The sequence below is a fragment of the Leuresthes tenuis genome, unplaced genomic scaffold, assembly GCF_036924035.1.
Source record: "Leuresthes tenuis unplaced genomic scaffold, fLeuTen1.0.hap1 SCAF_2, whole genome shotgun sequence".
Lineage (NCBI taxonomy): Eukaryota > Metazoa > Chordata > Actinopteri > Atheriniformes > Atherinopsidae > Leuresthes > Leuresthes tenuis.
In genome coordinates this window covers 4,068,453-4,277,500 of record NW_027325356.1, presented here as the reverse complement: position 1 = coordinate 4,277,500, position 209,048 = coordinate 4,068,453, and the positions used below count along the sequence as shown (strand labels likewise).

The 209,048-nt window shown below is 43.0% G+C and overlaps 7 protein-coding genes and 2 non-coding genes across 20 annotated transcripts; 5 read left to right on the top strand and 4 right to left on the bottom strand.

Annotated features, from left to right (window-relative positions):
* The first annotated feature begins 5,950 nt into the window (after nucleotides 1-5,950).
* cartl (cocaine- and amphetamine-regulated transcript-like) lies at nucleotides 5,951-7,911 on the top strand. The gene is made up of 3 exons (XM_072381185.1): nucleotides 5,951-6,200; nucleotides 6,908-6,985; nucleotides 7,594-7,911. Exons 1-3 carry the CDS (start codon nucleotides 6,063-6,065, stop codon nucleotides 7,699-7,701), a joined length of 324 nt encoding a protein of 107 aa, XP_072237286.1. The 5' UTR covers nucleotides 5,951-6,062; the 3' UTR covers nucleotides 7,702-7,911.
* A 34,004-nt stretch (nucleotides 7,912-41,915) lies between these two features.
* cart3 (cocaine- and amphetamine-regulated transcript 3) lies at nucleotides 41,916-43,436 on the top strand. The gene is made up of 3 exons (XM_072381184.1): nucleotides 41,916-42,202; nucleotides 42,653-42,736; nucleotides 42,841-43,436. Exons 1-3 carry the CDS (start codon nucleotides 42,011-42,013, stop codon nucleotides 42,946-42,948), a joined length of 384 nt encoding a protein of 127 aa, XP_072237285.1. The 5' UTR covers nucleotides 41,916-42,010; the 3' UTR covers nucleotides 42,949-43,436.
* A 16,307-nt stretch (nucleotides 43,437-59,743) lies between these two features.
* cdkn2aip (CDKN2A interacting protein) lies at nucleotides 59,744-63,924 on the bottom strand. 2 transcript variants are annotated; one of them, XM_072379915.1, is made up of 4 exons: nucleotides 63,759-63,924; nucleotides 63,095-63,344; nucleotides 61,681-61,805; nucleotides 59,744-61,387 (listed from the first exon to the last, which is right to left on the bottom strand). In XM_072379915.1, the coding sequence occupies exons 2-4, from the start codon at nucleotides 63,340-63,342 to the stop codon at nucleotides 60,798-60,800; spliced, it is 963 nt and encodes a 320-aa protein (XP_072236016.1). In that variant the 5' UTR covers nucleotides 63,343-63,344; nucleotides 63,759-63,924; the 3' UTR covers nucleotides 59,744-60,797. The 2 variants fall into 2 exon arrangements, with proteins under 2 accessions (XP_072236016.1, XP_072236015.1); XM_072379914.1 differs by having other exon boundaries at nucleotides 63,095-63,349; nucleotides 63,759-63,923.
* A 160-nt stretch (nucleotides 63,925-64,084) lies between these two features.
* Nucleotides 64,085-76,663, top strand: tubgcp4 (tubulin gamma complex component 4). The gene is made up of 18 exons (XM_072379936.1): nucleotides 64,085-64,252; nucleotides 65,071-65,199; nucleotides 65,406-65,528; nucleotides 65,608-65,661; nucleotides 65,756-65,812; nucleotides 66,260-66,339; nucleotides 69,131-69,332; nucleotides 69,415-69,580; nucleotides 69,660-69,784; nucleotides 70,552-70,602; nucleotides 70,675-70,780; nucleotides 72,377-72,484; nucleotides 74,359-74,503; nucleotides 74,588-74,765; nucleotides 74,937-75,071; nucleotides 75,744-75,860; nucleotides 75,938-76,077; nucleotides 76,157-76,663. The coding sequence occupies exons 1-18, from the start codon at nucleotides 64,175-64,177 to the stop codon at nucleotides 76,161-76,163; spliced, it is 2,001 nt and encodes a 666-aa protein (XP_072236037.1). The 5' UTR covers nucleotides 64,085-64,174; the 3' UTR covers nucleotides 76,164-76,663.
* Nucleotides 76,664-76,685: 22 nt separating this feature from the next.
* tp53bp1 (tumor protein p53 binding protein, 1) lies at nucleotides 76,686-104,747 on the bottom strand. Of its 8 annotated transcripts, XM_072379928.1 has the most exons (29): nucleotides 104,638-104,747; nucleotides 102,228-102,447; nucleotides 100,445-100,523; nucleotides 100,277-100,361; nucleotides 100,128-100,195; nucleotides 99,941-100,045; nucleotides 99,666-99,717; nucleotides 99,411-99,580; nucleotides 97,338-97,464; nucleotides 97,149-97,231; nucleotides 96,879-97,063; nucleotides 95,387-96,443; nucleotides 94,412-94,528; nucleotides 94,145-94,333; nucleotides 93,954-94,020; nucleotides 91,007-91,099; nucleotides 88,233-88,506; nucleotides 86,268-86,336; nucleotides 86,033-86,185; nucleotides 84,992-85,206; nucleotides 84,560-84,730; nucleotides 83,851-84,242; nucleotides 82,883-83,074; nucleotides 82,589-82,768; nucleotides 81,685-81,876; nucleotides 80,519-80,613; nucleotides 78,285-78,481; nucleotides 77,104-77,240; nucleotides 76,686-77,012 (listed from the first exon to the last, which is right to left on the bottom strand). In XM_072379928.1, the coding sequence occupies exons 2-29, from the start codon at nucleotides 102,405-102,407 to the stop codon at nucleotides 76,822-76,824; spliced, it is 5,115 nt and encodes a 1,704-aa protein (XP_072236029.1). In that variant the 5' UTR covers nucleotides 102,408-102,447; nucleotides 104,638-104,747; the 3' UTR covers nucleotides 76,686-76,821. The 8 variants fall into 8 exon arrangements, with proteins under 8 accessions (XP_072236029.1, XP_072236031.1, XP_072236028.1 ...); XM_072379930.1 differs by lacking the exon at nucleotides 104,638-104,747 and having other exon boundaries at nucleotides 91,007-91,096; nucleotides 102,228-102,730; XM_072379927.1 differs by lacking the exon at nucleotides 104,638-104,747 and having other exon boundaries at nucleotides 102,228-102,729.
* Nucleotides 104,748-108,405: 3,658 nt separating this feature from the next.
* On the top strand, nucleotides 108,406-164,111 carry map1aa (microtubule-associated protein 1Aa). The gene is made up of 7 exons (XM_072379913.1): nucleotides 108,406-108,661; nucleotides 109,287-109,388; nucleotides 148,096-148,178; nucleotides 151,005-151,145; nucleotides 151,236-158,085; nucleotides 158,177-158,403; nucleotides 161,752-164,111. Exons 1-7 carry the CDS (start codon nucleotides 108,406-108,408, stop codon nucleotides 161,905-161,907), a joined length of 7,815 nt encoding a protein of 2,604 aa, XP_072236014.1. The 3' UTR covers nucleotides 161,908-164,111.
* Nucleotides 120,660-120,741, bottom strand: trnal-uag (transfer RNA leucine (anticodon UAG)). The gene has a single exon. It is a non-coding gene; the product is annotated as a tRNA-Leu (tRNA).
* Nucleotides 132,190-132,261, top strand: trnat-cgu (transfer RNA threonine (anticodon CGU)). The gene has a single exon. It is a non-coding gene; the product is annotated as a tRNA-Thr (tRNA).
* A 9,680-nt stretch (nucleotides 164,112-173,791) lies between the features above and the next one.
* On the bottom strand, nucleotides 173,792-206,169 carry ppip5k1a (diphosphoinositol pentakisphosphate kinase 1a). 4 transcript variants are annotated; one of them, XM_072379909.1, is made up of 31 exons: nucleotides 206,087-206,169; nucleotides 202,878-203,373; nucleotides 201,961-202,156; nucleotides 201,690-201,780; nucleotides 201,513-201,598; nucleotides 200,906-201,060; nucleotides 199,447-199,548; nucleotides 199,181-199,342; nucleotides 198,977-199,098; nucleotides 198,786-198,887; nucleotides 198,621-198,707; nucleotides 198,466-198,541; nucleotides 198,271-198,380; nucleotides 196,713-196,798; nucleotides 196,497-196,622; nucleotides 194,731-194,852; nucleotides 191,562-191,744; nucleotides 191,095-191,236; nucleotides 189,358-189,581; nucleotides 189,051-189,178; nucleotides 188,844-188,958; nucleotides 188,661-188,768; nucleotides 187,569-187,697; nucleotides 187,344-187,475; nucleotides 187,103-187,196; nucleotides 185,228-185,353; nucleotides 183,519-183,581; nucleotides 178,075-178,254; nucleotides 176,014-176,151; nucleotides 175,816-175,929; nucleotides 173,792-175,691 (listed from the first exon to the last, which is right to left on the bottom strand). In XM_072379909.1, exons 2-31 carry the CDS (start codon nucleotides 203,019-203,021, stop codon nucleotides 175,054-175,056), a joined length of 4,281 nt encoding a protein of 1,426 aa, XP_072236010.1. In that variant the 5' UTR covers nucleotides 203,022-203,373; nucleotides 206,087-206,169; the 3' UTR covers nucleotides 173,792-175,053. The 4 variants fall into 4 exon arrangements, with proteins under 4 accessions (XP_072236010.1, XP_072236011.1, XP_072236012.1 ...); XM_072379910.1 differs by lacking the exon at nucleotides 178,075-178,254; XM_072379911.1 differs by lacking the exons at nucleotides 178,075-178,254; nucleotides 183,519-183,581.
* Between the last annotated feature and the right edge of the window lie 2,879 nt (nucleotides 206,170-209,048).

Sequence of the window (209,048 nt, the reverse complement as noted above, 5' to 3'; positions counted from 1 at the left end):
GGTTACTCTCAGCCACAGCTTCCTGTTTGGAAGTGACGATGTGAGAAAGACTGCCAGAGAACAACCTGGACTGAGTTTTACGACCAAACAACCAAGATCACAACTCTCATGAGGTTTCATTCTGACGCTGGAAAACTGGCTTCGACTTGGAAATCATTGTACTTTAATAATCTTATTTGTTTAGGAACCTTCCAAACTTAGTAAAGTGATCCAGAAGTATCTGACAGCTACAATAAGAACTCCCTGAAGTTTCTAAATGCTGAAGAAAGAAGATCAAAGCTTAAAGGGGAACTCCGGTATTTTTAAACCTCAACCTCATTTCTGGCATGCAATCAATCAATCTATCTATCTATCTATCTATCTATCTATCTATCTATCTATCTATCTATCTATCTATCTATCTATCTATCTATCCATCCATCCATCCATCCATCCATCCATCCATCCATCCATCCATCCATCCATCCATCCATCCATCCATCCATCCATCCATCCATCCATCCATCCATCCATCCATCCATCCATCCATCCATCCATCCATCCATCCATCCATCCATCCATCCTGAACTGTAACTCAGAGCTCACTTTGGTGTTTTTCTGTATCTTTTGGCAGCATCTCAGTGCTCTTATCATCATGTTTTCTTAGTTTTATAACCACACCCACTGATGATGATGTAATTAATTCTACTAATACTTATAATAATTATTTTACTTTAAGATTTTTCATTAAACTCTGTAAAACCACACAAATAAACCACACAAATCTCTTGTCTGTGGTATGAAGTCATTACAGAACTGGAGTAAAACTGGTGACAACTCTAGATCTTCAAGTTTGTTCAATTAAAAGACTTTATCAGCCCATGTTTACAATATTTAATCACAAGAACTTGAGAGCTTATTTAATATGTATCTTATTATCACTCTTTTTAAATATAGACAGTATTATTAAGATCTACAGACTCACTAACGATGAGCATCTTTGACTCTTAATATATGATTGTGTGACAGATATTAGAGAAACTTAAGCAAAGCGTCCTCAGCTAATAAAGCACACATATAAAGTCAGCTCAAACACAAGAGGCAGCTTTTGTCTATGGTAAAAGGTCGGCTGCTGACTCACTTTTCCTGTTGCTGAATTTAAAGGGGTTTCCCAGCGGTGTGGTGAGGTAATGCCTGAGACTCACAAAGAAGCCATTTAAACAGTCCAGGGGAACTTCTAACTGTCTCCTAACTGTCTCCTGATGTGAGTCCCATAAACACCTATGGCTCTATGCTGTTTTACTGGTTTAATTGTCACATATTAAGGAAAAAATAACAGTGAAACATCTGGAAGAATGTTTGGTAAATAAAATAATCATCGCCTAATTTGACACTTTTCTTAACAGCAGAATTTTGGAGGAAGCAAGATTGTTGTGAGCCACGGATTAAACAAATTCAAACTGAATCCACTGCAGACAAATAAACAAAAACACTCACAAAAATCCACCGGGACGATTCTGACTGCACCGGCCCACAACTGGCCCAACCCATCCCCTCCACCTCCCACATATCAACTACAAAAACAAATTGTATGGACTTAACGGAAATATGGCCACTAGATGACAGAAAATCACACAATTGACAATAAAGTGTAACGTCTGAATAAAAAGAATTAGATCAAGATAGGAGGCTAAACAAAAATCAGTGGGCTGGATTTTGTTTAACACACAGCAACCATGAGTGAGATGTAGAGAGACAACAGGTGTTATATATCTTGGTTGGACTACTTTCTGGTATAGCTGTCGCTATAGCGACAGTGTGAAGTTGGCGGCTCATGAACTTCACACGGCTGCGCAGGACAGTCTGCAGGCTGGTTTTCTTGAGCTCATTGGCCGGCTCCAATGGCCACTCCGCCCCTGCTCGGCACAAGGAAGAAACAGGCAAGGATTACCATAAAGGAGACAAAAAAACTGGTATATGCCAAGGAGGACTGGAGAGCTACAGATACTGGGAAGGTTGATGAGCAGAGTGACAACAGGTGTGCAAGAAGACCCACGGACAAAACCAAGAAAGCTGAGAATGTCTAGGGGTATTGACAAGAATGGGGAGATTAGACTAAGCCAATGACTGAAAGTAGATAGAAACTAAACAGAAGACAATCTCAAGAGAAACATGAGCACAAATACAAACTTGAAACTTGGGAAACAAAAGCTAGAAACTAAGCAAGAGAGAAACAGACTCTTATGACATAAACAAGAATATAGCAGGTTACAGAATATAGAAAGAGGCTCAAACAAAAGAACTCAAACACACAACAGAGACTAAACAAAGGCACAAGGGAAACTTAACCTGAGCATAGATCAAACTCAGATAGCTGGAGTCAACAAAACATGGGAAATCCATCCATCCATCTTCTCTATCTGCTTAATCCATTGGTTGGGTTGCAGGGGGGCTGCAGCCTATCCCAGCAGTCATTGGGCAAGAGGTGGAGTCCAACCTGGACGGGTTGCCATGGCCACACAGAGACAAACAGCCACACTCACTCCTAAGGACAATATCAGAGACACCAATGAACCTAACATGCATGTTTTTGGACGGATTGAACCTGGAACCCTCTCACTGTGAGGCGACGGCACCCACCTGGGAAATCAAGACCCCAAAATGCAAAGAATAAACCAGAATCCTCACAGCAAAACCCACAAACCCTAACTCTGACCACAACAAATGCTTTGACACAGAGTGTTTTAGATAGAAACATCCCTTCTGCAAACAGCACTTTAGCCTTTTTTTGTGTGGCAGCATTGAAACCAGCTCACTGGCACACGACCGCCCAGACCTCCGGTGAGTCAGCTCTGAATACAGACGTGGTTTTAAGGCAGCGTGTCTCAGAGGCTGAGGCTACACAGAGCCAACCTGTAGGAGGGAATCAAAGAAGCCACTAAAGCCACAGGTTGTGGGTATCATGACAACGGAGATGATTTAAAACTGTTTTCATGCACTGAAAGTAAACTGACTCCAGGCAAACCCCTAAATCATCATTTCTGATGAATTAATTGGTAGCTTTTTTACACAGGACCAATGGTGGAAATAATAATCTCTGCTTTTAGAGTTTTGTCCTTCTTTCCTTCCTTATGTGTTGTTTCTAATAGAATTGGAGCCAGGAGACTGATTACAGCTCAACCTCGTTTCCAAAGAAGCTTTCATGCTTGTTTTCAGGTTGAAACCAGTAACAAGCTTCAGGAATGTTGAGAGAATGAAAAGATTAACCCAGAGAGGGTGAATCTTTCCAAAGGACAGATGTGGGGAGTGAAAGGCTGAATGGACGAATTAAGCTAAAAATGAATTATCTTTGTGTTTCAGGGGAAACCGTGAGTGGGACTCAAATGTAGATAAAACTGCAGAAAAGACCCAGAAAGGCCTTCTGACCAGAAGTAAAACCTTTTGAAGGCAATCTTCATTTCTAAATTACACCTGGAGGGGATCAAGTAGAGAACAGGCTCGCCATAGAAGCTATAAGACAGGATGCCCAAGTGTAACCTTTGAAGAAGTCTTTTTGGATTCCCATACACCTGAAGGGGGCATTACTCAGTGTATCCCACACAATAAACTGAATTAAAGTAAACATATGTCTTAGTTAGCCCTGTGATGGACGGGGTCTGTCCAGGCTGTAGCCGCCTCTCGCCGAAAGGCAGCTGGGATAGGCTCCAGCCCCCCTGTGACCCTGAATTGGATTAAGCAGGTACAGAAAATGGATGGATGAATAAGTCTTACAGACAAAATGAATGCTCCAGTAACAGGAATAATAAACTGAAGCAGTAGGATCCAGGGCCTCCTCTCTGCTGGACATGCCTGAAAGTATCCCAATCAGATGCCTGAGCCGCCTCGGCTGCCTCTTTTCGAGGCGGGGGAGCAGTGGATGCATCCATGATCTCATTCATTCAGTCACTCACCAGATGTTGTGACCGCAGGTGAAGGTTGGACCAAAGATAAAGCAGTAAACTGGAAGCTTTGCCTTTCGGCTCAGCTCCCTCTTCACCACAACGGACCAGAGCAGCTGCTGACGAAGCCCCAATCCATCAGTCCATCTCTAACTCCAACTCACCATCACTGAGAACAAGATCCAGCGATGCTTAACCTCCTCCGCTTGAACAGCTGCACATTCTGACTCATTAAATCATAGCTGAGAAAATAAATGAATAAAACTGTTGTAGCAAATGTTTAATTTCAGATAAGTAGAGAAAAAAAAAGGATGAAATCACAAATTAAAACGTTGTTTCAGCTCCTCTGGCATTTGTGACACTTGAATTCTTTGAAAACTCCTCGAATTAAATAAGTTCTTCTGCAGTCAGGTTCCAACTTTATTGAACACTAATCACGTCAGTTTTGCACGATGGAGGCATGTCACGGACCATTTTTTTAAATTAGGCCCATGGCTCCAGCCCCCCTGTGACCCGACAGTTGGATCTAGAAAAAGGATGGATGGATCTTTCATCGAACTGAGATCCGGAGTGTTTGTTTCCACCTGTGAGGTAATGGCTGCCATCTCCTCTGGTCCTTTATCAGCCCCATATCATCTGTGATGGTGCTTGTTTTCTTCAGTCAGTCATCTTTTCATTGGGCCAAACTAAAGCTCCAGCATCATCTCCTCATCCAGTGACTTGGTTTTCTTCTCTTTAGGTGCCACTGATGGTTTACTTTGGCTTTTCTGGAAATAAATCCCATTTATTTTAGTTGATTTCTTACAGTTTACTCACAAACACTGACTCTTGTTTCTGTCCACAGTCATATTGCTTTGCTCGACCTGTATGTTTCTCTTTCACAACCTTCCCATTTTGTTTGTCCTTGCTCCCGATTTCAAACCCAGTCGGCTTTCTATTGCTTCCACCCACGGCTCTCTTGTTGCCATCATGTTTCCTTGTTACCAGCCAGGAGCGGCAGCTCATTAAGATAGCATTCGCATTTTAGTGCAGACTAATTTGCATATATTTAGTTTTGTGTAGATATTAGTTTTTAGAAATGCAATTTATAAGTTGATTCCTTCATATTTTCCTCTTGATTTAAGAAAAAAAGCCCTTGATTCCAAAATCATTGTCTACTTTTTGTCATTTTCAGTTGCTAAATTAAACCGTTTTGTGTCTTAACTGCGATTAGTTTCCCACAAAATATAAAAAAGCTGAATGAATCTTCACCAAGAGGGATGATTCCATATTTTTTCTCTGGATTTGCCTGTGGAAGAGACAAAATATGAAAAATACTCCTCCCTCAGTTAGTGACATAAAACTGTCCTGAACAACAACTTACCAACTAACCCGCTTTGCATCTAGAGAGGTCTTTATTTGTCTAATGCGGGGTATCTGTTGGTGTCCTAACGGGGAAACCATTGAGGTCTATTCTTTCTGTTCCCCATAAAGAAGATATGTATATTAGAAGTGTTTTGGCAACTCTGAAGAAACTATAAGAAAGGCAGAAATAACGCAGTAATGTCTACGGTCAACAATCAGCTCACATTACTAAAGTTTTCTCTCTCTAATTATCCTGTTTTTCAAATCCTGTTTTTAATAAAACTTAATTTTATTGGGACTTTCTGTGGATAGATTCAGTTAATTCAGTGCATGGTGGTGAGTGGAGTTCTGTATAAATGTGTACATTTAGGAGCTAAAGCCTCTTACAATTGACCAAACTACATAAAATACAATGGAATCATTCTTACTTCACCTGATAGGAAATCACGTGACCAGGTCATCAGCTCACCTGCGCGTGGATCTGCACGGTCTTCTAAAGAACCTGCTCATATAGGGCTGTATCTCCTAAGTGCATTAACACAAGAATGGTGATCAGTATCGATTCAGTCTTCATTTAATCAATTTAACCGAGCTATTTTGATTCGAGCCCACCATGCAGGACTCTCCTTCCTGCTGCAGCGGCCTCTCGGGCGGAGCTTTGCGAGTCTGTATAAGAGGAGAAAGTCCGGTGGGTGGAAGGAGAACCTCCTGCAGACCTGCCGCGACCTTCTGCTCCTCCAGCCCCTGATCTGTCGCCTCCTACCAGGATCTCCGCCCTCCTCCATCACTGGCACCAGCACCATGGAGAGCTCCGGGATGCTCCGCGGGCTGCTGCTCATTGGCCTGCTGTCCGGTCTGTGTCGCGGTCAGGCACCACCGGAGGACCCCGCCGAGGACTTTGGAGCCGGGAAACCAGAACCGGCCGCAGACAGAGACCTGGTCAGTATGGCGAGGAACTCTGCAGATGCAGAGCTTCTGTCGGAACTCTTGGAGCAAATGGACTGAAGTCACAGCCGGTTCGCGTTAATTAAAGTAGGGAAATCTCTACAAAATAAAATTAGTTTGTTGTAGACACTGAATTTTTTCTCATCCATTTTAATATATTTTCTGTTGTTTGAAAAAAAAGCGATTAAGAGTCGGTTTGAGGAAAATTATAAACTTTTACAGGCCTGCAGATATTCTGAGTGTGTTTGATCTTTCAAGTAAAGATAAAGTTGCGCCTTTTTCTTTTTTCTATTACAAAAATAGGTATTTTGTTATGTTTTTTTTTTACATTCCGTGTTTGATAGTGTTCGTATTTAACAATATTCTCACTTCTAGATCTCAAAGTTTCCAAAGATTCCCAATACTTTTAAATGAATGTTAGAGAATTGGTAAGAAACTATGCAAAAGACAGCTTTAATATTTGATTTTAATGTAGTCGTGTGTCCACAAAACCCACAACAGTGACCTTTTTTAAAGTTTTTACAGCTTCTTACAGCTTCACAGAGGACTTGTGCTTTCTAAATCCGAAAAGCGTCTTGTGAAATAGTATAAAGATTATATTTAAAGGCTATTAATTTGTTTTTCAAAGGTTTGATACTTTGCATTTAAGCTTAAACTTGTTCCTGCTTCTGTTTTTGTGCTCCAACTTCTTTGTTGCGCAGGTAGAAGCGCTGGAGGCTCTGCTGGGCCAAATGAATCATGTTTCTTCTTCCACGGAGAAAAGAGGGAGCATTCCACTGGTAACTTAACTTTTCTCACATTAATATTGATGCAGTGCAGCTTTGAAGAGCTTAATTAACTCATTCACAAGGCTGCGCTGAGTCATTTTTCTCTATTGAAGGCATCCCTCCACGGCTTTTTAATTAAACTGGTTGGTAAGGGATACCTGCCACTAATTAAAAGATAACAACAAAATGTCAACAGCAGTCTTTCACTGAGTGTAATTAAGGGCTAATAAAGATCAGTGCCTGATTTCAATTAGCTGAAAGAAGGAAACTAAAAGGCTACAAAATCCTTTCAATCCTTCTGCTTCCTCAGTGAAAGTAAATCAGCCTGCAGGCCCAATTTGAGCTAATGATCAGGATCTCATTATTTTCCTGAAAAACGCTGGGTTGGATTACAGCTCTCCCTCTCCGTCTTACTCGTTTTGATATAAAAACCCAATTAAATCAAAAGGAGGGAAATAAAACCCCTGAAGAATAAATCAAAGTTTATGAAGTAACGTATTTACAACATAACTTCATGACTAAATGTCTTTCCTGATGATTCATCGTTTCTTCTTGAATTAGTGAGATTAACCGACTGTTTGACTGGATGAATAATAAGTTTGTCCTCCTTCTCTCCTCAGTGTGGGATGGGTGACCGCTGTGCCATGAAGTTCGGGCCTCGCATCGGGAAGCTCTGCGACTGCAGAAGAGGAGCGAACTGCAACTCCTACCTGCTCAAATGCATCTGAGCCACTGCGGGAGTTTTCCTTCCAGGAGTTTTCCTTTTCAGCTGGTGGCACAGCTTCAATAAACCAACCCCGCCTCGTCTCTCCGTTTCTGTCAGTGTTTAACATCATTTCTCTTTGTTGTGTACTGTTTTTGCTGTTGCCCGAGGGGTTTAACGTGTGTTTTCTACTGCTCTCAGTCCAGTTAATGTCCTGTCGCACGCACGAGCTTCACGTCCAATAAACAGATGCTTCATCATGTATTGCTGTTGGTTTGTTTGTTCACGGTTTGCTGCTACAGCTTGAAATTCAACGCATCTGAACTTGAATCTGAGTCTATTTGACTCATAATATTTGGATTGATGATTGATGATAAAACAAGTCATGAAGACACCTAAGAGGAAATCTAAATATGAAATTTGGATGTTTCAGATGTTTCATGTCAAAGACAAGCATTCTAACATATAATTAATTAATTATTAAAATGCAAACAGGGGTCATGTTAAAATCCTCGTCACCTGCTTTCAATTCTATAATTTCACCATGTTATGAAAAATAACTCCTGAGGTCCTAAAACAAAGTGTTTGCAACCTCACTTCATCGTGTCATTAAGAATCTGAGCCAGCAGCAATAACTCCAGGTGTGTGCATGCATGAGAACTCTCCAGGTGCTCCAAAAACAGGTGAATTATTTATTCTAAATTAGCCCTGAGTGTGAGCTGTTGGGTGTTCGTCTCTTTCGTCTCTCCGTCCTGTGATGGACCGGTAGCTGATCCAGGGTGTACCCCACCTCTGGCCTGATGGCAGCCGGGATGGGCCTCAGCATCCCCTGGATCCTGGATCGGATTAAGCCGATGGAACTTGGAGTAATCGTTTTTTGAATCGTTATAATTAATAATGACACAGTGTTTAAACCTCTTTTTAAGAGCAGATGATGGTCTTAAATTGAGCTTTAGGCTCGTGCATGTGACATGCGAGTTGTTGCATACTTTTTTTTTAACGTTTTAGCTTTCACTCCTCCATTTTCTGCATATCTCACTCCACTAAACATGTCACAGGTTGGAATAAATATGGTCTAATGATGCTTTTTTAGCGGTGTTTTCACCCCAAACTGCGATGAATGAAAGCAACTGTGCAGCAGTCACAAAAGCCACGTTTACTCTAAGTATAAAAAAGATGCTGAGCTGAAGTACATGTGGCCTGCAGCCACCAGATACACACTTTACATTTATCCGGGGAGTTTTAATCCCCAGAACCATAAAAGACAGAGGAGCTCATTTAAATGTCTTCTGCTGGAGATACTTCCCTTTCTCAACCCCTGAAGCTGTTCAGTATGTAATAAAAATGAGTCAATAAGGAAAGAAAAGTGTTGTTGTTGATAAATTTGACTTAATCGAAGCTTTTTTTTTGTTTCTTTGTTTTGGCTTTTTTTAAAAAAAAGGTTTCACTGTGATTTTTATATTTATTAAGTACTATATGCCTCTTATTTCCTGTGTTTTTGTTCTCTCTCTTTGTATTTCATGCCTATATTAATTTAAATTAGAGTGGAGAAACTCTATCAGTGGCTGAAAGGAATGAAAGAACTTGTGTCACAAAGAAGCTGAACTGAATAAAGGTTTTTCTTATAATAATTAGAGAAAGATACTACAGTAAAGCTCTCTATCTAGTGTAATCTTTAGCTCCTGTCTCATCAGAAGAGTAAGCTGAGTCCATAGACTGTAAATGAAAGATTGTCATCGGTTTATCAGCTGCTGTACTGAAGCCTCAAGTTTACCGAGATCAAGATCTAGATCTAGATTGAGATAATATAACCACGTTAGGTATTTTTGAATGGAGTCTGCTGGGGTCAGCGCCTAGTGGTCACCGGTGGTATTGCATTTCAGGCACTTTCACGTCAGCGTCACGTTTGACATCTAATGGTAACATAATTGTTTTTCTACGGTCTGTGGTTGAGTGATCAAACATACAAACACAGTTCTGACACCTGTCACAGCAGACGAGCCGTTTAACCGCATTTTTTTGTAACCACACGCAGCTATTCATAGTGCATTTGTGTGTAGCTCGTTAATCACTACAGAAGCAATGTGTCAGTCAACAGGGCTCCATAACCGGTTATTCTGAGATCGAGGCACAATGCACTCACTGCAGTGTACATCGTAAATAGCTCCACTGTGGCACTACTAAGAAAAGTGACACCGCACAACGCTGCAGGAACACCGAGAGAAGTCCATCGTTTACACACATAATCACACCTGAATGCTGAACAGTGTTACCCTCTGAGGTTTTGGTGGGCTGTACAGATATTGGACACTCTTCCCCACAACTCCTCCTGTTTTTAAACTCAGCATGGAAACCATGCGGAAATGGCACCAAAGTCCATGCCTCAACAGGTTTGGCACATGTCTCTGGCTTCAACACTGCATCTATAAAGTCCACTTTATATAAAACACAAAAAAGACATATATAAAGACATAAAAACACCATCTGCAAATGCACATGAAAATCAAAATGGAGCCAGAGCTTAAAGAGCCCCAGTGAAGAGAGACGCCGGTTACCAGAGTTACAAATTCTCTTCTTCTTGCCTTGAAGAGGCCATTTTGAAGAGGCCATTTTGAAGTGTGTAGCATTAGTGTTAGCATGTGTGTGAACTACCACTGCAGCCATGTGCAAAGCACGTCCACCAGAACAGACTTCAACAGAAGATATAACAGAAGAAGTTTCTCCATATTTAATCAAGCCCCTACAGTTGTGATATAGCTTGTGGATCAGTTTTAATTAGTCCTCGTTTCAATCCGTCATTCTCCCTTATTTACAGACTTTGCCCTCCTTTGTGTTCAAGGGAATTAGTTTCTTTTCAGCTGGATAATGTCACTAATGGAGCGGTGGAGGAGGTAGGACCCAGATGCACTTCTTTCAAATATAACAAGATTTATTAACAAAAAGGGGGAGCAAGAACAAAAGTACCAAACTGTGAATTAACAAGACTGTGAATAAATACTTGGAACAAAGACTATGAGGAAAAACCAGACTTCTGTGACTGTGGCATGAAGCGTCTGTGAGGATTCTGCGATGAATGAGAGGAAACCAGGAGACTAAATGCTGTGGAGGGGGTGATTACTGAGTGAGTGAAGCTGATGGCAGGAGAGAAACATGACAAGAACATAAAGAACCTGAACATAACAACAATCAAAACATAAACTGTGACAGATAAATACTTGTATGCACATGTTACTACCGACACAAAGCAACACGATTGCAAATAATTGGGCAGATTTGGGATAAAAGGTTGATAAAATACTGCTTTGCATACATCCTGCATGTCTCCATGGCTTCCCATCATTTCAGTACCAATGTTGCCTAAATCCCACTATAAGGTTTTCCCTTGAGTTGGAAACATGGAGTCAGTCAGTCCAACTTTCCTGGCACACAAGTTAAGATTTTCAACATACTCAAGGCTAATTCCAGAAGGGAAAATAATAGATTGTGGAGTTTTGCACACCTAATGGGGATTACGGAGATTCCTTTATGAATTAATGGATTTCCCGCTCCACACATATGTGGAATTGAGTCATTCGACTCCAGTGGGGTCCAGGTCACATTAAATATCATCATTTATGTCCCATATACCCAGTAATTTGTTGTGACATGTGATCACTGACTTAATACAAGATCTGTGTGTGCAGAATACTTCTTCAGTTGTCATCTCTCTCTGAGCCGTCTGATGAAACCGTATAACAGTAATATCTATGTGTCTTTGGGGCCTGTAGTTGTTTGTTTAGTTAAAACTGACCTTTACCCCAAAACAAACTGTTTGACCTGACAGTTCAAGGACCAGGAACACGAATTAAAGTGACACCTGCATTCAGATCAGTGGGGAAGACATCAGCACATTGGTTCAGATATTGTGAGGCATAGACCCTAGATTAGAAAGATGAATGCACATTTAATAGTTCAGATCTTACAGAGACGTGACAAAAAAAGTCAGATGACATGATGGGATGAGGCTCACGCTCCCAGCCTGCAGCACAGACGAGGAGCAGTTTAAAGAAGCCTCTTTACTCCCTGACCTCATACCAGATTTCTTTTTCATTCCTCAACTTTTAGCCTTTACAGATCCCTCTGGCAGCATTAACACTCTGTGTCACCCTATGTTGTCATTTCCTGGTTGGCTTTAGATAATGACATCATTTGGTTAGGGTTAGAAAACAGAACTACTTAGGTAGGGTTAGAAACTGATCATATTTAGGGTTAAAATACATATAATTTACCATTATAGTTGCTCCCGTGATCACAAGAAGCTGCAAAGTCTTTGAATGCAATTGGAGAGGATTTGAATGATTTGGGGAGGAAGGTAGTCTCCTCTTATCATTCTTGGCAAATTTTTGGACATCCTTTTTGAAGGTGTGTATTGCTGTTTTTACCTTGTGACTGCTGTGATTATTCAAATGATTAAAAAAAATAAATGTGTCCCCTTTTTTAATTGAGATCAGTTGAAATTCCAAAAGGCTCAATCAAACCTAGTGTCAGTCAGCTTTCAGTCCTAGGCATGGAAGTCCTAGGCGTGGCAGTCCTGGGCGGGGCAGTCCTAGGCGGGGCAGTCTTGGGCGTGGTAGTCCTAGGCTTGACAGTCCTAGGCGGGGCAGTCTTGGGCATGGCAGTCCTAGGCGTGGCAGTCCTGGGGGTGGTAGTCCTAGGCATGGCAGTCCTAGGCGGGGCAGTCTTGGGCGTGGTAGTCCTAGGCTTGACAGTCCTAGGCGGGGCAGTCTTGGGCGTGGTAGTCCTAGGCTTGACAGTCCTAGGCTTGACAGTCCTAGGGGTGGTAGTCCTAGGCGTGGCAGTCCTGGGCGTGGCAGTCCTAGGCTTGACAGTCCTAGGCGGGGCAGTCTTGGGCATGGCAGTCCTAGGGGTGGTAGTCCTAGGCGTGGCAGTCCTGGGCGTGGTAGTCCTAGGCTTGACAGTCCTAGGCTTGACAGTCCTAGGGGTGGTAGTCCTAGGCGTGGCAGTCCTGGGCGTGGCAGTCCTAGGCTTGACAGTCCTAGGCGGGGCAGTCCTAGGCATGGCAGTCCTAGGCGGGGCAGTCTTGGGGGTGGTAGTCCTAGGCATGGCAGTCCTAGGCGGGGCAGTCTTGGGCATGGCAGTCCTAGGCGGGGCAGTCTTGGGCATGGCAGTCCTAGGCGTGGCAGTCCTGGGCGTGGTAGTCCTAGGCTTGACAGTCCTAGGCATGGCAGTCCTAGGCGGGGCAGTCTTGGGCGTGGTAGTCCTAGGCTTGACAGTCCTAGACTTGACAGTCCTAGGCGGGGCAGTCCTAGGCGTCACTTCACATTTACGGTACTCAGCAGGTCTAAGCTTTAGTCTGGGACTGAAGACTTTTATCAGTATTTAGTGTATTTAACTCACTGCTATTTACTTCCCTGAATGACTTGCAGCCAGTCTCTTGCCTCAGAATCCTGCACTCGGAAACTCTCACTTCAGAAATCCCTCTGAAAGGAGAAAAAATAATTGCCTCAGTAAACATACCCGTTTGCTTCCTCTGCAATTCCAAGATTAATTACTAACCTGGTGAATTGGACACTTATCCGTCTCTCATCTGCAGAGCCGCTGGAAATGCTTACCTGAGTCCTGTGCATAAACAATCTGAAACTACCTGTCTCTGCTTAAGGGTCCAATCTGTCTCAACCAGCAATGCTCACAGCTAATAAAGTCAAAGGGCCTTTCCCAGGTTATTGATCACTGTAGATTTCCTTTGTGACAGACTTAAAATTCATGGAGTAATTACTGACAGGCTTTACATTAAATGTACAGCCTCTTTGATGTGAGTCACTTAGTGACCCCCACAACCTAATGTTTGGATGGTCAGCTGTTAACAAAATGCTGTAGAAGATGAGCTCCATCAACAGCAAAATAACTGAGGCAGTGTTGTGCAAATAGAATAAATAAAGCTCTAGTCTCTTTGATCATTTAAGGAACCCTTTTTAATTGCTAATCCAAACTCAGTTACTCAATTTTACACCAGAGAAGCACAAAATATGATTAGTTTTATAAAGCAAGAGATAACTGTTATGGTTGGTGTTTGGGATTCATCGAAGAAGATCTTTTTTATTGTCCTAATTACCGCTTTGACAGCGTGGATCTGAGATTACGAAGGAGCAGACGAGCCCCTGAAAAAAAATACCATTTAGCTGGAAACCAAACAAAGTAGACAAAAGTAGTTTATTATATCCTAAATCCAGTATTTTGGTCTGTTTTAACTCAGTTTATCTTGGTCTCGCTGCTAATTTAATGTGTCCGACACGGACAGTGAAAAGTCTCTGGTCAGACATCTAGAGCTGGGTCTTGTACATGGGTGTAGGAGCCTTTTTGTTGGCATGGAAACAGCACTATTCTGGAATAGCGAGAGTAACCGAAACAGTAAAACTGTTGTTAAAAAACCAAATTAATCGGGTAAAAGCCAGAAATGTTGTGTGATTGGCCAACTCTCTACTACAATGACCCTGTTCACATTAATCATGTTAACCACTGATAATGAAAATATTGACTGGTAAATTATTTAATTAGTAAAACACATTTAGAGAATGTGTTAGAAATGTGATTATGGTGTTTTATTTGTTGGGTCCTGGTTAATGTTCAGTGGATGCAAAGGTTTAATTACACAGAGACACCAATTACCTCACACTGCGATAAGCCTCTCCTTTTCCCTAATGTTTTCAGAGGATTAGTGATGCACTGGTGTGCAACTGTCACAGAACACTGAACTCAGCACTTTATTTAAAGCAGCACCAGAGAAGTTTTGAACCTCATTCTGAGTCACTTTGAAGAACACGAATTTTTGGTGAAACTTTCCTGTCCAACACAACAAAGCACCACATCATGATTTAAGCTGTGGTTGATTCCTGTAATAAAACCAATGGAACGTGTTTATATACTGCAGATAGGGCTGTCAAACTATAATTTTTTTAATCGCGATTAATCGCATTTTTTCTATAGTTAACTCGCGATTAATCGCTATATTAAAAATATACAGTTAGAATCAAATAAACACAAAGAAAAACATTATTTTATCTTTTATTTCTTCTTTCAAATAAAAAAGTGCATTGTAGACCCACTTGACATGTATATTTAAAAAACAGCACAACAAATGCCACAACAATGTGGTCTTAAAACTGAAGAGGTAGCAGACAACAAACAGCAAACAGAACAGGGCCTAATCACAGTTAAATTAATGACATTAGATTCAGAACTCTGAACTCTTAGTGACTTTCCTCCTATTTATTAAGCCGATTGCTAAGGCCGCGATCAATCGCGATCAAAAAGAAATAATGCATTAATTGTTTTTAATTAATCATGGCATCCATTTTCTATCCGTCGGTCGGGTCGTGGGGGGGGCTGGCGTGCTCATCCCTGTTAAGTTATTTATCAGAGATTGAAATTTAAGTTGTTATCTTTTTGCTGTCGATAAGCCTCTGATCTAGTTTAGTTCTGTGTCAGACTAACATGGAAATAAGCTCGTCTCATGTAAAAATGTTTGGTCAGTTTTAGTTAATTTCACACCAAATCTTTCGACATGTTTCTGATATCTTACAATGGATGGCACTGTAATGAACCGATTTCACACATACGCCACCTTCAAATCCTTCAAAGATATAAATTCTTCAAGTAAACTGTATTACAGATAAACTATGGGGCTCCATCTGTGCCAAAAATAGGTTCATATGTTCACAAAACACTTACATGTGGTTACTTGATGACTCTGTATAATACTTGAGTACTACTAATAATAATAACATATATAATAATAATACTTGGGACCAAGCTTTGACAAAGCCGTTTAACTGTGTCGTCCTGAAATGTTGTTTGATAGAGTCGTTATGACTGCTTTCCTGATACGATTCCCATTGATTCTGGCTGTCTTTGGACTTTGCACACTTCCTCATTCACATACGAGTGCCGAGAGAAGTGATATCAGACCAACTGCGATTCACCAAAAGGCCAAATTATATGATGGTCCAGCCAGAGCACATTCAGAGACACAGGAGGCAGCTTATGGGCTTGGTCCCAGCTGAAGTTCTCGTTCAGACTCACATACACTTATGTAAGTGTTGTGTTACATAAACAGTGAGATTAAGTTTGGCACTGATGGAGCCCCATATAAATATATATTCGTGCATCTTTTACAAACACATCTGATTCGGATAAATGGAGCAGCTCAGAAGCTGTTCTCTGCAGACAGAAATCATGTAAAACATGCAGGATACGGTCTTCAAGGATCAGGATTGGAAACACGGATTTTTATGAATGAAACGTGCACGCTACCCCATCCTCCGTGTTTCTGGATGATGCTCTAAATCTGTGTGTTTCTGCACATGTAGGTGTAGCTTTTTAATGTCTTCAAAGGTGAACTTTAAAGGTGTGACGGTCGTTGTCTCTTATGAGGCTTTTTGTAAAATCTCCAGCAGCTCCATTCAGATTCTGTGAGCTTATGAAAAGAATCCATCAAAACCGTCTCAGGGCTAAACATAAGATTAGGTCCTGTATTTTCCTGTATATTAATGGTTTGAGTACTGAGCCAAGAGAGATGCATTGGCATAAATGAAAATCCATTAAACCAAGATGTAATTCAAATATAACTCAAGGCACCGAACCTTCATTTTCAGATCTTGCCAAACTCATTTTGGTCGAGTGTGTTTTGTGGATGGATGAACACTACATCAAATCTGTGAACAAGACTGTGACTGTAATTCCTCCAAGTTCCCAAGTGCACTGCTCAGATTGCAAATAATTTTACTGGCGTGCCAAAAACCTGCAGGGAGGGAGAAAACAATCTCTTTCTGCCACCAGCTTCACCACATACAGCAGATGCTAATGAGATTCCTGTGGACTTGATTGGTTCAGAGTATAAAGTAACAGATGAGAAACTGTTTCTGGGCTCTCAGGATGCTGCAGGATCACGTTTCATCTCTAAAGGGTCATTTCACCCCGAATTATTATCTAAAAAACATACTTTAACATACATTAAACTAGCAGCAATGTCTTGTCATGCTGTTACATTTGGGTGTTGAGTTTGGTCTCTTCAGTTGATGAAATGAGGGGATCGGTTTCAGAACCAGCACCCAGATTATGAAAACAAAGCACACATCATCTTGTTTGAACTATTTTCCAATTCTGGAGGAATGGTTGTACTTTTAATTAGTACAAAGTCAAAGGCTAGATACAGTCTTATGATAGTAGGAATCAACTTCTAAATGTAAACAATTAAAAGTTAATGATTTTCTCTGAAACAAGGATGACTTTAATGCCTTAAAAATGCAGAAGTGGTAAACTGTCTGTGCAGCAGACATGATTATATCCTGTTTGAAGGTTTAAATAATCATGGATACTATCTTCCTGGTTTGTATTGCTCCTTTGTTAATGTATCTGAGATGCAGTAAGTCTTGCTGAGGGTTTCTATTTTTGTTTTATTTCTGTGGTTGTGGCTCTTTGCTCTGCAAAGCACTTTGAGTTTGTTTTATTGTTTTTAAAAGAGATATTACAACAAAAAAAGTCCTTTTTTTGCACATCAGGAAACTTAAGAGATGCTGCACACCTCTAAAAATATACTGGAGGGGATGCTGGGGTCAAATGACAGTCGAAATGGAAAGAGAACAGACTGATCAGCGTGGAATATTCAAGCACCAGGCCCTCTTTCAGACTATTAAATAACAATAGTCTGAAGAAGGGCTTGGTGCTCAAAAACAGCAAATACAGGAGCCAGGAGCTCTTTGGTGTGCAAATCTTCCTTTGCACGGTACCTTCTGTTAACAGACCCACCACTAAAGATGCTAAATATAGAAGAAATACTTGCAGAGTGATGAAAAGCTGACGAAGTCATCGCTTTTAGACATGAAGGTGGCCGTGATGCCATGAGCTGTACAGAAATGTCCTCCAGCTGCAGTCCAGACTCTGATGGAGGAGAAGAATGATGTGAGGAGATGTGGATGCAAAAGGATGGGAAGCTGCACTGCTGATAAGCTTACTGGAAGACACAATAATGCAGGAAAAACTCTTAAAAAAAACACTTTGGAGCAAGGTGTGAACAGAGGTAAACAGCTCCGCATGCAGCTTATATTCAACTTCATGCTAAAGTCAAATTATTGTAGCCTGCTTTGGCAGAATCACTGCCAGTTGTCCTGTAATCCTGTGAATCAGTTTAGAAAGAACAAAGGTCTGTCATAAATCCTCAGGGCTCCCGGTGAGAGGAGGAAGTGATGCCACACAGAAATTCACATCCGAATTGTCATTTTACTGGCATTCAACAACCTCCATTCTATGGAGATTACTGCTGTATACTGCTGGCAATTCTTATATAATGTGGCTACATCCTCTATTCCATTTTTGGATATTTGCTTCACCAAATGTCTGTGAATCTAAAAATGATTAAGTGGGATTAACGTTCTCTGCTGAAAGTACCTGATTCAGTGGACAGATCATTAGATCATTAACGCTACAGGGGCAGGCTGTTATGGAGGCAAATATTCTGATCATTGTGTCATTGAAACAAGTGTCTGATAAGATAAACTGCTCCCTAAAATCAACCATGCTGTAGAAAGTGATCCTAAGAGCTTGAATGAGGACAACTGGACTTCTTCTTGAACCCTGAAGACGTCTCACCTCTCATCCAAAAGGCTTCTTCACTTCTAAACTAGATGGAGGGGAGCTTATAAGCAGAGAGGGTCGTTACACGTGCCACTGAAGCCCCTGATCAATATGCAAGTTCGAGCTTCACGTCGGAGTCCAGCTGCCCTTATCAAGCTCTTACGAATCTTCATCAACACCCTGCAGAAAGCGAACACTGACGACCAAAAAGTACACCTGGAGGCCAGCAGATGGTGCTGTTTCTTCACAAATGTTCTCTGAGATCCCTGCAGGCTCTGACTCTAATCACGTAATCAGTGGCTGCTTTTCACCTGTAGAGTCAGGTGAAAGCAGGACACAATCCCAGCAGGATTCTGACAACATCATGCTCCAGGAGGCTGTTCATGTCAGCAGGTGATTTCACTAATTAGAGCCTGTTTGCACACTTTTTTGTCCAATAATTCTGACATCAGTGCTTATTTTGGGTAGAAATGAGACTCTCAGCAGTCATCACTGTGCTTTTGTTTTATGCTGGGATTTTAATGACTTCAGTCAATAACAGTGACTGTATATTTCTACTATATGTTATACCTTTTATCTTTACTTTGGTTATTTTATAACCTCTTGTTGCTGGTTGCCTGCTGAGATTTATGTTTTCTATATTAGCAAGTATGACTATAATCAATGTATCAATTATCAAAAACAAAAAATACTTAACTATTTTTTATATTCATTAATTAGTTTTATGTATATATGCTAAGGCCACAAAGACATATGCATAATCATATATATATATATATATATATATGTATATATATTTTACAGATTCAAAGGATGGACCACCAGTCCAATCAGCGAAGATTCATGTCACCCGAGGGTACCTACCTTTTCTGGTTTGATTAATGTCGTTTCTGTTTTGCCGTTGTGATTTGCACTTATATATATATATATATGTGTGTGTGTGTGTGTGTACAATAAGATAAAAAATACTGGCACAACATCTTTGTTGAATCGAAAAAGTTGTATCATACTTTGAAAATATACACTCACTTTGAATATGTCAACAACACATTTAAAAAAAAAAAAGGTGGAATTGCAGCAATGAAAGACTGAAAAAGTTGTGTAAAACTTAGAAAACACCTGGTGGAACATCTCACAACTAATTAGGTTGATTAGCAACATGATTGGCTATAAAGAGAACATTCAAGAGAGGTTTCAGAGGGAAGTATGAGAAGGAGTTCACCTCAGAGTGTGGGGATCTACTGTTCAATACTAGTGGAAATGTCTTCGTGGACAAAAAAAAACACGGTTTTCACTCAGCAGTGCAACTTAAGACTTTATCACATAAAGAAAAACAAATTTATAAAGATCCAAAACACAGCTATGTTTTCTCACTTAAGGAAGTCGTTGCACCCGTTTCCTGACGTGCACTTTGGACATAAATGCATTAAAATGAGACCCTCAGTGAAGATGCTTTTAATGTCATGTGATGACACTGGTAACTATGACAGCGTTAGTCAAGTGAAAGAAAAATTAAGTGTTTTTAAAAGAGCTCCCATTAAAGGCTTTTTACTGACATTTTCTAATGTCAAAACAGCATGTTTTTGCATTTCTCAGGGAAAAGAACAGTCTGACTAATGATTAATGTACTTTTGAAAACTTCAGATTGTTTTCCTGTGCTTCTGCAGCTCTCATGTTGCCCCAGAAGGGACAATCTGACATGAGTGATGCTTTATCAGAGAGCACCAGCAGATTAAAGCGAGACACTGCTGACCTTTGGGCCTGAAGTAATTTCCCTAACTGGTGCATTACTCCAGTTCCACTGTCAAACAGAAATACGTTACAATGATCCACCTGCAAAGGCAGAAAATCTGGGTGACTAATGTGGTCATTACAACAACTCTAATAACAGCTGCTCACCGGGATTAATTATTTAGGACCACTAATTGGTTTTGGATGCTTGTTGGACACGATCTTATTTTGCTTTTATGTGTCAGAGAGTTAAGGACTTTTAATGACTCCTGGAGAAATAACAGATGATTGAAAAGCCCCTCACTGTCTTTTCAGATAACCTAACTGCATGTCTGGGTTGTAAACCATTTGATTTACTATGATTAAGTCCTGTTGGAGTTAAACTTTGACAAATACAGCTCCAAAGACATCAAGTACATCTGCCATCTATTCACCACAATACTCTATATTTTCATAGATTCTATATGTGCTTTATCCAGTTCAGTCATGAGGGGGCTGGAGCCTATCCCAGCTGCCGTGGGCGAGAGGCGGCGTCCTCACCGGACCGGTCGCCAGTCCATCACAGGGCCAGGTTTCAACATTCAAGACCGCTTTATTTGTCATTTCTTTGCACAATGTGCATTAAAATGAAATACTGTTTCCCCAGGCTAGTACGAGTACCGCATGACACCCACAAACAAGTAAAACAAATTAAACATCAGGTTTAAAATACTGATTTAAAAAGAATGAACAACCATGCACGCTCACACTCACTCCTAGGGTCAGTTTGGAGTCACGATTAGTCTAACATGCATGTTTTTGCACGATGGGAGGAAGCCGGAGCGAACATGCACACAGACAGAAACCAGCCGGGAGTTGAGTGTTGCTGTGAGGCGACGCTGCCAACCACAGCACCACCATGCAGCCCCTCGCTGTAATCCCACTGCTTAAATGACCAGCAGCGAGTTCCTGCTCAAGGTCATCGTCCAGGTCTGTAGAGTCCAAAAATATTCGGAAGAAAAGTAACTCAAACAGCCCAAAATCTTCCCAAATAAACAAAATAATAATAATAATAAAATAAAGAAATCAGTAATTTTGTTGACGGGCAGATTATACAAAGAGTTTGTGGCTTAGTCTTGTTATCTAACACTGAGGCTGGTTTAATTTTACCTTTTCAGTCCTCCTGCTGCAGCAAGAAAGAAAACAAAGACAGTTTTAAGCACTTTGGCAGTAATTTATGTCTGAGCATAATGTGTCAACACAGTAGCTACAACACAAGAAAGAGTAAAGTGACTTTACTGTCATGGTTCAAGTGTTACTAAAAGGAAAAGATCCAAACGCAGGACTTCCAGAGGAAGGAGGTGAAGAAAGAAGGAGACGATTGCAGGTTTCTTTATCAAAAACAATGAAAGGTGCAGCAAAAGGCAAGGAAGTGACCACACACATGAGGTAAAAGGACAAATTATAGTAAGAGGACTGCTGCAGCTGAGAGAAGGATGACAGAAAAAGGATGACATGTGACTCACAGGGAAATGACAACAATGAAGAGGCAGATAAAAAGCAGGACGACAGACACTGAGGCAGGTGGTGATAACTGAATCCAGGTGGGATCAGAGGGAGGAGGAACGTCCAAGAACATATAAACATGAATTAAAGATCAAACTTAAACTTAATCAATCAACACAGAAAACTTGGAGTCGCAAATCCAGAGTAAAGCAAAGCAGAACCCACAGAAATAAAGAGAATGTGGGACAGGACTCCCTCACTGCTGATGCACTTTACTTTGGAACAATTTGATCTCAGCCACACACCTTTTAGGTATTCTAGATTTATCTTGATGGGATGTGATTCAGTTACAGTGATTTAAACCTGTGCAGGCAGACAGATTCCCCCACAGTAGGAGCCTGGAGAACGACACACAAGCCGGCTGAAAACCTGACCAGCCACATTGTCTGGGCTCAATGGCTCTAATGCTGTAGTTTTTTATTGGAGGACAGAAACTTAATGGCTGCAGCATCCTGGTCCTCCTCACATTGTGGTTGATTGTCGCTCCAAAAGACAATAATTTCATGACCTCGGGTTCAATCCTTACTCTAAGAAGAAGGTCAGTGTATCCTGGGGGTTGTGTCGCATTGTACATCACGTAACTTTTCCAGCAGCCTGGACAGTTTAGGCGCCTGGTGGAGGAAATATTAATCCACAGCTGGCCCTACCTTTCCTTTCTCTGGTTCTCTGAGGGGAATGAAACCTCTCGGGTTCATCTAAAGCAGAAACAACTGTCAAAGAGACGTGTTGGAGGACTAACTAGCTAAAAGTACAAGTTGAAAAGTGAACTCCGCTAAGTCTGTGCTAAGTAAGTGTTTCCATCATCTGAATTCAGAAGTGAGAGTCAGCATATTTATCGAGCTTCACGAGCTGAGATTAGAGGAGCGTTTTTGTCATGAATAAGTGCTACATCAGTTCAGCTCAAACAGAACTTGTGCTCTCTGCTCCGGGGATTCTGCAACTTTTCTTACCAATGAGGAAAAACCTCATTTTTGTCAACAAAAAGGGGAAAAGCTGACTGCACGAATCTGTGGGAGACGTGTGGAAACATCTGCTGCTCATCGTTCTGAACACAAAGAATCAGAAAAGCACGTGGTTTGCTCTTCACTCAGTCGTGTACACGAGTCACTTCCTTATTTAGAGGAAGCCTCAGAACATTAGAGTTGTGTGTGTCCCTTATAAAGATGCTGCGTGGCTCCAGCCTGTGGCTCATAATCCTCATGAATCCTATCCATCGTCAGTGCTGATACCGTGAGTTGCTTTGTTTAAACAAAACCAAAAGTGCAGCAAAAAGTAAAGTAATGAAAAGCAAAAGAAGATAACCAGGAGGGAGGAAAGAGTTAGAGCAACGGGGAGCTGACAGTGACTGAGAGAAATCAAGGAGCTCAAACACACAGGAGACTGATGAGCGAGTGACTGCAGCTGTGATGACTGACCATCGGGAAACAGGAGGAACCGGGGACAACTACCGGTGAGTTTGGGACACCAACACAGAATAAACTAGAAATTAAACTTAAGAAAATCAGCACGAGAACAGACTTGACGCAAGACGACAGATTAATGAAAAATAAAAGCGAGAAGAGACAAGAAACAAAAAAAAACACGTCAAGAACAGACTAATACAAACAGGGAATAAAGACTAATTCCAGCCAATAACTCAAGGAACCAAGAACATTTGATTATAGTCTCATTGTGTCTGTTTCAGACACTGAAGAATATCTCCTTATGTTTACCAGACTACTTTAAAAGATTACACATAATTAAACCCGACCAACTGTCCACTCGTGTCTTGCTTTGCCCCCCCATCCATCAGCTTTAAATAACAACATGGAAGCATGCGAGGCTGAGTTTGTTATCTCTTTTCACTCTTTTCATTTGAACATATTCTGTCTCCAAACCTGCTCTTTTTATCAGTTTATTCTCTAAATCGTCTGCAAACATTGCGGAAGGTTTAATCGTTATAAAACCCACAGTAAACGTGGTTATCTGTGTAATTTTCTCCTGTGTGAACCCTCTGCAGCGCAGATGTTTTTCTGGACAGAGACTCCCAAAAATCAGTCCTTTAAAAGCCGTGAAATGAACAGAGAATCTGAAATTCAGATCACAAGCTGAATTACACGCCACAAATTGGGTTCCTCCTTTTCATGCTTCTGTATGAAATGTTAGTATTCACACTGGAAAACATGTGAGAATTAATTAATGCTTCCAAAACTCTTTGATGGAAGAAAGCAAAGGATTTTCAACTGCAGCAGAAAACATTTATTCATATATAATTCAGATTACTCTGTTTGTTTTGTATCTCAGCCACAATTATGAAAAGCAGCAGACTCAACAATTACATATATATATATACAAGCTGCAACAAGAAAAACAACTGATGATAAGATTGATTTTTGAAGATTTACGGGGGAAAAGTTACTTTTATACAAATAAGTATGTAGAGGGAACCTGTGCTGCGAGAATTAAAAGTTCCTCTTTTGTTAAGCATCACTATCAATACTGTAATAAACAGTAAATAAGTCTACATTTGGAGAATTAAGTACAGGTTTGAGTGGCAACAGCCTTTGGGAGCATTCATACTTGCAGGAATGTGTCCCTTTGAGATGGAAATAGGTATCTTTTCACTGCAGACATACAGAAGTGCAGTTTTCCCCCCTAAAAAGCTAACAGCACACAGGCTTTGAAGATGACGCTATGCACTAATTGAATCCTGAGTGGCATAAAGTTAGCTCGAGCCAGGAGGCATCGATAATAAGCGAAAAGAAGAGAATGAAACACACAAAAAATTTAAAATAGCAAAGAGGCGCCGGTGAAAAGCAAAGCCAACAGCTGTACTGGGACACAGTCAGAGAACACAATCAACACAGCCAAGAGCAGCCTGCTGCTCAGACTGCTGCAAACGTTCATGATGCTGCCCCCAAGGAGCAGAAAAACAGCCCCGATGTAGAGCCCTTTGAAGGGTAGTCCAGGTACCTTTTACCCTGCGATGCTCTCCAGTTCCTCCTGATGTGTTCAGGCCTGATGGGATATGCAATCCTTCTGAGCCTCCTTTCAGATCGCCGTTCCTAGGAAACCTAAGGAGGGCACCCAGGGGCCACCTCCATTGTCTCTTTTCTACAAGAAGGAGCAGCAGCACTGGACCGCAACCCCCCTTAAAGTCTAAGCTCCTCACCCTGTCTCTGAGACTGAGGTTCGGAACATCTGATAAACTAAGACACAAGGGTCTGGTACAACACTTTCTCACTTACAACACAGTCTGCCTGTCAGGCTCGAGCTCCACTTTCCCCAGCCTCACCTGGTCTGGGTAAGCTTGGAGTGGAGCACTTTAGGGAAGTCCACAAACAGGATCCTGGCACATGTTGCTGGGTGTTGTAGGATGTAGCGCAGACCCGTGTTGATGGTGTAATAAACCACCTGTTTGCTCAGTAGACAAACTGCAGGGGGTCTAGTAAAACTAAAGGTGCTGCTTAAGCAGGTTAAAAGTGTGAAAAGACAAGAGGAAAAAGAACTAACTCACTAAACTAAAAGGGCTGGCAGACAGCAACAGAACAGGTAGAGAGAGCAGCAGAGCTAACACAGGGGTACAAATATAAATATATGGGTCAGGGTGATGGGAAAAGTGGGGGCAGGTGGAACAGATTGCAAGAAGAAAGATTAACTCAAAAAAAGACATCACAACAGCATGTTTTGCACCCGTTTGCTCCGAAACAAAGTCAGGAGTGTTTAAAGGATTTAAATCTGCTGTGAAAACCTCCACCGTTTCCTCACAATATGCACAATGTGCAAATATATATAAATTAAAATAAAATATATAGAAATTCTGAGTTGAGGACACATGCAAACCAAAGAAAGCATTGCAGTTGCCATGTTTCCTGGGAGCCAACATGTATTCAGTTAGTGGTGCAGACACACGTTTCCATGCAGTTGGTCATGATTTGCTGATTTCCGAACACTTTTTGTACTGATATCTTTGCAGCTAATGGAACGCAGAAAGTGAAGGAGGCTGAAAATGATTGGTCAGTAAAACTGATTTGGCCAGAGAGGGATTTCAGCTCATTTTGGGACTGTGTCAGACCTCAACGATCTCACTGTGTATCATGTATACATAGAGCTGAGCGATTTTATCGATGCTGCGAGATATATCGATATGTTGTTTCCCGATAAAGTATCGATTTTTTTTTTTTAAAGCAAACTTTATTGAAAAGTCCGAAGTTACAATTAGTGAAAACACAGAACATTAACATAATACAAAACAATGCCGGGGGGGGGTCACATCATACAAAACAGTGATAAATTAGTTCATAAAAATGTTATAAAGTGCATATCTCAGTGGTTTTGATGGTTTCTCTGTTTATAAAATGTAGGATTGTTGTAATTTATTGTTTTAGCTCCTTCTCAAAAATGAAAAAAGATGGTTTGTGATTAGAGAATTTGGATTTGTGTTTATGGTATTTAGCAAGTAAAACAAGCAGGTTGATGATGTAATATTCACATTATAAACATGAGTCTGTGTACACTGAAGACACGTTTGGGACATGTTTGTTTGTTTCCGTTTGTCTGGTGGTGTTGTCCTTCCGGTTCAAAGGTCGGACGATTCATGTCAAATCACACTGTCCCTTTAAAATCTTTCAGAAAATGATGTGTATTAAATCGTATCGAATCGTTGGCTAAATGCCGTGTATCGTATTGTATCATATCGCTTCTACAAAGAGCTTAATGGAACGGCTCCCATCTCCTTGAATGCTCTTGCAAAGGCTTCTGTCCCAACTGGGTCCCTCCGTTGGTCCCAGGATTGTCGTCTAGCAGCTCCTACACCACGCCTAAGACAATCCAAACTCTGTTCATGTGTCGTCCCACGATGGTGGAATGACCTACCGAGCGCTACCAGAACAGGGGCGTCCCTGTCTATCTTCAAGAAGCTCCTGAAAACCCAGCTCTTCAGAGAGCATCTCCTATCCCAGCACTTACCTTGTACTTCCCTCCCCCCTCTATCTCTGCACTTTACCTTTCTGCACTTCCTTCTATGCCTGCACCCTATCTCTGCTCTGTCCCCTCTGACAGAGTCGGACTCCTGGGTTCCTTCTATGTAGCTTATTGTTAGCTTTTTATAAAGCTGTTATATCTTCATTTGTAAGTCGCTTTGGATAAATACATAAACAAAAACATATTGTGAGATTAGTGTATCGCTATAACGATGTTTTGTCTGTATAAATGCATCAAGTTTTGGAGCTTTGATGTGCAGATATTCCTTTAGAAACGGCCGACTTTGAGCATGAACTGAATGGTAACATAAATAGTACTTTCTTACCACTTTAACTATCCCTCCCTTCTTTACCTGTTGACCTGCACAGATGGTGTGAGATCAGCAAATAGTTTGTGTAATAGCAATGAAGAGATAACAGAATGTGTGATGATAATAGCTGATAATCACTGTCATGATACAGTTGCTCGCTTGGGGTCGGGTGGATGTTGAAATGAAGCTAACGGTGACTAAAAACTAATCATAAAACCAAAAACAATAACAGATATTTCCCTTTCCCACACAGATTAACACAGAAATGATCCAATATTTCAACCTAAACAGGCAAAGGCTTGATTAAAGTCATAAAGAAATAAGCAGGTGGTGTTTAAAATCTGTTTTTGTAACCTTTTTGTTTCACTCAAAACTCAGATTTTGCTCTGTTTGAGTATATAAAATGCAGTCATGTTCAGTACTGTATTACACAATGGAAATTACCTGGAGTATTGAACAGTTATTGATTGATGGACCCTTTCTGAGGTTTCCAAAAGGTTTTAGAAGTTCATAACATAGATAAAACACAGACTTTCCCTCTGCAGTTTTACATCCTTCTTTCAGATGAAACACATCTTCACACGGGCACATGATTATGATAAAAATTCATTTCTTTTCATTCAGTGGGTTGTTTTTTCTGTGTGATTTCACTCGTCACTTCAAGTTGCCGCATTATGGCTGTGAAAGGCCTGAAATAGTTCAGACATTATTGATTTTTTCCCTCCTCCTGTCTTCAGTGGAAAGAAATGACTTTGTATCTACGTTTGACAATCAAAGAAACTCCAGATTAGAATTGATTTCAGACCCAGCCGAGCTCGGGTGCAGTTAAGACATGACAAAGATTCAATGATTCACCGGTTTGTTACGTAACATGACACCGAATTAATTGATTAAACTGGGTCATGTCCAGCCGTCTTTCATGTAGCGCTAACGCTCGGGATCATTACTGTATCCTGAGTCATCCTCAGGTCCCAACAAACACTCTGAGCAACCTTTTCAGCCACAGCTGTGAAATACCAACACAGTATTTTCTCACACACTGGCAGCAGCCGCATATATTCAGCATGAAATATATTGTGTGTATATGTTTATTTATTATTATATTATATTTTTACATATATATATATATTATATTTTATTTATTTATTTATTATTATTATTTATTTTATTATAAATAATATTTATTTTATATTTTATTTATTTATTATTATTATTCCATGTTGTTATATTGTTGTTATATTTTATTATTGTTATTCAATATTATTTTATATATTTTATTTTCTAATCCATATGTTGTCAATGGGGCTAACCAGGGATACAAAGAATGAACACATTTTCTTGTTCAAGGGTTAAATTCCTCAAAGAAATCCCTGTTTGTATCAATGAAAGTTTTACACATTACAGGCAAGAACTTTAACTATGTTAAAGAGGTCGTTAACTAGTTTCCAGTTAAAGTTAAAGAAACTTTAAAAACTGCCCCATTTGACTAATGGATTAATCCCAATCATTATAAGAACCACAGTAGGAAAACAGGGTATTAATATTTAAATAAAAAAAGACATGAAGGTCAGTTAATTCGGAAAATCTCAAGAATTTTAAAAGAAAATGCCAATTAACAGCAGCTCAGATTATAGCCCACATCAGCGCTCCCCAGATTTTAAGCAGCAGACTTTGAATCTTTACTGTCCTCGTGGTTTGATTTGGTTACAATCTGTCTGTTAATGATGATTCAATGCCTCTAAATTTTAATGTAAATGCATTTAATTTTCTTCCTTCCTCTAAACTTACATGAAAAAGAAAGTACAGCTGCTTTTACTTCCAAGCTTTTACATTTCAGGACATGATGAAAAATTACCAGGTCTTAAAATCCGGTGATTACAGCCTCAGATACAAACAATGTAAGACACGTTATAACATGTCGATATTTATTCAACAAACACTGAGCGAAGTGCAGCCTCACTGCTTCCATGTGAATTAAGAGGGTAAGTAGCAGCCGGGTGCTGCTAATCAAATGCATTTGATTAAATGATCATCGGAAAGTTTGTTATGTTTGCTGGTCTGGAGACGTCAGGAGTTTGTTACCACAATGAGGAGGAGGAAAGATCTCAGGGTTATAAGACCATTTCCAAGCTATCTGGAGTCCATCGTTCTACAGAGAGAAAGATTATTCACAAGTGGAAAACATTCAGGACAGCTGTCAATCTTCCCAGGAGTGGACGTCCCAGCAAGTTCACCCCAAGGTGAAGAAGCCCAGAGCTACATCTCAGACTCTACAGGCCTCAGTTAGCATGTTAAAGGTTAAAGGTCATGACAGCACAGTTAGAAAAAGGCTGAACAAGGATGGCTTGTTTGGAAGGGCTGCAGGAGAAAGCCTCTTCTCTCTAAAAAGAACATGGCAGCACAGCTTAGGTTTGCAAAGCTGCATCTGAACAAAGCTCAAGACTTCTGGAACAATGTCCTTTGGACAGACCAGAGCAAAGTGGAGATGTTTGGTCATAATGCACAGCAGCACGTTTGGAGGAAACCAAACACAGCATATCAGCTCAAACACCTCATACCAGCTGTCAAGCACGGTGGTGGAGGGCTGATGATCTGGGCTGGTTCTGCAGCCACAGGACCTGGGCACCTTGCAGTCATTGAGTCCACCATGAACTCCTCTGGATACCAAAGTATTCTAGAGTCAGATGTGAGGCCATCTGTCCCACAGCTAAAGCTAACGTACAGGCCCTAAATTAGACAGTATTGTTCTGTCTTTAATTTGTTCTTAACTCTTGTTTGAGTTTCACTCATGGAGCCACTGGCTCTTATCTGCACATTAATGTTTGATGACTGTTTAATGTAAATCTTAATTTAATTCCATATAAAATTTCTAAAATACCTAAAAACCTCAGCTGTGTGCTCGGATGAGCTTAAATATCATCGCTGATAGACACGATACCTGCCCAATAATATGAATCATTTCAGCTCAAAGGCTCCTTAAAAGATTTAAAGCTGAAAGATCAAAGCACCCCCACCTCTTATCTAAATATAGCTAATAATTTATAAAAAAAAAAGAAATACTGTCTCTATGGTTTTTGAGAAAACAGGTTAAGCGTGTGTGTGTTACAGCTTGTGTTTATATGTGCATACGAAGGCATTTATGTGTGTTTCTGCGTTTCTTCTCATTGTGAAAACACATGTAGAGAAGCAGCAGCGTTGTGCAAAAATCTTTTCATCACTGGGGGGAAAAAATGCCACAAGATTGTTTCTACACTGCAATTACAGAAGGGAGAACAGTGTGCATTATTTAAGGACAAATGTAAGCCGTGTAGGCAGACAGAAACAGAAAGGTCCCAAACCCACAACCCTTAATTACCTCACAGTGACGCACAAGAGCGAATCTGAAGGATGCTGGGCTGACAGAGTGAACTTGTCCCAGTGTATATTATTTACCAATCCAGTAAGCTGTGCCTTTGTCCCTTAGGTTCAAAAGAAAAAGGGTGGAGTTCAACACTTTTCCTGGTGAATAGTTTATTATTCATGCAATGTCATTATTACTTCTCTCCTTTGATATTCTGCTCTTTAAAATCCTTTTCTTTTGGTTCATAAAAGTTGAAATATTAATCCCAGTGAGGGAAGATCAAAGCTGTTTCATCCATCCCTTTAACACGCTTGAAATGTTCTGCAACATGACAGACAGTTTAAAACAAACTCCTGCAGCCCGAGCTTCAAACATGTCGTGTCCTCATTGTACCTAAAAGCCTTTAAGGGAGCTGGAATTATGATTCAATGGAGAAGAATGACAGGTTTTTCATTAACCATCTCCTCCACCCACAGTTTGCAGAAGATGCTCTTCCTCCCCTTTATGTTATAGGTGGAGAATCATTTCTACAGCATGACTTTTAAGACAGTACATGTAAATAATAGATTAATAATATAACCAATTAAATGACGGATTCGTTGTGGCAGGAAGCAATCAGCAGCTGCTTGAGCGTATAATTTGGGGCCACAGGGTTCTGCAGAGCTGGTCAAGAACAAATAAAGAAGCAGCGAAGAGAAGAAAGTATTAGTTATTTTAGGATGACCAGCACTTTGTAAATTAAAAGCTGCTGTCTGTCAGATAATTATGAGCGTGGCATGAACTGAGTAATCGCCTCCTGCTGCATTAAACACGCCTCATCATACCCGAACACACTCCTCACTGACTTTTGTAGGCATCTCTAAGGTGTTCAGATGTATCTGTAATCACCATCGACCTGATAAGTAGCAGAAATGGTCTGTAAGAAGCGATCACAGGGATCAGTAAAGAAGCTGCTTGTATGCTGAACTAGTTGCTTCCAGTTCTAACTTTGGCATTTTTAATTAGATCCTGGTCCTCAAGGCACCGCCCTGCATGTTTCCCATGTTTCCCTGCTCCAGAACACCTGATGCAAATGAACGGGTCGTCCTCAGCCTCCTGCAGAGCTTAAAGACCCATTCATTTGAATCAGGTGTTCTGGAGCAGGGAAACATGGGAAACATGCAGGGCGGGGTGCCTTTCTTTGTGTTTTATTAGTTTCTTTGTCTTCATCTTGTATCTCAGTTTTCTTGCTTCCTGTTTTATTTCGTGGAGCTTATGTATTCTGTGTCGTTTTCTTCCACTCTTGTTTCTCACCAGGTCTTAATTTGCAGACCTGACCCGGGTTTTTAAGCACCTCCCTCACTGTTTAACCTCCAGGTCTCCCCTCGTTCGGTGTCAGATCAGACTGGAGTTTGTTTTTGCTCTGTCAGTGTTTTTTTGTTGTTGGTTTGTTTTCAGTCAGTTCTTCCCTCCTCAGTTTGTGTTCTTGTTCCTGCCTTGGCAGGACCCTTAGTTTAGTTTTCCAATAAAGGCACCACCTGTCCTCACCTCCCTCCTGGTAATCTTGCATTCGGACCCTCGACCTCCCGCTCCTTCACATCCTAGAACAGATTACAGTATAAAAAGAGAAAAACATTGAAAAACACCCCACTTTAAAAGTCTTAAAAAGCTGTATCCTGTGCATTCTCCCATACCTCCTGCCTCTTTATGCTGATACTTACATGATGACACTTTCCACCTTGGACACATTTATAAGGAGGTGAGTGGGGACGGTGGAGGATGCTGATTATGTACCTTTGTCTGTCACCTTCTGCAGCTCAGGTTTTCGTGCTGCCATTTCCTCCCTTTCAACTCCTCTGTCCAGTCCTCAGCTCCACTCACTTCACCTGTGCTTCTTCCCTCAGCTGCTTTCACTCACTAATCACCCTCGTCTGCTTTTAAACTCCCGGTTCACTCACTGTCAGATCCTCACCGGAAACATCACCTGTTTCCAAGTCAGCTTTTTCATTGTTCAAAAGTAAAGTTGTGATTCGTGTCAGTCAGGTTGTTTGTTTGCTCTGTTTTGCTGTTTGTAATTCCGGCTTTGCAGCATCTTTTGTTTAAATTATTCAAATAAATCTGGGTTTTTTTGCTTTTTTTGCTACACCACACATCGTGATAAGATCGTTGGTTTGAGACCTGTCCTGCACAATGTTTTCTGACTTTTCTACTGGCTTTCACCTGTGAATGTTAAGGGTTAATACACACTTTTTCTGTCTGTAACTGCCTCAGACCACAGGCTGAATAGACAGACTCATCAGACTATTAGAAGAAAATCCTTTGTGATCCAGCAGTTGTGAAAATGGAGACCCTGGGGTGTAAATCCTATAGTTATGAACAAAGATGAGGCAACAGATGCACCACATATAAACGTTCAACTTTGTTTGACCGCCTGTTATTCAGCACAGTCAGGTGCACCGTGCCCCTTGCCAGGGGCTCATAAAAATGCCATCACTGCGAAGATGGAAAGATTTATATGTAATGACAGCTCAAGCCTGTGAAGCTGAGAGGAAACCTCACAGCCGTCCTTGTTGCAAAAAGCAAAAATTTAACACCTCCTCCAAAGCAGCTGTCGCCACAAACTAAATAAAGTTGAATACTTTTCACAGAATAGCAAATAGTTTATTTAGAATTTTAAAAAAAATGGTAAGACAGGAAACAGCAGCCCAGAGATTAGTCTAATTATCTCAGGAAGTTGAGTTTGTCAGAAGCTGTTGTCCAGCACACGCCACAGGATACAGTTTTAATGCCATCACTTCGTGTTGTCATAGCTTAAAGGCTTGTTCCAGAAAAGGTTGTGGAAGTTTAGCCCTTCATTAGCACACCATCATTGGTAATGGGAAAGGATTTAATCTGCTGTTGTTTAAAAAAGATGTTACTTTTGGTGGGATGAAGGTCAGTTTATGTTCCTTCTTCGACATGCTCCCAGTTCTGGTTGTTAAAGCACAAAATGCTGGCATTATGTGTATTTGTGGTTTCTAGAAATGCAAAAAAGCAGCATTTAACAGACTAGGTTGTATGAACAATCAGAAGCCAGCTGCCTCCCCCTGAAAATTCGCACTGATGCTTGCTTAACAGCATGGGGCCACTTTGAGGGCATCTTTCTGCTGCTTTGTGGGCATCAGCAGCAGAAACTCTACACCACACAGTCCTAAGATCTAAGTATTACCTAAAAATCTTTGGGAAAATCTCTAAAGAAGTGCATGAGCTCAAAGCTTTTTGCAAAACGAGGCAGCTCACCCACAAATGAAGCAGAGCGCTTCAACTTTTACTTGTTCTTTTAGATGAAATCTGAAAAAGTAATGTTGACTTGTCATGTTTAACTTAATTCTTTGGCCATGATTCAGAGCACTGGTTGCAGACGGTTTTCAGAAAACTGTGTCATGCACCGGCAGCTTTCTGACACAATATGTTCTGGATGCATCCACATGCAGCCGAACACTTTGCTCCTGCAGATTAACATCCATTTACTCCAAAGAAAGTCAGTTGTTTGTGTTTTTCTTTCGAGCTCTGATTGAAACACATTCCTGCACCTGAATGTCCAACAGCTTTTCTGAGAGATTTCCCAACCTGTGAAATGTTATTCTATCAATAATTTACTTTATTTGTGAGATCACAACTGCATAATGTTCAGGATGAGCAGGAGGACGGCCACATTAAAGCACCGCTGCAGATGACAGTTGCACTGATGACTCACTCAGTCGTGAAATTAGATGAGACAGCCACAGTTGAAGCAAAACCCAGTTTGTGTTATAGAGACATTTTATATCACAAATGCCTGACACCGGCACGGTAATGATGCTCATTAATCATGGTCTTATTCCCCACAAATGACTGGTGAGACTTAGATGCAGTAATTAGTGATGAGTCACCGTGTTAACACTCGACCCTGGCTGAGCTGGCTGCTACGCCACCTGATGGGACGCCACGTCATGACCAATCGAAAATCGGCTCTGGGAAGGCGTACTGATGTGTGAAAGAAGGTTCGATATATACAGAATAGCTGTGACGTCATCCTCTTATATCATCTTCTCTCGCCCTTTCCTTCTTACCCTCCTCCTCAGATCTCCATTTGAGGTGTTTTCCGGAGAGGAGACGCTCTGCTCTGACAACAAAGCTCGACAGCAGTCATACTGGTGTGTGTAATTAAGGCTGGTGGCCCCGCTCCGTCCTCACATCCGTCTTCATTCTCTGCCCTTCCTGTGCAAATAAAAGTCCTAATTTACCCCAAACAAACTTCCTTTAGAGAACAAACACTAGTGAGTATTTATTTGGTTATAAATAGCTACAACACAGATAATCAGAATTCATTCAATAACTTTATTCAAGCTGGATCAGAACAAGCATCAACAAATATTAATATGCCACCTTTATTTGCCTATTTGCTTCTTTTTCAAAAACAGCAACTGAGCTAAAGCAAGCCGGGCTATTTTTAGCTCTTGGAAATCTGACATTTTGGAGATATGAAGTCAAACCGACAGTTGTTGTTTGTTTTCTGATACTGGAACAAAGGTGGGATGTCAGCCGGGAGCAAGCAGTGAAATGAATACTAGAAAATATCGAAGAAGAGTTAATGAGAGCCAAACAATTTATATCCAACATGGGATAAGCAGGAACATAACTAACAGACACAAACAACTTGATTGGATGGCTCTTAAACTAATGGCTATGGGAGATACTGGAGGCAGAGAACTCATTAGAATCACTGTCAATTAGGTTTAATAAATCAACGAGTCAGAGACACCCGGAGAAGAAAACCAGAGAAAAACAAAGAAAAAACCTGAATAAATGAGTTGAGAAATGAAACAATTGTTGATATGTTTACAAAAGAACTCAAATGCTTGATTAACTTTTCATGATGCTCGATCAACACTCCCCACCCACATAAAGGAATAATGGTGTCTGTCCTTCCAGTGGAGTTCTTAAGGAATTGCTGAGGCTTATGTTTGCTTCCTTCTTCCTTTGATTTGTCTCCAATCTGTGTCTTACATCATCACATATTTGATTTATCTTTTTGTGCCCACAGATAAGAGGTGGTAAGATGATGTTGCAACACGTAAGACATGATTATGGTTGCTTGGATTCAGGCACGGGGCTGATTAGCACCGTTGCCTCACAGCGGGAGGGTTCCTGGTTTGAATCCCTGCTGGGGCCTTTCTGTGTGGAGTTTGCATGTTCTCCTGTGTATGGGTGGCTTCTGTCCAGGTACTCAGGCTTCCTCCCCATGTTTGTCCGCCCAAAAACATGCATGTTAGGTTAATTATTGGCCCGAGGATGAGCATGGCTGGTTGCTTGTCCTGTTTGTCTCCGTGTGGCTCTGTGATCGACTGGCAAACTGTCCAGGGTCCACCCTGCCTCTCGCCCAATCAAATCAAACAACAAATCAAAGTACTTTATTGATCCTGCAAGGGGAAATTCTCTCAATGCAGCAGCAAACAGTAAGTACACATAATCAGATTATGGTGTTTTTCCCCCCTCTTTTCCCTCTTTTCTGTCTTCTCAAACCCCAGCTGGTCGAGGCAGATGGCCACCCTTCCTGAGTCTGGTTCTGCCAGAGGTTTCTTCCTGGTTCTGGTTCTGCCAGAGGTTTCTTCCTGGTTCTGGTTCTGCCAGAGGTTTCTTCCTGGTTCTGCCAGAGGTTTCTTCCTGGTTCTGGTTCTGCCAGAGGTTTCTTCCTGGTTCTGCCAGAGGTTTCTTCCTGAGTCTGGTTCTGCCAGAGGTTTCTTCCTGGTTCTGGTTCTGCCAGAGGTTTCTTCCTGGTTCTGGTTCTGCCAGAGGTTTCTTCCTGGTTCTGCCAGAGGTTTCTTCCTGGTTCTGGTTCTGCCAGAGGTTTCTTCCTGGTTCTGCCAGAGGTTTCTTCCTGAGTCTGGTTCTGCCAGAGGTTTCTTCCTGGTTCTGGTTCTGCCAGAGGTTTCTTCCTGGTTCTGGTTCTGATGGAGGTTTCTTCCTGGTTCTGGTTCTGCCAGAGGTTTCTTCCTGGTTCTGGTTCTGCCAGAGGCTTCTTCCTGGTTCTGGTTCTGCCAGAGGTTTCTTCCTGGTTCTGCCAGAGGTTTCTTCCTGAGTCTGGTTCTGCCAGAGGTTTCTTCCTGGTTCTGGTTCTGCCAGAGGTTTCTTCCTGGTTCTGCCAGAGGTTTCTTCCTGGTTCTGGTTCTGCCAGAGGTTTCTTCCTGTTAAAGGGAGTCGTTCCTTTCCACAGTCCCTCAGGCTCAGGACGGGAGATTGGACTGAAGACAAGTTTCGGTCCAATCTGTTGGTTTCCTTAGCTCGGATATTATTTTTTGAATTGGCTCCACATTAATTAATTGGATTATGATTACAATGAATTGAATTCCAATTGGCTTGAATTGGACTATATTATTTAAGTGCCTTGAGATGACAATTGTTGTAATCTGGCGCTATATAAATAAAAATTGAATTGAATTATATTATAGACAACAAAAATGGAGGATAAGCCAAAGAGAGCGGGTGGGAAGGATTGTCCGTGATCGAGAGCAGTTTGTTCACTGATATCTTGCTCATCAATGACTCAAACGTCTCCAGTTTCAGTCCAATAACTGTCCTGGCCTTTCATATCAGTTTGTTGATTCTGCTGGCACCCCTGGCACTGATGCTGCTCCCCCAGCAGACAGCAGCAAAGTAGATGGCATTGCCATCACAGACTGGTAGAAGATCTCCAGCATCTTGCTGCACACATTGAAGGATCTGAGCTTCTGCAGGAAATACAGTCTGCTCCTCCCCTTCTTGGACACAGCGTTGGTGTTGGCAGTCCAGTCCAATGACAGCTGGGATAGGCGCCTCCTTAGTTGGATTAAGCAGGTATATAGATAACGGATGGATGGATTCTGGCACAACACATATGTCAAGCTAAAGAACCGAGTTCAAATCTTCTGCTTAAAACTTAACTTTGAAATGTGATTTTTGCTTTTACCTTGTGCTTACATTTGCTGTTTTGTTGACGTTTTACACATTAGAAACTACTTGGTCAATACTAGTCATGCAAAAATAAGGATGGTTGAGGTTGAGTATAAAAAATTACAGGCTTAAGGTTGGGAAAACATTCTGGTTTGTCTTAAAAAGAGAAAATGTCATATCAAAAATATCCTTTTCATAGTTTACTAGCTGCTCTACCAGCTCTTACCCCTCAGCTAAATAAAAAACATCCTCACATACATCACTTTGACAGAAGACCAGGCTTAAATACCACTGGAAGAAGTCATACAGGAAGTACCTCATGGATAAATAAACCTAACTACTCAGTTTGTTAATTTCAGCGTCCTCACCTCCTCTGTCTCTCAGTCACAGACAAATATTATTGATGTCACAATTCTTCAAATTAAAAGGCAAAAGCAAGGACAAACCAGTGCATCTTTGGGGAAGCTTTTTTTTGGCGGTATGGCATGTTAATCCTACACTGTAAATTGAAATAAAGGTAAATATGCACCATGTCAAAAACATAATTACTGCTCATCAGACAAAAATCATTTAAAACAGTTGTGTCCTGCAACAAAACAGTGATTAAATGATGCAGCTGTGGAACACTCACCTCCTTCACCTCATGTCGGTTCTCTGTTCACATCATAATAAACAGAGGAGTCAAGCATGTGCACATTGAGATATTATATAACAGGATACTTTCATCTTCTCTGCTCTTTCTTTAAAGTAACACAGGTGAATTTGGCTATTTTTTGCTCTTTGGCTCCCCCTGCAGTTGTGGGATGTAACACCTCTGTCATAAAAACAAATCTATGCGTGAGTCCTGCAAATATACAGCGATACAGATTCATATGTTGTCATGTTGAAAAGGGCCACAAAGACGCCATCAGAAGCGGTCCAAGTCATGTGGAAGTGTATCTCAGCCCCTGCGCGCTCCACGACAGTTTCAGGGAAGTCCATATACTTCAAAATGAGTCATAATCGTGTAGCTTTACTGTTAGCAAACTTCTTTAATGTTGCTTTAAGTCATTTGTGATGATTTTGCTTTGTAATGTTTGAACCCGTCAGTGGTTGAGGTACAAGATACTGTTGCTTGAACTTTAGGGTCCTCGACACCCAAAATGCAACTGAAGAACTCAGAATAACAGTGGTTGCAAGTGTTAGAGCTTTTAGACACCAAAAATATGTCCAGAGTGGCAACAAAAGAGCCCCCAGCTGGATCTCCTCATGCTTCAAGTAGAGTTGAGCCGGATACTCGGCTGAAACAAGTGTGCTGTATTCATTGTTGCAAAACTTGTTCTGTAAGTAGTTTGTTTGCTATCGTGGTCAAAACCATTGACCTGAAGCTCAATGCTGATGCTGTAATAAATATAACAATTTCTGATCAACCCATATCAATTGCATGCTTAAAATAACATAGTCGTTAAAGCCCCGCCCATTTTAAGACAACCCGAACAACTTCCTGGTTAAATCACGCCCACTTCTGGGTTAGGCTCCGCCCACCCAGAGTACGGATACAGATCATTCATGTGGTTAACAGATACAGATACAGATAATGCTGTACTCACTCATCCCTAGTTACAAGCATCTGGACAAACAAGTAGAGCTCAAACAAACCCCAGAGACCACATCAAGCGGTGAGATACAACGTAAATTCTCCACCTGCACAGGAGGAAATAACCGTCTCATGCAGTGGGTCCCGGTAGATTTGCTTTGGTAAGCCACAAATTTCCCAGCACTAATGCCAAATTAAGTTTGTTTCAACACTCACACAACGTCTAAACTGATGAAAATCTCAGCCGTGCACTTTCAACGATCTCGTGTTGCAGGGAAACTTTATATCGATTTGTCAGCTAACATCAAAGCAATCCATCCTCTTTTCATTGTAATCCATCACACAGTTTGTCTTCAGGCGGAGAAACAAATAAAACAGAAGCAGTCTGAGACGGCACATCCCCTCCAAGGCTGAATAAAACATTTCTGGTTCCAACACCTGATCTCGATCTTTATGAATAATGAATCACTTCCAAAAGGGGCGTTGCCCCACCTCTGTTAAAGGTTCATGCAAATCAAATCAAGCATTTGAATAATCTTTCTAACAAATGCAAACACTGAACAAGGGCCGTATCCTCACTGCCAGATATGAATATATAGATATAAATATTAACGTATGCACTCACCGGCCACTTTATCAGGTACAGCTTGCAAGTAAAAGGTTGGATTCTTTGTGACATACTTTCAACAAGGAAACATTCCTCAGAACCTTTGGTCCATATTGACATGATAGCATCACACAGCCTGAACCCTCTGAGACCAGCTTTCTGTCATTTCTTTAAGGAGTCTTCAGGAATAGTTCTCCAGGCTTCTTGAAGGACATCCCAAAGCTCTTCTTTGGATGTTGGCTGCCTTTTGTTCCGTTCTCTGTCAGATGATCCCACACTGCTTCAATAATGTTGAGGTCCGGGCTCTGGGGAGGATTCATCCCTCCATAAGACCTGTTGCCACTGATTTTCAGTCCACTTCTTGTGTCATATGGCACAGCTCAGCCTTTTCTCCCTGTTTCCCTTCCTTAAGAACGGCTTCTTGACAGCCACCCTTCCATGGAGACCTTTTCTGATGAGGCTTGGGCCAACAGTAGATGGATCAGCTGAAGGTCCAGATGCATCTCTCAGGTCCTGTCAGGTCACAGCTGGATTTTTTCCTCTTTCTTAAGGACATCACTTTCAGATCCTGTTCATCTGCTGTAGATAGTTTTTTAGGCCTGACTCTTCTTCTTTTGTCCTCCACTTGTCCAGTTTCCTCAAATGTTTTAAGGACACACTGCACACTATGCTGAGATATGCCAAGTTTTCAGCTAATAGCTCTTTGGGAATCACCTTGTTGCTGCAGAAATCCTATTTTCTGTCTGTCAAACTGTGTTTTCTTTGCTGTTTTTCATAGATGCAGCTACACAACACTGGTTCATCCCTTGCTTTGGTGCCTTCTTATGAATGAATGATTCATAGGTCAGTGGTAAAGAGACTTTGAAAGACCTTCAGAAAGTGTGCTTAAGACCACTTTAAGATGTTACAAGAATGTCTGGCGGCTAGGAAGCAAATTATAAGAATGAACTGTGTCTCAAACCTTTTGCATAATGTTAGGGAGCTATATCTTTAAATTCTCTTTAATTGCTTTGTCCCCCACTTTATTTGTTTGTCATTTACAGGCCTCCCACTGTTTACATAAGTATCTGCATATGATATTTTAGATTTTTTACGTCATTGTCGAGTCTAGTCAGAAAACTTTAGGTGTAGTTTGTTTTGCTGAACCTCTGTTATTATTGGGAGTCCAATCTGCAGACAGATTGAGGCAAATCACCTCATGACCTCAGAGGCAAATGAGAACAAGGAAGCGGCTCCTACGGAGCTGAGTCTTTAGCAGACAACTGTAAGCGACATGTGGAACAAAAACTAATGAACTCGTGGTTGTGAATGAAATAGCTTGGTTGTTGTGAATGAAACGTTAAATTGGCGTCTCAGTCATTAAAACTGGGATAGAGTGAGACATGAGTCATGCAGCAACAAGCACAATCAAAGCTTCCTGCTCCTCCATCTCTGCCAGCTCCCAATCCAGCGATCAATGCAGTGAGCTGGGATAACTCAAGCACAGGAAGAAGAACACAATAGGAGCCACACCAGCAGACAGATGCCGGTTTGTAAACACTCAGCCTTTGCATTGTTACGGTGGACTTAAGGGTTTGTTGAAGAGATGGTTTAGAGTGTGTTGAGTGTGTTAAACACAGACTGGAGGAGCATTTTCTGCAGCTGGTCACGGTTTATTCGGATGTTTTTAAAAGATTTTAAGATGCATATTTTGCATTTTGATTATATTCTGTTTTCATTTCCAATCATTGGGTTCAGCTTCACTTGTCCCCTGATATTAAATCCAAAGTAACTACTCCTTTAATTTAGATTCAGTAAGACATTATTTCAGTTTAATTGCACAGACACAAACCAATGCGTTTATGATAGCAGATATAATGATATCTAACAGAACTGCAACTGCATAATAATCCTATTTTAAAGATTTGACAAGGTCCTATTTCCTCTCAGTAGTTTGATTGCAGACAATCTGTTGGGCCTCGGTCACAAATCATGTCAGAGTGCAGGTGAATTGTTCAAATCAAAACCAATTTCAAGGTTGAGAAACTATCTAATATATCAGAGAGAGTGTCGATGCTGATTTCATTTGAACAAAGAACGCATGACAATGATTTTTAAAGCCATGACTGTAAGATTTTAATGAACATATGCTGCATAAGAAACCGAGTGAGTCACTGAGTCTGAGTGCAGAAGCAATGACATTTTCAGGTAACAAAAGAAAAGTTAGACCTTCCAAGTTACTGCTGATCGATACTGAATGCTAAAGAAGGCAATGATCTTTGATTTGGTGGGTGAAGCTCATCAGTGGTGCCGAGCCTTTTCAGTTCCATATTGATTGAACTGAGGAGGCTCGATATTGTGTTTGTTTGATATCCGAAATTATAATCTAATGCTAAAAACAAGCAGAGGCAACAAAATCTAATCAGCTAATTGTCTGATTTCCTCTTAAACTTCATAGATATTGCCTCATCAGTTCCATCGATCACTTATCGAGTAATCAGTTACTGTGTCAGTAATAACCCCACGCAGGGCTGCTGTTGTTGTTGACTTTTTTGTGGCATATTTTGCCCAGCAACTTTTACGGGATGACTCACCCAAAGCAGCTGTTACGCATGACAAAAAGAAAAAAAAATCAAAGAATAAGGTGGAGCAAGCAGATGATAGTTCTCCCATAAAAAGGTGTTCGGCGCAGGGGACCGACTATTTGAGACTCTGGAAGGGCCACATGATGCCGCGCACCGGGACCATGCAGAGCTCCAGGCTACTCAGCGGGGCGCTTCTCTGCGCGCTGCTGCTGCTCTCCACCAGCGCCGCCGGAGCGCAGGTGCTGGACACGGAGTCCGAGGAGGAGCTGAGCCCCAGAGCCCTGCGGGATTTTTACCCCAAAGGTCCAAACCTGACCAGCGAGAAGCAGTTGGTGAGTACTGGATCTGATCCCGCAGCGTGCATGCGAAAAGACGACGAACTGGTTGAGTTTTGTCATTTAATAAAGTCAGATTTTTTAAATTTACTGTGATAAATCTGCTTTGAATTTCACATATGTTACTTAAAAATAGAAAGGAACAAAAGATACACTTGAATAAGTCGGTGACCACCTTAAACTGAACCGAAATAAATTCAGAAGCGCGCATTTAAGATTGTTTTTGTACAACTTCCAGTTGTTGATGTTAATGCCAGAAATGCATCCTATTCTCATGAGTTTATTCAATATTAGACACAATAATTTTGTGCTCAACTGTTGTTAGATTTATAATCTCAAATCACATGATTACTACCAGCAGCTCATGTGCATTACTGAGTCAGATAACAGAGGATTTTCTACATTTTTAAGCTCTTTTTGCGGTTTCTTTGTTCTGTTTTCTGGCAGCTTGGAGCTCTCCAAGAAGTTCTTGAAAAGCTGCAGGCTAAACGACTGCCTTCATGGGAAAAGAAATTTGGCCAAGTCCCAACGGTAATAATCAGAATCGACCTGAACTTTTTTTTCTGAATGATCGGTAGATTTTCTTCTCTGGATATTAATCAGACGTCTGCTGTTGTCGCTTCTCTCTCCCTCAGTGTGATGTTGGGGAGCAGTGTGCCGTGAGGAAAGGCGCACGGATCGGTAAGATGTGCGACTGTCCCCGGGGAGCTTTCTGCAACTTCTTCCTGCTGAAGTGCTTATGAGCCTCTCCGGATCTGAATGTAGCTTTGAGAGGAAGAACGAGAAAATTCTCACTCGATTCTCATGTAATTACTTTCATATTTTTTATGATGCAGCTGAGGAGCAGCTGGAGCGACTGCCCAACCCTTACAATAAAGAACTGTAGTAGTTTTATGATATAAGTATATATTTTAAAAGTAGCCAACATGTTACCACAGAAGTATAAGTCTCTGTATGGATGTGGAGATTATTGCAAAGAAGCATAAAAGTTCCTGTAAATACTTAGATCCACTATATGTCTGTAGGAAAACAACGCAGTCATTGTTGCGATGACCCACACTGCACCTGAGGACCATAAACACACTTTAAAGTCTACACAGCAATATTGTTGGAGCATAAAGTGATTTTTCATCTGCATATCCAGTCTGTGTTTTACGCTTGAGCTATTTTGTCTCAGATGAATGTTTTGTGTATGACTCATGATAATAAACCTTGGATCTTGTTTTGTAAAGCAGCGGAGTGGCTGTAGATTCTTTTGAAAATCATTCCTTCAGGTAAACACTGCAGGCTCCACAAGGACATCAGAACCGGTCATGAAACATGCATCTTGTTATGATGACAATGCTCTAAAGGGGTCAATATTTGAACAGGGGTGTTTGGGTGCTGACGTCACGCCTCCTGGGGGTGTTCAGCTTCTCACAGACCAGAACTGGGAGATTTCAAATTAAATTGTGCTGCAGAGGAAGCAGCCAGACAGCGAATGTCACATCTCAGTCACTGCACCAAAACTCCAAGACTCCCATTCATTGAGCAGCTTCTGGCTGATGATGCCAACACGCCTATGAAGAACTAAAAACTATATTTATATTTGTTTAAAAGGTCCTCTTCAGTTCAAAGCATTTGCAAACGTATGCATTTGCAGATATTTGCAGATATTTTCACGCTGGGATCTTTGTCTTTAGGGGTTCACAACACTTAAAGGAGGTTGTTTTAAAACTAAAGTGAATGCAGTAAGTTTAATTTCAAAGGACAGGAAAGAGGAAAGCCCTAAAGCTCGCATACAGCTTTTTCTAATCTTGGCAGTAATCCCTGACAGTCTCCACATGTTCTGCGTCTGAGGTCAAATCCTCTTTTTTTAGAACGCCTTCTTTTGACCGATGATGGCTCTGTTTGACTCGGCAGGACGTTTTGGCCGGTTGTCATCCTGCAGAATAAATTCAAACCCAACCAGATGTCTTCATGATGGTCACTGGATGATGATAAGAGTCAAAGAATGTAAAGTATTTCATAGATGATGGGAGCACTTGCAGTCACTTAGTCAGAAAATAAAAGTGGCCTTTTCATGAGATCAGAAACCATTAGTGGAAAAGTTAATGCGTGTTTCTAAATTCTATATTCCCCTCAGGGATAGACGATGGGAGCTCTTGTGATCACTTATTCAGAAAACAAGAATGGACTTTTCATGATATAAGAACCCATTAGTTTATGCATGTTTGTGAATTCCATATTTTCCCTCGAGGGGACGAATCAGATGTAACTATCCCAAACATCAGCAGCCACTCAGGTCATGACCCTCCTCAGGACAACAGCTAGAGAAAAAGATCACCATAAAATTCAGTGTCAGAAGTTTGCAAATGAGCGTCTAAACAAACCGTCATGTGGGTTTAAGTTTAAGAAGAATTTGGGGCCAATTTGAGAAAAAAAGCCTCAGAATTTCCTGATAAAAGCATCTTTCTCGGTTAACCCTGTGAGGTTAACTCATCAATCATGTTGCAGTGAGTGGCAAATGGACCATTACACTGGCAGAGGTAAGTAGGTATATCAATTATCTTAAATATTGATCCTAAACACACCTCAAAGTCTGTGGACAGACCTCCAAGGAGCGATGCTGCATCTCACAGAACTGGAACCAGTTTCCAAGAACGGATGAAAATTCCTCAAAATAACAATAAACGCTGAGCTGAAGCTACCTGCCGAGCACAGTTTCAGCTGTTCAGCTATTATTGGTGCAGATTCTGAGTCACTTTACGCTATGCGCTGTGAGAGGACGACACCCTTCCCTTTACTTTTACCCTAACAGCGTAGAATGACACAGCAAAAAGCTTAAAACGTATATAAATGATGCATGAAAAGTGCCTGAAGTGCAGTGTTATTCACACTCATTACCATGAGATGAAGCTGAACTTTCACACTCTAATCAACCTCAGGCCAAATTATGCTCTTTAAATGTTAGTTTAAAGTCTTACCTCAGTCTTACCTGAGGAGAGCCACAGGTTAACGGTGGTTGAACACTCCCAGTTTCCTGGTGTTAACCAGCTGTGCCAGATGTCAGAGGAGTTGTTTCTTTGGCCTGTCTTTTAAAGACCGAGCTCCACATCAAAGACTCGTTATAAACTCTGTGCCTTTTGGACATATTTGGACATATTTTAATGCATTAATCATAAAAATCAGCCAGCATCAAATATTACATTAGCGATTTTCGACATATTGACCTTTTACTTGTAGAATAACTATATATTTTTGTTAATATTTCCACTTTCCATTCTCAGTACAATACATTTTCTGTCACAGTTGAAAGAAAGAAATTGAAATACCTTGAAAGATGTTAATATGAAATATCAAATGAAATAGATCCATCTATTTCATCTGAAATGCATACGGACTCGACATAATAATGAAATCTGGGGAATAATGCCAACTTTAATCCCTTAATCTCCTATTCTTTGCTACCTATCATCAATAATACAGTTGAGCCCCACATTGTTCTCTTCGTCTGTGTACTTTCAGTTATCATGGCTGCCGGGGGGGCTTTATGTGGCCTACAGGCTGTCTGACAGTCGAACTGCCGGCACATCTCTTCCTGTTTGTCCTGTTATTTCCCAGAAAAGCTGTTATTGGTGATATTTCACTGACAGGTGGCGGGACAAAGGAAAGTTTCTTGGTTATACCGAGATTCCACGAAGGAAATTATTTCTTACAACGTGACGTTATCTCAGCTGATTGATTGAGGGAAGAAGCCAGCACATATATTTACTCACCTATCCAACACTTTCTCTTCAAATATTTGGTCATGTGAGCCTCTGCAGAAAAAAGAAATAAACCTAAAACTGAAAACATTTATGCTCCACATACGCTGACACTCGGTGACATTTGTTGCGGTGCCATCAGGCAAATAGTCGGCATCTTCGAGCTCTCATGGCTGGATTACTGCGGATTTGTCATAGATATTCTTATTCTCAATTATATGAATCATAGCTACCAATTTATGGTGCCCAGATGACCTTTTCTTTGAGACCGCAGTCAGAAAAAAACACTAAAAACATGCGTAAGAGAAGATTATTATCCTTGTCTGTCTTTTCTTTATGTTGACGAAACGCTGCCGGTGTCACCGTCCATTATCAGAACGCTTTCTGCCGACGTTTCTGTCGTTCCGTGGCCCTGCAATTAGCGTCGCATGCACAGTAACTAATGGCTCTGACCACGAACTTCACATGGCATCAAAGAGAATGAGTCACCCTGTGTTCCCAATTTCTGTGCAACTTTGAACTCTTAAAGCTGCTTTTCCACAAAAAGAAAACATCCACTTATTTTGTCCTAAATAAAGAAACTCTGGGTCTCTTTCCCTATCAGCAAAAAGATTGACACACTGTCTGCCAACTAAGCAAAACTGCAGAAGAGGGAGTGAATAACATTTTACAACAATATCAGCTGGAGGAGTTCGAGCATCTGTTGTTCCCAGATGAGAGGAAAAGGGATGGAGAGAGGCTGGGTGCAGCCTCTGCAGTGACTCGGCAGTATCAGTGTTGAAAAGAGGAGGTGAGCCCAAAAGGCAAAGCTCTAAATCAGCTGCTTATGTTCCTTTTTTTAGACTTTGGCCACAAACTTTAGGTAAGGACCAAGACAAACGGCTAATTTAGCTTTTTCTCCCAGTTTTTCATACTGGGATGGGGAGTTTGGAAATCCCAGAGAGCATCATAGTTTACCCACTGCTCCTCCATACTGAGAGCCAGTAGAGAGGGTTTGGGTGCCTGAGTGATGGAGATCCCTACTGGACACTGCCAGCTGGCAAGAGACCCAGAGGTCAACTCTGGACTGGCTCCCTGGAGGGATTTTATTCTGTGGAAGCAGCTGTGGAGCATCCAGAGATGGATGGATGGATGGATGGACGGATGGACGGATGATGGATGGACGGATGGATGGATGGATGGATGGATGGATGGACGGATGGATGGATGGATGGACTGGAGGATAGATGGATGGATGGATGGAGGATGGTTGGATGGAGGATGGTTGGATGGATGAACGGATGGATGGATGGACGGATGGACGGATGATGGATGGACGGATGGATGGATGGATGGATGGATGGATGGATGGACGGATGGATGGATGGATGGATGGATGGATGGATGGATGGATGGATGGATGGATGGATGATGGACGGATGGATGGATGGATGGATGGATGGAGGATGGTTGGATGGATGGATGGATGGATGGATGGATGGATGGATGGATGGATGGATGGATGGACGGATGGATGGACGGAGGATGGACTGGAGGTTAGTGACCCTCAAAATTCCTGAAAATGTATTTTTATCTTATGTTTTCTTATATTGTTTGAATATATATGAAAGTTTCTCCAGAAAAAGTCCAACATATTCTTCCACAGTTTGATTGGTCAGTGCCAAAGTACAAAGCACCGTCCCGAAAGAGCGAAGCCTCCAAAAATAACCCTTCTGCTCCTGTTTCTGTGCTATGAAGAATCATAACCAGAACCAGGAAATACGACCATATTAGTCCAGAGCTCAGGTCCCTGCGCTGGCTTCCTGTTGCTCAGAGAATAGACTCTAAAGCAGCTCTGCTCGTATACATCTCTGGCATGTTGGAGCCACATGAACCAGCTGGGACTCTGAGAACCTCAGGGAGGAGATAAGATGCTTTAATAATAATATCCTGCAAGAGAGAACAACACAGTACAAAATACAGAGTTGCTCTGACCGCTGAGGCAAAAACACACAGTTATATTACCCGCTTATCACGTCATCTCTCTTTGGGTATAGTTGATTGTTTTTATCTAGTCGACCTTCCCTCCACAAACCACAGCTGAAGTTGCCCAGACACAGTCGTAAATATCAGCCTCAGCTCTGTCCCCCTAAAAGTGAATCTATTATTATCATTATAACCAGCCCACCGTTATAAGGAGGAATTTAAGAAGACAGGACAGGGTGGTACCTTGCAGGTTATACACTGAATACAATGCATATAAGAATTAATTTTCCATTACAGGCTGCGTTTCAGCTTTATGCTCCTAAAATCTGGACCAGTCTCCCAGAAGATGTGAAACAGGCCTCAACTCTGTTTAAATCCAGGCTGAAAACAGTTTATTTAGCTGTGCATATGACAGCTGAAAGTATTCTGAGCTTTTAATTTGATCAATTAACGATTATTTTCAGGTTTTATGGAATGATTCTTGTGATTTTATGTAGCTGTGAAGCACTTTGAATGGTGCTCTACAGATAAACTTGTCTCTCTTATTTGCAGCCACTTTACTGTTAGCCCACTTTTCTTTAATTTCAGCAACTATGTGTTTCTATGAGCCGGCTGCATTAACCGAGAGGAAAAGACTCTCCCGCTCCATCATTTTCCACTTGTTACAGACAAATCGTGCTCTTTTTAAGGGTTTCTTCTTCTTCTTTGGAGCAGCAGACGGGGGGGTATTATCGTCTTTGCATAGGGATTTATGGAAGGAACAAAGAAGGCTGACTGGCTCGTGTTTGTGGGCTCATTTTCACATTCATTGATATTTATAAAGGAGAGACATTATTTTGAATCTGGATATTTATTTGCTGATCACACTTTTTGTCCCCTCCGTCAGTCTCTTTTCCATGAGGCCACAGCTGTTTTTAATGACATTAAAGCTCTCTGATCTATTGTAATAGTCCAGTAAGCCACGGCAGTGTCAGACTGAGCCAGCATGCGCAATATCCTCGGGACTGAAGGAGCTAATTCACCCGTCACTAATCTTATCATTCACGCTTATTTTCACATGTCAAAATGTGTCATGTGAAAACGGCTCGTCTGTTTTGATGTTTCTCTTCAGCTTTCTCACATTTGACATACACAGTCAACTTAAAATGCAAGAGGTCCAAGTTCATTCTTCAGGTTTCCCTTCTGCTTGAGCCCGAAAACATAACTGCAGCGTATTGCCGTCATCTTTGGTGTGTGCCAATAAAACAGTTTAATGAAGCATTACAAGCACAATTAGCTGCTTTAAGTGCATTCTGACATCATGATTCCATTTGTGAGAATCAGCAAAGGGTTGAATCATCAGAGTCCAGACTTCCATTTCGTAGAATCGTGTATCACCGAACTGTAAAATGAGACGAAGACTTGCTGATTATATGTAAAGCTAAAAGGGACTGAATGCACAGCTGCAGTTCTCAAACATTTATGGTTGTTAGGCTGTAAATAGGACAGTTTGTTTTATTTCCTGAGCAACACTTTGCCGCTGATTCCTCCTTTAATGACCTCTGATTCTGTTAGAGATTTCATGGAAGGACAAGAGCCAGACAGTTTCCCCCTGCAGCCACTACCCGTCATGCAGAATTTATGATTGTGTGTGACAACTTTACAGAAGGAGACACATTGTTTGATTTACACCACATGTGTGGCTAAATCAAGCAGAATATATCAGGTGCATTATCTTAACTTCCTCTCCTTTTTCAAGCTTTTCGAGGGCCACGGTGACTAATTCCTAAAAAGGTTGACATTTCTCAGGATGCTTTCTGCTTCAGTCTGGCAGCAAATACTCTCTTAAAGTGAGATTGGTGACCCATATGTGGTATGGCTCAATTCCACACACGCTGATCAATAACACAGCGGATTTCTTCTCACGCACAAAGTCCAACTGTGTCGTCAAAGATCAAGTACCTGTGCTGAAAGGATGGCAAGATGTCATGATGCATGCTTCATTTTCCCATGTTCAGTTGGGAGTTTCCTGATCCTGCCTCGGCTTTGCTTAGTTTTATCCAACCGTTGTTTATCTGCACCAATGAACCGGGACACAAACACGACAATATTTCCGCTCATTTTTGGCATTATCCTCACCTGAGCCTGAAATGACTTGACGAGTATCTGGCAGACATCCACGTGCACACCAAGGACAGTAAGGCCAGTAAGGCCAAGGATCAAGATCAAGAATTCAACGTTGTGTAGCCTTTCAAATAGTGAGAAAGTGAGTAATTACAATACTTTACTCTGAGCTGGGATAGATGCAGCTTGCAGGTGGACTGGAGGGGACGAGCATCTCGTGGTCTGGATCTATCAGTTCGCACTGCACCAGCATGTAAAGTGTGCACGTGAAAAATTCCATCAACGGTAGCTAGCGGGACGGATGGGAAAATGGTTGTATTTCTGACTAGAACAAAATATAGGCAGAAGAAAACCCATCTCATGTACTCCAGCAGAGAAATGCAGAGGTCAGCTGATTTTAAAATAAAAACCTGCATCGGCAGGTGGACAAAGCCATCAACTAGTTTCAGAATAAAGAGGTCTTGAGAGGAGTTCAAGACAGATGCTGACAGAAGAATGTTAATGTTTATGCATTTAGCAGACGCTTTTATCCAAAGCAACTTACAGATTGCCTAAGGACCCCTACTGGAGACAAAACCTTTCATGCAGGGGGTTTGGACCCAGATCTCCCACATTAAAGGTGGCAATCATACCACTACACTATCCAGTCCCTGTGCAATTCTGCTCCAAAAGCAGAAGGGATCATGGTGGAGGACATATATATATATCTATATCTAATGAAGGTAGCATCGAGGCAACAAGAGCCATCCATCCATTTTCTATACCTGCTTAATCCGTCGGTCGGGTCGCGGGGGGGTTGGAGCCGATCCCAGCCGTCATCCGGCGAGAGGCGGGGTACAACCTGGAGAGGTTGCCAGTCCACAGGGCCACACAGAGACAAATGAGACAAACAACCACACACATGCTGCTAAGGACAATTTTAGAGACACCAGTTAACCTAACATGCATATGTTAGAAAAATTCTCTCAAAATTAGGCTCAGAGTCGCTGGATACAATGAACACAAAACATTTATTTCTTGCAAGAAAGAGACAAGTCCACACAACCTGTCAGGAAGCTGCTCAGAGTTGTCTGCTAACAAAACGGTGCTCTTGCTATTTATATTGTTTATGCTTGCTGGCCACACAATGTCATGGGAAAGGGACGTTCAATGTTATGGGAAAAGGCATTACTATCCATTTAATGTTATGGGAAGACGAGTTCAGACAGTCAAAACACTTTTGCTTGCTACATAGTATTATGAGAACCAAAAGGCAGGAGGAGGCCTCCCCCCCATCACAGAAACTCTTATTCTTGCAGCTTTTCTCATAGTATAACTATATAATTTTCCAACAGCATGTTTTAGGACAGTGGGAGGAAGCCAGAGGGAACCCATGCATACACAGGAAACAGCCCCCAGCTGGGAGCTGAACCTGCAACCCTCTTGCTGTGAGGCGACGGTGAAAACCACCTCACCAATGTGATAACAGCAAGATCTGACACACTTCCATGCCCCTGAAACTTCTCCCAGTGGTTTCAGAGCAACTCAGGACTGCAGGATCCTGCCAGGCTGCAGAGGAATCTGAGAGAGCAACTGGAAACCACATGGGGCTGGGAAAAAATATTCTAATTTTCACTCAAAATAATGGGAAAATGTCACGAAACTGCTGTGATGTGGTTCTGCCAAAGTAAAACTATAATTATTGCAAAGATAGACGAGGACGGATAGACAGCAGCCATCTTTTGTTGTTTCGGGCTGTAAAAGTGGGGAGGACTTCATTTATTTTGGTTATTTAAGACAGGAGCCTCCAACCTTTCGTGCAGGTAATCAACAGGAACAATTATAGAAAATAACGATATTGTCTGATATAATTATTGTTATTGGTACTAGTATTAGGTTAGTTTTATTCTGCAGGGTGCCATAGGACCAAAACTTATCTCAAGTCTGCTTGTGTGATGCTTTTTCCCTGCATTCCCTGAATAGACGGAGCTGAATAAATGAATAAGGCACCAAGACAGCAGCCTGTGCAGCGCCATGACCTCTAACTATCAGCTCAGGTCCAGATGCAGCGACACCCACAGGGTTCTGCCTGCTGCGGTTTCTTTCTTTCATTAAAAATAAGCATTTTCTGTGATGGACCTGCTCAGAGTGTATCCTGCCTCTGGATGTTTTAGCTGTTGTGGACGAGGCCTTAAACAGAATTTCACAATAATTATTAGCTTACATTGCTAACAGGCTGTGTTTATGCTCAGCTGTAGCTCTTCCTTACACAGACATTAGATAACTTAGATTTTTACAGTTTTCAGCTTATAATTCTGATTATATTTGTTTGTTTAAGTATTTAGCAGACACTTTTATCCAAAGCGACTTACATATGGAGGCAGTTAGGGTAAGATGCAGGGGATTTGAACTCTTGTCAACAGGTGGCAGTATCCAGTCCCCATATATAACTCTAATATTAGCATTGATTGATTACATTAGACATTAAATGGAAAACTGGCAGCAGGCATGAAGCAGCAGCCAACTCTGGATCACACTATTGTGCTTTGTTTCCTGCTCCTGTGTTATATTTCAGTTCTTCAGGTTCTGGGCTGTATGATGCACCTCATGGTCCAGAAGGATGGCATTTTGTTTTCCATGGTGAGCTTTAATGCAGATGGTTTGAGATGACAGTTAAGACTTGAATTACAAAGACAATAAACTCCTCATTAATGTGTGGTGTCATTTTATACATTATCGTTTATTACATCATTTCCCTTTGGGTATTGTTCAGTTCTAGCTTATTCTATTCTATTTTTATCAAGCCCCCCAAGCCAAGTGCAATGACTGATGGGTAATTTTGTTTTTCAGATTACTGTGATGAGTCCTTTCATTGGCCTATGAGTTCTTGTGTTTTGGTTTTGACTTTGTCTTTTATTTACTAGGTTTTCCTGAGTTTTACAGTGTGGAAAGTATAAGAAATACACGTTGAACCGGCCACGCTGCCAGTTTCCTCACCTGAGATGAAACAAACAGCTGCAACCTGCATGAAAGGTACTACTACCTCCACTAGGGGTCCTTAGGCAAGGCCCCCTTAAAACATGCAATTTAAAAAAAAAACTGCATCAGCAGGTGGACAAAGCCATCAACTAGTTTCAGAATAAAGAGGTTTTGAGAGGAGTCAGATGGGGCCGGGCAGGGAAGAACCTGTGCACTTCTGCTTCAAAAGCAGAAGGGATCATGGTGGAGGACCCTAGATGGAGATGAGTTTAAGACTCCATCCATTCATTTAAGCAAAGGAGGCTGGATGGAGGCTGGATGCAGGTTGGATGCAGGTTGGATGCAGGTTGGATCCAACATCTGCATGACTGAGCAAAACTACAGAGGGTCAGTAAAGAAGAGAAGTGAAGAGGCAGAGGAGAAGCTACTGGTTGTGGACAGACTCAATGTTGGCAGCAACAGAGACTAAAAAAGAGTCATTCTTCACTGTCCCTGCAGGGTGGAAAAGCAAGCAGGTAGGTCAAGCTTAACCTGACCCAGAAATGTCAACAGCAACTGCACAAAACAGCGGCTGCTAGTGACGATAACATTTTATACGTTCAAATATCTGAAGGAAGTTATTTCTGTGCACACAGCTCTCACCATTAACCTTATTTTTTAACACCTGATAATGTTACATTATGTGAAAATGGCTCGTCTATTATGAGTCTGTGCTTCAGCTTATCCTGACGCCTGCAGTCAAATGAATATGGAGGAAAATCTGAGTCGTGGCTCATCAGTCTTCAAAGAGAGATGAAGACGTTTGCATGTTTTAGATTCTAATGTGAGGTAGAATGCACATCTGTAATGAAAAGAAATAAGTTTAAAAAAAAACATCTTGGGCAGTCAGAAACTTTCATTACGGTCTGGCTGGGAAAAAGACCGGTTATCTTATTTCCTGAGCAGCAATACTTTCTCCAGACAGCGAGGATTTGTTATTGATTCCCCCGGGGAATTACGTCTGATTCCAATAGAGATTGCATATGTGGACAGGAGCTTTCCCCCATCCACACGCACGCTGAGACACTTACAACGTGCAGCAATTGCCTATCAGGAGGGCCGTTTGTTTGTGTGTGATAATTCGACAGAATGACAGATGGAGATGTTGACAGAAGCAAGAAGAGGCCGACAGAGAGAAAGAGGCTGAGGATGATTGAGAGTGTGATTGATGGCGACACAAAGCAGGTGACAAATGATACAGTCTGAAATAGGGAGCGCTCTTTAAGAACGATGTTGCAGGGTCTGAAGCGTTCGATACCTCAGCAGACGGCGGGGGGGCTGAGGTATAAGGTGTAAACACTGTTTGAACACATGCACACAAAGCTGTACCTGTTTTGGTGTCACTACAAACCTGATGCCATTTACTCGAAACAGTTAACGTCCATCTCCAGTTGTTTTTCAAGGAACTGTCCTTGAAAACACAACAAATGTCTTCTGTCTACATCACACGCTGTTCAGTCCATGACAGCCTTGTGTTCTTTTATTCTTTCACTGATTTCCTGTTTAAATATCTTCTGTTTACTAACCTCATTTCCCGAAAAGTGGGTAAATGTTCTAAAATGCAATAAAAATGTAATTTTCTCATTTATCTAAATCTTTATTTAACAGGAACAAGTCCAACAAAGTGATTTAACTGTCTTCTCTGACCAACTGGAGTGGAAAACACAAACCAATTTCCAATGTGATGCCATCAATGAGCTGTAAAACGCAGAGAAAGACTGATTAATTCATAGAGAAAAACAAGTAACATTGTTCGAGAGGATTGTCAGGTGAGGGTATAAAGAAGCATCCACCGAAGACTTAGCGTGGATCCGGGCTCATCGCTCCACCGGGCGATCATCAGTAAGCTAAAAGGAAATATGTATATTTCTCAAAACATAAGATTGCAAAGAAAATGTGTCCTTTCAAATCTGCAGAGTGAAATAATGTGAAAAGATTCAGAGAGTCTGTCAGCTCTATGTTCGTTTAACTTTCTTTACAGTAATTATGACAAAACACATAACAAACTGTTCAGGAAAATGCACAAACAAGTACATTTTAGTGGTATTTTACAGTCAATAATGTCATATTTTACACGGGAGAGATTATGTTTATGATTAATAACCACATTACAGTAATAGAAAAATAATACAAGATCATTCAACAACACAAATGTCCATTTTCAGAAGTTTAGAACTTTACCTCGACAGCAGAACCACGGCCCAGTTCTCTGGACTCCAGCTCATCTCAGAGGGACAGAAAGACAGTGGACACGTGTTCTGTGGGCAGATGAGTCCACGTTTCAGCTGCTTCTGGGAAAAACTGATGAGAAAGAGCATCCAGCTGTTCTCAGAGGAAGGTTTAAAGCCAGCGTCTGTGATGGTCTGGGGCTGCAGCAGAGTCCATGGCATGGAGGGCTTCATCTGGGTGAAGGTACCACTGATGCACAGCTGGATGTTGGAGTTCTGGAGAGACAGATGCTGCCATCAAGGTGACTTCTGTGGTTATTTCAGCAGGACGATGCCAGACCTCATTCTGCAGGACTTCCAGCAGCTTCAGACACACAGAGTGTGTGAGCTCGGCTGCCTGCCTGCAGTCCACATCTGTCTCCTGCTGCAGATGTTGGAGCATCATGAAGAGGAGAACCAGACAACAGCAACCAGGGACTGCTGAGCAGCTGGAATCTGGGATTCAGCAGGAATGGACTCAGATTCCTGTGAAAAACAGCAACAATCAGTGTCCTCAGTTCCCAAAAAGCATTAAAAAGAGTCATTTAAGGAAGCTGAAGGAACACGATGGGAAACATGAGGCTGGAACAACTTCTACTGAGTGTTGATGCCTCAGATCTTAAATATTTTGTTCTAAATACACTGAAAATAAATTCCTTTGTGTTATCTGTTAAAGGTTCAAACTAATTGATAAATTATTAATATTATTTCACAACTTCTCTGGAATTTCTTTCAATAAAAAGCTGAAGAACAAGAGAATAAATAATGCACAAAAAGAAGCTTTTTAGACACAGAGAAAGCCTTTCACACCTGGTGCTTTCCACATTTGTTCAGAGCCAGGAGTCCAACAGCTTTGGATGTACGAGTCTCATTTGTGTGTTTCAACCAGGAAAACTTTCCGTTCTTGCACTGAATGGTGGAAGAGTCGATGTTACCTTTCTTTTATAGCATCTCTGAGGGTATCCAATGGATGTTCCCAGGGATTAGATTAAGGCTGTGGCGGACTGTGACTCTCACCATCTCATCAACAGGAAGGATTCTCACCTCTTTCGATTTCTTTAAGTCTGCAGCTAAAACTCCTCTGAAACTCAGTAAGATTCCCTCACCTCATACTTTATTCTATGTACCTTTTGTGCTGTTTGATTGGAGATTTTTGACTGTCTACACTCGATTGTTTCTGTATTTATCAGACGCTTTTATCCAAAGCGACTTACAAATGAAGATATAACAGCTTTATATAAAGCTAACAATAAGCTCCATAGAAGGAACCCAGGAGTCCGACTCTGTCAGAGGGGACAGAGTAGAGATAGGGTGCAGGCATAGAAGGAAGAGCAGAAAGATAAAGTGCAGAGATAGAGGGGGGAGGGAAGTACAAGGTAAGTGCTGGGATAGGAGATGCTCTCTGCAGAGCTGGGTTTTCAGGAGCTTCCTGAAGATAGACAGGGACGCCCCTGTTCTGGTAGCGCTCGGTAGGTCATTCCACCATCGTGGGACGACACATGAACAGAGTTTGGATTGTCTTAGGCGTGGTGTAGGAGCTGCTAGACGACAATCCTGGGACCAACGGAGGGACCCAGTTGGGACAGAAGCCTTTGCAAGAGCATTCAAGTAGATGGAGCCGTTCCATTAAGCTCTTTGTAGCTAACATCAGGGACTTGGATCTGATGCTAAGGGCAGCCAGAGGAGCTCAATGAACAGAGGAGTTCTGGACCATCTGCAGAGGTTTCACAGCACAGGCTGGGAGACCAGTTAGGAGATTGTCTAACAAAACAGGCCTGTTTAATCCACACCGTCCGACGGTTTCATTTGAACCACTTTTCTTTGTACCTAAGCTGGTTGATCTGTTAATGGAACCTTCTTGGAAAGAGCTGCATCTTCTTCTTTTTGTTCTATCACTTATTTTTCTCCCTCTAACTGACAAGAAACCCATCTGAGGCAGATAGAAGCTCTGACTGTGGCCTAAACCTTTTCTTAGACCTCATCTCACATGTTTTCAACCCACTAGTTCAAAGTTAATTCGTAACAGATATTGAAACATGATGACTCAGCAGCTGGGGCAGTCACAATGTCACCTCTTCCTCTTTTAAATGCTTTTCAGCATCATTCAAGCCATGTATTCTCTGACTTTCTTAACCTTTTGGTTAACTCGTCCTCAGTTATGCACCAACACCAACAATGAGGCACAGCATAGCTGTCAGTGTCTAAATGAACCAAAACACAAAAAGCCTTCCAATTTATCTAAGTATATGTAGCAAAAAGTGAGTAAAAAGTTTCTAATTCAGCTTTTACTCTGCATGTCTCCATAATGCATCATAGAAATATAGGAAACAGGGGGTTACCACAACAGCATTGAGCATTTAGCATCCCTAAGTGTCCGAAGTGACATCAAGACGCCAGATGTTAACGTAACGTGCAGCTCAAGGTAAAAATAAAGCACCAAAACACACAGAAATACCACAAAAGATCCAACAAACCTGCTGGAATACTCCATGTGCGACCACCACAATCAGTACAGACACTTATTCTTCTTTACAGATCACGTGCTTATTAAAATCTTCAAAGTCAAATGCTTTTAGAAGCCTTAACAAGGCGTTTTAATTAAAATGGACAAAAGCAGAAACAGGCAGTTCAGACTTGTTTTAGGTGTACACTGCTGCCCCCATGTGGTGCTTCTCGGAACTGACTCTTAAATATGTCGAATCACTCTTAAACTCTGAAAACTAACGTTTGCTTTGCTGGAGAAATTCTGATTTTAAATCCCAAATCAGATTTATTTCGTCTGAGCTCCTCTTGATGTTCCCGTTTTCCCCCACAGCCGAGGAAGCAACAAGCAGATGTTATCCGTGCTTGTCCTCACATTGACTAATGAAGTGGGGGAAAGCAGCAGGACGGACATGTGATTGTTGGTCGGTCAGCTGTGTTGATGAGGCCCGAAGGCGGCCTGCTTATGTAAACGGGGAGATCGTGCATGGACGGCTGTTTAAAGCTCCTGATGCAGCATTGTTCAAATCCTCAAGTCCATCTTTAATGAGCAGCTGACACAGTTTAGGGCATGAACGCGCCAGTTAGCACCAATGAGAAACGCTGTCACTCTCGGTCAACAAATACATGAAATATTTAGAGAAATAAGCTGGTAATTAATGGCTTTAAGGCAGGGGCGTCCACATCTGGACCTGGAGGGCCGCTATCCTGCAGGTTTTAGATAGATAGTGTAGTGATAAGATTCCTTTCATGTGGGTGACCTGGGTTCAAATCCCCTGCATGAAAGGTGTTACCTCCAGTAGGGGTCCTTAGGCAAGGCCCCCTTACCCCATCTGCCTATCTGTAAGTCGCTTTGGATAAAAGCGTCTGCTAAATGCATAAATATAACATGTTTCCCTGCTTCAACACACCTGATTCAGATCGATGCATCATTAGCAGGCTCCACTTCCGGTCCTCAGATGATGAACCTGCAGGACAGCGGCCCTCCAGGTCCAGGTGTGGCCCTCCAGGTCCAGATGTGGCCCTCTCTGCTTTAAAGAATCGTGGTGCAAGAAGACGGCAAACACACACTTTTTGGTTAAATTTTATTTTAAAAATATATAGAAACAGGACCACTGGTGTAAAAGTAGGACAACATGAAACATCTTCCTGCTGCTGCTCACAGCTGGAACAAAGGAACACTTTACAGCATTAAAAGTTTAACTAAATAAAAAGTGAAATATTATAAATATACACATTACATCCAACAATATTAAGCTTTTTTTTTAAACTAAATCTTAAATAAAGGATGTTAGATATAGTTGGTGAAATTACATTTTAAATTGAATTAAATGTTTTCATTCAATTAAATAAACTGAAATACGTTAAAATTAAATATAATTAAAAATAATTTGAATCAAATCTTATCTAAAAAGGTATTTTAAGTAAAAAATACATGGAACTATCATTAAATATAATTAATACATAATTACAGATGCCTCAGTTAAAAAGTTACATACAATTAAATAAAATAAATGCTAAAATTTTTCATATATGTAATAAGAGAATTAACTGATTAAGTCACATCTTACCTTGAAATGATGTATTCTTAAATAAAATGACATAAAAGTCATTTAAAATGTAATCAAATTAAATCTAAATTGAAAAATAATGTTACTTTATTCAATTAGCATTTAATTCCATGTAGTTAATTTATATAAGATGAAATTATAAAAGAATTAGGAGCATTCAGAGCAGTAATGGAGGTCTTTTTTTGTTCATTTCTTTACTCTCTTTAGTCCCTAAAGTCTTCCACTATATTTCTGTTTAGTTCTGAAGGACAAATAAAGAAAATTCTCCCTCAGAAACAGTTCAACACACCTGATTCAGATCAATTCATCATTAGCAGGCTCCACTTCCGGTCCTCGGATGATCTGAAAACATCTAAAACCTGCAGGACAGCGGCCCTCCAGGTCCAGATGTGGCCCTCCAGGTCCAGATGTGGCCCTCCCTGCTTTAAAGAATCGTGGTGCAAGAAGACGCCAAACACACACTTTTTGGTTAAATTTTATTTTAAAAATATATAGAAACAGGACCACTGGTGTAAAAGTAGGACAACATGAAACATCTTCCTGCTGCTGCTCACAGCTGGAACAAAGGAACACTTTACAGCAGCACTTCACCCTCAAACACGTCAGAACTGTGCACAAAAGAATATTCTCACCACTGACAGCCTCAGCGGTTTTAATCAGTCCACTTTTATGGTGAAAATAAATAAAATCTTTAGAATTTACTTCTTCTTTGTACAATAAGATGTTTACTGTAGCTGGAAAACAAAAGTTCAGTTTTCTACCATTAAAACCTTGAGTCCGGTCGCATTAAATCCGTTTTGTGTGTCATCTTTCAGCAGATTAAGGCTGATTCGGCCCAGTTTTACAACATCGAGACCGACTGGAGCGCCCAAAAAAACCCAAACTTCGAATGTTTCCAGTTCCCAAAGCGCAATAAAAGAAGAAAACGAAGCACGGTCCGAGAGGAAAAAGTCCTGCTCAGAAACAGAGGCTAACGAGCACAAAAAAAGGATTTTTTAGATGAAAACAACTTGCTTTAATGCTTCATTTTTGTCTTTTTGCTCTCAATTTGTAAAACTACTGAAGTTAAACGCATCAAATGTAGAAAAAAGTTACTGTAGGAGCTCTGCCCCCCCGACAGCGTGACGAGTTAATCACGGAAACTGCAAAAGAAACCAAGTTTGAATCATCAGTTACACCCTAAAGATGCCACAAAGCAGGTTCCAACAAGAACTACACAAAGCCAGGATAAAAAACCATTTGAGCTGAGATTAGCACGCCAAAACAAAGCAGAATGTCCTCCTGTGATGTCACGGCGGCGCTCACGGCGCCCCCGAGCCAAGCCTGCCAGCTTTTAACCGATGGCAGCTCGTTTTAGGTCCGTAAAACTTAAAGTGGTTGAAAACGTAATGAATCATGAGAGCGTTTTTTTGCAGATTGAGGGCTCTTTTGGTGATCTTTAACAAAGCAGACTCCGTGTTAAGCACTACATCATGATGCACAACAGTCTGGTCCCGACCCGAGCTACAGATCTCTCGGGCCTCTAAGACGAACCGTCCTCCAGCTGCTCGTCCTGAAACGGGAAGCTGAGCGCAGGAGGGAAGCCCTGAGTGCGAGGCTGCTCGTCCAACAGCATCAAATCCTCCACATCCTTGCCTTTGAACCGCCGCCTGCAGATCTTTACAGTCACTTTGCGTCCTTGAAAGACTTTCAGGGCTTCCTTGGAAGCCATGGCCCTGGCGGCGGACTCGTCCCGGCCGTACCCGGTGCCCATGTAGACCGTCTGGCAGCGGATCTCACACACGTGGCCGTCCTTCTGCGTGCGCCCGGCAGGGAGGCCGGCGATGTCCTTCAGTGGCACAAACACACACGTCAGGCTCTGTTTGCACGACTCCACGCAGCTCCGCAGTATTTCAAAGTGGTCCAAGTTGGGGCCGAAGCCCCCCGCCGACACCAGCTTCCATGCCACCGCTTTGTAAAGACGGTTAAAGAAGGGCTGGTGCTCTGCTGGAGCCTGCGGGCGCGGCCCTGACTTCTGACTCGCAGGCCGAGCCGTCGCCCTCCCAGAGGCCCGGCCGTCGAGCTCATTAGGCCCACATTTGGCTCGTTTCACACAGCTGTCAGCATCAGCATCTGGAAATGAAGACACAGCAGGGAGGACAGTGTTGACAGCACCAGAAGCAGCGTTTAAACAGACTCCAGCGAATAAAACAAACTGCTTTAGGTAATTACACTGAAACCCTGCTGCGGCGGCTTTGTTGATCCACAACAAGCCGCAGAGACCGCGAGGGGAGCCCAGAATCCGGATATAAACAACATGACTGAAGAGCGATATTTGGATCTCAAACTGCTCAAATAGCATCAGGTTTCTCTTATTCGGTTATTCTGAACATGTGCTGCCATAATGAAACCGTGCGCTTGGTTACCAGCTGTGGCGCTCCGCTTTCCCCGGGCCATGGCTTCTTCTTTCATGGTTCTGTGGACGGGAGCGTCTTTAACGGTTATCCCGTCGCCCATCTCCTCGATCTTATCCATGACGGGCTTTGGGTAACTGAGAGAAGACGAGAACAAGCGTCACCACTCGAATGATAGTGGAGCAAGAGATCAGGTCCTTTACTGACGTCAAAGTATCAGAGCAGAGACTAAAAAATCCTTCAAATTAAGTCAAATTTGATTAAATTCCACTGAAAATTGTAATTAAGCAAATTTATTTTAAAGTATATGTAAAAAATACACTAAAATGAATGAATCTTATTCAAGTTTAATGTCATTTTAACTAAATAAAAAGTGAAATATTATAAATATACACATTACATCCAACAAAATTAAGCTTTTTTTAAGCTAAATCTTAAATAAAGGATGTCAGATATATTTGGTGAAGTTACATTTTAAATTGAATTAAATGTTTTCATTCAATTAAATAAACTGAAATACGTTAAAATTAAATATAATTGCATTTTAATTAAAAATAAAATAAATCAAATCTTATCTAAAAAGGTCTTTTAAGTAAAAAATACATGGAACTATAATTAGATATAATTAATACATAATTACAGATGCCTCAGTTAAAAACTTACATACAATTAAATTAAATAAATGCTAGACTAACTTGAAATGACGTATTCTTAAATAAAATGACATAAAAGTCATTTAAAATGTAATCAAATTAAATGATAAATTGAAAAATAATGTTAGTTTATTCAATTAGAATTTAATTTCATGTAGTTAATTGATATAAGATGAAATTAAATAAGAATTAGGAGCATTCAGAGCAGTAATGGAGGTCTTTTTTGTTAATTTCTTTACTCATATAAACACACGTTTACAAAGAAAGTCCCTAAAGTCTTCCACTATATTTCTGTTTAGTTCTGAAGGACAAATAAAGAAAATTCTCCCTCAGAAACGGTTCTGTCAGATTACTTCCTGGCAGCCTCTTTACTGTGTGATTTTATGTGACCTCAGTGGCTCATTTAAAGGCTTCTTACAGCCAGCAAAGCCAAATGTTCCACTTTTTCTGAGCTACTTCCTGGGAAAGTTCTGCCAACGCAGGGTTCAGTGTTTGCACGCTCTAACATCCCTCCTGACATTTAAAACATGGATTCACACAAAGGTTTTGGACATGGGAAGGAGTCTCAGTGGAATAAACAGCTTAAAATGTCTGTTTTATCACACATTACAGCATGTTTGGACGAGTTGTTCTGCTCCAACTTCACTGAAAATAAACTACGAGAAGCCAAAAGACTGGAAACTTCTTCTTTACCCTCTACTGTAAAGTCCAAGCTGCTTTCCTGGTTCCACAGCTTTGACACCTTGAGCAAATGTACGCAATGTGTGTCCTACCTGCATCCAAGGAAGATGTGATTCGCCCAGACCATGGACAGTGAGAGCAGCCTGTCCAGGCTGCTGCTGCTGAGCCCCGGCTCCACCGTGGGGAAACCCTCCATGTTCCTCAGGATGAACTCTCTCCGACCACACCACTGCTTGTTGGTCTCGCAGTAGCCTCTGAACGTTTCCACCCACTGGGCCAGCTCCGGGTTCTGGCCCAGGTACTCCGAGACTGTGTCCTCTCCTCTCCTCTCCCCCGCCATCCCTACACTGACAAAGCAACCAGAGTAAACCCAAACTTGTTCTTTAATTTATGCAGCATCCAAGTTACTCGAGCTAACTTAAAAAAGAGAATTTAGCATTTAAACATCAGCAGAAGGCTTGATGTGGCTGTTTACCACCTAGTTAACGTTTAAGACAACTACTGTTTTGCTACAAACATTCCTGGCTGGTACCTAACGTTAGTTAAGATAAGTAGTTATTATTTTTCAGATTACCACTTTCAGAGTGAATATTATCTGACGACAAGTTGAGAAAAACGGCAAGTCAAGTGACATCAGCTACACCAGAAGTCACGTTTATAACTACAACATAGTATCAAGCTTAACTACAACGAGTAACAAGCTCCCTGTCGCTTATACAGCTTGTAACTTTCATTTATCTAGAAACTACGACATACCGAGATCTTTCTGTTGCGATGCGTTGCTAGCTAGCTACATGACCGAGTGATGACGCAAAAGTGGCAAAGTTTGAACTACATTTCCCATAAGTTTAACGTAGGCTACGGTTATCATGCTAACCAACGGTTACTTAGGTTTACACACCCAAAACGCAAAAGTTGCGTTGGTATGTTATTAAATAAAACAATACTGACTCTTATTTATATAACTTTTACAATGTACATAAACGACACGCGCAAATGACTTCGCGTAAGCTACTTGCTAACAGCCGTAACTTAGCGTTAGCATTCATCCAGTGACGCTTTGCGTGCTTACGTAACCAACCTGCGACAACTCGTACGCTGGCGGTTTGTTTTGGTCTATGAATGAGCATCTCGACATTGTTTTCTTAATTGTTTTAATCCAGTGAATTAACATGATCCACGAGCTCTTACTGGCTTTGAGTGGATATCCGGGGACGATCTTTACATGCAATAAACGAACAGGTTTGCAGGTAAATCTGAAGCAAACTGCAGCTTTGATGCAGAAACCTGTGATTCAACATGCTAGCTAATATACTTCTCTTGTATATTTACACATTTTTTTAACTGGTCTAATTGATAGTATTGAGTTTTCTACTGTTGAATTTAAGCTATAAGGTTTTGTCAAGATATTTTAGCTTGAGGGGGGATAAAACTGTGGATTAGCGTTGCCATCTATCCGCTATAACGTTTTTATAGCGGATAAATTAATGCAATTGGCAAATGTCAAATAATTCAAACTGTGCCTACATTAATTCGACCTTAAAACAGCAGGGTATTTGCTCTTCCATTACTAAGTCACATTTGTTTATTTTTTTAACTATGTTTCGTATGTTCTATTTAATAATTTTTTTCTTTATTTAGCCAGAAATGTACCAATAAGATAAAATATCTCAAAATATCTCTTCTTCCACGGAGTACCGGCGAAGAAAGCAGTTATAAAATGTCCACATAAAAGAGTATTTCAAACTTTAGTACAATAAATATGTTGCAGGGAGTAAAATAAATGTAATTTAAAATTACAGGTCCACTCCAACATATGTCACTTCTGGTTGTAAAACTATTATAAAATGGCAGCATGTTTCCTTCAATTCAGTCCTGAGAACATCTTAGAAAGTATATAAAGAGGGAAGTGTTTGAATCATTCCATCCATAAGAAGCATAGCTCTTGTATATGGAATCCTTTATTACTATGGCTCGAAATTGATTGAAACATTAGCTACTTCACTAACTGTCAACAAGTTTTCTCACACTCATCGGAAACGCTGGACGACCACATTTTCACACTCAGGTGTCCCAGGACCTGCCTTTCCTTCACCCCAGTGAGACCAGCGTCCTCAACCGACTGTGCAAACTGGGCTCGGATTACATCCGTTTTACAGAGTTCATCGAGCAACACACCGGCCATGTTCATCAGCAAGTGAGTTCTGATGCCTTGTCTCATATTTACACATATTTACGTGTTAATTCAAAGCAGAATTCAGTGTCTACAGCCTAAAAAAAATCACAATTTTCATGAGTGCTGCTGGAATTTAGTATTTTCTGTCTAACACAGGGTTGACCTGTTTATAAAGAAACGTAGTGAGGCAAATCATAAAGTTCTGGTGACTTTTCTTCAACTTGTAGGAGCATCACACAAACCAGCCCAACCAGACAGGACTTAATGGCATTTACTTGCGGGCGTTCTGCACAGGGCTGGACTCCATGTTGCAGCCGTACAGACAGGCCCTGCTGGACCTAGAACAGGAGGTAAGATGATGATGCAGCCATCTGCAAATGCCTCACAAAGCCTGTGGCAGGATGCTTACTTACTTTGTGTATGCTTCAGTTCCTTGGGGATCCACATCTGACAATTTCTCACGTGAATTACAAGCTTGATCAGGTAATTCAGTCATTAAATTTGTAAATAAATGTAAAAGTTTGCCTGCAGTGTAAACCGAGCAGTTTGTTTAACACAGTACTTTTTTTTGGTTCAGTTTCAGTTGCTGTTTCCCTCTGTTATGATGGTGGTGGAGACCATAAAATCACAAAAAGTAAGGAATGGATACAGAACACACCTGCATTGGAAACTTCAGCTCATTTTATCCCCCACAGAGTAAGAGCTGCAGCTCTCCTACAAGATTAGAAAACAACGTTACATCACTGGAGTGCTTTTCTGCTCATTTTAACTAACAAATCCTTCCAATATAATGTGCCCCATAGTTTTAAGAGTTACGGATGTAACCTCATGTCAAACATGATGTTTACACTGTGTTGTGGTTATAGATGAGCTGCAACAGCTGCTTGTGGGGAAAACTTAATTTTTTTAATATTTCTGCAGAAATATGACCAAAAACACAACCCAAGTAAACAAATTACACGAAACTTATTACTGTAACTGTGGATTCTTATATTGAAAAGACTGTGTAATACTATCAGTTGCATGATGATGTAAAATGTAGTTATTACCAGTTATAACAGAGGTGTCTGTGCTGCTTCAGATCCACGGCTGTCAGATCCTGGAGACGGTGTACAAGCACAGCTGTGGGGGTCTGCCTCCCGTACGCATTGCTTTAGAAAAGTAAGTTTAGTGCATTTCTAAATAATAGTTTATGGGATTTGTGTTGACATGAAACCTTGAAGTGTGACACATTTGCTGTGGATCCTTCCCACGTTTATGCGCTTCATTATGATACGTTTAGATGTTTTTATGCGTGTAAAATGACACAAAATGTCTCTCAGGAGTTTATCGTGTTCTTCTTTAGCTTCTTTAGTGTGCTCACATGACATTTTGTCACCGCTGCAGTTACTATAACGAGCTATCAAAAGCTTTCTTTATCTCTTTATCTTTGCTATCTGTTTTTAAAGCTTTCTTTATCTCTCTATCTTTGCTATCTGTTTTTAAATCCTTCTTTATCTCTCTATCTTCGCTATCTGTTTTTAAAGCTTTCTTTATCTCTTTATCTTTGCTATCTGTTTTTAAAGCTTTCTTTATCTCTTTATCTTTGCTATCTGTTTTTAAAGCTTTCTTTATCTCTCTATCTTTGCTATCTGTTTTTAAATCCTTCTTCATCTCTCTATCTTTGCTATCTGTTTTTAAATCCTTCTTTATCTCTCTATCTTTGCTATCTGTTTTTAAAGCTTTCTTTATCCCTCTATCTTTGCTATCTGTTTTTAAAGCTTTCTTTATCTCTCTATCTTTGCTATCTGTTTTTAAATCCTTCTTCATCTCTCTATCTTTGCTATCTGTTTTTAAATCCTTCTTTATCTCTCTATCTTTGCTATCTGTTTTTAAAGCTTTCTTTATCTCTCTATCTTTGCTATCTGTTTTTAAAGCTTTCTTTATCTCTCTATCTTTGCTATCTGTTTTTAAATCCTTCTTCATCTCTCTATCTTTGCTATCTGTTTTTAAATCCTTCTTTATCTCTCTATCTTTGCTATCTGTTTTTAAAGCTTTCTTTATCTCTCTATCTTTGCTATCTGTTTTTAAAGCTTTCTTTATCTCTCTATCTTTGCTATCTGTTTTTAAATCCTTCTTCATCTCTCTATCTTTGCTATCTGTTTTTAAATCCTTCTTTATCTCTCTATCTTTGCTATCTGTTTTTAAATCCTTCTTTATCTCTCTATCTTTGCTATCTGTTTTTAAAGCTTTCTTTATCCCTCTATCTTTGCTATCTGTTTTTAAAGCTTTCTTTATCTCTCTATCTTTGCTATCTGTTTTTAAATCCTTCTTTATCTCTCTATCTTTGCTATCTGTTTTTAAATCCTTCTTTATCTCTTTATCTTCGCTATCTGTTTTTAAATCCTTCTTTATCTCTTTATCTTTGCTATCTGTTTTTAAATCCTTCTTTATCTCTCTGTCTTTGCTATCTGTTTTTAAATCCTTCTTTATCTCTTTATCTTCGCTATCTGTTTTTAAATCCTTCTTTATCTCTCTATCTTTGCTATCTGTTTTTAAATCCTTCTTTATCTCTCTGTCTTTGCTATCTGTTTTTAAATCCTTCTTTATCTCTTTATCTTCGCTATCTGTTTTTAAATCCTTCTTTATCTCTTTATCTTTGCTATCTGTTTTTAAAGCTTTCTTTATCCCTCTATCTTTGCTATCTGTTTTTAAAGCTTTCTTTATCTCTTTATCTTTGCTATCTGTTTTTAAAGCTTTCTTTATCCCTCTATCTTTGCTATCTGTTTTTAAAGCTTTCTTTATCTCTCTATCTTTGCTATCTGTTTTTAAATCCTTCTTTATCTCTTTATCTTCGCTATCTGTTTTTAAAGCTTTCTTTATCTCTCTATCTTTGCTATCTGTTTTTAAATCCTTCTTTATCTCTTTATCTTTGCTATCTGTTTTTAAAGCTTTCTTTATCTCTATCTTTGCTATCTGTTTTTAAAGCTTTCTTTATCTCTATCTTTGCTATCTGTTTTTAAAGCTTTCTTTATCTCTTTATCTTTGCTATCTGTTTTTAAAGCTTTCTTTATCTCTCTATCTTTGCTATCTGTTTTTAAAGCTTTCTTTATCTCTATCTTTGCTATCTGTTTTTAAAGCTTTCTTTATCTCTCTATCTTTGCTATGTTTTTAAATCCTTCTTTATCTCTCTATCTTTGCTATCTGTTTTTAAATCCTTCTTTATCTCTTTATCTTTGCTATCTGTTTTTAAATCCTTCTTTATCTCTTTATCTTTGCTATCTGTTTTTAAATCCTTCTTTATCTCTCTGTCTTTGCTATCTGTTTTTAAATCCTTCTTTATCTCTTTATCTTTGCTATCTGTTTTTAAATCCTTCTTTATCTCTCTATCTTTGCTATCTGTTTTTAAATCCTTCTTTATCTCTTTATCTTTGCTATCTGTTTTTAAATCCTTCTTTATCTCTTTATCTTTGCTATCTGTTTTTAAATCCTTCTTTATCTCTCTGTCTTTGCTATCTGTTTTTAAATCCTTCTTTATCTCTTTATCTTTGCTATCTGTTTTTAAATCCTTCTTTATCTCTTTATCTTTGCTATCTGTTTTTAAATCCTTCTTTATCTCTCTGTCTTTGCTATCTGTTTTTAAATCCTTCTTTATCTCTATCTTTGCTATCTGTTTTTAAAGCTTTCTTTATCTCTCTATCTTTGCTATCTGTTTTTAAATCCTTCTTTATCTCTCTATCTTTGCTATCTGTTTTTAAATCCTTCTTTATCTCTCTATCTTTGCTATCTGTTTTTAAATCCTTCTTTATCTCTCTATCTTTGCTATCTGTTTTTAAATCCTTCTTTATCTCTCTATCTTTGCTATCTGTTTTTAAAGCTTTCTTTATCTCTCTATCTTTGCTATCTGTTTTTAAATCCTTTGTCACACTGAGATGCAAACCATCTTTCTTCATCTTCTTGGTGCATTTCGCAGGATTCTGGCTGTTTGCCATGGTGTGATGTACAAGCAGCTTGCAGCTTGGATGTTGCACGGACTGCTGCTGGACCAAAGTGAGGAGTTTTTTGTGAAGCAGGGTCCCAGTGCTGGAGGAGCTGCTGCCAACCAGGAGGAGGAGGAGGAAGACCTGGGACTGGGAGGCTTGAGTGGGAAACAGCTCAGAGAATTACAGGACCTGGTGAGAGCTGCACTTCACAGAAAGACCTACATCCAGCACTGGACCACAGCTCAGCTTTCATTATGTCCGTCTGTCCATGCAGAGGCTGATTGAGGAGGAGAACATGCTGGCTCCGTCTCTCCAGCAGTTCTCTCTGCGAACAGAGATGCTTCCCTCTTACATCCCCATCCGAGTGGCTGAGAAGATCCTCTTTGTTGGAGAGTCTGTTCAGATGTTTGAAAACCACAACCACAGCCCGTCCAGAGCTGGTACTGCACTGTAAATCTGCACCATGTGAAGCCTTTGAGCCACTAAAAACAGCTGAACCCGTTACTGTTTTGTCTTCAGGCTCCATCCTGAAACACCAGGAGGACATCTTTGCTGCCGAGCTGCACAGACTCAAACAGCAGCCTCTGTTTAGCTTGGTGGACTTTGAAAATTTAATCGATCGCATCAGGAGCACAGTGGCAGAAGTGAGTTTAAATAGTCTGTATTATTTCTTTCTTTCCTCTAAATAACAGTCAGAATTAGCTAACAGGGACAAAGTGTTAGCCTTTATCTTTAATCTAAAGTTCTGGAGGAAGCCATCTCTGCACAGCTGATATAATTTATGTGTTTTTGATGGCTTCCAGCCTGGTTTTGGAGCACCTAATGGTGCAAAGACAGCTCCTGTTACAGAGACCAGCCACCTAAGTCCTTTTAGATGGAAAAGCTGCTTTTAAATACCGTCGGTCACAGCATCCTCTTCCATTGTTTCGAGCCATGGGTTGGAATTGCCAGCTCTTGGGTCCTCTTCCCTTCTGTTGATTCAGATTTTTGCAGGCTGCTGACTCACAGCTCTGCACGCCTTCATGTATTCTCTCCTTGATTGCTGCAGCTCATAACACTCAGCTGCCAGTCAGGCCTCCCTCCGTCACCTGCAGTTGATCCAAAACGCTCATTACTGGGTTAAAAAGGCATGAAAATCTCACTGCTCACCCACAGGCTTTAATGGCCTTGCCCTGAAACACATCTGAGACTTATGGATCCGGTGTGTTCCCTCTCGACCTTTGAGATCCGCAGATATTCCCAGATCCCAGTTTGTGGCATAATGACTCTGTAGCTCCCTTCAAACCCCTCCCTAAGCCTTTCCTCTTTAAGTAAGCCTTTGGCATTTTTGTTTCTGTGTTTCTGTGAACATCCGTCTGACTCTAACTTAACTGAATAATAGTAATTATTATTATTACTATGAAACTTTCAGCATCTGTGGACTTTGATGGTGGAAGAGGCAGATCTGCTCGAGCAGCTCAAGGTTTGTGCTCCACACACTCGCTTCTCCATCTTAGTAATTACAAAACCAGCTGACGATTGTGTTTTCTTCCAGATCATTAAAGACTTCTACTTGCTGGGTCGTGGGGAGCTCTACCAGGTTTTTATCGACCTTGCGCAGCACATGTTGAAGACCCCTCCAACAGCTGTCACTGAGCACGGTAAATATGGTCGGATGTGACCACCAACAGGCTTCTGGTGACAGTGACTGATTCTCCAGCCACTCACTGGCTAAGGTTCGGTCCGGTTCTGTGAAATAAACCATCTGGCGGTTCCTGGGGTTGATTGGTCGGTCATTCAGTTTCACAGAAACGATGTAAAGTCACCGCCTGAGCTGTGGTACCGTTGTAAATTGGTTTCCTTTGTTCTGAATGTGTCTCTAAGCCAAGTCTCCTTTCCTTAACTGACTGTTTTCAGTTGGGATACGATTAGTTTAGGAAATCTGTTGTTATAGGAATGTGTGCATGAACAAAAGTGAATATTAAGCAGCAAACACATTCCAGCTGCTCTGAGAACCCTTTAATGTGATGCACCTTCAGATGGGCAGGAGGTGGAGAGGCTGGTGTTTTATTCCATCAGCAGTAGGGCTGAGCGATTGTATCGATACTGTGATTTATATCAATAATTTCTGTCCCGATAAAGTATCGATTATTTTTTTTTAAATTTTTTATAGCAAACTTTATTGAAAAGTCAGACGTTACAATGAGTGAAAACACAGAACATTAACAAAATACAAAACAATGCTGGGGGGGGGGGTCACATTATACAAAAAAGTGATAAATTAGTTCATAAAAATGTTATAAAGTGCATAACTCAGTGGTTTTGATGGCTTTTCTGTTTATAGAATGTAGGATTGTTGTAATTTATTGTTTGAGCTCCTTCTCAAAAATGAAAAAAGATGGTTTGTGATTAGAGAATTTGGATTTGTGTTTATGGTATTTAGCAAGTAAAACAAGCAGGTTGATGATGTAATATTCACAGCTTAAACATGAGTCTGAGTACGCTGAAGACACGTTTGGGACATGTTTGTTTGTTTCTGTTTGTCTGGTGTCCTTCCGGTTCAAAGGTCGGACCACCGTCCAATCAGCGACGATTCCTGTCAAATCAAACTGTCCCTTTAAAATCTTTCAGAAAATAATGTGTATTAAATCGTATCGAATCGTTGGCTAAATGCCGTGTATATATATCTATATATATCTATATATATATATAGATATATATATCGTGAGATTGGTGTATCGCTACAGCCCAAATATGGATATGGTTTCAAATGCACAGTACCTTTGGGAAATGTGATCATGGAGGCTTTCAGATGTTTTTACTCTTATTGCTGCTTTAATCTTAATCTTTAATCTCTACGAGCCGAAGATGATGAGATTTCCACAGACTCTCTGAGTCTTTTCACATTATTTCACTCTGCAGATTTGAAAGGAGACATTTTCTTTGCAATCTTATGTTGTGATAAATATACATATTTCCTTTTAGCTTACTGATGATCTAATGATGTATCGTATCGCATCGTATCGCATCGTATCGTGAGGTTAGTTTATGGCTACAGCCCTAATCAGCAGTCGGACAGACTCAGTCCGACCCTGAGCATGACTCCCCAGCCCCAGAGTGCTTCGGTGTGTCTGGACCCAGTGGGCAGCAGATATCTATCTCAGTATTTTAGCAGCAGCCTGGTTCAGTCTTGTCTTCTTCTTGTCTAACTGTGCAGTTACCAGTTTTCCTTGAGAAACTTCATGATGTTTTCGCAGACGTTAACGTGGCGTTCCAGCAGGCAGCTCATAAGGTGCTTCTGGATGACGACAACCTCCTGCCTCTGCTGCACCTCACTGTGGACTACCAGGGAAAAGACAGCAAAGGTCTGCTCCTGTGTGCATAAAACATGTTGTGTTCGGAGAAATTTCTGCTTTTCTCACCTGATAAGGTCCTTTTTTATTTTATTTGGTGACATCCAGTGGTTTCACTGACTGTTTTATGATTTGCAAAAGTCTAACTGAAGCACGTAACTGAGGCTTTTTCACATCACAGCCAGTTTAGGGGCCAGTCGTGGTCCAGCACCGTTGACAACTTACACAAATGTTCTGAAGAAGCTTGAAGGCGGGCTCTCAGTGTATTTTTGGTAGTTTAAAACGACACATTTAGATCTCTGCAGACGCTAAGGTTGACATTTAACGTCTCATTATATTCAATTCAATTTTCAATTAAACTTTATTTATAAAGCGCCAGATTACAACAATTGTCATCTCAAGGCACTTAAGTAAAATAGTCCAATTCAAGCCAATTGGAATTCAATTCATTGTAATCTTAATCCAATTAATTCATATGGAGCCAATTCAAAAAATAATATCCTAGCTAAGGAAACCAACAGATTGGACCGAAACTTGTCTTCAGTCCAATCTCCCGTCCTGAGCCTGAGGGACTGTGGAAAGGAACGACTCCCTTTAACAGGAAGAAACCTCTGGCAGAACCAGAACCAGGAAGAAACCTCTGGCAGAACCAGGACCAGGAAGAAACCTCTGGCAGAACCAGACTCAGGAAGAAACCTCTGGCAGAACCAGAACCAGGAAGAAACCTCTGGCAGAACCAGGAAGAAACCTCTGGCAGAACCAGACCCAGGAAGAAACCTCTGGCAGAACCAGACTCAGGAAGAAACCTCTGGCAGAACCAGGAAGAAACCTCTGGCAGAACCAGGAAGAAACCTCTGGCAGAACCAGACCCAGGAAGAAACCTCTGGCAGAACCAGGAAGAAACCTCTGGCAGAACCAGACTCAGGAAGAAACCTCTGGCAGAACCAGAACCAGGAAGAAACCTCTGGCAGAACCAGACTCAGGAAGAAACCTCTGGCAGAACCAGACTCAGGAAGAAACCTCTGGCAGAACCAGAACCAGGAAGAAACCTCTGGCAGAACCAGGACCAGGAAGAAACCTCTGGCAGAACCAGACTCAGGAAGAAACCTCTGGCAGAACCAGAACCAGGAAGAAACCTCTGGCAGAACCAGACTCAGGAAGAAACCTCTGGCAGAACCAGAACCAGGAAGAAACCTCTGGCAGAACCAGACTCAGGAAGAAACCTCTGGCAGAACCAGAACCAGGAAGAAACCTCTGACAGACCCAGGAAGAAACCTCTGGCAGAACCAGACCCAGGAAGAAACCTCTGGCAGAACCAGGAAGAAACCTCTGGTAGAACCAGAACCAGGAAGAAACCTCTGGCAGAACCAGACCCAGGAAGAAACCTCTGGCAGAACCAGGAAGAAACCTCTGGCAGAACCAGAACCAGGAAGAAACCTCTGACAGAACCAGAACCAGGAAGAAACCTCTGGCAGAACCAGGAAGAAACCTCTGGCAGAACCAGAACCAGGAAGAAACCTCTGGCAGAACCAGGAAGAAACCTCTGGCAGAACCAGGAAGAAACCTCTGGCAGAACCAGAACCAGGAAGGGTGGCCATCCGCCTCGACCAGCTGGGGTTTGAGAAGACAGAAAAGAGGGAAAAGAGGGGGAAAAACACCATAACACCATTCAAAGGATACCTGCTGGAACAGGAAGTTAATAACCACAATAATGTCACATGGACATAAAATCATTTGAGAAACTAAACAGGAGGAAAAAGAGAGGAAAGTGAGGAAAGGTGGGACAGATGACATACATTCAGATATCTGGGGGAACGGCATTGATGCTGATGGATGATGTTACTTGTCACTGTTGGAGGGTAACATTTATTTTGCCTGTTTTTCAGAGGCGTCCGCCCCCCGGGACGGGGCCACGCCCCCTCAGGACACCTCTCCCCGTGAGGCTCCTCCCACAGGCTGGGCGGCTCTCGGCCTCGCCTACAAGGTTCAGTGGCCGCTGCACATCCTCTTCACTCCCGCCGTCCTGGAGAAGTACGTCACCACTTTGCTCCATCGCTGCACCCTTTGTGTTTAACATTCACGGTGACCCTCCTCGCCCCCCCGCTGTGCCGTCAGGTACAACGTTGTGTTCAGGTACCTGCTGAGTGTGCGGCGGGTGCAGTCGCAGCTGCAGCACTGCTGGGCTCTGCAGATGCGGAGGAAACACCTCAAGTCCAGCCAGACCGATGCTGTTAAGTGGAGGCTCCGCAACCACATGGCCTTCTTGATCGATAACCTGCAGTATTACTTACAGGTACCAGAATCTGAGTAACACATCAAGAAACACTGTTCAAATGCAGCCGTCTTTATGGGATGAGGGTTATTGTGATGCTATTATACCTTTGTGTCCGTTTTATGATTCTGGACCCAGTTAAAAACAATCACGAGCAGTTTCAGAACTTCAGATTCCCCCGTGTGTCTCCAGGTGGATGTTCTGGAGTCTCAGTTCTCGCAGCTGCTTCAGCAGATCAACTCCACCCGAGACTTTGAGAGCATCCGACTGGCCCACGATCACTTCCTCAGCAACCTGCTCGCTCAGTCCTTCATCCTCCTGAAGCCGGTAAAAACCCATCAGAGCCGATTTCAGCCGAATAAAACCGGTCCTGCTGTATGTTGTTGTAACAAACAAACTTCATCATTTAATTACTTTGGAAAAGTCTCACAAATCGTGGGAATGTAATAGTTTGTCATAGTTTTTTCACACAACACGTGCACTTTCTGTGCTCGAAGCCTCCAGATGAGAGGAAAACGCCCAGCTGGCCCACAGAGATGTGCACCTTGTGGTGTTCACAAAGGCAAAACTCTGCAATTATTCTCTAAAAAGCAGCAATTTGAGAGAAAGCTGGTTTCAGACTGAATGTTTCACACCTATTTTCAGCTGCATTTGAATAAGCTTGAGTTTCAAAACGGAATCATGTTTTAACTATTGATTTTATCTTTCATATATATATTTTTTTCTGATTTTATCTATTGTTCTTATTTCCTTCTTTTGTTTAAATTTTAAATCATGCTTTTTATTTCTTCTGTTTTAATGTCTCTGTGAAGCACTTTGAATCACCTTGTTGTAGAATTGTGCTGCACACATAAACTTGCCTTGATCTCACAGCTGATGGGAGTTCAGCTGATCAGCTGCTTGTATCTTTTATCTTGTTTACACACTTTGTTTGGGTCGTCTTAAAGCTTTTCTCCGGGCATTGAGCAGTTCGGTGGTGCTCTGTTTACAATGCTTCAGGTGTTCCACTGTCTGAACGAGATCCTGGAGCTGTGTCAGAACTTCTGCTCGCTGGTCAGTCAGAATGTGGCTTCGCTGGATGAGAGAGGAGCTGCTCAGCTGGACCTGCTGGTTAAGGTAGGTTAAGATCTGACTGGCTGCTGAATAACATGTGTGCCTTTGACGTTTTTTAAGCTGACGCTGTGAAATCTCAGGGTTTCAGACGGCAGTCATCCCTGCTGTTCAAAATCCTGTCGAGTGTGAGGAACCATCAGATCAACTCTGATCTGGCTCAGCTGCTGCTGCGACTGGACTACAACAAATACTACACCCAAGCTGGAGGCACTCTGGGCGGGTAGGCCGCAGAAAACAGCACAACATTGATCTGGACAGTCATCAGCGTGACTAATCGAATCAAATGTCTTTCTTTTCAGTGTTTAAGAAGACTAAAAAGATGCAGATTCGTTCATCGACGCGACGCTCGCTGAACAGAAGCAGCTCAGTTTTCTCCTCTAACTGCTGTTAATGTGGCACATTTGCAGTTAAAACACCCAAATTACATTAAATGAGTTTTTATTCTAAAGTTAAAAGCACCGAAAACACAGATTAAAGCCTAATTAAAGGAGCAGTTTGGGCTTTCTTGTGCCTTTTATGCACAGCGTCAAGCTTCAAATTGGAAGCAGCTGATGGACAAACATCCTGAAGAGTTGTTTCTGTGTAGTTATATGAATCTGAAGCATGTTAAGTGAAGAAAGTTTGTGTTTCCTGCATGTTTCACCTCCTGATCCGGTGTGAATAAACCAGGCTGTCCTGCAGCTGAACCTTCAGTGTGAAAAACAGCTCCATTCAGCCCCAATGAATGGGAGCGGAGGCAGAAATGTCAGATCGACTCATTTCAACGGTATCATGTACAAAGTGTAAATATAAAATATGTGTTTCCTGGAGAAAATAAACCTAAAGCCATTAAAATGAAACAAGGGTCACAATTTATTATCCCATAAAAACAGACAGGATAGAGTTATGTACAGCAGAGGCATGCAACAGAACTAACGCTGAACATGAAGCTCGGTCCGAGGCATTTATCACAGGTGGAGGCAGATTATGAGGAGGAGGACGAGTCATGGCGGTACTGAGGCTTGCTGTGGAAACCAAGGCGCTCGCCGCAGATCACGCTCTGGATGAGCCACTCAGGAGACACCAGCGGGACTTCCTGTGATGTCACATTCTTTTCGACCAATGGTGGACAGCCTTGGTCTGTCACCACGATGTCGTATTTTCCAGCAGGAATGTCTGCAGATGGAGGAGGAAGAAGAAGAAGAAGAAGGAACTCATCAGCAGATATTTGATATTTACATGCAATGTTTGATGGGACTTTGTGTACCAGAGCTGTCCTTGTCTGCCTGGAACTGCCGGACAGCGGCGGCGCCGCCCATGGTGATCAGCTGGGCCCAAAGCTCCACCGGCTTCTCAAACACCAGCAGGACACGCAGGCCCTTGAATGGGCTGCAGCGGGGATGCCTAAAGAAGACAAAAACAATCAGAAAAGAAGCCACAAAACAAGATTTCTTAGAATATGCAACTCCAGATCAAAGAAAATGTTCATCCATCCATCCTCTGCTGCTTATCCGGGGGTCGGGGGGGCAGCAGCTTTAACAGAGAAACCCAGACCTCCCTGTCCCCGGCCACTTCCTCCAGCTCTTCCGGGGGGACCCCGAGGCGTTCCCAGGCCAGCCGAGAGACATAGTCTCTCCAACGTGTCCTGGGTCTTCCCCGGGTCTCCTCCCAGTGGGACGGGCCCAGAACACCTCCCCAGGGAGGCGTCCAGGGGGCATCCTAACCAGATGCACCTCATCTGACTCCTCTCAATGCGGAGGAGCAGCGGTTCTACTCCGAGCCCCTCCCGGATGACTGAGCTTCTCACCCTATCTCTAAGGGAGGCCCAGACACCCATTTCAGCCGCTTGTATTCATGATCTCGTTCTTTCGGTCTCTACCCACAGCTCGTGACCACAGGTGAGGATGGGAACGTAGACTGACCAGTAAATAGAGAGCTTCACCTTCTGGCTCAGCTCCTTCTTCACAGCGGCGGATCGGTGCAGCAACACTGCAGACGCTGCACCGATCCGCCGTCAACCTCCCGCTCCATTCGTCCCTCACTGTGAACAAGACCCCGAGATACTCAAACTCCTCCACCTGAGGAAGGACCTCATCCCCGACCCGGAGAGAGCGTTCCACCTTTTCAGGCTGAAATCTTATCTTAAAGAGTTAACTGAATGTGTTCTGTTGTGAGGTAAAGGGGCTGTTATCTTTCTTTGAACACCACAGAAGAAAAGGTGTCATCTGTCCCAGAAACAGGGATATACGCACTTTAGTGCCACTGGGTCCTATCAAAACACAGTAATCTTTAACATTTGGCCGCTAAGGATCTCTGGAGGCGTGACAGAAAGGTTTAAAACATTTAAAGGCCGGCCTCCCAGCACACATCTGGGTGTCTGAACTGGCACTTTGGATGCATCGAGTGAAAACCGCCGAATGAAAAGCAACAAAACAACCTTCATCTCACCATTCCACCACGGCGGCGTCCGGCCCCATGCCGGCGGGCAGCAGGTAGTTCCTGTAGTTCAGCAGCTTGTTCTCTTTGCAGCAGTCTCGTACCCAAATGTGAGACACGCAGGGCACGCCGCTGGCCAAACACAGGAGGTACTTCCTGGTGCGACAGTGCTGGTCCGCGATGAGCAGGCTCTGGTAGGCCGCCTTACACTGAACGTGGAGGAGAAAACAGACCCGATGGGTGCACAGCTCGGCTTTCTTTCTGCTCGCTGTGAGCTCAGAGTTTGTTCTGGTTTCCTTCTTCAGCCTCGGTGTGAGCTCACAAAGGCGTGTTTTACGCATTATTCACTCTGCCAGATACTTTGTTCTTAGGTGGAGGTGTGAAGAAGCATATTGAGGACTGAAATCCCAATAATGTGTCCGACTGCAGCACATAAAGCTCTTAAACCTTTAGTTTGACACTGTTCCACGATCATGTGGCTCAAATTAATTCGATTCACTGGTTATTCTCCATATATTGAATAAAACTTTAAAGCTGTTAGACACACAGTCATGGATTCTTTCTTTGGTCTCAAACAGCTCAAAGAGTTTCATATAAAACACACCGAGAATCATCGAAAGTTTTTAATTCAGCGCCGAGTTCTGGTCCGAAACGATTGATTTTAAATTGTGATTAAAATAAGATTTAATCCACTGATTAAAACACCAACATTTGGTCTACATGTTGTACCTCAAGGCACCGCCACCCTGCATGTTTTCCATGTTTCCCTGCTCCAGCACAGCTGATTCAAATGAACGGGTCAGATCTTTAAAAGGGAACTCCGGTATTTTTAAACCTGGACCTTATTTCTGTCATGAAATACGTTCATCTGCTCACCGAGAACAGTTTGGTGAAAGTCGGCGTCCTTCAGAAGATATTTAGATAACTGGAGGTCCATATAACGGAGAGAACGGGGCTTAGACGATACAATCGGGGGGCTTATAGAGGGCTTTCTACACACTTGTCTGCTGGGATGACGTCATCGAAGCTCGCCGCCGCAGCACAGCTTATTCAGGACTCAGGACGTCCATTTTACTCAAAGTCGTCGTTCACATTGTCAAAATCTGATAAATATCCTGCCATGTTGCACAAAACTATCAGCAGCAAACTCTGTGTGAAGTTAGCCGACTGTCACAGAGCACGGAGTGAATAAACTGTGCTGCAGGGGGGCGTGTGGATGAAGTGGTCCCAGTAGAGTGCCTGTGCAGAAATCCCTCCGTTAGCGCTCCTATAGCTGCAAGTAGCCACATAACAGCAGCTATGAGCTAACAGAGCTATAGCACACGTTCATTCATTCATTCTTCTTAAAGTATTGGTGAAATAAAGACAGATAATGCCTTATTTAGAGGCTGCATCCTCTAAGCCCCGTTCACTCCGTTATATGGACCTCGAGTTATCTAAATATCTTCCGAAGGACGCCGACTTTGAGTAGATGAACATATTTCATGCCAGAAATAAGGTCCAGGTTTAAAAATACTGAAGTTCCCCTTTAAATAAAGATCTGACCCGTTCATTTGAATCAGCTGTGCTGGAGCAGGGAAACATGGAAACCATGGAAACCATGCAGGATGGTGCCTTGAGGACCAGGATTGAAAAACACTGCTCTAACTGACTTGTGAGAGGACTTTCTGTCAGTTTTTTGGTCGTTTATTAATCGTCACTCAAACGCTTTGAATTTGTTTCTAATGTCAGACAGATTCAATACTTCTGCCTCGTGGCATTTAAACGTTACGCTTTGATTTTGTGTTCTGGGATAAATCAGGAAACAACTGGAGAGAGGACGACACTTTTAACACAATCTAATCCAAACCCCTTAAAGTAGCAGCGGGTTTCGCGCTCTGGGTCCTGCTTCATACTCTTATATACTCTTAAATACTCTTATATACTCTTATATACTCTTATATACTCTTATATACTCTTATATACTCTTAAATACTCTTAAATACTCTTAAATACACCGGATTATAACCTCGGCAATTCGTAGGTACGCAACAGTTTGAGTGTAATGTCCATCGTTAAATATGGACTCAACAGAAGTGACATCTGACAATAATGTGAACCAAAATAAGCTAAATCAAAGTGTCACAGAGCTGTGCTTTTATCGCTGTTTTGTATGATTAAAGGGTGAAAAATATCTGACATGATGAAGCCTTTAATACTTGATCTGCACTGAGGTAGAAGGCAGCTGAGAGGAGTTCGGTGCGCACCTGTTCCTCATTGAAGTCGGGCAGGATGAAGCCTCCACCCGCCTGCAGCTGGGACTCCGTGTATGCTTTGTTGTACGGACCCGTCTGCACGTAATCTGCTGAGGGAAAACTGGAGTTGGTGATCATTCCTACGTAAACTGGTTGATTCAGTTTGATTCTCTCTCTCTGAATAAATGTGCTGCTTCTCTGCTAAATGTTAGTGGTTCCTTTGGGCCGTGACAGCGTCTGAATGACTAGTTTTATCGTCTGTTCCTGCCCACGAATGCACATCCGACTGATGTGATGCTGATACAAATAAGTCAAAGAGAGAGTCTGTGCTCAGCTGAGGAATCAAACAGATATATAGTCCATCTGTTCTGGAGAAGTTTTAAATAAAGAGAAGAAGAAAGACCGTTTTCAAAGTAAAAACAACTGAACGATCAAACCAACTGGGTGTTTTTCACACAGATTATAGTAAATAAAAGTGCTTAGTGCCATTTAAATAATGTTATAAAGTGCAGACTGATTAACATACTATTAGTCCAACAGTCTAAACCTTTAAAAATGATCATCATGTCAAATCGGAGTAGATTTAACTTAACAATGAAGGAAATTACGTCGTGAGTCCCATAAGAAGCAGGTCACAGTGCATCCAGCAGCGGCTTCGCCCCCTGCTGGTCATTACAGAAACTGCAGGTTAAAGCTGCTTTTGCCACGGCGTCTTTTACCTAAAATCTGTGTGTTTCGCAGCGATCACAGCCGCATTTTTTAAGTTTTACCATGTTTTCACCATGATTAGCAGACATTCTTATCATTTAAATATGACAGACTCCAAACACACAGTTTATTAAGTGCAGCTGAAGGGAGGTGACAGCAGAAGAGGGGGCACTGGTTAGTTTACACTCTGTTTTAGCAATAATGACATCATGTGCTTTGGACTGAGGGTAACTGCTCTGCATGAGCTGCAGTACTTAGAACCACAGATGGCAGCAGAAAAGCATTTGCAGTCAGAATACAACACGCACGTTCACATTTAGACATTTAAAGAACATTTGGATACTTGTATGACCGGAGAAAACAGCTCTCTGGGTATATAAGTTGGAAAATATGAAAAAGGAACCCAGATTTGCCCTTTTTTGTGGCTTATATAGTTGTTTATGTTAGATCGACACTTTATTCTGCCTCACCCTCGTCCTCATCGTCGCTCTGGATCTTGTTGGTCAAGCGGTCGCTCTCAGACGAGGCCGTCAGCATGAAGGCGAAGCCCATGAAGAGAGACGAGTTCTCGGGCAGCGGCCCGTGCGTCTCTGCCACGTCACATGACTGCCCGGGCAGATCTGTGCCGCTGCCGGAGGTGTTGCACACCCCCACCCGCTGGGCTGAGGATGGAAATACATTTACACGTTAAACGGGGGAAGTGCAGTAGAAGAAGAAATGTGATTTTAACTAAATAAATATATTCAAAGACGAGTTCAGCCAAATTTTTACTGACAAATACAAAAAGATCAAAGTGAGACTCAACCGGCTAAAAGAGGTTTGCTTATAACTCGCAGACGTATCTGAAAATACTGAGAGAATATTTTCCTGCGTTGGCTGAACTGATCTTTTCCTGAACACGAATTCATGCTGTAAATTCCTTCCAAAAGCAAATCCACCCGTGCAAATACATCTTTAACCTGCCCTCCACCTGTGGACCAACACCAACCGAAAAGCAGCTTGTTAATCATTACCGAGTCAGCCTCAGTAGCAACCGGCAGCAGATGATGGACACAGGCCACATGGAGGTCAAAATGTCTCCGTTACACTCAGTTAAAAGAACTTCAGACAGTCTAAAATCAACACTTCATCAGATTTTAAGGTTTTCAGCAGATAAAAAGTGACATACAACGTGAAAACATGTTAAAGGTTTTTAAAAACAATTAAAAACTCACTTAAAAGCTTAAAATATAAAACCGATTTAAGGCTTTTCCCTGCAGCCGTTATCATAAAAAAGCTTCGTTCATTAAGTGTTCAGCCAACCCAGAGTCCCCCCACCCCATCCCACCCCCCCCGGCCGCTGCACTTAAAGTCCCAGCGAGCGGCTCTCCGTACCGGCTCTAACTCCACCCCCTCTGCGCCCTCTCTTGGAGGGCGTCCGGTTCTCCTCACAGGCCGCCAGCTTCCTCTTCCCGGAGGGGCCGGGGGTCCGAGGGCTGCCGGACGAGCTGCGGGTGGGAGTGTTCTGACCGCCGGGTGTTCCTCTGCGCCTCCTCTTCCCCTCCACCAAGTTATCTGCAGAAAACAGTGCAGCCATGTTAGAAAGCATCCAGATAAACCTGAAACCAAACCGTCAGAGCGTTTCCAGCGGATGGTTCCCTAATAAAAGTGTGTTAAAGTCAGTTTTACCCAGGCTGATGTCGGAGGCTTTGGTCAGGGGGGTGGTGGGCTCGTAGGGCCCGAGGCTGTGCTGCTCCCTCAGCTTGTTTCCCTGCTCCAGAGACAGGATGACGGCCGTCCTGTTGTACCACTGCCCCTGGCCCTCCTTCTCAACGCTGTAGAACAGGTCCTGGCCCTCTGTTTTATGGCCCTTCACAACACCTGCAAACAGGAGACGGTTTGAGGGATTTCAACAACTTCTTTGCATTTAAAGTCCCGTGAATCTGAGGCTGCAAAGTTAGACCTACAACTAGAACTTTTCACTCACAAGATTGAACTCAAAGTTCAGAAGGTCCAGTTTTTCACGAGAGATCTGTGGTTCAGCCGCACTTCAGAGCCTTATTCTTCGGACTAAATTGTCTGGTTTTCATTTTTCAATTTAAGATTGTGATAAAATAGAAATCGTGATTTTTTTTTTAAATCTTGATCTTATTTTTTAAAAAATTGTGATTTTATTTTTAAGAAATCGTGATTTTATTTTTAAAAGAAATCGTGATTTTATTTTTAAAAGAAATCGTGATTTTATTTTTTTTAAAAATCGTGATTTTATTTTTTTTTAAAATCGTGATTTTATTTTATTTTTTTAAATCGTAATATATTTTTGCCATATCGCCCCCTCTGTCTTATATTTGTATTTCTTCTTCTTCATTGAAATGTTAGTTAGTTTAACTCACCACTAACCAACTCTAAAACCAGAGGTTTGCTTATTAATCCGTTATCAGTTCAGACCATTTCATTCTCTCACTTTGGAAGCTGCAAAAAACACCTGATGAGGTTCGTTCAGAGCTCTGATGCGTAAAGAAGCAACAGCAACATTGCTGAGAGCAACAGACTCTCTGCTGAGGGAGTTTACAAAGACTAACACACTATTTAGGATGCTTTAAAAGCTGGTTTGTATGTGCTCAGATCCACACTAAACCTCTCCTGGTCTTCCTCACCGATGCTGAAGTACTCGTCTTCGAGCAGAGCCGTGACCTCCGTCTCCAGAGGAATGGGATCACACAGCAGGATGTCCCTCCCCGCCACCTCACACTCATAACCGTCGTCGAAGCGCAGCCGGAACCTCCCGTCCCCGGCGTCCTTGATGATGCGGCCGGAGTAGAAGTAGCCGTTGGACGACCACTTGGCCACCACCCGCAGGCCGACGAAGCTGCTGCCGGCCGAGCTCGCCTCCTCCGGCGAAGACCTGAGAGAGTCTGAGTGGAGGTCAGGGTCTGCGGGGCTGAGCGGGAGGCGTGGAGGCAGCATGCGGGCGAAGGGCTCGTCCTCCGAGGAGGAATGTGGCGGGCCGTGAGCAGCGAGCCTCTGCAGCGAGCTGACGCCACCCCCCCTTAAAGAGAGCAACACGGACTGTTCAGATCCTCAGATTAAGATCATTTTATCCCCTCAGGCCACATCTGAACCTAAACATCACATTTTTGAGTTCGGACTTCACAAAACTCATTTAAATTCTACTCATTTACATTTCTAAATTCTTCAGAAATACAAAGAGAAGCGACTCTGAAACCGTTCATTAGTTCTGTGTGAGGAGATTAATCAGAGAATTAGTGAAAAGAGAAGAGAGTGGAGTGTTACTGAGGGGAGTTTGTTTGCTTCTACCTCCTCTGTGGTCTTTAAGTGCGGAGCTGAGCCTCAGGGAGGACTCACCTGGACAGGGAGGAACGGGACGGGGGGCGGCCCCTTCTAGCCCTTCCTCTGGGGCTCAGCGGGACGAAGGCCCGGGACCCAAAGGTGCTGTAGCCTCTGCCCAATGTGACCACTGACCCTGCCCTTTGACCCCTGTGACCCCTCTGTTGATGCCCACCTCCCCTCCTTGGACTGCAGACAAACAGAGGGGACGAACGGAGCCAATCAGGTTTCACGGGTAGCGATCTGGGGGGACTCTTAAAATGTGTGAGCGCCCCAGACTGATGCCTGTGAGAACCTGCAGATCCCAGGCAGGGATCAGTGGATCACTGAGAAATTAAAGAGTTAGAAAGTCAAAGAAAGAGAGGAGACTCAGCATGCAACTGGCACGGTAAGATGAAGCGGCGAGGCTGAGGAGAAGTCTGGTCGGCGGTGAGGATGACGAGGCAGTACCTGATGGATCTGGCCCCTCTGCTGGGGGGCATAATGAACTCGGGCCTGGTGAGGCTGCTGCTGGTTCCTCCGGAGCTGTGGTGCAGGCTGGAGGCCTTGGACGACAGAGAGCTGATGTCAGCCAGGTCACCGGATGTCACAGAGCTGCTGCCCGTGCGGCACGGAGAGATGTCGCTATCTAGGACCTGACAGTCCACCACTGGCTCCTCGCTCTCCTGGAACAGGGAGAATAAAACGTAAATTTTGCCACAATGGGCCTTTTATTCAGCTTTTTATATAGCTTAGACGGTTAAAATCTTTCAGAAAATGGTGTGTATTAAATTGTATCGAATCGTATCGAATCGTTGGCTAAATGCCGTGTATATATATCTATATATAGATATATATATCGTGAGATTGGTGTATCGCTACAGCCCAAGTATGGATATGGTTGCAGATGCACAGTACCTTTGGGAAATGTGATCATGGAGGCTTTCAGATGTTTTTACTCTTATTGCTGCTTTAATCTTAATCTTTAATCTCTACGAGCCGAAGATGATGAGATTTCCACAGACTCTCTGAGTCTTTTCACATTATTTCGCTCTGCAGATTTGAAAGGAGACATTTTCTTTGCAATCTTATGTTTTGAGAAATATACATATTTCCTTTTAACTTACTGATGATCTAATGATGAATCGTATCGTGAGATTAGTGCATCGCCACAGCCCTAATGTTCAGACAAAGTCGTTTTACGACCTAGAAACAGAGCTTTGGTGGTGGAAAACGTAAGAACTGGAGCCACTTTGCTGGAAAACCCCACTTCCTGCTTTGTATCCTGACCTCGTGAGAAAGCCACGCCCCTTTACGTTCATTAACTCCATTTTTCCAGGTGAATACGTTCGATTCTGCTGTAACTTTGAGTCTGGAGGCGTCAGTTTGTGTCGCAGTCATCATTAAACTCAACAGCACCACTACCACCAGCCTCCAAAATGCCCCCAAACTCGAATCAAACATCCCTTCCAGTCAAGGTCAGTCCAGACCACAGAGAGAGAAAGAAGTTACCTCCGTGACTTTGCGGTCCACCTCTTTGCCGTCCTCATAGTACACGTCGGTAATGATCCGTGTGATGGTGGTCCGCACCTCTTGAATGGTGCGCACGTGCCTGCGGTGGCTCGGGGCTGCGGTTCTTCTGAAGGATGGAGACTCTGGTTCACCCTTTAAGACAAATTCAAAGCATCAACTGCACAACGGTCACAGACAGGAGCTGCGATTCAATCCCACACTGAGTTCTTCGTACCCTGCCAGGAGGTGACCGTAGACCCGGGGCCTCAAAGCTGGTCTGCTGGGACACTGTCCGCTGCCGGACCTGAGACCACAGGGAGGCCAACACCATCAGGACAAGTCTTATGCATCCCCAGCAACCCATGAGCACAAGGCTGAGGGCGGCTTTATTTAAGTACTAACAGGCCGAGGCACTCTCTGCATGCCTGAAAGCTTTACACCGTCTTTTACAAACAGATTAAAGAGGTTAAGTGTGTATCAACACAATAAAAGCTGCTCTCAGTCACATATTTTTCTGTTTCTCTGGTCAGAAACTATTAGAAGTATTAGAAGCCGCAGCCTCAGCTGACAGAGTCACTTTTCCAGTGACCTAAAGACGGCGTCTGGGCGGTGATTTCAGCTGAACCATCAACACAGAGGAGGTTAGAAGCAGCACAGCGTCCAGAACATGCACCAAATCATGCCGTGACCTGCTCATTTCAGCTCAGACACATTCTGGTTTTCTTTCAAAGTGACACAAACATCTTTAACTTCTTTAAGTGACGCCTGCGACTGACTCTCATTACAGGAGGTTACAGGAGAACCGTTTCTCAGTCAAACAAATCCCACAGCAGGAGCCTCCGTGTTCTTTTGAACAGGATTATCTATTCAGCTCATTCAGTTTAAGTTAGTTTATCGTGCTGGAAAGTTGGAAAGTTGCTCTTCACATTCTGGTCGAGAAACGCTGTTTTTGGACCATAACCACAGATTTAGATGCTTTTGCATCTTTTCACCGAACAGCAAAGCGTTTCCAAGCCTGCGAGCGTCCATCTGAACACCTGCAGATTCCAGCGGCCGATCGTCAGAATCAGGATTAGCGAATAAAAGACCCAGCGCTTCTTTGCAGGTAAACTTTTTAGCTGATTGTATCGCTCTGCCGCTGTAGCTCAACGTTGTACTCGCTCGGTGAAGAACTCCTACTGATTCAACTTGCTGTAGCTCAAAAAGATTACATAGAAGTTGACGTTTTTTGCATCAGAGGTGAAGTTTGACATGTCTGCCAACCAGAAGTGGAGAGTAGGAACAAAATATGACGTCATTTTTGCCACAATGGGCCTTTTATTCAGCTTTTTATACAGCTTAGAGCAGGGGTCGGGAACCTTTTTGACTAAGAGAGCCATGAAAGCAAAAAAAATTGGAAATTTATTTCAATGAGAGCCATATAATATATTTTAGTAGCTCTTGGCACACTTTCTTTCTGCCGTCTCCTGCCGGGTATTTTGATGCAAAGCTAGCATGAAGCGTGTCAAAGTGCCGTTTCATCGATGTAATTTTGTCTTTGCAAATTAGACACACCGCAGAATTTGCTCTCTCCACAAAGGCGAATTCTTCAGTCCATTTGGCCTGAAATGTACGATACTCGTCATCTTCTTTTCTTTTTGCCATCTTCTTCGTCGAAGGGTTAGCTTTGAGCTAATGACTGATTCAAAAGGGGGCGTTTACCTGTTTTACGCTGCAACGGCCAACGTAGTCCAGTATCATCCAATTAAAATCATGGACAGTTGCTCCTGCAGCCCTGAACAGGACATGAAAAATCGATGGATGGATTAAAACAAGTGAGAATATTTAGTTTTATCTGCGAGCCAGAGGCAGTCATCAAAAGAGCCACACCTGGCTGGCGAGCCATAGGTTCCCGACCCCTGGCTTAGAGGGTTAAAATCTTTCAGAAAATGATGTGTATTCAATCGTATCGAATCGCTGGCTGAATGCCGTGAATCGTATCGTGAGATTAGTGTATCGCCACAGCCCTAATGTTCAGACAAAGTCGTTTTTACGACCTAGAAACAGAGCTTTGGTGGTGGAAAACGTAAGAACTGGAGCCACTTTGCTGGAAAACCCCACTTCCTGCTTTCAGTGGCTGACCTTGGCAGCTTGCTGCTGACCGTTCAATGTGAGCAACACAGACATAAAGGTGTCAGATACATCCTCAGCACCGACAAACCTTGTTGGATAGAGGTGAGGTGACGGCGTGGCTGGAGTTCTGCTGGGAAACCTTCTGCCTAACATCTGTCCTGTTTGGAGGAGGCAGCTCCGCAGCGTCGGGGGGGCCTCGTCTCTCCTCAGACAGCTCAGCGGGGGTGAAAGTGTCTCTGAAGTTCTCCGGCCGTGCTGCCAGCTTTTCCCGTTGCGAAGGCTCCGACTGGCTGTTCGGGAGGCTGTTGCATCCCAGCGAGGAGGCCTGAGAGCTCCTCTGAGGTGAGGCAAAGAGCTCCCCCCTGCAGGAGTCATGATGTCAGCGTCAAACAGGGAGAATCCACCAACAGCTATGAACAAAACTGATTTTTGAGCAAGGAAACGGACGCACACATGCACACTCCCTCCAGTGAGGAGGACAGTCAGCTAACGCCTCCGGGTTCTTATGCAAAGTAGCTATTTACTCAGCATTTAGACAGTTATTCGTCTGAATTCAGTCATAAAATGTAAAGTATGGTGTGGTGATGTTAGGCTGATGCTGAACTGCTCTTAAAAGTGGATTTTTTTCTTTTCCTGGTCAGACCATCAGGCTAAACCTTGGATTCTGTCCACAGCTTTTTGAATGAGAGGCAGAGAACTGTGTGTAGGTTTAATTTACATTACGTTAACATTAACATGGCCTGATGCTGGGCTGGAGGACCTGTTTCCTCTGTAAAGCTGTGACTCTGCTGTATTTCTCTTCCCTCACTGCAGCTGGAACTGACCGAGCTCCATCACATCTTAAACATCTCATTTTAAGTATTTCCCCAACAGAGCACTTTGCTCTCAGGCTGCAGGTTTCCTTGTGGTTCCCAGTTTCTAAAAGCAGAATGGGAGGCAGAGCCTTCAGTTATCAGGCCCCTAAAAGCAGAATGGGAGGCAGAGCCTTCAGTTATCAGGCCCCTAAAAGCAGAATGGGAGGCAGAGCTTTCAGTTATCAGGCCCCTAAAAGCAGAATGGGAGGCAGAGCCTTCAGTTATCAGGCCCCTAAAAGCAGAATGGGAGGCAGAGCCTTCAGTTATCAGGCCCCTAAAAGCAGAATGGGAGGCAGAGCCTTCAGTTATCAGGCCCCTAAAAGCAGAATGGGAGGCAGAGCCTTCAGCTATCAGGCCCCTCTCTGTGGAATAAGCTGCCAGTAAATGTCCAGGAAGCAGACACCCTTTTAAGATTAGGCTGAAACTTTCCTTTCTGATAAAGCTTATAGTTAGGGATGGCTCAGGTGAGCCTGAAACATCCCATAGTTCTGCTGCTATAGGCCCAGCCTGCTGGGGGACCTCATCTGTCCCACCTTTCCTCACTTTGCTCTCTTTTTTTTTCTGATTTTATGTCCATGTGACATTATTGTGGTTATTAACTTGTGTTTCCCTGTTCCAGCAGGTATCCTTTGAATGGTGTTATGGTGTTTTTCCCCCCTCTTTTCCCTCTTTTCTGTCTTCTCAAACCCCAGCTGCTCGAGGCGGATGGACCCTTCCTGGTTCTGGTTCTGCCAGAGGTTTCTTCCTGGTTCTGGTTCTACCAGAGGTTTCTTCCTGGTTCTGGTTCTGCCAGAGGTTTCTTCCTGGTTCTGCCAGAGGTTTCTTCCTGTTAAAGGGAGTCGTTCCTTTCCACAGTCCCTCAGGCTCAGGACGGGAGATTGGACTGAAGACAAGTTTCGGTCCAATCTGTTGGTTTCCTTAGCTAGGATGTTATTTTTTGAATTAGCTCTATATGAATTAATTGGATTATTTTGAAATTAATTAATTGGATTATGATTACAATTAACTGAATTCCAATTGGCTTGAATTGGACTTTATTATTTAAGTGCCTTGAGATGAAAATTGTTGTAATTTGGCGCTTTATAAATAAGCTGAACTACTTTATAAACTACAGCAGAGTCATATGATATGGAGCTGAACGCTGATTAAACACCTTCCCATTGTCCCCAAAAGCCAGATGTTAGCAGGTGCTTTTTGATCAGCACAAAAATAGCTTTAATTGGTTTAATTTTGGTCATTTAAAACAGTTAAAACTGTTGAAATTAACACATCTGTCTCTCCTTTCTTGTTATTTTCCCTCACACAGACCTCACATATCAAAGCAGGGTTTTAAATTGATCAGACGTCCTCGTACCAACAGCCATTATTGATTAAACTGCCAGTGGACGTAGACTTTTATTCTGGAAAACATCCATTACTTTCAGAGAACTTTCTTCTCTCAGCTATCTATTGAAACATGAAAGATGCTAAAAGACGGGAAACTGCAGAGATCATCAAGTCAAACGACCATATCCCAGGAGAACCATCCCTCCCACCTCCAAAAGTAGGTCTAACTCTCTCCAACACACACACAGTGGCACCCAGGAAGGCCTATTTCTGTCTGCTGCAATGCATTACGACCAGGAGAAGCTATTCATACTTCCACAGGTCGAACAAAAGCAACCGTCACACACGGCTCAGACAGAAAGAGGACGACGGGAGAAGCTAAACCTGTGCTGGTCAGAAGCATCGCGATCATAGGAAGGGATTAGAAATAAAAGATTATAAAGTCAAAGCGGTGGGAGGAGTAAGTTAAAAGAAGTGGGCCAACACTGCTGAGACCGCATGTTTAGTCCCTGCTGCTTTTACACCTGTTAACATTCAGCTTCTTCTTCAGCCAACTCCACACCTTGCTTTAAAAAACAATTCAAATGAGAAAATCTCAGCTTTAGAGTAAAAAAAAAACACAATTTAATAACCTCCGCCTCCACTTCACATGCATCACCCCTGGACTGTAACCGAGTCTCACCTGATAAGAGCAGCGTTGCTCTCAGGCTGGTTGTCCTCCTCGGCCTCCTGCTGTCGGTGCACCTGCCTGACCCGAGTGAACACAGACGGGCTGCTGCAACAGCAAACACCAGCACTGTTCAGGCATCACAAAATACTGACTGAAGACATGATAAAACACCAAAAACGTCATACAGTTGGTCCAAAAGAAATAAAAGAAAGTATTTAACTCAATATTTGGACCCTGAAGTCATTTTACAGGCAGCCTTGAAGTGGTCCCAGTAGAGTGCCTGTGTAGAAATCCCTCCGTTAGCTCTCCTATAGCTGCAAGTAGCCACATAACAGCAGCTATGAGCTAACAGAGCTATAGCACACGTTCATTCATTCATTCTTCTTAAAGTATTGGGGAAATAAAGACAGATAATGCCTTATTTAGAGGCTGCATCCTCTAAGCCCCGTTCTCTCCGTTATATGGATCTCCAGTTATCTAAATATCTTCCGAAGGACGCCGACTTTCACCAAACTGTTCTCGGTGAGTAGATGAACGTATTTCATGCCAGAAATAAGGTCCAGGTTTAAAAATACCCCTTTAAGTTCCCCTTTAAAGGAGTATTGTGTAATTATCTGCTGTTCGTCAGATTCTGTCATTTCCGACTGAGCATTGAACGCAACACTCCAGCTTCAGAGAAACTACACCCAACACATCCATCACTCAAATGTCTTCTCCATCGAGTGAAACCACCTTTTAGAGATATAAATCATAAATAGATGTTACATTTGGTTAGATATTCTGTGAAAATGTCACTTGTTAGTTGTGAAAGTAATAAAATTTAGTTTAAAGTAATAAAAACGTAACGGCTCGTTTCATAGGGTGACTATTTAGCACTAACAACATAGTTATATGTATTATATTCCATTTCTGTCAATAAATAACCATAATTATTCCACACTGCTCCTTTAAATCAACATGATCCAGATGGGCACCTTCTGCTTTAAGTGGAACTTTTCTGTTATTTACCGTTTTTAATCGTCTACTTTATATAAAGCCACTAAGGTTTTATAAAGCCACCTGGACACTGATGAAAGGACATACAAAGATTAAAAATATGGCTCCAGATGAACTTTCAGTTGAGGCAGGAGTGACAGAAATGATGAATTCTTGATTTTAGCCCCATCCTCATTTCTTTTCACCTACAGAGAAAAACAAAGAAGCTTCTTTCAAGGGATCATTCGTCCTGTTTCCATCCAAAAGTGATTCAAACTGCTGGGAACTTTGACTTGGTGAAAACTTCTAAGTCGCGCGAGTTTTTCGCAGGTTGGCATGACAACCAGCCTGTAAACGTAAAGCTGTGAACCTCTATAACCTCTATGTGAACCTCTAGAATCGGGCAGGTGGTGTTGGAGCTGCCAGCCCAGTTAGTCCTGGAGATGAGAGGAGCTGTGATGAGGAGAAGGTGTTACTTAATGCCCTGAACTGCCCAAGCAGAGATGCGTCAGACTTGATGCGAACACAGCTGCTTCCATCCCTTTTGAATCAACCAAAACCCGGCGCCAGCGAGCGGATTTTCACTTGTTCGAATCAGGGGATTTTAATTCGAATTAAGGCGTTTCCATCATAATTTTCTGATGCGATACTTCTGGATGCGACTCTAAACAGACTGATGGAGACACACCTATTGTGGCGTTTAAGCAGAGCTCCAGAATGTGTTAAACTGATGAAAAAACCCTTCAGCAGGCAGTAAAAACACATCACGAGCACCCAGCTCGAAGTCTGAAGTCAAGTTTGAACAGAGCAAAAAGTGTCTGAGACAGAGAGGAGGTGCAGAAGCCTGTAACTGCACATGTATATCTGTAATACTTCCACACAAGTCCCTGCTGTTAGCTACAAAGAGCTTCATGGAACGGCTCCATCTACTTGAATGCTCTTGCAAAGGCTTCTGTCCCAACTGGGTCCCTCCGTTGGTCCCAGGATTGTCGTCTAGCAGCTCCTACACCACGCCTAAGACAATCCAAACTCTGTTCATGTGTCGTCCCACGATGGTGGAATGACCTACCGAGCGCTACCAGAACAGGGGCGTCCCTGTCTATCTTCAGGAAGCTCCTGAAAACCCAGCTCTTCAGAGAGCATCTCCTATCCCAGCACTTACCTTGTACTTCCCTCCCCCCTCTATCTCTGCACTTTACCTTTCTGCACTTCCTTCTATGCCTGCACCCTATCTCTACTCTGTCACCTCTGACAGAGTCGGACTCCTGGGTTCCTTCTATGTAGCTTATTGTTAGCTTTTTATAGCTGTTATATCTTCATTTGTAAGTCGCTTTGGATAAAAGCGTCTGATAAATACAGAAACATAAACACCTATGTTGTAAACATCTAAATTTGGACATTTTTAAGTGTCTTACACCGTTTTCACCTCCATTTAATGCTGTCATGTCGCTCTCTTCCGGCCTGCAGTGTCACAAAGGCCTCGACTAAATGAGTTTTCCTCGAACAGGACACGAAGCTCCCGAGCTGCTACTCGTTTTTCAGGCCAGGCTTTGCCTACTTTACAGCAGGAAATCACCAGGAAATACATCTGCATTAAGCCTCCACGCTGGCCAGTTGGGCACGAGCGGCTATGTTTGAGTGAGCAGTCAGTGGAAAGTGGATGAGATGAAGTCCTTAAAGAGATGAAGCATTTAGGAGACACCAGACACCATCAGTGTGAACTATGAGGAAATATTAGTGTTTTTTTTTACTTAAAAGCATCTAAACCTTTTCTTTAGAACCATAAAAAAACAATATACTTGTAAATTAGTATATAACACAGCAAGAAAGGACACAAACATCTGTAATTTGGTCATTCTGCGATTAGAAGAGTGTTTAAAAGCATTTTAACATGCTAACAGTGACGGTGAGAGAGAAGCTCGAGTTTAATGGGTTTCAGCTAATGTGAACAAAGAGAGGAGTTAAGGTCAGAGGACCTGGTTACCTGGTTACAGTCATGGAAACAGCGGTAACCTTGACAACTGATGCATCCCCCTCCGATAGAGCTGGCTCTGTGACAGTGAGAAGGTAATTAGAGCATGCATCATCTCCCGGGTTATTATCCTGTCACTCCTAAGAAGATGAATGCGACTCGACTGAAGCAGGAACAACAAAAAGCAGCCGAACGCGTCTCACTCTGCAGACTGAAGCGCTCCGAGCTGCCCTCCTCAACGGGGGTCACCAGCTTCATCCTCAGACTCAGCTTCCCGTCTCCCCTCTCGCCCGTGTCCTCGTTTTCTCCCGATGCAATGCCACTGGTGGCCATCACCACATCTGCAGAGACGTCTCCCACCACGTCCGACTTTTGGGAAAAGGAGGTGATCTCTGCAGCACAAAAGAAGAGCAAAGCTGAGGCTCGCGTTGAGCTTGTTAACGCTCAGGTTTTACGGCAGATCAACCGACCGATGGGTGTGCTGTGTCTGAGCGTCTGCTTCAGCTGGTTTATCAGCGGCGGCGTGGCGCCCACAGCAGGACCAATCAGCTCCCCTTCTTTAGGAAGCGTGAAGTGGAAGGAAATTTCTGTCAGAAACACATAACTGGGGTCAGAAGATCTTTTTTAGGGAGCTGCTCCGGAGGAATCAGATCAACTCAAGCACAACCAGGCGTGACGGGATCAGATGTTACATCACAACGTCCTAAAGGATGCAATCCTCACATGTACACCAGCTGCAGTACTACTAGTTTAAGCTAGGACCAGTACTAGCTTAAGCTACTAGTTTAAGCTAGTAGTACTAGCTTAAGCTACTACTAGTTTAAGCTAGGACCAGTACTAGCTTAAACTAGTAGCTTAAGCTAGTAGCTTAAGCTACTAGTTTAAGCTACTAGTTTAAGCTAGTAGTGTTTCAGCAGAAAAACATCAAGTTTGTCCTCTTAAATTTTCCCATTAGAACAGTTTCCCTGAAAGACAAGTGAAGTATTTCAAGAAGAAAAAACGTAGTTTTGTGTGTATTTTTTATGTTTTTCCACCCAGACTCAGGCTGTCAGAGGAAGCCAGACTGCTGTGACTTATAAGGTTTATCAGATTAGCTGTAAAGCTATAAAAGACTCCAGATGTCTTACTACCCAACATACTTTTTCTCATAGACATAAAATGTCTCGACGCCCTTTTCTTTGAACAGAATCAACAACCCTGAAGGCATCAGAGGAAATGTTCACCAAGGTGACGAAGCTCAGGGAGGTGGGAAGGTGAGAGTGGAGGAAAATCTGTGGTGGAGGAGCTCTGCTGTTCAAGGTAAACAAACGCTGACTGGACGTTTTCTGTCATCCCTCAACCCGAATGTGTTCTGAACGTAAAGCAGCCGGTGTTTTTGGGATAATTAACATGCTTCAACAGGAGAATCGCTCCTCCGTGAGGTCTCTGGGTGTCACACCACTTACCTCCCGAGCTGTCACTCAGGCTCTTGTCTTTGAGGCCCTCTGGTTCACGCCGTACCCTCTCAGTCTGGGACAGCCTATCTGGAGCCGCGTGCACCTCTTTGTCCCGGGTTTGAGACTCGTGGCCGTTGGTGGAGATGGACACTTTGCCTCCGACTGGCTGGGAGCTGCTGGTTTTGGACTGCTGCATCACATCCTTCACAGTGAGCTGAGAGTCTTTCTCGCTGTCTGTTACGACGATGATGCTGTCGTCTCCCTGGTCTTCGCTGTCCTCCTCCATGGGTTCAGGAGACAGCAGCTGGCTCTGGGACAGGACCAGAGCTATTCCTGAGGCAGCTCCTGTGTTCTCCTCGTCCTCCATCACTACCTCCTCCTGCGTGTCGCCATGCTCACGTTCATCCACTCTGCCTTTGTCTGACTGGCTGTTGCCAACCACTCCGTGGTTAGATGACAACGATCCTTCAGGCCGACTCTTCGCAGTCTCTCCGCTCAAGTCTACAGAACTCTTCAGCACATCGACAACAGAAGTTTGAGAGATCATTGACAGTGAAGGCAAACTGCACGGCGTAGTGTCGGATGGAGTTTCTTGCACACAGCTGTTAACAGTCAGATCAGACAAGTCAAGCTTCGGCTGAGAGCAGGACACCACATGAGCTGAGCTAACCTCTTTACTGTCACTCACATTCACAGAGCTCTCAGTTTTTTCAGTCCTGGCACATTCGCTGTGCTGCTTCTGAGATTCAGCAGAGATGGAAGCTTTGGAGCTGGTGGCAGCTCGTGACTCTGAGGGGACGGCAGCATTCTCACTCTCCTGATCTGGGCGTGAAGTCACGGAGTCACTGGTGTCGACGCCAGGCGGCTCCTCCAGGTCTTCTATCTGTGTGGCCTGACTATCTTCCTCGGGCTGTTCTGGGGTCTTCTGACGTGGGCTCGTGCTCTCAGAGAGCTGCAAAGGCAGGGTGAGCGGAGCCGAGTCCAGACGCTGAGACCGGGTCTCACAAGGCAACTTCTTCTCTGGCTGTTGGGGAACTTCCTGGCTCTGCGTTGGGACAAACACATCCTGAGGGAAAAAAACAGGGATTTTTTAAATGCCTCAAACCTCAGAGCCTAAAATAAAGCCTCTGACCCACAGGTACAAACTTAGAGATGCAAACCCAAAGAAAATAAGTAGCTCAGCCGTCTTTCTTTGGACTAATTAAAGCAGAACTTGAGAGAAAGGAAGACATGGCGTGAAAATCTGAACAATTAGTCCAGTTCACATCAAATCTGGACAAATCGATCTGAACACGATTTACTTTGGGAATGAAGTTCTTGCCTAAATGCACAGACTGTCTGCCCCATGCATCACCGTCAGAAAACGTGAAAAGTTAAGACTTTAGTGCAAAAACGATAAGAAAATTCATCAGACATTTGAGAAACAATCACCAGCACTTTTGAATAAAATAAGAAGCTAATTCAGAGACTGTTTAAAGACAGAAGAACATGTCAAACTCACATGAGAGAACTCTGGCTGGGAAGGAACAGAGAGAGTTCGCTCCAACACAAAACCAGGGGAATTCTGGGACACGGGAGTGGAGGCAGGTGGGCGTGGCTTAGAGGCAGCTTCCGTTTCCATTGGCTCTTCCTTTCCCCCGGCTCGGTCATCTGGGGGCAGCGACGTATCCATCGGTTCATCAGCACCTGAGAGAACAAATTCAGCTTTTTTAACCGGCTGACTGCTTCCCTTCATTTAAATTTAGTAACTGAAGCAGGTCGAGTTGCTTACTGTGTTCATTTTCTGGTTCAGTTGGCGAGCTGGGAACTATCAAAGGAGTGTCTGGGGTGGGGGCAACATAGTCAACAGAGCTCCTGGAAAACAGGGCAGGGAGAACCAAAGTTCCTGTTATTCTCAAGGTTTTTCTCTGTGTGGTAAGAATAAGGAAAACTGAAGCAGGAAGAGAAACGTGTGACGTACTGGGACAGACTTTCCTGGACCAGCGTTCCCTGCCCAGACAGGTGCAGCAGCCGAAGGCTGCGGGCGGGCGTGGAGGTGGGGTGACCCGGCTGCTCCGGCTCAGATACGGTGCTGTCGACTGCAGCGCCTGAACAGAAACGCACACCTCACCTAACACAACAGACTTCACCGTCATTAAAATGTTTTAAAGAGAGCGAATCTGTCTGCATGGGACAGAAATGTCTGCAATCTGGCAGCAGATGAGAACAGCTGGCATTACTGCAGCCTGTGAGGAGCTGCGTTGGTCTGCACGCTTCAGCTCTTTAGCATGTAAAACCCAAATGCTTCCGAGAAGGAGTAAATAAACCGTTTCAGCACCAACGGATGTTCGGAGTATTCAGTCTGAAACTGAGGACCGCTGCTTTTTATTCATCTTAAAGGGGAAACTCCGGTATTTTTAAACCTGGACCTTATTTCTGGCATGAAATACGTTCATCTACTCACCGAGAACAGTTTGGGGAAAGTCGGCGTCCTTTGGAAGATATTTAGATAACTGGAGATCCATATAACGGAGTGAACGGGGCTTAGAGGATGCAGCCTCTAAATAAGGCATTATCTGTCTTTATTTCACCAATACTTTAAGAAGAATGAATGAATGAACGTGTGCTATAGCTCTGTTAGCTCATAGCTGCTGTTATGTGGCTACTTGCAGCTATAGGAGAGCTAACGGAGGGATTTCTACACAGGCACTCTACTGGGATGATGTCATCGATGCCCCCCTGCAGCACAGCTCATTCACTCCGGTAAGAACGTCCATCTTACTCAAAGTCGTCGTTCACGTTGTCAAAATCTGATAAATTTCCTGCCATGTTGCACAAAACTATCAGCAGCAAACTCCATGTGAAGTTAGCCGACTGTCACAGAGCACGGAGTGAATAAACTGTGCTGCAGGGGGGCGTGTGGATGAAGTGGTCCCAGTGGAGTGCCTGTGTAGAAATCCCTCCGTTAGCTCTCCTATAGCTGCAAGTAGCCACATAACAGCAGCTATGAGCTAACAGAGCTATAGCACACGTTCATTCATTCATTCTTCTTAAAGTATTGGTGAAATAAAGACAGATAATGCCTTATTTAGAGGCTGCATCCTCTAAGCCCCGTTCACTCCGTTATATGGATCTCCAGTTATCTAAATATCTTCTGAAGAACGCCGACTTTCACCAAACTGTTCTCAGTGAGCAGATGAACGTATTTCATGCCTGAAATAAGGTCCAGGTTTAAAAATACCAGAGCTCCCCTTTAAACTGTTGATTTGTTTAGTTTTCTCTAAACAAATGTGGTGGCGCTCCCTGTGGTCGTGGCCCAGGAGCCCTCTCAGTGTGGTCGGTCCCCCAAGGTGGCTTTATCCTTGCCTAAGGTCTGGGTTTCTGGCCATGTCTCTGTCTGATAGGTGCAGTGGGTCTGAGCTTGTGTGTGTGTTAGTCTCCGTGTCTCTCTGGGTATTTATGGTGGTGGGTGGGTTGGTATGTTGTACATCATTGTTGTTTTAGCCTCTGTGAGGCACTTTGTGTTGCTTTTATAGCATGAAAGGTGCCATATAAATGAAATTGGATTTGATTTGATTCACATTTTCACAGACAGAGCCGACACAGAACGATGCAGAGGTGAAGATGTAACTCTGTTATCCAGCAGCAGCTCCCGAGATTTGCTTTTTTCTACTCAGATTTTTAATATTGGACAGCGATGACAGCTGAGTGAGGTTTGCCAAGTTTGTAAGTTCCTGTGCCAGCAGGAATAAAGACACAACCAACTGAATAATGGCTCATGTTTGTCTATTTGACTTTCAGCCTTTGATGGTGTCAAAGATTGAGAAACACTGTTTTCTTACAGGAAATAAACAGTTTCTTGTTCTTATCTTTCACAAAGAGAAGCATAGAACCAAAAACTGTGGAAAGCAACAACCCAGAAGAAGACAGAAAGAGTGTCTCAACCATCAGAGATAAGAGGAAAAACGAGTCAAATCTCAGAAAGCGGCGTCTTTAGGCCAAAGGTCAGACAAAGGTCAGACCTGACAGAGAGAACATGAATAAAAAGAAGTACCAGTCTTATCGGTGTCGAACAGGTCTTCCTGTGAAGACAGGATCTCACAGTCCTGCTGGTCCTGCTCCCCTGAGGCCTGGAGGTTCTGAGAGTGCAGCAGAGCCTGGACAGTCAGCTGCCGACCCGACTGCCCCTGAGACTCCGAGGAGCTGCTGGAGCTCACCTCAGACCTGCAGAGAAAAAGGAAAGTGAGCCTGAGACTGAAAAGAGCATCTCCAGTTCATCTGGAATTCCAAAAAAGGCGAAGAGGCGCACCTCACTGCTTTGTTGTCGAGGCTCTCCGTCCTGGAGCCGATGTTCTGCCCTGCTGGAACGACAAGAAGGAAGAAGCTGGGCTGATTCCTCAAATCATTGGATGTCAGCGGGAATTTCTCAGCCAGGTGCTTTTACAGTGTTACACAAAGCCGACATGCTGCTTCCAATGTGTTGATGTCACCAGCAGCGTCACAGAGCTACAGGTAATTCTTTCAGGACCGGTTCAGACCAGGCTACACATTAAAGATCTAATACAGGAAGGAATAAGAAGAGACCTAATTTTCTGTGCCTCTCACTATCTGACTGTGGGACGATGTCGTCTGCAGCCCGAAGATCCTGACTCTGAGAGAGCTCCAGGAAACCAAACTGGGAAGAACCCCCTGAGACACACACAAGCAGACGTTAGGACACATAAAAAGAGAAAATGAGGGTCTTCAGCCCGGAACTGAAACTGAATCATACCTTCAGACTGAACGCAGTTTGTTGTGGAGTCAGCTCCAGAATCCATTTCAGAGGCTTCCGGCAAACACCTGAACAACCAAATGAAAACACTGCATCACTGTCTGGCCCAAAGTGTCACCAGTGTGGAAAAGTGGGGGCTCCATGCATACTTTTTCTTGTTTGGAGGGGGGCAGACGTTCAGAACTTGACTCTCCTCCTGCAGGGGCGAACTCGGACTGGCTGCTGCCACAATGTCTACGAGAAGAAAACAGCAGCGCTTGATTTTTCAAACACAGGAGGGCGATGGTGTCAGCTAACGCTGTTAGAAAAGCACTGACCGCGTTCTGCCTGGTTGTTGCTCTCTGGTGGGCTGTCAGTCTGAGAGCATCGGCTTCCTAAAGGCGACGATATAAGCTCCTGGTAAACGAAACAAAACCTGTTTCAATCATTTAGAATGAAGCAAAGACTGAATCAGAGTTTTGAAACATCTTTTCACTGCGTTTCGGAGGCTGGTGTTGAGACTTATCTTGGTTGATGTCGACAGCTTATACATGTGATCAAATGTCACCACTCCACTCAATAAGCATGCAGCCTACATCACATACAGTCAGCTGTGGTGGACAGACGGGACTAATGAGGCTACCAACGTCTCCGCACTGAAGCACAATTTCCAGATGCACCGTGCCGATTTCACCCGACTGATTTACAGGTTTGTTCCAAACAGATAAAGACGAGTTCACATGAAAAGACGATAAGCCAGACAAACGGCCAAGATCACTCTTAAAGGGGAACTCTGGTATCTTTAAACCTTATTTCTGGCATGAAATACGTTCATCTGCTCACTGAGAACAGTTTGGTTAAAGTCGGCGTCCTTCGGAAGATATTTAGATAACTGGAGATCCATATAACGGAGTGAACGGGGCTTAGAGGATGCAGCCTCTAAATAAGGCATTATCTGTCTTTATTTCACCAATACTTTAAGAAGAATGAATGAATGAACGTGTGCTATAGCTCTGTTAGCTCATAGCTGCTGTTATGTGGCTACTTGCGGCTATAGGAGAGCTAACGGAGGGATTTCTGCACAGGCACTCTACTGGGACCACTTCATCAACACGCCCCCCTGCAGCACAGCTCATTCACTCCGGTAAGAATGTCCATCTTACTGAAAGTCGTTCACATCGTCAAAATCTGATAAATATCCTGCCATGTTGCACAAAACTATCAGCAGCAAACTCTGCGTGAAGTTAGCCGACTGTCACAGAGCACGGAGTGAATAAACTGTGCTGCAGGGGGGCGTGTGGATGAAGTGGATGAAGTAGAGGTGTGTGTGTAGAAATCCCTCCGATCAGATAGGATACGTGTAATAACAGGTCTAAACAGCCTCTCAGTCACTACACTACCTGTCAACCTGGAGTGGAGTTATTTAGAGGACAATATATCTGCTTCCTCACTAGCAGGAGAGATGCTGTTGTAGATGAATCCAAGATTAAACTACAGAATCTGACCATCTGGACGGAAAACTGTCCACCTCAAAGCAAGATGGTTTGAATAGCCTGCCAGGTCAGGCCCTGTGTGTGGAATAACTAGGATTTCTCCAGGTCAGTGTGGGTTTAAAGGCTAATATTTGGGAATGTGAAAATGTATGTTTGCATGTTCTGTGCCTTTCTCACGACCAGTTTGTGGAAATGACACTAAATTATGAAGCTTGAAGACCACAAAACCAAAGAAAAACACAAAGTAAACACACAGGCTGACCAGCTGTGGTTAAATACCACTTTTACTGAAGTGCAGTGCAGAGTAACATCATTGAGCTTCTCAGATTTCTGATAACTTACACTTCTGTTTTGTTACATTTCAGAAAGAGGCACATTTAGTTAGCAGCTATAGAAAGTACTTTATATCGGTTCATACAGATTTACAAGAAAAAAACTTTAAAATGACCTTGTTAATTAAGATTAGATGAATAACAGAATAAGTTATAACGTAATGTAAATATGTAAATCATCTTAAACTGGAGCAAAAATGTTGAGTTTTTTTTTCTAAATAACTGTACTAACAGAACTTTTACTTTCTGATACACTTTGCATGAAATTGACATGTGTGGAGCACCTTCCAGCTTACCAGCACCGGGCTGCGGGCGGCGGGCTGCAGGCTGGACAGGCGGCGGGCCAGCAGAGCTCGGTAGCTGCTCTCCGGGTCGTCCTCCAGAGCAACACTGTCCGGCTGAGAGTCCTCCACTATCAGACACGGGTTATCTGGCTGAGGCAGACTGGAGTCCAGTTCACTTCCACCGGGATCCATGAGGTCAAGCCGAGAACAGGAGACGGGCTGTTGTTGTTAGCTAGCCGAGCAGAGGAGAAACACCGAAGCCGACATGTGAGTCTACAGTCGGTTATTGTTACCTGAGACTAGCCGGTGCTAGCATGTTAGCTACAGTTACAGGCTAACAGCTAATGCTCCGCCCCACAACAGAGCGCACTGTTACTCTGCGGGGCAGGAACCACAAACGTGGACACGTCAACATTTACCATTTAGCTGAAGTTAAACTAAATTCATTCCCATATTTATTTAAGAAACCATTTCCTATTATCTATCGCAAAAACACACCCACTCCTGCTGCCGTCCTCGCGGTAAAACTTCAGAAAAGCAATTTCATTGGTCCGCTTAGACGTGACGTCACAATAGACCGTTGGTTAGTTTTATGGTTAAAGGTCTTGAATTTTAATACATTGTTTATTTAACTGAAAAAGTGTTTAACAGTATAACTCACCATTACCTTTCAGTTAACCATATACTTTTTATATTTCTATATTCTATTTTCTATCTAATGTGAAACTGATTACCAAATAATTATTTATACATTTATAAATTGAAAGGCTTAGTTTTACATTTGAAATCCTTCTTCTTGTGTTTGAGTCGTTTTTTTTACATCCTGCAGCACCACGTGCTTTGTAAACTTTCTCTGTGTTCTTGAATATAAGGACACTTCAAGGTTTTACATGTTACACTGGAGTTCTGGACCCGGCAATGATAAATCATGTAAAAGGGAGAAATGTAGGACATTTGGTCCCACAGTGGGATCCCCGAGACCTTCACATTTCCTTGAGGGACTCAAGCAAAATGAGATATAGGTTAACTTTTTCATTATAATTTCCCTCAGCTGAGTTGCTGAGTTTGTCTGCACTTATTATATCTACATGTTAGTACATCCACATCCCCAGAAATTCATCTGCTTTCTATATTTCACTGTCATAAATGTTTAATACGGATGTTTAGAAAAGTTGGAACTCAGTCAGTCAAAGTCTGAAGGGTAATAAATGTGCATCATTTACAGTTTCAATACACAGTACATCTTCCTCTTGTTCAAAATGTGGGATAACATATCTGTGTAAAAGTCTGTCCTCTGCAAACATGCGCTGATGGTGAGTTAATAAAATGGTAAAGTCCTTGAACTGGATGCTTTTTGTAATGAGCTCATTGTCTTGTGCCATGTGCTCTGATTTCAAGATTAATAAAAGGCCTTTTAAGTAATAACATTACTTTGTCATCATCATTTGACAGCCTCAGTTTCCATGGAGACACCACGATCCATTAACACCGGTCTGAGCTGCTGTAGATCACAGAGGTTCTTAGAGAAAATACAAAGCCCCCCCCCCTCATTTGACTGATTAATGCTGCTGGGTAGGTGAGGTGTGCAGCCGGCCCTTAAAATGAACCAAAACCTTGTTGCTACACTGGAAGAACAAACAGAAACACAACCAGCAGTGGGGTTGTCTCCCTAAGTCAGGGTCATCTTCCTCAGAAGTGAAGAAGAACCTGCAAAGAGTCACCACAGAATCACACCAACAAAGTCCACAGTTACCCGTTTCATCATATATGGGAGAGACTAATTCGCACTAATAATGACGCTACAAGTGAGTTCAAGTTGCTAAAAATCAACATTATGAATATTTCAAAGGATGGGCTGCGATTTGTTTCCTGCGGAATCCAAATGCGACTTCTCCAGCTTTTCATCCCTTCTTTTCCAAGTCATCTGAAGGTGTTTCCTGTCGGACAGAAGGCAGGGGCCTGGCCACAGCTTCAGGGAAGAGGCAGCAGGGATAGGATGACCGGCATTTCATTATGGAAACGCGGAGGTGGAAACATGCTGGGTCGCAGTAATGCAATCCTGACTACCACATTCTGCTGAGCGGCTGGACGAGCAGCTCGCGGTGCTTGCACACATGGCAAAATAGATAAAGGAGGTATAATTCTAACCTCCGGTTGGATCCATGCAGCGGGGCTCCAGCCTCCTGCAGCCATCATTCTGACTGGCACCGCTAAGTTCAGCGTCATTTCTTCAGGTCGGGCTGATGCCCACATTAAGAAATGCGCAGCCACTGCCTAAAATGTCTAATCGGAGCCACCTCTGCTGGAGCTGGCAGACGCTGAAACGCGCACACTGGAAGCACAATACGCTGCTACGCCCTCCCGTTACACCACTATTGTTCTTACTTTACCGCAATGAAAGACAAGAAACAAAGAGCTTTACCTTCGGAATCAATATGTCTGCTCTTGGGCTTTCCAGTTTGTTTCACTGTCCCGCTGATTGCAACAATAACACGTCCAACATCGCTCAGTCCTGCCTTGCCTCTGTTTTGCTGAGAGTCAGGGTGTGGGGTACACACGCATGGCACGTAAAGATGCACAGGCATTTATTAATGTAGATGTCATACTCAGTTCCTGCGAAGTGAAAAAACATCTCGCTGATTGGTTTTGCTCAGAAATGGAAAAAAAGCAAAAAAATAATAATTTTTTAAAAATGATTTGATTGAATTTCATTCATTTGCGTCAAATCTCGACACGACAGCCTTCATTCTGTCGGAAGTCAGTTTTAACCTGTGCTCCAACTCTAACTGGGAGGGTTAGCGGCTCTTACTTTCGTCATAGTTGCTCCTCATCTGTTGTAGTGAAACATGAAACTCTAACAGTGAGACGCAAAGCAAAGTGAATGGATTTGGTTTCGCATATTTGCTGCCGCAGTTTGAATGTAAATAAAAAGAGTTTCCCTTGTTTGTTAAAGACTTTACAAAAGAAAACAGACTTGATCAGACTTGGATTTGTTATCTGAACAACAGCTTCAAGAGCAGCCACGTGCCAAGCCAAATACATCCATGTGAAAAAGAAAGAACACCCTGTTTCAATTATTAGATTTTAAGATCTGGACATAAAAATGAAAAAGCACAACATGAGGTAAAGACAACCTCAAAGGAACAAGAACACATTAAGTAATTGCACTGCAACAAAAACTTAACAAAACGAGTAAAAGAAGAAAAACTAGCATTCAGGTGTGTTTTAACACGATGCCAAGGAGGAAAGACATCAGCAATGATCTCAGAGAAGCAGCTGCTGCTGCCCATCAGTCTGGGAAGGGTTATAAGGCCATTTCCAAACTATCTGGAGTCCATCGTTCTACAGAGAGAAAGATTATTCACAAGTGGAAAACATTCAGGACAGCTGTCAATCTTCCCAGGAGTGGACGTCCCAGCAAGGTCACCCCAAGGTGAAGAAGCCCAGAGCTACATCTCAGACTCTACAGGCCTCAGTTAGCATGTTAAAGGTTAAAGGTCATGACAGCACAGTTAGAAAAAGACTGAACAAGGATGGCTTGTTTGGAGGGGCTGCAGGAGAAAGCCTCTTCTCTCTAAAAAGAACATGGCAGCACAGCTTAGGTTTGCAAAGCTGCATCTGAACAAAGCTCAAGACTTCTGGAACAATGTCCTTTGGACAGACCAGAGCAAAGTGGAGATGTTTGGTCCTAATGCACAGCAGCACGTTTGGAGGAAACCAAACACAGCATATCAGCACAAACACCTCATACCAGCTGTCAAGCACGGTGGTGGAGGGCTGATGATCTGGGCTGGTTCTGCAGCCACAGGACCTGGGCACCTTGCAGTCATTGAGTCCACCATGGACTCATGAACATGGAGGGAAAGCTGGTGCCACATTCTAGGAGATAACGTGTAATATTTGCAAAAAAATACTTTTTTTCTTCATTTTTACTGCACAGTTTGAATTGTAAACAACAAAAAAGTTACATTTTATCGTCGCTTTTACATGTATTTACACACATTTAGTTTGACCAGAGATATCACAACATTTATAAGATTACAGAGGGCATCATATGGCGTAATTACCTCACACGTCTTCTTCAGTTACATATTCTTTTGTTTATAATATTTCACCACACCGTAGCGATCTGATGAATGTCAAACACTGATATCCTTAATCTGCAACAAGAAGTCTTAAAACAAGAGTTTTATCTGCAATAAATAGGGTGAAATTGAATCTCTGTTCTTGGTTTGCGAACATCAGAAATCTAAAGCGTGCTCTTGTAGCTCCTCCCCCTTCCAGCAGAGGCCAGCAGACACTCTGAAGTATCTGACGGCAGACTGCTGACTCACTCCTGGTAACACACGTCTTCCTCTGAAGTGATTTACTCAAAGAGGAGCCAAATTAAACTGCACGGACATCCATCACCGGGGCAGGACATGTCCCTGCCTGCCAGCCACAGTCACACGAGCAGCACCTCAACCTCTGTTCTGCAAATACAGGTCAAGAAAAACTGCTTTTAAGAGGATTAAAGGCCTATTAAAAACCAGAGTGATACAAGACCAGAATGGACAAATAAAGAACTGAGGAACTTACATCTGTTTCCTGGGATTTTGTTGTTGAAGCCACTTGTTTTAAGAATGAGACGTACAGCAGTAGCTGTGGATTCTTGTTTTAACTCGTTTTGTTGCAGTTTCATGGAGACTTCTCCAAAAATACTGCATGAAAGTAGAAATAAGTCGTGTGAACATGTGTTCTCCTCCCACTTTTCTGTTCAAAAACAGAAGAATAATTTTCCTTTGACACGTATTGCTGTGTAGGATGTTAATTGAAACAATGATTTAGTGAATTAAACCATCTTCAACACACCCAATCTCACCAAATATGAAAAATAATGCAGCTGATGCAACAAACAATAAAAAAAAGCTCAGGTTTTACTTTGTTTGTGTCCCACCTGTTGCCAACAACAAGCTCGTTTATTCCAGCAGATGTTAAGACAAAACGGCTGTTTTTCTTTTGTCCAACTCGCTCCACCCCTTGGCTCATGCTTTCCTTTTGACTGCCCAGGCCACTCATCCGTCATCCAGCCTTTTAGGAAAATGTGCTTCCAAAGCTGTAAAACAAGTTTCATGATCATCGAAAAGTATGTGCAAAAAAGAGCATCTCTGGCTCAATTCTTCTCTTTAACTTTACAATTTAAATCCATATAAAGTGGCAGATAGATGACATACATGCAACTATTACATGAGTTACTTGATCAGTAAAGATGCTCTTTGAAGCTGCTGCTAGTCCACGGTTTCATCTATTTGACTAGTAGTTGGCAGTTAGTTAGGAAAATATGACAAACCCTTTATGCATAACAGCCCCAAACCCATTGGTTCCAGCTAAAAACATGTTAAAGTCAGAGGTCTACTGAGGACTACTCAAATGTAGTCCAGAATATTCATATTAGAAACCATCAAATGGAGCTATTGGACACAGATGACATTACAAGCTGGTGGCAGAGTTTAGTCTTCTAACTATAAGAAATCAAACTTATCCTCGAGTCATTCTGCCAGTTTTCATCAGACCCACACTAACACATTTGTCATCACTATAATAGCAACTTGCATCTTTTGTGCTGCAGACTGAGTCTTACTGAATGACCCGTGAAGCCTAAAATATCTGTTTTCCTGTCGTAGCTGTGAGCCTTTGTCAGTCTTATTCTGCACAGATGAAGCGCTGTTTTGTTCGTGAGGGGAACAAAGACATATCAGTTTAGCAATGAAAGCACATTGGCTGGTACTTGCAGTGACACTGATATAAATAGAGCCTTTGTGAGCGACAGACTTCTTAGTTCCAGTTGTCTTTCGTCCCTTAATAGGGTTTAAAACTCACAAAGGATAATGTAAGTGACACTGATGACTCCCTTTAAAGGTTGTGTTTGAAACTGGTTCGAAACCTAATGAACTTGTGAACATTTGAGATCATTCTTTTTAAAAAAAAATACAAATGTAAATGTTCAGTTGCTGCACAATCATAGTTTTCATCAGAACGCTCCAGCTGCCTTGTGGAGAAAATATGATGGACATTAAATCTCATATCCTTCCACTCCCTCCGTCCAATGATAGGCTGTGACATCAAATAGTCACATAACCTGCAATCCAATCAAATATTCCCTGTCCACGAAACCACGCCCACCACCCCTCCCGCCTCATCCTGCACCGTCATGGTGCTCACTCTGGATGCAGTTGTCATGGAGATGGAAAAGAGCTCGGCGTCCACTAGTGGCACTGTTACCATGGAAATCTCCAGCGCTGCAACAGCCTCGGCAGAGCGGGCGGAACCGGAGGAGTCTGTTCAGCACCATGGACAACACTGCACCGGAGCTGCATTCCAGCACAGAAACTATCGAATGCTGATTGTGATCGGAGAGATTCCCACCAGCCACCACCTCCAAGCTGCCAGGGAGCAGATCACACAAGGTGAGCCAGCGGAGGAGAGCTCGGATGGGGGCTGCAGACGCCCCGCTCAAGCTCTGTTGAACTATTCAGAAAGATTTACTCTGCATTATTCACTATGTGAACGTACAAAATACTGCAGCAAAAGTGTAGCTCTGTCCCACAACTGTTGCTTATGCTTAACTAAAGGTAGAATAAAACGTATAATTAATTGTGTAATTGTGTTAAATATTGTGAAAAATTATATTTGAACACACATCAGCGAAACTGGGTACTTTGTACACTGCTTGGTGAAGTTATTCCTTAACAAATCTTCTTCAGTTCACCAAAATTGTATTATCAGAGTAAAAAAACTCCCTAAAATATGGTGGAATTAGCTGGAAATACCTTAGATGTGCACCTGAATACTGCACAATCTGATTCCTCCGGCTCGCCAAAACATCTTTGGATGGTTGTAAAATGGACAAAGATTTGAATGTTAAAACCAGCAGAACATTCTTTATTATGTGAAAACTGCAGGACGAAGCCTCTCACATCCCTAAAGGTATCATCGTCCCCGTGCAGGAGGTGTTTCCTTTGGTATGAAACCGAGCAGGAAATAGAAATATGTGCTGTCTTTGAGTCAAACGTCTCCTGCTGTTTTTCACAGGTTTGCGCTCCTGGAACGTCGATCTGTCCGTTTTTGACCTGAATAAGGAGCTGCAGCTGTTTGAGACGAGACACACGGCTCAGTTTTCTTCTCAAGTCAAAGGTGAGTTCATTGAATCTATTGTATTTCTGCCTGTGTGGCGTGTTTCTTATTCTCCGGGGACAGTTATCTAGACGGAGGAACTGCTCGATTGTGTGTATTCGCCTGCAGAGAAACGCTCTTTTCAGTCTGAGTTTTGTTTTCTGTGATGGAGACTCTTTGTCTCACTCCAGAGGACATTGATCATTGATCACAGGCAGAGTCGTTCTCCACGTGATGAGTGAATTACGCTGGATGTGTCACTTGAACAAAGGGGTCAGGCAGTTTATTAACTGTACCGGACACCAGGGTCACTTTAAAAATGTGGTATTACAAAGAGAATGTTATGGGATAGTATCAAACTTTATGTTATAGGAGGTAGAGGAAACCATAGGCTTTACAGAGCAATCGTGACATCACTCACTGGTTTGTAAACGGCCGTTTGGTAGCTTTAGGTTTAGGTTTAGCTTAGATTTTGACTGGGATTCTTTTGGAGCCACAGCCAATGCGACCTCATGGCATGAGCTTATGATATGTTTGTTGATCCGTGTAAAAAATGCAAGAAATTCACCTGTAAAGACTCGAAAATTAGTCGCATTTCTCTACCGCCTCAGTTCCACAGCTCCCGTCACGCTACTGATTCTGTTTAATCTCATGATGTCATACCTGCCAGTCTTCAAAAGGTGAAAAATACCTGCTGGTTTAAATCTAAATCTGAACAATTTACTACCGTGCTTATAGTTGCAGTTAAGAGTTACACATGAATGTTTAGGATTAGAATTAATGTTCATGGTTAGGTTTAAGTGTTCGAAATACACAGTTAGGGTTAGGAAACTCGCAGACTACACAGTTAGATACTCATTGGTTGTGGCTCCTGTGACATGATGCAACCTGACACATAACAAAATGTTCATCAAAACATTGTCATCTCTCAACTTTACAGGATGTGTGGACAAATATTACATTTCATACTCATATTTCAGTATTTCTGGTGAGACTGTGCTGCCAGTAACATGCTTCCAGCCTCCTTTGGCTGTCAGTGGTATTGCACTTGGCTCTTTTATTCTAAATATTTCACTATGAGCTCGTCTGGCTTCATCTAAATGTCAAAATGTGTGAAAAATCCGAGTTTCTGCCGTGTTTTACTTGTTGAACACGATAAAAACAACAGTCGCACAAAGTGCAGTAACTTCCTCAACAAAGTTAGGACGTTTTATCTTTGGAGAGCCTTAAGCTTAAAAAGGAGATAGAAGGGTTGTGTGATTTCCTAGATTATAAAACTATTCCTCTAAATGTGGCAGGAAGGATTAAACTCGAACAAAGACTGAAACAGAGGGAAACAGCTGGCCCGACTGTCTGCAAACACTAAAAAAAACAGCCAGATGCCCTCAGAACTTTATCGCTTAACCATTAACAGCGTGAGGATTCATTTTAAAAAGGAAACAAAATGTCCACCAAAACATACTCTGCATGATTTGGTTTTCTTCAGATATTAGTAGTTAGTGTGTCTGTGAATCACTCCAGGCCTGAAAGGGAAATGCACACACATGATGGATTAAAACAGAGCTGCAGCAGATCATTTTTGTCTCATCCAACTCTTTAAGGGAAAGTAAATAGATGTATTTCTCTGAACCCTTGTGCCTTAATCCAAATTGGAGAATGAACATTAAAGTCAAACAGTGTTATTCTCCTGATGCTACTTCCTTTTTTGGACAGTTTTTGTCACCACATGAACAACACAGGACACATACGTTCACAGCTTCATATATCTTATCTCAGATTTCCCTTAACACCCGCAGACCATCATGTTTCCCTCTAAAATGTTCCACTGAGCCGGAATATTTAACAGTTTCACCATATTTCACCATCTCCCCAATGAAATGAAAGCCTGTGTTCTGACTCTCTTTGTATTGCTTGACTTGGCTCCACTTTTCCTCATATTTCATGAATAATTCAGCATTTCCCATTAATTATTTTTCTGATAAAAGATCAATTATCACTAACAGCTAACAGCTTTCTTTTGTCCAAGGTTCGTCCTATTTTCAGCCGTCTAAACCCTCCTTCCTTCCCAGTCGATACACTTTTCTACCTTGTCTCTCCGTCCCCTCTGATGTGAGGATTTCACATTTCAGTCCTGCTAAAGACAGACAAAAGAGAGCATTATCTGCTGTTTCTCCTGTTGTTGTGCCTCTGCTTGTATCTCTGACTTTATATTTATACATATAAGAGCCATATACTCCAGACAGTCATGGACTCTGTTGTTATTATAAACATAAAAATACTACAAGAAGTTAAATATTCTCCAGCACTGTCGTCCACCTTGAAATATTTAAACATCTACGGACTGGGGCATCACTACTGAAGCATTAGCATTAGCATTAGCATATCACAATAATATCGGTAATATTGTGGCTGCGGCGCACATTAACCTTTAAAAAAACAGGATTTTATTTATTTGCTGATGCCGGTTTTGAACTGAGCGCTGATCAGAGTCTGCAGAATCTCAGATTTTCATCCATCTGACCACAGAACAGTTTTCCACTTTGCCTCAGTCCATTTTAAATGAACTCTGGTTCGGAGAAGACGGCAGAGTTTCTGGATCGTGTTCACGGACGTCCAGCTCAGATTTTCAGCCATGTGCACAGAGATTTCTCCAATGATTCTTTCAGATGATGGAATATTGCTCCACAATGGTCATTGTGCATTTTTTTGGCAGATTGATGACTAATCCAACTAATTAGGTTAATTAGCAACAAGTCAGCAACACTGGAGTCTCTCAGAAGTAAAGATCTGGTTCAGTTTAACTGGATGAGGAGAAAACTGTTGTATAATTTAAAATATGTTGTATAAAGCCTATTTATCTCACTGCCATCTTTGCTTCTGAGAGACTTTAAGGTCACCAGATTTAAGATGATGATTTCCATGAAGTCGTCTCACCTTCAACATTTGATATATTTTCTATGTTCTGCCGTTTATGATATTTGCAAATCATTAAAACCTATTTTTATTAGAATTTTCCACAATGTTCCAACTTTCTTTAGGAATTCAGGTTGTGATTAATTCAACTGATAAGTAACATAATAATAATCAACACCTGCTCAAGGACTATTTCAGTCGGTTTGTCCCGACAAAAAGTGAGCTCAGGTAAAGTATTTTAATATTAGGTGCTAATTCATGCATTCATCCAGCACTTAATTATGTTTTCTCCTCTTTCATTAACATAGATATCATCCCCCTCTCTACCAACATCCCACTCAGGCTTTACAGCCTTTAATAGGTCCCAGTTTCCTTTGTCCCAGTCCTGACTGGGTTTGTTCTGTATGATCTGGATCTGTTTGTTCATCTGACTGCGTTGATTTAGTGCTGCTTAAATTGCATTAATGATGGCCAAAGGATGAGAAACTGTAACTGCCTTCAGAGATTCTGTTTGAGTTTAATTGGGTATTCAGAGAATCAGAATAAAACTGCTGTTATGAAGCCAGAATTCTTGTTTATCTTATATTTTCTCAAGGCAAAGGCCGAGGAATGAGAAATCAGAAAAAGATCTTTCTATAAATGCAGTGTGTAGAGTAAAAACAAAGATCAGCTGTTCCCCTGACAGTAAGCAGGTTCAGGAGGCCACGTTGCCCCGAGGCGTGGGCTTCAAAGAGGCTGACATCGAGATGCAGCTCGGCACCAGCAAACGTCTCTCACTGGAGGCTGATTCTGCTCTGAGGGAGTAATTCTGGTGGCGGATTATACAGCAGCAGCACAATCCTTGTTCCCGCTAATTAAGGAACATGTCAGCTTTATCCTTTTAAATACTAAGAAAGAGAGACAATGTTGGCATTTCTCTGTTGCTATGGTCGGGCTCTATCGACATCGGTGGTTTGAGTAAAAATAAGTGAAGCGAAGCTCGAATCGATGCAAGGGCACCATGAGATTCTCGGTGGTTATTGAACAATAAACATTGGTTGTACTTGCTTCTGGTCTCTGGTGTGCAGAGAGCAAGTCTGATTGGATCAAGCTCGGGTTCAGCTGCTGCTGATAAACTGGGAAGAAACGTGGGCTCAGTGTCGCTTGCAGCCTGCAAAGGTCACACAGGAAAATTGTCTGTGAGGAGAAGGGTTTGCCTTCAAATGAGGGTTTTTCTTTGGAGCCATCCTCCAGTGGCTCCTGTTCATGGTGGAGATGCTCAGAGGGGTTTAGAAGCTCTCCTGTTATTTGTGTTTACCTTTCGGGGAAATCTCTCCCAGCGCTCGCTGTGTGTTTGGCTTCGCTGCCCGTCACACCACAGCTCCTCCTGCTCTGTGACTCGAATACTAATAAGCAGCCGGTGGGGGAGTGCACAGTCATCATGGCTGACAAGCTCAGACACAAAGACCACAAAGGAAAATCTATATGATCGAGACTTACAGTACAAGAGACGTATAGTTTCTTATCTTTATTGACACCGAATATCTCAGTTGACCATATATCATCATTTCTAAATGACTTCTTCATAGTTAATCCAGCAGCATGGCTCAGAGTTTTCACTTGATCATTGATAGATTTAATCTGCTGGAACAGAGGCTTTTGTTTCCAACCACATGCCAGAGCAGGGAAATCTGCCAGGAGAATTTTCTGCCGTGGAAAAGCTCAGGCAGCAGACATGGCAGTGACCTCCCTGATGGGTAGCATATGCTCTGAAGGACAGCCGGTGCCCTCGAGTCTTGCATGGCATCCCGAGGGCCTTGTTCTGTGTTCACCAGACAGTGCCATCAGACATGAGTGGCTGATCTTGTCTGACCAGGTTTTCAGGGTAGAAGTAACCAGAAAAGATTAAAACTGCCTGCTGTATTTTGGGCTTAAAACCTCAGACTGTACAGTAACATTAACACTGACCACCACTTTCTAACCATAGCTGCACAAATCAATCAAATCAAGTCACTAATGCTAATCTTCACAGTGATTTCTGGGTCTGCAGCCAACTAAACTCAGTCACTACTGCATTCCTCTTGGTAATATCATCTTACTGCCTTTCAGATACATAATACATCTCAGTTCAGAGCGCTTGCATTTGCGGTTCCATGAGGTTGGAACAAGCTAGCTTTACATTCAGAGCAGTGGCGCCCGTCTCTTCCTGTTAAAGATTCCTCTCCTTACATCTCGCACACCTTAACACACCCAGCTCACACTTAATTTGCACTTCTTTACCCACGTGCACTCTGTCATTCAGATACATTGAATAGATTTAGCACTTGGTCATGTTTCTTACTGCAGTGAAGTTTGAAAGCTGCTGCTCACTTATTAGCTGTTTTTGCATAAAAACAACTGTCGAACGACTGAAAGTAAATGTAATTTCTAAAGATGAAATCTGACCCATTGCAGTGATGCAGTTAGACGTCTTTGTTAGTTCAGGGAATTGATCACCTACAGCACATTAAACTTTAGTAACAGGGTTTAAATCTTAGCTTTACAACAAGTTTGACTATTAATATATAACATTATTAGTTCCAGTGCAGGAAAGAAAAATATAGATGAAAAACTCAAAACATATACATGGTTGATGTATACAAGTATTAATATAGTAAAGAGAGCAGAGGGAGAGGTGCATCATGGGAGCTATGAGAACCCTGGGATGTTTCAGGCTCACCTGAGCCATCCCTAACTATAAGCTTTATCAGAAAGGAAAGTTTCAGCCTGATCTTAAAGGTAGAGAGGGTGTCTGCTTCCTGAAGCCAAACTGGCAGCTGGTTCCACAGAGAGGGGCCTGATAACTGAAGGCTCTGCCTCCCATTCTGCTTTTAGGGGCCTGATAACTGAAGGCTCTGCCTCCCATTCTGCTTTTAGGGGCCTGATAACTGAAGGCTCTGCCTCCCATTCTGCTTTTAGGGGCCTGATAACTGAAGGCTCTGCCTCCCATTCTGCTTTTAGAAACTCTGGGAACCACAAGGAAACCTGCAGCCTGAGAGCAAAGTGCTCTGTTGGGGAAATATCCAACTGTGAGATCTTTAAGATATGATGGAGCTCCGTCATTCAGAGCTAAAGAAGCTAAAACTGGAGAAATATATTCATAGACTGCCATTGCAGTCATGTCATGTAAGTGTTCTCCAACACAAACAACACTGCTCAGTTTACCTTTACTGAGATTAAGCTCGTGCACCCAGGTGTTAAATCAATGCTGATCATAGCTGGAGCTGAAAAATATCAGCTACTGCTGCAGAGAAAAGACTGAAGGCCAAAACAAACTACAGGGACTTGCATGAAATACAGAACTTCTATTATAACTTCTACAAACTGGATGTGAAGTCTAAAAATGGCACGAATTAAGGTAATCATGTAAAAACAAAAAGGAAATCAAGATATTTTTCAAACTCTAACCAAGTGGTGCTATTGCCTAAACCCAACTTACCGTCTCATTCCACACTTGAAAGCACAATGATGTAAGGTGACATCTACCCCCCCCCCCCCCCCCTCTCCTGCCTCCTTCAGAGGACGTTTTTGGCTTTGTAAACTTGGGAATGTCTGCAGATGAGACTTTGGAGGACAAACAAAAGACCTATTTGTTGTTTTTATTGGAGTATCTGTCATTTCAGGTAGGCTTGAATGCCTCCTAAACACTTTCCAACAGTACTCATAAGCCAGATGTTAGCAGGTGTTTTTTGACAGTCTTCAGGCAGGTGGCCAGGTGCCGGCTGACAGATCGAGGACCTCTGCTGGGTGGAAAAGGTGAAGCGTGGAAAACAAATTAACAACAAAGGCAATATACAAGACAGAAAGTGTAATTCCAGGCTTCTTCCCAGAGTTCAGCTGCTCCGTCAGATATGAAGAGGATATAAAAGGGCGGATGATGCTTTTTAAACCAAAGGACACAATGCTCGTAACTCTTCATCGACAGTCTTTAGCATCACGTTAGCATGCGTTATAACCAGAATTCTCTCATGAATTCCACACAGAACACTTAAAAAGCTGCTATTTCCAAAGTAACCGACAGCATATGGGTTATATGGGACTATAAACAGCTTAGAAACGTTCTTATATTTCAGTTTTCATAGCTATACTTCGTCATCGTGACAAAATTAATTATTCATTGGTCAATTATGCCAGAAAAACATGAGAATGTCACCTGAAACCTCAGAGCTCCTTAAGTCCAGATTGAAGCCCTCTGCGGCCTCCGTCTGGCTCCTTGAAGACGCTGGCAGGTTCCTCTGTGGACTGTGCAGTATTGACACACTTCTGAGCCTCTGACGTCGTGGTGAAATGAAAACTATTGACACAGATGTAAGGAGTGCATCCTTCACTGCATGTCGATTAGTTCTCAGAATCTCACACCATTTCCAGGCTCGGAGACAGTCTGGCAGCATTAAAGATAGAGTCCCATCCCAAGGGAGGGGGAAGAAGAATGCAGCTGTCACCCACATGGAGCAATTAATAAAGACTCTGTGGACCTGCACTGCAGATTGATAGCATGTAAACAAAACCTGCCAGCATCAGAGAGCGCTCCAGGGAAATGTCGTCAACCGTGGCCATTAAAGTTCGAGTCACGAGCCGAGAAAGCACTGGACTCAGGGTAGAATCAATAATCAGATTTTATTTATAGAATGATAGTCACCTGCAAAGTAATAGATTATAAATTCCTAACTCACTCTCCTCGATACCTATGGAGACTATAAGACTATAAAACTTATCAAAAGAAAACTCTCTCCACGCTAGGAGGAAAAAAACAAAATCTTACAAATAAACTTATCCCTCTCCGACCCGTCGGAGGCTCTATAGAAATTTAACAAATCAATAGACAGAAAGAGGCTCCTTCTAATGGAGTTGCTATGAAAGTTATAATTATAGATGAAAGACACTCCTCTACTGGAGATACTACTGAAAAACGACAAATGCAAAGAAAACTTCACTTCGCTAAATCTATGACTATGGCAGAAAATCACTCTCAAGGAGGAAATCATCAATAAACAAGATCTGTGATACTTATACTTTAGTTACTTTGGAGGCTAGAGGAAGACAATTCAACACACTGGCAACGAGACAAGGGAAACGCAGACTAAATACACCTGAGGAACCGAGGGAAACAGGTGGAAACACTTGGGAATCAGGGAAGACACGGGAGGAAAAGCAAGTTATCTGAAACGAGAGGAGTTGTTAGTTTCAAAATAAAACCGGAAGTGACAAGACAAGATACAAAAACCTAAGAGCCTCTGTGAGACCTGCACACATTTCACACATTTCAGCGCACACAGTTGCACAATCTGTCTTTTACTGGAATCCTGTGATGATCACACGATTGTCCCTTTAAAAATGAGAAATTCCTGGCTGAACACCAGCTGGGCTGATTTACACAGGTTATTCTGAGCTTGTGATTTCAGCATCATTAGTTGTCTCCAGCGATGATTCTTTAAACTTTTCATGTGGTCCAGTTCTATCGGTGAGGTGAGAAAAGACATTATGTTAAAATCCGGAGACCGAGGGGGTCGATTCAAGTTTTCTACATCACTGCTGAAGTGTTCGTGCCAATATTTAACAGCTGCAGCAGCAGAAATCCACAGTATATCCGTCCAGAACCAGCACAGGCTCTGTCTCTACTCTGGTTTCCTGCCACAGTCCAAACACATCCATGTTGGGCTGATTCTAAGTCGTGTGTGTTTTGTTTGTTTCTCATGTTCCTGTGACTTGTCCACTACTTCTGCAGCTTATCCCAGCCTTTAGTTTTCATTAAAACAGCTACATTTGGGTCATTTTTGTCTTAATAAGCCAGCTAAATGTGTGAAGTACATCACCAAAGAGGTTTTTACTGACCCAAAGCTCTTGTCTCTTGATATTCCGACTAAATCCCACGCGGCAGCTGTAAGGCTGGGGCTGCAGAGCCGAAACGTTGTGTCTTTATATGCATCAGGAGCGGCAGCTCATAGAGAAGGGGATTACACATCTCACAGGTGACGTACAAACCCTGCAAACCCACACACGGGTTTTCACAGAGTGTGACAGACTAAACTGGAGGCTGAATTTGGCAGGATCAGACAGAAATGAGTGATGGCTGCAACCGAGAGGAGGCTGTCGAGGGGCAGAAGCTCGCACACGTGCATCTGCCTCTTCAGTCTGCTCACACAACAGCAAAGCTGGCAGGAAAGCTTAGGGGGAAAAGGGAGTGCGTAGAGTATCCAAAGTAATGGAGACAGATACGTCAGGGGCTGCAGAGTCAGCATGTGTAGTTTCAGAGTGTGACGACCTCATCACACCGATATTAACTAGACTTACAACTCACGTAATGTCTTTTTTTCCCCTCTCTTGTGGGATTTCGAACCAACAGAAGGTTCTGGTTATGATTCTTCTCCCACGCTACATGCGCTCGGCTCACAGTAATCTGTTTCTCTATCGATTTCTGCCGGAGAAGGGTCCAGATTTACAGCAAATCACTGGAATGTGACGTTAAAAGCCCCACCTGCAGGTCGCAGCGATGAGCAGGAAGCTGATTGATGCGGTTCAGGAAGCAATCTGTGGCGCTGTCAGTTCATGGACGACTTTATGCAATTTTAATGACACGCTTAAAAGAATCTCAAGGCACAGTGAAAAGGTTGGTGTGGTATTTGGAGACCATGTGCAGCCATTATTGATCTGCACCTTCCACTTGATCTATCACTGCAGCCGAGGATGTACATCAAGACACAGACTCTCCTGCTCCAGATTTATCTATTTATCTCAACGTCACGGATACTGATGAATATATGCCAGAGGTTTCAAGCTGATCATCTGCTGCAATTATAAAGTCAGTCCCCTGGAAGCTCATAATACTCCCTTTATGTCAGGGAAAATGTGAGGAGGCCGCAGAGCTGGATTTCATTTTATTACACTGCAGTTTAATATTTTTACGCCCCTCCCCTTCAGCTGAGGCAGCATTATCAATAACATCTGGGGATGAAAACCGGTCATCTTATTTCAGCAGTAACTTAACTACAAAATATTTGCGTTTATACCGTTAAGGATTTGCCAAGTTTGAGAGGAAAATACAACAAAATGCACCACCTTCCAAACACAAGATGTGTTGCCTGTTCTATTAAAATAATAAATTAGTCGACTCACAATAAGGGAAAACTGTCTATTTTCCTTCATTTCTGACTCATACAACTATTCAAACTGTGGATTAATCATAAAACCAGCTACTAATTACTCCTCTGCAAATTAAATTACTTACTGTATTAAGTATTGTTCTAATTACAACTAATTTTAGGACATTCTGGATCTCTGAGGAGTTTTTAACAACATCTTCTTTGTGGTACGAGTGGAGCTGGAATAAAGGCACAGGCAGAGTTCAGAAAAAGCTGCTTTTAAAGAAACATCGAGCATGTTCTTATTTGTAATCCAAAGGGTACCGAGGTAGCCTCAGCAGGAAGTTTGTTGCATAGCAACGCTGTTTTCGGTGACATGCAAGGAGGCAGAAAGAGGGCAGTAGCCTAAATCTTTTTTTACACAACAAAACAGACAGATAATTAACAGAAATTTGACGTAATGTTTGTTAAATAGGCCATAATAAGTCTTCCAGGTTGTTCGCCTACCTTCAGTTTATCACAAAGCTTCCTTTGTGTGTTGAAGCTCTTCAGGGAAGCAAAGTCTGTTCCAGGGAGAGTTATTGTCTTTAATAGAAGACTCTGCTCCTGAATTGCCTGAAACGTATTGTTTGTAGTACAGATATAATGTTCTTTACATTTCAACATCTCCTGAAAGACTTTTATCCATTTAAAAAAAAAAAAGAGACGCCTTATTTATGGGTGACTTTGACTCATAAATCAAATTCCAAATCAGTTTAATTCATACAAAGCTATTCATTAAAAAAAGGCAGCCGAGCTAAAGAAGCCAACAGAATGAATCCAAACTTCTCTCTGATCCAATCTTCTGTCCTGAGCTGCACGAGGAGACTGTGGGGAGAAAAAACTCCCTTTTAACAGGAGGAAACCTCCAGAACTAGAACCAGGAAGGGTCCATCTGCCTGGACCAGCTGGGGCTGAGAGGACAGGAAAGAGGGGACAACAAGCAGCGTAACACCAGGCCAGAGATACCTGCTGAGAGAGAGAAACACAAGTTAATGATGTGTTTATGTTTATGCAGACGCCAAAACGACTTACAGATAGGGTAAGAGGGTCGTGCCTAAGGACCCCTACTGGAGTCATGCAGGGGATTTGAACTCAGAAAGGTGACAATAATACCACAACACTATCCAGTCCCTATAATTCTGAAGTATGAGTTCAGTCAAAACACCCTTTTTACCAAGGACACATCATTTATTTATTAATAACAGATTTATTGTAATATATGTGCTGCCACCAAACACAATGGCAGTGGTGGGATTTGAACCCACGCCTCCACAGAGACTGGAGCCTAAATCCAGCGCCTTAGACCACTCGGCCACACTACCACGTGATGCCATCTGTACATGGAGAGGCAGGAGAGGTGCATCATGGGAGCTCCCCCAGCAGGCTGGGCCTATAGCAGCAGAACTATGGGATGTTTCAGGCTCACCTGAGCCATCTCTAACTATAAGCTTTATCAGAAAGGAAAGTTTCAGCCTGATCTTAAAGGTAGAGAGGGTGTCTGCTTCCTGAAGCCAAACTGGCAGCTGGTTCCACAGAGAGGGGCCTGATAACTGAAGGCTCTGCTTCCCATTCTGCTTTTAGGGGCCTGATAACTGAAGGCTCTGCCTCCCATTCTGCTTTTAGGGGCCTGATAACTGAAGGCTCTGCCTCCCATTCTGCTTTTAGGGGCCTGATAACTGAAGGCTCTGCCTCCCATTCTGCTTTTAGGGGCCTGATAACTGAAGGCTCTGCCTCCCATTCTGCTTTTAGGGGCCTGATAACTGAAGGCTCTGCCTCCCATTCTGCTTTTAGGGGCCTGATAACTGAAGGCTCTGCCTCCCATTCTGCTTTTAGGGGCCTGATAACTGAAGGCTCTGCCTCCCATTCTGCTTTTAGGGGCCTGATAACTGAAGGCTCTGCCTCCCATTCTGCTTTTAGGGGCCTGATAACTGAAGGCTCTGCCTTCCATTCTGCTTTTAGAGACTCTGGGAACCACAAGGAAACCTGCAGCCTGAGAGCAAAGTGCTCTGTTGGGGAAATATCCAACTGTGAGATCTTTAAGATGTGATGGAGCTCGGTCATTCAGAGCTAAAGAAGCTAAAACTGGAGAAATTTGATCTCTCCTGTAAGTTCAGCTGGTTATTACTAAGCATTAAAGACTAATTTTTTTGACTAATGACTTTAAAAAGGGATAAAAACATATCTGAACCACATGGTGGTGCAAGAGGAAAAATCAGAGACTTACCAAAGTGATTCGGTGACAAATTTAAGTATCTGTTGTTGCAGGTTTTTGCAACATATAAGAGGTTTGTGTTGTTTCCATTCGCTAACAGGTGCAACCGAATATTTACATGCTTTGTCCCACATTGGTGTTATAATACTTATAATACTACACCCAAAAGTGTTCATTCAGGCTCAGTGAGGTGAACTAAATACTGCTGCTGGCCTTTAAATAACCTGCTTCGTTCAGGATAAAAGCAGCCAGTAATAGTTAGAATCCTTAAAAACCTCAGAAATGCATTAATCTACAAATACAGGGAAAAAAAGTGACCTTTCCCAGCTGCCGTGTGCATCTGAGCACGTGGGAGAGAATAACCAGGGATGATGTAAGGAGGTGGAGGAGGGAGGAGAGCAGAGGCGTTCTGGAGACATTCAGGGGAGTGAAAAGCAGCACGTCTGGTGAAAAAGGCGTGGCGGGCCGGGCAGCCAGCAGCTCCCTGACATTTAGAGGAGACTGCCGGTCATCTGAGATGACGCTGCATCAGCGCTGCGATGCATCTGAGTTTCATTTACACGGTGCACGCAGAGACCTTTAAAAGACAAACCCTGGCCAGCGTCCTTTTTGGAGACAGTCAGGGGAGATCTTCAGGCTGTGTTGTGTCTTTTCTGATGCTACACCTGTGGAGCGCGTTCGGCTTACAGTGACGAAACAGGAGGAAAGACAAATGAAAGAGCCCCTTCTCACTTATCTGGTAAAAAGATTTCACTCCTGCATTAAGGTTGTAAATCAAGGTAAAAAAAAAAGCCTTCTCAAGCTGCCAGTTTAATGTTTCCAGTTGACTTGAATCAAGTGATGCAGTGCCAGTCAAAAAGTCCTCCTCTGCACCAGTGGGTGATTCATGGAGACATAAAAGAGACTTCTACAGTTTTTGGCTGCTCATCTGGTGCTAAAGTGCAGCCCGAGTGATCGGATCACAACTCTAAAAGTTTAAACTGTTGTGAACCTGTCACTATCCGTGAAGCACTGGACGCAGATGCAGGGTAGAATCAATAATCAGATTTTATTTATATAATGATAGTCGCTTGCAGAGCAAAGCAATAGATTATGAATTCCTAACTCACTCTTCTCGATACCTATGGAGACTATAAGACTATAAAACTTATCAAAAGAAGGTTCTCTCCACGCTAGGAGGACAAAACAAAAAGTTATATAAATCTTACAAATAAACTTATCCCTCTCCGAACCGTCGGAGGCTCTATGGAAATTTAACAAATCAATAAACAGAAAGAGGCTCCTTCTAATGGAGTTGCTATGAAAGTTATAATTATAAATCAAAGACACTCCTCTACTGGAGATACTACTGAATAAACGACAAGACAAACAAAACTTAATTTGGCTAAATCTATGACTATGGCAGAAAATCACTCTCAAGGAGGAAATCATCAATAAACTAGATCTTGGATACTTATACTTTAGTTACTTTGGAGGCTAGAGGAAGACAATTCAACACACTGGCAACGAGACAAGGGAAACGCAGACTAAATACACCTGAGGGACCGAGGGGAACAGGTGGAAACACTTTGGGAATCAGGGAAGACACGGGAGGAAAAGCAAGTTATCTGAAACGAGAGGAGTTGTTAATTTCAAAATAAAACAGGAAGTGACTAGACAAGATACAAAAACCTAAGAGCCTCTGTGAGACCTGACAAAAGTATGTTTCAGCTCATGTGTGAACACATTTCAGCGCACACAGTTGCACAATCTGTCTTTTACTGGAATCCTGTGATGATCACATGATTGTCCCTTTAAAAATGAGAAATTCATTTCAAAATAAAACAGGAAGTGACAAGACAAGATACAAAAACTTAAGAGTCTCTGTGAGACCTGACAGAACCCAGATGTGTCTTTGGCCACGTGCACTCCACCCACTCCCCTGACGTGCCCAAACTCACAGGATGTGTCATTCATTCACTGACAGCCTCCTGATCTTTTTGTTCATTTCTGCAGCGAACAAACGAGCCAGAGCTCTGGATCTGTCCGGGAAGTCGGCTTCTAATAGGCCTCAAATGTCTTGAACTAAGCTGTGGATGTTTCCAAGCGACTGGAGCGTGGAACAGCTGACTTTGTGACATATTATTTGCATTATTTACCAAGAAGGTAACTGAGATCTGATCACAAGTGGTCACTTCATGTGTTCCTGGTGTGAACACATGCACATATTGAATGTGTATCAGATCACCAGGATGGTAAGAAGAGGTCTGAGCAGCCTCTTCCTGTCCCTTTATTTGCATTTGTGTTTCACATTATAAGACGAATCATTTTGGGGACATTCTGCACAGTGGATCCATAAGTTATGATGCCATTAAGTCATCTGGGACCCCACAAACTGATGCTATCAGTTACTATATGTTTGCATCAGCCTGACAAAGTTAATCTTCTGTAGTTCTCTAATAGTCTGAAAACATTAGAAAAAAATCCACCAAACCGCCAAACTCTCCAGATGCCATCAGAACACAATTAAACACATTTATAGGACTAAATGATAAATAATTGTTGTTTGTCAGGTTAAAACTTGACTGGTCTAAACGAACTTAGACTAAATTTAATCTCTCAAACCTGGACTAACACACCTACATGATGCATTTAGCTGCTTTTCAGACGGTTAAACTGAGCAAAAAGCAGCTCATTAACTCTGCATGTCAGCTTTAAATCTGGATTTTGGAACTTCAGTGTTAAATTTTCCAGGATCCAACACAGAGGAAGTCAGAAGCCGCTAAATGTTTTGGACATTTTCTCGCCTTCTACGGATTTATGGCACTGAACATAACTCAGTTCTCCTCCTGTTCATCCGCACCGTGTCGAGGACATTGGTCCAGTTAAACTGCCAAGCTGAGCTCTAACCATAACTCGACTCAGCTGTCCGAGTAGCTGTGCTGACTGAGCTACTGACCGTGCCGCTCGGCCCTCTAAAAGTGAACCTTTCAACAGTCGAACCATCGCAGTCTCTGCTGTGGGAAAGACGCCAACACCAGAGCAGAAAAATAGAGCCATAATCGAGTTTTAAACCTTAATATCATGTGGTTTTGAATCGTAATCGTGTCTCATATGGATGAAAAACACGTTAAAGTGCGTTTCTTACGCCCATCAATTCGTACAATTCCTCAGATGTGTTGTTAATAAGCAAAGAAACTTCAAAATTCACATATTTTTAATGATCTGTGACAATCTGAACCATGAAAACAGCTGCTTCAAAAGAAGAACCTTCTTCAAAACACCTTTAAGAGCTATTTTCGTATGAAAGAAAATAGTCGAATGTCTAGACATTTAAAGAGTAGCTGAATCAGAGGTATCCGCCTTTCTTAATCAGCTTCGGCCTCTTCATGTATCGCAGCTAAATGTTATGATGTGTGGTTTTTGGTGGGTCAAGCTGACTGAACTCGGAGTCTATTTTAGTTTGTCTCAGTTCCACCCAGCAGCTGCTGTTTGAGTCTCAGCTGTTTGCAAAGTCCCATCTGCTCTGTGCTGGAATAAAAACATGGGAGCAGTCCTGCTTTTGTTCAGCTGAGCCACATTTTAACACCTCCTCAGAAAACTTTGCGTCAGAAAATCTTTTTGGTCAGAAGGAGCATCGGCCACTTTGCTCCAGTGAGCTTTCATCTAAGCAGGAAGTGGTGAATATTGATGCATTTTGTTCAGGAGAATGCCTGAAAATCATGAAAAAAATGCCATCATCTAAAATAAAATGTTAAAAAATCATCTGCTGCAGATGGAGGTGAACCGGTTTTATTCTGTCTGAAGTTTCCATAGCAACTTAGCATTAGCCAACCAAAAAAATCGCATGTTTGATCACATCCTAACATGTTACCTGCTGAGCTTAACGAGAAGCTAGAAACAGACATAAATGAGATCTGAATTATTACCCAGATGTGCAGCTCTGTGCAGCTGTTTCTATCTTTGCACGATTCAGCCTCTGAACTGCGCTCATCTTCCCAGTTTTCAGGAAACTTTGATAAACCGAGTGATGGTCGACACCCACTCTGCGACCACAAAACAGACAGATAATCTTAATTAATGTCCTCCTTCTCATCTCTGACAGAGCTCAGGTCCTTCTGAGTGACTCTGACTGTTTTACTTTATTTCCCCAACATCAGGACCTCGTCCATCAACCTTTGTTTTCTTCATTTTTTACCTCTTATCAAGGATCTCATTCAGTTCCGACTCTTCATCTGGGAAATATCACAGAAATCAAGCCACTACTTTCAGCCAACCACCTCCAGACTCCAGTGCTCACCTTGATTTTCTCTGGTTTAGACCACAGCAACTCCCTCTGCACCTGTTTCACTCAGTCATGTGAATTCTGGCCTCAACTAGTTCAATAAGCAGCAGCCAGGCTGCTAACAAAACTAGGGCACAGTTCCACATCCCTGCAATTCTTGCCTCTCTTCACTGGCTACCAGCAAAATTGAGAAAATCTCATTTTTTTTTACTTAAGGAAGGGCACCTGCATGTAACTTTAGAGTAGAACTGTTGAGCCTCTATTCCAGTGGACGGGTTCTTCAATCTTCATGTCAAAGTGTCTTATTTGTCTCCCGCTCTGGTTTTTAAACCAGACTTTTTAGATTATAGCTCCTAAACTTTGGTACTCAAATCTCAATCTGTTATTATTCACCACTTGCTCTTATTTCTAATGTGTTCTTCGGTGTATATTCACATCTCTGCTTGTATATATATCATATCTTTGTAAGAATATGCACCTGCTGCATAATCCAATGTATTATCATTCAAACCTCTTAAGGAGTTGGTGTAAATAAGAAAAAATAAGACTGAATATTAGACGTTTAGTTGATGCTGAAGAGATAACTAAAACCTTTTAGATACTTTTCTTTAAGCAAAGCCACAGAAAGGACAGACGCAAACAAGATCAACTCATTTATTATAAGACAACTTTGAGTTATTGGTATTTGAACGCCACTGGTTTCAGGAGAAGATTGAGCAGGAAGGGACAGTTGAATAGAAACAACGAGGCAGATGAAGTGTAAAGAAATCAGAATAACTGACCAAAAAAAACATGAAACTGTAAAGTATTTGGCTGTCACGGTGCGTGGTGCGAGAAGGGACCCAGATGCAGTTCTTTAACTTCCAAAACAAGGTTTATTCCAAAAAAAACAAGACAAGGCAAAAACATAAAGCGGGGCAGAGCCGGATCAAAAATACTTAACTATGAAACAAGACTATGGAAAAAAAACAAAGGAACAGGACTTATCTTTCTGTGACTCGGCATGACGTGGAAGCATGAAGTGATGTATAGTGATGTGAGGATTCTGCAGTGAAAGGAAACCAGGAGACTAAATACTGTGGAGGGAGTGATCAGTGAATGAGGTGCAGCTGTGAACAATTAACCAGGTGACTTGAGTGAACCGAGGTGGCCGGGGAAGAACAGGACCAGAACATAACTGAAACCATGATTAAACAAACTGACATAACATAAACTTCTATATGAGCACAACAGTAAAACTTAGGAGACTAAACAATGTGGCGGTGAGTGGGAGAGAAGCAGAGTTTGAATTGGACTGCAGGTGTGACAGGTCACGTGCACACACGTGCACACACGTGCACACACATAATTAACACAGAGCTTTTATCACATTTTCCAGTGTTGCACACTCGACTCCCTTTTCCTGCTTCTTAGTTCCTCCAGACAGAAGCGCGAGGAGGCGAGGTGACAAAAGAGACATCACTGCTTCAGGCGTCGTTGACACAGCTGCATCATCCCACCGACTCCTCCACCGTATCTAGTTATTTCTGTCAGATGAGCATCTGTACTTACTTTGAGTTAAGTTTACAGAGTGGGATTCATGTGTCACACCTCCTTCAGACGCCAAAACGACATCTGAAAAGGATGCACCACCCGCATCCTCGCTTTTACCTCTTCTGACAAGCCTCTTCTTCCCTCCTGGAGCCAAGAGAGGAGACAAGGAGGCTGAAATTAGAAAGATAAAACTGACAACAACACATCAGGGGTGTGTGTGGCTGAGCTCCTCAGGGACAAAATGAGTGTTCAGTGGGAATTTAACAGAATATTTATCCTTCAGGCCGGAGCACTCACAGTTTAGAGAAGCAGAAGGTTTCCTAACAGGCTAAAACAGAAGAGGACCATGAAAAAAGCATCGTTTCTGGCATCAAAACGTCTAAAAACTCAATTTGTGAACAGAACCAGAACAACACAGATGTTCTGTGGCTGAGAAAATGTGGCGATAAAGTAAACACACACTGTAGTTCGGTCTAATTTGTATCAGTAAACATGTTTCTGTACAGTCTGCATGAACAAAATACAACATTATGCTCTGTTATCAACTGTTTTTTTGTTATTTTACAGCCAATAATAGCCGGCCATGGCAATGCGTAACTAATTTAATGAGACTCAAACGGACAAAGGCAATAATAAACAGTTTATAACCAAAACTAGCATCACTTCACTGATTTCCCAGTATTCCCAGTTGATTTTTCCTCAAAAATGTCACCTTTCGAGTCCAACTGCTTTTCTGCTCTGCAGCTGGAACTGTGACATCAACCCTGACTTTCGGATTCTGAGGCAACATGTCCCATTCTGGCACAAACACCTGGTTCTGGACGACTGAGTTGACCCAGGGTGAGCGTGGCTGCCACAGATCCACCAGAAAAGGCCCAAATCTGTATAATTTGGGCCACACCTGGCTCCCACAGTACTTAACCCCGGCTAAAGCCAGTTTATGGCATCTGGGCAACATCTGGCCATATATCAAATGCCATAATCCGAGTTAGTCCCAACTCATATCCTTTGAGACATGTTTGGCCCTCGTAACAAGGACCGGCGCTGAAACTGAGCCCGCCAGTAAGCGCCTGGATTTGGCCCAAATGTTTCTGCTATCTGGAAGGTTGAGTGCCTCACCGCTCCCTGCCTGGCGACCACTGAAACTGCAGAGTACGACGGGTTCCTGAATGCAGCGGGAGCTGACAACACGGTGAAGGTGTTGAACTGTACCAGGCCGTTCTGCCTTCATCCTCATCCTCATCCGCAGCAGCAGCAGCAGCAGCACCGCCCCTCCCTCTGCTCCGTCCACGCCGCTGAAGGACGGTAAGAGACGCCTCACGGTGTCCATTCCCCCCGCATCCACCAGACAGGACGCTGGGCATCTCCTTCTTGCTCGCTCGGAGGATTCGTCTCCATCCATCGCGCTGTTTTAGACGCGTAAAACCAAGCGGAGACCGAGCGGAGCCCGATTAGAGTCGGCTGCTTGTTTTTCTGACAGCGCATCGGTGATCCGCATGCAGACGGTCGAAGCCACCGGAGGAATCCGCATCGACAGAGAAATCTGTCTTGACAGGTACTATCTGTTAGGATCTGTGTTTTCAGGGGCCGCGGAGTAGCGACGTGTAATGTGAGTAAAATCAATGTTTCACGATAATCTATGCAGCCGCTGCTGCTGTCTGCAAGCTGCTAATATTAACGAAACAACCTGTTTTCCACTGAAATTCTTCAGCTGTTTATGCATGCATACGGTGCGTTTTACTCACATTCTTGTGGCATGATTCATAAATTACCAAAGAACAGCAGGTGCCTGTAGCCACATGGCGTAAAATTATTAATGACTGTTTAATATAAGCGGTACCGACTTTCTGGCTGCTTCAAGTTCAAATATAAAGTCATTTTAATGGTTTCAGGTACATTGATCTGAGATAATAATGCAAAAGTCCAACATTTTGTTTCATTTTTACTCTGAAAAAATCAGAATCGTCCTTAATGATTTCATTAAAAGCTGTTAATACGTCATTGTCTTCATTTTCAAAGCATCTTGGTGTAGGTTTGTCATTATTTTCTCATCATTCTGTTGGGTCATGCTGCAGATTGTTTTGATGAGAGTGCTGCTGGCCTCCAGGCTCCCTGACTCACGTTCACAACTTAATGTACAGTATGTGAGCATTTGTCAGCTCTCTGTTCAGCTCGGGGTAAATGAGGGTGACCTGATTTCTGAGGTGGTAAAAAAGAAGCGCATCTTCTGACCTGCAGGCAACAGCTGAGGCGAGGCGGTGACAGGCCACAGCAGCTTAGTCCTTCTTGTGAAAACTGTGGGGATGTGGATTAGACCCTTTTAATAACCCCAAAGTTATGCAACTGACGAGACAAAAGGTGCACACACACACACACACACACAACCTGACAGCTGTTTTAATCCAGAAACACACACAAAGAGGAGGCTTACTCTCTGAGTGATGCGTATTTCGAAGGGTTTTCTGAGGTTATTTAGCGGTGTGTCATCATTAATTCAACCAGTTTAACCATAAAATGACAAATCGGATTAATGCTTTAATGATTTAGATTATTTATCAGATTCCACATGAACCATTTGTGATTCTTTCACATCTATCAATACATTGAAATCTGATGCATTTGGGTTCTTCGAATGCCGACAGCAGTCGGTTTTAATAACTGTAAATGTTCATTCCTTGAAATAACAGCGACTGAGTAATTTAAGGTGAAAGTCAAGGCATTATTAAGCTTTTTTATTTACATTTTTTGACATTGACCTTAATGTTTTGGACTAAATGAACGGATTTCTCATTTCAAACGTCCCTGTTAGCGAAACATAGATAAAAACCAACTTAATTCTGATATTTGTAATGCTGTAACAAGCACATGTTTGACTTAGTTATGAATAAGTCATTTTAAATCAGGTTTTTTCAATGGAACAAGCAACAAATCAGCCGATGACAATTCAGATTTCTAAATAATTCACGCGAGATGTTTCTTGTAGCTGTGAGCATCTTTTAAACGTCCTTCAGCTGGTGTCGTCTTTCACGTGCACGGAAACATTTTCACTCACAGGCTGAGCATCGGGCTGAGCGGAGCAGCTCAGGTCGTCACAGACTCTGTAAGAGAGTCTGTTTCATGGGTTTTACTCTCTGTTAGATTCTCCTGCAGGCAAACCCATCCACAGACTCTGAGTAACCCCCCCTCCACCAACACCGCGCTGTGCACTGTGAACTCCCATGATGCCTCAGGGTGGGTGAGGCAGAGTGCTGAGCTCAGCAGGATTCGGCAGACTTGATGCCCTGAGAGGTGTGGCTCAGGCTGACTGCATTCACTTCACCAGTGATCGTTAAAATCATCGCAGGCCTGCCTGTTCTCCAAGGTGGAGCCTCAGCTCAGAACCGTGAAAAGTGGAATTTAAGCGACCCTGCGTTCTGGTTTTGTAGGTTTTGGTAAACTGGAGTAAAGCAGACATTCATTTAGTGTTTATATACTTTATTCCTCTGGATAATCAGCAGAAAATGACAGCTGTTTTATTCAAAGTTGGATGTTTTACAAAGCCAGAATGTTCCGCTAAAGCTAATAGTTTTTTATTTAGTCTTTTATTTGAACTTTTTTATTCACGCTTTACATGTTTCTTCTTCTTCTTCTTCTTCTTCTTCTCTTTCTTCTCCACAACCTTCGGAGGTGTCTCACTCTTTGACCTCTGGACTCGTGCTCGTTCCAGATGTTCCAGATGTTCCAGATGTTCCTGGACACTCTTCACACCACCTGGTTGTGGCGTTCCACGCATGCCGTGCCTGCCTGTATCCTACATCCTGCCATTATGTGCTGGACTGTCTCAGAGGCCTCTTTGGGGTCCGGTCCGGTGTGATAGACCACGGCCTCCATTGACCTCGTGCTCAGGGCCTTTTCTTGAGCTGCTCGAGCTTTTCTGGCCACTTATAGGACTTCTCGACATCAGCCACCTCCTCTGTGTTACATTCTGTGCAGGGGATTATCCTTCCGTCACTGGGTTTCAGCTGCCTGAGTCCCTCACTCAGCAGTTCATTACCATCTTCCTGACGTATTCCTGGAGCTTTGTTGTTTCATCCTGGGTTGTGGCTCCCTCCTTCCTCTTAGTGCTGGACTTGGAGAAACCCTCCATCCTTTGTGAGGACCTTTCTTGTCTTTGTATCAGTGACTTCTATCTCCTTCTTTGGTCAGATTATCATGCAGGCGGGGTATGTGATGACTGTCAGAGCACATGTGTTGACGGCTCTGGTTTTGTTCTTCAGGACCTGCCTCACTTGTTGTAGCTACTTGGTCGAGGCTGACTGCCTTGCAGCCTCTTCACGGTTTCCATTTGCATGTAGGATCCCAAGTTATTCATGCTATGGTACCTTCTGGTATATTACCCTCTTTGTGATGATGGCCAATGCAGAACAGCAGAGGGGACAAAGCATCAAGATGCTGCACCTGATGGTAACTTTCCAAATTGCCTTGGCCTCCAGGGTCTTTACGGATACAAAGACAAGTCTTTCTTGTAGTCAAACCAGATGGTGCACAAATTTGTCTTATCTTACAGTCTTGAGTGACAGTTTTGTCAAGCAGAAGCTGGTGTTTAGCTCCTTGGGTGTTGGTTCCAGTTCCCCTCTTTGTACTCAACCATGTGGCTGCTCATCTCAGGAGTTTCCATGTTGTAAAGAGGCAGGTTACTGGCCTGGTAGCCACATCAAACTCGCTCTTTCTGGGGATCCTTCCTGTCCAGGACCAGCCTGGGTGGGTCCCATCTATCTCAGAGGCATGGTGGCCAAGTGGAAAGGCGTTGGTCTCGTAAACCAAAGATCATGGGTTCAACCCCCATCCATGCCTTCATCTAAGATTATTAACATTTGTTAGTCTAAAGCAGTGATTTAGCAATATGTATAGAAACTACAGGTCTGTGAAACACTAACAGCAGGATCTTTACACATCACATGCCTGCATCATTTGTCCTTCTATGTAGCTTATTGTTAGCTGTAATATTATGTGTAGTGGTATGATTACCACCTTTCATCTGGGTTCAAATCCCCTGCATGAAAGGTACTGTCTCCAGTAGGGGTCCTTAGGTAAGATCCCCTTTCCTTTTTCTGCCTATCTGTAAGTCGCTTTGGATAAAAGCGTCTGTTAAATGCATAAACATCTATCAGCCACAGGTTCATTTGTGCTGCCAGGTAGTTTCTTTAGCCAGCAGGTGTACGTCCTGTCAGTACCAGGTTCTTTCCAGCTCCTAATACTTGAGACGCTTTCACGGATGTCTGCGGCTGTGATGGTCATTTGCTCTTATAAAATACATTTTTGCATATTTCATCATAGAGCTCTACTCCTAAAGCATGAGAGATACATATAAACAGCTCGTGTTTTATTTTATTGTAGATATAAACCCTTTGAGCTTCGGCCTATTGAACTAGAGAATTAAGTTGATGATATTACATGGGAATTTTCTCTATATTTTTACTATTTCTACACTAATACTGTCTAATCTTACTTCATACAGGAGTCACAGATAAAACAATGAGTAATGAGAGACTTTCTAACAGTTCAGGTAATAACAGGGATGTTGACATGTAATTATCCTATATTACATACAGCAGTAATCCAGTAATGTTGCTGCCAAACACCACAGGCTGTTTACTGTGTGTGCAGGTGAGAAGATTCTCTGTCAGCAGTGTAAATTGGTTTCTGCTGCTGCTAACAAGCTCGGTTTCTTTGTTACCTGAGGCAAGATTCTTCTTCAGCAGGTGACAAGTGAAAGAAGAGAACTATTCTTATCTTAAAGTGCCACATTGTGGCATTTTGAAACGTGGCACCTTGCAGTTATGAGATAAGATTGAGGTAAAAACATTTTCATCACTTTCAGACCTGCTGTGGTTTGAAAGCAGCTTCACAGAGAGCGGCTGGATAAGGTTTTGTCACGATCTACGTTCTGTTTCATGTCTTGTCTCCTCATTTCCTGTTTTATTTTGAAAAGTCACTGATCTTGTCCTCTTGTTTCAGGTATCTTGCCCTTCCTCTCGTGTCTTCCCTGATTCCCAAAGTGTTTCCACCTGTTCCCTTTGGTCCTTCATGTGTTTAAATAGTCTGCGTTTCCCTTGTCTCGTCGCCAGTATGTTGTCTCACTCCATGAGCCTCAGAACAAGCCATCCCATGAGCCATAGAAACCACGAGCCTGCAGCAAGCGCTTCTCCTGCAGTGCTATTTTGTTGTTCCATAGCCATAGTTTACTTATTGTCTAACGGTAAGTTTCACAGCCTTGTTTTTCCTCCGTTTTCAAGGAGCGAATTTTGTTGTGACCTTCGTAGCCGCCTCCGATTAGCTGTGTTTTTGTGTCTTGATTTATTGAAAATATTTCGTGCCACCGTTAAAGGTGAGTCTTTAAGTTAACGTTAAAGTTCCAAAGTGCCTCTTTTAGTAAAGAGTGCGTCTTTTGTTTTATTCCGCCTCGTTTCATTAATTGTTCATAGCATTTCTGTTTTCCTCCCAGCGTGGAGAGTCTTATGTTTTGTAAATTTCATAGCTGTGCTCCTTCTCTGCCGAGGAGAGCGCTTAGGTTTCCACAGCCTTTTGATTTACGCTGCCGGGAGATCGCCCTGCAGAGCCCTGTGTGTGTTTATAGAATAAAACCCTTTGGGAATCCAAAGACCCTGCATCTGTGTCCTAAGTCCTCGACGTTCCTGACAGGTGTAGCATTCACAGGTGTGTGTGCAGCTGTGTCCTGCGTAAAGACAAACTCAATTAGACATGTTTGTGCTCAGGTTGTTCTCTTTTAAAGCTCTCATAGTATTCAGATTATTACAGCATGACACCACCTTGCTTACGGTGGGCGAGTGCGATGTTGAAACCAGGTTCAGTGCCCATCAACCTGGTTCAATCATGTCTGTTAAAGTGTTGGCAACAGAGAGCAGAAACTTCCAGGCTCCTGTCTGCTTCATTTCCCTTCAGCTGGCTGATGTTGGCAGACTGAAACTGAATACAACTTTAACTCCATTTCCAATTCTCAATGCCTGAAACCAAATAATCTAACAAGAAGTACATTTACAATGACTTTCCTGGAATTGTACTGACAGAAGCTGGAATTAATGGGTTTGGGAAATACCCCTCAGATGAAGTCTAAATATATCAAATGACACAACTATGGTTATATATACTGTATACATTTGGAGTCCCACAGAATAGGTGTTTATGGGAATCATCTGGCTGCAGCAGCCACACAGGCAGGAGCTTTTGAAACAGCAGCAACTGTGCCAGCAGCACAATTCAGCTCTTTGTAATCTCTCTCAATGCTCACCTGCAAACTGCATCAGTGTTAATACATGTGGCTGCAGGTACTTATCACTTTTACACCCCCCTAAGGAAATACACACAGGAGTTCTTCTTTAGAAGTATCTGTCCCCGTAGCTTTGAGCCATGATTTGCTTTAACGTTTCATTCCCTGTGGTTACAGCTCTGAGCACTGCTTTCATTTCAGTCTTCTGTACAGTCTGATGGACGAGCAGTTAACCGAAGCGGTTATTTGTGTCGGTTATTCCCCCCCAAACAGAGAACTCATCAGCTGTCATTTAGAAAAAGAGCTACTTTTCAAATAAGAAATGAAAAAGAAGAGATGAAAGCTGAACTGTGTGCAGCAGCCATCTATTTGACTGTAATAACAGTGAGACAATGGTTCGTGTTTGTGACACACAGACAGTCAGCTGTGTCGTGTGCAGGAACAAAACCCAAAGTTATCATGAGCAGAACACTCGACAGGAGGAAGACGAGGATCTGGCCGTAAACTAACCTGGAAAACCTGGAGATGTATGAACTGAGGAGTGTGATAAAGTCAGTGCAGGTCGGTAGGTGAAAAACAGGTGTAAAAACAGACTAAAAGGAAAATAAACAGATAAAGGGACAAGTTTTACTAAATGAAACAGGAAGTAAAGTGACTGAGGTGCAGGAGGTAAACTGACTTCAACTTAAAGGGGAACCCCGGGATTTTTAAACCTGGACCTTATTTCTGGCATGAAATACGTTCATCGACTCACCGAGAACAGTTTGGTGAAAGTCGACGTTAAGGACGTCCATCTTACTCAAAGTTGTCGTCCATGTCGTCAAAATCTGATAAATATCCTGCCATGTTGCACAAAACTATCAGCAGCAAACTCTGTGTGAAGTTAGCCGACTGTCACAGAGCACGGAGTGAATAAGCTGTGCTGCAGGGGGGCGTGTGGATGAAGTGGTCCCAGTAGAGTGCCTGTGTAGAAATCCCTCCGTTAGCTCTCCTATAGCTGCAAGTAGCCACATAACAGCAGCTATGAGCTAACAGAGCTATAGCACACGTTCATTCATTCATTCTTCTTAAAGTATTGGTGAAATAAAGACAGATAATGCCTTATTTAGAGGCTGCATCCTCTAAGCCCCGTTCACTCCGTTATATGGATCTCCAGTTATCTAAATATCTTCTGAAGGACGCCGACTTTCACCAAACTGTTCTCAGTGAGCAGATGAACGTATTTCATGCCAGAAATAAGGTCCAGGTTTAAAAATACCGGAGTTCCCCTTTAAACAAAGAACGCATCAGTCCAGATAACCTCATAAACACGACAGCATGAGACAGAAACAGTGTTAAGCTGAAGAAAACACGACGCTGTTATACATCCGTTTATTTAGCAGCTCAACCAGGACCAGCGTCTTGTTTTCGTTGCATGTGGGGCTGTAATATCGAGGCGGGCATTTCTATAGGAAGGTGGGAGGAAGGTTACTTTTGTGTTGATATTATGTGTCCATCTAATTAAAAAAAGCATGCAAAAGTAATTACAAGCTGATGATAAAGTTGGATCATTACCTGCTCCACTGGCACTCCAGATGCTTTAGCATTTTAAATCTACAGCAGTCTCTCCAGTGTTTTATGAGCATTTTGTTCCTTCCAGTCTTCTTTCTTCTATGAAGCAGCAGGAGTCAGAGAACTCTGCTAAAAGCATGTTTCAAAGTGAACATGGTGGAATATTACGCAATGCAGCAATGTGTATTTGTCCAAAGTGAAAAATATTAAGGTCCAGAGGACTGATGGATGTCGATAACAGCCTTGAAAATAGCCTGTTAAATGGCAAAGAACCGCTCAGTAAATGCAGCAAAAGTTCTGTGTGAAACTTCAGTGTTTGGTCAAACTTGCAGAAGCGATGCGGTCGTGTGGATTGGACACAGTTAGGGGGGGAACTACATTACATCCTGCCTATGCTGAGTTGATACATGAGGGATACGAGTCATCTTGTGGAACACTTGGAAACTTTTCAAGAGATATTTTACTTTGCAGAAAGGGTTCCTGGTTCTGGTTCTGGTTTCTTCCTGTGTGCATGTTCTCACTCCGGCTTCCTCCCACGGTCCAAAAGCATGCGTGTCGGGTTAATTGGCTCTAATCTGACCGTAGGAGTGAGCGTGGATGCTTGTTTGTCTCTGTGTGGCCATGACTGGCGATGACAGCTGGGTGAGTTTATTTTATTCGAAGTTCTGCATCGAGGGAACACGTTGCTCTGCAGTTCACCGCCATGCCAGTAGGGGGGTGTGGCTGTGTGTTTGTGTGGTTTCAGGGGTCATAACAAGAAGTAACAGTAAACGATGGCAACCGAGGTGGAGCAGCCGTATTTGAGCTCATCAGTATTGAAGAACAAATGCTTATATGGCAAATGTTGCCACAGAGAAGACGTTTGCAGAGGTGGTTTGATGGTGGTACTAGAGCCCTGCGAGGGACTGTTTTCTTCATCCCGCTGAATTTCTGACCTGCAAAACTTTGAGGATTTATGCTCGCACAATAATAGAAATGCATTGATTTTGTGTCTTCTCCCGTCCAGCAGGAGAAAACACGTCATTTTATAGGTTATTGATAAAGAGATTCACGGACAATTGAGAGACTTCTCCAAATGTCAGACTTGCCTTGCTTTGTCTTTGTGCTGTAAAGACCTTCTTTGAGCTTCCTTTCCACATCATTTATTGACATCCTGTCGCTAGGATACGTCCCTCAGTGTTGCCAGGTGGGAAATGTAGTTTTATTGTACCAGAGACATAAAATGATCGTATTTCGAGTGAAATTATCGTAGACCCGTCATAACCAAAATAACAAGTCTATAGATGCTAAAGTCACTCTAGAGTTGAATAGAGTCCAACAGACTCACGGTTTTGCATCAGCAGTTGTGTTAGTAAATGTCCCCGAAAACAATGACGAGTGGGAACTAATGAGCCAAATCATGAGGCCTGGAGGCACCTACTGTTAGGAACTTCTGAGGCAAACGCATGAACGTCACTGTAGCTCACATAGAAAAGCACGATGGGCTTGAAACTTGTCACATGGAAATGGAGATGCCTTCAGGGTTCACAAAAAAATCCGACAGACAGTTGCAACAGGCTGATTACAACCACACATTCACAGAATGGTCAAATTATCATATATGTGGCCTTTTTTTGGGATTATTGATCGTACACAGGGCAAAATTATCGTACAAATACGATAATTATCGTACATGTGACCTTTTTTTTAGCCGCCCGCAGCAAAGTTCATACCACCCGCTCCTGAGAGATTTGAGTGGGACCCAATCCCAATGCATCCCTCTACTCTGTACGACCACTAAAGCGGCCGAGGCTGGGAACGGGTGAATCTATAACCTGGATGAACAAATACGCTTTCGATAACTTCGAATATCAATGAGCTTCTTCGCCGTGTACAGCCATTAAGACCGGAAAAAGCAACTAGGCTACGGGGTCCACGTCGGGGAAGTATAAACTACATTTTAGGCTCCAGGCCCCCCCCCCCCCCGCGGGTTGGATTCAGTGGGAATAGAAAATGGATGGATGGTTTTGTTAGTTTCACTCACCAAACATCAGCTGCACTCATCGAATTGTAAAAACAACTTTTTATGTGCTTATAATTCCAGTTTGATGAAAGCAGTAACTCCACTCACATTCACATGTTCTTCTCCTGCTCTGACTAATAACCCTCTGAAGCACCCTGATTAGTCTTAATGACGGCATCTTAGTGCTTTTGTTATAAAGACTTGGCACCATTCATCATGCCATTTGAAATGAAGCAGCTAATAGGTTATAAACAGATAAAGACTAAACGAGCTGCAGTGTGTGAGACACAAAGAGCAGCTTTTAATTGGTTTGTTCATCAGAGCTTTTATGTCTGAAATAACTCGAAAAAATAAGGCTTTTGAAATTACTCCTTCTGGATAAAAATATATTGTAACTGAAATTACTTCTGTAGCCTCACAGGGGAGTGAGGCGGTGTGTCAGCAGTCTTTTTACCTTTGATCACGTCTGCCACTGATCCAGCTTTGGCAACATTTTGCTGTGATATTTTTAACCACAGCAGTGAGGCGGTGGGAGAATCACGCCATGTTGACTCACACAAAGTGACACAAATGGGCCATGGTCCACTTTCACAAATAAACACACATAATCAGCTAACTTTTCTTTCAGCCTCAGCTTGGCAGTGAGTTGGCAGAAAATGTGCCGCTGCCTGTGGTGGCTTCAGAGCTTTTCCCATCAGAGGAAGGAGCATGTGGGTCGGTTCTGCTTTATCCTTTCATGCTTATGGCACCCACTCACTGTCAGGCAGCTCACTCAGATTGTCAGGTGCGGAGGGAAGATTTTCTTCCGTATCATCTTGTATCTAGAAACTTCCTCGATGGCTGAGTGTTTAAGTCACCTGAAAAAACACTGACATGAAAATCTGACAAGTAATTTTCTTTAATTTGTTAAGACCTGAGGTTTTTCCTATATGCAGTCATTTAAAAAGGAGAGTCGACACCTTTTCAAGGCAAAGGTTTTGCATTTCAGGACACATGAAAGATCTTCTGGTCCTTACCGGGTCCTAAAATTAGGTAAATACAACCTCTTACGTTCTTCCTGAGGCACATCAATCTGGGAAGAATCCATCATTCTACAGAGAGAAAGATTATTCACAAGTGGAAAACATTCAGGACAGCTGTCAATCTTCCCAGGAGTGGACGTCCCAGCAAGTTCACCCCAAGGTGAAAAAGCCCAGAGCTACATCTCAGACTCTACAGGCCTCAGTTAGCATGTTAAAGGTTAAAGGTCATGACAGCACAGTTAGAAAAAGACTGAACAAGGATGGCTTGTTTGGAAGGGCTGCAGGAGAAAGCCTCTTCTCTCTAAAAAGAACATGGCAGCACAGCTTAGGTTTGCAAAGCTGCATCTGAACAAAGCTCAAGACTTCTGGAACAATGTCCTTTGGACAGACCAGAGCAAAGTGGAGATGTTTGGTCCTAATGCACAGCAGCACGTTTGGAGGAAACCAAACACAGCATATCAGCACAAACACCTCATACCAGCTGTCAAGCACGGTGGTGGAGGGCTGATGATCTGGGCTGGTTCTGCAGCCACAGGACCTGGGCACCTTGCAGTCATTGAGTCCACCATGAACTCCTCTGGATACCAAAGTATTCTAGAGTCAGATGTGAGGCCATCTGTCCCACAGCTAAAGCTGGGCTGAAACTGGCTCATCAACAGGACAATGATCCCAAACACAGCAGCAGATCTACAGCAGAATGTGGGAAAAAGAAAAGAATCAAGGTGTTGCAATGGTCCAGTCAGAGTCCAGACCTCAGCCTGACTGAAATGCTGTGGTGGGACCTTAAGAGAGCTGTGCAGAAACCAATGCTGCAAACCTCAATGAGCTGAAGCAAGTGGGCCGAGATTCCTCCAGAACCATGAGAGAGACTGATAACGTCCCACAGGAAACCATTACTTCAATTCTTACTGCTGCTAAATGAACATCTTCTGTGTTTTGTTCAATAAATAATGACACAGTGTGATATGTCACGTGTTATTTACTTCATTCAAAGACCTTGAAAGGACCACAAGACTGTTCATTATGTCCATATGTGTAAATCTTTGTAGCATTTCTTTTTAGCACGACTGTATATATGTTAGACTAATTAAGGCGCCTGTATGATGTTTGAAAGCACTGACCAAGCAAAGGAAATGTATTTAAACCATTTGGACCCGAGGTTCCACCTTTATGAATGCGTACCGCTCTACTCTTGTGTTGCGGCTGGTCTTAAAATAGGTTAAATTAGGTTAAATAATTAAAAAATTAACAATGTGATGACAGTCTTTCCAGATATACATTTAAAACTGGAAAAAATCTAAGGAAAACTCAAAAAAGTCCTAAAAAGTTCTACTGTTCAGTTGTTTTTTAGGTAAAATCACCCAAACTAAATACATTTTAAATACATTTCCTTTGTTTGGTCAGTGCTTTCAAACATCACACAGGCACCTTAATTAGTCTCGCCTCATACTCTCAGAGCTGCAGCCATTTTCTCCCTCAGAACCAACAAGGCAGACAGGAGGTCACATTTTTACTACTGCATCCGTCCGACTTCTGTTAATCCTCCATTGTTAGTGCGAGGCATTCAGACGGAGCCTCAGAGGCTCCATTTGGGGAGCGCTGGTTTCCATGATAACACTCTGAATGATGTGTGGGCTTTACAGGAGATTGTCCTTGGCCAGGCGGATATGTTGAAATGGGAATGAGAGAGCGAGGCAGTTCTCAGACATGCAGAGCATTTGCATCAGCTGGCTTCGGTGGTGGCGGTCTGTCACTGCACAGAGGGTCGTGTTGACAGGAGGCTTCTGATTTCAGCTTCACACATTAAAGCACTCAACGCTGTCAAACTCTGGAGGTCTTGTTTCACTTGATCAGATATTCTCAGGCCGCTTTGTTCTTCGTTGAAATGTTTGGATTTGTGGTGACAAATTCTTGTCCACTCTCAAGTTCTTCGGCCTAAGTGTCACTAATGGATGTCACGTTTGACTGGTGCCAGATGACATCCTCTGTCTCTAAGTCTCTATTAAGTATATAAAGTATGATTGTTTCTATTTACTTTCTAATAAAAAATGGGTTAAACTTACACAACAAAAGTATTTCCACACTTTCTTCCTCTATTTAAGGTGCGATGGATGGATGGATGATGGAGGGATGGATGGATGGAGGGATGGATGGATGGATGATGGATGGATGGATGGATGGAGGATGGATAAATAGATGGATGGGGAGGGATAAATAGATGGATGGATGGATGGATGGATGGAGGATGGATGGATGGAGGGATAAATAGATGGATGGATGGATGGATGGATGGATAAATAGATGGATGGATGGATGGATGGATGGAGGATGGATGGATGGATGGATGGATGGATGGATGGATGGATTATGGATGGATAGATAGATAGATGGATGGATGGATGGATGGAGGATGGATGGATAGATGGAGGATGGATAAATAGATGAATGGATGGATGGATGGATGGAGGATGGATGGATAGATGGAGGATGGATAAATAGATGAATGGATGGATGGATGGATGAATAGATGGTTGATCAGATATTCTCAGTCCGCTTTGTTCTTCGTTAAAATTTTGGATTTGTGGTGACAAATTCTTGTCCACTCTCAAGTTCTTCGGCCTAAGTGTCACTAATGGATGTCACATTTGACTGGTGCCAGATGACATCCTCTGTCTCTAAGTCTAAGACGAATGGATGGATGGATGATGGATGATGGATGGATGATGGATGGATAGAGGATGGATGGATGGATGGATGGATGGATGGATGGATGGATGGATGGATGGATGGATGGATGGATGGATGGATGGATAGAGGATGGATGGATGGATGGATGGATGGATAGAGGATGGATGGATGGATGGATAGAGGATGGATGGATGGATGGATGGATGGATGGATGGATGGATGGATGGATGGATGGATGGATGGATGGATGGAGGATGGATGGATGGGCAGGTTTTCCAAAACAACTCGACTGTCACAGTATGAACGACAGGCCGTTATTAACTTTCTCTTTTTACATGTCCAAATTCATACAGTCAGCTCTTTTTATGAATAGTTCCTGTTGCCTCTGAGGAAAGATTCAGGTTTTGTCGAGCCAGATAATACAAAGCGTGCCGACTGTGTTGAACTCTTACTGTGACCCTCAGGTATTCTCAAAAATGAGCAATGAGCTAAATCTAAAAAAAACAGGATGCCTGAGCAGGAGGTAAGACAAGAATCTAACGGGGAAACCTCAGAAAACCAGGCAGCATATATACAGAGGAGGGAGGCTTATAGAAGACCATGAAGGAACTGAAATCAGCAGTGAAAAGAGGGAGTAAAACTGGCAGAATTTAGAAAGAAAAAACTCTATTAAGCAGGAACTGAGGACAAAGTCCACAGACTGGACGGGGCAACTTATGGCCTAAGACCTAAACCAAATCTCAGAGTTTTAGATGCAGATATGTTCATTTCCTTGTAAAGAGTAACATATCTGAGCTTATTTACATTTCTTCAAAGTAGAATTAAAAAATGAGTGGGTTTAAAAGGTTTAGATTAGAAATAAACCAACATAAAGTCCCTTCAGACATTAATAAACACAGCATTAAACATGCATATATACAACATATCTATGTCTATCCTTATCTCCTGTAACATCTGTTCTCTTTCCAATGTGCACTTAATGTAATTACTTTAAGATTAGGAGCTGGATATCTGCTGTGACTTTCTGGAATAAGAGGATTTAATCGCATCAGCAACACTGAAGACTTCTTAAAAGCTCTCCATCCTTGTGGGACGATGTCAGGGTTTTAGAAACGGCCCGGCCCACGTTGTCTTTTGGATTCCTCTTCTGGGGGGGGGCTGCGACAGGTCAGATTAATATGCCGTCACAACAGAGCCACTAATGGAGCCGAGATAATGATAGATGCTGTTAATGTGAGTCAGAACAGCATCTTACATCAGAATGTCTTCAGAGAATGCAGGTAAATGAATGGTAAATATCTTTTAAAAGCCTGAAATAACGGATAGATTCAGGCAGTAACAGCCCCATGTAGTGGAAAAACAGAAATAAATCGGTCTCATCACCTCAGATTTTAAATCTCACACCCGTGAGTCAGAGCTGATCATTTAAACCAGAAACAAAAAGGAAGCACATGAGGTGCCACATCCATTTAAGCCACAGTATCGATAGGTGTCATGTTCAATGAATGTCCCACAGCAGGAAACCTTTGAAAAACTAGGGTTCTGCTCAGTGCAGGGGGCTCCAGGGAGGATGAAGTTAAAACCACCCTAAAACAGTTCTCAGCCAACTGAATCACAGCAAAAGACTCAGATTCTGTCAGTCAGTCAGTTTCTAATCTGTGGGATCCCACAGATTAATGGGGGAACTCAGTCGTTCTTCATCAAGCTTTACAGAAGCCAGTAAAGATTTATATGTGTGAACCAGGTGTGTTTAAGGAGAGAAATATGCAGGGCAGGTGGACCAAGATTAAGGTAAAAAGACGCTTCATCTGACAGAACTCACAACATAAGGATTCAGATCTTTAGATTCTAATGAACAGATCCTGAACCTGCTTCCTGAGGGTCAAACTCTGCTGTAGAAAGTGTTCAACATGTTCTGTTCTCCTTTTAATATCCATAATGTTCCAGTCACTACACTGACAGGCTGCCTCACAACATGCCTGTTAGAGCTGAGCGATTTTATCGATACCACGATATATATCGATATTTTGTTTCCTGATTAAGTATCGATTTTTCAGTCGTGAGTATCGAAATTAGAAAACAATTAAAAATAGCAAACTTTACTGAAAAGTCAGATGTTACAATTAGTGAAAACACAGAATATTAACATAATACAAAACAATCCCGGAGGGGTAGTTCATAAAAATGTGATATAAAGAGCATAGCTCAGTGGTTTTGATGGCTTTTATGCTTATAGAAGTCAGTCAGACAACTGCAGCTCATCCAGAACTCAGCTGCTCGAGTCCTCACTGAAACCAAAGAAGTGGAGCACATCAGTCCAGCTGTGAGGTCTTTCCACCGGCTGCCGGTCCATCAGAGGATAGACTTTAAAGTTCTGATGCTGGTCTATGAAGCTCTGAATGGTCCAAAATACATCAGTGACCTCCTGACCCAGTATGAACCTCCCAGACCCCTCAGGTCATCTGGATCCGTTTTTTTATCAGTTCCCAGAGTCAGAACCAGACCTGGAGAAGCTGCATTCAGCTTCTATGCTCCACATGTCTGGAACAAACTCCCAGAAAGCCTCAGATCAGCTGAAACTCTCAGTATTTAAGTCCAGGTTGAAGAAACATCTATTTTCAGCTGCATTTGAAGAAGCTTGAGTTTCAAAACGGAATCATACTTTAACTCCTGATTTTATCTTTCATATATATCAATTTTTCAGATTTTATCTATTGTTCTTATTTCTTTCTTTTATTTAAATTTTAAATCCTGCTTTTTATTTCTTCTGCTTTAATGTCTCTGTAAAGCACTTTGAATCACCTTGTTGTTGAATTGTGCTGCACACATAAACTTGCCTTGCCTAGAATGTAGGATTGTTGTAATTTATTGTTTTAGCTCCTTCTCAAAAATGAAAAAAGATGGTTTGTGATTAGAGAATTTGGATTTGTGTTTATGGTATTTAACAAGTAAACAGGTTGATGATGTAATATTAACATAAACATGAGTCTGCGTACGCTGAAGACACGTTTGGGACATGTTTGTTTGTTTCCGTTTGTCTGTCCTTCCGGGTCAAAGGTCAGATCACCATCCAATCAGCGACGATTCCTGTCAAATCACACTGTCCCTTTAAAATCTTTCAGAAAATGATGTGTATTAAATCGTATCGAATCGTATAAAATCGTTGGCTGGATGTGAGATTAGTGCATCCCTACAGCTCTAATGCATGTACCTCAACAAACTGATGATAACTTACTAATTTACCACTTACACCACAGAGTCTAAGGCTTCTCAAAAAGGCCATTCTCTGCTCTAGCTTAGCATAAAAGTTTAGTCCGTGTACAACAGAAACTCACCTGTTCTGTTCCAGAATGAAGACGATAATGGCGACATGATGTTGATTGTCTTAAATAACTGCAGTAAAGCCTTTAATTGTTAGCTGTGACAGGCCTAACGAGGCTCTGTTCACTTTGGACTCTTCTTTGTCGTGTTCCTTGAGCCGTAACCGGGCGTTTTTTGTCCTGTTTCATCGGGTAATCACTGTCTGGTGGCTGTTTGTCTCCGATCAGTGGAAACTCCAGGCTTCATTAGTGCCCAAAATGGACACAGAACAGGACATAAAGTGTGGCTGTGTTTACGCTGCCAGCAAAACGGCGGCGTTCAGGCTTCAGACAGTGTGTTGCTCTGCTGTTTTTCATGTTCAAACATCGTTCCACTCTGTTCGGTCGACCAGCAGCTGAGCAAATGCAGATAGTTCAACTGTCTCAGTGTCACAGAAATAAAAACAGAATCCGAAAGGTTAGGCCACGGTGATCCGAACGTGCCGCCAAGCTTACATTGGCTGTTAGTTTGCACAAATTTGTTCTGGATTCTGACTCGTTGGCTCATTAATTTAACCAGTTGTGGGTGACATTTCACTTCAGACCCTTGATTATTGAGGCAGGTCACCCCCCACTGGCCTCACTCCTCTGTGTCAGCAGCCAAAGAGGCGATGCCTGTGTCAGCTCCTTCTTTCATATGGAGGATGAACCTGTTTCCCTCTAAATATAGATTCCCCCGATGAGGCGTCTGCATGCTCATTAAGCTGCCGCCGCTGCTCGCCTTCACCTCCTGTAGCATGTGATGCAGCATGCATGCTCTCTTGCAGTACGAGCCTCCCCTCCCTCCCACAGAAATGCTGCAATGCGTCTCCCTCGGCCAAGACTGGGTCAGTGTAACTCTGCTGGCAGCAGCAACCAGTCACCATGGAAACAGGTGGAAAAAAAAAAGATTTTTATTTGAATTTTTGATGTGATTGTGCATGAAAAAAAGAGCATACTTGGAGGTTTAAACCGGAGAAATCAAAATAGCAAGGAGGCAAAAGAGGAGGGCGGGGTTGAGGATGCCTGAGCACCGCCATATGTTCAGTGTGGCAAATGCTGAGGGCAAAGCGCTGTATCATCAGCTCATGATTCAGGTCACTAAACATAGTGGCACCACTTTTAATTCAGCCTTTTTTAGCATAATTAAAGAATAAAAATAAGGAGGAGGCGTGACATTCAGCAGCATCGCATCTTCCAGCTGCCCTGTGTGTGGTTTTCTACTCGTTTACCCAAAATTCAGCCTGACACTGTTGGACTGCAGAGTTTCTAATGACTGACCAGTCGTGACCAGTCAGCAGGTCACGTTTAAGGGCTCCACCGCTTCTCAAAGTGTGGACCATTCCTGCTGCGTCTGCTCCTCTTCGGATAAAACTCTGTTTTTAGCCATTTGAGTAGCTTATAAAGACGATATCATTAAGATTTATGATTATCGCTGCATTTATTCTGTTTAAGTCCCTTTTCACAGATGTTTTAAAGCTTTCAACCCCAACTTAACCACATGAGCTTAAGGCTGCAACTTGGATGGGATTTTATGGTTTAATAGTGTTCACATGAGGTGACATTTAGATCAGAATCTCATGTATGAATTAACATTAAAATAAATAGCTATAAGAATATTAATTAAGTGTATAAAACACAAGTTTTCAATGGTTTTGCAGAAACTGTGTGTAAGATCTGATTATTAACAAGCAGTGTTGTGTTGAAATCTGATCCTGAGAAGAATCTGACCTAATTTTTTGGCTTTTATATTAAATAAAACTTATTATTAAACTTCCCAGAACATTCAGGTGTGTGTTAGTTTTGTTGGTTTTGGTGTTTTATTCATCTATTTCTCATTATTTCTTTTACTTGCTGTGATCAGAAATGTTTGGCATAGTTCAGTCCCACAAGTCCCTTCTGACAAAAGACAGCTTCCCTTTAAGCAGCACCTTCACAATATGGCGTTTAAACAAAATAACGACCCCAAGTGGTTCTACTGCTCCTTCATTTAACCCTTCAGTGTCCACACTGAGGAGAAAACAAAGGAAAAATGTTCCTCTTGATTTTTACATTTACTTTAGGGAATAATAATGAGGATCAGTGACTTTTTCCCAAAAAGTTGGGTGGCCTTTCTTGGCTAGCATGATGTAGGATAGCATTTAGCATTATGTGGCTAAACTGAGTAGTGGAGATAGTTTAGGTAGGTTTACTTCACCTTGTTGATAAGATACAGACACTGCAAAAATGTGGTGAGAATATAGAAATAAGTCCCCTGAAATAGATTTAAAAAGTCACCATTTTTTAAATGAAAATATTCTTATATTCATATTTATTGTGTATATTTACCACATACATATGATTTCATAATTATTCATTTATTTGAATGTTTATTTACCTTTTAACGGCATTTAAATGTCAGGATCTGAGGTTATTGGGCGGCCGTGGCTCAGTGGTGAGAGTGCAGTCCAATAACTGGAAGGTTGGCGCTCAGAGATTTGTAAACTGACAGCTGGAGGGGTGGCAGTCCACCTCCTTGCTACGGCCGAGGTGCCCCTGAGCAAGACACTGCACCCCCAGCCTCCCCGGGTGCTGTGATTGGCTGCCCACCGCTCCAGTGTATGGCATCTGACCCTGTGCATGTGTGTGTTCAACCTGGATGGAATAATTTTGTGTATTTCATGTATCTACATGACAATAAAGTTAACTTAATTATATCCTATCTGTGTCCTCCGATAATGAGGCCAATTAATCCCTCTGAAACTTTTGCTTTTGGCTGTTATTTCTGCTCATGTTTCGTGTTTTTTCTGTTTCCTGCAGGCCAGCGAATCCTCCAGTATCAGAGTGATGTCCTTGAGACTGTTGTTTTGGTAAACCCATCAGAGGACACTGTTTCTTCAGAGGTCAGTGATGTTCATGCAACATGGAAACAGCTGTTTGGTGATGAAGACTTCCTGAAATATTCTGGATTTTGATCTGATTTGATCACTCTGAGCAGTTTCGGGCCAAAGTGTTTCTCCTGTTGTTCACCTTTCGCCCTCAGTAGGAGGTCCGTGGCGTCTGGTCTGATTAAAGGGGAACTCTGGTATTTTTAAACCTGGACCTTATTTCTGGCATGAAATACATTTATCTACTCACCGAGAACAGTTTGGTGAAAGTCGGCGTCCTTCGGAAGATATTTAGATTCCTCCAGATCCATATAACGGAGTGAACGGGGCTTAGAGGATGCAGCCTCTAAATAAGGCATTATCTGTCTTTATTTCACCAATACTTTAAGAAGAATGAATGAATGAACGTGTACTATAGCTCTGTTAGCTCAGAGCTGCTGTTATGTGGCTACTTGCAGCTATAGGAGAGCTAATGGAGGGATTTCTACACAGGCACTCTACTGGGACCACTTCATCCACACGCCCCCCTGCAGCACAGTTTATTCACTCCGTGCTCTGTGACAGTCGGCTAACTTCACACAGAGTTTGCTGCTGATAGTTTTGTGCAACATGGCAGGATATTTATCAGATTTAGACGACGTGGACGACGACTTTGAGTAAAATGGACGTTCTTACTGGAGTGAATAAACTGTGCTGCAGGGGGGCGTGTGGATGCAGTGGTCCCAGTAGAGTGCCTGTGTAGAAATCCCTCCGTTAGCTCTCCTATAGCTGCAAGTAGCCACATAACAGCAGCTATGAGCTAACAGCAGCTATGAGCTAACAGAGCTATAGCACACGTTCATTCATTCATTCTTCTTAAAGTATTGGTGAAATAAAGACAGATAATGCCTTATTTAGAGGCTGCATCCTCTAAGCCCCGTTCACTCCGTTATATGGATCTCCAGTTATCTAAATATCTTCCAAAGGACGCCGACTTTCACCAAACTGTTCTCGGTGAGTAGATGAACGTATTTCATGCCAGAAATAAGGTCCAGGTTTAAAAATACCGGACTTCCCCTTTAACATGAGAACACACTGTCACCCTCAGCTTCACGAGTGTCTGAGAGCTGTTTGAGTGCATCCTCAGACTCTTTGTTGTCACTGGTTTTTTAAATCCAGGACATTTACTTTATTGCAGTTTTCTTCTCATGAACAGTTTGCACTGCAGTGGGCTCCTTGATGTGTTATTGCCACTCATAGATCAGTGGATCGTTGTCCTTGTGTGACTTTCCACATGTAGAAAAACAGCTCAATGGCATTTCTGAACTTCAAACACTCCATAGGGAATATTTAAGCCTTTTAATAGGCAGCAGGTTGAAGGCTGCCACCTCAACCTGGATCAAAGTGGCTTAGAACTGCAAACGTTTAAACGTTAAACGTGCTAAACACACTTTGAGAAGTTACATCTTCCATAATTCATCATTTCTGTCCATGAGCACTACAGCATAATTCACTGCTGTCGTGGTTAACCAAGCAGACAAAGTGACTCCCTGCTGTACCTTTATGTAAATTCCTTGAACAATGCAATGAAAAAGTAAATACCTCTCTAGTATTTTCCTATTTTGTTACATTGCAAACAGGAACTTAAATGGATTTTTGGGAGGTTTGTATGATTCGATCAACGCAGAACGCCTAACACAATACTTTAACTGCCAAACTTACAAGAAATAAGGCAAATAAACTGAAAACTTAGACATGCATAAGCATTCACCAAAGTTCCAACTTCTGCAGGGATTTTTTCCCTCTTCCCCAGATCCTTCGCTCTGGATGGGGTTAAATGGTGTAAAGCAGCGTTTAAGCCACAGATTCTTGATTAGGTTGACGTCTGGGCTTCAAAAAGGCCACGTCAAAACATTTTAATGTGTCCTTTTAGACATTATATTGTCCCAGTTTAAATTCTCTGGGATTTTGACTAATTTCCCAGGTGAAGACAAACATGCCACCAGCATGCTTCACTGTGGAGGGTGATGAGGGATGTTTTCATTGGTGACTTTACTTTTTCTTTGCAGCAAAGGCTTTTCAAAGTTCAGTTTTGAGGGATTTACAGTGTAATGTGGGCAGATGGACCTATGGATCTATGAGTTTTGGTGGCCTGCACTTTATTAGCAGGTTAGTCGGATTAGGAATTGGAATACATAAAATCCCAAAACAAATCCATTTAAATCTCAAGATGTAATGAAACAAGAAAGGAAAAAAGGGGTGTGGACACTCTTACAAGTATAGATAAAGACATAAATTAAACTGCTTTTCAGAGCCGGGTTTTAACTAATGTAGCTTATATTGTGTTTTATCTACATACTGAACAACTTCAGCACATTTTAAAAGATCAGAGGATGTTACCTTTCAAATTAAGTCTCATTTATCTTTTCCATTTCTGGTTATGCCAAAACATTCAAACTTCCTTATTGTCCCCGTGTTTATTGTCCCATTTCCAGGGTTCAAACATTGTGTTTTCAGTATGGAGTGACAGTGACTGCATCAGGGCAGAAATTTACAGAACTTATCCATCTCTTACGATTAATTTTAGACAGCTAAATTTAAACTTGGTGCACAGTCTGAGCCTCAAACTGAATGTTTGACTTTCTGTCACTCTGCAGGTAAATTGTCTCAAACAACAGCAGCAAATCATTCTGCAGCTGCTGAAACTCACAAGCACCTAAATAAAAGTGCAAAAACACCATTTAGCCACTCAAACAGAGCTTTCATCCTCCCAGGACGGTGCAGCTCAACATTTTTGCCTTGATATTGACGACTTACAGAGACTGAGTAAGGTTTAAATTGGATATTCTGTCCTCTACCCAGATTTTCTCACTGATCACTGACTCTGCGACAAATAAGTTGCTGATCCTGAGCGGCCAGAGCTCCGAGCAGGGAGGTGAGATCCTACTGCAAGGTGGAGCCTTCACCTGGCGGCATTTGTCCAGTACTATCACCAACCCCCAAGTAAGCCAAGCATTCTCTCACTTCAGATACTTTTTGTGACAGTCTACATGGGTCGAAAAGCACAGATTTGTCCCTGTTCTTGTGTTTTAGGGGATTGAGGTCCTGTCCAGGGTTTTTTCGGCGCAGCCGTCCAGGCTTACTGTTTCCTGTCAGGGAGACGGGGGCTGGAGCTCCCTGGGTCAAAGCCTGGAGCAGCAGCCACTCAAAAAGTTTCTTGAATACCGCCTAAACCCTGACCCCCACCTCCCCGAGATGGACGGAGTCACAGAATTCACGGAGTACATCTCAGAGACTGTGGATGTGCCGTCACCCTTTGAGCTTCTGGAGCCGCCAACCTCTGGAGGGTTCCTGAAGCTGTCCAAGCCCTGCTGCTACATCTTCCCTGGAGGCAGGGGGGACTCTGCTTTGTTTGCCGTTAACGGATTCAACATCCTGGTGGACGGGGGATCTGACAGGAAGTCCTGCTTCTGGAAGCTGGTTCGACACCTGGACAGGATCGACTCTGTACTGCTCACACATATCGGTGCAGACAACCTCCCTGGCATCAATGGATTGTTCCAGAGAAAGATAGCAGAGCAGGAAGAAGAGCAGAACCAAGGATCGGGCTCCAGCACTAACGGCGACTGGATGAAGAACTTGATCTCCCCTGAGCTTGGGATTGTGTTTTTCAATGTCCCGGAGAAACTTAGGATGCCTGAGTCTACGCTGAAGGTTAAGCGGAGCATTGAAGAAGCATCTCTGACATTGCAGTACCTCAGCAAGCTTGGTATCACACCAGAGCCTCTTCACAGGGTAGTCAGCAACACCATTGAGCCTATCACACTGTTCCACAAGCTCGGTGTAGGAAAGCTAGACATGTATGTCTTAAACCCAGTAAAGGAGAGCAAAGAGATGCAGTTTCTGATGCAAAAATGGGCCGGAAACAGCAAAGCCAAAACAGGGATTATGATGCCAAATGGAAAAGAAGGAGAGATATCCGTCCCTTATTTGACATCAGTTACAGCGTTAATCGTTTGGATTCCACACCGCCCCACAGAAAAGATCGTCCGGGTGCTATTCCCTGGAAATGCACCACAAAACAAAATTTTTGAGGGCCTCGAGAAACTGAAACACCTGGACTTCCTGCGATACCCAGTGGCCACCCAGAAAGATATATCGTCTGGTGCTCCACCTCCCATCATCAAACAAACTAAAATGAGGTCAAGAGCAGACAGCAAAGAGAGTCTCAAATCTTCACCCAAACCACACTCTAAAGCAACCAAAAAAGAAGCCAGTGGGCAGGAGGAAGAGTCAAAGAATGACGCCACTAAAGAGAATAAAGTTGAAAAGAAAGAAGAGAAGAAGCCCAAAAGTGAAAGTTTAAAGGCCACCAAACAGCAGAAAAACAGCGAAGTGGCCCCTTGTGCAGACAAGAAGGAGAAAAAGAAAATATCCAAGGAAAAACCTTCCAAGCAAGAGAAAGCATCTAAGATGGATGAGAAGAAAGACAAAGAGAAAAAAGAAATCAAGAAAGACAAAGAGAAAAAAGAAATCAAGAAAGATAAAGTAAAGAAGGATGAGAACATAAGAAAAGAAGAGAAAAAAGAGAATAAAGCCAAGGAGGACAAAAAGAAGGACCCGAGTAAACCTGAGCTTAGAAAAATCACCAAACCTGACTTGAAGCCTCTTACCCCTGAGGTAAGGAAGACGCTACACAAGGCCAAGAGTCAGGCTAAGCCCAAGACTGACAAAAACAAAGCTGTTAAAGAGGAAGCCACTGAGAAGAAGCCGGTTCGAAGGAACATACCTGAGGAGGTTGCTGCAGCAGCTCTGGCTGACAGGTCCATCGTGTCCTCGCCCGAAGACCTCACCGAGGACTTCGAGGCTCTGAAGCAAGAGGAGACGTCCAAACACAAGCCTGAGCCTGTCCAGAACGATGTGATGTCTGAGGTTTCTTCCTCGGTTTTACCCGATGAGAAGGCCACAGCCACTGAGATAAAATCTGCTGTCAAACAGGAAGCAGACGACAAAGACAAAGGTGCATCTCAACAGGTGGCGGCTTTTCAAACGAAGGATGCAACCGACGGCTTTCATAAGAAGTATGAAGAGGAGAAGATGGAGAAATATGACAAGTACTCTGTAAGAGACAGTGGTGCGGACAGATCAAAGAAGAGCGAGAGCTCGGAGGAGGAGGGCGATGTCATCGAAAAAGCCGAACTTGAAGGAACAGAAGATGAGGAGATCCTGAAATACAAAACAGAGGATGTGCAAAAGGAAAGAACTGGGAAGGAGTGGGACACCAAACCAGCTGAGCAAAAACGTTCAACAGGCGTAGCTCCGGTGACAGCCTCTGCCTCCGAGCTGTTCTCCTTCATTCAAGATGAAACCATTCCTGGTTACTCTGAGACCGAGCAGACGATCTCCGACGAGGAGATCCACGAGGACACAGAAGACAGGATCCCACAGCTGCGCTATGATGTCGGCTCTTATGACATTTCTGTTCCTGACGTTCCTGGCACCTTCGACTCCATGCATGGTATCAAAGAGATGAAGAGCTCTTCTGCGTCTGATGCCGCAGATGTCAAGCCCAAAGCCTTCGTTGTAGGCCACGAGCCCGAGCTCGCGCCTTACCCCGCCATCATTGCTGCTCCTCTTGCTGAGGAGGAGCACATCTCCTCAGCAACTTCCATCACAGATTACGACAAACTGTCATCCTTTGCAACATCTGTGGCTGAAGACCAGTCGATCACCTCGGTGACGGCGCCTCAGACAGAGGACGTCGGGAGGAACTCACTCCTGCTGGACACCATCAACAGCGTCCCCTCCCGTGCAGAGGCGGCCCACGGAAAGGACTATCTCCACTCAGCAGGAACCATCTCTCCCACCTCTTCTCTCGAGGATGACAAGTGCTTTAAGTCTCCTTCCTCTGATGAGTACCAGCCCAACATCCCAGAGATGGAGGGTGATGCAAAGGTCAAATTAGTCCACGAAGAAGAAGACGATGAAGAGGAAGAGGATGAGGACCAGACTCCAAATGTTGACATCCCTCTGGGTAAACTTCAAGAGGGTTATGAACATGCAGCCTCCATGATGCGCCAGGAAAAGGAGAAATCTCCACCTCCGATCCTTCCCACGCAGGCTGGGAAAGAAAATCCGGCTCTCTTCAGTTCAGAGGGATTTAAGACTGCTGAAATAAAGCCTGTCTCACCCCCTCCATCTGTCTCCCCTGGGTTGGAGTCCCACTCCAGGCAGGAGAGTGAGGAAAGATGCACGAGTCCTGATGACAGCACCATGAAACTGGCCTCACCCACGCAGTCTGTGCCCACAAGCAGCGGCTATTCTCCGACAGAAGAGAAAGCCTTTAAGACAGAGGAAAAGGATGAAATGGTGACCAACGTGAAATATGACATCCAGAAAACCGAGAAATCAGTCACCATCTTGGACAATACCTCCTTTATCGCCCTGCCAGGTGACAAGACTGCTTTTGAAGCGTCTGAGGAATCCGATGAGGGCAATGAGGATGAAGACGAGCCTTACACCAAAAAGGATTTACAGCCTACTGTGAAGGCGAAGCTCATGGAGGCAAAAGAAGGTTGCTTCTTGGATGACGACTTCGCATTTGAGGCAAAGTCTCCAAAGACAGAAACAGAGGTCAAGAGTTCAGAAAAGACACAGGTGTCCTTTAGTCCTCCAGAGAAACCAAAACCTCAAGTGATGTACTCTGATGAAGAGGAAGATGACAACAATGATGATGATTTTACGAGTGGGGTGGGGGCTAAAGCCTCAACAATCAACCAAGACAAAGTTGATGTAAAAAATGGCAGCAGCGAAAAAGAAGATATCAGCGTTAAAGAGCCAGAGAAAAGCGTTCATTTCAGTCTTTATAATTTTCCAGAGAAGGAGAGCAAGGAAAAGGCTCCGTACACAAGGCAAGACACGCCATACGTGCATGGCAAGACGTTCTCGTACGGTGACATTTACGACAGCAAAACAAGCTCAGAGGACTCCGATTTGTATCGCCAGGAGTCAGAAGATAAGGTGGAGAAAGATTCTGCAAAGGGTGAACTGGATTCAGAGAAACCTGAGCCCCCGTCACCGGTCGCAGTCATGGATACGACGTCAGAGAAGGAAGGTTTTACCGTCTCATTTGGAAAAGAATCCTTCACGTCTTCGTGGCTCGACTCTAAGAGCACCTCCGGAGCCACAGCTCCATTCGACAGAGAGACCAAAGAAAAGTCGACCTTTGAATACAGCCAAGGTAGTCGTTTCCCTTCGGTGGCTGACAGGCCTGAGGCCTCAACCACTTCTTTGTCATCAGAGAAGGATTCTGCTTTGAAAAGCCAAACTGACAGCATGAAGCCCGCTGCGTTCTCCTCACTGACACTGGGATACAGCGAGAAGGGAGCGTGCCTGGATGTTGATATGCGAAAACTAACTGCAAAGGACGAAGAGGATTATGATGATGATGAAGTTATTGATGAGGATGATGAGGACGATGAAGAAGAGGAGGAGGAGGAGGACGACGACGACGTTAATTGTGAGATGGAGAAAGGTGCCAAAGAGAAGTCTGAGAAGGAGGCAAAAAGTCCAATCAGTGAGATGTTTGGCTCAAATAGGCCTGAGTTCATGGTTTCTATGGCTGGGTACGGTTATAACAGTCAGGGGAAGCCGGGCAGGGAAGAAAGCAGCTCCAGCTCACTCAGTAAGGCTGAAGATGAAACCAAGACTGACTCGTCATCCCTGAGTGGGGATTTGGGGGCCACAGGATTGTCTGGTTTCTCCTCAGGGTTTAAATACTCATATGGCAGAGAGGAGAAAGAGTCATTTTTATCAACGGGAGACAAAGAAACAGAGGATTTTACTTCGAAACCCAAAGAGGACAGTTACTACCAGAGCGACAGAGCTGATCCTGAGTTTGAAAATCAGAAGACACCGGATCTTCTGAGTAAGAGCTCACTGGACACAAGCTTCCAGTACACAACCACCGCTGCCCCTGGATACTCGTCCTCTTCGGCTTACAGCTACTCCTCATCGACTTCGGGCTCCCTCTCCACCAGCCGTCAGTTCGGAGAGGAGCTGGAAACGCCCGCCTCCGCCGAGCCTCTCTTTGAGTACTCCTCTTTCAAGGAGGAACACTCCTTTGTCATGGATTCGCCCTTCTCCAGTTCAGCTGGCGCCAAAGACGACTATCTGGAAGTTTCCGAGAAACAAATCACTGCAACAACCACAGCGGAGTCCACTCCCAGTTTAGCTCGCTTTTCACCCCTGAGCCCATTTGAGGAGGTCAAATCCTTCCCCTCTCTGTCCTCCGCCGCCATCGTTGAAGACAAGGCGAAGCATGTTACCCCATTTGCCGGAGTTACGGATAAAGGCCCTCAGTCTGACTGCTTCTATAAGCCTGAGTGGTCCGAAGGGGCAAAGCTGGACACAGCTGCCGGTTTTGGAGCCTCGGTAGGTCCTTTCTCTCAGCTCTCAGACTTCTCCACAGACAAAGAGGCAGCCAGTGCTGCTCTGTTTGGTGTCACTTCCTCACCTCGGCCAGACATTGAAGGCAAACATTACTTTGAGGAGACAGACAGCAGTGAAGAGGAGGATGAGGAGGCGTATATGCGTGAAATGACTCGGAGGTCCCCTTCCAGCGGCCTTGCTGGCAGCCTCTCCTTTTCTGACAAGCCTGTTGCCCCGGCTGTCAGCGGAAAAACAGGTGGTGCACTTCCAGATGTTCTTGGCTCCTATATGTCTTCACCGCTCCAGACCAGCAAGACGGACCCGGCCAATGGTCCCACAGAAGTCAGCCCAAGCACCACCCTTCCTTCTGTAGGTGCAGCAGGCGGTGTAGCCTCAACTAAGGTGGAGACCAGGGAGGGGGCAGCGGGTTACGTCAGGAGTTCTTACGAGTGGGAAATGCCGAAGCCTCAGAAGGGAATGGTTCCCGGAGACTCCCCTCCACATTATCGCCATGACGATGAGTTTGAAGAAGAGTGTGAGATGGAGCCAGAGCACCCCGCCCGCCCCCTTTCGCTTTCTTCAACCGATCAGCCGTTCCGCTCTCCGTTCTACGCCGAGGAGTGCAGTCGAGGAGAGCAGGACGACGACGATGACAGTGACCAGGATGTGCCCATGGGAGCCACCTCCTCTTACACCAGCCGCACCTCTCCAGGATATTCATCCTCCGAGTACCGGCAGCGCAAAGAGGACCTTTCACCCTCCTTCATCAACCCCTCTATGCGGCAGCTTTCCAGCGATGATGATGATGAGGAAGAAGGCCGCAGGAGCGATCAGTCACAAGAGGGGGATGAACATGACCTGTCAGTCAAGAAAAGGGCTCACAAACAACCCCATCACCACCAATCCCACAGCAGCTCTCTGCACCAGGCTGGTGGGATGTCAGCAGTGATGGGTCTGGCCACAGAGGACACCCCGCCCAGCTCCGTCAGTGAGTCTTTAGCCTCTCAGTCTGACTCTGATGGGCCTCCAGGCACCGAAGAATACCCTTCAGTCACTGGTGAAGGGAATATGGACTCAGATGAGGACGGCGACTACATGCCTGTCGATAAATTAGCAGCAGGAGTAGGCAGCCATCACCCTGCTTCCAGAAAGAGCCACGACCCTCCTCCTGCTCCTCTCATGGACCCTTACCCTCACCCCCCTCATCCAGATGTTTGCATGGTGGATCCTGACGCCTTGGACAATGGCTCTCTGAAGAAAGAGCCAAAGGCCAAAACCTTGAAGAAGGCTTCTGGAAAAACCAAATCGTCATCCCCAGCCAGGCGCAAGAGGTCTCCCATGCCTGTCAAACAGACGCCATCTCCTCGCAGCGCCACGCTGAAGAAGAAGGAGGCGGACAAGAGCTCACGTATGTCTCGTCTGTCAGATGGACAAGGCTCCAAAGACGATGACCTCTCGAGATCGAGCTACAACCCCGGCAAAGGACTGACAAACGGAGTAAAGAGCAGCTCAGGTGAACAAATGTGATGAAAAAGTGAAAAATGTACAGCCGTTTCTTTGGCTGCATCTTTTTTCTTCATGACAGTTTGGTTTTGTTCTCCCAGGTTCTCAGAAGTCGGGCTCTGCGGCTGCTCCTGGCCTTCCCATTTATGTGGATTTGGCCTACATTCCCAACCACTGCAGTGCAAAGAACGTTGACCAAGAGTTTTTCAAACGCATCCGCTCTGCATACTACGTCATCAGCGGGAACGACGGAGCAAGTGCTGAACCAAGCCGAGGAGTCCTCGATGCTCTGTTGGATGGCAAATCTCAGTGGGGCTCAAACCTACAGGTATCATTTACAACACTGAGGCTAACCGGTGCTGCATAAAACATAAAAAAAAATGTGCTCCAATCAAAACAACCCAATAGATGAAGTTATTTAGTTTATTCATACCTTAAATAAGACCCATTGGGGTGTCCACTAAACTTAAATGATTAAAAATCACTTCTTTATGGTTAGAAAATTATCACAATTAAGATTAAAATCAGTTATTTTGGTACCATCACCTTAATGGATACCACTTTTACTGTTGTTATGACAACACAGTTGCTCCCTTGACCACTGATGTCGAGAATATTATCGATTACAAATCCGATTCTGATTCTTTTTATCAATTCTGATTTTAATCGATTCCTGGTTTGAATTCCAAAATGGTTAAAAAGAGAAGAGGAGATGTAATGTTTTTAAAAGCTACATTTCTTTGTTCTGAACTTTGAACTCAAAATGCAATTTTTTTACGCTGACATATAACATAATTACGGACTGAGGCCAAACATAAGGATAGGTCCTGACAGGTCATGATCTATGATTGGCACATAGGTCCTTACATGTCATGACCTACGTTAGGCACATAGGGCCTGACAGGGACCTATGATAGGCACATAGGTCCTGACAGGGACCTATGATAGGCACATAGGTCCTGACAGGGACCTATGATAGGCACATAGGTCCTGACAGGGACCTATGATAGGCACATAGGTCCTGACAGGTCATGACCTACGTTAGGCACATAGGGCCTGACAGGGACCTATGATAGGCACATAGGTCCTGACAGGGACCTATGATAGGCACATAGGTCCTGACAGGGACCTATGATAGGCACATAGGTCCTGACAGGGACCTATGATAGGCACATAGGTCCTGACAGGGACCTATGATAGGCACATAGGTCCTTACAGGTCAAGACCTATGATAGGCACATAGGTCCTGACAGGTCATGACCTATGATAGGCACATAGGTATTGACAGGTCATGACCTATGATAGGCACATAGGTCCTTACAGGTCAAGACCTACGTTAGGCACAGAGGTATTGGCAGGTCATGACCTATGATTGGCACATAGGTCCTGACAGGAACCTATGATAGGCACATAGGTCCTTACAGGTCAAGACCTATGATAGGCACATAGGTATTGGCAGGTCATGACCTATGATAGGCACATAGGTCCTGACAGGGACCTATGATAGGCACATAGGTCCTTACAGGTCAAGACCTACGTTAGGCACATAGGTATTGACAGGTCATGACCTACGTTAGACACATAGGTCCTGACAGGTCATGACCTATGATAGGCACCTATCCAGTGCGTCCAGGACCTATGAGCTCAGGAACGAACAAGAGGAACTGAAATTCCAGTACCGGGTATGTTCACAACCTTAATTACCACTAAAAGTCGAATACTCTTTTAATGTGATTATAGATCATTATTGCAAGCGTGAACAAATGACCAATGGAGTCATTTTTGGAAGGAGAACAAAAACCGATGTAACAACGAATCGTTAAAAGCTTGTCAGATTGGGAGTAAAATGAGCATCCCAAAGCATTATTCAGAGCTAACTCTAAATGAATTTAATTTAAAAATCAAACTGTCTGCATGTAAAATATGAGGCACAGCAGAAAGTGGCGATATGGACTGTGTAGATGAGTGGACTGAAGTGACGCGCTAATGACTGAAAACAGTCACAGTAATGCAATGATTTCCATTTGCAAATGTTAAAACCGACTCTGATATGAAATAGAAAACAGCTAAATTTAAGCCTGATGTTTGACATTTCCCTGAGAATGGAGGTATGCTGACACTCACTGACCCTTAATGTGTGAAATGTTATAGATTCGTGACATTTTCCCTAATAATCACACTATTTCTCGCCAACAATAGTAACACAAAGGGTTCCTTACCATAAATCCACTGGTAAGTTAAACAACGAAGAATCCAGCGAGTCTGATTCAAAAATAGATCCTGTCACCTTTCCTCCAGCCAGTGGCAGTCGGCCTCTATCAGAAACTCTGCTGAGAGGACTTCAGTTAGGAGTCCTGGACTCCCCCGTGCACGGTTTCAGCTCCGATCCTGGAAGGTGGAAAGGACTTAGAATCCGGCTCGAAGGACCATTATGTTAGAAAAATTCTCTCAAAATTAGGCTCAGAGTCGCTGGATACGATTAACACAAAACATTTATTTCTTGCAAGAAAGAGACAAGTCCGCACAACCTGTCAGGAAGATGGCTCAGAGTTGTCTCCCTGACAAAATGGTGCTCCAGCTATTTATGTTGTTTATGCTTGCTGATCACACAATGTTATGGGAAAAGGTGCTTCTCTCCCCATTCATTATTATGGGAAGGAACATTCAATGTTATGGGAAAAGGTGCTTCTCTCACCATTCATTATTATGGGAAGGAACATTCAATGTTATGGGAAAAGGTGCTTCTCTCACCATTCATTATTATGGGAAGGAACATTCAATGTTATGGGAAAAGGCGCTTTTCTCCCCATTCATTATTATGGGAAGGAACATTCAATGTTATGGGAAAAGGCGCTTTTCTCACCATTCATTATTATGGGAAGGAACATTCAATGTTATGGGAAAAGGTGCTTCTCTCCCCATTCATTATTATGGGAAGGAACATTCAATGTTATGGGAAAAGGTGCTTCTCTCCCCATTCATTATTATGGGAAGGAACATTCAATGTTATGGGAAAAGGCGCTTTTCTCACCATTCATTATTATGGGAAGGAACATTCAATGTTATGGGAAAAGGCGCTTTTCTCCCCATTCATTATTATGGGAAGGAACATTCAATGTTATGGGAAAAGGCGCTTTTCTCACCATTCATTATTATGGGAAGGAACATTCAATGTTATGGGAAAAGGTGCTTTTCTCACCATTCATTATTATGGGAAGGAACATTCAATGTTATGGGAAAAGGCGCTTTTCTCTCACCATTCATTATTATGGGAAGGAACATTCAATGTTATGGGAAAAGGCGCTTTTCTCACCATTCATTATTATGGGAAGGGACATTCAATGTTATGGGAAAAGGCGCTTCTCTCACCATTCATTATTATGGGAAGGAACATTCAATGTTATGGGAAAAGGTGATTCTCTCCCCATTCATTATTATGGGAAGGAACATTCAATGTTATGGGAAAAGGTGCTTCTCTCCCCATTCATTATTATGGGAAGGAACATTCAATGTTATGGGAAAAGGCATTTCTCACCAGTTAATATTATGGGAAAGACTAGTACAAGAGTCAAAACACTTTTGTTTGAATCATAGAAGAGGAAAAGATGGAGGGACTCTTCTGTCATAGTATAACTATATAATTTTTCCAACATCCCTTTTCGTGTTTTCCCTGCAGGTGACGCTGATCCCCACCCACGATACAGAGGTGACCCGTGACTGGTACCAGCAGACGCATGAGAGGCAGCAGGAGCTCAACATCATGGTCCTGGCCTCCAGCAGCACTGTCGTAATGCAAGACGAGTCCTTCCCAGCCTGCAAGATCGAGTTTTAAGATCCCCTTCAGCTCTCCCCTCCTCCGTCCTCGGGCCTCAGTGTAGATCTGTTTTTAAATTACTCTTCCCTGGTATGCAAATGTGTCTCTGCTCTGGGTGTTTGTGTTGCCTGGAAAGCAGAGACAGATCTGGATAACATTTTTTCTACATATTTGTTCATTTGGGTATCACCATTTCTATCACAAATGTAGTTTTGGGCTATTCATCCTTCACTGCATTACCAACAATATTTCAGTCCCATTTTCCAGACCCTATGACACAACATGGCAGATGAGGCTCATTTTCTAATTGAGCTCAGTGGAAACACATGTTTGCACACCTTAAAGTCAACAACGCCCACCCATGAAGCCTCTCACAGAAAATCCTGATAAATTTCTTCTCTCCTCTCTCTTTTCGTCTCCTTTGAAACGATGACAGTGTTGAATTTCATGCCTCCCTCTGATATAACAAAACAGAAACATAGAGAAAGTAGATTCCAGCAGTCCTCTTAATGTGTTTGGAGTATATTTGCTGTAGCTAGGAAGCATCCTATTCACAAATCTGTATTGTAGTGAATTAAGATATTTCTACAGTTTTCTCAAACAACCGTTCCAGTAAGAATTTCTCAGTGGCTGTTGTGAACATGATCAATACGTTCTCTGTTAATGTTTCTGTAGTCTTTGATGTGTTTTTCAATATCTCTGCAGTTAACAAATCGTCACAGAGGTCATATAAAGAGCTGTAGGTAGAGGCGTGATGCCAGTAGAAAGCATTTACCTGTTAAAGTAGAGGAAAGCACTGTGTGTTTAGAGCTCATTAGAGTCCAATAGATGAACCTCATATCAGTACAAAAGCGGTGTTACAGAATGAAGAATGTATTCCACTACAACAACAGGAACATGTGGTTGCGAGGAGAGCTTGTGTTTGCATGGTGAACGAAGATGTGGGCTGGTTCGGTTGATAGTAGAGGTTAGACTGTCACCCACATGTGCCTTTCTGTCCTGCTGTGCTGGAAGGGAAGCTGAAAGTTGTGCAGTGCAGGGGCCCAGATAAGGTCGACTCCTCTGCCGTTGTGAGGTTTTTAGTTTATCTGCCAGAGAGAATGTCGGCGCACAAAAAGGTCAGAGTTGTACATAGCGAGCATAAAATGGCACTTTTAAAGCACCAACTCAGTATTTCAGCTGCCACTCAAAAAGCACAAAGGCTAACCAGTGTACGAGACTTAAATCAGTTTTTGCTTTTTCAAATTCAGCAACATCAAAGGTGTACGCCATGACAGCGTTTGCCCTGAAAACCTGTGCTAGTTTTTGTTTTCTTATCTTTAATTGTGTTATATAACTGGCAACTTTCTTGTCTTTAAGTCAAAATTCAGTGGTTGATTTTAAGTAACACTAGATGTGATTTCCTTTTATTCCTTAGTGATTTTATGTTTGATAGATTTTGACTATTTTGATAGATTCTAAATGGGAACAAAAACCAACACTTAACAAACGTAAGGACCAACAAGCCTCTGCAGGGTAATAATAAAACTCCAGCTATTTCTCTTGTATTTGATTTTTCTCAGCTCTATAGATGCATGTACAGCAGAAGCATGTACAAAAGGCGTTGGCTATTTAATAAAGCTATTTGATAAAGCAGGGAGCAGCAGCCAAACCTCAGCTGCTCCAAGAGATTTGAATGTTTAGATGCAGATTAAACCTTTAAGTTCTCCGTGGAGGACTTTGATCTCCTGGTTGCCTTTGTTACCGTGCATCATACGGTACAGGTCGGTCACACTCGCAGCAACAATCCTACCGAAGCCTGAAACACATCACACAGCTCCGTGCAGGGAGGGAAACCTTCTGAGCAGACTACACTCACAATACACTGTCTGTCTCCAAATCCAGGTTTGGGAGCACCGTGAAAGAGTTACATACTAATGAGCTGAGATTTCTATTTATTGCTGTGCTAATATTCTTGGGTTAACTGTGTTCTCTTGTTGACCCACTGCGATACTCAGTCAGTCGATAAAAAAGTCAACTCTATTCCTATTCAATACTGTATCACTGTAAAGGACAATAAACAATCATCATTACTCACATATAAGCAGACTGCCAGACATTAAGGTCTTTCTTCACTACATTTTTATCAATAGTGAATTTCCTATTATTCACATTTATATCCAGATTAAGCTCAGCGCACACACCTAACTGCTGCATTTCGTACTGTGCAAAAAAAGAGGAAAATATTAAAGATCTTTGGCATTCAGACTGCCGTGAAACAAATCATTACATAGACTGTCGGTTTCCAGTGAGCCCCGCTTGTTCGTGCATGTGTGCATTTTGAGTTCTACTGTATTGTAACAGCTAAAGAAAAACTGACTTAACATTAAAAAGCTATTTAAAAAGATGTGTATTTAAGAAGCTAAGCTGTCCAGTTTGGAGGAGGCACGTGTAATCTGGCTGCGTTGTGCTGTGAAGAAAGCATCATGATCGTTTACCCTCCTTTCTGCTTCACGATTCTTCTTTCATCTTTTCTTTTAAGTGCAATATTCTCTTTATCTCTCTTTAAATGCTTATAAAGGTAAAATAGAAAATTGGTTTATTGTTGAAAGGGGAAAGGTGTGGTGAAGACCAATAAAAACATCATTTACTGAAGAAAAATGTCTCCCTGTTCTTGCGTTTTTGTATCACTGCATCATGCTAAATTTCTGTTGTAGCTTTTTGAATGGACTTTAAATGGATGTAATTATGTAGATTATAGGCAGCTGTTTTTCAAGTCTAAAGCGTGTGATCTTGCTATGTTTAGAAGCTAAGAAGATATAACCCACCCCAACACAGAATAAGTAGTTAGCATCAGTCTATCTAGAGCTGAATGCTAACATCCGAATGCTAGCTAAGCTAATGGGGTGACACTGGTTATTTTTCAAAATATACAAAATACAGTGAGAAAAATATGTCAAAGTGCTAACATTTGCTAATTGGCATTAAAGTAGAGGGCTTTATTATAGGGATCGCAGTCCTGAAGATCATAAATGGCGCAGAAACAAGGTTTTAACGTTGCTTTAAGCAACTGCTACTTAGCTAGCCTCAACCACACGGAAGGAATAAAAAAATAATGTTCAGAGTTTTGAAACATTTTGATTTCTATAATGAAACAATAATCTATAAAAATAATGAAATAGATAAAATACGAAGTGTTTTTTGTGTGAAAAACATTTCATTGTGTTTAGTCTGTTTTTTTAAATGCAGCTTTTTAAATGTCTTCTACAAAATGTCATATTTGTCTTTTTGCTTTTGTGTTTCTCTTCAGTTTACTTTTTCTTTCATTTTTTTTTTTGTTCTGTTTTAAAAAGTCAAACCAGTTTGGGCCTGATCTGGGATGTTTTTGATTGACTGGCCAGTGTTGTATGGGCATAAACTGGATGTCCAAAGTTTCTCCAAAGAAATGCAAAAGAAATCCAAAGAAACTGCAGATTTGGGTCATGTGTGGTGGGTATCTTGCTGAGTCTGGGCAGCCACACTTAACACAGTATTTAAATGCCAAATGTGGGCCAAAACATTTGTATCTATCTGGGCACAATGACTGAGTAATTCATGAAATCCTGATGGGGGAATTTATTGTGAAACTATCCATTAACTGCTGCATCATTTCACCCAAAACCAAAAAATTTAACCTCACGATGGTTCACTTTCATAAAAAAAGCACAAAAAGGCTCAAATTATGTTTATGGAACAATTTTCATAGCTAAAACACAATTTTTCTGAGATAATGTGATATGTTTGTTACTTATAATACTATAATAATTGAGTGTCTGCAACAAAATAGCAGCAAAAAGATGCCAATAAATTGTTTTGTGCTGTGTAAATATTATGATAAATAATACTGATACGACTGTGAATGCTATGTTTAATTTCCAGGTCAATTCTGACCTGGAACTTTCAGCATTTGGCCTATATTACACATTAAATGTGTGGTGTTAGCATATGATAGCAGCTGTTACGGTTACACATGACAGTTTCTTCTAAAAGTGATGGGAAATACTGTCACTGTAAACAGAGACGAGGGAAATCCAAAACACAGTTTGACATGTTCGAGTCTGAGGAAAGCCAAAGATGACTGAAAACAATCCTATGAAGGGTTGCTTTGGCCTAAAGAAAAAAAAAACTTTGCAGATGCTGTTTAACTGATTATTTCTTATCCTTATGCCTTGATCTGGATGATATTTTAGGAGCCTCTGATTTAGGTATTATGGGCACCAGTTTTCCTTCCTTGTGGGCTCACAGTGTTTGGATGATGTAATCCAGTGTGAGTTGAATGCCACCGGGTGGGTCCAGACACGGGAACAGTGTGGGCTTTGTTCTGACTGAGAATAACCTTTTTCAACAGTCTGAGTGTCCAGAGACGAGCATGTTGGGAGCTTTGAGGCCCTGCAGCGAGGTTACGAGCGGATTGTCATGCAAACTGAGGAAAACAGAGACGGCAGTGATTGGTAAAGCATCGTGTTCCCAACGGACTGCTTACGCTTTGTGAGGCTGATACTGAGTTTAGGAAGGAGCTGGCTGAGAAGCTGGAAGGACAATCCCTGCTGTGAGAAGCTGCTGAATGCATGATGTGATGACATCACCTCCTCGTGATCAGGGTGGAGAACAGCAGCAACACCAGATGAGACAGTTTCCTTTTTCTTCAGAGCAGGAAACAAACCATGTATGTCCAGTCAAGAAATAACAATGAAATGTGACTTAATTCATTAACATGAACAATGTGGCCTGATTAAGAACAATTCTGTTTTAATGAGCCTTTATAAAGAGGTTAATATGGCACCTTTTACTCCACTACATACTTTCAACAGCTGCCTATACTGAACTTAAACTAATTGGGTTCATCGTTTTGAATTCCACTTCTCAAATAAACTGTAAAACGCAGCTCATCCTCAGCATGTAACAATTAAACCTCAACATATCAGAGTTAAACGCAGCTCATCCTCAGTGTGTTACAGTTAAACCTCAACATATCACAGTTAAACGCAGCTCATCTTCAGCATGTTACAGTTAAACCTTAACATATCACAGTTAAACGCAGCTCATCCTCAGCGTGTTACAGTTAAACCTCAACATATCACAGTAAAACGCAGCTCATCCTCAGCATGTTACAGTTAAACCTCAACATATCACAGTTAAACGCAGCTCATCCTCAGCGTGTTACAGTTAAACCTCAACATATCACAGTTAAACGCAGCTCATCCTCAGCATGTTACAGTTAAACCTCAACATATCACAGTTAAACGCAGCTCATCCTCAGCATGTTACAGTTAAACCTCAACATATCACAGTTAAACGCAGCTCATCCTCAGCGTGTTACAGTTAAACCTCAACATATCACAGTAAAACGCAGCTCATCCTCAGCGTGTTACAGTTAAACCTCAACATATCACAGTTAAACGCAGCTCATCCTCAGCATGTTACAGTTAAACCTCAACATATCACAGTTAAACGCAGCTCATCCTCAGCGTGTTACAGTTAAACCTCAACATATCACAGTTAAACGCAGCTCATCCTCAGCATGTTACAGTTAAACCTCAACATATCACAGTTAAACGCAGCTCATCCTCAGCATATTACAGTTAAACCTCAACATATCACAGTTAAACGCAGCTCATCCTCAGCGTGTTACAGTTAAACCTCAACATATCACAGTTAAACGCAGCTCATCCTCAGCGTGTTACAGTTAAACCTCAACATATCACAGTTAAACGCAGCTCATCCTCACTATGTTACAGTTAAACCTCAACATATCACAGTTAAATGCAGCTCATCCTCAGCGTGTTACAGTTAAACCTCAACATATCACAGTTAAACGCAGCTCATCCTCAGTGTGTTACAGTTAAACCTCAACATATCACAGTAAAACGCAGCTCATCCTCAGCGTGTTACAGTTAAACCTCAACATATCACAGTTAAACGCAGCTCATCCTCAGCGTGTTACAGTTAAACCTCAACATATCACAGTTAAACGCAGCTCATCCTCAGCGTGTTACAGTTAAACCTCAACATATCACAGTAAAACGCAGCTCATCCTCAGCGTGTTACAGTTAAACCTCAACATATCACAGTAAAACGCAGCTCATCCTCAGCGTGTTACAGTTAAACCTCAACATATCACAGTTAAACGCAGCTCATCCTCAGCGTGTTACAGTTAAACCTCAACATATCACAGTTAAACGCAGCTCATCCTCAGTGTGTTACAGTTAAACCTCAACATATCACAGTAAAACGCAGCTCATCCTCAGCGTGTTACAGTTAAACCTCAACATATCACAGTTAAACAGCTCATCCTCAGCATGTTACAGTTAAACCTCAACATATCACAGTTAAACGCAGCTCATCCTCAGCATGTTACAGTTAAACCTCAACATATCACAGTTAAACGCTGCTCATCCTCAGCGTGTTACAGTTAAACCTCAACATATCACAGTTAAACAGCTCATCCTCAGCATGTTACAGTTAAACCTCAACATATCACAGTTAAACGCAGCTCATCCTCAGCATGTCACAGTTAAACCTCAACATATCACAGTTAAACGCAGCTCATCCTCAGCATGTTACAGTTAAACCTCAACATATCACAGTTAAACAGCTCATCCTCAGCATGTTACAGTTAAACCTCAACATATCACAGTTAAACGCAGCTCATCCTCAGCGTGTTACAGTTAAACCTCAACATATCACAATTAAACGCAGCTCATCCTCAGCGTGTTACAGTTAAACCTCAACATATCACAGTTAAACGCAGCTCATCCTCAGCATGTTACAGTTAAACCTCAACATATCACAGTTAAACGCAGCTCATCCTCAGCATGTTACAGTTAAACCTCAACATATCACAGTTAAACAGCTCATCCTCAGCGTGTTACAGTTAAACCTCAACATATCACAGTTAAACGCAGCTCATCCTCAGCATGTTACAGTTAAACCTCAACATATCACAGTTAAACAGCTCATCCTCAGCGTGTTACAGTTAAACCTCAACATGTTACAGTTAAACGCAGCTCATCCTCAGCATGTTACAGTTAAACCTCAACATGTTACAGTTAAACCTCAACATATCACAGTTAAACAGCTCATCCTCAGCATGTTACAGTTAAACCTCAACATATCACAGTTAAACGCAGCTCATCCTCAGCATGTTACAGTTAAACCTCAACATATCACAGTTAAACGCAGCTCATCCTCAGCGTGTTACAGTTAAACCTCAACATATCACAGTTAAACGCAGCTCATCCTCAGCATGTTACAGTTAAACCTCAACATATCACAGTTAAACGCAGCTCATCCTCAGCGTGTTACAGTTCAACCTCAACATATCACAGTTAAACGCAGCTCATCCTCAGCATGTTACAGTTAAACCTCAACATATCACAGTTAAACGCAGCTCATCCTCAGCGTGTTACAGTTAAACCTCAACATGTTACAGTTAAACCTCAACATATCACAGTTAAACGCAGCTCATCCTCAGCATGTTACAGTTAAACCTCAACATATCACAGTTAAACGCAGCTCATCCTCAGCATGTTACAGTTAAACCTCAACATATCACAGTTAAACGCAGCTCATCCTCAGCGTGTTACAGTTAAACCTCAACATGTTACAGTTAAACCTCAACATATCACAGTTAAACAGCTCATCCTCAGCATGTTACAGTTAAACCTCAACATATCACAGTTAAACGCAGCTCATCCTCAGTGTGTTACAGTTAAACCTCAACATATCACAGTTAAACGCAGCTCATCCTCAGCGTGTTACAGTTAAACCTCAACATGTTACAGTTAAACCTCAACATATCACAGTTAAACGCAGCTCATCCTCAGCATGTTACAGTTAAACCTCAACATATCACAGTTAAACGCAGCTCATCCTCAGCGTGTTACAGTTAAACCTCAACATGTTACAGTTAAACCTCAACATATCACAGTTAAACAGCTCATCCTCAGCATGTTACAGTTAAACCTCAACATATCACAGTTAAACGCAGCTCATCCTCAGCATGTTACAGTTAAACCTCAAGATATCACAGTTAAACGCAGCTCATCCTCAGCATGTTACAGTTAAACCTCAACATATCACAGTTAAACGCAGCTCATCCTCAGCGTGTTACAGTTAAACCTCAACATATCACAGTTAAACGCAGCTCATCCTCAGCATGTTACAGTTAAACCTCAACATATCACAGTAAAACGCTGCTTATCCTCAGCATGTTACAGTTAAACCTCAACATATCACAGTTAAACGCAGCTCATCCTCAGCGTGTTACAGTTAAACCTCAACATATCACAGTTAAACGCAGCTCATCCTCAGCATGTTACAGTTAAACCTCAACATATGACAGTTAAACGCAGCTCATCCTCAGTGTGTTACAGTTAAACCTCAACATATCACAGTTAAACGCAGCTCATCCTCAGCATGTTACAGTTAAACCTCAACATATCACAGTTAAACGCAGCTCATCCTCAGCGTGTTACAGTTAAACCTCAACATATCACAGTTAAACGCAGCTCATCCTCAGCATGTTACAGTTAAACCTCAACATATCACAGTTAAACGCAGCTCATCCTCAGCGTGTTACAGTTAAACCTCAACATATCACAGTTAAACAGCTCATCCTCAGCGTGTTACAGTTAAACCTCAACATATCACAGTTAAACGCAGCTCATCCTCAGCATGTTACAGTTAAACCTCAACATATCACAGTTAAACGCAGCTCATCCTCAGTGTGTTACAGTTAAACCTCAACATATGACAGTTAAACCTCAACATATCACAGTTAAACGCAGCTCATCCTCAGCATGTTACAGTTAAACCTCAACATATCACAGTTAAACGCAGCTCATCCTCAGCGTGTTACAGTTAAACCTCAACATGTTACAGTTAAACCTCAACATATCACAGTTAAACAGCTCATCCTCAGCATGTTACAGTTAAACCTCAACATATCACAGTTAAACGCAGCTCATCCTCAGCATGTTACAGTTAAACCTCAAGATATCACAGTTAAACGCAGCTCATCCTCAGTGTGTTACAGTTAAACCTCAACATATCACAGTTAAACGCAGCTCATCCTCAGCATGTTACAGTTAAACCTCAACATATCACAGTTAAACGCAGCTCATCCTCAGTGTGTTACAGTTAAACCTCAACATATCACAGTTAAACGCAGCTCATCCTCAGCGTGTTACAGTTAAACCTCAACATGTTACAGTTAAACCTCAACATATCACAGTTAAACGCAGCTCATCCTCAGCATGTTACAGTTAAACCTCAACATATCACAGTTAAACGCAGCTCATCCTCAGCGTGTTACAGTTAAACCTCAACATGTTACAGTTAAACCTCAACATATCACAGTTAAACAGCTCATCCTCAGCATGTTACAGTTAAACCTCAACATATCACAGTTAAACGCAGCTCATCCTCAGCATGTTACAGTTAAACCTCAAGATATCACAGTTAAACGCAGCTCATCCTCAGTGTGTTACAGTTAAACCTCAACATATCACAGTTAAACGCAGCTCATCCTCAGCATGTTACAGTTAAACCTCAACATATCACAGTTAAACGCAGCTCATCCTCAGCATGTTACAGTTAAACCTCAATATATCACAGTTAAACGCAGCTCATCCTCAGCATGTTACAGTTAAACCTCAACATATCACAGTTAAACGCAGCTCATCCTCAGCATGTTACAGTTAAACCTCAACATATCACAGTTAAACGCAGCTCATCCTCAGCGTGTTACAGTTAAACCTCAACATATCACAGTTAAACGCAGCTCATCCTCAGCATGTTACAGTTAAACCTCAACATATCACAGTTAAACGCAGCTCATCCTCAGTGTGTTACAGTTAAACCTCAACATATGACAGTTAAACGCAGCTCATCCTCAGCATGTTACAGTTAAACCTCAACATATCACAGTTAAACGCAGCTCATCCTCAGCATGTTACAGTTAAACCTCAACATATCACAGTTAAACGCAGCTCATCCTCAGCATGTTACAGTTAAACCTCAACATATCACAGTTAAACGCAGCTCATCCTCAGCGTGTTACAGTTAAACCTCAACATATCACAGTTAAACGCAGCTCATCCTCAGCATATTACAGTTAAACCTCAACATATCACAGTTAAACAGCTCATCCTCAGCATGTTACAGTTAAACCTCAACATATCACAGTTAAACGCAGCTCATCCTCAGCATGTTACAGTTAAACCTCAACATATCACAGTTAAACGCAGCTCATCCTGAGCGTGTTACAGTTAAACCTCAACATATCACAGTTAAATGCAACTCATCCTCAGCATGTTACAGTTAAACCTCAACATATCACAGTTAAACGCAGCTCATCCTCAGCATGTTACAGTTAAACCTCAACATATCACAGTTAAACGCAGCTCATCCTGAGCGTGTTACAGTTAAACCTCAACATATCACAGTTAAATGCAACTCATCCTCAGCATGTTACAGTTAAACCTCAACATATCACAGTTAAACGCAGCTCATCCTCAGCATGTTACAGTTAAACCTCAACATATCACAGTTAAACAGCTCATCCTCAGCATGTTACAGTTAAACCTCAACATATCACAGTTAAACGCAGCTCATCCTCAGCATGTTACAGTTAAACCTCAACATATCACAGTTAAACGCAGCTCATCCTCAGCGTGTTACAGTTAAACCTCAACATATCACAGTTAAACGCAGCTCATCCTCAGCGTGTTACAGTTAAACCTCAACATATCACAGTTAAACGCAGCTCATCCTCAGCATGTTACAGTTAAACCTCAACATATGACAGTTAAACGCAGCTCATCCTCAGCATGTTACAGTTAAACCTCAACATATCACAGTTAAACGCAGCTCATCCTCAGCGTGTTACAGTTAAACCTCAACATATGACAGTTAAACGCAGCTCATCCTCAGCGTTACAGTTAAACCTCAACATATCACAGTTAAACGCAGCTCATCCTCAGCATGTTACAGTTAAACCTCAACATATCACAGTTAAATGCAGCTCATCCTCAGCATGTTACAGTTAAACCTCAACATATCAGTTAAATGCAGCTCATCCTCAGCGTGTTACAGTTAAACCTCAACATATCACAGTTAAACAGCTCATCCTCAGCATGTTACAGTTAAACCTCAACATATCACAGTTAAACGCAGCTCATCCTCAGCATGTTACAGTTAAATAATGCCTGAACCAGACCTGCAGGTCCTCATTTCACCAGATGGAGCAGTGACATAACTTGTTTTCGAGGAGATTTTATGGTTAATTTACCATCTCAGGTCTCACATTCGGCACAAATGTGAAAAAACACTTAAGCTTTTAAGCTTAGAGAACATTCAGGTGAACAGCGTGGCGTTCATTTGATAACCGAAAGTCTATCAAACTACGCAGCAACTGTAACTGGAAAGTGTGGCTCTAAAAATTTTAAAGGGTCATTACACCAAATAAAGAAAGAATCTCATCACTGATGTTTGCACGATTCAATTTGGATGAACTATGCAATAAATCCATTGAAAAATGGCATCCAGTGTTTCTTAATGGATCTGCAACAAGCTCGAGAACTTGCCTTCACTCCCTTAGTTTGACTGAGCTTGGAAAACATGAGCCATGATGGCTAAAATGACCCCACGTCCCCCACTTTGGTGCCATTATTGGGGCAGATTCAGGTTACAGATCATAGAAGGAAAAACATTGAATTTGGCTTCGTGGTGAGTATAAATCACGTGTTGTTTTTATTACACTTTAACAGAGCAACATCTGGACTTTTAAGAATAAAGTCTGGCTTCGGGGCATTTGTTACAGCAGCTCTGGGGGAAAAATGTTGGAACCAGTGGAGGAAATTGGACAAAAGAGTGAACACAAAAAGGCGCCACACAGTCATGTTGGTGTCATTTTTTATCAGGTCAAGTTGCAGACTCACAGTTGTGTATTTCACTTCTACAGAACATGGCAATGTAACATGACATCCGACTGATTTCACACAGAATTGCACATCGGTATCTACCTGAATGGCTTCTGAGGCATGTGTGCACACCTGAACCCTCCACACACACACACTTGCTACATAATTGCTCGCCACAATAAAAGCAGACTGAATGTAGGACGCCCCTCCCGTTTGTTCAGTGATAAAATGAGACGTTCAGATTTAACACATCAACATGTGACTTTACAAAAAAAATAATATACACAATATGATGCAATTAAATATCGGATGTGTGCGGGTATTAAAAATACAGACTTTTCTTTCTAAAGATGCAATTTGAAAATAAATATTTTCTTTAGTTTTCTACTGATTATATTAAATCTTCAACGAGGTTAAGGACTTTGGCAGTAAGCAGTGCACACAAGGTTTTCGACCTGGTCTGGATCTGAACTCTGCGCCAGACACTCGCTGATGATGTCACTTCCTGGAAGCGGTGAGCTTCTGTGTCCGGGGGCTAACAAACGCGAAAGCTCATGCTCATACAGCTATGATTAAGAATGGCTGCCCTAAGCCAGGAGGCGTGTCCCGGTATGGGCCACCGGATTGTGACAGATGAAGAAAAACAGCTGGATGTAGAAATACGAACAGCAGACTACACGGACGTTAAAGCTCCACTCATCTTAGATAAGTAACATCATATTACTCCCATTCAATTAAGCTTTTAGCACAATTTAGCTCACGGCTTTAGCTTTACAGGACATTTCCTGCTTGGTTAAGACTCTACGCTCACGCCAGCATTTGATTTGTAGTTTTCTGCCCTCTAGTGGCCAAAAGTAGCTAATGCTGCTTTAAGGGAGTAAACGTGACAGGGTAACAGCTGTTTAATTTGAACTTGACAGTAACCTTCACCATAATTTTATTCATTTATTTATTTTTTAAAACAGACAGACGGACAGACTGGACCAGAAATGGTGTCACTGGTGCTTTTCAAAGGCAATGCACAGCATGAATGGCATCATCATACGACTCTGCAGCACAGAGCCGAGTGCAGGGATGAGCTGCCAAAAGTTACACAAAGTCTTCACACAGGAGGAGATATGAGAGGGAGGTTGGCTGCAGCTTAGTATGATCCATTGCTACAAGGATGTGAGGATGTGCAGCACAGTGAGAGGTGCATCAGTCCGACTCGGTGTGACCTGATCTATGGCTCAGCCGTCTGACTGGGTCCAGCTTCCAGAGGCGTGTCTGGGTGGGAGGCGCTTTCTGGGCTGTCCATCCACAAGTCCATGGACTCCTGTGTGTCAAAGAACTCGTCGGGCCCCTCTGGAGACTGGGGGGTCTGCGAGCTGGACCCCGCCTCACTGCTGCTCTCTCTGAGCTCCAGAAGCACAGGCAGAGACCCTGGGAGGCAGTAACCCTCCATCCGACTCAGGGCAAGTTCAGCTAAGGCAGAGCACGGCGGCCTCAGGCTGGGATCCAAGACCAGACCACTGGAAGGATCCAGGCTGGCAGAAGCAGCCTCCTGCCCCTCCAGTGGGAGCTCAGGCTCGTCGGGCTGGTTGTCAGCAACAGTGCTGAGCTCGGGCTCATCCTCCGGCGAGTTATTCGGAGTCAGAGGGACTTCAGTCAGGTTTGCAACAGCAGGGCAAGTTGGGTCGAGGCCTTGTGATCCAAAGGGAAGCGCCGGCTGAGTGGAAGTATTTTGAGAGGAGTGGGTTTCCTCACTGCTCTGAGGGGTCAGGGAGACCTTATCGCTGAAGCTGAACCGCGGGGACGTGTCAGCTGTGGTGGGAGAAGATGGCCCGGCGCTGGAAACCGTACTGGATGGACCGCTGCTGTCTGCAGGAACACAAAGCAAACCCACAGAAGTCACGTGAAAGGAACCAAACAGTCGAGTTCGGTGGGTTCTGGTGAGAGAAGGCAGGCTAAACGGGCTGTAAAATGTCTAATGTCTAATACTCACACCATGGAGGCCTGTCAGAGCGAGATCTGAGAGAGATGGAGGAAGAAAGGACTTTCTGAGGGATGTAGGAGTCTCCTGACGGCTGGCTGTGTGTGCCAAACATGGCGGTCAGAGCTTCAGGGATGAAGAAAAAGAAAAGGATTACAGCCCCGGCTGAGCGAGGACAGACGGCGGCCATCACACACACGAGAGTCTCACCTCGGGTGGTCCGGGTGTGAGGATCCCCCGCACTCTCGCACACGCTGGTGAGGAACTCGTTGACCTGCTTCAGGGACAGCGAGTTGTGCAGCGTCTCCAGAGGATAGATGGACGGCACCATGGAGCAGCCTTCAAAGCCTGCGGCAGAGGAGACACATGATGCCCGCAGGCACATCAGCCCTCAGTTAGCCCGGGGAGTCGGAGGAGCAGGCAGAACCACGTCAGCCGACACCCAACACCACGTCTCACCCACACATCAGACCTCAGCACGGTGCTCCTGTTTCAGGGCGGGCCCTAACCTGCTGTGAACACTTGCCAGCCTCTCTTCGTCATTTCCACACAGGCAAGTTGCAAAAAACCATGCTGAACGCCAAGAAAACATCACGCCATGTCTGGCTCTAAGTGCAAAAGCAAGCATACGCTGGAAAAAATAAGATAAAATGAAAATAATCCGCCTTTCCGGTCATTCACGCAGACACTGCGGGCCTAAGAGCAGCACACAGCAGTCCAAGCTGTTCCAAACGCAGCTCAAGTCCAACCAAGCAAGGTCATCCGCTGTTAGTTCACCACCAAGCTGCGTCTCACCAGAGCCGTTCAGTCACAAAGTGCCAAACCGCAGCTCGCCTCGATCCGCTAAACCCTCGGGATGTCGTTACGGTGTGAGTGAACGTCACATAGAAGGCAAACAGGCAGGAGTTACATGCTGGTTAAGGTCAGGTAGAAGGACAACTAGCATTCAAACTGAAGTCAAACAGAGCAGCCGAGGGATTAGTGTGGCTTAAACCCAGTTTCTCTGCTGGAAGGAAATACTGAGATGAAAGCTGGTGATGATGTCTGTTTGAATCTGGAACAAAAACAGGGAGTGAGAAGCTTTAAGCTTTAAAGGTTCACACATCACAACCCACTGCAATACGACGCTTTGCAATTTATGCTCATTTAGACACGTGCAGAACGAGGTCTGCTGCCAATATTACGAGGAACACGAGCGCCAGAGTTGTCAGTGCGTCTGTGATTCATGACAAGCAGCCTCTAAAATAAGACGCAGCATGAAACGAGTCCTGATTTGGATCAAAGAAGGAGAAAGACGCCTGAACTCTCATGTCTTAAGCTACGTTTCAGCAGCGGTTTTACTGCTTACAGTGCTGCCTCCTCAGGTTAAATTAAATTCCTTTTTCCATCTCGGCAGCTTCAACCAAACCCCAGAAGAAGAAAGAGGACGTGTGCGTTGTGGTCAATGTGGCTCGATCATGTTTAAACAAATCGGAGGAAGCAAAGCGGGACAAAACATGACTAAAAATTTGGGATTTAGGACACGTGAAGCACCACGGGCTGGTTCTGACTCGTCACTCTTCAGAAGTTTCCTCAGACTTTAAAAGGAACTTAATGAAGGATTTAGTGACATCTAGAGATGAAGTTGCAGAATGCAACAAACAGGATAACCCCCCCACCTCACAGTCCTCTCCTGGAGTGTGTGGGAGAAGATACGGCAGCCACTAAAAGGGTTTGGTTTGGTTTGTCCCTCACAGGCTGCTGTAGAAACACGATGGAAGAGCTCCAGCTCCTTCTGAACATATGCACGACTTCCTCTAAGGGAACACGAGCAGGAATCCTTTGCATTTGTGAATGTTGTCCTAAATGTTGCACACGTTTAGGAGCATCTTCGTGTCAAATTTAATCGTCGTTTGAACTAAACTTACAAAATACTTAAATTTAAACATCTCAAAAGTCAAAATGACCATTTTCTGCTTGTTATTTTTCAAAAGGAGGACAGAGAGATGTGAGCAAATTGGGGAGAACTGAGATTATGCACCAGAGAAAAGAAACTGCTGACACCACTGCAGAGGAAGGAGGGGGAGGGGGGGGGGGGGGGCAAAAATCCCAAACAGTTCACACCACTACAGCTTGCAATCTGCATAACCACAGAAACAGGCAAGCATGCAGAAACATCAGAAGGCAAAGCGTGAGAGTCAACCACAGAGCAAGCACAGTCCCAAATAAACCGTGAGCAGTGGTTAGACAGAGCGCCAGGCTGGGGTATGGAGGGCGGGGCCAGGGGCTGACCGTGGAGGTACTCTAGGGGGTCCTGGCCGGAGATGAGCCAGTTTCGGAAGAGGCGGAGGTGGTAGGAGCACTGGTGGAGGTGGTGGGCCAGCGTCTGGTCCAGAGAGAGGTGGCGGCCCAGACTGTGGTCAGTGGAGAAACACCTCAACAACTGGGCCACATGGTGTTCCTTCAAGGGCTCTGAGGAAGAAGAGGGACAGCGAGTGGACAGAGCAGTGGACCAGGAGGGAGGGGGGAGCAGTACAATAGACAAGAAACGATAGGCTTAAAGCTTAGAAAGATGGAGAGTAAAGGGCTGTGCTACACAGATGAGGAGGGAAAAGAAAGTGTGTGTGTCGTGTGTTTATGAAGAAGGCGCAGCAGCCAGCAGCTTTTATCCGCCAACGCATCGTCAAGGCGTGAAGCTCACAGCCAGACCGAGGATAAGACGCCACTCTGCAGCCTCGAGTGGAAACAACAGCGGTGCCCTGAGCAGCGAGAACCCACGAGGGATACAAGACAACTACGGGAAGCGGTACGGCCCAAAATTAAGAAACTCTGCAGAAGTTGTTGAACGTGCAGATCAGTCCGCTGAAAACCATCGGATGCCATTCTGTTAGTGAACTTTGGTACCAGCTAGGGTTGTCTCTGCTAGCGTCACACGCTCGATACCCAGGAAAATGCTCAGTACTTGGGGGGGGTGGGAGGGGATTTTTAGAGGCAGTAAATGCTCTTTTCAAACTTTTCCCACCCGCAGCAGAGGTGCTCCCGAGTATAAAAACACCACAAACATCCACCACGACTCAGCACTTTCAGACTTCTTTACTGATTAATGAATGACTTGGTAATAAAGAGACGAAATGATCAAACTTTTATGTTAAAGGAAAAACTGAACAAACACAAACATAAATCCTTTCATTTCAATTTCTTCCCCTAAAAGAAAACAGATTTTTGTGGATTTAGCCGTCTTTTCATTAGCAAAGCATTCATCGGGGTTAATGGTGTTAAGATGTGGTCGGATGAGCTGAATTTAGTCGTCTCTTCTGTGGACTCGTCGGTCCATTCCTGCCTTAAACATGCTGCTCGGTGTCAGAAGGAGATCCCTGCCTCTTAAAACCGAGATCACCTGCTGATTCCACGTCTCATCAGACATCTTATCGGGACTTTCGTGTCCCAGGAGGGTCTGAACGCTCATTTCTTCTCTTGAACCGATAGTTCAAATGGAAGTGAGGGCGACCGCCCGTCTGCTTAGAGGTCAGCAGGGAGTTTTACTCATTATGTAGCTACTTGCGGCTATAGGAGAGCTAACGGAGGGATTTCTACACAGGCACTCTACTGGGACCACTTCATCCACACGCCCCCCTGCAGCACAGTTTATTTACTCCGTGCTCTGTGACAGTCGGCTAACTTCACAGCTATTTAGATAACTGGAGATCCATATAACGGAGTGAACGGGGCTTAGAGGATGCAGCCTCTAAATAAGGCATTATCTGTCTTTATTTCACCAATACTTTAAGAAGAATGAATGAATGAACGTGTGCTATAGCTCTGTTAGCTCATAGCTGCTGTTATGTGGCTACTTGCGGCTAAAGGAGAGCTAACGGAGGGATTTCTACACAGGTACTCTACTGGGCCCACTTCATCCACACGCCCCCCTGCAGCACAGTTTATTTATTTATTTATTAGCTGATGCAGCCTCTAAATAAGGCATTAACTGTCTTTATTTCACCAATACTTTAAGAAGAATGAATGAATGAATGTGTGCTATAGCTCTGTTAGCTCATAGCTGCTGTTATGTGGCTACTTGCAGCTATAGGAGAGCTAACGGAGGGATTTCTACACAGGCACTCTACTGGGCCCACTTCATCCACACGCCCCCCTGCAGCACAGTTTATTCACTCGTCTCAAACCTCTCACTCGCATTCAAGCACACATTCTTGCTTCCTTCTGGTGTTTCGTAAGATGAATGATGAGGAAAAAATAGAAATATTCCAAACAACATATTTAAAAAAACCCTTGGGACACTTTTCAAAGCCGCCTGGGTTGTGTTTTCTGATCTCAACCTGAAGCTTTTACGGTAAAATAAGACGGTTCTGATGCTCGGCTCAAAGAGACGACTGGAAGAGGCGGAGGTGACGCTGCAGGTGTCCATGCTGCTGCAAGTGAGTATCTGCTTAGATTTTAGTGTCGATTAGTATCTGGGTATCGATTCTTTTGACAACCCTAGTACCAACACAAATACGGCACACCTGGTGACTGTCGTACCTGTGGCAGTGCACCAGAGAGCTGGAGCCACCGCTGTGGTGGAGGCGTCGTCCTGTGTTCCTGTGGTTAATCACGTGTAAAGAACAGCAAAAGTGCAGTGGTCCACAGCAGCAAACTCATCAATTACCATCAAACATCCAGAAAAACGGCAACGTGGGGACATCCGGTTGCAGCCGTCAACACATTTATCCATTTATTTATCACCTGAACAACCACAACCGTGCACTCAGAACAATGAGGAGCATGTGAAAACAAAAGGTGAGCGATGTTTCTGTCAGCACAGGCACAGGAGATGGGATGAAGGAGGCTGCAACCCTTCCCCCGTTTGTCAGCAGCAGCTAATCGATCAGCTGGGATCGATTCCTGCTCCTTTAACTCCACTGAAGCAGTGAAGCTGAACCGCAGACAAAGAGGAGAAGGGTTAAACACTGATTTGCTGCTGGTGGAGTTTTAGCAAAGAGCTCGAACACAACAGTGTCGTGCATTCACATCTCGTCACGGGACAAGGAGAACACTGAATCACTGGGTAATGGCGAGCGGCTTTTACACTGTATGCAGGATGTTAAACAGGGTTCCCACCCTCGGTTAATCTGGCTCGTTAGTCAAGCTTTTTAATCCTAACAACAGCGACGAAGGGATGATGCTTTAAGGCTCAAACATGAATGCTGAAGCTGATTCTTCTTAATCGTCAGTAGTTTTGTGCTCTGAAGCAGGCGGAGCGCCACCAACACACTGAGCGCTCTCTGCCTGGAGGCTAACCGTAAGGCCTGAGCTACAAGCTGAGGGGATCGTCCCTGTTCACCTGAGAGAGGAAACTGAGCTTCTGACCCAAGCTCAACACCAACAACTGACTCTCAACCTTCTTTGTCTTTTGCAGGTCCCCAAACTTTACGGACGTGTGAGATTCAAATCAAAAGCAGCCGTTTCTGAAGTTAGGGGCGAGTTTCTTTTCTTTAAAGCTGGCCCTTTGAATCCTCGCACACAACAATCTCTGCTTTCAGAGATTCAGACTCTGCTCTTCTTCAGGGGGACACGAAACCCCCGACCAGAGCAGAGATTGATTCAGACTCTGCTCTTCTTCAGGGAGACACGAAACCCCCGACCAGAGCAGAGATCTATTCAGACTCTGCTCTTCTTCAGGGAGACACGAAGCGAAACCCCCGACCAGAGCAGAGATTGATTCAGATCGCAGCCAGACGCATGCAGGATGAGGCTTTAGTGAACAAACTATGAGCTTTGATCAGGCCGAGGCTGGACCTGCACTACAATAAAAACGTCTGGGTTTCTTCCTTCTTCTCGCATTGTGCTGCATCAGGTAAAGCATTTTTCGCAAATGTCTGAAAGTGAATAATTGAAGTGAATAATTCGTAAGTAAAAGAGGCCGATTGTGAGCTTTCAGCCCCTTTTGGATCCTCACATCGTGTAATCGCAGCAAAAAAAAGACAATCCTGTAAATAAACTCCGTCTGAATCTGACTTCAGAAACACGTTCTTTCACTTCCAGGATGTTAAACAAAAGGAAGCTGGAATATTGATCCTTGAGTGGAAACAAATCCATTCATCGACTCAAAGGGAAGCACTTAGAGGGAGGGTGTTATCAGTTACTGTAAAGGAGAAACTGGATCCCTTTTTAAAGATCTAACACAGGTGGAGTAAAGTGTGATTGTGAATTTGAGATGTTTCTAAGCTAATATCTTATTTCATACCCAGAAGTGCACAGTACTGAGCAAAAGTCTTGATCCACCAACTTCGTTTCTGAAATTTTCCTTCCAAGCAGCCACACTTTGCTGTAATCTTTAAAGTGTCCCGATCAATAGTTCTCCAGCTTTCTGAAGGTCTTTCAGAGTTTTTCTTTGGACATTTTCCCCTAATTTTCAGTCCAGTTCTTGTACCTGATGTGTTTTTTCTTTGTTAAGCCACTTAACTCTGACCTATGAATGATTCAGGCAGGAAAAAGGCTCCTAACTCAAGGGATGAACCAGTGTTGTGTCGACACAGAACAGACAACTTAGCAAAGAAGCCATTTTAAACTGGATCTTTAGGCACTTTGTCACAAAGACACATCATTTGTTCCCATTTCTTTAGCTGCATCTATGAAAAACAGCAAAGAAAACACAGTTTGACAGACAGAAAATAGGATTTCTGCAGCAACAAGGTGATTCCCAAAGAGCTATTAGCTGAAAACTTGGCATATCTCAGCATGGTGTGCAGTGTGTCCTTAAAACATTTGAGGAAACTGGACAAGTGGAGGACAAAAGAAGAAGTGTCAGGCCTAAAAAACTATCTACAGCAGATGAACAGGATCTGAAAGTGAAGTCCTTAAGAAAGAGGAAAAAACCCAGCAAAGACCTGACAAAGGACCTGAGAGATGCATCTGGACCTTCAGCTGATCCATCTACTGTTGGCCCAAGCCTCATCAGAAATGGTCTCCATGGAAGGGTGGCTGTCAAGAAGCCGTTCTTAAGGAAGGGAAACAGGGAGAAAAGGCTGAGCTGTGCCAAATGACACAAGAAGTGGACTGAAAATCAGTGGCAACAGGTCTTATGGAGGGATGAATCCTCCCCAGAGCCCGGACCTCAACATTATTGAAGCAGTGTGGGATCATCTGACAGAGAACGGAACAAAAGGCAGCCCACATCCAAAGAAGAGCTTTGGGATGTCCTTCAAGAAGCCTGGAGAACTATTCCTGAAGACTCCTTAAAGAAATGACAGAAAGCTGGTCTCAGAGGGTTCAGGCTGAGTTGGAGAATAAAGGAGCTCAGACCAGAGATTCACTTTAAAGCTGCTCAGAAACTCTGTATTTTCATAAATCTCTGCTCCCATTTACCTTCTCCTGGTGTTTTATAAAGGTTTGACGGGTGGTTCCAGGTTTAAACACAGTACTGTTTACTATTCTGAGGCCTTTGCTGACATTCCCTGTTGCAACTTTTCTTTAAATTACAAAAAAAATAAAAAATTTGACAGACCAGTGGGAACCCTGGTTAGAAAGAGAATGTCAGGTAGTGTTAGAAAAGTAAAAAGCCCAAAGCTAATGGGTAAAAATTAAAATAACTCAAACAATTAAGAGAGAAAAATAACGGAAACCTGAGATGCTGGAGGGCCATGTGGAAAAAAATGCTCAAGGTAAAAAAATTAAAAGTTTGAAGACATGCAAGACAAAGGGAGGTGAAGTGGAAAAATACTTGAAAGAAGCAGACGTACCATTAGTCGGATGCTTTGCAAACGACACAGAAAATCGTTTTACTGCCGGCATAGACAACAACTCTGAGGAAAAAAATAAAAAATAAAAATTCACTAGAGTTACTAAGAGCCACAGTAACTTATATATCATGAGTTATCATCCCCTGTTCTTCTCTAATGTAGGCGCAGTGAAACTAATAAAGAGCAACCAACACCTTCACAAATGAGTGGGTTTAAGAGTCAGTAGTTTTGTTCCAGTTGATGAAGGACTGAGCTACTCGATGCTTGAAGATGTCTAAATGTGGCAGTGGGCCGACACATCAGTGGAACATCTTCAGGTGAAATGAAATGAGTTTAACCTAAATAATGACACACACACACACACACACACACACACAAAAAGGTGGGAAAAAAAGCCCAACATCCATGTCTACCGTCTGCTTTCCAGGCCTAAAGACACGGAGATACAGAGCAACCCTGACAAACTCTGACTCTGTCACGCACAGATAGAAATGTTTGGATTTTAACAGGGTAAAGAGGCTTCAGCACGGGGGGAAAAACACAACAAAAAGATGAAGGAACCATTTGCTACCCGGTAAGAACATGCACAGCTGCAATGGTTCCTTTGAGTCTTTAAAACCGAGCTCTGACAAGATGGATGACAAAGACCAACAGCGAGTCTACATGTGAGATAACCGGGAGGACAGAGGATGGAGGAGACGGCGTCTGCACGGCACCACACTGACACCTGCTGGACGACATCACAACATACGCCTCTGTCGGTGAGGACCAGGCGTGGCGGCCATCTTTGGATGAGTCACTAATCTGAATTTAACCTGGACCTGTAGCATTTTTCTGCTCCCAAACAATGTTTGACTAATGATTTATGTACAGCCGATCCAGGCTAATTGCTGTTGCTATGGTTATTCATGTGAAACCTAAAGCAAAGCTGAGCATTAGTTTGGGGTTCACGTAAAACACTTGACAGACTGCAACATGAAGTCGTGACGTTTAGGACAAACGGCAGTTAATGGAAGCATAATGATGAGTTTTATGCTGCTTCACACATGCAGTAGCTACAAAACAGCGCTGTGTGCTCCAGCTAACATCTCAGTCTAAGTCAAACTCAGTGCTGGCTCATCTAAAACCAAAAGGTGCGACCGCTGCACAGCTTTTAATGCAGCTGGCCTCCGACAAACTGCAGCGAAATGCATCAGGAAACTGAGTTAAGTTTGCTGTTCTTTTCAAAGCTTTACTTCCAATTGGGAGCTTCACACATACCCAAACAGCCTTTAACTTAGTCTAAGTCGTCACTAGACTTCGAGGCAGCTTCCATGTGCACAAACTGCTGAAAAAAACCTAAAAAAAAACAGCGCACCTGCATACAGAAAAGTGGTGTGGAGAAAAAAGAAAAAGGAAACACTGTGGATTTGGTGACTAGAACGAATACGAACAGAAAAAGGGAAATGCATATGTGGCTGAAAACTAAAACAAAACAAACTATAACTTACATGTATGGATATACATGATAGTCGTCCAAATAAAGTCGGATTATCATCGCCTTGCTTTCCTCTCATGAACCTAACTCTGCATCTGCTGAAAATGTGAAAATGCACAGTTTCCCTCTGGATGTCAGACATGTTTTAGGAGTTAGGACTAGGAGGAGATGTGTGACTGATCTACTGTTGTCCTGTGCAGGTTTGTGAGGGAGCACGGTCTCAAACACATACCGTCTTTGTAGGACAGACTGCCGGAGGAGAATTTTTTGCGGTGTGCGCGTGCGTAGTCCTGCAGGTTAGGCGCGCTAGAGGAGCCACCAAGGACGGTGGTACTGAAGAGCCCGGCACACTGAGAGCCTGCGAGGGGGTTGGGGGGTTCGGGATTAGTCACCACTACATCACATGCTGTTACTCAAACAGCTCACCAGAGAGACAGAGAAAGAGAGAAACACAAGAAGAAACAGACAAGCACATACAAAGACTCAGAAAAGACCATGCGACTCGTACTGATCTCCATCTGTGGGCTTAAAACCACCCTGAGCTGCTGCACCCCCCCCTTCAATCTGCCTCTCCGATGGCCCACAATCAAATTTAACAGCCAAGCAGAGAACAAAAAAAGCAAATAGATATAGAGATGAAGGATAATCCTGACGGTTGGCACCAAAGCCTGAAGTTCATCTCAGACAGCTCTCACTGCACATCCCCTGCATGAAAGGTGCTCCTCACCAGGCCCGGGCCGATAATCAATAAATCTATTAATCGCACGATAAATTCAAATTAACTCAATAATTTTTGCCGCGATATATCTCCATGTGCGTGTTTGCTTTCCTCGTCTCTCGCCTCCAAGCAGGCTGGATGACAGGAGGGCTCACTCTGTGCTCGGTTTCAGCACCCGGGAGCGTTTGTTCCGTAGCAAAATGAACAGAGTGAGCCCTCCTGTCGGTCATCCAGCCTCTTTGTCTCTGGGCCGCTAGCATTGGCTGCACAGGAAAAAAGATGATTGCAAAGCCAGATGCTACAGTGTGGGAGTATTTGGGCTTCAAACCGAATGAGCAAGGTGAGCCCAGCATGCTGAATTTGTTCAACAAAAAAAGGCGACACTGCAAACTTGCATGTCCACCTGAAGCAGAACCACCGGCCCCAGTTTTCCCAGCTGGAAACGCAGAGCCTTCGTTTCAACAGTCAACACTCGCCGAGGCGTTTGGTCGTCGAAGTGAATAAAAACGGAACAACGCAAGATGGTATCAATGCAATCTTTGCTGACAGAGACTGAGTTTTATTTATTTAGGATATTTAAACTACAACGGTGTAAAACCCGAAGAAATAAAAGTTTATTGCATTTGAAAGGATGTACATTATCACGATATATTATCATATCGTTTATCGTTATCGCCCCAGGCCTCGTCCTCAGGCGAGACCCCCTTACCCTACATGTGCAAGGCGCTTTGGATAAAAGCATCTGCCAAACGCATTAACATGAACATAAACTACACGTCTGTGCGTGAGCCAGAAGAAAGTCTAAAGAGACTCTGAAGACAAAAGTCGAGGTGAAAGATTTCCTTTCAATGAGGATTTAGAGCTGCAGAATTCATCAGTGACTGACTGCGATAAAGAGAGGAGCCTCAGAAAAGATCATCTCACATAAAGTGTCTGACTGTGGCATTAGTGAGATATTTTACATGGGATTTTCACCACTTTTAGTTCACATAAACACACCAGAATCTGTCATAATAACAATCTCCTAACTGCAAAACAACTGTGAGCTGAAATCGCTTCACAAACAATAACCTCGTCTCCCAGAAAGATCAATCACAGCAATGAGATCAATTAGAAGTTCTGGAAACTGGACCAAAGAGTTACTGAGCCAGTTTCTGCTTAAACTGGAACTGTGTTGACTTATTTGTTTAAGACAGCAGCTTAAATCAGAGATTCATTCATCATTTTTCTACAATAAAACAGGATCCCGACACAGTAAAAAAAAACACAGCTCTCAGTACAATTATGTCCTCCGTAGTTAAAAGAGCAATCCCGATGAATCCTGCGCCCACTCCCGAGTCATTTCACATCGCCACTGTTGCCATGGTAACGTAGCAGAGTTACACCTACCTAATCCACTTTGTTTCATCTCGGGGGACTGACGCGAGCAGAGGGAGAAGAGGCGATAGCTGCCGACTTTGGAGGAGGACGTTTCCGACAGGACCTGGAGGAAAACGCAAAGCGTTCAGGTGTGTTTTCAACCAATGAACACTCAGTTATAGAGAGAGAAATTTGACCTTGGACAGGAACAGAGGCCAAATCTACAGTCTATAACAACATGGAAGGTAACCGCGGTAACAGCGGTTCTCACCTCCATGGATCCAGTCTTGTGGTTGCGAATGAGCGGGGACCTCCTCTGAATGGTGATTGGCTCAGACAGCGGCACGGCGCGGTCAGTTTCGTCCCGTGACAGATCCTCCAAACTGCCCTGGTCAGTCTGTTTCTGCCCGTTAAAAATGTGCAGAGAGAAACAGCTGAGTCCAGAGGCTGCTTTCCGCTGCACGGCAACAAGCAGAAGGGAACGCAGCGACCTCACCTGTCGGGACGCCTCTGCAGAAGCGGGTCTGAAGCCAAATCCGGTCGGTGCGTTCTCCTCCTCTTCCACACCTTTGACCCCAGGACTGAAGTGGAGCTCCACGTGGAAACGCTCTTCAGAGGACAGCTCCTGCAGATAAACAACGTTTTAGATATACTTGCAGTCTTTTTCTGATGTCTCTGCCTCCGTTTCCTGAAGGCAGGAACATTTTAAACACCTCATATGGATCTGAGAAGCCCATCTGCACTCTAACCGGGGCTCACGCCAAAAGCAGCGTGAGCGGCCAGCAGCCGTTCATTTTCAATGTAAGCTGGCGTCGATGAGCGGCCGGCGTTGTGAAGTTCGTGAGCTTCGTGATGTTCGTGAGCTTCGTGAAGTTCGTGAGCTTCGTGAAGTTCGTGAGCTTCGTGAACTTCGTGAGCTTCGTGAAGTTCGTGAGCTTCGTGAACTTCGTGAGCTTCGTGAAGTTCGTGAGCTTCGTGAACTTCGTGAGCTTCTTGAAGTTCGTGAGCTTCTTGAAGTTCGTGAGCTTCGTGAAGTTCGTGAGCTTCGTGAACTTCGTGAGCTTCTAGAAGTTTGTGAGCTTCATGAAGTTCGTGAAGTTCGTGAGCTTCGTGAGCATCAAAAGTTGAGAAAGGCTCAACTTTATGCAAATGAGCTGTGACACGATGGCAGCAACAGCCAATTAGGGCCGATCTGGATTCCGAAGGCGGGAAAAAAAGCGGAAAATGGCAGAGCGCAAACACAAAGAAACACAAAGGAGGCTTCCCAGAGTACGATCCATGGTGAAAGAGGGAACCGATGTATGGATGGATTATTATACATGTCTGCTATTTGCTATACATATAAGCCCCGCCCCCTTTGGCCAGTTCCGGCGGGAGAAGAAGCAGAAGCGGCGGGTTGCGAGCGTCGTGAGCCCCCGGTTATTGAAGCTAAATAATCATTGAAATCAGAAACTGTCAGATCAAGGAACATATTTATGAGGAAAGAAATCTGAACAAGCCTTTGGATTTCTGCTTCAACATAAGTAAGTCAGAACAGAGCTGGACAGACGCCTGGAAACGTTACAGAGCGATGAGACAAGCCAACCACCTTATTGTTGTCCTCATAAAGCATGATGACGATCTGCGTCATGTAGTTGAGTTCGGAGACAGCGCTGAGATAATCCATGGCCCGTTTCCACTGCTGGTCCTTCTCCTCCTGTGGCCAAACACGACTTTTCAGCTTTCAGCCGCACCAAAGAAGCGTTCAACTGCAGGATTATGGTTTACTCACATCAAGCAAGCCTCCGTAACGGAAGATGCTGAGCAGGGAGTGGACGTGACTCTCGCTGGTGAAGTACAAACGTGTTCTGACGTGACGGCCGGGTGACATCACGCCGCGAGAGTACCTGCACGCAAAATCCAACACATTCTCCACAATCTGTTCATTTATTTCCAGCCAAGCACTTAAAATGGCAGGAAAACATGTTGCTGGACTCACAGGGGATGCAGTTTGTTGACGGACTCGTCCTCGTGGGTCCGCTGCAGGTCAAGCTGGATCTTTCTGACCAGCGGGAGGCAGTAAGCATACGCTATATCCAGTTTCTCCACTTTATTAATGCCGTATTCCTGCAGAAACACAACAGTTTTATAAATACTGCACCACCGCTGAGGCAGTTGCTTCCCGTGTTAATTCTCTGACGTTCATGAAACAAAAGAAGCAAAAATGTGGCAAAGACAAGGCCAGCAGGAGCAGACTGGTGCTTCCCAGCAGTCCAGGTGTCCCTCCTCTTCTTCTCTCCTCTCACCTGTGGGATGACGATGTCAGCCAGCGCTCGGGACAGCCTGAACAGCTCCAGCGTGTCCTCCAGGCCCAGGGTGGCGTTGTGGATGACATCATACTTCACACAGTCGTAGATGTCGGGTATTTTACTGATGTCGTAGCGGCCGTTCTTCATGCGGAAGTCTCTCTCCAGTTTGGACCAGCGCTGCAGCATCAGCTCCAGCGTTTCGCTGTGGTACAGCTGCAGGTCTGGAGAGGGAACAGAGCGGCTGCTTTCACTTGACAGGTTTAAAATGTATTTTAATGGGGAACTTATTGAGGGATTTCTGCACTCGTTTACTGGGATGATGTCATCGACGCTTTTTATTTCTCCTGTTTTAATGTCTCTGTAAAGCACTCTGAATCACCTTGTCGTGCACAAATAAACTTGCCTTTATGTCATTTTTAAACCCAAATACTCCCTTTGGATTAGTCTTTGTCATCTTTTCCTGGATGTATCCTGGAACGACGGCAGCCTTGAACCCGAGTGGCCTGTTCTTAAAGGGGAACTCCGGTATTTTTAAACCTCGACCTTATTTCTGCACTCGTCTGCTGGGATGATGTCATCGACGCCCTCCTGCAGCACAGCTCATTCACTCCGGTAAGAACGTCCATCTTACTCAAAGTCTTCGTTCACGTCGTCTAAATCTGATAAATATCCTGCCATGTTGCACAAAACTATCAGCAGCAAACTCTGTGTGAAGTTAGCCGACTGTCACAGAGCACGGAGTGAATAAACTGTGCTGCAGGGGGGCGTGTGGATGAAGTGGGCCCAGTAGACTCAGCAGTCCACTCTGAGCTGCCAAAGCAGCCGTTTCCTGCTGTATGAAGGCGAGGAATTACAAAGAAAAAGCCCAAAGTGAGTCTGGATTTGGAACAAATCAGCACAACAAAATGACATTTTCTGTCAAATGAAACAACATGAAACAGTTTAAGTATGAACTCACAAGTCACAAGACAAAAATATCACTTTAAGCTCAATTATTAGAAGTAAGAAAGGACAACAACACCGATAACTGCTAACTGTACGACTTTCAGAATGAGCTAACCAATCAAAAGCATCAAAGTTTTCAACTAAAAGTTCAAATGAGGCTTGAAATGAGACTTTCGTTCACTTGAGACTAAGAAAAGGAGAAAAAAATTAAGTATATAACATTTAAACACATGCAGAATGAGCTGTGCTGCAGGCGGGCGTCGATGACATCATCCCAGTAGACGAGTGTGTAGAAACCCCTCTATAAGCCCCCCGATAGCCGCCAATAACAACAACACAGCAGCTATGAGCTAACAGAGCTATAGCACACTTTCATTCATTCATTCTTCTTAAAGTATTGGTGAAATAAAGACAGATAATGCCTTATTTAGAGGCTGCATCAGCTAATAAATAAATAAATAAACTGTGCTGCAGGGGGGCGTGTGGATGAAGTGGTCCCAGTAGAGTGCCTGTGTAGAAATCCCTCCGTTAGCTCTCCTATAGCTGCAAGTAGCCACATAACAGCAGCTATGAGCTAACAGAGCTATAGCACACGTTCATTCATTCATTCTTCTTAAAGTATCGGTGAAATAAAGACAGATAATGCCTTATTTAGAGGCTGCATCCTCTGAGCCCCGTTCACTCCGTTATATGGATCTGATGGAGCTGTTTTCGGTGAGTAGATGAACGTATTTCATGCCTGAAATAAGGTCCAGGTTTAAAAAAAACTTAAAAAAAACTTTTTCTCACCAGCCGATTTGGGGTCTTCCATTCTTTTCCGGATCTGAGAAGTGAGGCTCTGAATGAGTGCGTAGACCTCGTCGCACGTCTCCACCGGGTTCTTCACCATCTTCATTGAATTCACCAAAGAGGCGCTGCAGGTTGGGGCCAGCTGCCACAACAGAGAGACGCACAAACAACGAGGAAGATGTCTCACAATTCAGTGTGGTCACAGGAAATCAGCACTAACTAAACAAAAGGGAGGAGTAGCTGCAGCGGTTAAGGTTTCCCTCTAAGAATAACCACAAAGCAGCACTTCTGCAGTTAAGGGTTCCGTTTCTGACGCCAGATGGAGGCTAAAACCTTCTTTATGCAGCCCTGCCCTCTGTTTTGCATGTTCTGGGTCAGTACTGGGGCTGGTTATGCATTCAAAAAACACATTGTGATGTTCCTGCACCTCCCCCCCACCAACTGCTTGGACACTGCTGGCTAATCACCATATCGTAGTCCTCCTCGGTGAACTCCCTGTTCCTCTGCATGATTTCATGGAGCCGGGCCTTGACGCGGTGCTGGCAGCTGCTCAGGGAGTCGCTGTCGTTGTCCAGCAGCCCGTTCATGTTGGCGCTCTTCACCATCTGCACCAGGATGGGTGTCAGCTCGCCCTCCAGAGCCAGCAAACCCTGCTCACAGACACACAAAAACAGACTCGTTTAGGTCACCTCTTTCCCCCCTTTTATTTCCTCGTCTGACATTATGTACATTTGTGTTTCTCTTTCTCAGCAGGGGGTCCTTTTCTGTCCTCTCAGCCCCCAGCTGGTCCAGGCAGATGGCCGCCCTTCCTGGTTCTGGTTCTGACGGTCGTTTCTCTCCACAGTCGCCTCGTGCACGCTCAGGACGGGAGATTGGACCTTCCTTAGCTAGGAAATGGTTTTTGAATTGGCTCTATATGTATGAATTGGACTAATTTTGAATTTAATTCATTGGATTTGATTGTATTGTATCATTAAAGTGAAATTTGGCACTTTATAGATAAACTGAACTGAGCAGTGTTTCCCAATCCTGGTCCTTAAGGCACCCCCCCCCTGCATGTTTCCCATGTTTCCCTGCTCCAGAACACCTGATTCAGATGAATGGATCTTTAAGCTCTGCAGAAGGCTGAGAACGACCCGTTCATTTGCATCAGGTGTTCTGGAGCAGGGGAACATGGGAAACATGCAGGGCGGTGTCTTAAGGACCAGGATTGGGAAACAGTCAGTCGGGTCACATGTGGGCCATCGGATCAGACTTTCTGCTGGGGATGCAGCCTCATGGCTGGTAATGAGAGGGAGGAGACGTGGGGGAACCGGCAGGTAAAACAGGCACATTCCCACTGTAGGAACCTTCTGCAGTTCCTGGAACCTTTTCAGGAATCGGGACGTTTTTTCCTGCATTCGGACAAACAGGAACTAGGGACCACGGCCCTCAGTTCCTGGAACCATTTTAGCTCCTTCAGGGTCTTTCCTGGGTTCCACAGGAACATGACGTAGGTGTTTGGTGGCTGTAGCTCCGCCCCTTGTCTGAAATACTCATACGACACGGACCCAACCGGCGCCTGTTTAATAAGTTAAACTTCGTCTCCTTTGTCTGCGGCGCTCTGCTCTCCTTCTTTCCTCCATGAAAGGAAGAAGTATCGCCCGCTGCTGGATTCTCCGTCTCCTGACTCTCGCTGTGCGCTCTTCCAGCCTCCATCTTAGACGCCCGATGTGATCGTCCATGATTAATATCACCGCCATGCAGCCCATGAACACGGTGGCCTCCTCGCTCTCCATGTTAGCTTCTTGGTGCTGTTGTTTTCTTCTCTCCTTACTTTTCCCGGGTTTTGTTTTGTTGTCGAGTGGCGCTAAAGTAACACGTCTGTGGCAGACGGCTGCGTCACATCAGTCCCTGTCGAGGCCCCCGACTCATGTGAGAATGCAAAATGAAACGGTTCCTCTGAGGAAGGACAGGTCTTAGAACGTCTTCGTCCGAATGTGCCTCTTATGAGCAGCCAGAGACCAGAGCCAGCCAGCTAAAGTACAGCTAAAGTACAGCTAAAGAACAGCTAAAGTACAGCTAAAGTACAGCTAAAGTACAGCTAAAGAACAGCTAAAGTACAGCTAAAGTACAGCTAAAGTACAGCTAAAGTACAGCTAAAGTACAGCTAAAGTACAGCTAAAGAACAGCTAAAGTACAGCTAAAGTACAGCTAAAGTACAGCCAGCACGTGCCCTTTAGCAGCATCCTGTTGATCTTTTGTTGTTAACCAGACACCATAAAGGTATGAACACCTGAGACTGTCTCTGGGTGTCTGTGCTGTGGAAAAGAGTCCAGCTGAAGCACTTCTGCCTTCGAGCTTTTGACTGGAGCTCAAAGCTTTGTTCAGTTAGTCAAACAGCAGAAACAAATGTAAAACCTGACCCGACTGGTTTTCTGAACACATTCCTCCGAACTTTAGCTCATTACAGTCCTGTCAGCTGCTGTTTGCTTGACTTGTTGAATGTGTTTGACTCACACTGAGGTAGAAGTAAAAACTGCTCTCACTCAGTTTGTAGAGTTAAAGACTACAAGTGGGCATCGGTTAGAGTTTATTGATTCAGGTCCCTGTCGAGGCCCCCGACTCATGTGAGAATGCAAAATTAAACGGTTCCCCTGGAGAAGGGCAGGTCTTAGAACGTCTTCGTCCGAATGCGGCGACCCACCAGGCGCCCTCATCGTAGCCCTCCAGGTTTTTCCTTGAATGTCATGTAACATAATTGTTAAGACTTCCTTTGGTTTGCTTTGTAATTGGTACAAATCAGGAGGTAACGGCATGTTTCAATAGGATTTATCTTGTATTTTTGGACCACTTAGGATGTAATTATGGTGACACATGTACCCCACAGCAGTTAAATATATATTCTGTAAAAAAAAAAAGCTGTTACAACTGCAGCTTCTGCGTTTCTACAGTCGACTTCGTACGAATCGATCTTTAAGAACGCGTTTGACAGTCAAACTGAGTCGTTGCTGTGCAGAACTGGGCAAATTCGAAGTGGACAGTTTCCGTCCGAATGCGCCTCATGATGCTGAATTTAGGTTTTGGAAAGTGCAGAGTGTCTTTATCACGTAGAAAACAGAAGAGGAGTACTCCAGGTATTTGTATGCATCCATAACAGCGACGAGTGAGTGGAAAACAGAAAGGAAAAACTCACCAGCGTAAAAGCAAAAGCTCCCAAATATCCGCTGCTTAGTTCGTGGTTTTACCCACTCATGCTCCAGAGATTTCACAACACTTTAGTCTCTGATTAACACCTGATTCTAATTAACATTTTGATGGTTTTCATTTGATTTCTTGGCTTGTTTTGACTGTTTGACATATTTAAGCCAGTGTAATATAATATACTTTAGTAAAGAAATGCACATGATGCACCAAAGCAGAGGAGATCAATGATCATCAAATGATGTTTTCAGGTAAAGCTTTCAGTTTTGTTCATTCGTCTCATTTTGCAGGTGGAACTCTTGGCTTTTGTTATTCAGCCTCTTTTAAACAACCCATTATTTCCACAAAGAGCTGTTGACATTTCTGGAAAATGATTGCAGGAAGATTTCAGCCAATTACTGGCTTGTAAGAAACTTCCATCCTGCATGGATCCCAGAACAGAGAAATGAGTACCTTTGCGAAAGCTGCAGCCGTCATCTGCACCCTCCCTTCATCAGACGCGTAGATCTTCAGATCATGTCTGTAGGTGCTGTGTAATCGCAGTAACCCACAGCCTGGAAATCCAGCATAGTCTCCTGGAAAAAACAGAGTCAGCAGCCTGAATGCGTCTGGCAGACTTCTCCAGACAAAACATCATTATGGTGCAGTTTGGAAAAGGATTTCACCACCTTGGTGGTAATTGACTCTTTTCTGGCAGCTAATTTCTACTAAAACGGACATGAACTGAGCTCTCTGCACTGTCTTGGTTTACATCTTCGTCTCAAGGTCTCATATTTCCTGGAAAAGAGTCGAAACACCTTTCAGGTGTCAGAATATTTACGCATTTTATCATTTTATCTTCTATGCTCCGCATGTCTGGAACAAAGTCCCAGAAAGCCTCAGATCAGCTGAAACACTCTTTAAGTCCAGGTTGAAGACGTTTATTTTCAGCTGCATTTGAATAAAGCTCCAAATAAGGTTGAGTTTCAAAACAGAATCATATTTTGACTCTTTCTTTTGTTTAAATTTTAAATCATGCTTTTTATTTCTCCTGTTTTAATGTCTCTGTAAAGCACTCTGAATCACCTTGTCGTGCACAAATAAACTTGCCTTTATGTCATTTTTAAATCCAAATACTCCCTTTGGATTAGTCTTTGTCATCTTTTCCTGGATGTATGCACACTTCTTGTCCTGGAACGACGGCAGCCTTGAACCCGAGTGGCCTGTTCTTAAAGGGGAACTCCGGTATTTTTAAACCTCGACCTTATTTCTGGCACTTGTCTACTGGGATGATGTCATCGACGCCCGCCGCTGCAGCACAGCTCATTCACTCCGGTAAGAACATCCATCTTACTCAAAGTCGTCGTTCACATCATCAAAATCTGATAAATATCCTGCCATGTTGCACAAAACTATCAGCAGCAAACTCTGTGTGAAGTTAGCCGACTGTCACAGAGCACGGAGTGAATAAGCTGTGCTGCAGGGGGGCGTGTGGATGAAGTGGTCCCAGTAGAGTGCCTGTGTAGAAATCCCTCCGTTAGCTCTCCTATAGCTGCAAGTAGCCACATAACAGCAGCTATGAGCTAACAGAGCTATAGCACACGTTCATTCATTCATTCTTCTTAAAGTATTGGTGAAATAAAGACAGATAATGCCTTATTTAGAGGCTGCATCCTCTAAGCCCCGTTCACTCCGTTATATGGATCTCCAGTTACCTAAATATCTTCTGAAGGACGCCGACTTTCACCAAACTGTTCTCAGTGAGTAGATGAACGTATTTCCTGCCAGAAATAAGGTTTAAAAACACCAGAGTTCCCCTTTAAACTGTTGATGCAGTGGAGTAAGCTTGACATACATGTGTGGAAGCAGCAGTTCTTACAGACACATGATACTTCGGCAAAGGAATTTATGGAGCCTGTATGTCCCAGTAAAGGATGAATGATTGTAATAATTATTGGCTTGAAAAAAGAAGCAGTTCATGTGCACTTTTGGGTCTCTCTTCACCGCTCAGTCGGGCCTTATATGGATCTCCAGCAGCTGTGGTTGTGGCTCATGTCTGGGAGCAGCTTCTGTGTTTTTAATCTTTGAGAATATGTGCGTTTGACATCTTTACCGCCACTGATCGCAGGCTTCTGCAAGTTCATTTTTCCCCATCACCAGCTTGTTGCTCCTCTTTTACCAAATACAATCATAATCATAGCAGAGGGGCGAGGAATGCGACACATCTGGGTTCATCTCACCTTGTCCTCCGGGGTACATACAGCGGAAGGCTCTGCCCAGCTCCTCGGCCTGCACTCTGCCAGCAGGAGTCAGCTCTCCTCCCCACTTAAGAACCAGCAGCAGAGAAGGACCTTCCTTACGCGAGTCTGAAAATTAATTCACAGCCAAGCATGAAGACGGTTTGAGCACCGGCACCATTTTGACTGGAACAAAGGGCTTATAAAAATCCTCCCTACCTTCTTCTTCACTTGAGGTTTTAGGCTGCCCATGGGGCAGGTAAGTTAGTTGCACTTTTCTGTTGATCCCAGAGAAGTGGCCATACCTTTATTAGAGGGAAACAAAACAAATCTGAAATCTAATCTCCATCCATCCATTATCTGCTGCTTATCCGGGGTTCGGGTCGAGGGGGCAGACGTCCAAATATAGCCAAGGACATAAGGTCAGTTCCTGTTCCTAAGTTGCAAATTCTGGATTTGTTTTTAACTAGTGTCCAGAGGACAGGGAGTGTCTGTAAAACACAAGTCAAACACAATTGTTTGACAGTCAAATGGATTTACAAATCTGACAAAGGCTCACGTGATTCTTTTACATATTAAAACTCTCCATCCATCCATCATCTGCTGCTTCTCCGGGGGTCGGGGGGGCAGCAGCTTTAACAGAGAAACCCAGACCTCCCTGTCCCCTGCCACTTCCTCCAGCTCTTCCGGGGGGACCCCGAGGCGTTCCCAGGCCAGCCGAGAGACATAGTCTCTCCACCGTGTCCTGGGTCTTCCCCGGGTCTCCTCCCAGTGGGACGGGCCCAGAACACCTCCCCAGGGAGGCGTCCAGGAGGCATCCTCACCAGATGCCACCTCATCTGACTCCTCTCAATGCGGAGGAGCAGCGGTTCTACTCCGAGCCCCTCCTGGATGACTGAGCTTCTCACCCTATCTCTAAGGGAGGCCCAAACACCCTGTGGAGGAAACCCATTTCGGCCGCTTGTATCTGCGATCTCGTTCTTTCGGTCTCTACCCACAGCTCGTGACCATAGGTGAGGATGGGAACGTAGACTGACCAGTAAATAGAGAGCTTCTCCTTCTGGCTCAGCTCCTTCTTCACAGCGACGGGTCGGTGCAGCAACACTGCAGACGCTGCACCGATCCGCCGTCAATCTCCCGCTCCATTCGTCCCTCACTGTGAACAAGACCCCGAGATACTTGAACTCCTCCACTTGGGGAAGGATCTCATCCCCGACCCGGAGAGAGCGTTCCACCCTTTTCAGGCTGAAATCTTATCTTAAAGACTTAACTGAATGTGTTCTGTTGTGAGGTAAAGTGGCTGTTATCTTTCTTTGAACACCACAGAAGAAAAGGTGTCATCTCTCCCAGAAACAGGGATATACGCACTTTAGTGCCACTGGGTCCTATCAAAACACAGTAATCTTTAACATTTGGCCGCTAAGGATCTCTGGAGGCGTGACAGAAAGGCACAACAATGTCCAGAATGTTTACTGTGCACCGTGCAGCACATCAGCTGCTGGAGGAGTCGTTTGGCAGGTGGTGGCCTTTAAAAAGCCCGTCTGTCATAATCACAGGAGAGACACATTCAGGAAACGCTTTCCAACCACAACCACGTACCGTGTAAAGCTACGAGGAAGATGATTGTTGCCATTCGTTTGTTATTTTTGCTAAATTTAAATGTTTTGGTGTGGATCAGGATCCTTTCTTCCAAACAGCAACTGACACGGTTTGCAGCGATGACCCAGAAATCGGGGATCAGTGGATGATGATTTGACCCAGTTTACTTGTCACTTACATTTCCAGAACAGTTTTCAGCTGCTCCAGTTTGGACTTTTTCTCTTCGATCTCACAATCATTGTGCTGTCCGAGTTCTGCCAGCAGCAGCCGTGTGATGTCCAGCACCTCCTGTCAGGGTTCAGGGTAACAAGGCGTCAGAAGCGTCACCGGTGCACCCAAACAGGCCGTTTAAAACCCACCGATTCACCATTACCTGCAGCTGTTTTGGCTTCTTGAGTTTTAATTTCCCAGTTTTGTAGCCTCCATACTTTTCAAACAGATCGAAGAACCTGGATGCATCAGACAAACGAATTATAAGAAAGGGTTTTAAAGATTAAGCAGGAAGTTATTCACAAAGAGACAACGCACATGGGGTTGCGAACTTCCATCTTCATCTTCTGTTTGGGTGTTCTGTCTCCATGACGGATGACAGCGATGACGCAGCGTAGCTCCATCCTGACGGGTTTCAAGAGTAAATTAACAGTAACATTCAACCCCTAAAATGATTTCTATCAATCTGAACCCATGACTCACATGGTCCCCGAGGTGGTTGGAACTATGGGGATGTCCTCGGCCTCAGTTGGGATGGACCAAGGTATCTGAAACTGAGGAGCCAGCTCACGCATTACAATATTCCTGGAAAGCAGAGCAGACCGACACGGTGAGTCAACAGGAGGGATTTAAAACAAAAGAAACAGCCATCATGGCGATCCTAAAGGTGTTACCCAAGGATCTTGGCACAGTCGTCGTAGTATTTCATGGAATTCTTCACGAAACTGAAACCATTGACATCGCATACGTAAGAGTGTCCATTGGCTCGGAGAAGGTCGAAGCCGCACACCGTTTGCTGCAGTAAAAGAAGTTCGCATTACTACCCGACAACAAGGATAAAGGATACCGGGACGTGTCCGACTACTGCCTCTGCCTACCTTGAAAGCCAGGCACACCTTACGGGCAACCAGTTTCTCCATAGCTGAGAGCATGACAGGGTAGCGGACCTCCTTCCCCTCGCTGTCCCTCTCAACCTTCCCATCCAAAGCAGGAGACTTGCGGGCCTCGGCGTGGGCATAGTCGGGCCCCACAGTGTACACCTGATGCAAGACAACCACCGCAGGGTTCACATTTCATTGGTGTTCACAGACAGTGCAGTTCATCTACAATGCTGTGTGAAAGTAATGCTAAATCCATAGGCTACCTTAACGTCAGTGCCATCTGTTGGCATGAACTCTTCATAGATGTAAGAGCCTGTCTTCCTCACACTGCTCTCCGGTGAGTAGACACTGCTCCGGCTCCCAATCTACACAAAACACAGTGAATTGAGATGACTGAGCCTTTCCATCTGAGTCATGGGTACAGATTAGGGCTGTACGATACACTAATCTCACAATACGATACACGGAATACAGCCAACAAGTCGATATGATTTAATACACATCATTTTCTGAAAGATTTTAAAGGGACAGTGTGATTTGACATGAATCGTTGCTGATTGGACGGTGGTCCGACCTTTGAACCGGAAGGACACCACCAGGCAAACGGAAACAAACAAAAATGTCACAACCGTGTCTTCAGCGTACTCAGACTCATGTTTATGTTGTGAATATTACATCATCAACCTGCTTATTTTACTTGCTAAATACCATAAACACAAATCCAAATTCTCTGATCACAAACCATCTTTTTTCATTTTTTAGAAGGAGCTCAAACAATAAATTACAACAATCCTACATTTTATAAACAGAAAAGCCATAAAAACCACTGAGCTATGCACTTTATAACATTTTTAAGAACTAATTTATCATCGTTTTGTATAATATGACCCCCCCCCGGCATTGTTTTGTTTTATGTTAATGTTCTGTGTTTTCACTAATTGTAACGTCTGATTTTTCAATAAAGTTTGCTTAAAAAAAAAATTTAATTAAATAATAATAAAATTAATAAATTAAAAAATAAAATAAAATAAAATAAAAATAAATAAAATAAAATAAAATAAAATAAAATAAAAATAAAATAAAAATAAAAATAAAAATAAAAATAAAAATAAAAATAAAATAAAATAAAATAAAATAAAATAAAATAAAATAAAATAAAATAAAATAAAATAAAATAAAATAAAATAAAATAAAATAAAATAAAATAAAATAAAATAAAATAAAATAAAATAAAATAAAATAAAAATAAAAATAAAAATAAAAATAAAAATAAAAATAAAATTAATAAATAAATTTTTAAAAAAATCGATACTTGATCGGGAAACAAAATATCGATATATATATCGCGGTATCGATAAAATGTCCCAGCCCTAGCACAGCTGTGCATTTGGCAGCAGTCTCTACAACAAACAGTCTGAATTCACAGGCTGCGGCTCCATGTTTGGCAGCAGTGCTACGATTTATGATGACGCACTTTAGGAGGTTAATACATTCTCGTCTGTTCAGATGATCAACAGCTGAAGTGATGACTAAAGACGTAATATGAAAGTGTGCACTCAGAAAGTGGAGCTCAGGCCTGGAGCAGAAACGCTTCCCAAATGTAACATGAGTTGTTGTTACTTCTGACATGTGGGGAAAGGAGGGGGATGTGGAAATTCACACAATCAGCTGCCAGTTTCATTCCATGTTTGAGCTGAAGAGGCAAAAAGGGAAAGTAAGAACCTTTCTGAAGAGTCGCTGACTCCCACCTCCTGCAGAGGTGGGGTAGTAGATGTAGACGTTGTGGTCCTCAGCACAGACGGGCTTCTCAACAAAAGGCTTCTGGAATATCTCCCCGTTCACCTCCACGTGGTCCTCCCCTTCCACCAGGTTGCACTCTGAGACACACACACAGAGCAAATGCTGCTGCTCGTCAGCTCCTTTGCATCGCTGCCAGTAATACAGACAGATGATGCTTGACCCCGCAGTGTTTACTCTGGAGCCCTCTGAAGCAGCTCCGCACTCTCAGCCATGCGGCTCTCGTTTTAAAGACCGTTCCCCCCGTCAGACACGTAAAGCATCCGATCGCTCATCGCCACAGGGACAGTGTGTAAAAACAGGACTTGCATGCCAGAACCATCATATCATAGCATTTAAGTGTTGGACACATTTGATACTATATTTATCCGAGCTCAAATAAAACCTACGTCATCTCAAATAAACAGCATCAGGATGCTGCACGGACCACAGTTTTAGGGCTGCTGTGAAAAGCTCTGAGAACTGAGTGAGAAATGGAGTGAATCATTTCTTTATTTCACAATAATCAGAGGAGAGTCAGCAGCTTACTGACCATCTGGTTTATCTGGGTCACGGTTCAGCACAGTGTACCGTGGAAGATCAATCCCTTCCTCCTGTAGGATGCGATAAACTTCTCTCCTGTTAGAAATTAAACAAGAACCAGAAACAAATGGGTTTACATCGATTGCTGAACTTTGCAGGTATTGATCTTTTCAGGAAATGGACCCACCTGTCCTGTATGTAGTACTGCATGTTCACGTCATTTATCAGCAGGGGGTTTCTCAGTTTGGCATAGCTCACTGCCTTATCCAGCGGGAATCCTGGCGTACACATGCAGACAAATGCTTAAAACAGAAAAGTCAGAGCTAAAGGGCTCAGAGTCGTGGCTTTTCAGACAGTTTCAGAGAAAATACACCCAGCAGACACACCGACTCTGGACTAAAACATAACAGCGTCATCACAGCTAAGCAGAAACGAAGGCCACAAACAGGGTGTTGTACCCTTGGAGTGGAAGGAGATGAGGCAGTCACACAGAGGCCACTTGTCCACAGGCTCGTTGAGGATAACATCCTCTGGAAAGATGACCACCGTGATGTACTCAAACCTGCACAGCCTCTCCAGGATCTGGGTCATCGGCTTGGACTTGGACTTCTTCATCATGCAACAGATCCCCACCACGATCTGTTGCTCCGGAGGCTGCGCAGCGGAGAGAAAGAGGGCGGCAACATTTCAATGATGTGCCCACAGGCTCGAAAGGTCACAGATTAGTTGGACAAATGCCCAAGAAAAGTCAGTTTAAACATTAAACATCCAGGAACAACGTCTGGGTTGAAATGCATTTACCAACAAGAGAGCTTGCCTTGTTTCGTTTGTACCTTAAACCAAGAAATAAGACAACTGAGTGAAAAAAAACCTTTTATTCTTATCAAATAGGCTAAAAACATATTTATTTCAGGTGGCTTTTAATACCCAGTAGTATGGTGACTCTTTTATATTATCTTATTCAATTTTGCTGTATTTTATTTCATTGCGTTTACTGTTATTTTATTGTTTTTTACTTATTCTTTTCTTTATTTATTATCTAAAGCACTTTGGTACCGAAATAGATTGTTGTAAAGGGCTGTAGAAATAAATTACATTTACATTTAAATCTAGAGGAAAACAACATTTAGCTTCAGTAAAACTGACTTTGTAAAACAGACATTTAGATATTCAAATATCCGTGTTCTGAACCAACAGCACATCGTGTCTCTTCTGCCGTGCATCCAATGCAAAAAGTGACTTATTATTTTAGATTTTATATGATCTGCTACACAAAGGCCTGCAGAATAAAACTACCAGCACCAGATGTTCTGGTACCAGACAGATTCTGGTGCCGACATCATTTCTTACAGCTAACTGAGGGAGATTCTCTCACCGAGTCCGTGTCTTCGTCGTCCTCATAGAGCTCCATGTCTGTCCTTATGCTATCTTCCAGGACCTCGCTCTCATCGTCCTCGTAGCCCACGAAGAATCTGGGAGCGCCACACCGGCTCTCGCCCGGGCTGTTGGGCTCTGACATCACAATCTCCCACGGCAGCGCTTAGTGTCCCGCCGCGCCATCGTACACCAACACGCCGCTGGAGCGGGCCGCTGATGGGAGGCCTGGGGGAGGCAGGAGTCCACTCTGCTTTGGCTGCACAGCAGAGCTGGTGTGAGTGAGGCAGAGCGGCAGGATTAGACGCTTAAACATCAAATGAAACGAGGAAAGTTGCTGTGCCGGTCCGTCTCCTGCGATGACGTCACTCTAGATTCTCATTCTTCATTCGGCAAATTCACATCTTCCACGACTGGTTTGGATCTTCAGCAACAGGGTCAGGCTCAAGCTATCGGATGACGGTCCTTTCCTCCATTTGTGTGCAGCACTGACAGCCCTAAAAGAACACAAAATCCAACAAACATCATCTAATCAGTTCTACAAAACAGTGATGTTAGCTTGATGTTAGCCATGTTTGTTTACTTGTTGCTTAATTCTTCATACATGTGCTTCCTGTGACCTCAGTGGTGTAAAAACTGTGCTTACATGTTAGTTTGCATCATGGGTGGAAATCCAAACAAAGTGAAACCTTTATGAATCATTTTTACACCAACAAGCTCATCAGAACAGATCCACAAAACAACGAATTAATCAAAACTACAACCTTTTTATTTGGTCTTTAAACTAAAGAACAACTGCAAATATCATCCACTGTTAGGAGGAAACGGACATTGTTTTTGCCAATAGTGCAGCAATGCCGCAGGGACCTCAGCCCTGATCTGCATTCCCACAACCGCTGAACATCAGCGGGTCACAGAGACCCGGAGGTCAGCCGACCACAGCGTGCTGTTGACAGACCACAGCTGATCACCACCCTCTGGCTCACTGTAAGACCCTCATCTAAGCAGTGAAACACCTCAGCGTGAGACACAAACAACCATGGGTCTGAGCTGACTATTTACAGCAGAAAAGATTGTTATGAGTGGAAGTGGCCCAGAGGGACTTCAACTGAGACAATAAACAGACACAACTGTGCAAACACTTATGGGCCTTAAGGACAAATATCACTCTCCTCCCTTAAGGACGCCGATGACCTGCAAACTCAGTACAATTATATCATTTTTCCATGTATGAAACACTTCTAGAGCAAGAAATAGTTAGATTGAAATCACATCAGTCAGCAACTAACAATTATTTCTTTATTGGAAGTTTCTTTTAGGGATAAGAGACAAAAATGTGGTATTCTCCGTCTTAAAGACATAACAACTAACAGGACTTTACAGACAGCTTTTACCAATAAACCGTCATCTTTCCATTTAAACTTAGTTTCTGTTAAAACATCTGCAGATTTTGGCCCTGGGAGTCATATCAGAGTAGAGTGGAGTAAGGGTTAACTGCAGTGGAGTATGTAGCAGGAAGGTATGTCATTTACTTCATACTGTTCAGGTATTCGTTCTTACATCCGTTTTAGCACCGCGTCGGTTTTAAAATAAACGCATTCCATATCTAAGTGGATTAGTGTTACAGAGCTTGATTATAACTGTTAATCTCTTCTATTACACCTGTTTACTGAGGCTTGCCGCAGCGCCGCAGCTCTCACCGAGGTCACCGAGGTCATGTCCTCTATTTTTGAACAGGACTTCGGGGATTTAGGTGACCTGGGTGCAGTTAACGTTCCACAGTTTAATGCAGGGCAGCGGGGTGAAAGCCTCCAACCCCAGGTCAGGTTTCACAGAGCTGGAAACACAGTATTGTTTTAAATTTGATGAAAGTGGTTCTTTAGAGACTATGCAGCTGTTTTTGAGAGGTTTTATTCTAATCAACAGCTGGTACCAGAGTCTAAACACTAAGAATAAAAGAACAGCAGAAAGAAATATCACTTCCAAACCTTCTTTTCTTGCAGAGACTGGCAAACAATATATTTTAGGGTGTGCAAAGTCTGAGAAAACTAGCACCTTTAAATGAGTGACAAGCTGACAATCTGAACGTCTCTGTATACAGAAACCAAATAGATCACATTGGTGATTAATTCAAGGCCAAACTGAGCTACTTCTGTGTCCGTTTCCTGATCAAAACATGTTTTAGGTTTTAGTCTTTGCCAAGTAAGGCTGTAAATTGAATATTTCTGGTGCAAAACAACACATTTGTGCTCTAGATGTCACTTTAAACTAAAGGGAATAATGTGAATATTTTCATTTTAACATCATGGTTTGCAGCTACACTCAAAACATGTGAAGTTTAATGTCATATGAGTAAAAATAGGCTTGCTTTAGAAACAAAAAACTAGACTACCATTGCTGTTATAAACTAATTAGTTAATTCAACGAAATAGTCGTGAAATTGTGAAAAATAAATAAAACAATGGATTTTCATCTCCAATCACAATATTAAAAAATAAACCGGGAATTTCTCTTTCTAAACGAGAAACGTTTAATAATAACAGTGATTATCTTCATTTAAATAAACGCACACTTTACTCAGGGTAATCTATGAAACAAACCCCACGTCAGCTGCTGACATCTTGAGAAAATTCCATGATTTTTCAGAAAGAAAACATGTTTTAGCTTGTCCCACCTGATCAGTCAGTTGGAAGGGGCCTGACAGGTTTACCTGGAACAACTTAGGTGACGGTGACAGGTGGAAAACCTAATATATGTACATATAAACCAGGGATGCTCCGAGTTAACCAATTCCCAAAGTCTACAGTGAGTCTTTCTCCATGAAAACAACTTAATTTGCGTTTTACACGAAGAAGTAAATGTACAAAAGCGTGAAACCAGGACAAAAAAAAAAAAAATTGATGACGAGATTTGCTAAAAAAAAAAAAAAAGCACAAACTCTGCGAGATTAGCTGATTTTATTAACATCGTTTTGTGCCGAGGAAGTTGGAGCGAGATGCAGTTAATTTTGGGAATTTCATATTTAGCCACTGTTAGCTAGCGTTAGCATTGAGCTAGTTACCCGATGGGTTTGCAGTGTAAACAAGTCACGCGAGGCCATTTTGTATGCATTTGAAGCAAATATATTCTTAAAAACTATGCTATTACCGACGCTAATGCTTAGGGCTGTATGCACGTCAATTTTTACCGATAGCAAAATATATTACTCACGGTGCAGCTAGAAGGATTTTACCGTAGCCATCAGCTTCCTCCCTTCACTCTTGACAGTTAACAACCTTATTTTTTTCTGTTTGACGTAGGAATGATTGACGTCTAAACCGACCAATGGAAAAGGAGGACTACTCTTAAAGGCGTGTCACAAAAATCTAATGAGCCAATAGGCAGCGAACAAAGCCAATAGGGACAAACGTCATCCTAAAAGAAGGGAGGAGCAGTGGCGACCTCTAGCGTTCAGACTGTGATAGGAGGGGAGAAATCAGTTTTTCTAACCCTGAATAATCTTTAAATATGATGTATCCCTGTATGTTAAACTACAATATATATTACACACTACTTAATCATTTGAATTGACAGCTTGTCGTAAAATATTGGATTATTTATCACTGTGAATCCCTGTTTGAGTCACGGATATAAGATGTTTTGTTAACTAATTAAATAAAATGCAATGAGTTCTAAAAGAGGTTTTCTGTTTCTTTTGTGTAAATTGATTGTTTTCAATCAAAGGTTGTATGGAAGAGTCTTTCTCGAACTGTCCATCTTCCATTTTCAATGTGACTAATGAAGACAATATATTCTGTTTCCATTTTCCATCATTAGATATTTGATATTTCACCACAAAAATGGAAGAAACTATCATCTAACATCAAAACTCAGTCAAATCAACTTATCTTTACAAAAATATGCAAGCACGAATGTCTGATGGAGTAATGTTTAAGTATATAAACAAATCATCATCACGTGATCTTTGGAATATTAACTTACCTGTAAAATATGACACAAATTTAGACTTTTTCATATGTAGTTCTGGCTGTTTTTTTATCTGATTATTCATAATAAAACCTTGTTGTATGAGCTCTGCCTATAACCTGATTTGACTTGCAGGGATGATACTTTACAAAGTGCCACTATGGGTTGTATTCAAAGGTATAAACACACGACATCAGTTACTGTTTCAATCGGATTACCTTCTGCTTTAAGCTGCTGCTTTCTGTTGGACAGTCCCTTAATCAGGTACTTTTCTCGCCGTTTTTGGGGCACAGAAGTCTCGAATTAGCTGCCGTTTGCACAAAAGTGTGTCTGCAGAGTCACGTGTGAAGCTGCTGGAGACACATGAGGAGTGGAAGCAGTTTTCATTACAACTGTTGCTGCAGGTGCATTTCCAACATCATTTCAAGATGAATTTGCCCCGCCTTGCTTCTCCCTTTCGAAGTCAGCATTTCCTACACATTGACCCTGCCCTCCTTTAACAGAGAGTCTGCAGAGCAACACTGACATCAGCGTGTCTGAGCCACCCTGTGCAGACCACAGCCAACTGCTCGGTTACATACCTGTGTGCAGGCCAAGTGGGGCGGGTGCAGAGGGCTGTTATAGTACCAGTGAAAGGAGCATTATATAAACAGCTCGGGGAGCAGTGGGCCCACAAAGCTCCTCTGTAGGCCAACTGAACATGAAGATGACGGAGGACCCATTCGCACAAATGTCGTCTGTTTGAAAACATGAATAACTTTTGTCTCTCAACACTCCTTTTTCGAATTATGAGTGTGTTTGAGTTGCATTTGTGAGACTGAACAGAGTGAAAATCTGGCATGTGATGGGAAGAGGCAGTTTTTGTCCTATTTCCAGTGAAATATATCCAAACGATCCTTGTATTCTCCTTCATTACTTCAGCTTCTGTCACAAAGACCCTCTGTGAGGAAGCTCCGTCTGCCCACCGCCCTCATATGGCGTCCATCTGCCAAAGGCGAGGGTGTCACCCTCTCTGTGACGCTCAGGACCAGGTCACGCCAGGAGAAGGGCTCTCATTATGGAAACAGCCCTCGTTTTTACCGCTAGATTCCAGGCTGCAGCTGCTGGTTGCTTTAGCTTCTGGGCCCCTTCAGGAGATGATGGATGTCCAGTGTTTGCCAGTAAAACAGCCAGCTTCCCCCCCCTCCGACTGCTCATTCAGGCCACAAGTTGTTCTTTATATCGCTTATAAATGTGAACGAGGCCTTGTAATGTTTAAAGACAGCACGCTGAGACAGAAATTTGTTTGGAAAATGCATCCTGATCATTAATTGGGTTGATTGGCAAAAGACAAAAGACACCCCTCTGTGACAGAAAGTATTCAAATATGGTTTGTTGGGTTCAGAATCATGTACAACATTTGGTGATTTCATCATCATATGGTACAAAATATCACGAAAGGTGCAGTGTGCAACAGTAACACCAGAATAAAACTAATTATAGGGACAGTCCAACCAAAACTGGACTAATCTAACGCTAAAATTAGAGGTGATGGAGATAGAGAAACGTCTGAAACGTGTCTGACCAAGAAGTGATACTCATAGAAATAAAAGAAATGTCATTGCCTTATTCTTCCTAAAATAACTTGATATTTCTCATGATAAATGCAACATTTTGACACAGTTTTTCAGGTTGTTTTTTTACGAAACTCTGTGAAAAACAATGGATTAAAGTCATCCTAACACATGTAATCATGTCCTGTAAGAACAAATGAAGGGAAATGTGGTTTTCTGGAAGCTAAATGAGACGCAGGAGACCTTTTTCCAAGACATGAACACGTCTCTCCACACCCAGAAACACAGGATGGCTGCTTGTGGACGCTGTCCATCGGCCGAGTTTCTTCCAGCTCTGCTCACATATAAAAACTGTAGCTTTACATCTTCTGCTGGATACAAACACATTAAAGATGTGACACCTTGTTCTGCTCCGAGCATCATTCAGCGGCCACGTTTTCCGGCTGTACACAACAACTCATTTATGACTAAATTCGTGTTTTAAGGAAAAGTTATTGCAGTCATGGATGAAGAAATATGATCAACAGCCAAATAGAAAATGATCCACCTGACATTTAATAACAGATGTTAGTCGATTCCTTTTGAAGCAGCGAGAGAAACATGAGACCAAAGCAGAATATCTCTGTGCAAAAGTATTTGGCCACCCCTAATTT

What these genes read in the sequence shown, in the direction of transcription:
- cartl (XM_072381185.1), top strand. Translation starts at nt 6,063, where the DNA reads ATGGAGAGCTCCGGGATGCTCCGCGGGCTGCTGCTCATTGGCCTGCTG. An exon ending in CGGCCGCAGACAGAGACCTG is followed by an intron (nt 6,201 to 6,907) that starts GTCAGTATGGCG and finishes TTTGTTGCGCAG; the next exon opens with GTAGAAGCGCTGGAGGCTCT. An exon ending in AAAGAGGGAGCATTCCACTG is followed by an intron (nt 6,986 to 7,593) that starts GTAACTTAACTT and finishes TTCTCTCCTCAG; the next exon opens with TGTGGGATGGGTGACCGCTG.
- cart3 (XM_072381184.1), top strand. Translation starts at nt 42,011, where the DNA reads ATGATGCCGCGCACCGGGACCATGCAGAGCTCCAGGCTACTCAGCGGG. An exon ending in TGACCAGCGAGAAGCAGTTG is followed by an intron (nt 42,203 to 42,652) that starts GTGAGTACTGGA and finishes GTTTTCTGGCAG; the next exon opens with CTTGGAGCTCTCCAAGAAGT. An exon ending in AATTTGGCCAAGTCCCAACG is followed by an intron (nt 42,737 to 42,840) that starts GTAATAATCAGA and finishes TCTCTCCCTCAG; the next exon opens with TGTGATGTTGGGGAGCAGTG.
- cdkn2aip (XM_072379915.1), bottom strand. Translation starts at nt 63,342, where the DNA reads ATGGCGGGGGAGAGGAGAGGAGAGGACACAGTCTCGGAGTACCTGGGC. An exon ending in CACATCTTCCTTGGATGCAG is followed by an intron (nt 61,806 to 63,094) that starts GTAGGACACACA and finishes GTCTTCTCTCAG; the next exon opens with TTACCCAAAGCCCGTCATGG. An exon ending in AAAGCGGAGCGCCACAGCTG is followed by an intron (nt 61,388 to 61,680) that starts GTAACCAAGCGC and finishes CTTCATTTCCAG; the next exon opens with ATGCTGATGCTGACAGCTGT.
- tubgcp4 (XM_072379936.1), top strand. Translation starts at nt 64,175, where the DNA reads ATGATCCACGAGCTCTTACTGGCTTTGAGTGGATATCCGGGGACGATC. An exon ending in CCAGGGAAAAGACAGCAAAG is followed by an intron (nt 72,485 to 74,358) that starts GTCTGCTCCTGT and finishes CCTGTTTTTCAG; the next exon opens with AGGCGTCCGCCCCCCGGGAC. An exon ending in ACCTGCAGTATTACTTACAG is followed by an intron (nt 74,766 to 74,936) that starts GTACCAGAATCT and finishes GTGTGTCTCCAG; the next exon opens with GTGGATGTTCTGGAGTCTCA.
- tp53bp1 (XM_072379928.1), bottom strand. Translation starts at nt 102,407, where the DNA reads ATGGATCCCGGTGGAAGTGAACTGGACTCCAGTCTGCCTCAGCCAGAT. An exon ending in CCCCCTCCAAACAAGAAAAA is followed by an intron (nt 100,196 to 100,276) that starts GTATGCATGGAG and finishes TTGGTTGTTCAG; the next exon opens with GTGTTTGCCGGAAGCCTCTG. An exon ending in CCGACTTCAATGAGGAACAG is followed by an intron (nt 78,482 to 80,518) that starts GTGCGCACCGAA and finishes CTCCACGTTCAG; the next exon opens with TGTAAGGCGGCCTACCAGAG.
- map1aa (XM_072379913.1), top strand. Translation starts at nt 108,406, where the DNA reads ATGGTGCTCACTCTGGATGCAGTTGTCATGGAGATGGAAAAGAGCTCG. An exon ending in CAGGGAGCAGATCACACAAG is followed by an intron (nt 108,662 to 109,286) that starts GTGAGCCAGCGG and finishes TGTTTTTCACAG; the next exon opens with GTTTGCGCTCCTGGAACGTC. An exon ending in CGGAGTAAAGAGCAGCTCAG is followed by an intron (nt 158,086 to 158,176) that starts GTGAACAAATGT and finishes TTGTTCTCCCAG; the next exon opens with GTTCTCAGAAGTCGGGCTCT.
- ppip5k1a (XM_072379909.1), bottom strand. Translation starts at nt 203,021, where the DNA reads ATGTCAGAGCCCAACAGCCCGGGCGAGAGCCGGTGTGGCGCTCCCAGA. An exon ending in GGAAGACCCCAAATCGGCTG is followed by an intron (nt 189,582 to 191,094) that starts GTGAGAAAAAGT and finishes TTCCCTCTCCAG; the next exon opens with ACCTGCAGCTGTACCACAGC. An exon ending in CTCTGACAGGCCTCCATGGT is followed by an intron (nt 175,692 to 175,815) that starts GTGAGTATTAGA and finishes GTGTTCCTGCAG; the next exon opens with ACAGCAGCGGTCCATCCAGT.